Raw genomic sequence first — 243,793 nt, forward strand, 5'->3', positions numbered from 1 at the left:
GTTGGACAGCCATCCCATCTCCGTCAAGATTGGTGCTGCCTTGATTCCTCCGGGAGCTCCGCTTCGGGCTGGTGCTCGCTTCTTGGCTTTGACAAACCGATCGCAGAGGTTCTTCCACAGCTTTTTACTAAAAGCTTCATCTTTCGCCAACGTCCCTGAGATCTCTTTCCATGAGTTGATGGCCCTCTGAGAATCCTTATGCCCCCGCATTGAAGGGTCATACAGTGCTTCTTGCTCATCCATGCTTGTAGCTAGGTGTTATAGATCCAAGGTTGTTCACACCTTCGCGAAATAACCCCAACGCACCACACGCGCCAGCGGAAATGACGTCATTTTTGGCGTGCGCCACCATGCGCACGGACGGGAACGGCAGGTATACTGGAGCCTTTGGTTTGCCCCGAGATTGTGAGACAGTATGTCAGGTGTGACATTATCATAGCATTCATCTACAATTTGGAAGAATTAAAAGTCATTGTGTTTCTGATGTATTTCAGATTGGCCTGGCTGAACTTAATTCTTTGGCTCACTTTATTTACTTGTGTTTTGAATGTTTTAGATTAGAGTCAATTATGATTCCCAGGTATTTAACCTGCGTCACAATATCAATATTTCCACCTGAAATGCTTATATTTGACACAATGTTGCATTTTCATTTTGCGAAAAACATTCCTACTGTTTTATTTAGATTAAGCTGAAGGCAGGAGCGGTTTAGCCAGTTAGTGATCTGCATTAAAGTTGAGGTCAGTTGAGCAGCAGCCTTCTGCTTTGTGTTGGCTTGCACATATATCATGGTGTCATCGGCATATAGCTGTGTTTCCAGAACAGGACAGACAGATGGAAGGTCATTTATGTACATGGAAAAAATAAGTGGACCAAATATTGAACCTTGTGGTACTCAGGTGCTTGAGCCTAAAGCTGGAGAGAGTTGATTATTGACAATAAAATGCTGACGCCTAACAGTGAGGTATGATTCAATCCAACTGAGTGTTAGTGGAGAGAAGTTAAAAGATGACAGTTTGGACAGAAGGACCTTATGGTTGACTGTATCAAAAGCTTTGCGTAGATCCAAGAATACTGCACCAACAACAACTCTTTTGTCAACCATTGCTCGTACCTTTTCTATGAAAAAGCAGTTGGCTGTTTCGGTGGAATAATTTGCCCTAAAGCAAAGCTGCATGGGATGAAGTTGAAATTCACTGTAGTTTAAGAAGGAGACAAGCTGTTCTGACACCCACTTCTCAGCCACCTTGGATACTGCTGGTAGGATGCTATTTGGACGGTAGTTGCTGATGTTCAGAGGGTCACCTGACTTGAAGATCCATCCATTCATCTTCTCCCGCTTTTCCGTCAGGGTCGTGGAGGTAACAGCTCCAGCAGAGAGCCCCAAACTTTCCTTTCCCTGGCCACATCAACCAGCTCTGACTGGGGGATTCCAAGGCGCTCCCAGGTCAGCGAAGAGATATAATCCCTCCACCTGGTCCTAGGTCTACCCCTCGGTCTCTTCCCAGCTGGACGTGCCTGGAACACCTCCCTAGGGAGGCGCCCAGGTGGCATCCTTACTAGGTGCCCGAACCACCTCAACTGGCTCCTTTCAACGCGAAGGAGCAGAGGTTCTACTCCGAGTCCCTCCTGGATGACTGAGCTTCTCACCTTATCCCTAAGAGAGATGCCAGCCACCCTGCGGAGAAATCCCATTTCGGGCCGCTTGTATCCGCGATTTCGTTCTTTCGGTCATGACCCAACCTTCATGAATATAGTTGAGGGTAGGAACGAAAATGGCCTGGTAGACAGAAAGCTTTGCCTTCTGGCTCAGCTCTCTTTTCGTCACAGCGGTGCGGTAAAGCGACTGCAGTACCGCTCCCGCTGCTCCGATTCTCCGACCCATCTCACGCTCCATTGTTCCCTCACTCGAGAACAAGACCCAGAGATACTTCAACTCTTTCACTTGGGGTAAGGCCTCATTCCTTACCTGGAGTGGACAGTCCATTGTTTTCCTTCTGAGAACCATGGCCTCAGATTTGGAGGTGCTGATCCTCATCCCAGCCGCTTCACACTCGGCCGCGAACCGATCCAGTGAGATTTGAGTTGATCCCCCTTCATACTCCATACTTCCACCGCCCTAACACACTATCAGTTGAGGTCAACAGCATCCCATCCTTACTGTACACAGCTTGGATGGTTACCTGCTTCCCCCTCCTGAGGTGTCGGATGGTTTTCCAGAACAACTTGGTGCCGACCGAAAGCCCTTCTCCATGGCTTCTCCGAACCTCTCCCACACCCGTTTGCTTTGCCTCGGCCACGGCTGAGGCTGCTGCCCTTCGGGCCTGTCGATACATTGCAACTACGTCAGGAGTTCCCAGGGATAACATATCCCGGAAGGCCTCCTGTCCACCAAGAGGTTCGAGGGTTACTGTCCCTTGAGGCACCTAAGACCTTGAGACCACAGCTCCCCGCCACAGCTTGGCAATGGAGGCTTTGAACACCGCTCACTCTGGTTCAATGTCCCCAGCCTCCACAGGGATGCCTGAAAAGCTCCGTCGGAGGTGTGAGTTGAAGGCCTCCTGGACTTGGGATTCCACCAGACGTTCCCAGTTCACCCGCACTACACGTTTGGGCTTACCAGGTCTGTCCAGAGGCTTCCCCTGCCAATCGACCCAACTCACCACCAGATGGTGATCAGTTGACAACTCCGCCCCAAAACATGCGGCCTCAGGTCCGATGATAGGATAACAAAATCGATCATAGACCTTCTGTCTAGGGTGCTCTGGTACCACGTACACTTGTGAGCATCCTTATGTTCGAACATGGTGTTTGTTATGGCCAATCCATGACTAGCACAGAAGTCCATGCCACCACTCCGGTTCAGATCAGGGGGGCCGAAAAAATCACCCCTCCAAGTGTCTCCATCATTGCCCACGTGTGCGTTGAAGTCTCCCAGCAAGACTAAGGAGTCCCCTTCAGGAGCCCCATACAGGACTTCTTTCAGGGTCTCCAAGAAGGCCGAATACTCTGAACTGCTGTTTGGTGCATAAGCACACAAAACAGTCAGAGTTCCCCCCCCCCATAACCTGCAGGCGTAGGGAGGCGACCCTCTCGTCCACTGGGGTAAACTCCAACAAAGCGGCACTCAACCGGGGGCTTGTGAGTATCCCCACACCCGCTCGGCGCCTCACACCTTGGGCAACTCCGAAGAAGAATAGAGTCCAACCCCTATCAAGAAGTAAGGTTCCAGAGCCGACACTGTGCGTAGAGGTGAGCCCCACCAGATCCAACTGGTAACGCTCCACCTCCCACACAAGCTCCGGCTCCTTCCCCCCCAGAGAGGTGACGTTCCACGTCTCCAAAGCCAGCTTCTGCCGCCCGGGTCTGGTCCGTCGAGACCCTCCGCTTTCACTGCCACCCTTCTGGCAGAGCACCCGACCCCATTGCTGTTTCCCGTAGGTGGTGGGCCCGCTGGATGGGGAAGCGGAGGTGTTGCCCACGTTGCTTTTTTCGGGCTGTGCCCGGCCGGGCTCCATGGCAAGCCCGGCCACCAGACGCTCGCCGACGAGTCCTCCTTCTGGGCCTGGCTCCAGAAGGGGACCCCAGGCTTCCTCCGGGCCGGGTATCCTCGCTTTCAAGTGTGTTTTTCATGAGGTCTTTTGAACCAATCTTAGTCTGGCCCTTACCTGAGACCAATTTGCCATGGGAGACCCTACCAGAGGGCCGACTAAGTAATCTTGCAGAGCTTTAAGGTTTGCAGAATCCATAGCTGTTGAAGTTTTAAGAGAATTAATAATTATTTTGGTTTTAAATTCTGATATGGGTTGAATGCAACAGTACATCTTACTTTCGTCGAGTTTGATGATGTTTTTTGCTCTCAAGGGAAAGTTATGTGCAATCTCATCTACAGAGTTGATAAAAATATTTAAAGCTATGGGAATTTGTTCTGGATCTTGCACTTGGATACAATTTTCTTTTAGTTCTGGCTTTTTTGGTCTGTGCTTGATTCCCATTAAGGTTTTAATCATTTTAGTGTTACGTAATGTACAGTAATCTAATGTGTTACTGTAATCACATTACAGTTACTAAGCACAAAATGATTTTGTTACTTGCGATACCTTAAGGTCTTCAACATACTTAAAGCATGCTAGAACGCCCTCTCCCTACCCGATTCCTGTTATTTTAATTGTAATTCAATAATATATAGTCTTTTTATATTAAATAATAATAATAATAATAATAATGTTTACACTTCTTTATTTTCGCTGCTCATATTTTTACCTTTACAATAGTTTGCTTAAATATGCAGGACAATTTATTGAATCTTGTTGTGGTGTTTTTACACAGCACAGCAGTTTTCTACGTTTAGCTTTTTAAGTAGCTTGTCGGCTTTTCACCAGCTTCTCACTCAGGGGGAGAACTGTTGATGACGAGGACCTATTGTAATGCTAATGAACTGGTTGGGCCATGTGAAGGATCCTACTCAGGGACTGGACCGCTGAAATACTTCAGAAAACACCTCCATTCAATGAAAAAACCAGTCGCAGACGCGAAAGCACTAAGCCAATCAGGCATGGATAAAACACAGGATCAGTCTGTGTCAAGGGGGCACTAGTTTCTCCCCTGTCCAAGAACGGGTAATGGTCCGGTCTGACAGCGCACAACTCGACTGTCTGCAGCTGAGAGCAGACGAACAGAAAGATCAGTGCTGGAGAACAGAGGGGGGTGGGAGAGCTGTGGCACTTTCCGATGGCCCATTAGGTGTGAAACTTAAAGAGAGTCACAGCACTGCTGATCCAACACGTTCTCACTCCCAGCTCGTCCCATGTTCACGTGATGTCAGGATCCCTTGGCGTTACATTTAAACACAATGGGAAGTTTTAGCATCGATCTTCAACTTGGAAGTCCCATAACAACACAGAAAAGATGTTCATTTATGACCCAGTGGTCTGGTAAACTCTTATTCTGAAATGAAAAGAAACCGGTAAATACAGTTTCCCGTGTTCCTGAGATGATCAGACTTTCTGTCCTGAGAGACGGAAAGAAGTCCGACATTATACAAGCAAACAAATAAATAAAAACAAGGATAATGGTGGCTTATTGTTGAGTAAATAACAGTGTGTGGTTTAGAAAAGAATAACACATTAGAAGGAAAAAACGACGGCGAAAAAGTCCGACATCATACAATAAAAATAAAGAAGTAAGAACAATAATTGTGGCTTGATATTGAGTAAGAATAAGTTGATAATCGCCGTGAGAGCGAGTCGATGGAGAGCATTTCTCCGCGAGTCTACCGTCGTTTTTCAACTTCCCTGCATGTTGAAAATCGACGCTAAACACACAAATGCAAACAGTAATAGTTCAACAATAACACAGTAAACAATGAACACTGTAAATATTATTGTCTGCCCGTGGTGAGATGACCAGGCTCCATTATAAATAAAGCTATGTTAGTGAATTACTGAGTTCAGGCAAGTTATTAACGTTTTAATGAAGTTGACCAGAAGCAGCACCCTCTGAGGAATCAGCAGTTTAGTTCATGAGTTCCATGGTGGCAGCGTCCATCAATGCGCCACCTGGTGGAGCGATGAGCCATTGCAGTTTCTATCCATATCAATTATCAAGGGGGCGTCACAAGTCTGAGCCGTGTCCACTACGTCACACTGGGGGTTTTCCTTTTGCCGAGGGCCGGCCACGGATCCGTACAAGACCGGGGTGGGTGGGGACGCCCGAAATCAAGTGATCGATCTGTAGACATGCATAACGGGAGGACCGAAAAGTCAATGAAACGTTCCTTCTCGCGCATGCTTGTGCTGCTTTCGTCTGACCTCACGCATGTGACGGATGACTCTAAGGGCAAGTTCACAGATGAGAAGTTGGAGGAAAAATGGCAGTCAAACAAAACCCGCCCACTGATGCCAGCTCTTCTCTAATGACAGTGGCTAGCAGCATTAGCTCCAAAAGATGGTAATCAAGTTAGGCCTTCACTTTAGGCCTCAAAAGCCACGCCCCCAAAATGATTTTAATGAAAGTAAACATATAATTTTGGCTTCTGTTATTACTCACAGCTGTCAAGCAAGTTGCAAAGCCCAATGATTGACAACACAAATACAATGATTTCTGTACTCTATAGTATTTAAAAATACATTATCCTCCATCCATGGCTTTTATATTATTTAGAGGTAAACATAAAGCTCAGATACAGGGTTCACGCACCAAGATGATTCACACACACACACACACACACACACACACACACACACACACACACACACACACACACACACACACACACACACACACACACACACACACACACACACACACCTCGAGTGGAGTTTGACCAACCAAGTGGAAGCCAACATTTTGTGTATTTCCGAGAAAAAAAAGATATTAGATCTTTACACAACATGACAGGAATGTAGCACACAGGAAGTAAAAAAGTGTTTTATTAACTTTATTTCATCCTTTGTAAATAGTATATTTAGCAATATAATTGACAATGATTTAATTGTTGGATATACTGTGTGTGTGTGTGTGCGCGCGTGCGTGTGTGCGTGCGTGCATCTGTCTGTCTGTGTGTGTGTGAGTGTAAGGGGTTCATACACAAATCCACTATTGATTATTTTTCTCCAATCATTGTCATTCGTAATATTCTACTCTGCGAAAAAAATGCGTTGGTATGTACTTTAATATTTTCAATTTACATGGGTTACCCAAACCCTACAGGCTAATAGAAATTGTGATGACATTTTTTAGTTGTAAAAGTGTCCTTGCTCCCTGAGAGAATTAATTAAATAAAGGACCACTTTGAACGGATCATTTTGTAGAACATGCAGAACACCTTCTGTAACGTCCATACATTTTATGTGGTGGAGGCTGAAATCAGAGAAGAATATCGAAAAACCAATATCTGCAAGAATATCTGTAACCTAAAGTGACACAACATTTTCTTTTCGTTCCCATTCCTTTAAATAAATATATAATGTGTGTTTTCAACAGGCTCTACTTTCATTCACGCATGAGTCAGAATGTACATGTATTAGTGTGAGCCTCACAGCTGTTGCGTTAAAATGAATACATTTACTTTGTGCGCACTTTCAATCAGTAGACTATATCCAAGATGCAAATGTATCACATCATTTACATGAGGTGTGTGTGCATGCTTATCATTTCAATCAGCGTGCAGATGTGAATGCAAAGGACAGGATGTGCGTGTATCTTCTGCTCTACCTGTGTCCGCCTGTCAGGGCCGTGCTGATAGGAGCAGGATGAAGGTGACTGAGGATGACAGGCAGCCCCGCCCCTTCTCACCAGCACCTCGTTCCTGTACGCAGATGCTCCGCTTTAGACAAATTGGAACAGGACGCAGCAATTACGTGGCAGCTGACCTTCAGCGTGTGCATGCGACGGGCTCTGTGATGGAGCTGTCACACGCTTGGCCCCTTTTACCTTATCACACTGCTGCAACCATTAATACAAAAGAGACCTGAGGAAAACATTGGGTTTGTTTCTTAGCGAAGGGATCAGATTTAACACTACAGTGTTATACATATACATATCCTTTAGTGCAGGGGTCTTCAACGTTTTTCAGGCCAGGGACCCCCAAACTGATGGAGAGTTGGAGCAGGGACCCCCTACTATTAATATGGCATACAATTGTGTTTTATATTAAACGGGGCCTAGTGCAGTGTGTAAACATAGATACTGTTATTGTACACTCAATACTAAGCTATTCAAATAATACACAGGTTAATATATTCATGTTTTTATTTTAAACAAGTGCAAGGTACAGTGTGGCCGTACCACTGCCATTTATGAACATATATCTTGCACACAACACAGGGCTATTAAAATAAATCACAATAAAAGTTTGAACTTTAAACAAGTGCAAGGTGCAGAGTGGCTGTGCCACTGTCATTTATAAACAAACACTGAGCTATGAGATTTTAACACTAAACATGCATGTAGATGGGACAATGAATCCTCAAACCATCTGTGGATGACACACGTACTCTCACATCAGTGAGATGTCTGACCCTGATGAGCAGCACACAGCTGATCCAGCCTTGGACGGATGGAGGTTGTCAGGCAGAGGGTCATATCAGCCTCAGGCTGCAGCCTTGACCTGTATTTGTTTTTCAAGTAAGTCAGTGAGGAAAATCCACTTTCGCAAAGATAGGTTGTGGCAAAGGGCAAAAGGCTCATCATGGCTTTTCCTGCCAATTGCGGAAAGTCTTTCTGGCAAGAGATCCAGAACTGGGTGAGTGGTTTTGTGTCATATATGTGTCTGAACGTACTGTCAGTGGATAGTTCGATTAGCTGATCCTCCTCCGTCACTGTCAGGTGTGTGCCGTCTGCTGCGTTGTCTGTGAATGGAAACAGTATCCATGTCTTGTCCCTGCGCCAGGAGTCAGCCTCAGAAAAGTAGTGCCCAAATTGTCCCTCGAGCGCCTCCAAATGCGCAAGAATTGCTCGTGTAATGGGGGGCGAGAGCACAGCAGAATCTCCCAGCTCATCCACTGATGGAAACATGGAAAATATTTCCTCCCCGATGCGCTCCCTCCACCTTTTGATTTTTTTTAGAAAGCCTTCCATTTTGTCATACAGTTGAATGGCATGGGTATTGCGGCCTTGCATTGAACTGTTCAGTTTGTTCAGCTCAGCGAAAACATCAGCAAGATAGGCAAGTTTGGTGACCCAAACATTGTCACTGAAAAGTGCAGCCAGCTCTGTGCGCTTTTGGAGAAGTAAAAACTCCCGAATAGACTTGCGCAATTCCAGCACACGTGACAACACTGTTCCACGTGAAAGCCACCGAACCTCGGAATGGTAGAGTAGCGCAGTGTGTTCTTCTCCCTCAGCAGCACAGAGATTCGAGAAGAGACGTGTTTGCAATGCGCCCTTCTTGACTAGGTTGACTACTTTCACTACCGAGTCCATGACATCTGCCAATTCAGCGCTCATATCTTTGGCAACAAGTGACTCCCTGTGTAGCATGCAGTGCGTCCAAATCACTTGCGGAGACACATCCCTTACAAGCGCGATTAGTCCACTTTTTAAACCAGCCATGGCTCTTGCACCGTCAGTGCACAGCGCAATACATTTTGTCCACGGAATGTCATTCTCTCTGAAAAAAACATCGATCACTTTGAAGATTTCAGAACTAGTTGTGCGTTGAGGGAGGCACTACAAACAAAAATTCCTCCTGCATTTCCTTATCATCGACAAAGCGCACAAACGCCAGAAGCTGGGCGTCCTTCGACACATCTGTTGACTCGTCTAATTGTAACGCAAATGCATCTGCCAACCTCAGCTTCTCTATCAGTTGCATCCTCACATCAGATGCCATCTCGTCTATACGGCGAGCTATGGTTGTGTCCGACACTGGAATGGTTTTCAGTTTATTAATGTCAATATCATTTCCATACATGGTTTTACACATATCGGTTGCTGAAGGCAATATTAAATCCTCTGCAAGTGTGTATGGCTGTTTCTTCTGGGCAATCCGAAGAGCAATTTGATAAGAGCATTTCAAAGCTAGCTCCCCAACTTTGGCTGATTTTCTGATCAATGTCTGTTGACCTTGGAGGGATTTGAGGCTAGCTTGGAAGTATTCAACAGGTTTGTCTTTTAAGTGGCTGTGTGTTGTCTCCAAGTGACGCTGCAGCTTTGATGGCTTCATAGATTCATTTGAAAAAACAGTAGAGCAAATGACACACATTGGAAACTCAATGCCATCTGTCTCCTTAAAGGTAAACCCGAACTTCAGATAATGATCTGAATATTTTCGTGTCTTCTCCCTTTTGCGCTTACCCTTATTAGCTGCAACATCTGATTTTTTCGCTCGAGTTACAAAACGATCCATTTTATATGTATGGTCTTCTCAATAATGTCGCTGCGTGCATCCCTGTGTCTGGGTCTTCAGTAAACTGGGGCCTGAATAGGCTCTCGTCCAATCACGGGGAACCTGACAGAGCCAGCGCATAGACATAATATTATGTCTATGAGCCAGCGTGTGTCACACGGCCTCGTGATTGGCACATCTGCCTCCATTTTTCCGTTCGCTATAATATTTTGGATTTGTGTTGTGCATTTAAAGACATTGCAATTTGTGGGAAAAAAACGGTTTGTAAAAAAAAAAATATATATAAAAAATTGTCTAATCAACCAAAGATTTCGCGACCCCCCTGCAGTACCTCCGCGGACCCCTGGACCCCCCTGTTGAAGACCTCTGCTTTAGTGGATACATTTTCACTCCTTTGGAAATCGACAAGTGATTCTTACCTGAGGATTTTCGAACTGTGTCCATCTGTAACGAATTATGCCAATTCTTTCAACACTATGCTTGGACTGGGAGAAATTCTTAGAAAGACAAGGAAAAATGCAGCTACTAAATTCTGCATGTAATGATTAAATTTAAATACAGAGGTCAAGAGCCCTCATTATTTGCACTAAAATATTAAAATACGTTTAATATTTTATTGGGCCAACTATGCAGCAGTGAATTCATTTCAAAAGAAAAATGTTTCCATAGAATGAAGTGCGCTCAGAGCCAGGCATGGGAGAGAGAAACTTTAGTCCAGCAGCTGCATATTAAAAGTGTCCATGCTGAGCCCGGCTGACCCCACCCGCCTCAGAGTCTGTGACACAATGAATCATGGGAAGAAAACAGTGCTCTTTTCTTACCTGGATACAATGCTGGCATGTATTTTATGAGAATATGAAACACTTATAATTAAAGCACTAACTTTATGTAGAGATCATATGAATCTATATTATATGAATAAAGAGTCCGCTTCAGCATTATCAGTTTCTCTTGTTTTATTATGTATAGGGTTAGGGTTAGTTTTTTTAATTGTATTCTATAAACTACTGACAACATTTCTCTGTGTTGGAATTCAACAGACCCTGGAATGGCTGCCGTACATGTAGAGAGAAAGATTTAAGAAACATGTGGAGTGGTCTCTTCATTTTTTCCTGAGCTGTATATTATTTCTATATAATATACAGTATAAAATAAATATGTTCTTTAGTTTTTTTTTTTACTGAATTTACTAACTATTATGCCAATTTTTTCAAAAGAAATCTTAGTTTTTATTTTCTTACTTGTAACTAGTGTACAAGATGAAGCTAGATAATAATGTTGTGACTGAAAGGCCTACACAATACAATAGTGCTTACACAAAAGCCAACATGTCAAAGGTCTAGTGCAGGGGTATTCAACTAAATTTCAACAAGGTCCAGTTAGAGAACATTTCCTCAAGCAAAGGTCCGGAACATCAAAATGTTGAACTGGCTTTATGAATGAGTGTGATATACATTAGCTGTAACCTAGTAGCTGTATCAACGTCTGCATAAAATCAACAACTGACTGTCTCATCAAACTAACAAAGTACAACAATATTTATTGTCCTTGAACTATACAGATATACAGTTTAATACTGTAGATATTTGTAATGTTCCACTCGGGCAGCATTTAAAATAAAATAGAGAAAATAAATAAAATAGCTTTTGAAAATGTGTGCATCTTAAAAGAGCTTAATGTTAGAAAGATTAAATAAAGTAGCAGCAGCAGCTTGAGTTTCCCTTTCTCTTTGACCGTTTCACATCTTGACAGTTTTAGCCAATTATATAACATATCAGTCCGAACACATCATAACAATGGAACAGTTTTAAGGTTTGTCTTTCTGTCCCTCTTATATTCCACTCCCTCTCTGACTGTCTTTAGTTCAGTGAGAGAACTGAGCTCTAGCCTGTCCGGCCAGGATTGTAAATCGGGTCTAGATGCTTAACCCCAACATGCTCCCGTCGGCATGCATACGGTATTAGAGTGTGTGCAATTGGCTTTGGATAGTAACATCAGCCAAATATCAGGTATAATAACACACACTTTTTCCTGTCATTCAACTTTGAGTAAATGAAGTATTGTTGCTCATGGTATCTCAACAGCAGACTCGGTGCTCTCTCATGTGACCTCAGAGCTCTTAGACCAAGACGCATTATTTATGGAGGCTAACCACGGGAATCATGGAATAATGCAAAACACAGATAGTAACTGAGTTAGCTTTCAGCTGGCTAACACTTTGTACTGCCTTTGGATACAAGGGGACATCATAAAGCGCCAGAGGCTACATATTAAAGTAAAGTAAAAGTAGAAACACCGCAGTGTAGAAATACTTTTTTACAAGTAAAAGTCCTGCATAAAATTCTTACTTAAGTAAAAGTAACAAAAAAAGTATTGGCATCAAATTATACGTAAAGTACCAAAAGTAGGTAGCGTTTAGTTCTAGCTTCTAATGTCAATATGTTAAGTTACTAGTTGCTCATTTTGTTAAACAAATGTAATGGAGTACAAAGGACAGTATTGGCTTTCAAACTGTAAGCGAGTTGAAGTATAAAGCACCCCAAAGTGGACTCAAGAACAGTGTTATAGTAAATGTGCTTCATTACATTACCCCACTGTAAGGTGCAGATATTGCAACAATCCAATAACCTTAGAGACAATGTCAGCTGGACACCAGGTGAACCAAAAACCACACCAGCTGTGGAACGCATGTTGAAGCAGATTTTTTTTTAAATGTATTCTTTTTGGTTGTAATTTGTACGCAAAATACACACAAAGTATATATTCACATTAAACCAAAGGAATGAGTCCAGACTGTTTTGCTCCTTCCTATCAGACAACATGACAGTCAATATGCAGGGGCAGGGCCAGAACCCCCCTGGAACAGGAAGTGGTTAGTCAACAAGAAATAGCAGCCTTTATTTGAACCAAAAACATAACTTCCACGAGGCCAGGATCTTTTCATCTGTCATACTGATCATACAATAATGCCACACAAATAATATCATAAAGTGATTCTGGGTCTCTATATGTGTGACACATGCAAATTGTATGAGTGCTCGGGGAATATGCCCCTGGACCCCACAGAGGATTTGAGGTCCATCAGCCACATAAAACATGTTCACATGGCTGCGATATTAAATTGATTTGAACACTTCTTATATCGTAACCTACAGTATGTCCATGTTTCTATTTGGGTCGTAGATTGGACTATTAAAGTCTGTTTAAATTCTTATTTACATTTCATATTCTTGGATCCTCTATTGATGCATACAGAATATATTTTCAAATCTACAATTGTCAGGCTGGGCTAAGCACCCGATGTTACTATATCCAAGCATATTAATTTTAAAAAGTGATTAATGAACAGTGAGGAACAATGCTGTTTTCGTCCTGGTCGTGGAACGACGGACCAGCTTTTCACTCTCGCAAGGATCCTGGAGGGGGCCTGGGAGTACGCTCATCCGGTCTACATGTGCTTTGTGGATTTGGAGAAGGCGTATGACCGGGTTCCCAGAGAGATACTGTGGGAGGTGCTGCGGGAGTATGGGGTGAGGGGGTCTCTACTCAGGGCCATCCAATCTCTGTACTCTCAAAGCGAGAGCTGTGTCCAGGTCCTCAGCAGCACGTCGGACCGATTTCCGGTGAGGGTTGGCCTCTGCCAGGGCTGCGCTCTGTCACAAATCCTGTTTGTGATATTCATGGACAGGATTTCGAGGCGTAGTCGTGAGGGAGGGGGTCTGCAGTTCGGTGGGCTAAGGATTGCACCACTGCTTTTTGCAGATGATGTGGTCCTAATGGCTTCATCGGTCTGTGACCTTCAGCACTCACTGGATCGGTTCGCGGCCGAGTGTGAAGCAACTGGGATGAGGATCAGCACCTCCAAATCTGAGGCCATGGTTCTCAGCAGGAAACCTGATGGACTGTCCACTCCAGGTAGGGAATGAAGCCTTACCCCAAGTGAAGGAGTTCAAGCATCTCGGGGTCTTGTTCTCGAGTGAGGGAACAATGGAGCGTAGATGGGCCGGAGAATCGGAGCAGCGGGAGCGGTGCTGCAGTCGCTTTACCGCACCGATGTGACAAAAACAGAGCTGAGCCAGAAGGCAAAGCTCTCTGTCTACCGGGCCATCTTCGTTCCTACCCTCACCTATGGTCATGAAGGATGGGTCATGACCGAAAGAACGAGATCGCGGGTACAGGCGGCCGAAATGGGATTTCTCTGCAGGGTGGCTGGCTTCTCCCTTAGGGATAAGGTGAGAAGTTCAGTCATCCGGGAGGGACTCAGAGTAGAACCTCTGCTCCTTCGCGTTGAAAGGAGCCAGTTGAGGTGGTTCGGGCACCTAGTGAGGATGCCACCTGGGCGCCTCTCTAGGGAGGTGTTCCAGGCATGTCCAGCTGGGAAGAGACCGAGGGGTACACCTAGGACCAGATGGAGGGATTATATCTCTTCGCTGGCCTGGGAGCGCCTTGGAATCCCCCAGTCAGAGCTGGTTGATGTGGCCAGGGAAAGGAAAGTTTGGGGCTCTCTGCTGGAGCTGTTACCTCCACGACCCTGACGGAAAAAGCGGGAGAAGATAGATGGATGGATGGATTTAAATGTCCCGCCCTGCTCTGCCCAATTAACAATTACAGCGTGCCCCAGAAGGTCCACCCCACCAACGAATGTCTAGACCCGCCCCTATCAATATGCAATTAACTAATCAGTATCAGTGTAGACCTGCTAATATAATCAGCCCTGATAAACTCACTCACTGTTGCTGATCAGTCACACCATGTCTCTCTCATGCTGCGACAGATCCTCTCCCCCATCTGCATATCGGAGAGCTTCTGGAACTAAAACCCATTCAGCTGTGCCTCTGCTCATCGCTTGCATACATTGATAGGAGAAGTCACGCATGGGTAGCAGCGGGGAGAGTCTCTTCTCCAGCCTGATTAGTTCTGCACCAGAAATGGGGAGAGTGACAAGCTAATCGCCGCCGAGGCGCGCTGAGCGGAGGCCTCTGAGGGACCGCAGGACTGATCGATGATCCGCTGGCTTCATCCAACACAATGTCAACATGAAGCATGCGAGACGCGCGGCACAGAGGACAGGTTGTCAGTTTGAACGCTGCCTCTAAATCCAATGACACGATTAAGATGTTACAGTTACTTTTAGAAATATAAACCCCTTCAGTGTTATATAACCTCCATCTGTGTTAACATAAAATGAAACGGGATGAACTCTACCAGGATCCATCATTTGTACCACTGGTCCACATAGTGAGAAAATGTACCAATGAAGGTGGAAGATGGAGATATTTGTGTAAAATCAACCATGCCCCTGGGGGTGTTTTGCCAGAAGAAAAGAGCTTCCCCCGCTGGTCAGACTGAACTTTGCCCGAGCTGGGAATCTCATTTGCTCATTTTAATGTGTTGCCACTCATTAGTGATTTGATGGTCTGAAGGTTGGCCTACATTATAATTTTACATCATCATACTTTATTGCATTAATAATCCACAAAAATAACCCTGTTACAAAAGCTATGGGTCAAATATTTAAGAAATAAATTACAAGAAGGCTTGATGTACAAAAATATATATTTTATTTACAAAAAAAAAAGGGTTAGGGTTAGGGTAACAAAATGACCTGGACTTCCCCTCCACAAACAGAGAGGAAAAGATACACATATACAGCTTGCAACAAAAAAAAAGTATCTGGTCACCGGTCTGCTATACAGCCCACAAACCACTTTGAATCAGCAAATCCAACTGGACTACACAAATAAAACCCATCTTTCAATCACATTAGTTTCATTTATAAAGAACTTGAATCTCTGTTGGAGCACGGAGTAAATGTATATTATACAAGACTGCAATCATTCTGGCTATTCATTTCTCCTTATGATGGCCGTTTCTTCAATGAATGTGTTTATCCTTCATACTTTTATGTCAACTGACACATTTTTACTTGAGGGTTCAAGGTCTGAGACTTGTACTCATAAATGCATGTTGCTAATAAATAATAAATGTTAGACCTGTGTGTATGATCTGGCTGAAGTTGCTGTTGTGTTTCTATATAGAGAGAGGAATTGTCGGCAAGCGCTCAAAGTTCACATTATTTCCACTTTGACATCGTTTACAGGTGACATCTCGACGCACATCCAATCCGATGACAGCTCTTCACCTGTGTCTCTTACGTTTTTTATGTATAGTCTGCGTTTCCCTTTGTCCTGTTGATCTGATCTCATCACGCCTAGCCTGCAATCAGTTCCCTGAGATCGGGATCTCCACTGATCAAGTGAGTCTGTGGTGCATTTTCATTCTTCAATTGTGCGTTTAGTGTTCTGCATTGTATGTGTATTCTCAACAGTAAGTTATGTCATCTGTTAATATATACTATACGTCGTTAGGTATATCATTTAAATCAGTAACTGTATTCCTCCCTTATGGCTGTTCTTGGTATACTGAACATTATTTATAAGTCAGCACTCTCTGGTGTGTTCCTGTTTGAGAGTCTGGGCCTGCCATCTCTAAATAAGACAATTTAATGCCAAAATACATTACTTTTCCCAATATCGATGATGGCTGGCACCTTGGCTAAGACTGATTAGGGATATTCTTATGTGTACAGGACATATGATATAACAACACTAATCAAGACACTGAGAAATAATGGTGTAAAACTAAGGAATAGAGATAATGAGAAATGGAGTTAGTATATAAGGATAGCATGGTCGAGACATAATTAAAAGTGACCTAGGCCGAAAATGTCAAAAATAATGTAAGCCTGTCAAATCAAATATGATTGAGTAGGGGAGTTCACGATGGTGGAAGAGTTAATGGTGTCCTACGTATTGGAGAAAGTTGAGATTAAAAAGAAGAAGGTGTCCTGGTGCTTGGTATCTGACATCATCCGATACTGCACTAATTGGATTGTTACTGGGATGAAAGAGAGGTAGGCCACACACACACACACACACACACACACACACACACACACACACACACACACACACACACACACACACACACACACACACACACACACACAAGAAAGTGAAACAACTAATAAGAAATGTCTATAATGATGAGCTTGAACATTGTGAAAATAGTCGACTCCATGAACCTTTGTTGAATCTCCAGTAAACTCTATTCTATTGGGACTCTCTTGACTCTTTTGATTTAAAAAAAAGAAGTTTAATGAGTGTTAACATGGTGTTGTGAGGATCTCGAAGACACCCAGCCCAACTTCAGAGGATTCTCCTCCACACTGCAATGTGGGGAAAGACTGATGAGAAACAGGAAGTGCTACAGGACGCTCTGCATGTGGACATGTGCTGCAACAACTGTTATCAGGACTGATATAAAGCAGAGCCTTGCACCCTGTAAGGTTCTACTCTGTCCTCCCCGCCGGCCTGCTTCTGACGAACGTTCACGCTCGGAGTGATTTCCACACCTTCTCGTCTCGTGTCAGGATGGGTTTAGAGATTTTCCTCCAACTATATTTATTTCTCTATAATCGTCTTTCCTCACCTGTCTTTGTATTACCTCTTCCCTCCCTCCCTCACCCTTCCTGCTCTTCTCGGCTGAGTGACTTGTTGAGATGGACGTAATGAGACAGGTCCATGCAGGGAGGGGGAGGGAGGCAGTGCCATGAAGGAGTGCTGCTGTAAACAAGGTGAAACATATTCAGGTGAGGGCGGGCTCTCTGAGGGCCGCAGCTGCCGTGCAGCCACACTAAGCTTCTCCTTAGAAACAACTTGTTCTACCTTCAGTCAGCTCTCATTAGCTCCCTTCACAGTTTTGGTTTATTTGCTTTTACGCCTCTTCTGATTTAGCGCTGCCTCACCTTGTTCTGTGTTTGCCCTTAGCCGATTTGATTATTCCTATAAATCATTTCTCACATCTCAGTCTGCGACCTCTGCAAGTGTGAATGTTAGTGATATCATTTAAGATAGCAAGGTGTGTTTTTGCACTAGTTCTATTGCATCTGTGTGGTACTGTGATGAAAATACATCCAGAAAGGACATGAGTTAAACTGAATTATTACATGGCTTAGTTGAATACTCGATTCTGATTGGTCAATTCAGAACATGTGAAACATTGCTAATCCAGTAGTACAGACCGCTGTCAAGGACTATAATGACTGTTGTTAAGGAGGATCAAGAAAGAGAAAGGAAAAGAGGTTAAAAGACGGAGTGCTGGACGTCAGATAAATCACCAGAAGAAGACAGACAGGAAGTGAACACTAACAGGAGCACGGTCTGGGCTCTGCAGAGTTTGAGGACTTGTAAGATCAGAAACTGTGAACAGACTTGAACAGTTACAGGGAACCTCGATCAGTGCTGCTGTAAAGTTGATGTCGCAGTTCCAGCCGTTGGTGCGCCGTGGAACAGAGTTTTATTTCTTAGCGGAAGAAATATGATCATTTTTGAGTCAATAAAATAATTTCAATTAATATTGGGAGTCGAGTCATGAGTTAATTTAGTATTGTAGGGTTCTAAATTCTATCGTAGAAATAGACTAAAAAGAATCCAGTAGATTTCTCATCTCAATTTAACAGGATTTATTAATACAATGATATAATAAGTTTACAATAGACGCTAGGCCGAGGTCTTCTCCTCTTTAACCTCTCCACAGTCCACTTTCGAGTGGTTAGCTGTCTACAGCGTCGTAGGAAGAAGGGCTGTTCTCAAACTTTTCAAGTAGTTTTCTACTCTTAGGTCCTTCCGGTCTCGTCAACTCTCATTGGTTAGTGGCAACGGGGCGGGTCTTCGGCACATCTGACTTCGTCATCTTCTTCTGTCGCTCTCTTATGACATCACGTCTCTTATAATATCCTTGTTACACAATTCATCTAATATTCATTGGGAATGTTACCTAATTAAACACACAATAATACATGGTAATGTAGCGTCAATGAGTGGGAGTTGGAGACGGTGTGTTTAGTATGTAACTCCACGCCTCTTTCTCCTTACTCACATGCTCGATATACATGCTACTTGAGGCAAAAAACAATAACATGTGGGACTACCGGAAGTTCGAGGTCTGGTCTGTTCGATATAGATTTATTCTCACAGTATCTTGCCGTGTAATAAGAGGGATAATGAGGCGGTCACCCTTTAAAATATTCATTATTCATCATTTTTTTTAACCAAAAGTGCCCAGGTTCCATTTGGCCATAATAGCACTTCAACCTGAGGGGGTACCTGTGTTTCATGACTAAAGCCAAACCATGGATTGAAATCTTTATCAACCTTTATCTTTTTTCCACCCAATGAAATTAAGATTTATGCCCTATAAACAACAGATACAAAATCAACAGTACCGAGATGCTGTTGGTCATGCTTTGGTCATTTGTTCTTAATTGATATGAGCAAAGAGGAAGGAACAAACATGTATCCATCTATTAAAAACTCCTTGTCTCCCTCATGGTTCAGAAGTGATGTTTGATCCCTCAGAGAGGTGAGCAGTTGCACTCCCTATCTGCAGTGATGGATGTCCTGCCCTCATCGCCCCAGATTAATAACATAAGCAATTAAAAGTGGCTGGTGGGCAGACTTTAAACTAGTAAACCCAGAGAAATGTTAAACTTGAGAAATGCTTCTCCAGGGCCCCGTGTCCCCCGCAAAGTGCAGACTGTGAAGGTGGAGAGCGGTGTGCAGAGAGGATCCTGATCAGCCTTCAAACTGTGAAGTTCAACTGGTCGCATTTAAATCATCCTTTTTCCTCTTATAAAACTCATGGGAAGAAAGTTTCTCTGCAAACTTATTGAAAAAACGACCAAAGCAAGTTCTCTTAAAGACACATGAGGATGCTAACCAGCTAGCCCCGGCCTAGCCTGTCTTCTAATACCAGTGGTACCTATAGGGGGCGATAGTGAGTCACTGTCAGTCCAACATGAGAGGATGAAGTTGTAGTTTAAGCCCTTGGGAAGTGGCCCTCATCACCAAACCATGCATGTTCAGCAAGAAACTACAGTCGCAGCCATGAAAATTAATGGTATACGAATAAGCAACAACAGTAAACATTAGTGTGGCTTTCCAACACTGGAGACAACTATTGTTGGAAAGCAGAATTAGGTAGGACTGTCATTGTTAACACGTCAACCATTAACACTTCTGTATCAGGAAACCTTAACGCATTAATACAGCATTTATGCAAATCAATCACATCACCAAGTTTGAACCTAAGTTGCTATATATATATGATCTGCCTTGCATGGCATATATATATATTTTTTGTTATATACATTTTGTATATAAATGTTGACACATTTATACGGTACCGAAGTAGTGATAGACCGGGGTGGTGGTTCCCCTTTTTAAAAAGGGGGATCAGAGGGTGTGTGCCAATTACAGAGGCATCACATTACTCAGCCTCCCCGGGAAAGTTTACTCTAAGGTGCTGGAAAGGAGGGTCCGGCCGATTGTCAAAACCTCAGATTGAGGAGGAACAATGCGGATTTCGCCCTGGTCGTGGAACGACGGACCAGCTTTTCACTCTCGCAAGGATCCTGGAGGGGGCCTGGGAGTACGCTCATCCGGTCTACATGTGCTTTGTGGATTTGGAGAAGGCGTATGACCGGGTTCCCAGGGAGATACTGTGGGAGGTGCTGCGGGAGTATGGGGTGAGGGGGTCTCTACTCAGGGCCATCCAATCTCTCTACTCCCAAAGCGAGAGCTGTGTCCGGGTCCTCAGTAGTACGTCGGACCGATTTCCGGTGAGGGTTGGCCTCTGCCAGGGCTGCGCTTTGTCACCAATCCTGTTTGTGATATTCATGGACAGGATTTCGAGGCGTAGTCGTGAGGGAGGGGGTCTGCAGTTTGGTGGGCTAAGGATTGCACCTCTGCTTTTTGCAGATGATGTGGTCCTAATGGCTTCATCGGTCTGTGACCTTCAGTACTCACTGGATCGGTTCGAGGCCGAGTGTGAAGCGGCTGGGATGAGGATCAGCACCTCCAAATCTGAGACCATGGTTCTCAGCAGGAAACCGATGGACTGTCCACTCCAGGTAGGGAATGAAGCCTTACCCCAAGTGAAGGAGTTCAAGTATCTCGGGGTCTTGTTGTCGAGTGAGGGAATAATGGAGCGTGAGATGGGCCGGAGAATCGGAGCAGTGGGAGCGGTGCTGCAGTCGCTTTACCGCACCATTGTGACGAAAAGAGAGCTGAGCCAGAAGGTAAAGCTCTCTGTCTACCGGGCCATCTTCGTTCCTACCCTCACCTATGGTCATGAAGGATGGGTCATGACCGAAAGAACGAGATCGTGGATACAAGCGGCCGAAATGGGATTTCTCCGCAGGGTGGCTGGCATCTCCCTTAGGGATAAGGTGAGAAGTTCAGTCATCCATGAGGGACTCGGAGTTGAGCCTCTGCTCCTTCACGTTGAAAGGAGCCAGTTGAGGTGGTTCGGGCACCTAGTGAGGATGCCACCTGGGTGCCTCCCTAGGGAGGTGTTCCAGGCACGTCCAGCTGGGAAGAGACTGAGGGGTAGACCTAGGACCAGGTGGAGGGATTATATCTCTTCGCTGGTCTGGGAGCGCCTTGGAATCCTCCAGTCAGAGCTGGTTGATGTGGCCAGGGAAAGGAAAGTTTGGGGCTCTCTGCTGGAGCTGTTACCTGCGCGACCCTGACGGATAAGCGGAAGAAGATGGATGGATGGATGGATAGACATTTATATACAAACTATGTCAACCCACCAGTTGAGAACCACTGGTCTAGACACCACAGGACACTAGAAAGAACCATCACTACCTCGCTGTACCGGCACAACTGCACATGCACAGTCATATTTTTTATTCAGTTGACAGCATGAGTATTAAAGGTCTCCTATTATACTATATTTGATCAATATATTGTAAGGCCATATATGGGGCAAAGCCTGCGACCTATTTCAGGCAGTCAACTCGGGGACCAATGATACATTCACACATTTGGGGGGGGTCGGGGGGTGCTCAGCTTGCGACTGTATATTGTGGACGATAGGTTGGGACGTGTGACGTAGGCGGGATGTTGCCAGGAGTTCAATGTAAAACCAGCCCACATTTCGGTTATTACGTCATAAGGACGGCAAATTTTGATCAGCTCGTTTGTACCCCCGTCTTTAGAGATGTGGGTAAGGAGGAAATGAGAGAGGGTTGTATTTTCTGACACTTCGTTAGTTTTGTTACACACCGGGGACACTATTATGCAAATAGGGGACCGTTAAGATAAAAGGAGCTTACTTATTTCCATCTGTACAGTAAATTAAATATTTGTACATTTGTCTGGCTGGTTTATTAGTTTTAATAAAGACATAACGTTCAAATATAGTTTAAAGCCTTTCAGAAGAGAATACCAGAACATCCTCAGAAATTGGTGTGTTCAGACTCAGTGTGACTCAGCATTTCTGGAGAAATATTTTTTCTTTAGTTGCACTTAGTTGAACTAACGGTGTTGTGAGCTGCAGTCACGGTAAAGGCATATTTACATTTCATTGCCCTTTCAGCATCTAAATGAAGTGTCTCAGTTTCCTTCCTGTAGGAGAATCTGATGGTCAAAAGTGGTCAGCTGTGATCTCGCCACTGTGCAACACTTTAGCCAGCGCTGAAAGCAGGCCCCGGCTCATTCCGCCCCGCTGCTACAATGATATTTTTCTCTTGACTCTTGCTATAATCAAGGTTGCAGAGGTTTGAATCGATCCGGTCGTCCAGTTCTGCTGTAAACCCATTTATTAAAACATCAAATACTCTGCCCTGCTGGACGTGCCCAGTGATTACCTCTGCAAATCAATTAAGCCACCGCGTAATTGATTGGATACGACTCCTGTTCCAGGAACTCGTGCTTTCGGGGCCAGTGAAGGTCAGCGCGTTTGCACCAGCTTTTCTTTGGATTCCTCTCTTTTATTGAAGGAAGTACACTTAACATGGTGAATTGAATCAATAGAGAAGGGATTGGATTTATGTTTAAGGTTCTCTCTGTGGGTAGGGGAATATATTGTGAGGCTGTAAACAGTAATCCCACTTTAAAAAGGACATTTGTGCACAGCTAAATGAACATTTCAGTGAGTTTTCTTTTTTTTTGACAAATCTTTTTATTTGTTTTTGCACAGATAGCAAACAGTCGTTTTGACAACATTTCGAATACTGTGACTTTCTAATACAAATATTAAAACAACCAAAACTCCATTACCCCGCAATCTCATTCACACATACATACGGGGGGGGGGGGGGCCTCCTAGCAAGCCTCCTAGCAAGCAGAGTGGTGAATGCCATAACTCGTCGTGTGGTAATGGGTGCATTGGGTGATGAAGGAATTCCAAAAAGGGCAGTGAGGGGGCTAGGGTCCACTGTCTCACCAAAGACCATCCCGAGTGAACCAAAGATTGCAGACCAGAACTCTTGATAGTGGCATGACCAAATCATGTGCATGTAGTCAGCCGGAGATTGTTTACATCTGTTACATGCGTCAGACCTGTCAGGACACATCCTAGCCAGTTTTGCGTGAGTAAAATGTACTTTGTGCAAAATCTTGCACTGCAATAAACTATGCCTTGCACATATAGAAGAGGTGTGTACCAGGTCTAATATATGTCCCCACTGATCGTCTGACATGTTAATCCCGAGGTCCTGGTCCCATACAACTCTAAGGGAATGTAAGCAAGTAGGATTTATCTTAAAAATGTTATCATATAATGAAGGTGAGCCTCCTTGAATCGGTCTCTAGTGATAGGAACGAATCAATCATCGAATCAGGGGTCTGCCTGGAAATTGTGGGTATTTCGTTTCCACAAAGTGCCTGATCTGAAAAAATCGGGACAAATGGGAACTCGGAAGATCAAATCTGCTGGCTAAATCCGCAAGCGATGAGAAGAGACCACCAGCACAAAGATCATTAATAGACCGCAGGCCTTTATTTGACCAAGTCAGGAAGACTGGATCCGAGCATGACGGGAGGAAAAGGTGGTTGCGATAGACTGGGGCTAGACCTGATGATGCATGTAAGCCACACTGCCTCCTAAACTGACCCCAATCCTTAAAGTGCTAGTTACAATCGGGTTCTGGGCAACTATTTTAATTGGGAAGGGTAATTGAGAACATACCACCGACCAAAGTGAGAGACCCGAAGAGGATGCCTCTATCTGGGCCCACCGAGGGCGTTCTCCCTGTGCCAAATTAATGTTCCAAAAAAGAAGCTTATTAATATTACATGCCCAATAATATTGGCGGAGATTAGGCAGAGCCAGGCCCCCTTTAGACTTGGGGAGTTGAAGAACTTCTCTTCTAATACGTGCCCTCTTGTTACACCATAAAAAGGAATTAATCTGCTGGTCAAGTGCCGAAAAAAAGGATTTATTTATAAATATTGGAATGTGTTGGAAGGAATATAAGAACCGAGGTAGCACCAGCATTTAAATCAAATTGACGCGTCCCATTAAGGAGAGAGGCAAGGAGGACCATTTAGCTAAGTCTGCTTTAAGGCGATCTACTAATGGGCTAAGGTTCTTAGCAAAAAGCTCCGTAAACGATTTAGTAATATGGATACCCAGGTATTTGAATCCCTCTGGGACCTTTTTAAAAGGAAAAAGAGCCAGGGAAAGTTTTTCAGCGAGGGTGTTAACAGGGAAATATTCGCTTTTCTGGAGGTTCAGTTTGTAGCCGGATAGCTCCTTAAATTGCTCTAAAATGCTTAGAATTATAGGAAGAGAAGACGATGGGCTGGAAATATACAGTAAAAGGTCATCTGCATACAAAGAGAGCTTATGCGGAAAAACGAAACGTGTGATGCCCCTAAATCCTTCTTCACTACGCAGCCATATAGCGAGAGGCTCGACGGCGAGCGCAAATAATGACGGAGATAGAGGGCAACCCTGTCTATTTCCGCGAGAGAGCGAGAACAAACCCGACCTAACACCGTTGACGTTGACTGAAGCTACGGGAGACGTATAGAGGAGTTGAATCCATGAAACAAAGTCCTTGCTAAAACCAAATTTGTTAAGTATATAAAACAAATATCCCCACTCTACTCTGTCGAAAGCCTTTTCCGCATCCAAAGAGAGAACAACTTCAGGGGAATTAGTAGAGGGAGAATAAATAATGTTAAACAACCTCCTGGTATTAAAAAAAATGACTGTCGTCCCGCGATAAAGCCTGTCTGGTCGGGATTGATCAGGCCTGGCATCACCCTCTGGAGACGACTAGATCGAACCTTAGACGTGATCTTAAAGTCGAGAGCCGCTATGGAGCACGGAGGAGTAGACGTGTCTCACGCCGCTCCGAGATAATGTGATTTAGATATACTTTTCGTTGTGTAATTTTGAGACCATTTATAAAGAATTAAGACACATGTCTAGCTTAGTTAATCTGATTCCTGACCGACCAAAACGTCTACTCAGCCAAAACAAGATATGGCGAAAGCGGGCCGCAAAGCCTCATGTGCACACGCACTTGAGCAACCTACAACGGGGGATGCTATGGCTAGCGTTGCTAGCAGCACCCTAGATGCATCGCTGCTACAGTCCATGATGGACACTCTCAAGAGTGACATATTCGCGAAGATCGATGCTTTGTCAGTAAATCTGCGCTCTGAAATATCGTCTGTGAGACAAGAATTAAAGAGTTTGATTGAACCACTTCAACGTACAGTGGACACACATGAGGAAACGATGCGCGATCTTTAGCAGGCGGCCACCATCCATAGCACTTGGATAGACGAGCTGGAAGCTACAGTTAGCATGCTAAATTCGCAAGTGAAACGCCTAGATGATAAGTGTGAGGATCTCGAGGGCAGGTCCAGGAGGAATAATATACGTGTGATGGGTGTACCAGAGGGACTGGAGGGACCCCGTGCCACTGATTTTGTCGCAAAGCTACTGCTTGACCTGCTGGGACTGGAGGAGAAGCCCCTACTTGATCGTGCCCACCGGACCTGGCGAGAGAAGCCCAAGGAGGGGACCCCACCTCGGCCCTTTATTGTAAGGGTGCACTTCCTTCATATCCGGAGCCTGATCATGCGGCGGGCTGGAGAAACCTCTCCTCTTCTCTACAAAGACAAGAGGGTTTCCATTTTACCGGACTATTCGTCCTCCGTTGCCAAGAAATGAGAGAAGTTCATCGCAGTCAAGCGAATTATTCATTCCCACCCAAACGTGAAGTTTCGCCTCCTCTTCCCGGCCACTCTCCGAATTACCATGCCGAGTGGAACATCACACATGTTTGAGGATTCTACCAAGGCCACTGACTTTGTCAATGAGAACTGTAAATACAGTGCAGGAATGCGCAAATACAGTTAGATGGTCTCATTGTTTGAAAAAAAACCCATATTTAATAGCTAGAGACTGCTTACATTGAGGTGGACTACATTTCCCAGGTGCCTTGGCGGTCCACGTGATCTTTGCATTGGGCCTGACTGAACTAACGAGGCGTATTGCTCAGTTGGATGACCTTTATTCCACCTCACCAACCCCAGATGCGTATAAAGAACATCTCTCTTTACAATCGGAATTCAATACATTGACTGCAGACCAGGCCGCTGAACTACTCCTTAAGTCCAGAAGTAATTATTATGAACAAAGTGACAAAGCTGGCAAACTACTGGCCCATCAATTATGACAGACCGTTTCCTCTCTACAAATTCCCAAAATCCAAACAGCGTCGGACACCACAATCGACCCCAAAGAAATTAATGATGAGTTTAGAAACTACTATGCCTCATTATACTCATCTGAAACTGATTCGGACGCAAAGGATTTTGAAAAAAAAAATCGGCACGCTAGAGGTTCCTTTAGTACATCCGGATATGATTGAAGAACTGGAGAAACCAATAACTGTCACTGAACTTTCCACTGCTATTACATCTATGCAGGGTGGTAAATGTCCAGGGCCAGACGGCTACCCAATAGAATTCTACAGGAAATTTCAACATAAACTAGCCCCTGTTTTGATAGATATGTTTAATGATTCATTTCACTCCCTTAGTTTGCCCCCAACACTCAATCAGGCTTCTATCTCACTCATCTTTAAAAAGAATAAGGATCCCCTTGCATGCTCCTCTTACAGACCAATCAGTTTGTTATGTGTCAATGGAAAACCAATTGATCCTAATGCTATGACTGCACTGTTTGGTGTTGCTCCACCCACACTGCCACTCTCTTCCCTGGAGACGACCTATATAGCCTTTGTTACATTATTAGCCAAACGCTTGATATTGCTCAGGTGGACATCTTCAATTCCTCCCTTGCATACCTTGTGAATAAAAGAAGTGTTACAATTTGCTAAACTGGAGAGGATCAGATACTTAATGAGGGGCTCCCTGAGGAAATTGTATAAGATTTGGGACCCATTCCTTGAATATGTACGGGGGCCGGACATGCCAGATATCTGCCAGGTAACTGACTGACCAACAGTGATGTATGATTTATGTATACCCAATGTTTATTTTTATTTATTTTTGTTGTTGTTTATTTTCTTATGTTTTTATTATTTTATTATTATTATTTGTATTTATTTATTATTTCTCGATTTATCTAGTGACTGATTTCATGTCTTTAGTCTTAGTCCGGGATTATATTCTTAGTCTGCTGTGTTTGTCCTGTCCTGTCTTGGTTCATTTAACTTGCACTGTTACTTTGTCACTTATATTTACCAAATGTTATTGTATTGTATATTTGTTTTAATTGAAAAATCTCAATAAACAGATTTTTAAAAAAAAAAAAAGACCTGATCTTAAAGTCTACGTTTAAAAGGGATATCGGCCTGTAGCTGCCACACAAGAGTGGGTCCTTATCCTTTTTCAACAACAGAGCGATTGAGGCCTCCGACAAAGTATGGCGGTAACTGGCATTTCAGAAAGGCATCATTGAATACTCTCACCAGGATCGGGGCATGTACAGAACAAAACGTTTTTAAAAACTCTGTGGTGTAGCCATCAGGACCAGGTGATTTACCACTCTGTAAAGATTTGATAGCCTCTGTAACTTCAGAGATGGTTAATGGAGATCCCAGATCACCAGAACCACTCCCACCGACTTGGGGATAAACTAGAGTGTCTAAGGGGTTAGGGCTGTCCCAACTCTATGGAGAACACCCTGAGGTGTATAATTCAGAATAGTAGTTTGAAAAGATAATACTGATTTCAGCAGGGTCTGTAGTAATATCACCCGTTGGCGATTTCACTCTTGGGATCAACCTGGAGGCACCTGCCACTCGCGACTGATATGCAAGCAGTTTGCCTGCCTTATCTCCCTGCTCAAAATCGTTGCCTGGTTTGCAGAATTTGCTTCTCAATCTTTCCAGTTGACAACAGATCATATTGAGATTGAAGCTGAAGCCGTTTTTTATACAACATAGAGGTGGGATTAACCGAGTATTGGATGTCTAAATTGCGGACATCAGCTGAAATTTCTGTAAATTTGGATTGCTCTGATTTCCTGAAATGGGAGACAAAAGAAATGATCTGACCCTGAAGATAAGCCTTAAAGGACTCCCAAAGTATATCACTGCCAATATTCAGAGTATCATTTATCTCGAAGAAAAATGTGATTTGTGTTGCAAGGAAAGCCTTAAATTTGGGTTTGGACAACAAATGAGGGTTAAATCTCCAGAATTTAGAGGGTGGTCTACCATGGGGAAATTTGATTACCACAGAAGTGGGTGCATGGTCGGAGATAACTATGCTATGATACTCACAGGAGAGATCGTTATGTAATAGTTTATTGTCAAGTAAAAAGAAGTCTATCCGTGAGAAAGTGTGGTGGACATGTGAAAAGAAAGAAAAAACTTTACTGGTGTGAAACTTAGTCCTCCACGGGTCCCTCAAGCCCAGCTGGTCGGGGTGAAATTTTAGGACTTTAGTCGATTTGGATAGAGTAGACTGCTTGGCGGATGACCTATCAAGTTCTATATCCTGGACCAGGTTAAAGTCTCCTCCAATTATAATTTGATGGTCATTGAGATTAGGTATAGAAGTAAAGAATTTGGATATAAATTTGTCATCATCCCAAGGCGGTGCATATAGTGAGGCCAGGACCACAGGAGTATTTTGTAGTTTGCCAGATACTATAACGTATCGGCCATTTGGATCAGATATAGTAGTGTTTAGTTCAAAGGCAATATCCCTGTGTATAATAATAGCAGCCCCTCTAGCCCTCTCGGAAAACCTCGAATGAAACAGGTGACCCATCCATGGCCTCTTGATGCGAGACATTTCCGCTGTATGGAGGTGTGTCTCCTGTAAAAAGCAGATGTCCCCTCTAAGGTGTTGCAAATGTGAAATTACCTTGTTGGCTTTAGTGATATTGTTCATCCCTTTAACGTTCCAAGAAATAAACCGGATATTTCTACCACTCATTGACCTAGTCCTTCAAGTTGTGCCTTTACCTGAGCAGAGACTAAAATAAAAGGGGAAGGGGGGAAAGAAAACAGGAAAGGGGGGGAGACAAACACACACACACACACACACACACACACACACACACACACACACACACACACACAAACAACAAAACCCAGTCCCATTGCGGGCATCAAACATGTGTATCTCCTGGATACAAACCTCCCTGACATGAGCCACTCCTAACCTTCCCTTACTTACTTACCTCCGTCCCCTCTACTTCAAAAAGTAGACAAATACCCCGTAAAAACCCCAGCAGAAAACTACCATCTGTATATAAAAACTATTTTTTAGAAACAGTGACCAGGCTACATAAAAATGAGCTTACAGGGAGTCCTTCGTAAAGTGACATGTACACATATGATGTATAGTTCGGCGTAGCTATAGTGCAGTCCTGGCTATGCTAACGAGCAGCTTAGCTAAACCACCCAGTAATGTGGCAAGCTAGCAGATGGGCCAACTATCATTACTATGTTCTACAGCAGAGTATGTTACTTCTGTTTAGCGGCAAGATATTCCCTAGCTTCCTTGACAGATGACAGCCAAACTTTGTCTCCATTCTCCGTCGTAATCATCAGCTTGGCCGGGTATTGGAGAGCGGGTCAGAGTCCAAGCTTATACAGCTGCACCACCACCTCTCGGTACAGAGCTCGCTGCGCTACAACCTCGGGGATATAATCTTCATAAAAGGCAACAGGTCCGCTCTCATCCTCCGGGCCTCGCGGATGACATTTTCCTTGGTCTGGAAGTTCTGGAAACGGATGATGACAGGCCTCGGCCTTTCCCTAGGCTTTGGCTTCGCGGCTAACGACCTGTGGGCCCGGACCAGCTCAGGAGAGGTAGGCAGGATTTGGTCCACCAGAAGCTGGGGTAATAGGTTGGAGAAGAATGCGGTTGGCCGTGGCCTTCAATCGACTCCGGGAGACCAATGATGCGAATATTGTTGCGGCGACTCCGGGCTTCGAGGTCTGAAGTTTTCGCCCGCAGTTTAGCATTGCTAGCGGCCAGCTCTGTGTTGTAGATTCAAGAGTCGACAGGCACCCGCCAACTGAGTTTGCATTCAACTCCAGAGATGTAAATGCGTTGCGCAAGCTCGGACACGTTCGCATGTACCAGGTCAACTTTAGACTCGAGTGCGGCGATAGGGGTTTTAAACTCTGCCGAAAGAGACATTTTATGGCTGTCCAACAAACTTGTTAACGCCGCCATGCTGATGTCGCCCACAGCGACGTCTTCCTTAGGCACAGAGTCTTTCTGGGAATGCTTTGTAGCTTTAGATGCCATGTCTTCTTAATGTATCAAGTTGCTCAGCTATTTTATATCGAGTTGCAAAGTTTCAAGTGAATAACGAGGTTTTTACATACCAAAAAGTTGGAAACGAGGGAGCGAGAGGAAAACACGTCTACTACTCACTCTTCATACCGGAAGTCCTTCAGTGAGTTTTCTGTACTGGGAACAGGTCTTCCATTATCATTTGTGAAGTTGAGTCTTGAAAAATGACCGGAGCTTACTACCACAGACTGCTGACCTGTGTGTTCACGAGTGCTGCACAGTGTGGGAAACGTGAGTTCAGCCGCTGTTACCTTCTCTGATTGGTAATCCTTTTTGGTTTTTCTTTAAAAAGCCTGGCATTTCTTTTGAGTTTCACATGTAAATTCTGGTCACAAAAAACTCCACCGGCCACATAAGTAAATAAATCTTTTGTTGATTGATTTATATCTGACACTTCTAATGGTGATAACCCTCTCTTGCCTTTTTTTTTTTTAATGCCAAGATTCGGCTTTCTGAGCGAATGTCAATGCCGGACATCGTCTCAATATGTGGGACACAGAAGAAATGATCAAAATGCTGTGTAGTCTCACACAAAGAGGGACACGTACCTGTTCATCCTAACTACCATGCACAGGATAAACGTCATCCATATGAGCAGTGGTAATACTTCTTATAAAGAACTGAAGGCAGATGTTAATGATATGTGCCAAAGGTAGACTATACCATTTGGCTGGGAACTCCTAAACAAGTCACCGGGCTCCTATTCTCAACTTTGAGTAGCTCACTGGCAAACTCTGAACAATAAGGAAAGTGCAGATATATTTACTGAAGCGAGTCCCACCATCGTAAGTGCTGTTGATCCGGATACAAGGCCTAAACTAACTCTATATAAGTGCTTTTCTGTCACTTCAGTAATGTTTGCAGCTCTGCAGTTGTGTTTGCTGAGCAGCATTTAATCACATATTTTGTATCCCTTATTTTCACAGGGAAATGTAACACATTACCAGTGTTGTGCGTGAACGAGTTCAAAAGAACGCGTTCATTGAACACGCTCATTTTTTCGTGAACGTTGAACTGAACGCAACACATTTTTCAATAAAGAACTTGAACGTGAATTAGTTCACATTATGTGTCATGAACGGCAGACATCACTGTAAATGAACGTTGGCATTTGTTTTCCATTGAAAACTGAGTGACATCTGTTTTCTCTTTTGAAACGCAACGAGAGAGAAAGTTCCTCCCTCCTCACGAACATTTAAAACAATTTTACACTCTTGCAAACCAAGACCCCGACGGCAAAAATCTTTCCTTCCTGTGTAAGATGTGTCCACCTGCGCAGCAAAAACAAGTTAGGACATCGACAACGTCCTTCTCGAATTTGAAACGGCACATTGAATTAAAACGTCCATCCAGTGTGAATGCAATTCAAGAGTTTTGCTCATTTCATACACACACATAGGTATATATAATATCATATATATCAAATAATATATTCATATTTCATATTATATATTCTTTATTTAATTGAATGCTAGTAGATTTCATTGCACTAAGTATAGAACTGGTCTATCTTGTCTGTATTGCTACAAGTTTCAGCACCTGTTAAGAAACCCACAATAGCAGTGTTATGAGCAAATGTCTACAATGAACAGTTTCAAAGAACGTATAGTGATTTCTAGCTCGTAGTGTGAAAAAAAGTATTTATTTGAATATCTCACGAAAAAAGTGAAATGAACTGAACTTTGAACTAGTTCAGAATTAAAATTGTGAACTTTGAACGTGAACTGTTCACTTTGAGCATGTATGAACTGAACTTGAACTAGTTCAGAAAAGCTGTGAACTGGCACAACACTGCACATTACTTTTACACTTTTTGAAATGCATACTATCACACACAATCAAGCTATAAAATGTTTATTTTCTACTCCTTTGAATTTCGAATGATGTGAAATTCCTTGTCTTTTACTTTAACGATAAAACATCCAGATTTGAGATTAAATAAAGTTGATCTCATCCTATTATTTTAATTATAATTCAATAATATATAGTCTTTTTATATTAAATAATAATAATAATAATGTTTACACTTCTTTATTTTTGCTGCTCATACTTTTACCTTTACAATAGTTTGCTTAAATATGCAGGACAATTTATTGAATCTTGTTGTGGTGTTTTTACACAGCACAGCAGTTTTCTACGTTTAGCTTTTTAAGTAGATTGTCGGCTTTTCACCAGCTTCTCACTCAGGGGGAGAACTGTTGATGACAAGGACCTATTGTAATGCTGATGAACTGGTTGAGCCATGTGAAGGATCCCACTCAGGGACTGGACCGCTGAAATACTTCAGAAAACACCTCCATTCAATGAAAAAACCAGTCGCAGACGCAAAAGCACTAAGCCAATCAGGCATGGATAAAACACAGGATCAGTCTGTGTCAAGGGGGCACTAGTTTCCAGAGTTGTGGACTCGAGTCATGAATTTGATGACTTTAGACTTGACTTGACAAAATCTAAAAAGACTTGCACTGTGACTTTGACTTTAACATCAGTGACTCGCATTTGGACTTGGATTTGCCCCTTTTGACTCGAAAAGACTTGCTACTTTCCCCAAACCCAAAGATTAAAAAGTACGTTGACATGGACAGTGCTATCTCTCTTTGCACCTGTGTGCGTAACGTGTGTGGCACGACATCCAATCAAATTAGATCCACGTTGTTTTGATCGGACAGCATCCAACCAATCAAAGTACTGGACAACCAATGAGGCGGAACAAACTATAAGGCGCCAAGTAGGCAACAATGATACCACGGGTAGTTTCGTTTGGATTTAAAACTTTGAGGTGGTCAACAAAAAAAGAACTGCAGTCTGTAAAACATGCGGGACGAAGATAACAGACGGAGACGCGACAACTTCCAACTTCGTTCAACATTTGAAGTTGCAGTGGAGCGAGTTTTCAGCCATGGTGGCATCATACTACGTCCCCATCGTGCACAAATGACTGACAGACTTTTGGCCAATTTGATCTTTTGCAAATGCAATGCAGCATAGGGCCCTGACATAGAAAAGCACAACTCTGTTCATTGTCATGTTCATGACACTTCACATCTAGTCCCCTTCCAGACACACACACACACACACACACACACACACACACACACACACACACACACACACACACACACACACACACACACACACACACACACACACACACACACACACACACACACACTTTTTGGGGAGTGAGTATATCTTGTATAAAGTGGTGACATGTTTGAAAAGGTTAAGGTTCCACTTAGGTTTTGAAATGAGATAAAAAGACTGAACATATTTTTTATAAAGTGGTAACACATTTGGAAAAGTTACATTCAACTGTTTTTGTGATCCTCCAAATACCTGTTTGAGGGTGAAGACATGTTTTTTAGTTCAAGGCTAGATTTAAGTTTTAAGGTGAAGAGTGTTTTGCAAAAATGAGGATCTTTTGAGACAGTTATAGTGCAATAAGCAATGGAAATACAATGTCAGCACTTTCTGTGGAAATTACATTTGCCTTTGTTTATTTCAGATGTGTTTGAACAATGTTCTTGGTTTGATAAATATATACAGATCTTAAAAGCAAAGATGATTTGTGTAAATATTACTTCTCCGTTGTTAAAAGGACTCGAAAGGACTTGAAACTCAAACGGTAGGACTTGGGACTTGACTTGAGACCTGTCCGTCTTGGCTTGGGACTTGACTCGGGACTTGAAAGCAAAGACTTGAGACTACCTTGTGACTTGCAAAACAATGACTTGGTCCCACCTCTGCTAGTTTCTCCCCTATCAAAGAACGGGTAATGGTCCGGTCTGACAGCGCACAGCTCGGCTGTCTGCAGCTGAGAGCAGATGAAGAGATAGATCATTGCTCTAAACCCTGAAGTCAAAACTCGTACACATCCAAAACGGAATAAATATAAGTCGTAATTATTACCAAGTTAAATCCTGTTCATTGTTTTTGACTTTTATTAAATACTCGATATTTCCACGGACGTTTATTATCAGCAGTGCGACATAGAAGCAACAGGAACTGCAACAGCATAAATATGCAAACCCGAGCCTACAGTTAAATCTACTGCTGGAGAACAGAGGGGGGTGGGAGAGCTGTGGCACTTTCCGATGGCCCATTAGGTGTGAAACTTAAAGAGAGTCACAGCACTGCTGATCCAACACGTTCTCACTCCCAGCTCGTCCTATGTTGACGTGATGTCAGGATCCCTTGGTGTTACATTTAAACACAATGGGAAGTTTTAGAATCGATCTTTAACTTGGAAGTCCCATAACAACACAGAAAAGATGTTCATTTATGACCCAGTGGTCTGGTAAACTCTTATTCTGAAATGAAAAGAACCCGGTAAATACAGTTTCCCGTGTTCCTGAGATGATCAGACTTTCTGTCCTGAGAGACGGAAAGAAGTCCGACATTATACAAGCAAACAAATAAATAAAAACAAGGATAATGGTGGCTTATTGTTGAGTAAATAACAGTGTGTGGTTTAGAAAAGAATAACACATTAGAAGCAGTGGCGGCTGGTGGAGTTTTCTCCAGGGGGGGCTATAACTCCAAAATGTAGCTATATAAAAAAAAAAGCAGGCATACATGAATCAAACGAGTGTATTTACATAAATGAAAACAACAAAAACAACATTATAGATAGATAGATAGAAGTGCAAAGAGGAACAAGTGCGATATATAGAGTATGTACAGTATATGCAGTTAAGAGTGATTATGTAAAGATAAGGGCAGTATAAAGAGGTGGGAATAATTGGCATAGTATAAACAGATGTAGTATGAACAAATATACAGATGTGCTATATTACTATACAGAGGGCCAATATACATATATAATAATATCTATCTATCTATCTCTATATCTATCTCTATATATTTAAATAATATATATCATATATAACATGGACAATACACATACTTTAAGACAGAAGGCTGTGACGTCAGCCCCGCCGCCAAATCCAGCTGCATTCAGCTCGGGGCGCAGGAGAGGTGCGCCCCAACATCGTCCTATCTCTTGTATTGAAGAGGAGCTACTGCGCATGTACAACCTTTAACGAGAGTCTATGGGCAAAGATTCCTGCGCCCCAGGGCGGAAATACGTCACCAATCAGACAATGTCAACAAACGAAACAACTTTACTCATCATTAACTATGAAATATTTATCTTGCACATCTAAAAAAATATATACATATATTTCGAAATATTTTTATTTTATTATTTCATTTTTATTTAATTTTTTTTATGTCTTATTCAAGGAAATGTGGTGAAGAGGTGAGTGGTGGGGCGGCGCCCTAGCGCCCTCTATTGGCCAGCCGCCACTGATTAGAAGGAAAAAACGACTACGAAAAAGTCCGACACATCATACAATAAAAATAAAGAAGTAAGAACAATAATTGTGGCTTAATATTGAGTAAGAATAAGTTGATAATCGCCGTGAGACCGAGTCGATGGAGAGCATTTCTCCGCGAGTCTACCGTCGATTTTCAACTTCCCTGCATGTTGAAAATATTCGCATTTGTTAGTGCTTTCATGTGAATTCGGCAAACATATGATACATAAAATGATCGTTATGATGATGATTTAAAATCATGCACTTCATCTCGTTGGATGTGATACAAAAACAAACCGATTATTGTCGTAGTTGTAAACACACGTGGATTAAACCACATTTATTTCATTTTATTAATATTTTATTTCATTTCACTATTTTATTTGTATATTTCTTATTTCTATTTGTAATTATTTGTTTTGCTTCATATTGTATTTCGCTGCTGTGACAAAAAAAATCCAGTTTGGGATGAATAAAGTAATTCTGATCAAATAAAAACCTTTTTTAAAATGATTAAATTTATCTTATTTAATGCACAATATGATTCAATCTGCGACAGTGGGAATTTAAAAAAACGATACGCTATAGTAATCAGAGATAAATCCCCCTTGTTGTTCCTGGCAGAGCAAACCCCCCCAGCCTTTTATTTAAACTTGTTTAAAACATATCTAAATACATATGTGTGTCCCGGGCCATAAATGTAATTATGCCGTCAGTTTTCAGATAAAGCCCCGGCATCAACAGCTACTTCTGTGTTCTACAGTATAATTCTTTTCACCTCCCGTATTGCTTTCAACCCACCAGCTTTTATGGAGAAAATAAGTTATAAAATTATAAACCAGAGGCATGTTTTCTCACTATTTTACATAAAAGTAACAGGCTGCTGTGCCTGTGCCGGAAGCAGCACCCTCTGAGGAATCAGCAGTTTAGTTCATGAGTTCCATGGTGGCAGCGTCCATCAATGCGCCACCTGGTGGAGCGATGAGCCATTGCAGTTTCTATCCATATCAATTAATCAAGGGGGCGTCACAAGTCTGAGCCGTGTCCACTACGTCACACTGGGGGTTTTCCTTTTGAGGAGGACCGGCCACGGATCCGTACAAGACCGGGTTGGGTGGGGACGCCCGAAATCACGTGATCTATCTGTATCTATTATTTATGTTTTTTGTAAAATTGTGTAATTTTTGTATGTATTTTTATATCTTGGGTGTGATATTAAGCCTTTGGCTCTTTCTGCTGTAACATTGGACATTTCCCCTCTGTGGGATGGATAAAGGTATTCTGATTCTGATTCTGAGGACCTACAGAGTTCCTGCTGTGCTGATGTCAATGGGGAGCTTATTCCACCAATTGGGACCAGGATAGCAAACAGGTGTGTTTTTAGGGGTACCTGGGTCCTACTCGCAGAGATGGAGCAGCGAGCTGGTTGGCTGATGCTGAGCGAAGTGCACTTGCTGGATTATTTGGTTTAACCAAGGCCTGGCTGTAGGAAAGGGCTGATCCCCTCACAGCTCGGTAGGCCAGTACCAGGGTCTTGAAGCAGATTCTGGCAGCCAGTGAAGGGAGCGGAGGAGAGGTGTGGTGTGGGACACTTCATCATCATCTCTTGGTTCTTTTGAACTGTTTTTGAATAAAATTTTGCTATGTTTTAAGTTTATACTGATAGTAGTTAGTGTTCCAACAAGGGTAGCTCACGATTAGATTCGATTTCGATTATGGGAGCTTCGATTCGTCGATTCTAATGATTGTCGATTCAATTCGATTATTGGTGCCATCCAAGATTGATTTTGTCTTCATCTGTGGCTACATTTGTAAATAAATAGCCTATCAATTAACTCAGTTCCTCTAAAACTACACTCTACAAGTAAATAACAAGGTTTTTTGAACATTTGACTTATATTTTTCAAAGACACAAATTATTTTATTTTATGACTGTTCTGTAAACCTTTGCACTTTGACCTACTTAACTTTGACCAGGGAAAGCTCCACGTGAGTCCCCTCTATTGGCGGAAAACACTGAAAACAGTCCGACGCGAGCACAAAATGCGCTGGTACAGTAACGAAGGATTTGGTGGCAACCGAAGTCCACGCATCACATGTAAGCGCTACCCTGCTCGCCTTCATGGACTCCAGGACGTTTGCTTTGGCTTTGTCGTAGAGGTGGGGGATTTCTTTCTCTGCGAAGTGTTTTCGGTGAGGGAGTTTGTAGCGTGGCTCCATGGTGCGCACCACTAACTGAAACCCCCTGTTGTTTACTACTGAATACGGGCGTAAATCCGTCACAATGAAAGTAGCTATTGCTTTTGTAATTGTCTTCGCCTTCTCTGAGTTCTTGGGAAGTTTGGAGACAGTCTCCAGGATGGTCCTCTGTGTGGCGGGCACGACTGGAGGATCCTTCTCCGTTTCGGGATGAAAGAGAACAAGGTGCTGCCTTATGTTTGTGGTGTTGCTAATGTACTTTATTTTTGCTTTGCAAATCTTGCAAATCGCGTAGGTTTTGTCAGTTGTCTTGTTTGCTCTTTCATAAAATCCAAAGTACTTCCACACGGATGCAGTCAACCCCGGTGGCGAGAGAATCGGACGCTCTTTGGAGGCTTCTGAAGCTGTTACCATTTTGCAAAGAAACTAACGTGCTCTGTTCATTGTGGTCACACTCACTAAACAATCTGGGCGGCGTGCGCGTTAAGGTTCCGCTTACGTGTTTTTTGTTCCGGCCTTGCGGCAAAGCATCGACTTTATTTATTTTTTTATTTTTAAGCATCGCGTTAATTAATCGATGCCGAAACGTCACGTGAAGCATCGCGATGCATTGCCACATCGATGAATTGCACCCACCTCTAGTAGTTAGTGGTCAGTGGCTCTCTAAAGCTGGGTACAAATGAACGCAGACGATCAATGAGCCTCCTTCATCTTCGAGCGTCTGAATTGGGAAATAAAGCATTGCAGATCCCAGACAACCTGTTTTACAATAGCTGAACTCCCTGCAGAATGAAGAAGTGAACATCAATGCAATTAAAGCCAAGTCCTCCTCTCGGCGCAGTCACGCATTTAATTTAAACAGGTAGCAGTCGGAGGTCTGGCTGGACGCGTGAAAGGGGCTCTACATTAGTGGCCGTATCCTCCGAGGCCTTTGCCATTATACTGGAGGAGGCAGGTTTTCCAAGAAGGCAATTATTCGTTAAATGAGTGTGGAAATGAGGTTCTGCTGGTTGTGTACTGATGAATTACACTGGCCAGTAATTTGCACGGTAATTACATATTTGTGCTCCTCGCTGTGCCGTAGGCATAAATCACATTTGCAAAGATGTTGGACAGAATCTGTGAAGCCCCCCCTCCCCCCAAATACAGCTGAGGAGTTTTAACAGCGTTTGAACTTAAACCTTCATCCCAAAGACTTTTCTTCAAACCAACAGACTACCTTCAACGGTACTGATCCAGCAGTGCAATTCATGGGAAAGTTTACATCAAACGGATTCAAGTAGAAATCCTAATAGTTGAATTAAAATAAGTTGTTACTAAAATGTTCATGTGAAAAGGGGTTAGTAACAATTAAAAGTCTCAACAGGCCAGTTTCTGATTGGTCAGAATGAGCTCATGTTGATATCTGAAACCTCACTCATTCATGCTCTGTAAGAAAAAGTGACAAATCTAGTGCTACACAGCTGAAAATGGGATAACAGCACATGGGCCAGTGCGGCAAATAATGACACTATAGCATAATATATCATACTGTTAATTCTAAATTCAACCAAAATCATTTAGAGTGGTTCCCAGTGAAAGGGAATGGAATTAATATAAAAACAATGCATCCCGAGGTGTATGCAGATTGAAAAGTACTTCAGTTTTATTTTTTGCATTTTTGTACTTCTTGTAATGAAATTATTTGATTTTGAGTTTGGTTTGCTGTGTTTTGATTGTTTGTATATTTGGAGAAAGGTTTTTCTGCAATTTGAAATGTAGAGCCAGTTTTCAATGAACAAATATGTATTAACAGCAAAATATCACCCATTTGGTGATTGTGTGATGTACATTTGTTGCTGTTAAGAATTTCGAAAGGTAATTTAAGTGTAGGATTAAATGCAGGGTGTGATTAGCTTAGCTTAACATAAAGACAAAGGGAAGGACAATGCAAGCCTGACCAAGTACATCTTACTTTTTATACGTTAGGTCTCACTTAAATTTCACTTGAATACAATTACTAGGTATTAATTCCCATTTTTGATTGAATCCTGATCAGTGTGAGTATTACATTTGAGGAATGGTTGTTGTTGTTGTTGTTGTGTAGAGTGCCGCAGGAACGAGTCCTAAAGCCCGGAAGTGAGATAGCATTTTACAATTTCCGGTACCCTCGTCTCAGACTCAACGCAATTTTTCTGTAGGATTTTGGAAATTAGCTTGAAATAAGGTCTGTGGTTGACTTTAAGAGACGGATCACGTTTTGTTCTACGACTTAAATCCATCAGCAGTGACCCCCCCCCCCCATGATTTTGAAGAGTTTACTTGTTTGAAAAACAATGGTTGTTAACAAGTGGCTGAATAGGACTACAGCAGCTGTAGGGGACGATGTACATCATTACACCGAACACATTAACACTCCCGCTAAGTTTTTCCCACTGTTCTGCTTGAAATACTTCTAGTTAAACTCAGTGTGCCTAAAAGGAAAAGCTTTGTTAAAATATGCAAGCGTGTGAAAGTCAGTTTAACGATCTTAAGTTGGCGTGACGTTGAAGTCCTGTGACCCTGCTGTACTCGTCTGTAGTTCCTTTATAGCATAACGTTAGCATTTTGCTTCTGGAGATTAGATTTATGATTTAAAATGGTAAAAGTAGGGTAGACATGAGGAGATTATCCGGCTGAACAAAACGTGCATTTATCAAACAGGTTCGTTTTCCAGAGATCTTATTTTTTACAATATTCCAGAAGCTTATGGAGAAATCACTTTGCTTTTTAGTCAAAGGAACCCATGCACAGCTTACTTCTGGGTCGGCCTACAAAAGTACGTCATCCCTGTGGCTCTCTATGGGTGTAACCCAGTGACTCAGTTTTGCCCTTTTTCTATATGCCATTGCTGAATGTTACAGGTCCCCTATTATACTATATTTCATCAATATATTACAGGTCTCAGATATATACAGAACCTGTCTCTGATTGGCTGAAACACCAAACAGATCATTGTAGTATCCCATAATCCCCTCTGTTTCAGCCCTGTTCCAAAAGTGCTGATTCTGTGCCTGTAGCTTTAAATGCTAATGAGCTGCTGCTGGCACCACACCCCTGTGAGAGATGATTGGTTTAGAACACAATGGTGCTCTTGGATGAAATCCAGGTGATAAGGTGGGCGTGGCTTACCTTGGTTGGTTATTGCCTAATGGTTGCACAACCCAAAATAACATTGTGACATCACAAAGTGACCAAAATTGATTTTTTTATACAGATGGATCAGGACAAAAAGAGAGGGAATCTTCTTTCTGAAACGTCTCGTAACACAGAGTGGACACATGCTTATGTATAAGAGACATGAAAAAGTGGATTTTGCACAATAGGTGGCTTTTAAATGTATAAAGCTTACTATATGGCACTGCTGTAGAGAGGCATTATGCTAAAGGGTTATTACATCATTTCAATAAATAGTGTTTCATTACAAAAAACCTCATCGTTGTTGTGATCGGAGTACACAGTTAAGAGATGTGCAGCTAAACAAGAGTTCTTCAAGATTATTCAGATATAAAAGATGCTTTCTGGCAGTGGCTGGGATGGTAGCTGTCTCTAGAGGACTTTATGTACAGCTTTCTACGCATTGATGGAGTAATGATGTCTTTGCTGCTGTACACTGGGGCATAGAGTACAAAGACAGAGGGACCCTGGGACACATGAAAGCTTTAGAAAAGACATCATGTAGAAATGATGTCTGGTAGTGTCTCGAAATGTAATCAAAGTAATGCTTCGCAATCAATGTGAAGTTAACGAAAACAGAAGTGTTTCCTCCTAATGAAGTCACATCCTGTGAGATTTATTTGACGTGTTTAAGTTGAAGACAAACTTCATTTCCACAGTCTCTGTCAATACACGTTGTCAGTGTTTGCAATTGTTTAATTAAGAGGAGGTGTGCAACACAACAGCACGCATGCTCCGGCTGGATGAAGGAATCCTCCGCTGGGATTCATTGGGTTTGAGAGCCTGCATGGGCGGAGGAGAGGATAGACTCACTAGAGAAACATACAGCACTCCTCCAACACTGCATGCCCCAGGGGAGTTAAGGCAAATAATTCCTTCTGGATTTTCTCTTTCGGTCTTATGCGTGCTCGATTTCTTGTCACCCTCCCCCAGCCTGTCTCTGTCCTCATTTGGTTGTGGTAATTCATCATGGAATATCAAAGCCATTTGAAGCTCCAGCACAGAAATGAAGGATCGGACCCCGTGTGTAATTGGTTTGCATGAAGTGCCACCATCTCTTTTGAACCCTCTTGACTTTTCTGTCCCTAGCACAAGTATGATAAGGAGACAAGAACCCCCCCCACCCTGCAGACACAGAGATTGTGACGACTGCGAGAGGACACGGAAGCCAACACTCACTAAATTCAAAGCTTTTCATTTGCTCTCATCCTTTCATCTGTTTCAGAAACATGAATTCACACGTCATCCTTTTGAACCCAGTGGAGGAGATCCAATCAGAAAGAGGCTCTTATGATTGGCCTATATTTTCAGACCTGTTAAAAAAATATTGTACCTCACATTATGAATAATAGAAACATGGAACCATTCAGCATCTTTGGTTAAAATAATTGTTTAGACAAAAGTCAATATTAAAATAAAAATAATAATAACAATTGATAAAAACAAGACGGAAAATTCATTAAATAATTATATTTTTCGTTTAGATAATTAGGTGTTCGATACCAAAAGGGGTATTCCCTTTATTTTAAATAGCGTAACTTATTTTTTCATAATGATAGGCGAGTTAGTTTCCGTTAAAATGGCAACAAAAGGGGCAGGAATTATGGCGGCCGCCCCCTTTATTCCTAATGCCTTTGAGGGAGAAGTTGGCGTCAGTTTGTGGGAGGTCAGAGACGCCTTTGGTTTTCTAGGCCACGCCTGAGGCTGCTGTCCTTTGGGCCTGTCGATACCTTGCAACTGCGTCAGGAGTACCCAGGGATAACATATCCTGAAAGGCCTCCTTCTTCAGTCAGACGGCTTCCCTGACCACCACACAGGTGGGTTGCCATCTGGGTGCTGACCGAACCGCGCAGGCCATAACAGACGGACTTGTGAGACTTTTCCAGGACACAGGCTTGGATGACTGGACAACAAAGTTGGTCGCTGTGTGCACAGACGGGGCTGCTGTCAACGTTGGTGTGTACAACGGCGTTGTGCCAAAACTCTGGCAACTTGCTGCTGTTGGAGACTCCCTTTTGCACATTCTGTGCACCGCGCACAAACTGGAGTGCAAAATCAGATGATCGCAACGTTCCTTACTGTGAGACATTTAATCGCTCTGTGGTCAAGCTGCTGCAGTTTTATTTACAAAAAGGTGGAGCAAAAAAAACCTGCTGCACTGAAGAAGCTGTGTGAAGAAAATGGGATCTCCTTTGTGAAACTGGGCAAGTTTCATAATATCAGATGGTCTGCATGGAGGCATGAAACACTGTTAAAAATATCAAGATAATTTCCAGCCATTAAAATGCAGCTGGCTACGAGTGATAACAGTGACTTGCAGCATATCTGAGCGTTTTCAGTGCTTTCTGTCAAACATGCTTGACATTAGCAACATTTTGAAGACCACATCCTTTAGGTTTCAGAAGGAAAAGCTGACCATTGGAGAGTGTAAGGATGAACTCATGGTGGCCATTGGATAGTTCACACTTCTGCTTGATGGGGAAGGCCACAGGGCACACACTGTTTCTAATGCTGATGCTGACAGAGACAAGACAAACTTACTCAGGGGGTTAATTTAAGAGTTTGAAATCAGATATGACTCCCTCAAGTCATGTGATCATTTCTTAGTATTTGATCCTTCAACATGGCCTCAGGAAATGCAAGACCTCCACAGTTTTGGAAACACAACAGTTTGCAGCATTCTCAAGAAATATGAGGCCACCTTGCAACTTGACAAAGACACCACTGTGACAGAATGGATGCGCTTAAAGCAGGCAGGAAAACGCCTGGGAGCCTCTTCTGTGTATGACTTGGTCCAAATAGTAAATACAAGTAACCCAGATGCTTACTCCAACATCAACAATGTGGTTAAGCTGTCTCTTACACTGCCTTTAAGCAGTGCAGCTTGTGAGAGGGGATTCTCACATCTCAACATAATAAAAACCAAGTACAGATCAAGATACAGCAGAGCGAGCCAGCCTGTATGTGTCTGGAGAAGTGAGCGGAACAGCAACAAAGCATATGAGTAACAGGTTATAATAAATACAACGGCCTCCAAAAGAAGAGCTTACCTGTTTACCTTATTTGGACAAAGTGGGTTATTGAACCCGAAGCCTAACCCTAACCCCAGGGGAAAATATCCTGCATTTTGAATGTCCGATTGTGACCATGAACACTTTAGTCTCGTCTCGTCAACGAAAACAAAATAAAGATTTCGTCATAGTTTTTATTATCAAAAATCTATTTTTAGCTCGTTATCGTCTCGTCTTAGTTACGTAAAAAAGGTCGTTGATGAACATTTTTCGTCATAGTTTTCGTTGACGAAATTAACACTGCTCCCACCACCAATCCCTGTGTGTCTGGCCCTCACTGCTGGGCGGAGGATCAGTTTTCAATGCCTTAAAATGCCAAACATCTGCCAGCTGTGGCTGAGAAAGACATGGAAGACAGCTAGACGCACCCAAACTGAGTCTGCACATTACCCATTGAACAACTGGTAAGATAAGAATTCTGATGAGTGCAGCTTTAATAAGAAATCTTAAAGCAACAGAGAAAATACATTGAAAAAAGCAATACAAAAAAATCAGTATCTAATTCAAGTTGATTGGGTTAGTTCAACTGAGTTGGAATTTTTTGTAAAGAAGACCTCGGTAAGACTGCAGCATAAAGTTGCAAAAGAAACAAATTGTTATATAACTGTTTGTGTGTGTGTGTGTGTGTGTGTGTGTGTGTGTGTGTGTGTGTGTGTGTGTGTGTGTGTGTGTGTGTGTGTGTGTGTGTCTATTAATCACAATAAAGACACGTTACAGTTTCTTGATCTTCGGCGACTGCAAAGCGCCACTGGCTTCGAACACCATCTGTGACTTTGGCCAGACAGTTCCTGTTGCCTGGCACCCTCACACAGATGACACACACACAGCACCGCTGCAGACACACTTCCAGTTGAGATCCGACAGTCATCTCCAGCCAGCAGCAGGCCCCTTCCTTCCTCCCTTCCCCGAGTGTCGAGGAGGGGGAAGACTGAGCATGCCTTCAGGTTTAACTGAGAGCTGTGGAGATGAGAGAGGCTCTCAATTTACCGTGGCATCTGCTCCTTCAGACAGCATCATCCAGCTTCTGCAGCCAATTGAGTGATCCTCTCCCTTCATCCTGTCAGACAGGACCGGGGTGTTTGGATACCCCATCAGCAATAATTAGGACTCCACTCTGAACTCACCTGATGCCTGAATACAGCCCTCGCAACAGCTAACTTTACAAAATGTACAATTTAGCCGTATTCATTTTGCTAACAAATATTCTGACTTTAATGATCTTTAATTACCTTCTTTTTTACTGGCAAGGACAAGGAGAGGAGATGGCAAATATATAGTTAAGCTATAAATAGACTATACCAACATGAAGAGTTAAAAAAAAAGGAAAGACTTCACCAGAATCTTTATTTTCCATTAACAGTGAGACAGTATTTATGTGCTGTACGTGCCATATCAGGACTGCACCTGCTGTACAGCCTGAGCACAGCCAGGAGGACTGAAGGTGACTTACTTCAGATAAACTTATCAATGACAACCACAGGGCTGGGGAGAAAGAAGCAAAAAATACTGAAATGTCAACAGTTTTAATTGACTTTAATTGAAATAAAGGCACTATTCTTGGACTTAGTTAAGCCTAAAATGCCTCAGACTTTCAGTCCACTAAACATACCTAAAAAACAGAACAAGGTCATCTTTGACAAAGGACTTAAAGAAAAAGTGCTGTCAGTTTAACACAACGTTAAAGTTATTATTGACAAAGTCTGGTACAAATCAGGACATAACTGTAAATTGAAGAATAGCCCAAGACTGGTTACATATGAGAATGAATGGTTTCCAGCTTTGCATTGAAATTGAGAGGCTAATTTAAAATGCAGAAGGCTTTTGTTATAAAGGACAAATCATCTGTATTCACAAAGGTGCCATAAAGACTTCTTCTGCTTTACAAAAGTTTAAAGTCACCCACCAGCTGTACGAAGCACACAGGCAGTTTGTGCTAAATGCTAACATCAGCATGCTAACATTTTTTTGTACGATGTTCACATCTTGCATAAATCTCTGTTGGACTTTGGTTGGCTACCTGAGAGCTCACCTGAGCAGGTTTTTGCTATTTTTTGGGGTATTTGGTCTTCAAAGTATTTGACTAAGTAAGATTTTAACAATATGGCCCATTATAATGGGAAAGGTGTTGCATCAGTGGCGTACTCCATTTGCTTATGGGCCCGGCCAATTAGGGGCCCGGGCCTGTCGCTCCGTTGCAGGCTCCACCCACAAAAACTATTTTGTTTTCCCCGCCGGGCCCGCTCATACGATTTTCGAGCCGAGATGCTTTTCAATGACTTCCTATAAAACTGTCATGCAATACTGTTGCCATTCGGGTGTTATGAACTCATCAAAGTCTCACACACTTCTAATCCATGGTGTCCCTGGAAGCATATCCATCCAAATAGCATACAGGTTGTATAAAGTAATTACACAAACATATTTGAATTAATATTGACATCATGTTTTAGTCATCATGAAATATTTAAAGTTAACAAAGATGTATTTTGGTGTATTTCGTTTTACATTGCGACTGGGGATTGTGGGATATGGTAGTGAACGTGCGTGTTGCGTAACTCAGTGGAATCCGTAACACGTGAACTTGAGTTAACGAATGATAGAGATAGCGATGGAGTCCTACAATTACAAACATAAAAGTGGCTTTCAAAAGCGAAAAAGAAAAGAGGAATTGGAGAAAGACAGAAATAAGTTCCCAAAAATCGGACGATTCTTCCAAAGGATTCCTCAAGACTGGGAGATCGAGATTGAGCTGGAGCAAGAGAGTAGACCTGAAGCAACCGTTGGCAGCAGCAGCTCCCTAGCTAATGCTAGCACCAGCCCATCAAGAAACAGCAATGGAGAGGGTGGATATTTGGGGGAGAGGGACAGTGAGGCACCTGCTGCGAATTCTGTGGCTTGTGCTGACATCAGCGGGACCAACAGCAACAGAGAAGGTGAAGACATGGAAGAGAGTGAGGTAATCAGTGTGTCAACTTTCCATGAGTATCCGACTGACATGGGACATTTTCCTGAGAGTCTAGACTCAAACGTCAAACATAATATAGCGTCCATGGGGTCGTGCAAATCTACGGGCCCCTTACCACGGGATCCCGAACAGGATAACCGTTGCTTTACAATGGCATATTACGTTTGCAAAACCAAGTCTGGCTTGGAGTTACCACGGACATGGCTATGATGTAAGTCAGCACCTTTTATGTATTTAAATGATCGGGTATTGCTTTTGGGTTTTATTATGTTTTTGGTGTGCAGTTTGGAGTTTGTTCCTTATGGTGCGCCGTCACCAGTTTTTTATTTGTTGTGGTGTGATTACTTTTGCGACTCCTCTCATTTCTACTATGCTGTAGGCCAAATGACCTAATGGCCTACGGTAGGCTATTGGTGGACTTTGAGCCATTACGCGTTGTAGCCTATAGGGGGCCCGCATTGATCATCCTGCTTAGGGGCCCGTCATTGGCTTGTTACGCCCCTAGGTTGCATGTATAATGAAACCTGCTATCCCTCATGGACAAAGTCACCTGGGTCACTTCAAGTTTACTACAAGCATTCATATATAATAATGTGATTCATAATAGTTGTTTGGTTCCAGGATCTTAATGTAGTGGGGTGATTGGGAATGCGGATCAGGGCCTGACTCCTCCCCCAACCACTCCACTAATTAGTGCAGAATATAAATTGCACCTGCCGCAATTCGCTAGTTGCACGGGATGACATATTTTTATTTCCGCTTCATTGAGAGTGCGCTTGTAAACTGCCGTTCTAAGGTAGAGTGAAGTGAGAAGGCAGACGTTAACGTTACCTCAGCAAGGCAAGAAGATGGCACAATTTTATACAAGATGTCTACAAGACCTGCCGAAGGTTAGCATCAGTGATGTACATCGGCTGGTACAAGCGGCAAGCTCAGCCCCGAGGAGCAAAAGAGAAAAGGGGTTCAAGATGTACATATCGAGTTATATCAACAATTATGAAGGTAAGTGACAAACATTAACATTAGCTAGCAAGCTAGCTGTAGCTACTGGTTAACTTTGACAACTTGACATTATTTGATACAGTGTAAAGCGTTTTAAGGATGTACAATTCAGATTTTCGGATAACATGATGATGTCCAATTCCCCACAGTTTCAAACAAACATCTACCAACAGGGAGAGTGAGCGTCAGGGCTAACTGTTACAGGTCCATGAGAAGCATGAAAAGCCTCACGACCTCAGAGTAGGGAGGAAAAATAAAAAGTGTTCATCGGTTCAAAAGCCTCAATCAGGTTCATATTCTGGGGTTTTGATGTGGCTAGAGTAGGTAACCTGTGATTTAGGATTCAAATAATCCCAGCTAGCTGGCGTTTTGCAACAGGTTGCATAGTAACAATAAGTGAGCTCACATCAACTGGTAGATAGCTATGTGTGTGTAGCATGAGCTACAGATTTCTTTTCGTTTTGTAACCCTGTCGTGTAAAATGATAAATAAATGACCTAAACCCAAACTTAGCTTTCATGGAAACCCCAGAAACTGGTTGTGACGGCTGCTGTTCTTTACTGTATGTTCAGTATAATCCATGTAGGGTCCAATTATTTTTATTGGCCAGTGGTAGGTAAGTGCTGGTTGTGTACCCTACAACTATGTTAAGCTGTTCTACTAACACAATTTTATGTATTTATAATATAATAACAAGACAATACATTGAGACAGGTGAGACAGGCTGCACAAGCGTATCTGTTTGAATGTCCTTAAATTACAGTATTCCAAACAGCAGAACTTCTGTGTATGTGATGCAATTGATAACCTGACATGGTTTAGCCTTTTCCCACACCTACTTTACTACTTGCCTGGTCAGCCTGCTCTCAGCTTTCTCATTTTTCTGTGTTGTATTGAAGTAGTGTCCTAAATGTGAAATGACAGACATTTTGTTTTAATGTGTAGATTGTCTTTGAGGACTTCTCACCTGTGGAGATTGCAGTGGCAGAGTCTTCCTGTGTAGCTGGAACAGCACTCTGCAACCACATTGTTGCACTGCTATTCCAGACCGCGCACTACTCCACACTCAACCTGGCTGCTGTACCCCCTGTCCTTAGCTGCACTGAAACAGAGCAGCGCTGGCACAAGCCAAGAACCATGGTAAGTACAGTATGTGCTCACAACCAAACCACGGTTTAATGAGTATTTCCTTTGTGACAGGAGCTGATCTAGTATGTTGCATCAACGACCATTTGAATTAATTTGACAATGCTTTTGTGTAATTAATAGGGTGTGAAACCACGCAGAGTGAGTGACATGGTGTTCATTTCCACCAAGCCAAAGATGTCTACAGTTGCTGATGGTGTGAGGTAATATCTATTGTCCTATGTAATTGTATGTAGACTACTATATAACTTTGTGATTGTTGTCTGAATGTTAAATTGTTCTTAAAGTCCTAATTATGAAATAAACATGTTCAAAGGAGTAAACGTTACAAAGCCGTGCAGGGGGAGCTGCCAGACTCCGATGTCCTGAAAGTCAACGAGGTATACAAGGACTTCTCAGCAGACATCGCACCACTGATCACCACCATGGCTATAAGTATGGACATGCCACTGGTTCACTCCGCCTTTGGAAAAGTTCAGGAAGGTAGCCCTATCTCGTACCAGCATCCACTACCTCTTAACCTCTACCTGTAGATGGCTATAGGCTGGGGCCTACCACCTGTGAGTTTGTGTGCAGTCACCAACAGCACCTCCATCGACTGTCACTTGCGACAACATTACTCATGGCAAGGAAAATCGAGGTGTCCACAAAGGAGCAAAGGGACAGTGTGGAGTGGCACCGTGTTCGGAGGCCAAGAATCACTTCTTCCCGTTTCAGGGAAGTATGCCATGTTCGAGGTCAGAGTTCGGCTGAAAACTTGGCACAACGGATCCGGAAGGGAGTGGCGCAAACGGCGTCGATGAAGAGGGGACTGGCACTGGAGACGGTTGCCATCCAGGAATACTTCCGGATTAAAAACACCAATTACTGGCCGTGTGGATTTGTCATTCACCCAGATGCCCCCTGGTTAGGGTCATCTCCTGATGGTGTGGTGTTTGACCCAACTGAGAGCCCACCTTTTGGACTTCTAGAAATCAAATGCCCAAATGCGAAAAGTAATGTTGACTGTAGCTACTTAAAAATGCGAAGTGAAGCAGTCTCATAGTTACTATTGGCAGGTGCAAAGCCAGCTCCTACTCACAGGGATGGAGTGGTGCAATTTCCTGGTTTTTGCAGAGGAGGATATCCTTATTCAATGTATCTGCAGGGACTGTGAGGTGGCTACAACTATTAGGGAGAAGGGAGATTATTGCTCTCATTATTTTTACATGGACTGATATGCACTGCATTTTTCTTTGAACAACCACTATACTGACCTAACATGAATATTTTCCAGTATATAGTTCTTTCAATTAGTTCAATCAGTTCGTAACTATGGTTTGGTTCTGGTGTTATTGTTCATATTTACAAATCTATACAAAACTTGAACTGATATACAGTATTGTTTGTTTTACAATTTCCACAAATGTAGAGCGTCTATTGTTCATTTTTACCAATCTATACAACTACAGGTTCAAAGTTCACGTAGCTGGGTTTTTATTACATTCCTGGGCTGTTTTCATGTGCTCACCATGTCATTATCTGCCAGCAATATATTCTAATATTCTCATGTCACTTTGTGCCTCCCAAGCGTTCTTCCGAGTCACTTTGGTTTAAGTAGCTGATATGTGTTTTCCCAAACATGTCCAGAGTTCTTGTTTGTTCTATTCAACAATTGTGATTACATGCATACCCTTATCTACTGAAATGGAACCTGGGTTTAACTTGAAGGAACTAAGTGCTGATAACATGCATTGTTTTTCAGCCAGCATAATTTACTATCAGTACACACACGGGTATTTTTTGTGCGGCTGAAATTGTCCCTACGGACCTTGATCAGCCACTGAGCCCTTACCTCAGCATCAATGGGAAATGAATGAAAACTTATCCCCCGACTATGACTTTCTTACCCGTTGGAAGGCCAACCGCCTTTCTTTAACTCTAAATCCGCTCATTCTCGCTCTTGGTGTCTATGTCAAAACAAACAAATCTGTCAAAACTCTGTACTCAAACCAGAAGTACTCGCCCACACCCCCACACCCCAGAAGTTGATAGACGCCATCTTGTGCACGGAGCAAATTGTTCTTCCTTTGGTTCGGCCTTCATGGTCAGTGGTGCAGGTAGGCTGTCCCTCCCAAAATATTAGTCTCAGTTACTTCTAGTTTTTGTAACTCACTTGCTGTTTCCTTACAGTTTGTCGGGTGACTCTTTCTTGCCGTGGTGAGTAGAGCAAAGAACCTCAAATGTTAGTGCCTCATGGTAGTACATTTTGAACCAGATTGCTTTTAGGTTCACCTGATGCTGTTTTTGTGTATGCCAGTTGCTGTTTTTGTTTAGGCCAGTTAACTGTTTGGTTTATACTGTTTTGATTTAGTTCATATTGTTTGGGTTAGCTTGTTTTGCCTTTCTCTTTATAGTTTAGTTTTTGTTTAGCCAACTGGGATTCCCCTTTGTTTGTTTAACCTTGTTTTCAGTTGTTTCTTTTCCGTTAGTAAAGCTAAGCGCCGGCCATTGGGGGGGGCTAGTTACCCTCACTATTTGTTGAGGTGAAGATCACCGGGGAGCACGAGTGAGTGACCTGTCTGCGGTGTGGTTTGCTGTGGCTGCACCTGGTGAATATTTGGTTGCACCCTAGTTTCACGAGAAGTAGCCTGCCAGCCCATTAACTGGCCTCAGCTCACTTTAGATTTAGTTTCTTTTTTTGTATATAGACTTTTACATGTTACATTTTAGATCATAATTTTAATCCCATTATATAATCAAGATCATTTTAAAACTGAGTAATTCTTGTTGTTTTATAACCCATAAGTTTGTCTTCCAGCACCGTTTTCCTAAGTTTCCTTTTTCTTTTGATTTTACAATTAATAAAAGTGACTTTATTCTGAAACACGTCTCTGCCCCTCAGTCCTGAACCTGTGTCCTACTATTTTTACGTTTATATCCTGGGGTGCAAGTCCCCAAGTGGCGTTGTCGGTCCTCCATCCACTTCATTATAATTTAAATTTAACCACACCAGCCCGCCACATTAACACCACTGCATGCAGTGGGCCGCATATCCAAAACACGGAGAGAAGCTGCGGGTTGTTTGCATTTCTGTATTGTTCATTATTGTGATTCCTGGGACACATCCTGTTGAGCCAGGTTTTGGCAATTCAAAGACAGTAAACCACGAGCGGCACTTCCAGAGACTCATTTTGTTTTCTGTGTTCAGCCGAGCTGCCACTGTGTGTTGGTATTTGTGAGAATGAGGGGTATGCTGTCATTGGGCCGATGCTTACCATGCAGTGCTCTCAATGAGAGAGCCGGCGTGCTGCGGAAATGAGGGTCATTAGTTTTTTTTCAATTGCTAAAACACTTTTTTTGAAAGCATTGCTCATTTTCTCCAAACACAATTCACAAAACCACTTAAAGTGCAAAACACCTCATATATCTTGCAAAATGAAGCACTGCACCCACAACTAAATAAACACTCACCAAAACCAAACGTTTGCACCAAATGGCACACTTCATTGACATCAGGCACGTTGTCCAACCAACTCCACAGTGTGGTGCTAAATCTAAAGCACACTCATCTATGTCATTGTGTTTGTAGAGAGTTATATAAAAATATGTGCAGAAACACAAATATACTGTTGATATACTTTTATTTCAAGCCAAAATGAATTGGTGCAACATTCATGCACAACAAATAGTAACAACTGTGTAAACAGAAATGATGCCTCAAACACAGTAAACTGAAAGGAAAAATGAGGAGTTTTTTTTTTTTTTTAACAAAACAGAGGAAAGGAAAGTGCTAAGGTTGCATCTCGCTGCTTAGCTGGTTCTGGCCACAGCATCTCACCCACATCACAAGCGATATCTTCCCTGGCTAAACATCGAGGGAAGAAGTGCCTTGAGTGTCGTATCCAGCCCTGGATAGCACTCGCATCCATGTCATCACATGCTTCTTCCATTGCCTGCAAAAGAGACATGCATTCGTATGGCTGACAATACGCCTTCCACCGCCGTGCCGAAAAGAATTGTTCTATTGGATTTAGAAATGACGAGTAGGGTGGAAGATATTGAAGCAGAAATTGTGGGTGGTCAACAAACCAGTTTTGGACGGTGGCTGCTCGATGAAAGCTGACATTGTCCCATACAGTTACGTATCTGAGTTGCTCTGCATCATTCACATGGTCAGCTAAAATGTGGTGCAGTCTTTCTAAAAATGTGCGGATGTGCTGTGTTATGTGGACCCAGGTTGGCTTCGTGCTGGAGGACACCATTTTGTGTGATTGCAGCACATGTTATGGTGTTGCCACCACGTTGGCCAGGAACATCTATTATGGCTCTGTGACCAATTATGTTCCTTCCCCTTCTTCTGGTCTCAGCGAGGTTGAAGCCAGCCTCATCGATGGAAATGAATTCATTTCCGATGACATCAGCGTCCATTTCCAGTACTCTCTGAAAACAAAGCAAAAATCCAAATCAGTACATTGGGGGAAAAATGCTGTACTGTTTGTGTGGTTTACTGAATCAATGCTGTACCATCATGTACTTACCTCCACATATTCATGTCTCAGTTCCTTTATCCCTGGGGCATTTCTCTCAAAAGGCACCTTGTAAAGCTGGTTCCGAAATAGAAGACGGGCCAATGTGGACAGGCTGACTTGCCCTATGTTGTTAAAAAGGGTATTGTCCCTTATGATATGGCTTTGGATCTCTTTGAGGGTGATTGCATTATTTGCCAAAACCAAGTTGGTAACTGCTTCTTCCTGTGCCTCATTGAACATCTGAATCCGTCCACCTGTACGTCTTTTTGCCTCATTCCTTCAGACAAAATACATATAAATAGTGACTGGTCAGTGTGTAGCCTAAGAAGTTAGATTTCCATAGTTTTGTGAAATTATAATATATGACATGGCAACAATTCAATTCATGAATTACAGTAAATTGTACAGTAAATTGTGCCACACAACTGATACATGCAGTATGATTTGTGGTATCCTGAATTATAGAGTGAATTAATATGTAATAACATACCTGTTTTCAAGCCTAAACGTCCAGATGACCGAGGCAACAGTAAATCGGCTTAGGTTGGGCTGGACTCTCTGTCCAGCCTCTATCATAGTCCACCCATGGTTAATTACATGGTCAACTAATGTTGCCCGGATTTCATCAGAGAGTTGTCTTCTTTGTCCTCGTCCTCGTCCTCTACCTCTACCTCCAGCTGTACCTCTTTCTCTTGCTTCCATGTTGGCTATAACCGTTATGCTGCAAATAACTTTCAATTGACTTCAGTTCGTCCTCCCTCTAACTCTTATCCTCCCTCTTCCTCTCCCTGCTATCGATACCTCCATTGTTGTTGTAAAAAGTTCTTATGTATAGCCTTTTTCAGGTGTTGACATCCTGATTGCTGAGTGAACAATAAAGCAGTTCCGTGTTCATGTTCATTTGACGCGTGTATTTGTGAATTGGTTCATGTGTGCAGCATTTTTAATGGCACTGTTTCGAAAATGGCAAACAAGTGAATATATCAGATTTCTGTATCTTACTGAGAGAACTGTGTGCAGTGTTTTGCAAAAAGTACTGAGTTGAATGGCAGATTGGGTGCAAAGCTGAGAACGTGTTTAGAGTTTTGGAGACTTGAGCTGAGGTTTTGCTTTTTGAGTGTGTGATTAAATAATTGTGCTATATGTGTCATTTTAGTGTGTTAGCAACTGAAAAAAACTAATGTATCACAGTGTCAGCCTGTTGTCCACCGAGTGCTGCCGCTGCCACGCTCTGTCTGACGAACACACAGACTCTCTGCTGGACAGCATCGGAGCAGAGAGACTCATGGATCCCACTGCTTCATATACTCATGATTAGATAGTGTATGAATAAATTGTGTTTCTTTGACAATTCTTTATATGACGTATGCACGTGCTTTAAACTAAATGACATGACTACATGAAGCAAACTGGTTAAACGTTTGAGTCCAAGTACTTACCAAATAATATAACCAGATAATCCAAGTTATTTATCTAAGACACAAAGGCATTAAGACAAGATACAAAATGCAACAAGTTAAAGTTATAATAAAGACCAACATAATTAATTCAGTTTCTGTGTATTATTGATTAGAACTTTCCTTATAGGGGGGTTAACATATGGTGGCCCACAGGTGCTAACGTGCTACAACAGCTTCAACACATGTGTGTCTTCATATTTGCATAGTTTACGAAACTCAAGTCGTTTCTCCTTATCGAAATGTTTTTGCCTGTTGTAACGCGACACCTGGCAGCCACTGTATAAACACACTCACTAACTTACAAGTATTATTCTATAAACTATTGACAACATTTCTGGGAGCTGGAATTCAACAGACACTGGAATGGCTGCCATACTTGAAGAGATATAGATTTAAGAAAAAGGTGGAGGTCTCTTCATTTTTTTCCAGAGCTGTATACTGTCTGTGTTGAAAAACAATAAAGAAAGTGTTGAAAAAAGAAATGCTATAAAAAGCAGTTTTCTTCATCTAACACTGAAGGTCACTATCGTTGTAGTCCCATCCTGAAAGCTGCTTCACCACGGCTCCTTCAATCCAACAACAAGCTGTTTTACAACATGAACCTGTGTCAGCCATAACACACGAGTCTTCATTTGGCCAGCTGTTAGGTGGTATTAATTCTCTAGATCCCAGAGGACTGCAGCCTTTCTCTTCTGCCTCTGCTTGAATTCAACTTGTTCCCTAATTAAAAAGCTGGAAGGAAAAATTTCAAGGAACCAAGAAGACACCACTTGAAATGGTGGTGCAGGAATGAGTCCTAAAACTAAGAAATGACTTATGACTCTCATCTATCACAAAAGTGCGTTCGCCACAGAGATTATTTTCTGCAGTAACCCAATATCACACGAAGAAATCCTGTTGCTTTTAGTCGATGCAGTTACCGTGATGCTACCTTTCAGGCCAGCAGACAAAAACACGTCATCACTGCAGCACTCTACTGATGACACTCCGAATCATGTAAATGTGTCTGACGCACCAGTGTGTCTCCTTAGAGAGGCTGATCCCCCCCCCCCAAGCAGAATCCAGCACTGCCTCCAAATAGAGTTGTAGAAACACGAGAATCCGGGGCTTAAAGAACAAAAGAAGAGGCAAAGTTTGAGAGTCAACGAGATTACAGCCGTCAATCCCAGCCTCTTCAGCACCTAGCGAGGCCTCCTTATGGGATCAACCATGAAGTTGTTATCGAGGCGAAATAACTTTTTCTAGTCCACTGCCGCCCTACACACTTCCCTCCCCAGCAGCACCATGCCTGTGGTTGAGATTCAGGCAGGCTGAGCGGGTGGGTAAGTGCGGCGTTGGAGAACTTTCCCTGAACTCTCCCTGGCTTTGTGTCTTCTTCTTTCATCTGGGGTCACTGTCAGTAAAAGGTTTATCTTGTTAAGAGCGGCCCTGAGATGAAACAGGGACTGCTGCTGCTGAACACTAAAGGCCTGGCACACACCTCACAGCTTCTCTTTGTGCTAAATATGAGTCATTTAGTTGTTGAGAGGAAGTAAGCCCACCACATATACCTGATTAATTAACTTGTGGCTGGGAAAATCCACAAAGCGTGAAATTGCAAGGAATAATATGGATTGTGAACGGAGGAGAAAGCCCTTAAAATATCTAATCCCAAATGTGTTCTCCATAATTGAATGAGTAAAATAAGAAAAGCTGCCAGAAGGCAATACAAAGAAAAACTATTATGATTGTGCAGCTTAGCATAAACTGTACAGCAGCGAGTCACTCTGGGAGGAAATGTCTCGAACACAGAGGCATACCTACAGACATGTTTGGATCAGGCAGATAAAGACACTGTCAGGAAACAAAGATGCTGACTAAACCGACAAAAGACACATTTGTTGGCTTCTGATTGCCACCAAACATCTGACAGTTATTAAAATGCTTTCATGAGAAGCCTGTGACTTCCCCCTGCAGTGTTATTTGGTTAATGCCAATCTCCTCGCGCTATTGTTCAGCTGGTCTTATGAGAGCAACTCCATCCCGGCTGATCTGATAATACAGCTGTAGCCGTGGTGGTAGACACAATGGCAGAGCAGAAGACCAGGCACTGGGCTTTATCTGCCCTCACGCTGCACAGGTAGATGACTCTGATGGCTCACTCAGCGCCTCCACTGGTCTGCTCTGTTGTAGATTTCATTTTCTTCTGCTTTTACACTTTTCAACCAATTGTTAGCTTCCCAATAGAATGTAGAATGTGTGTCAGCGGGCAGACAATGAAGAGGCAGCTGTGAGGAAAACTGATTTGTACAGACATTATGCAGCGGCAGATGCCTCAGTGTTCATCGTGTCCATCCTCTTTAATTTGTTAATGCTAAACTGCTCACTCTGAAAGCAAAGCTGCAACAGGTTTCTTCAACAGAACGTGTGCTGATGTGTGGTGAAAATGAACATTGATGTCACTACATCTTCAGCTTTTTGTTTAACAAAGGAATGGTAAAAAGGTCATACGGTTAATTCAGCATGTTTAGTGAATTGTATTTGGCCAAGTTTGAAAAACGATGCTCTACAGACTTTTCTTTAAAAAGGTTTCTTTTACACCAGTAATATGGTCAAATGTTATGGTATTTTTATTCAAATAGAAGTATTACTGGCTGTTCTATTGTTGTCTCTGTGGGTTGCTGTTGTCAGGGAATGGAGACGTGGAAAGCAGCTAGCTCTCACGAGACGCGGCCGTCCTTGGCTGACTCTGTTTCTGTTATACTTTTACATAAGATAAGATATGATACGACTTTATTTATCTCGAGGAATTGCTTGTGCCAGAGTTACAAAAGATACAATTAACACAGCAGCATAATCATAATAGAAACAATTATAATAATAAAACTGTACACTAACAGTTCAGTAAAAAGAGCAAATGAAACACCTGCAAGAAACAAAGATGGTTAAATATTAAATGCCAAAAACAGTAGTGAGGAGCAGTATTGTGCTGTACATAAGTGCTTCAGAAATCATGCTAACCCTAACCCTAAACCTTAATACAACAAAACATGTGGGGGCCGGTTATGCTGGTTGATGAGTTAAAGATTTTATACCTGTAGTGTCTCGCAGAATTGAAAGACCTTTCTCAAAGAGTTTTGCTCATAATCCTATTCTTCTAAAAGAATCAAAGTATTTTAAATGTTTGTTGAAATGATTTTCTGAATAATGGAATGATATAAAGAAATATCCAAAATTCCCAATTCCCAAATAAAAACGTTGAATTTAATTTGTCATCAACAGGAAATATGGCCCTGTTCCAATGGAATATTGATTTTGAATGTATTAATAACATATTGCCTCATTTGCATATCCAACATGTAAGAACACTTGTAATTCAAACGGAAATTGTCAATAAACATTCATTAGGATACATTTGGTTAGATATGTGACCCTGTTCCCTGCAGTGTGTGTGTTGTGGCTTGGTGTGTGTGTTTGTCTCACATGGTAATACCATGTTATTACCCCCCAGAGGACTGATCGGACCTGGGTTGTTACCCGGGGCTCTCTCAGATCACAGGTTGCTGTGACGAGAGGTGGAGCAGGGTGGGTGGGAAGTGCAAACAGGATGACTGTCTCCTGCTTCCTTTATCTCCTCCACATGTAATCTACCCGTGCTGCCGGAGATCTCAGAGCTCAGGGGAACCCGCCAACAGGAGCCATCCATCTTGGTGCTAATTAGAGAGGCGTGAGTTTTATTGGCTTGAGAAGGAGCGGACGTGACATCAGCTCTGCTCCGTGTACGTGCTCAGAGGTCTTTTCTCATCAAATATCCATAACTAAATATAACGATAACCCCCCCGAGGGCAGTCTAAACAACACCAATGGCCACCACTGTGATGCATTACTGCAGCGACCTACTGTATGATAACACTAAAGTATATGCTCAGGGGGTTGGGGGGGGGGGTGTTCAGCAGTTACCAGTACATATGGTCTGAACAAAATGTTGGCAATCATCAGCACACAGAACATGCCAATTACATTGCTAAGAGTTATAGAATTACTGCGTCTTATTTATTCCATACTTTTAGTTGTCCTCTTCCACACCAGGGATCTGTTCAAAGGGTTGGGTTTTTCCTACTTTTAGTTATGTCATTTGCCTAGCTAAAGAAGTGTTGCGCAATATGTTATTTGGTTACACATGTCTCTCTGAGGTCAACTAAAGATCTGAATGGAGCAGCAATGCCTTAAGAGGCATGGACACGCCTATGCGCAAACCAGGGGCTGATACATCCCGCCAACCAATGGAAGAAGACTATAGCTCCAATTAGTAGGGTAGAAAACATGATTGTAAACAAGGGAACTGGGCTGATTTCTGTGGATCTGAGACAGAGGAACCACTTAATGGGGTTAGTGGACCAGTGAAATAGGAAGGGATCTCGGCCGAGTTCCTTTGTACACTTATCATATCATCATATTTATAAACGCTGTTAACTTGACGAGAAGCTTCCTGTATTCTTTTCGGCTACTACTCATTCAGACTTTGAATCCGCAACAAATTCTAACTTCCCCAGAAGTTTAAGAAAAGCTATCATTTCCCCAGATATATAGTTGGCTTGACAGATAAATTCTGGGAAATCGCATAGTAAAAAGTGCCTGACACTGAAAATGGAGAGAATCTAAAATCAGAAGGCTACAATTCAAATAATCAATTACAAGCAAACACTCACACAGTTACTTCTCTGATTTTAGAAAATCTTATAGTAGAACAGTTACATTTATGTTGAGGCCCACATGAACCCCTGCACCTCAGAAACCATCACACTGCACGATGAGATTGCAGTTATTTGGGGGTGCTAATAAAAATGCATTACCAAATCTGCAATATAATATAATCATTAGTTTTGTATTAAAAAACAAAATGAAAGCAGACTTTTATATCACATCATTCACACTACCCAAGTCCAAACTGTTAGCACGATGCCTTTTAACATATCACAGAATAGTCTGAGAGTTTTTCCTAAAGGAAGAGGCAGATTATTTCAAAGAATGTATAGTATGAGCTTAAAACAACCTTTGGAAAGGGCTGGGCAAGGTGGTTAAAATTTTAAAACGTAAGGTTCTTTACTCTGATACAAGAAGACATTTCATTTGGTAGATTTAAATTGTAGCCAGGAAATTTAAATACACAACTCCATAGATGCACAAAACATTACATGTATGTATAAATAATAGTATATGATCACAACACTGCAGTTCCCCGCTGCTCTTCATCATTGCTCATTGTTCTTTTTAGGAACACAACTTAAGTGGTTTGGTTCTCATTGCTCCAACTAACCACATTTCAAAAAGCAGTGGGCAGCTACTTCTCTAAATCACAAGGTAGTAATGATAATGAGCACTCACACTCATTAAATTAAAGAGTCCTCTCCTGCTGATGTTCAGGTGTATATCAGTATGTAGTGTCTCTACTTTAAAGAGTCCTCTCCTGCTGATGTTCAGGTGTATATCAGTATGTAGTGTCTCTACTTTAAAGAGTCCTCTCCTGCTGATGTTCAGGTGTATATCAGTATGTAGTGTCTCTACTTTAAAGAGTCCTCTCCTGCTGATGTTCAGGTGTATATCAGTATGTAGTGTCTCTACTTTAAAGAGTCCTCTCCTGCTGATGTTCAGGTGTATATCAGTATGTAGTGTCTCTACTTTAAAGAGTCCTCTCCTGCTGATGTTCAGGTGTATATCAGTATGTAGTGTCTCTACTTTAAAGAGTCCTCTCCTGCTGATGTTCAGGTGTATATCAGTATGTAGTGTCTCTACTTTAAAGAGTCCTCTCCTGCTGATGTTCAGGTGTATATCAGTATGTAGTGTCTCTACTTTAAAGAGTCCTCTCCTGCTGATGTTCAGGTGTATATCAGTATGTAGTGTCTCTATTTTAAAGAGTCCTCTCCTGCTGATGTTCAGGTGTATATCAGTATGTAGTGTCTCTACTTTAAAGAGTCCTCTCCTGCTGATGTTCAGGTGTATATCAGTATGTAGTGTCTCTATTTTAAAGAGTCCTCTCCTGCTGATGTTCAGGTGTATATCAGTATGTAGTGTCTCTACTTTAAAGAGTCCTCTCCTGCTGATGTTCAGGTGTATATCAGTATGTAGTGTCTCTACTTTAAAGAGTCCTCTCCTGCTGATGTTCAGGTGTATATCAGTATGTAGTGTTTCTACTTTAAAGAGTCCTCTCCTGCTGATGTTCAGGTGTATATCAGTATGTAGTGTCTCTATTTTAAAGAGTCCTCTCCTGCTGATGTTCAGGTGTATATCAGTATGTAGTGTCTCTACTTTAAAGAGTCCTCTCCTGCTGATGTTCAGGTGTATATCAGTATGTAGTGTTTCTACTTTAAAGAGTCCTCTCCTGCTGATGTTCAGGTGTATATCAGTATGTAGTGTTTCTACTTTAAAGAGTCCTCTCCTGCTGATGTTCAGGTGTATATCAGTATGTAGTGTTTCTACTTTAAAGAGTCCTCTCCTGCTGATGTTCAGGTGTATATCAGTATGTAGTGTCTCTATTTTAAAGAGTCCTCTCCTGCTGATGTTCAGGTGTATATCAGTATGTAGTGTCTCTACTTTAAAGAGTCCTCTCCTGCTGATGTTCAGGTGTATATCAGTATGTAGTGTCTCTACTTTAAAGAGTCCTCTCCTGCTGATGTTCAGGTGTATATCAGTATGTAGAGTCTCTACTTTAAAGAGTCCTCTCCTGCTGATGTTCAGGTGTATATCAGTATGTAGTGTCTCTACTTTAAAGGCCTACTGAAATGTTTTTTTTAACTTAAATGGGTATAGCAGTTCTGTTATATGTATATTACTTGATCATTTGGTGAGATTCTTGTATTTTTGGGGAGCACGTACAAGCAGAATAATTGACAAGAAAAAACGATTTTTATCAGCCTGCGAGGACCTTCTCAAAACAAAAGGTTTGTTTAGCTAGATGAGATGCTTATGGTTCCCTTCTTAAGGTCTTACTCCACCATTGTGATTTTTCTCATACAACTACTTTTCCAGAAACAAACATTTGAACCTGTGAACACCTGACATATCACACACTCTGATCCGTTATGACGGTACTCGATGCAACAGGTGTAAAAATCTATGATGACAGTGTGATGTTTCCTTCCCTCCCTGTGAGATTGATGGATAGAAAGACGTTTCTATAAGCTGCAGATTTTTTTTCATTCTGGTCACGCCTAGATGGGATGGAGTTCTTCAACTGAGACGTAGCAAAGTTTCAGACCGGCGTTCCCAGGCTGGGCTTAAAGGATTCCAACACACAGAAGAGGAAAGGCTACTGTGAGTCAACACTTCTCACAGCTACAGCCTCTATCATACACACGATACTACAGCTCTTTCTTTATTTGATGGCTGGATGAGGAATTGAGATGATAAGATGTCCTGGGTTTCTGCTACATAATATGCTCTGGCCTGGTAGGTTTTGGAAAACTCTTTAACCTGATTTACATTCACATCTTTAATACTTTCTCCAACATGTAATTCTGACATGACCTTTTGTGATGTAAAACGATTTAAATAAATTAAAGGAGAATTATTTTTTCCAGAGAATAAATGAGCTCCATTCCCCTGGTGGACTGTGTAATTACAAAACCCTCATTAGATTATGAAACTGCACAACATATGGTGAGAGGAGGAGAGCCCTTTGAAGTGCTCGTGTAATGACTGCAGTAAAAAGAAGAAGAAGAAGAACAAGAAGAAGAGCGAGGATTGCCTGCCTTTACTCCGTTTGATTCTGTCGAGAGAAATCAAAGCGAGGGGTTTCTGTGTTTTCAGCTCCCCTCCCCCGTATCCTCCCACTGACTCCTCTGTGACTCAGATACCAGCCAGGAGTCTGGCATTGACCCTGGAAATGTCAAAGTGTTTTCACGCACAGAGGCCAGCGGTGTCAAACGCCTTTTGAGAATGTTTGTCGTTCTTTCAAAGGACGCCGTCAGCGGGAAAGAACGAAGGCCTGATGTTTGAAGGAAGCGCTCGCTCCTCCTGAACACATGCATCGCTTCAGGCAGTGCTCGTCTTCTGTTCCCGCTGCATCACATTTCACACGCTTTGGAAAAAGCAAAGCGGGGCTGGCAAACAGAGCCGTTCAGTGTGACTGTGTTTGACAGACAGTGTTTACAGCGGGCACAGAGGGTACGATACTGAAGACAAACCCAGAGCCATGTCTATTTCAAACAGCCTGTGAAGCATCTGCAGCTCAGCTCTTCTCTGATTACACTGATGTCTTTGTTCTGGAAACATTTCTCTTCCTGTAATTTCCCTGAAGAGAAGCATTTAGAAATGTGCAATGCAACAAAAAAGCATGGAAACTCCTCAATGATCGGCTTCATGAGCTGTGGGTTGAGATGCAGATTGACTCACTGGTAGCTCCCTTTATGGCACCAATATGATTTTTTTTAATGAGCCTGTCTCCCACAGCAGAGGAGGCTAATACCTCACCGGGGTCCTCGGCTAAAAACATTTAAGAAGCTCTCATCTAGAGCAGAATTATATCTAATGAACAACATGTTCATTTATGGGAGGGTTTGTTTGTATATGGACAGGAGAATCTTTTTTCTTTCATTTCTAAGCAGATTTTTGGACAATGCTGTATTTGGAAATCAACTCATTAAATTAAATCAATTTGTTGACCTAGGTTCCGGAGCATGGCCGCGCCTCAACGCCATCTCTAATCACGGCTAAGTCTATTTATATCCGGCCAAACATCCGCCCATCACTTGTCCGTCTTCTCTCAACCCACCCTCCCTCTCCATTACTCTTACAGTTCCCCTTCTCTTCCCTCATACTCATCCAAACTCCTTCATCCTTTCAGCCATCGACCCCGTTCAACGATACACCCCTATTCATCCCTCAATCCTTACATCCTGTCATCCTGACATCCCTTCATCCCTCAATCTTTACATCCTGCCCTCCAGACATCTCTTCATCCCTTCATCCCTACATCCCTCATCCCTCAATCCTTACATCCTGTCCTCCAGATATCTCTTCATCCCTCATCCCTTCATCCCTACATCCCTCAATCCTTACATCCTGTCCTCCAGATATCTCTTCATCCCTCATCTCTTCATCCCTACATCCCTCATCCCTCATCCCAACAACCCTCATCCAGACATCCCTTCATCCCGACATCCCTTCACCCCTAAAATTCTAACATCCTGTCATCCCTACATCCCTTCATTTCTCATCCCACATCCCTCCCCTCCCTCATCCCTACATCCCTCAAATTCTTAGATCCTGTCATCCCTACATCCCCCTCATCTCTTCATCCCCCCTTCCCTTATCCCTACATCCCCCCATCATCTGCCTGTCTCCATCCATATTTATCTATATTTTAAACTTCTAATTCTAGGGATCGTCTGGGGGCCGTAATCAGCCCGAGCGGAACCATGCCGGAGACGGAACCCCACTCTGAGTCTCCATCTGCACGGACCACAGCACGTCCTCCCAGACCAACAGACAGCATTGGACATAATCATATCATCACCCCCTCAATATCAACTCACTGTCACTTCTTTTAATTAAACTACACACATCCTATCCTCCTAAAGCTACATCATGTCTGTGTGTTCAGATATGAGTTATACTTCTGAGTAGCACACATTTTGACGCTCCATTTGGCTCAACGTGATGCCGCTGTTGTCTCATATCCAGCCAGAGAACAGTTGCCAAATGCAACAATGTGTTTCTGTGATGGAGCATCCACTTGTGATTGTGGAACACTTTCAGAAGAACCAAGCTGTAAGAAGTCCTCTCAAAGGATGAACACACAGTGATCATTCACAGGACTGGTTCATTTGTTGGAGGCAGAGGGATTGGACTAGGAAAGGTCGACAGATGGGGCTCTTGTTGTGTAAAGCAGGGTGCGATATCATTTGAAACAATTTAACAAGGAATAACAAAGCAGGGCTTCATCTGTCGCAGGCTGTGCATTCCAACATAATGAGACCGTTTCACCGGCTGATTGACAACAGAACGATGCTCACTGCATGATTATGTTTTATTACAGGCTTTTCTCAGAATTACTGAAAGCGTATTTTGTCTGTTGATTTAATAGCGTAATCACCCCTTCTGAGGTGGCGAGTTTGCAGAGGATTACTGAGGGTTGGAAGTGAAAGGAAATACAACTGATAGAGTTTAACTCAACTCACAATTATCCATCAGGCGGTCTTTAACGTTTCTGCAACAGTCAAGGTCGAAAACTGTATTTAAAAAAATGATTTTAAGTTATTTATTTGAATTATTCAATTATTTTTTGTAGGTTCTTAAAATGTTTTAATTTCACAAACATGCTTACATTATTTTATCCCAGCAATAGTCCAGACCAACACTATCAACTGTCGATGTTTCCTTTGGTGTGTGTGTGTCTGTGTGTGTGTGTGTAACTGATGTTAGCAGATGAATTAATTCAAGAATCACAGTCACTAAAACAGAAATACCCACAATCCAAAGTCGTGTTAAGAGTGTTATTCAGCAGTCCAGCCATCGCCTCTACAATCCTCAGCTCCCAGACACGTGAGACACTCCTTAAGGGTTGGATTCATTTGATCATTCTGTCCAGTTACATTACATATATTGCACATGTAATACATATTATATTACATTTCTTCTGAACTTTTTTTTTTTTAATTGTTGGTTTGTTTGTATGCAATTGCAGATTTTGTTCAAAGATTTGAATTGAATCTGAACTTTGAAGCAGCTTAGTTGAGTATAAGGACAACTGTGGCTGCGAGTGATTGTCGTTGTCTTTCAATCAGAAGGTTGTGGTACTGCTCTGTGATCTGTGCTCTGTATGACTGACTTGTAGTTTGTAATTGGACTGCACTTGTATTGGGCTTTATCCAGTCTTTCAGACCCCTCAAAGCGCTTTACATACTACAAGTCATTCACCTATTCATAAAGAGGAACTAGCATTCACACACATTCAAACACCGTTGAACATCAGATGCAGATTGAATAATCAATAATTCAATATATAATTACAGTCCAATTACCATTTAAAACATGTTGTTGTAAGTAACAAAGTAATCAGCTAACAAAACTATGTTGTTAGGTTTAATAAAATATGGTTTAGTTTTTTCCTAAAAACTAGAGTAAGTATCTTCGATTAGGGAGCCCACATTACATATCGTACTTAGGTAACTTTAAATGAGTCAATGATGAGTTTGAGTTTCACACTGGACCGTGGACTCTAGCCTCATGGTGAGAGTCCGGTGGTTTGATAAAACCATCCACCCCAACTCGTTTCCTACACACACTTCTCACACTTCAAGCTACAAGTCTGGATTTCCAGAGCACTTGTTCTGAGCGTCAAGTTTTCCCATGGTTTCCATTGTGGTTACTTAAAAGCTTGGTGTGTGTAGGATCCAAATGCTATTTAGCCTGAGTTTATTATTTGTGTTGTTATTATTTATTTACATCACTTGTATTTGTATTTATTGAGCAATTCCGGTAATTATCACATGGGTGTTGTTTGTGTAGGTCAACTGTTGTATTCTGGGGCTGAATGACAGAGGGTGACTGTAACTCCCCACCCAAAAGTCGAACAAATAAAAAATTAATAGATTAATAAATTTGGTTTTAAAAATATGGGTTTTTCTTAAAATTTAATTTACATTTTAGAAAAAAATTTAAATTAAAAGCTTTCTTTTTTTATATTTCATGTATATTGTTTTTTTTTTGATAGGGGGAAAAAGAAAAGTTTAATTAAAAGGGGGGGAAACCCCAAGTTTGCTCCCCCAGGTTGAGGGGGGTTTTGGTTTTGATGGGTGTTACTTGTTGTAACATTCTGGCCCAAAGTTGAGGCGAAACCTCGGGATTCCTCTGCCAAGACCGCGATGTTATAAGGAAGTTTTGAAAAAAGTTTTTTAGTGAAATTGAAGGACTAAAGGGAAGATACCTAATTGTCTCTAAAGGGAAAAGGGGCCCCTTTGGGTAAATTTTTTGTTTTGTTACTTTTTTTTTTTGAAAGATGAAAAGATGAAATGTGAGGTTTTTCTGTTGAGTCATGTTTTTTTGGGTTTTCGCGTTGTGTTTTGAGGGTTTACGTGGGAATAATTTGTTTTTATTTGCTTTTCTGTTGTTTTGTTAACAGTTCCCCGGGGCACACTTTTCATGCTTTTTTGTGTTTTAAAAGAAAAGTAAATTTTTAAAACAAATTGGTTTCGTAACTTCGACTTGAGGGGGTTTTACGGGTGAGAATCGCCAACCAAGGGGGGGGAGGGGTTTTGACCAGAAAGCCAGCAAGGAGCCAGCACGGGGGCCTGTCTCTCGTGTGGGGAGCTGTGAAGATTTTTAGGGTTTCGGAGGAGCTACTTTAAAAAGGACGGGTTTTTAAAAAAAAAGGGGTGGGCCAAACCGGGGGAAACCTAGGAGGGGTTTTTTGGGGTTTTTCCCAACGAGAAGCCCCTTTTTGGGCCAATTTAAAATGTAAAAGCCCGTGGGAGTGGGTTTAAAAAATTGTTTAAAAGGTTTTTTGAGTTTGAAGTTTAAAGTCGGACTGTTTGGCACACAGCATAAGGAAAAAGTTAAAGGGAATTGCATATTTCTTTAATTTGAATGCTTGAAATTTTTTTGGAAGGAAATTAAAGGTTTAATGCGAAAAACTTTTGTTTTTTTGTAAAATATGTTGCCTTTGATTTTTAAGGTTTTAAATAGGCAAAAGTTTTTAAAGCTTTTTTAAAAGAAAAATTTTGGGGATATTTGGGTTAAAAGGGGGTATGTGGTATTTGGAATTTTCAGTGTTCAAATTTTTTAAAAGGGGAGTGCTCTCTTTTAAATTTTTAAATTTTGGGAAAAAGTCTATTTCCCTTTTAAAAGGGCTTTTTTTAAGCTATCATTTGGGACATTCAAGTTGGGGGGATCTGTTTTAAATTTTTTTTCTTCATTTTTTAAATTTTTACTTATTATTTTTGTTTTATTTTACATCATTAAGACTGCTTTATTGATATTTTAAAGTTTTTTTTTCCCAAGAATACCCTTTTTAACATAGACCTTTTTTCCCTTTTTAAAAAAAACCAAAAGGGGGAAACTTTAATTTACAAGTAATTTAATTTACAAGTAATTATGCTATTTAATGCTCCAAAGGGTTTATTTTTAGAATCATTTTAATTTCTTAAAAAAACTAAAATGGCTGATAAAGACTTTGCAATAAATTTCAAGACTCGGAAGAAAACTCATGAAGACAAAGGGAGGGAATCTTTTTCCAGGACCTTTAGAAAAGGCCCTCCCAAAAAAACTGAAGTGAATACGAATGGGGTTACGGGTAAGAAAAGGGGAAAAGAAAACTTACTGAAAAGGGGTTTAGGAATTGCTTAATAAAAGTTAAAAAAAATACCCCGTTTTTTTGAAAAACCCATACGTTTAAGGGAAATTTTTGGTTTTAAAGAGGCAAAAAAGGCCTCCCCTTCCCCCAACCCAACCGCGTTCTACAGAACCCCAAAATTAAAAATTCACGCTGCTGATCTCGAATTTAAAGGTTGCTATGGGGAATTTCGAAAAACCAGTGTCCGGACGCAGCCCACCCGGGGGGGGTTTAGACCCTGTGATGCTGTATAAAAACCCGGGCTCTTTGAACGGCTAAAATTTCTCCAGGTAAAGACAAGATAAGCATTTCCCCATGTAAAAGGCCCTGGGGGGAAACACTGGTTTTTCAGTGTTTTAATTTAAAGAAGCCCCAAGTATCCATTTGGACCCGCCCGGGTCTTTGGACGTGTTTCAAGACGCTAAAAACCAAAGGCTCCACAAAAAAGAGGGGAAAAGAAGCGGGGTTGCTGAAACAAAAGTACCTTAAAGGGTTTTCTTGAAAAAATTGGAAGGGGAAAAGAAAAAAAAAGAGTTAAAAAGGCTTGAGGCGGGAAAAACAGGAAGGGATGGCAGAACAGAAGCAGAAAATGCTGAAAGACGGGCCTTTAAAGGGAAAGAAAAGGCCCCGGGACAGTAAAACGTTTGGAAGAAACCTAGAAGTTTTTTGGAATGCTGAAAAGGGGCAAGCTGCAAGTTTTGAGAAAAGTTTGGTTGGCCCCTGAAAAAAATTTCGGACTTTTTTTAAAAACCGAAAACCTGTCAGGGCCCTCCCCCTAAAGCGGGGCCTTCCCCAAAAAACAGCATGCCTTCAAACCCTGCCATTTGGGCCCCCCCAAATATGAGCTATAAGCCCCAAAGCCTACTTCTCAAGTTGTTTCGCCCCATTCTCCGGTTTGAAAAAAAGCTTGGGGGAAGGATAGCAGAGTCCAAAATCCAAGCCGTCTTCCAGTCCCCGGGGCCCCCGATCTTTAGCGGGGGCCCCAATAAGGAAACAAGGGGGGAAAATTTTTTTTTTAAACCCTTATAGGCCGGAAAAAAATTTCCCTGTAAATAAAAAGATTTACTACCCCCGAAAGGTTTGTACAGGAGCAAAAGAAAGAAATTTGAGATTTATTTCCTGGGGGGCACTGAAAAAGCCTTTTATTCAGCAGGGGGAAAATTAAAAAGAGCGATACAGAAATTCCTTTGTGGTCGCAAAAGCTTTCCGCAAAACAAGTGAATTCGTGGACAAGATTGGCCCCAAAGAAGCTTTGAGTAAAGGGGAATTCCCCGATTTCCTGCGGGTTTCAAGCGGGGGGGGGCCAATGGGGTCTATTAAGGGGTTTTGGAAGTTTTAAATCGACTGCATTTGAAAATAAACGAATCCTCGAAGCCCCCTGCTGGTCTTGAAAGGGGGAACAAAAAGGAATTTGCAATTCGAAGAGGGACAAAAGATTTCCCGGGGTTTTCCACCCCCCCTTTTTGTTGATTTTGTGTTTTAGAGAACCCAAGATAGCTTGCAACCCAAAGACTTCACTTCTTTGCTCTGAAGAGGGGTGATCCCAAAAGGGGGCCAAAGCCGTTTAAGGTCCGCGATGTCGCAGAAAAAGGTGCTAGAAAGGGTCCCATCTGAAGAAAAGCCGGAGTTAAAGGACAAAAGGCAAATGTAAGGGAGAAGTTTTTTTGGAGAAGACAAAACCAGGGAAAATTCGACATGGGGGAATTTAATGGAGGAACCCTTGTCAAAGGCGAGTAAAGTATGTGCAGACAAAAAAAATTGTGTTTTGCATTTTTTAAAGCCGGACACCCTAAGAGCTTTGAGAAGAGAAGTGTTTGCAACGGGTGAAAGGGGGGAGGCATCCCACATTTTTTGCTTGAGACCGTCCCCAAGACGGATGAAAGGGTCCAAGTGGAGGGGACAAAGGGGATGAGGGGAAACCCCAAAAAGGGAAAAGGGAAAAGGGTTAAAAGAGGGGAAAACATTGTGACACAAAAGTTTTAAAATACGGAAGGGTAACGAGCAAGGCTATGTCAAACCCAATTTCACGCAAAAGGGGGAAAAAGCCCCTTTTCGCCCAAAAATTTGTGCCTTTTTGGCTTTTCAAGGGACAAAAAACCCCAATGCTGAATTTTCTGGATACGCTTTCTGGACAGTCGGGCCCGATAGTTTTTTTAAATCCTACAAGAAAGGGCGGGAAGATCTTGATAACAGATGGGGTGTGCAATTAAAGTTTTCCCCCAACACTAGCGCCCCAACCCTGCCCGGTTAACCCCAAGTCACAAGTTGGGGGGGGTTTTGCAGGTCGGGGGTTTTTTACACCCCCAAAGGGAAAATCCCTCCCCCCGTGACTTCTCACGGGGAATTCATCCCTGTTTTTAAAGTAAAACCCCTTACCCCCAAAGACAGAAAGAGCATGGTTTTCTTTGGGCCCCTTGCTGAAAGGGATCGCCCCTCTGTTTTGACCTGCGACTTTGGCCTGCTCTTTGGGGTACAATTTTTCCCAAGCCCTGTTCCCAAAGGAGATTGTATCAGGAAAAGATGACAAACCCTTTTCGCGGGAAAGGGAAAAGGATCTTGGCTGGAGTTTCGTTGGCTGCGCCCAATCCCTGCTTTTTGACTATGGAGTTTCCCATCGGGGGGCACCCAAACAGTTTCCAATGTGAAAAAAAGTAACCCAAAAGGTTTTCCCAGCCCCGATTTCCCAAAACAAGTCAAGTTCAATATATACGCAAAAACCAAGAAAGGGAAAGTCATTGTTCCGCAGATGTGCTGAAAGTGCTTGAATGGGAAATTTTCAGCGGAAAAAAGGGGAAAGGAACGTTTCATTTTTTTGGATGATTTTCCTTCATCAAAAAAATGGAGGAGGGCTTAAAGACACAAGGAATGGACAGGTGAAATCCCATTGCCATTTAAAAAAGAAAAGCCGTGTCTCCCAAACCCAACCTAAAGTGTGCTTTTTAAACCCCCTGGGTTTTGTCTAAAAAGGGGGGTTTTGAGAAAAAAGCAGTACCAAAAGGGGACTATGTTGATTCATAAAGGGACTTAAATTTTCCTGTGGAAAAAATGCTGAGAAGGCCCCGGAAAGTGAACTCCAACGGGGCTCTTGCGGGTTTACTTCCCGCACCACGGAGTTTACCCACCATCAAAAACCCGGGAAAAAGGCCCGGGCGTGGGGGGTTTGATGTTAAAGCCAAGTTCGGGAGATATCAAAACGACCATTACCCCAGGGGAACCAGGTTTGTTAATCTTTGTTGGGGTTCCTCTGTCGTTTCCCGGAAAGGGGGGCCCCCCAGTAGCCGTGATGTGCGATATTGGGATGTTTAAATTGGGTTTCCCGGGCCCAGAGCAGAAGTAAAAGACTCCCTCAGGTTCCTGTGGTGGAAAAAGGGGGGGAATCAAGTCAAAAGCCATATTTCCCCGAAGGGAAAGTGCACCAAATTGGGTTTGCAGCCTCTTTACCCGGCTTTTCGAGTAGGGGCCTAAAAACACGTCCCCGCACAAGGACGAGGTCAGTTCAGTGAAGCAAAAGCCCACTTCTTTTGAAAAAAACTTTTCTTCGATGTGGCCTGAAAAGTGTCTCAACCCCCCCCCCCCGGAAAAAACCCAATTAAAGTTGGTTGTTTAAGCCAGAAGCTCTGAAGCTCTGGAGGTTGCGCATCCCCCCGTTTTTTTCCCAAAATGCCAGGAGGGCTTCCCACCCCCCCGAAAACAGGGTGCAGATGCGTAAGAAGTAAAGGGACCTGGCTTAGGTGCCCCCAGATGGGAAGAGGGCTAGGGGGTTTAAAATGGGCCCGTAAACGCGGACCATTTAGCTTCGGGTTTGGTGGTGGATAAAAGGGCCCCCACTCTTTGAAGGGGGGAGTGTTGTGGGAATGTGTCCTCCATCTTCGCCCACCCTTAGGCTTTGTCGCCCCCTTTTTATTCGATGGGGAAAGGGTTTTTTTCTTCAGCAGATTTCCCCGCGGCCCGGGTTTTGGAAAGGGGAAATGACCCGCTCCCAAAACGATCTGAGGCCAGGGTTTGGGGAGTCCTGGCTCGGGGACTTGAAAAACCCGGGCGGCGTCAGTTTCAGCAAAGTTATTTCCCATCAGAGTTCAAGAAGGGCCAAAAGGTTTAAACCCCATTATTTCCCCGGTTTGGCTAGGTCCGGGGGTTGGGGAAGTTATTTTACCTGAGGTAATTGGGGAAACAGGAAAACCCCATGCCCCTTAGTGAGGGGCAAAGCCAGAGGGGCCCCCCAAAAGGTAAAAAACTGTCCCAAGACTCGAGCTATGGGGCCCCCCCCCAAAGGGTGTACCGTACGCAGAGTGCCCCTGCCTAAAAAAGGAGCTAGAAATTGAGGCTCAAAAAATTTCTTTTGGACTGACCAAAGGGTGTTCTTGGTACGTAAAACAACCCCGTTGCAAGAAGATTCCAGTGTTTGTGGAAAACCGAATCAGGGATTAAAGCAGCCCCAAAACCAGTCATGGGGGGACAGTGGGGATCAGAAAAAAAAACCCTTGCCGAAAAGCTTTTCGAGAGGCCTGGGGAAAGGGAAAGCTCATTGCCTCCAACTGGTTTCTGGTCCGGGATTTTCTTGGTGGGGAAAAAACTTCCTAGTGGAAATTTTGGGGTTTGAAGATGTAGCAGCAGAAGCCCCGGAGGTACGAAAATTTCTTCGTACAAAAGGCTTCAGTACAAAAGGGTTGAAATTCGGGAATGTTTCCCCTGGGGTTTTCCCTGTTGGACAAGTTTGGGTTTCAAGGCCATTGCTGTTCATGCGACTTCCCTAAGGAGTTTAAAAGGTTTTCAATCCAAAAACGGAATGGAATTTGGGGAAAAAGGGTAAAAAAGGTTTTACCCTGCGAAGATGGGGGCGAAAGGGAAAACTGTTTGTGTCAGTAAATCATCTTTGGATAAAGAAGGGAAAAAGAAATTGGGGAAAGCCAGTTTTACTTGGAGAGACCCATCCATAAGACGGTCCCCCTGATTGAAGCCAAAGGTATGCAGCCCTTTTTTCTTGAAAATGTGTCTTATCATCCAGGTTAGCTTAGTATGTAGGTTTGAGTAAAATCTCAAGGGGTTTGGTGGGAGTGTAAAATGCCAATTTGAAAAATAGAATAAATAAAAAAAATAAAAGATTAAAAAAAATTAGGTTAAAATAAGGGGTTCATAAAAAAAAATTCAAATTTTTATAATTAAAAGTTTAAATTTTTAAAAGCCCTCTTTTTATTTTATTTCATGTTTTTGTTTGTTTTGATACGGGAAGGGAAAAGTTTTAATTTAAGGGGGGGAAACCAAAAATTTTCTGCCGCAGGGGGTTTACGGGGAAAGTGTTTTGATGGCGGGTTTTTTTTTTAGTTTTCATTCTGGACCAAGTAGGGAGGGCCGGGCACCCCGCGGATTCCCCTTTCCTAAGGGCCAGCGATTTATAAGGAAAAAATTTTAATAAAGGGGCATAGTGCAATGAAGGACTGAAGGAAAATACCTAATTTTCCCCTCAAGGGAAAGCGGCCAAAAGAGGTACATTTGGTTTTGTTAAATGTTATTTTTTTTAAGGGGCTTAAAGATGTAATGTCCGGGGTTTTTTGTTTAGTATGAACTATGGTCGCGGTTTTGTCTTTGATGTTTTGTGGGGGTTTAAATTTTTTTTTATTTGTTTTTGTCTGTTGTTAACAGTTTTCACGGGACCTTTCAAAGCTTTGTGTGATTAAAAACCGTAAAAATTTAAAACGACTTGGTTTGTAACTTCGGACTTGAAAAGGGAATTATTTGACCTTGTGTGACATTTTCCCTTTTGTTGACCGTTTTGGTCCTTATGAAAATTATTTTTTAATTTTTATTTTAAAGGTTCCCCTTTTTGGGAAAAAGGGACTTTTTTCTGTTTTTATACATAAAAAATGGGTCCCCCGGGGGTAAGGAGACTCACCCAAAATGTCAGAAAAAAAAACCTCTCTCTTTTTCCTTAAACCCCAAACTCTAAAAACCCGGGGGTTTTAAACGATGGGTCCCGTTTTTTCCCTTTTTTATGGGCATCATTTAAATGAAATGTGGGGGGCTTTACATTGAACTCTGGCAACATCCCCCCCAAAAGGAAACCCTCCCAACCCTTTTGTCTACCCCCTTTTCAGGGGCGAGCTGAAAACCCCCGCTGTTTTGGAAGTATTTTTTGGCTGTGGTTTTCTTGCAAAAAATCGCTAACCCCCTCAGAGTAAACCGGTACTGCAGAGGGGGTATGTGTTAAAATTTTAAAAGGGCCTGTCGTTGAGGTTTAAAAAGGGGAGAGAGAAAAGTTTGAGCTCCCCGAATGTTTCAGGATAATGCTTATGTGGTTTTGGGAAAATAATAAGGCGTTTAATTTACGGCGGGTTTTGCTGAGGGTTTTCCCCCGGTTTGGGGAACTTCTTCAGAAGAGGCTCATGGGCGTCCAAAGGGGCGTGGCCAGCAGCTCCAAAGGGGCGTGGGGCCCGGGGCAGCTAGTTCGTTTTTCTAAATGGGGTCCGCGGGGCATGGGGGCCGTGAGCGAAAAATAGGGGTCCGTGAGCGCCCCCAGTGGCGGGGAGCGGACCCTTGTGGTTGTGGAGTATTTTGGTTTTTAAAAAGTCCCTTTGAAATTAATATATTAAAGTTTTAAAAAAATGTTTTTCAAACGGTCTGAAAAGGGCTATTTTTTGAGTGTTTGCATAGATGTAGCGGCTATGTAGGTTGTGCTACGTAGGGTTTCGATCTTACGTCATAAAGGGGCCGGTGGTGGCGGAAAAATCCTTAGGGGTTGGCCTGGGAACTGGGGTCACCAGTTCAAGGGCCCGAAAAGGGCCCAGTGCCCCGTGGTTTTCCTGAGGGGCCCTGGTTACCTTTCACTGTCCCCGGGCGCCGTTTAAAAAATGGCCCCGCCCCCCTGCCCCCAAAAAACTAGGGGTGGGGCAAAAAAGCAAGGGCCGCATTTCGGTTTTTTCTAGGGACTTTTATCTGTGCAAAAGACAATTTAAATTTTAATCTTTTTTATCTTATTTAAATGATTTTCGCGGTTTAATTTGAGCTAAAGGCGGGTCAGGGTTTTGAGTTTACAGTTTAAGGTGCCAGTTGATTGCAGGGGGATCCACAACTACAAGTGGTTCAGCCCCAGCGACAAGTGATTTTTTGTGCGTTTCTGGTCCCCGGAGAGCGGGGTTTGCCGGGCTAACCAAACCCCCGGCTAAAAAGTGTGAAAACCCGCTTGACTTTCACCTCTTTTTTTTTAACCCCCTGGCTGATCGAATAGATTTTTTAATTATAGGAGCGGTAAATAACCCCGTTTTTTTCATCCATCTGGGTGCCGTAGCAAAATCCTTCCCGTGTGCTTTTGTAACAAAACCTTTTACGTTGTCAAGTTGGTGTGGAGAAAAACTCTCCATATTTAATTCCCATCCTTTGGCTATTGCCCTTTTCTCACCTTTCCTTTTTATTTTCCGTTCCCCCAATATCACTTTTTTATAGGGTAAAAACCCTTTTTCCCCCCCCTGGGCTTTTTTCCCTTTTTGGGAAAATTTGTCAGGGTTTAAAAAAGTTGTTGCGTTTAAAGACTGGATTTGTATCCATGGCTTTTACCCCCTCCTTTGGTTGTTTTGGGCATTTTAGCCTCCTAAATGTTGTGGAATGGCCCCCATTTCTGCTCTGTTGCATTTGTTACAGTAGTTTGAATCCCTCACCTCTTTTCCTCAGTTTTCAAAATCCTTTTTAAATGACTTGGTTTTCCTTTGGGCCTAGAGGGTACCCCCCCCACTCTCGATTCACCACCGGCCCCAAAATTGGTTGCGTTTTTTTTACGTGTTTTTAACATAGTTGTGGACTATCACTTTTTTGCATAGTTCCAGGCAATTCTAGGGCTCTCATTTTTTCCTGTGTGATCCGCTAGCCCCAGGCTGCCTTTCCCCTTTTCATTTTCATCATTTGGGGTCTGGGCCCAAAAATTTTCTGTGTTGTTTTTCCCCCGGTTACCTTGTTCACAAACTTTTTTTGCCTGTGCTTTTGTACTCTCGCGTATCTGGGTGATAGACCAAATATGCGGGCTGTTCTTTTCATAACCCACAAAACGCCCTGGGCACACCTTTAAAAAAGTTTTCTCTTTTCCTGTTTGGGATTTTGTAACATAAACCAAATTTTTGCATTGTAGAGGGCGTAAGGGTTTTTATCTGTCAGCCTCTGGGAAGGGGGTTTTTCCCGTACCCCCTATTAAAAAAATTATTACGTTTCTTTTGGGTGTGTTTGAAATGCAAAAGTTCCAAAAAAAAAACTGTTTTTTTTGGGGCTGACTTTCAAATTTTTCCCTACACCCCCCCATCTCAAAAAGTTGGGCGCCGCCTATTTGCTTTTTACCCTTTTGGGGGGGGGAATTTCGGGGCCCAGGGCTCATTTTTTAATCCCCTTTTTCCTTAACAAGTTTTGGGAAAACCCTGCTTTTGAACTCAGTCCGTTGTCGGACCTTTTTCACTTCACTTTTCCCGGTTTTGGGTGTATTGCTAGGAATTTTTTGTTTTTTGTACCGTGTCACTTTTAGTTTTTAGAAAATATACAAATATGCACCTGAGTAGTCATCAGTGAATGGGCTGTACCCTATTTGTAACCCTCTTTCACCCCTCAAAAAAATTTAAAATACAGAAAAGGTTTCTTTTTGTAATGATAGGTAAAATAACAGCCCAGAGGTACACTATTTGCTTTGCAGGGCCGAAATGTACTTTGTACAAGGGTAAAGTACCAAAAAGGGAAATGATGAAAGGGGTACAAAGTAGTACCCTTTTTTTTCCCAGAAAAAAACGCTTTTTCCCCCCCCCCCTTTCCCCCCCCCCCTCCATCCAAATTCCCCGGGCCAATTGGAGCTAACGTTTAAAGTTACATGGGAAAAGGGCAGTTAGATCATTCGGCAAAACAGAAGAGTACAAAAAAAGGTGGGGGTGGCGCTCAGAAATTTGGGGAAAAGGGAACAACTGTTAGAAAAATTTTTAAAATCGAAGGAAATTTAAAATTACACAGGAGGAGGCACAAAAAATTTTGAGGTAAATGGATTCCCCCCCCCCCCCCCCCCCCCCCTTTTTATGTACGTGTTATGAAGGGGTTTTAAAAGGCTTTTTTAAAATGAGCCCTTTTCCCCAAACGAATGGATTTCCCTTAGCGCGCTAATTCATAAAGTGCTTTAAAAATTTTATGTGTGAATTTAAACCCGTGATTTAGGTTTCATATACTTTTAATTAAACATTAAAAAACCCAGCTAGTTAGAACCCGGAAACGAAAGGGAAGGGTTTTTGCCCGGGGTTAACGTTGGGCTGGTGGAAATTTGTCTGGTTTAAATTGCACCGCTTTTTTTTTTTTCTGGTTCAAGGTTTTAGCCAAACTTTCATTAATTTCAGAGGGAATTTCTTTTGATTTTTAGCAATTGGCTAAAAGTTAAAAAAATTTGGTTAGTGCTTTTTAGGAACTTCACTTACTTTTTTAAAATTATTAAATCAGTTAATGGATACCTGTTTGGCCAACAAAAAGTTTTGTTTGAGTTTTAGTTGGTTTTTATAGTTTTTGCAGTGTGCTTTGTATTGGGAAAAAAGAAGTTTTCTGGGGGTTATGGAAATTTTAAGTTACTGTTAGCCTTGTCTAGTAAAAACGTGGGTTTGGGCCCTTTTGGGCAGTTACGTTGGGTAGTCCCGTTTGCCCCAACCCGTTTTTAAGGGAAAAGGGAAAAGTAATGTAAAATTTTGAAAAAATACACATTTTAAAAAAATTTATGTAAATTATTACAATAAGCTATCGGGGCGTGAAATTAAAAATTTTTTAGCCCATTTTGATTGGCATATGGTAATAGACTGATACATATGCGGTGTGTTTTGAAAGGCGGTGCCCTTTTGAAAGATGAATAGGGTTGTTAGTTATCATTTTTGAATTTGGGAATTTTCTGTGGTGAAAAGGTATATTAATGGATTCCTGTTTCGCCTTTTAACAGTTTTTTTGTTTTTTTGGGTTTTTTTTAGTTTAAAACAGTTACTTTAATTGTTTTTAAAATTTTCTTTTATTTCCCATTTTCTTTGGGTGGGATGCAGGCTACGTTTTTCAAATTGGCCCCCGTGGTTTTTTGAAAACAAGTCAGAGTTTTACAGGGCGGTGAAATATAATTTCCTGTAATATGATGGGCGTTCTGTTTATTTTGGGTTGGGGTTCAGTTTTATGAAAATTTAATGGTTTTATTAACATTGTTGGTGTTGATATATGAACACCCTTTTCTGATACCGGTTATCCTTTTTTTTTTTTTTTTTTTTTTTTTTTTTTTAAAACAAGGGTGTGGACGGGAGACGTTGGGGGCGAGGCCTTTGGGAAGCATTTATTTTTCTTTTCCCATTTTTAAAGATCGTTTAAAAAACAACCCGCAATTCGGACTTTGGGGGGCAGAAAAAAGAAATAAAAAATAGAGTTTGGAAAATGCCCGACATGGTATCAAATTTTTGAGCTCCAGCATTTAAATGAAAGAAGGTAGGGGTTTTTTATTACTATACTATTTTGAAAGTGTTTTTAAAAATGTTTAAAAGGGGAGTTAGTTATCTTTTTTTTTTCTTTTGGTTTGATGAATATTTAACAGGGCGTGTAGTTGATTTTAAATTTTAATGAGGGCCCCTTTCAAGGGAAATTTTTTTTTTTACTTTTGCGTGTGGGGCCAGCACGGGAAAAAAAACCTTCCAGCCATTATTTCTATTTCCCCGTTTCCCATATGACGGCAGCACAAAAAGGATGGCCCAAAAAAACCAAAGCCACAAAAATTCCAAAAATACCGGGGGAAAAAAAAAATCGTAAGAACTTTGTATGAGGGTGATGGCACAGTACCCAAGGGAAGTAGGGGGATCAAAATTTCAGATTAGAGAGCTTTGGAAAAAAATCCCACTCATTAAAAAAAACTGTGTGGCCCTAAAAATTCAAACCAGTAGTTTATATGAGTGTGGACTGAAAGAAAGGGTTTAAAATAGCTTGTCTTACCATTTTGTACAATTTTGGGGCACTACTGAAAAAGGTTTCCAAGTAACCGGAGTATTTTTAGGTTGCCAAAGCCCTTCTCTTGGGAAAAACCCCCCTCTGAAGGACATCATGGCAATGGTTATGAAAATTATACATGGGGAAATTTGGGAAAAAGTAAAAGATATTTATCAAAATGGGTTTTTTAAATTTTATTTTTTATAATGTATGTGATGTGCATTTTGCGTTTCTGGGAAAGTTGAATTTGGGTGTGTTGTTTTTTTCTTTTGTTTTTTTGGTCTCCAGCTTTTTTGGCTTTTGTCATTTTAAAAGAAAATTCAAAAAACTGAAAAGGTCCTCTTGTTCAATGTAGAAGTTCGAAAGTACAAAGGAGGTATGCCCAAATCCCGAAAGTCCAAGACCCTGGATGAAACAGCCCTTGTTGGGCCCTTTAAAAAGGATGAAGTGCATCAGTAAGCAAGCCCACATTTTTTTACTTTTGAGCTTTTTTAACCTCAGGGCATATTAATTTTTTTATGGTAATTTTTTTTTGTTTTTGGGTTTAAACCCTTTTATTAAAGGGGGTTTTCTGTGGGGTTGGGGAAAACGCTTTCCCCTATTTAAAAAACCCTGTTTAGAGTTTAACAGAACAATAAAAAAAAAAATTTCAACCCCGGGCATGATGATCGTTTAAAAACCGCATCGGGCCAGGACATTCTCATGGAGACGCTAAAAATCGTGAGGGGGTTTTTTGTGGAGGACGTTTAAAAAATATCCATTTCTTTCAACACCCTCTGGGGTAAGTTGACATTTGACTGATAGCAGTGGTTGCATTTACCAAATACTCGTTGACTAAACTTATTTACATGATTGGTCAGCAGCGGTCAGTGAAATGGTCTGTTTTTTTGTATGCGTTTTTAAACGAAGATGTACAACCATTGGCATTCTTTGAAATTAATATACCAAGTCCTCCATCTCTATCTCTGGCCAAAAACTACCATGATGGTATGTCTTTACTGTCTGAATTGCAACAAGTTACAAAAGCCATAAGGTACACACATCTAACTGCTGTATGATGATCATTGTATCATTACAAATAAAACAAAACAGATTAATAGATTATGATAGATCTTTATGACCCTCTGTCAAAATAATATGAAGCAACCTTAAGCCGATGGAGGATTGAATTTGTTGTTCCTGTATTTTCCAGAGCATTCATGTATCCTGATCTCAGTTCTATGTCCCTGATTTCTTGACTCAGAAAGCATTTTATAGCATATTATAATGTATTTTTTTTCCCTCTCTCTCTTTATTAATCAGTTGTATGATGAGGTGGACTGCATTCATCCTGCCCCAGTTCCAGTAGACAGGCGCATCATAGAGAACTTAACTTCCCTGCTTCCTAAACTTACTAAATTAGTGAAGGACACATCACCTCTTAAACAAGTCTACCTAGATGCAAAACGTGATGCCCTGACTGTGGACCATGCAGGTACTGATTATACTGACGATGCAATACATGGTTTTGACCCTATTGGTTACTTTTTGATTGCCAATTTGTAAAATTTAACTTAAATTTGTACAGCAAACTTGTCTTGTCAACCAAGTTTTGAGAGCAGTTTGTTCTTTTTAAAAGACTACACATGTTGTGTTATATACCAAACTTGTGTTGATGTTCCAAATCAGATGTAAATGTACTACAGTTTAATTTGTATATGTTTTTTTCAAGCTATTGACACCAGGGGTGGACTTCTCCTCTTGCCATCGATCTTTAAAGAGAAAATCGAGAACTTGATCATTCTTGGACAGGTAACATGATATAAACTGTTGCTTGAGACACAAGATGTGATGGCTTTGGTTTGCCACTACTGACCATATTCCATGTATAATTATGTTTTTCTTTCTTTACTGCCTCTTTGCCTTTTAGAATGAGTCGGCCACCCCGCACCCAACTATTAGGCTGAGGGACCATGATTGGAAGACTGCTATTGTTGACAGAGCTGAAACCATCATCGAAGTTGACGGGGTTAGGATGTGCTCCTGTATTGGTGTTGAAGAGGCTTTCCGAGCAGTGTTCTGCATGTACTTCGTTTTCAATATGGAGTACCCTGCTCATTGAAAAACACATTCATATTTTTTCAGAGGTGCATTGCACAGATAGTGGTGGCTGGAGACAAGCTGTCAACACCAGTGACTCGCCTTATTAACCTCCTATACTGAAATGCCGCCATTATATCAGTGTACGAAGTGCCGCCGCAGAACTTTCACTCTTACTAAACTTATTCAGCATATTGGACTTGTCCATGCCCACGAACCTAATTTTAGCATCACCTGTGGCTTGAAAGGCTGTCAGTCATCATTTTCAAAATATCACTCATACAGACGGCATGTTTACAGAAAACACAGACAGAGCTTTTTTCCTTCGGCGAACAATGACATTATAGAACAACCCAGTTTTGAATGCCTTCCACCAGAACCAGACCAACATACACCACCAAGTATGGACCAACTGCTTGAGGGACTGAAAGACAACTTGTTTGGTTTCATTTTGAAATGTAGAGAAAAAAATGGACTTCCCCTCTCAGTCCAGCAAGACATTGTCGATGATCTCCACTTTTTGCTCTGCTTTTTCAAAGAGAGCTACGACACATTCATTTCTTATCATCTTGAAAAAAATGGGTTTTGTGTGTCTGAATGCGAAGAACTTAACCAAATTATGTCCTCTACGCAGTTTTTCGACAAAGCTTGGGAAGTAATTCGGTCTTCACACATGATAAAGACACACTGTAAATCTAAAATGGACTTAATTGAACCGGTCAGTTTTACACTTAGAAGTGCACAAGGGAACAAAACTGGACATTTTTCGTATGTGCCAATCACTCAGGTACTACAAAAATACTGTTCCCTGGAAGAAGTGTGGGAGCAGATAATTGCGGATGGGGGCAAACCTAGAGACAGTGAGGTTTTGAGAGACTACACAGATGGGGAATACTTTAAGCAACACCTTCATTTTAAAAACAATCCCCAGGCTTTGCGTCTTCATTTTTATGAAGACGAATTTGAGATAGTTAATCCATTGGGTGCTAAAAGGAATAAATACAAAATATGTGCCTTCTATTACACTGTAGGGAATATTGGTGAGAAATATCGATCAAAACTCAGTCACATTCATTTAGCCATGATGGTTCGTTACATACATTTGAAAGAATATGGGTTGTAGAGCTGTCCCAAACGATTATTTTTCAAACGATTAATCTAGAGATTATTTTTTTGATTAGTCGACTAATCTAACGACTAATTTTACGATTAATCTAACGATTAATCTACCGATTATTTTTTCAGTTACCGATTATTTCACATTACAACTTTTCACACAATATGGATATGAAGACATGTGTTGTTAATATATTATTTTTTATTAAACATGCCACTTTATTCCAAACATGGCACTTATATTGTGCAAAGTGCAAACTGCAAAATAACGCATTTGATGCCAAATGTAGCATCTCACAAATTAACAAAATAAATAATAAGTCACCCAGGAGGAATATTCCAAAAAATAAAAATAAAAAACTCTACTACTCCTTCCTCCCTCTGTCTTTGCGCAAACATAGCACTTATATTTTGCAAACTGAAAAGTGTCGGTGCCAGATGCAGCATTTAACAAATAAATGAATGTCACCCAGGAGGAATATCTTCTTCCTCTCTCTCTCTTTGTGTGTGTGTGTGTGTGTGTGTGTGTGTGTGTGTGTATGTGTGTGTGTGTGTGTGTGTGTGTGTGTGTGTGTTGAATTCAAGATATAGTTTGACGGTTGGAGTGGAGGAATGTTAACATGTCAACATGATCCGGCGTCAGACTTGCCCTTTTCTTGGTTACAATATTTCCAGCATCTGAAAAAAGACGTTCTGATGGAGTGGAGGTTGCAGGCACAGACAAGTAGGATTTGGCTAGAACTGCCAGGTTGGGGAACCTTCCTGCATTTTCCTTCCACCATTGAAGTGGGCTTGTATCCCTTGGAATGCAACTCTCCCCAAAATACAAAAGAACCTCATTTCTCACAGATTCACCCTCAGCACTGTCCTCCTGGCCAATATCCTCGGTGCCCTCCCCCTCAGAGTCCGAGCCAAGCAGAATGTCCAGCATAGAGGTGTTCTTTCGCTGGGGACTGGCCGAGTGCTCCTGCTCAATCGTTTGCAGTTGTTGCTTGGCTCTTTTGATATCAATTATCAGAGCCTGAATTTGTACTTGTACCTTCAAAGCATCCTCGGGTGACAGGAACTTCAACCTACGAAAGCGGGGGTCAAGGGCAGCAGCAATGATGGCCACATTTTTTCCATTCTCTGTAAAAGCAGACTCAGACACCCACCTTGCCTGCATCTCTTGGTCTGCAGCAATCTGAAAAGAATTCACAGCAGCAGACTCGTATGTGGTTTTCTTTGTAGACTTATGGAGACCCTTCAGCAGTGGAGGTAAAACAGATATTGTGACATAGGACTCTCCACTGAGAAAAACAGTGGCCTGTTCGAAAGGCTTGAGGACCTGCTCCAGTTCCTCTAGCAAGATCCACTGATCATTCCTCAAATCCAGGTACTGCTTCCCACGCTGTGTAACGTCTGGGTCCGAAAGTGTTGCGACCACCGGCCACCGTTGTTCCAAAAGGCGACTCACCATGTAGTATGAGCTGTTCCATCTTACAGAGACATCCTGGAGCAGGGTATGCTCAGCTGTACCCCACTGTTTTTGTTTCTGTTTCAGCTTGCTGCTAGCAGGCTCACTTTTCTTGAAATGCTTCACAAGACACCGTGCAGCCCCGAGTGTCCTGTCGATCATGGGGTTGTTCTTCAAGGCATGATTCACCACCAACTGAAGTGTATGGCCGGCACAACGATGTGATGCTACCCCATGTTTCTCCTCTAGGATGCGAAGAGCTGCAACAACATTTGCTGCGTTATCATGTACAATCGCCAGTACATTATCTCGAAGGGAGAAATCAAATTTATCTGCCACCATCTCAACCCAAGAGGCAATATTTTCAGCAGTGTGGCGCTCCTCAAGCGGCATTGTAGTTAAGCTAAACGAGGTCAGCTCCCAATTCTCATTTATAAAATGACAGGTGACACCTAAATATGCCTCAGTGGCCAGACTGGTCCAAGCATCGGTTGTTAGGGACAGTTTGGACAGGCTTTTTTTAACTTCACTTTTCACTTTGTCCATGGTAGCCACATACTTCTTTTCCATTAGGTCAGTAAAGTGGCGCCTGGATGGAAGGGTGTATCCTGAGTGGAAAGTGTTTACCATTTCACGGAAGCCTTCACCTTCCACAATCGCAAGGGGCCTCATGTCCTTCACAATCATGGAGACGATGCTGTTGGTGAACACACTAGCCTCCTGGGGTGTGCAAGGTGCCTGGTTCTTTTTATGGAAAAAGTCACCCATACTGCTTTGCTTACTCCTGTAAAGGCAAAAAACATAAAGCACATGAATATTCACAGCAGCAAATCAAAAATATAGCATCGTCCACATCATTGCTGTTATTAATTATGATACATTTTGCTAACAGTAGGATATACTACAGCCATCTCAGAGGCTCAACTTCAAAAATGATTCATGTTATTTAAATTGTCAACTTGTAATGCGTGTTTACTACTTGGAACTGGTTGCTACTAGATCGTGGAATTTCGACAGTCAACAGGTAGACTAGAACTACATAATGGCAGAGTATAAAATCCACCGTCCGGTGTTAGCCAACAGATAACAGAAACATGTCGGGACTGGTAGCGCTAACATCTTTAAACTAGGCAAACACGGGACCATATTTATGCAATTTATGTGTTTGTTTATGCAATATGACACTAGTAAGCGTTAATGTTTCTAGCGTCTAGTGTAAGCGGACATTTTATGTTTCACGCGAGCAAACTTGAATGTTTAAAGACGTCAATTCAATAGACCTACATCGTAAGCTGAAGGCAGCCACGTTAGGCTAATGTGCAAGTGTTGGTGTTTAAAACCACGTTATGCTAATGTGTGCTGATGTATGCTGTTCTGTATTTGCAGAATAATTGACGAGTAAAGGAAGGATTTAAAACCTAAATGCACGCCTGGAAGATTCCTTGTGTCCAAGTGTGCAACATTTAGCCTACTGCAACTACTGCTACTGCTTGATAAATTAACATAAATGAAATCAACAGAACTTACGGTGTTTTACTGCCATCCTGACACAGAGCTCCAGGGTGTTTTCTCTTCAGATGTTCGTGCATCGCTGATGTACTGCTGTGGTAAGCCGACTGAAATTTGCATAGTCTGCAAATAACCACATTATTAGTCGCGTTGAGGGTGAAAAATTCCCAGACTTTAGAAGTCCGTGTGCGTGTTTTTTTCGCTATGTGCTCTTCAGTGCCATGTTCAGTGCTCCCACTACTGCTTGCCGCTGCCATCATTATGAATTCTTCTTCTTCCGTTTTAAACTAAGGCGTCTAACACCGATTGGCGACTCTGGTGCATATTTACTGCCACCGCTGGACTGGAGTGAGAGTTCATCTAGTGGGTTGTTTGGAACGGGACTTCAACCAAAAAAAAAAAAAAAAACGACGCATCGACGCAAATTATTCATGTCGACGAATTTATGACGTCGAATAAGTCGACTATGTCGACTAGTCGTCCCAGCTCTAATGGGTTGGATGTAATACTGCAACCCATACTCGAAGACCTCAGAACACTGTCATGTGATGGTTTCACTGTTTGTTTTGACGGAATACAACATACACTCAAAGCTGCCCTGGCCACATTTTCTTGTGATAATCTATCTGCTCACATGATAGGAGGGTTCTCAACTTCGTTTAGTTCAGGCAGGATATGTCGATTTTGTATGGCATCCTATACTGAAATGAAAAAAAAATTTTGTGAGGAGGATTTTGTTCTGAGAACAACAGATGTGCATGCCTACCATGTTGAAAGTGTCATTGGTGACAAAGAGAGGATGTCTTTGTATGGTGTTAAAGCTAACTGTTCATTTAATGTGTTGGACTATTTTGATGTCACCAAAAGTTTCCCCCCCGATGTCATGCACGATTTGTTGGAGGGGGTGATACCTCTTGTCATGAAATTGGTCATTTCTGAAGCTCATAAACAGAAGCACATTACTATTCACGAGATAAACGATGCACTTAAACAATTGTGTTTAGGTAGAAATGACAAAGCAAACAGGCCAGTGCCTCTAACCGAAAATGTTTTGCGAAAATCTGTTGTTGGCTCTGCCAGCCAAAAATGGTGTTTGTTCAGACTGTTACCCATATTAATGGCTCACCAAGTCCCGCCTGGTACTCCTTATTGGAATGTTTACCTGCTTAGTAGAGAAATTGTTGACCTCATTTTAGCTTCGCAAATCAGAAAGGATGACCTTGCACAGATGAAATTACTAGTTGGAGAGTTTCTAACCGAGATGACTAATGTATTTGGAAATGTGTTAACCCCCAAGTGTCACTATTTATTACATTATCCACGTTTAATATTGATGTATGGTCCCCTTCGCCACTTGTGGTGCATGAGGTACGAAAGTAAACATCAATACTTTAAAGACATTGCAAGAAAATGCAAAAATTTCGTCAATATAACTCATTCACTCTGCAATCGCCATCAGTTTAAACAGTGCTGGGAATTTTCCTCTGATTTGATGGGTGAATATGAATTTTCCTACAGCAAAAGCACAAACACACAATTTTCTACACTTCCAGTCAATCTACAAAACACTTTAAAAACACACAACACCTTTCAAGATGTCCAATTTGTTGTTCCGGATAAAATGCTTCAGCGTGTGTCACAGCTTCACGTTAATAATGTGAAGTATGCCCTGAATGACATTTTCATTGTAGGTCATGTACATGCAGAAGACATCCCATTATTTTGGAAGTTAAAATACATCATAAATGTAGATTCTAGTTGGGTGTTATGCGGAAAAATGTTATGCCCTCTGTCTTTTGACAGTCATTTACATGCGTTCAAAGTCAGACTTGATGAACAGTGGACATTGTTGCATCCAGGAGATGAGGTAGACCATCAAGCTCTAGATATGTATTCACTTGATGATGGCTTGTTTGTTTACTTAAAATATTTTGTCTAAATGTCAATGTTCAAGCTTTGGTCAAAATTGTATGTCCACTGTCTTTTGACAATTATTTACATGTTCTATTTTCTGCAGAAATGTCATTTACTGAGAGATTTTCACATTGGGAAAAGGTGTTTAAAACATCAATGTCATGTCTATGAATTTGAATTGTGTTAGTATTGATATTGTGTGTTGATTGACCATCTATATACATGTTTATTGCATTACTATTAATCTTGTGTTATGTGTATCCAGCCTACTTGTATATCCAGTTGATGAAATCATATGATGTGAATATAAATGTACATACATTTTATAGAATAAGACAGTTAAATATTGTGTTATGGGTTGACCATTTGTATGAATACTTGTATATCCAGTTGATGAAATTATATGTGTATGGTGTGAACATAAATGTGCAGACATTTTATAGAATAAAATTTTTGAATATACCTACTTGTGCATATTTTCCTTACCACCTTAAATTATTACTGGCGTGTACCCTTAAAGAACAGATTAGTACCCTTAAAGAACAGATTAGTACCTTTTAAGGGTATTATGTGGTAATGATTTGTACAGGTACGTTTCAGTCATTGTAGGTACACATGTGTACCTTGATAGAGATGACTAGGGTACAGAAAAGTACCCGTAAGCATGGGTACATTACTGTTCTTCAAAAGGGTACTGCCCCAGCGACAAGCATTTGTACCGACTTAGGTACACAGTGGTACTTCCATTTCTTAGTGTGTATTGACTCTGTAGCTACCGGACCGGCTAGGTCAGTGTGTACCATTTGTAAGGGAGCCTTTGCTCTCCTATCAGGGTTTCTATTTCTGGTTTTTGCAAATTTTCCCTGAATACATACCTCACATTCTTGGTCGGGTCTATCTGATTTGCCCTTGAGCTGCATACCTTCAACCACATTTTGCAATTTTAGTACATCGTCATAATTACAGTGGCCAAGCGCTGCACTTGTCACTATTCTCACCTTCAGTGTGCACATGATTGTTAAACCTGGTACCATCTTTGTGTATCAAGGCGTCTTTGTCCTGTTTGAAAATGACCGTGGCTCCACTGGCGGTCGCTGCCTTCACTGAGAAGATGTCCTGGGGGTAAGACGGTATAAACAACGCCTTTCTCAGCGTAGTGGTATGTCGTCCTCTGCTGTCAACCAGGCAAAACTCTGCATCTCCCTTGCGTTGAGCGACGCCGCTGAACCTGGTACGTCTGCCAGCTCTATGCAGTGCGTTTCTGGCTTGAACGTGTCATCAAAGTTTTTAAACTTGGTAATGTCTGTGATGATATGCGAGGTAGCTCCTGTATCGACCATCAGGCCCTTCTCCTGGATGCCGCGTGCTGGCTGCCGTTGGACACTGGTTTCTCCGTCTTTGATCCTGAAGACGTACTCTGGGTCGCCGCTGCCATCTTCTTCTGAAACTTTTCTCGCGCCATCTTGTCTGTCTTTACGCCTGCACGTGGCGTCTTTGTGTGTGTCACTTTTGCATTGACTACACCATGTCTTCTGCCGACATGTTCTTGCTCTGTGGCCTTTTGTGCGGCACTTATAACACACAATATCTACATCGTCCTTGTTCCTGTCATATGCACCTTGTTTGGCGGGCCTCCGTCCGGTTCTCGCTTGAGTCTTCGTCACGTTATCACTCGACTCCGTAGTGCTTAATTTCTCTGTGTCTTCAAAGCTCCGGAGTTTTGTCCTTAACTCTGCGAACGTTATATTGTCGTCATTATGTGCCACATGTATTGCAAATGGCCTAAACCCCTCAGGCAGTCCTTTCAAGACCATGGCTATCAGTAGGCCGTCGCCCAACGTTTCACCTGCGTTACGTAGCGCGGTGATGGCGGTTTCTGCCCTTAAGATATAGTCTGTGACACTTTCACTGTTCGTCTTCTGAAGCGACGTCAACATGGTGTACAAGTTTATTATCCGGTGTTTTCCCTTCCCGGCATAATATCCCCTTAATATCTTTCGGGCTTCTCTTGTATTGTCAGGCGCATCCCTCATAATTAGCGAGAGGCTTTTAACGTCTAAAAGCTGTATTAGCTCAGCATAGGCGTCAGCATTTTTCTTGCCGTCTGCCGCTATCTCGGCTTCATCATTTGGTTCTCTTAGAATCGTCTTCTTTAACCCTAATAGGTGAAGGTGTCCCAACACTTTGGTTTCCCACAGTTCATACTTATTTTCATCTCCGTCGAACATCAGTCGAGGCAACCTGCTTGTCCCTCGATGGTCCATGTTAGCTTTTCTTGCTATCCCGTTAGCACGCGATTCGCTGCGACTTTCTGACGGTGATAACTCTTCAAACTTTTCCCCAAATGACTGCTGGGCCCATAACCTGTTAAGTTAAGGATTGCAGCTTCATCCTGCGTTGCACTCGGAGAGATATATTTGATACAGAGACGGTGAACTGTTTAGCTCTTAGGCATGGTTTACCCTTCGCTCAGCCGAGCTAACTTGGAATACCACACAGATCAGGACAAGTGCATGAAGTGAACACACCCTCATTTGCATATGATGCAAACCTACACATTTACACTTTAGTGCCCCACAGTGGTACAACAATAACACTGCATCCTCCTGTCAACTTAAGCACAGAATAGACACAATCTATATACATAAATCTCAACTGAGGACATAAACATCCAGCTTAACAGTCCCCCTCTCCAATGATATTGTCCAGCAGCGAATAACAGCCATGGCCGAAAATGTGAAAGATCAGCTGATCACACGTTTACGCCAAAGCCAGTTTTTCACACTGCAACTGGACGAGTCAACTGATATCGTGAATGAGGCAAATCTGCTGTGTTTTGTAAGGTACATTTATGATGGCGGTGTGCAGGCTGAATTTCTGTTTTGTCGTTCCCTGGCTTCCACAGGGGAAGCCATTTTTGACTCAGTCAACGATTTCATCCTGCAGAATAATATCGACTGGACACGATGTGTTGGTATTTGCACAGATGGTGCAACTGCAATGACTGGGAAACACGAGGGACTGGCAACGCGCGTACGCGCAGTTGCACCTTGCGCCACAGCAACACACTGTTGCATTCACAGAGAACAGCTGGCTGTGAAAATAATGCCACCATGCCTCAAATCAGTACTGGACGAGTCTGTGAAAATTGTGAATACAATAAAAACCAAAGCACTGAACACATGTCTTTTTAAAGCTCTGTGTGATGAAATGGGAAGTGAAAAACTGCTTTTCCATACTGAAGTTCGCTGGCTGTCGCGTGGGAAAGTTAATTAAAGCCGCACGCCTCAAGATGGAATTGTGGTGTGTCCGTCTGGACCGCCAGGAGTTTGACTGTTTTCCGACGCTTGCGGATTTTCTCCTCGCTGCAGATGAAGAGCTGGATGGCGGCACAGTTGCAGCCTTCAAGGAACATCTGCAAGGCCTTCACTTTTAGCTGGGAAGATATTTCCCAGAACTAGATGCAGGCTATATTCTTCTCTCTTTTTGCACTATTTTATTTATGTTATTTGCACCATGTATGTTGAGTTGTTGGAGGAGCACGCGACATAAGATTTTCATTGCCAACATATACGCTGTATCTGCTGTGCATATGACAAATAAAACCTTGAAACCTTGAATGAGTGGATCAGGAATCATAGGCGCCGATACCGTGGGTGCTTCGGGGCCCGAGCACCCACGGAGATTGCCGAGCACCCACGGAGATTTAACCGCACACACGGAGATTGTCGAGGGTCGGGCTTTAAACTTTTTAGAGCACCCACCGGCAGAAACATAAATCGGCGCCTATGTCAGGAATCCATTTGGGGACAAAACGCACATCGAACACGTCAGTTCCAAGCTCCCATCAAGACAAGTTGACAGCCTTGTGGACATCGCATCTGATTGGACACTGAGGACTTTTGGGTCCACGTCCAGCCTGAGCACCCAGAGCTGGCTGACGCTGCTCTGAAACTGTTGATGCCGTTTCCAACCACCTACAACTGTGAAGTTGGTTTTTCTACACTTGTTGGTCTGAAAACAAAGCAGCGTAACAGGATCAATGTGGACTGTGATATGAGACTAAAACTCTCCAGTTTGGATCCAGACATTGTTTCACTGATGTCTCAGCACAAGCAGCACCATTCCTCCCATTAGGTAGCAACAGAGACACGCAGTGTATGAGTGAGTAAACAATGCTATTTGTAAATGTAACAGTGTAAATAATTACTTTGTGTTTATTGTTAAAGTCTTGTTAAACTTGGGCCTGCAACCATACTGTATTTTATTTTTGAAAATCCACAGCAGAAGTTTGTGTCGTACTAAATGCGGTGCATTTTGCGTATCTCTCTGTTCGCTCGGACATAAACTCAGTAATAAATGTACTCTATGTTTCATATGATGTGTAAAATCTATCAGCATTTACCGTTTAAAATGTGAACGAAATGCTTGTAGAATCCGTAGTTGTATTTGTATTGTTGATTTAATGTGTGAACGAGCGATATAGAGAAGGTCACATAAAGCTGTTATTATTAGGCTGTAACTTGTAATATACTGTTGGAGTAGTAAGCAGGCCTATTGTATTTATTCTAGTTTATATTTAGTTATATTTGGTGTATATTTAGTTATATTTAGTGTATATTTCTCCTTCCTTCTTTGTATTGAACTGTTGCACCTCAATTTCCCTCGGGATTAATAAAGCTTCTTGAATCTTGAATCTTGTTTTGGGATATTGGGGGAGTTAGGTGGTCCGTGAGTATTTTTTTATTGGTTAAGTGGTCCTTGGTCTGAAAGAGTTTGAGAAACACTGATTTAAAGCTACAGTCACAGAATCAGCACTTCAGGAACAGGGCTGAGATAGAGGGGGATGAGGCATGCTACAATGGGGGATCTGTTTGGTATTTTGAGCAAAACACTTCAGAGACATGTTTTATATAGATATGGCCCTACAATATAATGTTAAAATATACTATAATAGGAGACCTTTAAATATGATCAACCACTCAAAACTTTAGTATGGACATTATTATTGAAAATGTGTCACAGCACGAAGCCAGGCTTAGCATCTTGGCGATCAAAATTGAAATAGGAATTTGGCCCCCATAGTGTGTGTCATACAGATCCTAAAAGGGGCCTTGTTTATCCTTATTGCACACCAACGGGCGGTTATTGCCATATAAAACTCACAACCACAATGTGGACCACAACATTGTCTCCAAATGTATTACATGTTATCATATTTGGACCATGAGAGCTCCATTTTCTGACAATAAATCCAAAAGTAGTTGGGCCGAAGTGATAGACAGGCAGACTAGAGTAATTTTTTGCATAGACAAACGTTAGTTACACAACCATACTTTATTACTGATGTCATCACTTACACAGACAGAGGAAGTGTCAGTGCTACCTAGTGAAAAATCATAATTAAGTAACTAGTGGAAAACAGTTTGTTGTCATCACAGTCAGGACCAGATGCTTTGTGTTTAATTGGAGCTGCGATACGGAACAGAACCTGGCAGGAGCGAGGGAAGCAGCAGCAGAATCATCTTCCAAACAAAAGTATGACTGGATCCAACCTCCTGTCTGTTAACAGCTGCTGGCTTTTATCAGTTCATACTCTATTATAGTGTCGTAACTTGAAATTGAATTCCAGGATTTCCCCCTCTGGTAAACAGTATGGAACCATGATAAATGTGGTTGTGTATTTCTATGAAAATCCCCTCTGCCACTAAGCCACATCATTTCCTCTGTATGTGGAACTTTAAATCTACACGTTGTTATACAAGAAAGCCATATTTGACTGATAAAACATAGTGATATTTTGTATTGAAGGTTTGCGATGCTTACAACAAACTGACGTGCTGTTCACCTGGGTCGACTTGTGATGCAGATCCCCCTTTGTACTTTAGAAATACCCTATAGGGAGATTGATTCCCTGTTGTATCCTCTACCAGCAGTCAAATGTCAGAGAATGAATCCTGTTGAACATTTGGAGTTCTTCAAAAACAAATGTTGAATGATCAGTCCTTGACGTCCATAGAGTTCAAGAAATAACATCCAGAGTTTTTCAAAAGATAATTTGCAGTCCAGAAGAAAAGAAGTCTCTATTTACAGAAAGGTCCTTTGCATGACTTCTCTTCTGATCGTCCGTAAGCACAGCTGCTGCCTCACCTGTCAAAGAAAGAAACAGTGTTAAAATAATCAGAGCCATCATTAAAACTCCATTTCAGGAAGTGACCCCCCACACGTGTTGGTGTGTGATTTGAATGATACTTGTACATGAACGCCCGCTTCTCTACACGTATTGTGACACATGTGACTCCTGTGAGGCTGATGCCATGGCTGAGGATGAAAAGAAAAAAAAAGAACCTACGGTAAAAAGAATTTTATTAACTGAAAAATCCAACAAACAAAAGAGCTGTGACACATTGATTGACGTGTCAAAGATGTTGGTAAATCTGTTACAAAATCAAATGCATTATTCATCACTGAAGCCTTTTTTCATTCTTGCAGTTTGTTTTTGTTTTGCACATTTGCTGTCATGCGTAGATAGGTGCTTAGAGCGCACGAGAGAGGAGAAGCAGAGATGAAGTGGAGGCATTAACGAGTGAAATTTGGTGAGAAGTTGATTTAGAAGTTGGAAAATAATACCAATCTGTGTGGTGATTGTAGGAAATGTTCTTTTATTCGAAGCACAGGAATCGATTCAAAAGAAAACAGAGTGAAGCTCCTCTTATAAGTTTTAAAAGGAGTATTTAATAATGGATGCAGCGGTAGGCTTTACAAAAGTTTCACAGCTGTGGCTCAATAGCTCAGAACACACTTGAACAGGCCCAAAACATGAATAGGGTTCACGAGGTGTTTACCGTCCGAGGGTCCGAGCAAAAGAGGTCGATTCCTTAATTGCATTGCTCTTTGTCCAGCGGTCACCTCTTCCTATTGGTCACTTCAAGTCGTATCAGTACTTCCGGTCAGTTTAGTGAATACGTGGCATAGGGTCATCTCCCTCCTTAGGGTATTACAGCGTCAATAAGGAGAATTAATCATTGTGTGTTTTTTGTATAACTCCACAAGTAATTCCCCTATTCACTCTTTATCCAGATTCTGTCCGCTAAGGAAACCAACGCTCAAACCCGCAGATTTCTTCAGTCCGACTACGATTCTAAGGACAGACTTCTTCTTCACCGTGCCAGTTAGGAGATCCACTGCGTATGGTTTGACAGTTGATAACTCGCTGCCAGAGTGGTAGGAGTGTGTGCATTATTCTGGACTGAACTGAATTAGATACCAAAATAATATTTTGTATTTCTTCAATAACTGTTCTTATGTTTTGTCTTTGTTCACATAAGTAAAGTGCCGGCTTGTTCAATTAAAACTGGTCTCTGGTCAATTTTTATATTGTTTTATCCCACTCCATTAGAACCTAGAACTGGTCCAGTAGCGCAAACGGTGTTGTGTCTGTGATACACTTGCTACAAGTGGCAGGCAGCAGGCTTACACTGAAACTGAGATTTCTGAATTACATCCTTTCTTTTACTCTCCTTTTTTCTGGAGAGGAAGTAAAGAGACCAGAACTCTGGATTTATTTGTTGTTTGAGGTGCAATTTATGACCCAGCAGCTTTAAGACATGAATACAATATTATTTTCCTCTTGGCTCTGATGCAGGATTTTCACCGGGAAAGTGGGCAGGGCCATAAATTTGACCGGTAGTGACATTACCACCCTCATACTATTATTTTTCTAGAAAAAACCCTGATGAATATAAAATGATGCTCCAAATGGTGTTTTGACAGAACAATCTCAGAGGCTTTCACAAAACACTTGTAGCAGGTGATTGGATGCACATCTGTCAATCAAACACATACTGTATTTTCCAGTGAAAAAAGCCTTTAGTGCTGTTTTTGTTCTTTTTTCAATAAAGTCATACTCTTTCAGGGATATAACTGAGATATTTCATCATCTACACTAACTGCTTTAGGGGCAGCCATTGTTCTTTTGAACAAACAATCGCCTCTTTGTATCGTAACACACATAAACCAGATCTCACACGACCAGGATCGGTCCAGTTCGGACATAAACAAGAATCTTGGCCATATAAGATGATCCAGCTGCAATGCAAGGTAAACTAATGAATGTGCCTTGCATTGAACATCTTCATATTACATCTAGTGTGTGAAGTTGTTCTGAAAGATCACCATTCCTTCATGAGTTCATGGGGAACGCATCATCTCTACTGGGTTAAAAATGAACAAAGACTGACATACCATCCACAGCGGTCACACAGAGCAGTCCTACTGACAGGATGAAGGACATGTTGGAAGGTCAAGTGGTGGAAATCCCCCCGTATCTAATAAAAGACTTATATTGGCTTCACGATCAGCACATCGATCAGTCAGGATCCAGAATGAAGGGAGCTCGTGAGCTGAGTTTGTGCTTCACACTAGGGGGTTTTTCTCTCTTAGTTTGAAGCTGTCAGATACTCTGAAGACCTCCATTCTCCCTGAGATTAAATTGCCTGTCATGAAGGCCTGTGGTGACTGGCAGCTTCTCTGCTCCTCCAAAATCACACTCTGGAAGAGACTCCAGAGGAACACAACGTAACAGCCTTTATAATGACGTCCGATCGATTCCCACCGTCCGTCAGCTGCCACCTCGGTTTGACGGACTGAGGGAAGCCTACCCCAAACTTGCACAGCTCCATTATGGAGGCTGAACTTCTGAAAGGAAACAGACAGTTCTGACAGCCTGGTTAGATTGATTCACAAATGGATGCTTTGACACAGAACAGGCCGGATCAGCAGCGCCGCACTGCACTGTGTGGTATAAATCAGCCTCCATTATGCAGAAAAGCAAAACAGTCCAAAAAGCATCAGGCCATCACTCGACAGAATAGCCTGCATAACCATATTAAACCCCGGGTAAAGAGTTCCATAAATATAACATGTCGCCGTACTCTGAACAGCCTGTAATAAATTCTTCCCTTTACACATTTACATTCTCAGCTGTCGCCGTGATTAATATGCTACTAATTTGAGAATAATTCCTCGCTGAAAGACAAAGAGCGGAGACGCTTGCTGTCAGAAGAGAACATGTCTTTAGAGATGGATCTGCACTGTGTCTCACTTTGGGATGGGGTGGGGCATTAACAGTATTTGAGTGACTGTCTGACACATTGCTAAAAATACTGTGAAGGAAACCAAAGTCTTCTGTGGGTGTTGCGTTTGTTTAATTGGAGGCTGACAAGTGCTAATTTAACTGGCAAAAGATGTATTTCCATTTAGTGCTTGAAGTAAGGCTGTCTGAGAGACTTCACACAGCAGGTGCATGCTCGTGTTTGTGCATTTCAGCGTGTAATTGGCACACCGCAGCGTCCTTCTCTGCAATATGTTGGTGATGTAACATCAGAGGCTGGGATCTTCATGGTATGGCGAGTCTAACTCTGCAATATCCGATATTTGTTATTGAGAAACTGCTTGGGTTATCCGTAAAACTCACACTGTACATTTTACTTTTATATTCAATTTAATATTCCATTCATTACACACTTAATGTTTAATATAATATCCTGTTTTATATTTTGTGTACATTTTTATTCCGACATGTAGGGGTGGGAATCACCAGGGTCCCCAGACAGAGAGGTTTACAGTATGCCTTTGAGGCTTACATACAGGACATCAAGGTAACAAAAAATGAGCATAATGCGATCAAAATAGAGGCAAAAACTATAGATCACAATCAATGATTTGCCACATCAGCTGATGATCTAGACAGAGGCTGGCACAAATGATGTCAACGAGCAACACTGTTCCTGTAAAGCTGGGTAGGTCTATATTCATTATTATCGTCGTTATTATAAAGCAAAAGCACAAAGCACCTATAACATTGTATAGCCTTATATGGTAGCGTATCATAACCATAATAGGCAACGTTAGCAGGCTAGCTGTAATTAACGAGGTGATCTTTCGTTAGCTCCGCAGGGTTCTGCGCCCACATCATCGGGTTTATCCATACCCTGGACCTCTGTAAGACACAAAACGCCAACATGTCTGTAGGCCTAGAACTACAGTCCTCCACAAGCTTACCACAACAGTGGCATAAACCCAGAGGTGTCAAAGTAACACCACAGCCTGTGATAGCAATCGTTGTGGCCAGGGGCCAAGACAGACAGAAAAAGGCGACCCATCTTCTGCCAATACAACAACCAAATGTATAGATTGAAATCACAGAATACTGAATAGTTTAACTTAACTGTAGGGTTAAAGACACAAGTCTTACATTAGAGCACACCAAAGTGTGCCGGTCGATCCTTGAGGGGTTCAACTGAGAGTGAAGACTTCCACTAAATCCACGGCCGACACTTGTCAGGCTTTGATTTTGGTTTGGGGAAGGCGCACACCCCCCTCCAACCTCTCTGGGTAACCACTATCATTCTTACAAGTGCCCCAGCCACAACGTTTAACCATATCTTTCTTATAGTCCACAAACAACAGTGTTAAAAGTACGAAAATCTAAGACACAGTCAATAGAGCGCTGTCATGAAAGGGTCGGAGCTTTGTCGGAGTCCGTTGTTGGCTCCGCTGTGATTGGCCAGTCTGCATTCTAGGGTGTGGCTTAGCGAAAGGTGAATTCTACGATATGCTAAGTATTGCGATACGATATTTTGCGATATGGCGCATTTCTGATTTCTTTCTCCGCTGACTCCATCGTAGTTTGGACTAACCTCCTGCCAATCCCACTGACTTTACCCATGGCCATGACCGCACAAGAAAAAGCTCAGCACCATCTAGTGGATTGAAAAAGCAATTGTTACCAAAAACTGTCAATTGAATTTGCAATATGAAGAATTTATATGATAAAATATCGATACTTGACATCCGTGTATCGATACAATATCGCCACGCAAAGTATGGCGATACTATGCTGTATCGATTATTTCCCCCTCCCGTATATTTTTCTACTTTTGTAATGCTATTTTATTTTTATTTACATTTTGAATTGTTTATTTTTAGTCTTTTCATTTCTCTAATGTACAATGCCTTCTCTTTTTATCCTGCTGCAACGCAACATTTCACATATTGGGATCAATAAAGTACCCATTATCTTATCTTAAAACAGAAAGGAAGGCATAAACTGCAGATTTAGCTTCTCAGCAACACTGACTGCTTGAGTGAAGTTGTCACCGCGTTCATTTGAATGGTAGCATGGCAATTGAGTAGATTTGCTTCAGAGCGAACACAGGATAGTGGGAAGAGACATTCTTCAATAATAATGCTCACCTGACGCTACGGTGCGATCTGTGAGAAACACAGTGATTCACTCATTGAGTATTCACAGTGATGCTGCACCCCGACTCCTTCAGGTGTCAATGACGATTTTAAGACTCTGGCAGAAGTGACGAAGATCTTCTCCTCCTGATTGTTGAAAGCATGGCCAGATGAACAGTGTAAATCACATCTGTATGTTCTGGTTCGCCCTGTTGTGATCACCAACCCCTAAGATCTTTCCTAGGGGACTCTTGTTTTTCCATTCCCCTCCTGGGGACACAATTCTCCCACATTTCTCCCCAGCTATGAATATTTTTCACATTTTCTTCTCGAACACAACCTGTTTCTGGCACTGTGCAGTGAGTGTTCCCATCAGGCCTGTTGTTTCCTCCTCCTCAGTGTGAGGCAGAGGGAGAAATGGAAAGTGCTTAATGGATGGAAATACTAATAGCCATTTCAGACACCATGCGAAGAAGAATTCCCATTTTTACTGAAATGTTTAAAGGGAGAGGCATGCTTTTTTCCATTGAGAGGCCAGTGGGTGCACAGAGCCTAGGAGAAAGAGTTAATGGAAACTGATGAATATAGGTTTATGCCAGAGATTCACGGAAGCTCGTGCCAGAGGGATGAATTACTCTGTAATTGGGAAATCTTCGTTGTTTTATAGGTCTCATTGTGTCAAACTACATTGATCCCTCATTGGAAGAGCTATCATAACTTTAGAAGAGGCAATCAGAAACTCATTATCCTCTTTTATTTCACTTTCCATACCTAGTAAATATCTCTCAAGTGATGAAGATAAAACACGTATGGCAAATCTGCTGTGTGACATTACCCGAAATGTGTAAAACCTTTTACCATTGACCGGATAAAGTTAATCAAATAAATCTATATTGAAGAAATGTACATGCTGCCTCTCCAAGAAAAATGAACACATATATTTTCAAGATGGACTAAATGTGTTCATTGGACCATGACATTTATTTGATACATGCATCCCACACATTTTTTGTATAATAATAATAATACGTGGTATTTATATAGCGTTTTTCCTGGTGCTCAAAATGTATAAAAGTTTAGGCAACATAGTTCTGTTACATACATACAAAGGCTGCTTAGATATTACAGCCAATGGTAAGGGAAAATGAAAGTGAGAAATATTGGTGACACTTTTTAATTTCATTATGTCTCACTTATTTTTCAATTTTTGTCCATTTAAGTGATCAAAATAGATCTTAAATTGGTGCAAGAAAGGAAATTATTATTAGTAACCTCTCACCACCATGTGTATGAATAGAGCTGGTTATGTATGTCATGCCGGGACAACAGACTTAGTGGCTCCACTCATCTGAATCAACAACCACCAGCCAACTTCCAAAGACAAAGAGACTACCTTCCCCCCCACCATCACAGCAGACCAGGTCAGGCGAGAATTGAGGAGACTTCGCCAGGGAAAGGCAGTTGGGCCTGACAGAGTGTGTCCAAGACTGCTCAAAGCCTGCGCTGCTGAACTGAGGGAGCCTCTTCAACACCTCTTAAACCTGAGCCTGCGACTGGGAAAAGTCCCGGTAATATGGAAGACATCATGCCTCATTCCTGTTCCAAAGAAGCCACCCCCAAGTGAGCGTAACGCCTTCAGGCCAGTCGCTCTAACATCACACATGATGAATACCGTGGAGCGACTGGTATTTCACATCCTCAAACCACAGGTTCATTAGCACTCGACCCGCTGCAGTTTGCGTACCAGGAGAAGGTGGGCGTGGAAGACGCTGTCATATAGCTGCTGCACAGAACACATTCTCTGGACTAGGGGAAAGGTGCTGTGAGAATCGTGTTTTTTGACTCCTCCAGTGCCTTTAACACCATCCAGCCCCTCAGACTGAGAGAAAAGCTCCTGCAGATGGGGGTGGACACCCACCTGGTATCATGGATCACAGACTACCTGTCAGAGAGGCCACAGTTCCTCAGATTGAAAGACTGTTTCTCTGACACAGTGGTCAGTAACACCGGAGCACCACAGGGCACTGTGCTGTCACCAGTCCTGTTCACCCTGTATACGTCTGACTTCTGCTACAACACAGAGTCATGCCACATGCAGAAGTTTTTGGACGACACTGCAATTGTGGGTTGTATCAGGGATGGGCAGGAGGTGGAGTACAGGAACCTGGTGTATGACTTGGTGCAAGCATAAGCATCTGCAACTCAACACTTTAAAGACCAAGGAGATGGTGGTGGATTTCCGCAGGTCAAAGCCCACTCTGCTGCCAGTCTGCATAGAGGGAGCCAATGTGGAGGTGGTCAACACATACAAGTACCCGGGGATACACCTGGACAATAAACTGGGCTGGTCAGCTAACACTGATGCACTCTACAAGAAAGGGCAGAGCCGGCTCTACTTCATGAGGAGGCTGCGGTCCTTCAATGTCTGTAGCAAGCTTCTCTGTATGTTTTAGCAGTCTGTTGTCGTGTTATCTTTTATGCTGTGGTATGTTGGGGAGGCAGTATTAAGAAGAAGGAAGCTGGGCGACTGGACAGGCTGGTAAATAAAGCTGGTTCTGTTGCTGGACTTGAACTATAGGTTGTCACAGCTACTGTGCAGAAAAGGACACTGAACAGACTGCTTACCATTCTGGACAATGATTGCCATCCACTGCACAGCACTTTCATAAAGCAGAGGAGCATGATCAGCTCATGACTAAGGGCACTGTCATGCTCAATGGACAGGCTGGGGAAGTCATTTGCACCCAGGGCTATACATCTCTACAATGCGTCACTAAGGGGTAGAGGAGAGATGGACTTTTCTGCATAAGTCTATCTCCCTCTCCACCACTTCCATTTCCACTGCCACTTATAGCAATGTTTGTTGTCTGACTGTCTACTGGCTATATTAGCCCATATGCACACACCCCTCCCTCCTTCTCCCAACATGGACTGTGTCCTAACTTTTAACTTATTACTTGAATACTGGCTGTAAGTTACTTAATATTCAAAGATTTGCTGCTGATTTCTGTGTCTCTCCTACTGTTTACATTATTTTTATTTTATTTTCTATTGTCCATATGTAATGCTGTTCTTTTTAGGCTTTAGCCTTGCACTGTAATACTCCCTTAATCAAAAGGAAAAATATGAACGTTACTTTTTTACTGAAATGATCAATTAAGTCCACATTTCAGTGTTTACTGAGCTGTGTGGGGTTTCTGAAACTTTTAAAAACATGTTTTAATGGTGATATACACACTGATAGGTTAAGGGCTAACAAGGTTATAGGAAATACAATTTTAAATATTATCACAAGTATTGGGATCATATTGGTTAACAGGTATTTACTGGAGAGTCAGGGTGACATCAATAAGTTTCACGCTCCTTTTTTATTTCAGTTCCAACCTAATGAAGAATATACTGCTGTTCACGTTCATAAAGCATAAAACAGCTCCATCAGAGCACGCTGCAGAGTCTCTAGAGTCTGTCAGTAGTCCTGTACAGAGAACTGTAGTTCCCCCCAGCAGATGCACATTAATGACGTCCGCTGGAGCATCATAAATACGTCGGTAGTGTAAGTGCAGTCGGATTCCCTTGAAGTCCGGTTGTCTTTTCCTAAGTCCTTCTGAATTCTCCTATCCACTATTCCTTAACCCTGTGACGTTTCACGCAAAGGTCAAGGAATAGTGGATAGGAGAAGACGATAGGAGCTGATTTTTGGACAATTCGACCACAACTTCTGTCTCCCTGCTGCGTCCTGTCCAGTGAGAGCTCTGTGAACTCTCACTGTGTCTCAATAAATGTATGATACAGAGGTCAGTGTAGCTAAAGGTTCCATCTTTACGTTGGGCTGTTTTCCAAACTCTCTGCAGAGGTGAAGAAGAAAGCCAGACCCCCTGCAGAAAACCTTCTAGAAATGTGTTCCTCCAGCTGAGTTCAAAGGTTTGTGAGAGGAATGTGCGGGTAAGGCTGAGGCTTTGAACACGTTGTTATTGTCTTTGTGGATCACCTGTCTGTCTCCTCACTATCTGTGGTGTAGTCACACTACCGGGAGACGAGGTTAATAACACCATGTGCCTCGTCTGTTTTAATGAAAATGTGACACTCCACAGTAATTGATATGCATCCATTCTTTTTGTACGATGAAGAAATAACGACACATTAAAAATCCCTGTTGGGAATCTCTCTGAATTTTTCATTTGGAAGATACGACCACAACAAATGAAGATATGAATATATATATATTTAAAAGGTTTATTACCTGGACTCAGCTGTGAAGCATCTGACGTTACCAGAGCTGCTCTTTGTCTCCAGAAATCTTCCCAGCGTCCATGTTAAAGAAGACAACAAGAGCAAATATGTTTGATTTTCATACTTTCACTGAATTCCAATTACAGATATTAGATGCACTTTTTCTCAGAAACCTGGCCACAAAAAAAACAAGAAAACTATTATATATATAAATATATGGTATCCAATGTTGAGGTCCCGACAAGTCCCTGAATCAATAGCCCCCGGCTCCAGGCTCCCGGCTCCAGGCAGGTGTGGTGCGAGCAGTTTAAATAATTAAGCACATGGAGTGAGGCAGAACCGAAGTCTATGGGTCGTCATAACACACTGAAGGATACGGCATCACGTTACAACGTTAAAAGCAGGTAATTGGAGTGAGTAATTGGCCAGTTTGGGTGCTCAGAGTGGCCTGAAAGTGCTAAGGAGACATGGCAGCCCATTGATTACAGGCCCCCAGGGGTCCAAACACTGACTGTGAGCATTAGCTGTTTTTAGGTGAAGGCAGTGCCAGACGACAGCCCGGGTGACTTTGAAGAGTCGATGTGTGCGAGCGAGAGGCAGAGTGGAGCCACCGCAGAATACCTCAGACCTGTATGGCAGCTGCAACCAGTTTGTATAGCAGTCTACGAGACAATGACTTCTAACTTTCTTATTACCTCAGTACAGGTGGCTCTCAGGACCAGTGATGGGGTAGCTACTATAGGGTTCTAATTACTATATTAAGATGGTTTAAAAGAATCCAAGAGACTTCTCATCTCAATTTAACAGGATTTATTAGTACAATGATATGATAAGTTTACAATGGACACTCGGCCGAGGTCTTCTTTAACTGGTCCACAGTCCACTTTCGAGTGGTTATCTGTCAAAAGCGTCGTAGGAAGAAGGGCTGTTTTCAAACTTTTCAAATTGTTTTCTACTCTAAGGTCTTTCCGGTCTCATTGTCACTCATTGGTTAATGACGACGGGGCAGGTCTTCGGCACATCTGACTTAAAAAAAGTAAGGCCTTATTTTACTAAAATACTCACTGCTGAAAGCAATTACTCACACTACTAGTTACATTACTTAAGGACCACTCTGTAACTTCACCTGAGTTGCAACATAAATCAAAAGACAAATAACCATATAAAGTTAAACCTCATCAGATCAGCACAAATCCTTACTCTAATAAGGACAGTACTGCACACAGACCTCTGCTTCTGCTCTTTGTTTGAACACCATGTTTTCTTTAACTCAGTTTCCATCAGAACTCTGGTCCAGGTAGCTTCAGAAGTTATCCTGTCTGATGGCCACCGCCCGCCTGATACCTGTATCTTGCTCAACATGTTTTGGAAAGATGGCCATTCCACTGTTGAAATGGGCAACATCACCCCAACACTGACCATGATATATCTAGTGCTGTGTTTTTCAGCATGTGTTTGTGTTTTGTTTTTTGATTAACATCCCAGTTTGCAAACCAAGCCTGCGTTAGCTAGTGACTTAGCATTTACTATGCTAATGGTCCCTGGCCCCGTCTGGCCAAAATACCAAGACTGCGATGGCAACTCCAAACTGAATGCTACGTTTTAACAGGAAGTCTATAAAAGTGTTTGTTTGTCAAACTTACCTTGGTGGTTTTGATCTTGTTCCCTGTAGCACAGCTCCAGCCCTTCAGATCAGGAAGGACTTTGCATTCCTCCCCGTCAAGGCACGGATGCATCTGACACCACCACTTCTGCTCCACTATCGAGGCTGGGAAGGAGACACCAAAGAGAACACATTCAGAACTCTGTTGACGTGGTCTGCAGGACTTTACATCAGGGTCAAAAGCATTTCAACAACTCTATGTCAACTCTATGGGAATCTATTCATAGGGCAAGCAAACCCAAACATGAGCAAAACCAAAATGATGTTTCATCTGGATCAACAAGTGTAATATGAAAGTGCAGGCCAGAAACATTTACGAAACAGTAAGCTAACGTAGCATCACGGAGCTTGTTGGCCTTATTCTCCCCCTACTGTTAGCTACAGGAATTATTATTATTATGGTTCTTCTATATTGTTTTAATGAAGATGACTTATTTTTGCCCTAACTGTTTTGAGTCTAAATGCACCGTGCTGCATGCGTCAGCAGCCTGAGACGGAGCACCCCTCAGATAGCTTCTTCTCCACCTGTCATGTCACAGTCTGACAGCTGTCTCAGGTAAATGATGTAAGATTTGCTTTGTGCCTGCCAACACTTGGTAAATCTATTTTGAGTATTCAAACGCACTTCAGTGAGATCCTTGTCATACATATCCCAAGTGTTCGCCAACTGAAAAAGTACCGGAGCCGTCTGAGGGGAAGCGTCGCTACAGAGAACCGCCTCCATAAAGAGCGCATTAAGCTTCTGCTACTCGTACCAGACACCATTTGATTTGCCATATTACAGAGGTCATTATCTACCCTGCATATGCCACTCCAGCAGCATTAGTGTGCTCTGCTAATGAAGAGGACTGTTCTCATAATCCACACAGACCTCCAGAGCCCGGCACGGTGCAGGGCTCAGAGTGGATCCTTCATGACATCAGCTATAGCAGCAGTGAGCGTCAGGTCAACTGCAAGCAGATGGTGGTTTTATGATAGCAGCTATTTAAAAGCCACAAAGGTTCCTCATAAAATGTTATGGGAGTATTGATAAGCAAACATACATTAAGTGCATGTGTGTTTCATTTAGCAGTTAATGATGCTGTAAAAACACGAGGGCAGCTCAGACTGACAACATCTGGGAGCAGGAGATGGATTGAGTTGATTTATTTTTCTTTATTGTTGCCGTTAGAAACAACTCTTTGCTTTTAACCTTGAGCTGAAATGTGTTTATGACCAGTATTGTTCAGGCATCTTATATTAAAGTTAGAATTGTTTAATTACAATCATGTGCGAGCATGAGTATCACATCAGCTCAAAGAGTACAGAAGATAGAGTTCTCTTAGAGACCCTATTCTGCTTTTTCCCCTCTCCTGCAGTGTGTAATACTGGTTTTAGTGCATGTAAATGGGCTGCATAGTCAGAGGGAGTTTCTCTCCCACACATGTTTGAGAAATAGGCAGAAAATGGGGTTGGAGTTTAAATGATTTGAATAACCATAGGTTTCATATTCAGATTGTGTGGATTTATTTATTCCAAACACTAGCCTCTGAACGGGTTGCTCATAGTTTGTGCCTTTTATCTTTATACTCTCGGAATGGTTCAACATATTCAAGTGTCATAGAGCTCTAAATATACATTCCTCATGTATTCATATATTACAATGTATTCATTCTCCACACAGTCTACAACATTTCTCTATGCTACCTTACAATCGTCTAACTGATATAAAGCTCTTCATTTATTACTTTATTAAGTTATGCTTTGTCTCCCTAATAAAGTCATGTGCTGTTTCAGAGAGCCCTGTAATCACAGAGCATTTATTGGGATTTTAAGCATAGAATACTTTTTTGAATATGTTTTACTCAATAAGAAGAAGAAGAGAAGAATAAGGAGGAACCCTTACTGGTCCCACCGAGGGGACATTTACATTTGTTGTTGTTTTTTTCAATGTATGTGCATCTTTATTTGTTGAATAGGACTCTAATCTTTGTTGTTTGTGATTATTGAGGTCACACCTCCCTCACTAGGAACGTTGATATACTCTAATTTGAAGTAATATATTCTCCTCTCTGATTGGTGGTTACCCTCACCTGCATAAACATACCCATTACTGCGGGATAGATCAGGCAGATGATGCCTTCAAGCTGAAAAGCCTTCAGTTTTGGGACAGCTATGACATGCAGGCCATGGTCACATGACAGTCGGTCACATGATTGTTGAGGAAATCAGGCAACCAGTGAGGCAGTTATTGGTCACAGACTGTGGCAAATCAATTTCAAACTTAGTTATAAATATCACTTTTTACACTTACATTGTTGTTCAAACTAAACACATTTTGTTAACTATGTTTGGATGGATTTTTTTCTCTTACACATCTCTGTTCAATATAAATGTACAGCCTTCAAAAATTCCATCTACTAAGAAAGAGCAGGGAAATACCACACATCATGGACCAAACTTATGAAACTGAGAGCCGGTAAAATAACACTGATATTTTCAAATATTCAGGGTCTAACCTGTATAACACTAGCAACTCAAAGTCTGTTGGACCGCTAACACTACGCTACCGGAGGGTCCGTCTACCCGAACTTACATGGTAAAAAGTTTCCAGATTGACAGGATAAAAATCCATTCATATAAATTCCTTTGCAGTTTCAATATTTCAGTTATTTTCACTTGTACTTTTCCCTAAAGAGTCTTCCATAGTTATTCTTTATCTAGTACATCAAAGATCTATCCGCTACTTGTAAACTACTTCAACTACAAACTACAAAGTCACCATGTTTAATACGTTTTAAGTCAAAAGGTATTATCTTTAGCTACCTCTAAATTACACATTCAAATCCATTCAATTTCTCTCAGACATCTGGAGGTCCATTTGTCTTCATATAAAGAGGAGTTTGTCTCTCACAGTGTGCAGCTAAAGGTAATCCCTGGTTGTAGAAGAAAGAATAATTAAATGGTTTTGTGCTGAACATTTTCTTCTGAGATCCTCCGTGGAGCTTTAAACTGAGGCCGGCGGCTCACAGCGCTAATTTGCAGAAAATGTCAATACTCAAATGTCAAGGAATAGGTCAAACACGACTGGGTCCGGAGTTTAGCTTGAAATCTGGCTTCTCAGACTAAAAAGAAGCAGGAACTTCAGCAGAGTCAGAGCGCACACATGCTCAGAAACTCTGTGGGCCATTAGCAGGCAGCTCCACATCCATCCACAGGTGATTATAGGAGGGAGTCAGGCCCCGGCATTCACCGGACACCATCCACTGGGTGCATTCGTTCTAATATGACACATTACAGCAGTCTAATGTCAGTGGATTAGACAGGATAATAATGACCAATAAAATGGAAGCACTGCTGCTACTAAAGATGCACTTTAGAAGGCCGCATTTCCATCCAAGCACCTCCTTTCCTAAACATTCAAACAGTTCTTAAACAACTGTGGCAATTCATAATGGACTACAGGGGGTATATTTGTTTTAGTTTTCTACAGACTCTAGATTTTATTCATGGAAAACCCAAGTAGTCTTGTCAAATCATATTTTTGTTCTTTTTGTGAGTGGATGTGACTGTGACTGATTGTGTTGACTGGGCAAATGATGATATGGTTGTTTCCATGAATCCTGCATTTAATTTAATCCAAATCATTGCAGACTTTTTTGTACAGAAAATGTTCTTTTGTTGTCCAAAGAATCAATAATCAAAACTTCGAATTAAGACCACTAACCATTTTTCATAATAAAAAAAGATAGACCACCCTAATACTGTTATTACTACTACATGATTCCAGCAGCTCATACTATCTAACCACTGTCCTGTAAAGTGTTCAAAAATGATATATATGGAACCTTATAGAGAAAAATTAGAAACTTCAAGCTTGACTTTAAAAAATTGGGCTATAGAATTACTGTCTTTATGTGGGAGAGACACATAAAGACAGTAAAAACAGATTTGAGACTGTCATCATTTTCTAGACTATCCCCATGTCTTTCTTCGCTCATACTTCAGGGTGTGATCATGTTAACGTGCACATAAAAACCTTTCATGTTTCGGCACTGTTGTTGGCCAAATATTAGAAGAAAGACATTGGTCAAAATGTACCAAATCTACAGAAGTTGTGAAAAACCGCTCTACTTCAGAAGCTCTCTAGCTAGAGACTTGCAGTTTTGGTGATCTTTTTGTGTTTAGTAAACCAATATATTCTTCAAAAATATAGTTTTTTGTTAGGTCTAAAAGCTTTTTTGGGAGGTAATATAGAACAAATGGTGGTGGAAATCTTCCACCCACACCACACAGTGATTTATGAATCACAGTGTTTAACCAGTTTTTTAAGTCACTGCTGTTTTTTTTAACCAGTTTTTTAAGTCTTCTTCTTCTTCTGACAATTTAATAAGACATTTTCAAGCAACTAAAACATTAAAATTAGCACACTGGGAACAATTTGTGACACAAAAACACAAAAAAATAGACGACACCGTGTCATGAACCTATCAATCACAAGGTAGCCAGCCGCGGTAGTTTCACCTGTTTTACTCTTTCACCTCTGTGGGACAAATAAAGGATTTCTGATTCTGATTCCATAGTAAAGAAGACCCTTAACTCATATTTGTGAGGATAATAAGTACTGTAGGGTCATTTTTTCATAGACGTCTATCCAACTGGACATTGTTTTGAAACCAGAGGAGCCGTTAGAAAGAATGTTAGCATAGGAACTCATGACTGTTTTCAGGACTGGAGTTTGCCATGTGGTTAAACTGGCAGTTTATAAAAAAAGACTGTTGGAAAGTTCCATTACCTTGCTTGTAAAGTTATCATTTTTCGGGTTTGTTATTTAATTGTTTATAAGAGTGGAAATCCATTTAGTGTATCAGCTTAACATGGTTGACTGCTTTCATCCATTTCAAGCAAAGTGCATACTAAGAAATCTGGACTGCAAGTTCAATAATTGTTTTGGATAAATTCTTGCCTTAAAGCGAGGCTTGAATTATGAAATGTGATTTATATGATTATTAACTTGGTCATTATAGCATCATTGTTTAAGAAAGAAATGGAAATTGAAATATGAAATTGGATGACCGTGTCTTTGAGCATGACCTTTTGTGAGGCATACACACATGCTTTGCTCTGGTGATAATAACAGGGATGTGTGTACAGTGCATTCTGCTTGAGGCATGGGAATGTCATTTACTACACTGTACTGTTAATCAACTTATTGCTTAAACACCTATGGATGATCTCAGTAAAGTTGTGTTTCCTGTTTTATTCTGAAAGTCTTCCCCCTGTGTTCTGTCTGTTCTGTCTGTGTCTTCCCTCCTGTCTGATTACCTGATTGTGTTCACCTGCTGCCCCTGTGTTTCCCCTCCCTCCCCAGCTGTGTCTTGTCCTTGTGATTCCATCTCCATGTGTTTAGGTTCTGATTCTGCATCCATCAGGATTATGTGAACACTGCCAGGTAGAGGAAACAGTACAACATGTTGTGCTGTGTTGTGAAAAATACAGACATGAAAGACAGGCGCTAAAGACAGAAATCAGGAAGCTTGGAATGAAACAACCATCAGTCAAAGAGATTTTAGACATTGGGTCAGGAATGCTTTTATATTATTTAAGATAAACTTAACTTATTAACTAATTAATGAAGAGAACATAACATTTTCAATTTCATTATATATTTTTTTTTTGCTTTTGGGGTAGATAATTGTGGTCTACACTCCAAGAAGGAGAAGGAGGTGCTGGTTCCGGCTCTGTTAGTTGTTGTCTGTTTGTGTTGTTTGTGGAAGTGTTCTGGATTATCCTATGTTGGGTTTTGTTTCTTTGTTCCACCTTGCCTCGTCCTGCTCTGCTGATTAAAGGTCATTTTTTAGTCCCCCCTGCTCAGCTCTAAACCCTGACAGAAGTGTGTCCTGATGGTTAGAACATGACCAATCGCTTAACCCATGTTGCATTGCTCTACAGCGTACCGTCTACACAGGAGGGGGCGGCTCTGGTGGTCCCAGCCACCTGCCCAGGGAAGCAGGAGCACTTCACAGTTTGAGAGCGCTCCTCGATTTTGTTCTTGTTGCAGCAGCGGTGCAGCGCCACCACCTCGCAGGTGCCGGTCCGGACCTGGTGCGCTGCTGGGGAAACAACAGAGGGGAAAGAGAGGGAGCATTCAGTGAAGCGGGGGGTGCATTAGTTATCATTTACACAGACACACTCCTGGTTCTGGACTGAGTCCCAGAAGAGTCTCTCTCTGGGGTCTCCATTGTCTGCTCTGTCTCAAACAGATGACCAGCTGGCCGACTACACTTCTCTTTTAGAGCAGCTCTTTATCACAGCCATAAACCTTCTGTTTCTTCTGAAAGGTTTAAATGAGGAACATTTGGCATTATCTTAATCTGAATATATTTCTGAACAGAACGGTTTGTTAAAATGTTACAGTGTAATGTTTCTCTAGAAGGAATATTGGATATGTCTGTTGCACACATGGACACAAAATCAACCTCTAGGCGGCATAAGCTTAAACAAAACTCTTCACTTCAGTCGTTCTGCAACACAACCGAGCCCAAGCGCATCACAAGGCTGCACACACTCTCGTCCATTCAGTGATCCCCTCCCCCATTTGAAGGGGGAATGCTTGTTTACATTCATACGCCTACTGTGTATGCTATATAGACTATGCTAGGACTGATGACATCACTCTGACATCAGCGCTGTTTTTTTTCTTAATGGACACTCTCTCTCAAATAAGACATTATAAAAGAGTTCACAGGGGGAGCAGAGTCTGTTGGGAGGCCCTCTGAATCTTTACCATTTTTTTATCCTCTCTAAAAGTCAAAATCCAAAAACTGATCTGCCGTTGCACACATAATTAGGAACAGTATCTTCAACCTGCTCAGTATATTTGATGAATTAGAGATACCTTTAAATAAATAATAAAGTTTGACGTATGATATGGTAACGATTGGAACTGATACATTCTTGTTTCCCCACAACAGCCTTTAAAATACTCCAGGTATGTGAAGGGGAAAGTGCAGCGCTGCGATTTGGAGCCAATTTCCAGATCACGCTCCATTGCCTGAATTATTTAGAGCCTGAGCTGCTCCTTTCTCTCTTAATTGCATGTGACATTTTCTTGAGGTGTCCTTTTGCTGAGACGCTCACTGCTGCAGTCAACAGTAAATGTGAAATGATTGCATACTGTGTGTACTTTTGCGGACTGCCGCTCAGCTAAACCAGTTAATTAAGTTCTCACTTCAGCCTGTTACCTCAGGTGGACAGCAGTGCTTTCCAGCTGCTAAAACATCAAGTACTGAAGTAACAGTCAGCTGCTCTCTGAGGCTGAGACACCTCACCATGATGTTCTGCAACTGGTGAGCTTCACCAAATCTGAGAATCACCTCCTGCAACCTTCTCAATTAGGAACTCAGGAGACACTGCACTATTAATACATTAAAGGGGCCCTATTCTCCTGCTGATGTTCAGGTGTATATCAGTATGTACTCTACTTTAAAGAGTCCTCTCCTGCTGATGTTCAGGTGTATATCAGTATGTACTCTACTTTAAAGAGTCCTCTCCTGCTGATGTTCAGGTGTATATCAGTATGTACTCTACTTTAAAGAGTCCTCTCCTGCTGATGTTCAGGTGTATATCAGTATGTAGCATCTCTACTTTAAAGAGTCCTCTCCTGCTGATGTTCAGGTGTATATCAGTATGTAGCATCTCTACTTTAAAGAGTCCTCTCCTGCTGATGTTCAGGTGTATATCAGTATGTAGCGTCTCTACTTTAAAGAGTCCTCTCCTGCTGATGTTCAGGTGTATATCAGTATGTAGTGTCTCTACTTTAAAGAGTCCTCCCCTACTGATGTTCAGGTGTATATCAGTATGTAGTGTCTCTACTTTAAAGAGTCCTCTCCTGCTGATGTTCAGGTGTATATCAGTATGTAGCATCTCTACTTTAAAGAGTCCTCTCCTGCTGATGATCAGGTGTATATCAGTATGTAGCATCTCTACTTTAAAGAGTCCTCTCCTGCTGATGTTCAGGTGTATATCAGTATGTAGTGTCTCTACTTTAAAGAGTCCTCTCCTGCTGATGATCAGGTGTATATCAGTATGTAGTGTCTCTACTTTAAAGAGTCCTCTCCTGCTGATGTTCAGGTGTATATCAGTATGTAGTGTCTCTACTTTAAAGAGTCCTCTCCTGCTGATGTTCAGGTGTATATGAGTATGTAGTGTCTCTACTTTAAAGAGTCCTCTCCTGCTGATGTTCAGGTGTATATCAGTATGTAGTGTCTCTACTTTAAAGAGTCCTCTCCTGCTGATGTTCAGGTGTATATCAGTATGTAATTGTTGTGAATTTATTTGTTAGGAAGAGAATTTATTTAGAACAGATGATTTAAAAGGAATAGTTAAAAGCAACATTTAATAAGTTAGTCAATTTATAAGTAAGTGTTAAGAATAACAGTTCATGTTTCAGATATGGGATTAGATTAAAAAGGGACTTTAGGTCATTTAAGTTGGGATATACTTAGGAAATGGACTTGAAATGGACTTCATTACCCATGGGACATTGTGCGTGTTACGTCACATACGCAGTGTTGTAGGTCGTACAGCGGCCATTGTTTTATGTTGTTAAGGATGCTGACAATTCAAGCCAACCACTCGCTGTAAATATGTTAAGTTCTTTATTTTAGTAAACATCTGAAATGAACGGACGTCTCCCTTCGTTATTTTAGTAGCCATCAACATTAGTTCAGAACATTTTTGGTGCCGAAACCCGGGAATTAGAACGAGATGGCTGACGACCCGGCTGAAGAGAGACCACTTGTAGCGGAGCAAGGAGAAAGGGCGAGAAGGAAACGTCGGACGATTCGTAGCTCCACTACGCGAGTGATCAACCAGATTGATGTTGAACTGCGAAAGGAAGACCAACAGAGGGATCTCAACCGTGTGCGGGAGATGTTAGCTGTATTGTCGACAAAGGAGGACACTTTGCGCGAGCTTGACAACATAGTGGAGGAACACACTTCACTGGAAGATGTGGAGGCGGAGATTGAACTCGCAGAAGATTACAGAGACCGCCTCATTGAGGTAAAGACGCTTGCTCACCGAGTGATCAGCGAGACTGTGAGTAACCCCCCGCCTACTCGGCAAAGTGATGCTAGTACTGCAAATAGACAGACAGTGAGACTGCCAAAATTACAAATTGACAAGTTCAACGGAGATGTAAGCTTATGGCAGGAATTTTGGAGCCAGTATGAGACTGCTATTCATAACAACAGTGCACTCTGCAAGAAAGAGAAGTTTACCTACCTGAAAACGTATCTTACTGGAACAGCTGCAAAGTCAGTAGCAGGGCTCACACTGACAGACAGTAATTATGATGCTGCAATCGAATTACTTCAAAAAAGATTTGGAAGGAAAGATGTCATTGTAAATGCACATATGTCAAAGCTACTGAATCTCACTCCTGTAAAGAGATCATCTGATGTCACTGCCTTAAGACAGCTGTATGATGAATGTGAAGTTCAAACCAGAAGCCTACAATCATTAGGAGTGGTATCAGACACCTATGGTGGAATGTTATGCCCAATATTGCTCCAGATGATGCCAGATGACATGGCTCTTGAATACAGCCGTCAAAGAGGTGACAATGATGAGTGGAAAGTGGACAATGTGCTTAAATTCCTCCAGACAGAGGTTCAGACCCGAGAGAGAACTGTACAGATGATGAAATCATTTAATCAGAGAGAAAGCCAGTTCACTAATAAATTCAGCAGCAAATCACATTCAGCTAGTGACATGAAAATAAAGAAACCAAATATGACATCTGCAGCTGCGCTACACATTACTGAACAGAAAGTCAACAATTGCTTGTTTTGTGATAGTGCTGAACACAAATCTGAGAAATGTCCAGACCACGATGTGCCAGCACGCAAAGAAAAACTGAAAAGGCTAGGCAGGTGCTTTGTGTGTCTGGGATCCAAACACATTGCTAAGTTTTGCAAGACGAAGGGTGTGTCATGTGCCACATGTGGTGGCAGGCATCATGCAGCCGTGTGTGAGAAAAATCTGGCACCCCCACCTGATGTGTCAACCAACACAGACACACTTGTAAGCTCAGTAATTCCTAAAGCAGAGAACACAGTGCTGTTACAGACCACCAAGGCATGGGCCGTAGGGCCCACAAGCAGGAAGATGGTCCGCTGCCTGCTAGATGGAGGCAGTCAGGGGAGTTTTGTGCATGAGAATGTAGTGAAGGAGCTACAGCTACCTGTTACCAGACAAGGAACGCTTACTCTTCACACATTTGGCTCCTCTGCTCCAACAACGGTGAGTCGCAACATAGTGAAGCTCAGCTTGGAGAATGTGTGGGATAAGCAGCAGAGAATTGAAATAGAAGCTGTTGTGACCCCACAAGTGTGCACAGCACTGATGAGGGTTCCAGGTGAACACATACAGAAAGAGATGAAAAGAAGAGGTCTCCAATTAGCTGACTGTGATGGAGATTACAAACCAGAACTTTCTGTGCTAATTGGCTCTGATTATTACTGGCAGATAGTGTCTGGCCGAGTGGAAAGACTGACCAAGAGCCTAGTGGCACTAGAGAGCACATTTGGATGGGCAGTGCAAGGCCCAATGGCAGTGTCCAGCATGACGGAGTCAACATGCATGAACATACTGCTCAGCAACGATGCACAGATGGACAAACAACTGCATGCGTTCTGGGAGCTCGAGTCCCTGGGCATCACAAGTGAGAAGCCTGAGAGCCCAGAGGATGCGGAAGCATTGCAGTGGTTTGAAGAAACCTCCATTCTCAAGGACGGGCGTTACCAAGTGGAGTTGCCATGGCAACAAGATCATCCACCACTTAAAGACAACTACCGCATAGCCAAAAAGAGACTGGAGAGTTTGAAAAGGAAACTGAGCAAAGATGTCACTCTGTACAGCAGATACAACGAAGTCGTGGAAGACTACCTAAAGCAAGGAATGGCTGAGGATGTGCCAAAGGAGCGTGCATCACCGCAAGACACTCAGACATACTACTTACCCCATCATGCTGTACTGAGGGAAGACAAGGCGACAACAAAACTGCGAGTCGTATTCGATGCTTCATCTCACGAAGATGGAAGTCCCTCACTGAACGACTGTCTCTTAACCGGCCCCAATCTGAATCCAGATCTGATGAGTGTTTTGATCAAGTTTAGACTGCATGAAGTTGCTTATATGGCAGACATCAAGAAAGCATTTCTGCAGATTTCACTCACAGAAAGAGATCGGGACGCCGTGAGATTCCTGTGGTTCACAGGTCCACCAACACTGGACAAGGACATGAAGCTGCGCATGCTCAGAATGACGAGGGTGGTGTTTGGAGCTTCGTCAAGCCCATTCCTACTCGCAGCCACCATTAGGAAGCATCTAAGACAGTACGAATCAGAACACCCAAAGGTGGTAGGAATCATCAGCTCCTCACTGTATGTCGATGACTTTATTTCAAGTTCAAGTGAGGTGACAGGCCTATACAGTGACAAAAACGGCCAAGAACATAATGTCTGAAGCAGGCATGGAGCTATGCAAATGGATGACGAGCTCTGCTGAGCTCAAAGAGAAATGGCAGGAGAGCTCGATGGATTGCGTTGCTCAGCCAGAACCACACGGGTCCATTCTCAAGGTGCTGGGCTTGGTGTGGAGACCGGCCACTGATGACTTCGTGTTCGACCTCAGAGGGCTGCTGGATATCCTGAAGGATAGAGAAAACACAAAACGAAGTGTTCTGCAGTCTTCTGCTCGAATCTTTGACCCATTGGGATTCTTGACACCCTTCACGATTAGGATCAAGATCATGTTCCAAGAGATGTGGGAGAGAGGGCTCCAGTGGGATGAGGAGCTGCCACCCGACATGACAAAGAAGTGGCAACAGTGGTGTTCAGAGCTCCCTCAACTGCATGAGGTGTCAATCCCACGATGGTACAAAACGCATATGCCACAGCAGAACAACCAAGAGCTAAAGCTGCATGTATTCTGTGATTCGAGCGAAAGAGCTTACAGTGCAGTCGCTTACATCGAAGGAAAAACAAGGGAAGGAGAAGTGACCATAAGCCTGGTTGCATCCAAGTCAAGAGTGGCCCCGCTTAAAAGAATGACTCTGCCACGCCTGGAGCTGATGGGTGCCGTGATAGCAGCCAGGTTGGGGGACACACTCATGAAAGCGCTGCAGCTAGACAAGACACAACTCAGACTGTGGACAGATTCAATGATAGTTCTGCACTGGATCTGCGGCTCTGCTCATAGGTGGAAACAGTTCGTAGCGAATAGAGTCACAGAAATCCAGACCCTAACCGACCCACAGTCCTGGTCTCACTGCAAGGGGAAACTTAACCCAGCCGACCTTCCCACCAGAGGCCTAACTGTACAGGACCTGAAGCAGAGCACATTGTGGTGGAAAGGACCTTATGTTCTAATGACAGCTGATCACTCACAGAGTACTCAGGAAGATGTTCAGGAAGAGGAGGTCGGATCTGAACTCCGATCCAAATACCAGATTACAGTACAGGCTGTTCAGCAAGAGCCAGACTTCCTAAGTCCTGTCTTATGTCTAGAGAAGTACAGCAAACTAAAAAGAGTGTTCCGAGTGACAGCCTGGATCAAGAGATTCATCACCAACGCACGCTCAAGATCTAAGGTGAGCGGTGAACTGACAGCGGAAGAGCTGAATGAAGCAGAAAAATATTGGACGAAGGTGACTCAAAGAGAAAGTTTCTGCTCCGAAATGGATCTGCTGATAGCAGGGAAATGCCCCAACACTGACTCCAGGATACGGGAGCTCAAACCATTTCTGGATGAAGACGCTGTAATGGGCTCGCTAGCCAAGCAAGCTAACTATCCATTCAGTTAAACGTTTCCCAAAAAACTCCACAGCGTGTTGAGGATTACTCATGTAGTTTAATGGTAATTTCGTGAAACTGTAAACACAATACAAACATAAGGTAAGTATTAAAAAAGCTAAACAGTAAGCATTAAGAAGTAAATCTATAATTCAACACATGGAAAATAAAGATAACACTTACAGACGTTGCTTTAACAAACAAGAAGATGTGGAACTGCATCTTAATGGAAGAGCTGATCAAGCTGTCGATCCTGCATGCTCTCTATGTGAATAACGTGCTTGTGACTTCCGGTCACCTAACTAGCAGCCCCTCCCTTAGAGCATTCCCTCTTAAAGGTACAGGAACCTATGCCACATACACTACAAAAAACACACTTTCAATGCCAGGGGCAGAACACTCCCCACTTAGGGTCTTACAAGACTCTATATTCTGTCTCTAGGTTTGTTGCTAAAATCGCCTATTATGTGGTCAAATACTGCCATCTAGTGGCCAAGTTAGATATCGGTTTTAATTTAGTCAGTAAGTTACGTTCAGTGTGGTTAGTGTGCGAACGGTAAACGAGGGAGAAAGACGTGCTGTTTCTGTTGCTCGCAATGCACTCGATACAGGACAATCTGTAAGTAGTCATTTTGTAACTAGGTCAACTATATGTGCTTGGGTTAATTTTAGCATATATATTCATGTTTGTAATGTGTAAAGAGTAATTGTGCATTTATGAAACAACATGTTGTGCTAGCTAGCAATTCGGTGGAGCTTAGCATTGAACTGGTCCTTTGTTGTAGCATAAATTAGATAGCGTAATGCTAGAGTAGGTTAACAATGCAAGTAGATTGAAAACAGATCTTTATTTTGTATTTTTGTATTTTTTGCAGTTTCACAAGAATACTGTGTCAAGTAAACGCTCTGAAAGCCTCTTCAGACTCCTTGGATCAGTTTGTTTAACTCACTGTCTAGGCTGTGTAGCACCACACATAGCTGAGGGCAGAAGAGTGAAAAGATTAGTCAACACATCAAGTTATTCACCAAGAGCTACATCTCTAACCAGTCAAGATGTCAGATGCACATAACACCCCTCCCGTCTCCCAAATGGAAGTTAGATCAAAGTGTGGATCAGCAAAAACGTCAGCTTCACACCGGTCAAGCAAGTCAAGTGCTAGCATGGCTGCAGTCCGAGCACGGGCTGTAGCTGAAGCTGCCCGCGCCAAAGCCGAGTTTGCCAAACGCCAAATCGATATGGAGGTCGAGAAGGCACGGATTGAAGCAAGGCTGAATGCTCTAAAGCAGGAGGGTGAGGCTGAAGCAGCCCTCGCTGCAGCAAGAGTCCTTGAGGCGGCAGCTGAAGGCCCAGATGACCGTGAGTTGACCACTCCAGCTATCCCAGTAACAATGCATGATCCAGTCATACGCGTTGCAGAATACATCAAAACTCACTTTAAAGATGAGCCTGAACCTGAGATGGAAGAAAGGCCTCAGCGAGAATCTCAGCCTAGGTACAGTGTGCCACCACCAGTCACTCAGTACACACCTGGGTGGGCTACAGGGACCCCAGCTGGATGGCATCCTCATCGAGCCCCACCTGTCTTTAACATAGGTACCAGAACAGACAACACACATTCACAAAGCAGATCAATGTCCAGAACAACAGAATTCTCAGATCTCGCCACTTACCTTGCACGCCGTGATCTTCTAACCACTGGGTTCAAGGTCTTTGACAACAAGCCAGAGACTTATTTGTCCTGGAAGTCTATGTTTTGCAATGGCATCGAAGGACTAAACCTCAAAGCCAGCGAGGAGCTCAATCTACTCACAAAATGGCTGGACGGGGAGTCGCTTCAACATGCCCTGAGGATTAGAGCAGTTCATGTGAACAATCCAGAGACAGGCCTCTGGCGTCTGTGGCAGCGGCTGGACAAGAATTACGGTTCATCAGAAGCCATTGAGGCGTCCCTGTTTAAGCGTCTGGAAAGTTTCCCCCGGATCTTCTACAAAGACAACCACCTGCTGCAAGAACTCGCTGACCTCCTTCTTGAGCTACAAGCAGCGAAGAACGAAGGCTATCTACCAGGCCTCAGTTTTCTTGATACGTCGAGAGGAATAAACCCCATAGTTGAAAAGCTACCGAATAATCTCCAAGAGGCTTGGATCAAGCAAGGATCAAGATATAAGAAAGAACATAATGCTTTATATCCACCCTTTTCTTATTTTGTCGAGTTTCTGAACAGTCATGCTGAAATGAAAACAGACCCCAGCTTTATGCTTCAAGGCTACAACACGCCACATCCCAAAGCAGAAAAAGCACAAGAGAAGCAGACAAAGATTAGAACACCCATCACAGCAAACAAAACAGAAATCGACACGCCTGATGCAAATGCTTATACACCACCTCTTGATCCAGATAAACAATGTCCCATTCACAAGAAGCCACATTCTCTTGCTAAATGTCGGGGCTTTAGAATGAAGACATTGGACGAGAGAAAAGGTTTACTCAAAGAGCATTCCATCTGCTACAAATGTTGCATATCTACAAGGCACAGGGCAAAAGACTGCAAAGCAGTGATTCACTGTTCAGAGTGCAACAGCAACAGTCACGTGTCAGCACTGCATGCTGGCCCACTGCCCTGGTCAGTCAAAGATCCAAAGACACCTACAGAGGGTCAAGGCGGGGAGCCAGACAACCCACACTACATTGAAACCTCCTCCAGTTGCACAGAGGTATGTGGAAAGGGGCTACAGGGAAAGTCATGCTCGAAGATTTGCCTGGTCTATGTTTATCCAACCAAGTTCCCTGAAAAGAAGAAGAAAATGTATGCAATGTTAGATGACCAGAGCAATGTATCACTGGCAAGGTCTTCCTTTTTTGATATGTTTGACGTACAAAGTGAAGCTCTACCATATACAATGAAGACATGCTCTGGCATAACGAACACCAGCGGAAGAAGAGTCAACGGCTTCATCATTGAGGGGATGGATGGGAAAGCACCTATGCCATTACCGACACTCACTGAATGTAACCAGATTCCGGATAATAGGAGAGAAATACCTACGCCTGAGGCTGCAGCTCATCACCCTCATCTGAAGCCCATCGCGTCTCTGATACCTCCACTGGATCCCTCTGCAGAGATCCTTCTCCTCCTAGGCAGGGATATCATCAGGGCACACAAGGTACGCAGTCAGGTGAACGGCCCACATGATGCACCTTACGCTCAATGTCTTGATCTAGGGTGGGTGATCATAGGGGACGTTTGCCTCAGAGGAGCTCACAAACCCACTGTGAGTTCTTTCAAGACCAGCATACTTGAAAATGGGCGACCCAGTTTCCTCACCCCCTGTGAGAGCAGAATTCACGTCAGGGAGAGGTACACAGACACCTGCCCCCTGGGTGAAAAGACGCAGACTAAGGAGGATGTAGGCAAACTCATATTCAAGCAAACAGCCGATGATGACAAGCTGGCACTTTCTGTAGAAGACCAGACATTTCTGGATATCATGAACAGAGAATTCCACAAAGCCAAGGCCAAAAGATGGGCGGTCATCTTCGCATGTATGAGTATACGTGCCATACATATTGAAATCATAGAATCAATGGACACATCATCATTCATAAATGCTCTGCGCCGGTTCTTAGCGATCAGAGGTGCTGCGAAGCTGCTCAGATCTGATTGTGGGACCAACTTTGTGAGCGCCTGCAAAGAGCTGCAGATTGACAAGAACGGATGCCACAACAAAAACATCGAAACTTACCTTGAAGACAACGGTTGCCAGTGGCTGTTTAATCCTCCTCATGCGTCACACATGGCCGGATCCTGGGAACGCATGATTGGAGTTGCTCGCCGAATCCTGGATGCGATGCTACTGCAACATGGGCATGCAAAGCTAACTCATGAGGTGTTAGTAACATTCGTGGCTGAAGTAACAGCAATAGTGAACGCAAGGCCCCTTACAACAGTTTCCACAGATCCAGAGCACCCTGTGATTCTCACCCCTGCCATGCTGCTCACACAAAAGTATGGCACGTCACCAGCACCACCAGGCCAGTTTGAAAGCCGTGACCTCTTCAGAGGGCAGTGGCGGCGCGTGCAGTACATGGCTGAGGTCTTCTGGGCACGATGGCGAAAAGAATACATCAGCGGGCTCCAAGACCGACGGATATGGCGGACACCGAGACCGAACCTACAAGAAGGAGACGTGGTCCTGCTGAAGGATGGTCAGGAGAAGAGGAATGACTGGCCCATCGGACTCGTCAACAAAACCTTTTTCAGTGAGGATGGCAGAGTCAGGAAAATAGAGGTCAAAGTCATGCGGAAGGGCGAACAGAGACTCTTCCTACGGCCTATATGTGAAGTCGTCCTTCTGGTTTCTAAGGACACTGCTTAAGAGACTTTGAACTACTTTTATATCCTTTTCAAATATTCTACATAAGTTTGTTTGGGTGACATCCTTAAGATGTCAAGCGGGGAGTATTCTGTCTCTAGGTTTGTTGCTAAAATCGCCTATTATGTGGTCAAATACTGCCATCTAGTGGCCAAGTTAGATATCGGTTTTAATTTAGTCAGTAAGTTACGTTCAGTGTGGTTAGTGTGCGAACGGTAAACGAGGGAGAAAGACGTGCTGTTTCTGTTGCTCGCAATGCACTCGATACAGGACAATCTGTAAGTAGTCATTTTGTAACTAGGTCAACTATATGTGCTTGGGTTAATTTTAGCATATATATTCATGTTTGTAATGTGTAAAGAGTAATTGTGCATTTATGAAACAACATGTTGTGCTAGCTAGCAATTCGGTGGAGCTTAGCATTGAACTGGTCCTTTGTTGTAGCATAAATTAGATAGCGTAATGCTAGAGTAGGTTAACAATGCAAGTAGATTGAAAACAGATCTTTATTTTGTATTTTTGTATTTTTTGCAGTTTCACAAGAATACTGTGTCAAGTAAACGCTCTGAAAGCCTCTTCAGACTCCTTGGATCAGTTTGTTTAACTCACTGTCTAGGCTGTGTAGCACCACACATAGCTGAGGGCAGAAGACTCTACATTAATTAACAGAATCAGTCTTAGGAGACAGAAGCAGAACAACTTCTGTAACAGGACGAAAGAACGTCTTCTTGGTTCCACCTTTGACGACTTCCACTTCAACTTTCCGAACCAGTCCATCTTCTCCTGGAAAGGTCTTGGTGAGAATGCCCATGGGCCATTCATCTCTCTTTGCTTGACTATCTTTTAAGAGAATGATGTCCCCTTCTTGGAGACAAGGCTTCTTTCCTTGCCACTTGTGACGTAGCTGCAGGGTTTTGAGATATTCACTCCTCCATCTGCTCCAAAAGATGTCAGCTAGGCTTTGAACTTGCTTCCATTCCTCTTTGAAGAGATCTGCCTCATCAAAGTGGCCAGGAGGAGGAGGAGGAGTAGAGCCTGTTTTGAGGGTCAGGAGCATTGCTGGGGTGAGGATGAGAGGCGACTCCGGATCTGATGACACTGGGATGAGTGGTCTCGCGTTCATGACAGCAGTTACCTCGGACATGAATGTTGTGAGAACTTCATGGGTCAGACGAGATTTCTTTTCTTCCAACAGCATACAATCCAGTATACGGCGAGCGATGCCAATCATACGTTCCCACGCTCCCCCCATGTGGGATGCGTGGGGCGGATTAAACACCCAGGTGCAACTCTGAGTGCTCAGGTACTTTTCCACTTTCTGGAAAGTAGGACTTGTCTTGTCCATCTCCAGCTCTCGGGAAGCGCCGACGAAGTTCGTGCCACAGTCGGACCGAATCTGTTTTGCGGGGCCCCTGATGGCAAAGAACCTTCTCAAAGCGTTGATGAAGCTGCTGGTGCTCATTGCCTCGATCACTTCAATATGAACTGCCCTTGAACTCATGCATGAGAACATCACAGCCCATCGTTTAGAGTTAGCGTGTCCTCCTCTTGTGCGGCGTGAGACGACTTCCCATGGCCCAAAAACATCAACACCTACGTAGGTGAATGGAGGTGCTACTTGGAGTCGTTCTGCTGGCAGATCGGCCATCTGTTGATGTTCGGTTTTTCCTCGCAGTTTCCTGCAGGTGACGCATCTGTACAGCAGACTGCCGATACAGCGTTTTGCTCCCACCAGCCAGAAACCAGCAGCCCGTATTGCACCTTCAGTAAGATGTCTTCCCTGGTGTTTCACAGCCTCGTGATAGTGACACACCAGCAGAGTCGCCAGATGATACTGGCCAGGGATGATGATGGGGTGTGTTTCATTCATGTTTAAACCTGCTTGTGCTGTGCGTCCTCCTACTCTTAGGAGTTGATCTGGGTCTTGGAGAGGATGCAACTTCCAGAGGCTGCTGGAGGATGGAATGGGGAACCCTTTGGCTATGCACTTCAGCTCTTCTGCATAACAATGGTTCTGAACACTCCTCATGATGCACACTTTAGCTCTCGCCAGCTCTTCCTCTGTAGGACGACAGATGTGCCACCCTTGGCACTCGCCTTGCACAGGGTGGATGAAGGAGTGTGCTACATGGATCAGGTGTGCAACTGCTGTGACGAGAGTGCTGAACTTAGAGAAGCGTTCAAAGCGTTGAGGATGAACCATACCTATGGCTGCATGTGTGATACTTGTGGTCACCTGAGGACGTACTTCAGAGTCAGAGGAAGGATCGATGAGGTCGTAGCTCTCTTCAGTTTCAGGCGTGGACAAGGATTCACTCTTAAGAAAGTCTGGCCCGGTGAGCCATGTTGTGCTGCGTAGGAGGGCTGGAGTAGCTGTTCTTGTTCCAACGTCGGCTGGATTAAGGTCTGTACGGACGTACTTCCACTGGCCGAGACAGGGTGATTGACGAATACGTTGAACCCTGTTATGCACGAACACATAGAATCTCCTCGACTGGTTGTGGATGTATCCCAAGACAACCTTGCTATCTGTGTAGTATGTGATGTTGTTGAATGTGACATCCATCTCTTCAACTATCAGCTCGGCTATCTCCACAGCAAGTACAGCAGCGCACAACTCTAGTCTTGGGATAGTGAGGTCAGGCTGAGGCGCCAGCTTTGCCTTCCCGAAGACAAAGCCAACCTCGGGTTGGTTTTCGTGGTTCGTCACCTTAATGTAGGCCACAGCTGCGACAGCTTTCACCGATGCATCTGCAAAAACACAGAGTTCTCTTACTTGTGCACCTGCAGTAGAGAGGGACGTGTAAGGACGAGGTATCTGGAGGTCCTGTAAGTCCTGAAGCGACTCTTTCCATCTTGTCCACTCGATCTCCATGTTTTTTGGGAGTGGTGAGTCCCAATCCTCTGCCTGCGTGGTGAGCTCTCTGAGTATCAGCCTTCCGTGAACAGAGACCGGTGCAACAAACCCTAGAGGGTCATATAGACTGTTTACGGTTGACAGCACCCCTCTGCGAGTGAATGGCTTTTTGTCGTTTTCAATCTGGAATGTGAAGGTGTCTGCTCGCATGTTCCAAGACAATCCAAGACTACGTTGGACTGGCAGGTCATCGACAAAGAGATCCAAGTTGTTGACGTCTTTGGAGCGATCTTGAGGTGGGAATGCGTGAATGACTGCTGGTCGATTTGATGCAATCTTGTGCAACCTGAGGTTAGAGGCTGAAAGCATCTTCTGTGTTCTTCCAAGAACGCTGATGGCCTCTTCCTCAGTAGCGAACGACTTCAAAGCATCGTCAACATAGAACTCACGTTCAATGAGTCTTCTTGCGTCACTGCCATACTCTGCCTCTGCTTCTTTGGCCGCTCTTCTCAGACCGTACACGGCCACAGCAGGAGAAGGACTGTTCCCAAAAAGGTGCACTCGCATCCGGTAGTCCACGACATAGCAGGTAGGATCATTGTCCCTGTACCATAGGAAGCGGAGATAGTCCCTGTGGTCTTCCTTCACCACGAAGCAGTGGAACATGTGTTCGATGTCAGCCGTAATGGCTACTTGCTCCTTCCTGAACCTCATAAGTACGCCTAGCAGGCTGTTGTTCAGGTCCGGGCCGGTGAGCAGGACATCGTTGAGTGAGACTCCTTCATGTGATGCGCTGCTGTCGAAGACCACTCGGATCTTGTCCGGCTTTTTGGGATGGTACACGCCGAACAGGGGTAAGTACCAGCATTCTTTCCCTACTTGCAGGGGTGGAGCGATCTCTGCATGTCCTCTGCTAAGCATGTTCTGCATGAACTCTAGAAAGTGGGCCTTCATCTGCGGTCGTTTTTCCAGAGTGCGGCGGAGCGAGAGGAGGCGGTCATGCACTTGTCTCCTGTTGTTGGGCAGCCGTTGTCTTGGGGATCGGAAAGGCAGAGGTCCGACCCAGCTTTTGGAGCTGTCTTGGTGGAACTCAGCATCCATGATGTGAAGGAACTCTAGATCCTCCATGGAAGGTGCAAGTCTGTGATCATCGGCAGTACGAGTGAAGATGGCTTGGCCTAAGCTGTCTTCTGCTAGCTTTCCTAAGCTATATGCGAAGGTAGGTACTGGATGGTTTTGATATGTAGGTGCTTGACTGAAAACCTCTTTCACTTTGATTTGGTTGTTGCATGGCTGTAGATGGGTAGCACGACCGTTCTCTAGGATGGATGTTTTATAGCTGTTCACCTGTGGTGATCTGTGTGCACCTCCAAGGCAAACGTCACCGATGACGACCCACCCTAGGTCCAGTCTTTGGGCAAAGGGTGCATTGCCTGGACCATTAATCTGATCTCTGACCTTGTGTAACCTCAGAATGTCTCTTCCCAGAAGGAGGAGTACGTTAGCATCAGGATCGAGAGGTGGTATTTCATCTGCAATACGTTTCAGGTGAGTATGGTGGCGTGCGGCGTCCGGGGTAGGTATCTCAGCTCGATTGTCAGGGACTTCGTTGCATTCGAGAAGCGTAGGTAGAGGAAAGCTAAGTTTCTTGTCCAGTGACTCGATAGTGTAACCGATGGCTCTTCTCCCCGCTGTCTCTTTAAGTCCTGCACATGTCTTGAGAGTGTATTCGTAGGAGCACCCAGAGATCTTAAAGACATCAAAGAACTCTGAACGTGCAAGGGAGCGGTTACTTTGATCATCGAGTATTGCGTACATCCTCTTGGACTCCTGTCTGTGTCCAGTGGGGTACACACTGACGAGGCAGATCTTAGCACAGGCTCTCGCACTTAATCCTTCGCCACACACTTGAGTGCACCTCGAAGTGACCTCCTGGGCCTCCGCTTTGTCCTCCTCCCCACTATGCTCTGAAGCGGGAGGGGACGAATTGGACTTCCAGGTTGCTGGTCCAGGGTGTAGTGCTGTCGTGTGGTTGGTGCTCTCACATTCCATACATTTGACATCGGCGGAGCAGTTCCTGGCGAGATGCTCTGTGGAGGAGCAACAGCGAAAGCAGATGTAGTGTTCTTTGAGTAACTGTTTGCGTTCCTCTAAACTCTTTTCTCGAAAGCCTCTGCATTTCATCAGGGGGTGAGGCTTTCCATGTAGGGGGCAGTGTTTGCTTGGGTCCACTGGTTTGTTACCTACTCTTGACTCAGGCTTGTCCACTGAAGAGACTTGGGTCTTGTGAACGTATACAGGCGCCTTCATAGGCCTCTCCCACTTGTTCTTTTTCTCTGCTGGAACTTGTGTGAAGAGGTTGAAGCTTGGGTCTGTACGTGCTTTTGCTTCATTGCGAATGAAGTCGACAAACACAGAGAAAGGAGGGAAACTGACCGAATGGTCACGTTTGTATCGTGATCCGAGGTAGATCCACTTTTCCTGAATGTTGTGTGGGAGTTTCTCAATTATAGGATTGACTCCTCTTGAAGTGTCCAAGTATGAAAGACCGGTGAAGTAGCCATCTTGTTTAGCTGCTTCCAGCTCTGACAACAGATCTGCTAAATCTCGAAGTCTCTGTGGATCCTTTGTTGTGATTCTGGGGAAGCTTTCCAGTTTACCAAAGAGGGCCTGTTCGACGGCCTCCGGTGAGCCGTATAGCTCGTCGAGCCGCTCCCATGCCATAGTCAATCCAGTAGGCGGGTGTCTGATATTGACCGATTTAATCCGTTTAACCTGTTCTGCTGACTCTTTTCCGAGATACTTGGTGAGAAGGTCGAGCTGTTCTCCAGCAGACAAGTCCAGGTTGTCAATAGCACTATGGAACGACATTTTCCATGACCAGTAGTTCATTGGTTGTTCATCGTATACAGTGAGTCCTGATGTCACGAGGTGGCTGCGGGCCAGATATTTAGCGAGGTCATTGGTGGTTTGAGAGTGGTCGCATCCAACTCTACAGGGCGCTCCATGGACAGGCTGATGTACAGGGGATGGCAAATGCTTATTTAGGCTATAATGTGGCGACGCTTTAATATGATGAGGGACTTGCGGTGTGTAGTCAGGTGTAGTCTCTCTATAATGCGACACTTGAGATGCGTAGAATGACGTAGTCTCATAAGGAGTGGTGTCTTGGGCTTGGCTGATGCTTTGTGGGTTTGGTAATGTGGGATTGTCACCATTTATATTGGCTGGCGAATCAACTGCAGTTATACTGGCTTGCTCTGCCACGTAAGCAGCAGTACGCTCTTCTTTGCTTTTTTTTGATACTTTACTGGCAGCCTCACTGACCACTTCGAACCACTGTTCTCTCATACCAGCCATCAGAGAATCAGCCTCCGCTATGGCAGCATCTTTTTCTTTCTCTTCGTTTAATGCGTCAAGATTGGCATTAATCCGTGCTTGCTCTACCTTTAATTCAATTTCCCTTTTTGAATGTGCCGCTCTAGCTTGCGCTGCTTCAGCTTTTGCTTTGGCCATGGCCACAGCCATAGACATCTTTGAGCTGGACGATGTACCGGAAGAGCGAGAGCTCACAGACTTATTATCTCCATTTTCTTTGTTTTTACTGTTAGCTGCTGACATAATGACGGTGCGTTTTTAATACCAGCAACAGATATGATGGCGTACAGGCTGTATGGATGTCTTTCCGTTAGCCGGTTAGCAATTTAGCTCTGTAAGATGGCTGTCTTCGGCTATCTTGTTAGCTGTGTTGCCGTCTTTTCACTGTAATGGGCTCGCTAGCCAAGCAAGCTAACTATCCATTCAGTTAAACGTTTCCCAAAAAACTCCACAGCGTGTTGAGGATTACTCATGTAGTTTAATGGTAATTTCGTGAAACTGTAAACACAATACAAACATAAGGTAAGTATTAATAAAGCTAAACAGTAAGCATAAAGAAGTAAATCTATAATTCAACACATGGAAAATAAAGATAACACTTACAGACGTTGCTTTAACAAACAAGAAGATGTGGAACTGCATCTTAATGGAAGAGCTGATCAAGCTGTCGATCCTGCATGCTCTCTATGTGAATAACGTGCTTGTGACTTCCGGTCACCTAACTAGCAGCCCCTCCCTTAGAGCATTCCCTCTTAAAGGTACAGGAACCTATGCCACATACACTACAAAAAACACACTTTCAATGCCAGGGGCAGAACAGACGCATTGCTTAGTGTTGGAGGACGGCTACAGCATTCAGATCTCTCTTACAGAGAAAAACACCCCTGGATTTTGCCCAGCAAATACAAATACACAGAGATGGTGGTGCAGAATCAACATGAGCAAATATGCCATGCAGGTGTACAAGACACTTTAGTGCAGACAAGAGAGAAATATTGGATTCTTAAGGCAAGGCAGATAGTGAGGAAGGTGGTGTCCGGATGTGTACTTTGCAGGAAATTCAAAGCAAGGCCTGGGCAACAGACTACTGCACCGTTGCCAAGGGACAGGATAACAGAATCACCACCATTCGAAGTTACCGGTGTGGACTTTGCCGGGCCACTCTATGTGAAGATACAGAGCTCAATGACAAAGGCGTACATAGCACTTTTCACGTGTGCTGTGACCAGAGCGATCCACTTAGAGTTAGTCTCAGACATGTCCACGGAACACTTCTTACTAGCTCTGAAACGATTCATCTCCAGAAGAGGATTATGCAAGGTGATCTATTCAGATAATGCCAAGACGTTCAAGAGGGCAGATCAAGATCTAAAGGAGCTCTGGCAATGAATTAAAGATCCACAACTACGAGAGTTCTTCTCAGAGAAGGACATCACCTGGCGGTTCATCGCTGAAAGAGCAGCCTGGTGGGGCGGATTTTGGGAGCGGCTTGTTAGATCAGTCAAAATCATTCTCAGAAAGGTGCTTGGCAAAGCTAAACTCAACTTTGAAGAGATGTGCACCATGCTGACCGAAGCTGAAGCCGTAATAAACTCAAGGCCGCTCACGAATGTGTCCAATGATGTGGATGAGCCAGAACCACTGACCCCTGCCCACTTCTTGGTGGGTCAGAGACTGACTTGCTTGCCTCCTAAGTCATTTCCAGCTGAGATCAACCGTCCAACAGCCAACAAGGAGGAGATGACCAAGAGGTGGCGCTACAGACAACGACTCGTGACCAACTTCTGGAACCGCTGGCAGAAGGAATATCTGTTGGATCTGAAGTCGGCCCGTCGCTGTGACACCCCACAGCCTTCTTCGCTGAAGGTTGGCGATGTTGCGCTCATCGGAGAAGACAACGCCCCAAGGCAGAGCTGGAAGCTGGGGAAGATCGAAGAGCTGTTTCCTGGTCGTGATGGCCTTGTGAGGTCATGTGCAGTTCGCACTAGCACAGGGACTGTTCTGCGGAGGCCCATCCAGCTTCTGTATCCGTTGGAAATAGTATAAACAGTAGTTTATGGGGGGGAGGATGTTGTGAATTTATTTGTTAGGAAGAGAATTTATTTAGAACAGATGATTTAAAAGGAATAGTTAAAAGCAACATTTAATAAGTTAGTCAATTTATAAGTAAGTGTTAAGAATAACAGTTCATGTTTCAGATATGGGATTAGATTAAAAAGGGACTTTAGGTCATTTAAGTTGGGATATACTTAGGAAATGGACTTGAAATGGACTTCATTACCCATGGGACATTGTGCGTGTTACGTCACATACGCAGTGTTGTAGGTCGTACAGCGGCCATTGTTTTATGTTGTTAAGGATGCTGACAATTCAAGCCAACCACTCGCTGTAAATATGTTAAGTTCTTTATTTTAGTAAACATCTGAAATGAACGGACGTCTCCCTTCGTTATTTTAGTAGCCATCAACATTAGTTCAGAACAGTAATGTGTGGTGTATTAAATCTGTTCATATACAAAGTTAGGTACTCTCTGAGGTCATATGTTGGGTAGGAAGAATGTTGGGTAATAGGAGGGTGCATTACAACATCTGGAATACGTCAAGGGGTCCCTATGAACGGATACATGTCACTTTAGTGGGGCACACATTGTTATTGATCACCTCCTGTGAGCACACACACTTTGGACACACACACACATTTCTCCTATAAATTGCATGCCCAAAGACAGTTCGGGGGACTTCCACAATTAACTCTGGGAACCTCATATTGCCCGTGTTGGTGTATGATACTATGCTGTTTGTAATAAACCTTATTATATACAAGCTGGTGTCTCCGGAGACTTCTTCATCATCTTCACAAACATCGCTACAGAATATACCTCAAGTGTCAAATGTTTGTTTTGATTTTTAACACACTAAAGGGAAGGAAAAACCCCAATGTGACAATTTCGCCAAGGCTGTCAGTTATGTTTACAAGAAGCAATGGCGAGAGGCGGAGCTCATATCCATGATGATACTATGGTAGATACCAACTACAAAAAAAAGAAAATATTTTATCGTTTCAAAATTTGCTGATATAACTACATACTGGGCCGGAGAATCGGAGCAGTGGGAGCGGTACTGCAGTCGCCAGAAGGCAAAGCTCACTTTCTACCAGGGCCATCTTCGTTCCTACCCTCACCTATGATCATGAAGGATGGGTCATGACCGAAAGAACGAGATCGCGGATACAAGCGGCCGAAATGGGATTTCTCCGCAGGGTGGCTGGCATCTCCCTTAGGGATAAGGTCAGAAGTTCAATCATCCGGGAGGGACTCGGAGTAGAACCGCTGCTCCTTCGCGTTGAAAGGAGCCAGTTGAGGTGGTTCGAGCACCTAGTGAGGATGCCACCTGGGCGCCTCCCTAGGGAGAGTTCCAGGCACGTCCAGCTGGGAAGAGACCGAGGGGTAGACCTAGGACCAGGTGGAGGGATTATAGCTCTTCGCTGGCCTGGGAGCGCCTTGGAATCCCCCAGTCAGAGCTGGCTGATGTGGCCAGGGAAAGAGAAGTTTGGGGCTCTCTGCTGGAGCTGTTACCTCCACGACCCTGACGGAAAAGCGGGAGAAGATGGATGGATGGATGGATGGATGGATGGAACTATATACTGATACCGGTTCGTAAAAACATGAATTAATGATCTTGAGAGTACAGAAAGCAGGCAAAAAACGTTTACAATCTGTAAGATTGGATAGATCAGGCTAACCTAACATGTAGCTGCTCTGTCCACACTCACAGCAACGTCATACAGACAGAAAACCAACAGCGGCTGTGTTCACCATGCCATAGACAGTCTGTGGTTTGTACATTTAGAATGTTTCTTCAGTTTCTGAACAGATATGAGGAGCATTAAGCTCTGTGTGCTAACGACTAACGGGAGCTGTTTTGTTTTTGTGATTCAGCGTCAGCGACAGCAGGCTGAGATCCTCACTGCTGAAGTTGAAAAAATGTAACCCTCATGAAGACGCGAGCCATGTCAATTGTGTCATTCACATCATCGACTCTGGTGTAAACGCATCATAAGAGAGAATTTAAAAGGCAAAATGAGCAATACTGAACAGAAAAAGAGAAATTGGGTTTTGAGTGTGCACTCAATGTTGATATCAATCTGGTCAATCTGTCAATCCCCCTCTCGTGCATCCTACATATATCAAAAATATAGCAGGTAGTTTACCAAAAGTAGCTGAGTTCTTCCTCATGGCCAAAACAAGAAACCATAGGAGAGACAAACACAGCAGGCCGAGCTGCTTCAGATGTAACACTCACTGAGAGGCTGGGGTTTTCTGACTGGACTCTGTCCCGGCCCTACCCTGCTAGCAGATACAGAGGTAAATATTTCACTCAAGAATCACCCCATCCTGCACACTGGCTTTAAACCGGCTGCCCTGTGGCTGTGACAGAGAGGATCCCCCTCCCCCACGCTGCTGCATGCACTTTTGTAGATCTGTTTTGTTTAAAACTCAATGCAATGAAATAGGAGGTTTCAGAGGCGTCCTCATGGTCTAGTGGTGAAGGCGAGACACTGCTGGAGAGTTTAAGCTCTCCAATCATTTTATATGAAATATCCCAAAACACATTTGGGTTCCATTTGCATCTGTAGATTTCTCCCAAATTCCCCAAGTCTTAGAATAAGATGCCAATTTCTTTATGTAAACATAACATTTCAGAAAACTTGTAATACTAAATAACTATTGTCCTATTGTAAATCCTCAACTGGGCAGGTTTCGAGGTGATATCTATTAAATATTTGACTCTTTCCCCTGCAGTGTCTCACCCAAGCAGGAGACATGGATCACAAAGGGAGACAATCTCCCTTCTTAAAATGGCCAACTTTTCAGCAGATATAGATAAGTATACAGCCTGGAACAATAAGCAGGTTTGGTCTCTGTAGCTGATGTTCCTGTCCATAGTCTGTCTGCCGCACCCTGTAGGTGGTCGCATTAACCCCATTTCAACCTCCGCCGTTTCAGTTTATGCACAGGGCCCTGCACTCTGATGCTCTACAATGTGTAAAACGGGATTCATGACCACAAAACCACAGGTGGGAATTATTCCAGGGTTCAAGAAAACACAACAGGAATCTGGTGTGGACTTTCATCCATACCTTTTCTCAGGATGTCATTTCATTAAAAACATATAAAGACATGAGACATCAGATGAGAGCATCCCATGTGGAGCTTGACAGTATTCCCTGGATCCCCTCGAGCTGCGGTTCAACTCATTGTTTTTGGATACATTGAGCTTTATGCAGGACGTGATGAAAGAACAAAAGTCCCGTTTCTTTATTTCTACAGTTAGCTCTTATTTGTATGTACCCATCTCTTTCTGGGGTGGTATTTACTGTAGCTCCTCCCATAAGGTTATACAAACTGTTAAATGACAGTGTGTGTGTGTTCAGCTTTTGCTTGTTGATGCTTTTTGATTTTTCCTGTAACACCAGAACTGACGCTGTGGAAAATCCCGGGTTTATTTTACAGTACCTCGATTTTAGTACTGTAGATTTGAATTTTTCGGTGCATCTGGAATTGACTTCTCTTATATTTCTGTCACGAGAACATTCTGTTGCTGCACAAGGTCAAGGGACCACGTTAACTAGCTCTGACAAAATCTAAATTTTTGCTCACATAAAAGTAAAATCATTTCAAAGAAACTCAAACCACGTTGTCTTTTAAATGGCTTTTCACCATAAGAATGTTGTGATCCTTTCCTCCCGGTTATGCCTACATTAAAGTACACATAACTAAGGTTGACTAAGTTATATCTGCTGTTGTTGTCAGCGTGTAAATCAATATAAGAGATTTCTTTAGGAGGTGTTTAGTAAAAGGGAATCAGTATTTCTCTACTTGGACTTCTCTGTGTTTTTGTTGGAGTGACTCATTTTCGACAACAACTTTTAAAACTGTTCCAGTTAGTCTCTAAATGACTCCGTCCAAAACACTGTTATTTAACAAAACCCAATTTTCAATCAACAAATAACAGCATTACCCACGACATGAAGAACTGAACATCTGACAAGACTCCTCAAAAATGATCCACTGCAACACATCTCCAACTGCTCGAAAGCCAGCCTTTTGATTGTGAGATAATGCGTGTGCGCTCGTGATTAATCAGGAAGCCTTGACGTGTTTAACAAATAGATACTAAATGAAAATTATGGCCGAGAAAAAGGCAATGAAAGTAGAGGAATACGCACAAGCTACATGACTGCACCGACTGAAGACCATGGACATCAGTAAGACAACCCCTCACCCTCTTTAGGAGTGGTAAACACAGAGAAAAGGCGCACAGCAGCTCTCCGTATATAATATATATAAAAATAAATATATATTCATGTCATGTACAGAGCAACCTGAAGTGTGGTTTTGATGTTTTCTATGTTCAGTTCGGTAGGGAAGATTAACCATGTACCTTTTCATTTATGCACGGATAATACAGTTCTGATATTACAGGTTCTTTACTTCAGTATTTCCACTAGATGATAATATACTTCTACTCCATTAAAATACACTGAACTTGTCATATTATTTAAGCTTTATAAATCTGAAACCTAAGTTGACATTTTGGGAATCTGTCTAGGAGAGTATTTTGGTACGCTCTTTATCCTCTCTTTAAATATGATGCTACAGCTAGTTAGCTTAGCTTCACATAAAAGGTTCACCCCAATTGCTTATTTTGCCTCCTCCTTTCCTTCCCTCGTGTCTCTTCCTTGCATCTCTTGCTCCAGTAAGACGCGAGCGAGAGATGTGAGGAATGAGTTGGGATGGCCTTGTTCACTCCAGCGTCACTTTTAAATGACGCCCTTTGCTGCTACTGTGTCTATCACCTGTCACCGGATGTCACTCAAAATGAATTTCTTCAAACCACATAGTCTACATTCATGTATCTTCCCTCTTGTCTCCTCTGGAAACCTCCTCCCTCCTCGACACCCCTGTGTGCATTTAAGGGATGTCCTTCAATATGGCGTGTCTCGATCGATTTCCGGGTCAAGTCATGGAGGAGAGAGGAGAGAGGAGTCAAGGACGGACATTGGGATGAACCTAAAGACCGGAACCAGCGCTACACAGCTGGTCTGTCTCTGTCCAAAGGTCCGAAATCCCTGTTCCAGGTCCTCTGAAGTGCAACACACGATTGTTACATCTGTGCCATAACCAAAATGTAAAAAAAACACATCCCTGTGAGGTTGCCAGGCAACTAGCAGATCTTTTACAAAGTGACTGGTCCAGGCCAAAGATTATTCCAGAGACCACTGTTAAACCACCGCATGCTGTGGATAGCTGAACTCCAAATACAGCTTGGATATCATTTGATTAGAGCTTGAGATCCTCTCCTGATGCTCCCGATCACACCACGCGTCCTTCACACGTTCCTTTGAACCACATAGTGCATACAGAAAAAAACTGAAAAAACGCTGCTTCAGAAGCTTGTTGTCTCTGGAGAGAGGAGAGACTGCAAATGGTTAATTCTTTGTTTCATTCAGGAAGTTATGAATGTAAACATTGTGTTTAAAACGTCCCAGCTTTCTTGTGGAGACAGGATCTCTGACGATGAGCTGACTGCACTGGAGAACAGTTATATTGATAGTGACTTAAACTTTGTACGCAGCAGAAGAGTGACACATGAGGATCCATCTTTCAGCCCCTCTGACAGATCAGAGTCAGAATAAACTCCATGTAGAACACAGAGGCTGTGCATTCATTGTATTTTTAACACTGGAGAGTGCAGAGTCTCTGACAGCTACTTGTTATTCTCTCAAGGGTGCACACTGTGTTTCCCTTTCTTGGCAAGATGCAGCTTTAGCATCATATAAGTCTTTTTTATTACAAAGTGCAGAGGTGCAGAGCAAGCAACAATCTGTGATGCATGTACACAATACGTCCAGTGAGTCAGGCATGGAGGTCATACGTCAAAGCAGCATTTATACCTCCTGAGTGTTTAAGAGAATGGACCCTGAGATATATTTCATTCTGCTCAGGTCCAGGATCCCCTGAGCAACCTGTGATTTTGGCTAAGTGGTTTCCCATTGTGGACACTGAAACCCAAGGCTGAGTGTGCGAGAGGGGATCACACTAGCACAATGTGAAGGTCACGGTTTAAACTCTTAACACCCATTTGGGTAACCATAAAATCTGAAGGCCAGAGACATGCTGCGTTAGTGAAGGCAGGAGTATAGCTACCTTTGTTTTTTGTTCATGTGAGATAATGTCACATACTTCACCTTTATATATCAAACATACGTTTATCTTTACATGTCGATATTAACACTCAGTCTTGTTTTGCTCCTTAACTCAACCAGGGAGGTTGTTGGTGTCTCTCAAACCAAGGAAGCATCCTTAAAGGGCTGAATTTCAACAAATACATTTCATTGTTTCATCACTTCAGTAGTATGCCAAAATCTGTTTCAGAACTAAGTTGAGATAATAAAAGTGCAGCATAATGGCTAAATCTTTACTCAATTTATTTCTACAATATTTAAGTCATGGCTCAGCGACAGACTGAAGAGACTTTATTATTTATTGCACGTTTTGTATGAAAATAAATCATCGTAATTGTGGAAATCCCTGTTGATGTAATGCAGTAATTGTGATTAATCCATATCCTCGCTGTTTTGTTTTTTTAAAGATTTTTTTGGGGCAACCAGTGCCTTTAAAATAGTGACAGTGCAGGTCAGAAACAGGGAAACAGGGGAAGACGCGCGGCAAAGGGACCCAGGCCAGATTCGAACCCGGGTCCACCGCATGGGGATCAAACCCGCCAGACCATTTACATGTACTAACACCCATACAAGCTAGAGAAAATGGCAATCAAAACTAAACTAAATGCAGTCTCAAAGTTGTCAACTTTTTTTGGAAAGTTTACTTCCATTCATCACCAGCACATCCTGTATGAGGGCAATGCATGTTGTTGCCTAAAAGATGCACAACATCTTTAATTGCACAAGACTGGAACTTGGGACAGTGAGTTAGGCATCACCTTAAAACCACCTTTCAAAGAGTAACAAGGCTAAAAAAACTAAGAAAAATAAACCAGGAAAGGAAGCAGTTGAATGTGTGAGGGGGCATGATGAATCACAGGAAGGTAACAATCGATCACCTAATCCATTACAACAGATGCTAATAAAAAAGAATCAGACGTCCCCACAACCGAGCCCAGCTGGGACTGAACCTGTGTGCCCTGAGCCTCTGTGCCCTGCCGGCCTTCTGCTCGATACAGGACAACAACAAACAGAATAACCACTGATAGGTTTTGTTGTTGTCAACATCCACCGCAGTGAGTGACCTTCACATTACAAAGCAAACCTCATTTTCCCCACATATTAGAGGAATATAGACTGGATTTACATGACTGTCAGGAAATGTAAAAAAGCATGTGCAATTATAATCACGTCTTTGCTGACACAACCGGTTATTCATGTGTGCATTTGAACATCAACTTGTGTCCGTACAGAAATAAATGAAATCTGCTTCTGTTCTTGTGTTCTCTTGGCAGAAATACATTTTCTCCACTTACGTGTTCTGGGTTCACATCATCCCTTGAATGATAACCGGTTTACAGCAACAGAAATAACACCCATGGGAAATTAGGGGGCTGCGGTGGCTATCAGAGATAAATTGAATGTGTGTGTGATTATTCTGATCCACTTCCTGCTGAAAATGATGAGCGCCTTGAGTTGGAAACGCTGCCAATCAAAGCCCCGCACGTGAAGGCGCCACACTCCCATCTAATTGGTGCAGAGCGGTGTGCGCCGTTGCTATCACACTCACAAATACACACACTGTCCAGTAGCAGCACCGCCTGCACCCCCAATTACCTGAGGCTGAGGACTGTCAGTGGGACTCCCAGGGATGAAACATGTGGGCCGGCCGCTCCTGTAATGTTGCTGAGTTGCCATAATTGATCTCCCTGGGTTTACCACTGATGACTGGATAACACTTTTAATGAGGCAGGGGGAGACGGGTTTGACTCATACAGCCAAAATAGCCGCTTCAATATAATTCCTACCCCATTCACTACTGTGACACTTTATCTGTGAGGCTGCACGCTGAGAAACGACTTTCAAAACACCTTATACCACAAGCTCTACACCCCCACGGCCCCTGGTAGACCCCTACACAGACTGTTGCAATGTTGTGCAGCAAACCTGAAATGTGTAATATGAGTTATTGTAATTGTACTGGACTATAATCACTTTTATGTAGGAAATACATATTATTATACATTTCCCCAAACTTACTTTTTTAAGGTCACAACACTTTAATATTTCACTCAGTTTAACTTAAGATGCTGCTACTAATGTTTAAGCCATGGGTGTGTACCATGTACATTGTCTTTATTTTTACTTTATTACTAATGTGTGCTGTCCTTTTTTATTATTTCATGCATTGTTTACATGCCACTTCTGCTGTAACACTGATAATGTCCCCACTGTGGGACTAATAAAGGATTTTTTCATTCTGGAGTCTACTGTGTGGCGTCTGTCCTGCAGCTCTCCTTGCTGGGGTGCAGCAGGGCTTTCTATTTGAATGAAGATCTGAGGACTCACAGTTCAAAATGTGTTGTCTATAATGTGTTTAAAAACTGGAGCAATGGTCTCGTTGATTAATCAAAGTTGGAGGTGCCTGGTCGTTTTAATTTTTTTCCAACCGTGTTTAGATTGAACCACGCCCACTTCTGCATGACCAAGGCATCAACCCGGCATCAGAGCACCACCCTCTGGGTTTACATCCAGCCAAAGGTGAATAACAGCTAAATCACTTCATAGAGCATCTTTTTCTAAGTAGATTAATGAAAATGGCGTTCTTAAATTTGACTGACAATCACAGTTATGCAGAGCTGAGTTAATGTTGGTTATCTTTTTTTTATTTCCATTCACCATGGATTTAAGAAGAATAAATTAGCAAGGACATAATAAGAACAACAACATTCATAACAACATAAGATGAGTTTTGAGTATTTGTACTTTGTAACTTTCCAGCACTATCAGCTTATATAAAATATTCCGCTTGCCCGGAATCGCTGTAACATCTTGGAGCATGAGTTACACTGAGTGCAGAGTGAGTTGTTACAGCGGCTAACGAAAGTGCGTCGCCGGAACTGCAGTCAACTCATGGCCCAGTCAACTTGTTTCTAAGCAGCATATCATTGTTTTACCCCAGGCTAGATTACTGTAGATACTGCTTAAGCATTACTCTCTTCATACATCCATGACACGATGACATCCAGTCGTGTTGAGCTACATCAATGCTTTCATCATGCGAATGTGGGCGTGGTTAAATCTAAACTAGGTTTGAAAAACGATTGACACTGCCTGGTTAAAGCCTGCTCAGAGAACTAGCAGCATGTAAACAACCAAGAACCTATAAAGTTCAATAGTATTTAGACAGAGACGCAACAACTGTGCAAGCTCTTCTAATTAGTAATATCTCATCACAGCGGTCCAACAGATGACCAGGAACTAAGGAAGCAAAAGTATCCAGGTTCAAAACTGCACCCCTTACTTACGCAGCAAACACACGGTTCCATTGCGTTGACGCTTGCCGGTGGGCGTCTTGTGCTTGGGGTTAACGTGACCAACAACCAATCACACCTCTTGTTTGTATCCCGGTATATGTACTAGAGATGGCAAATCCGGATCTATTTACGGACTCAATGTCTTCTGAGTCAGTCATTGAAGAGATCCGGATCGTATGAGTGCTTTGAGTCATTTAAGTCAGCATCACCAAGAGCGTAGGAACCCTACCGGTGAAACAGGACGCCATAGTCTCCAACTTCATATACATTTTTTTTAAAAATCTGTCTTAATGCTTGTTTATTGTTGCTTGATTATTATTTATTATTATTTGGCTTCTCACACTTGACTGGGTGAAATCGTCAAATGATCTATGCACAGTATGCATCTACGTTATCTTAAACAGAGCTAACACTCACTGAAAACCATGACGAGTCCGACCGACGAGTTTGCTGTTTCGAGCTGTGTGGAATAATCCACTCATTCAGTCCGCTCACCGAATCTGTGTCTGTTAAGTTCCGCTGACTCACTCGTAGGCTACTGTTCTGGATCAATGATCCACAGACCCCGCGAATCCGCGAGTCCACTATGTTTCCAGCTCTAAAGGAGTTTCAGTGTGGATCTCTGGAACTCTGGATCTGCTACGGTTACGGCTCTGAGTCTGACAAGTCTGCAGGAAGTGTGTCTGATCCGCTTCCCCTGAGCCAAAGGGTGACTTGTGGTTGCAAGCGGATCCCAAGTCCTTATCTATGATAAACGATGGACCTTCTGTTCTGGTAGATACTTGCTAAAGGCTAGGCAGATGGACGGGGATATGTTGTAATGTGGTTTTACATGTTATAGGGAGCGTAGTGAATGACGCAATTTATAGTTTTAATTTGTACGTCACCAGGTGTAGGACTCAAAGGATTTGGGTTAATGGAGAGGGGACACTCGTGACTCCCGGGTCATTATAAGGATCTGGGTTAATGATCCGGATGAATCAGGACTGTGTACAGGGTCTGGTCGTATAAGACCGGGTGATTCCCTACCGCTGTTATTATTTTCTCCTCCACTTTTTGGAAAATGACGAAATGAGCCGCGCTATGGCTCTCCCAGCATATTTACATACACGTCTGATGGGCTAGCGCTCGACTTGCATATTTGCATTAGCAGGATTTGATTGCACCATAGCCTGATATAAAGGGATTATAGGAGCATCATGTTTCTGTTAGTTGTAAATGATTTTGTAAATGTCTCTAGATCGCCCCTATGTTAAAGTCATTTAGACGACACTGCTGTTATGTTAATATGTTACACTGTTCATCATCTCACATTCTTATTTGGCAGTTTGATCATTTTTAACCACAGGTCCTTCCATCCTGCCAGACTCTACAACCACCAACACACTACAACACAGACTATGACTGTTCAGCCAGCCTTAATTAATATGTGTGATGATTAAAGAAGGTTTCTTGTTGTCATGGTTTATTTTTATTATAGAACTTTTATTTTGACACTTTGAGTTAGACAGGAAACAAGGTATAGAAAGTAGGAGTAAAAGTGAACAGAAAAGCATGGCAGTAGACCTACTCAACTTTTCATGTGCAACCTGAAGAGTTTACAGGTCAAGTCCGTCAGAAAGCAATGACTTTAAGTGTACGATGTAGTTATGAACATATATTGTTTTAAGTGATGACGTTTGGAATTTTTAAACTCAATGAGCTAATGTGTTTTGGTTATGTGCTAGTGTTAGCATTCGCGCTAGCATTAGCATTATTGACTTTGTTTACCTTGTTTACATTTAGCGATCTTATGTGTTAATCTGTTTTTATTATACTTGCATGCTGGGCAAGTTATTTCCAAAATGTAATACAGTACATATTACTTATTACTGTCTTTTTAAAGTAATAAGTTACATTACGTTATTACTGTCTCTGAACTGTAATGCGTTACACTACTTTTGGGTTACTTTGAGTTACTTTCACCAAAATAACGGCAAATGTTTGGCTTTAAATGGTAAAATGTAGTTTATTGCAGCTCAATAATTAAAGCTATCTATATCTGGCAGTACATGCTGAACATTAGGGAAAGAGCTAGAACTTGAACTCATGCTCCGTTTCAGTGGGCTGAATAATATACCGGTAACATGACGTCTCTGTGTGTTATTAACAACATGTTAGTGGAGCCTCTGCACGGCCCTGTGACCTGCTGTATATGAACGAGTCTCTATTCAACGTTAGCTCACCTTGTCATTGGTGTGTTAACGGGGATTTGGCTGACAAGCTTTCTAAAAGCCGGCGATTCCACAGAGGACAGAGGCTGCAGATCTTCAACACTCTGCCACGAGTCTCTGAACTTCTCTGGGTTCAAGCAGCAGACCCAGAGAAAGTGACCTTCTGTTGCTTCGGCCTGCGCTCACTCCTGTCTTTCTCTTTGCTTTTCTCTGAGCCTGCAGCGAGTCTGTTTCTGCAGCCCTCTTAACCAACAGTAAACAGGCTTACTGAGACACTATTCTACCCGCACACCTATTTCTCTGGTGTCGGAACATCTCGTGATGTTTGTGAATACTTAGAAACAAAGCACCACATCATTTCGGGTTAAAATATGTTGTAACTGCGTTACTGAGAATTGTAACAGGTATTATATTACCCACATTTCAGAAGTAATGCATTACTTCTGCGTTATATTACTGCGTTACAGCAAAAAGTAATACATTACTACGTTAATTTTGTAACGCGTTACACCCAACTCTGCTTGCATTTATGAGATCATTAAGTGCCTTTTATCTTCATTTGTTTGTAGTTTTCACTCAGTTGACTGCAGAGAAGTCAATAAAGGAGCATGGCTGCTCATTCCCTGGCTCTCAAGAGTTTGGCTCTCTTGTTAACACTGAGTACAACACCTTAACATGTGCAAAATGAACCGCTTTATGATAATTATTACGGGCTGTTATTTTTCTTTGCACTAGTTAATATACTTCTACTTTCACTGCTGTTAGCTGCTACCACACTACTTTACATGTTACACTTAATTGTTTAAAATAATGCTACTGTTATTTTGTGCCTGCCTATACAGTATTTTATAGTGTTTAATTTGTGTCTCGATCTATACTGTCCCCCCTGTAGTAAATGTTAATTTCCCCTCTGTGGGATGAATAAGATATTTACTGATGTTACAGAGTTATATTATAGAGAGAAATAATAAGTGAGATTTTTCTCACTAATTGAATTTGTTTTCAGATAACTTCACAAGAAAATATTCTTTGGGTGCAGCTCAATTTTAATACCATTTTCAGAACGATATAATGGGATACAGCCTGCAGCTGAATACTGCTCCTTCTCCTTGTTGTGTGAGCAGCAGTTAACCTGGAATAACTCCTGCCATTCAAACCTCTGGCTCCTTTCATCATCTGGAACAAACATCTGAGGGAACTCTGCTCAGTGACTCAGCTGAACACGGTTTGTCTCCGGCTCTGGAGCAGCTCTGTCTGGTCTAAAAAAAAGAACCGTTGATGATATCATGAGGAATCTCAGACTGGGCTCGGAGATAATTATGTCAATGATATAGTAGACTAGCATTAAACAATGCATGTGGAGTTTGACAGACATCAGTAATTACCAGAGAGGCAGAACAAAAAGCATGGAAAGATATGACTAAAGCCGCTGGATTCACAGCTGAATGATACACTGAGTATTAGGAGAGTACTGTACGATGTATCTATATTCTATAAATACTATAAGTGCACTCATAATGCACTCTGGAAACAAATGTTGCGTTTGTGGAGAATCAGAATGTTATGAGAAATGGAAGACTTTGCAGTATGACTCACATTAGGGACTAATAGTCTGTTTTGCTTCATCAATTCTCTACTATTATTTGTAATAAATCACTGGAATAGCTCCTTAAAACTATTGGTCTAAATGGTTGGATTAATGAAATTCATTTTAATTTCAAATCCTACTCACTACGTATCCTTGTGGAATTTATATGTTAAACATGATTTAAAGGTCCCCTATTATGCACAATGCACTTTTTGCTGTCTTTTATACATAAATATGTCCCCGGTGTGTAAGGAGACTCACAAAGTGTCAGAAAATACAACCCTCTCTCTTTTCCTCCTTACCCACATCTCTAAAAACGGGGGTACAAACGAGCTGATCCAGATTCGCTGCGGACTTGACGTCATATCGTAAATGTGGGCTGGCTTTACATTGAACTCCTGGCAACGTGACATGTCCCAACCTATCGTCTGCAATATACAGTTGGCGAGCTGAATCATGCTACAATGGGGGATCTTTTTGGTATTTTGAGCAACACGCTTCACAGACATGTTTGGTATAGATATGGCCCTATAATATAATGTTCAAATATACCAGAATAGGAGACCTTTAAAGGATAAGGCTGCTTTTATAAAATGACCAACATCAGGATATGATATCTGTATGACTTCCCCATCACTTCCTCTGGCCCTCACTTCTTCTCAGAATGGAACTTACCTTCTAAGACAGGTCATGAATGTCACAATAATTACATTTTCATTTACTTAAACAGGTGGGAACGTAATCTTGAGCAATCTTCAAGTAAACATGAGTAAATTGTGCTTTTTGGGTGGGTGCATGCATATATGTGTGCGCAGTGCAACAGTCGAGCTATGGGGCAGTAAACACACAGCACACACACACACACACACACACACACACACACACACACACACACACACACAATAAATATATGTAAACTATAAAGGCTATAGCTGCAAGACAAGCTGCTAAAAATAACTCTCACAAACATGTTGCTGCAGCAGCTCAGGGAGATGTTCAAAGGCACATTCCAGCCCAAAATCAGGATTACATGTTTCCCTCTCACCTTTACTACTGATCATCATTTTAGATGTGTGAGTTGCTGCGTGTTGGAAATGTTTGCCGTACCGGTGTCTGCTTTCTTTTATTTATAATGGAACTAGATGTGAACTTTTGAAGCACCAAAAAAATCCTGCAGCACTGTGTCTGTCAAGAAATCCAGTTACTCCAGATAATCCAGAACTTGTTGTGAGATGTTTTTGTAGGAACTATTTTCTTTCTACCGTCAAATTTCATTCATTATTTCCTATGGCACATTTCAAAAACGTGTTACAGACAGAGGAAGAATACAGCAGGTTGACAGAGGGGCAGGCAACTAGCATACACCAAATCAAAAAGTAATACAGAAACTAATAAACCTGAGTGACCTAGGTGGGTGTGGGGAATTCAAGTGGGAGATCAGAAGGAGGGTGTCAATCCATGGAGAACTTTATAGGACAATTGTTACACTTAACAACAATAGCTAATTCTGAGAATAACTCTAAAAACTGGGAGGGAGGCAGGTGAGGGGAAATATGCTCACGGACAACAGTTGGAAACAGGAGCCATATACCATAGAGAAAGGGAATGGTAATAAATCATTGATTACTTTTGTAACTTTTTAAAATTAATACAAAAAGTTTTGCTTTTACCTGATCAAGCCGTCGGAAGAAGCTGCCACAGAATTAATTTGTTTTTTAACTGAAATGCAAAGTCAGAAATCATGCTGTGTCTCTGTGCTGAAGGAAGCGTGCCTCCTCCTCACGTGGACAGAGCAGGAGATGTATGGAGGTAGATTTGTCTCGATTTTAATTGTGTGAACACAACAGTGTGTAATGTAAAACACCTTCCACACAGTTTGTAAAAAAAGATTTGGCATAACCAGAGTACATGCTCTTACTTTGAAAGTAAGAGCATGTACTCTGAATTTTTTTCTGAAAATGGCAGAGTGACGGGTAGATTTTAGTTTGGACCGGCAGGAAGTTCACAAAAAGAGATATTGAGATCCACAAAAGCAAACTAAATTAACCAATGCCTGATCAGAAGTTGAACATGTTAGAGATATATCAAAAAATTAGGGCTGTTTTCGACTAAGGATTTTCATAGTGGAATCTGATTCGTCAGATTTTGCCGTAGTCGACTGATAGTCGAACCTTTTTTTTTTTCAGATAGCAGCTAGATCTTTATATTTTTCCGTTTCAAACAAAAGAGCTCAAAAAACATGGTAGGTGTGAAACAAATACCTTTATTTATTTAAAGCCAGATGAACCGAAACTGGGCATATTAAACATCAGAACAGTTCACATAAAATCGGAACAAAATGGCTTCAAAAACAACAACGTGCCAAAACATGCCTTTATCGCTCGAACCTATTTGTTGGCTTTTAATTCACAGTTTACACTCGGGAATCGGGATAAAATAAATAAATAATTAAACTTATCGCAACAGCCTGGAACTAGTGCAAAATGACATAAATGTTTTTAGAAATACAATAAGCCTGCCTGAATAAATAAAAACAATTATACAACAACGAAAAAAGAAACATATTAAAAGTCAGAATCGAATGGGCTTCAGAAAGTGCACATGCAGCAAAAAGAGAGAGAGAGTGAGAGAGAAAGAGACGCTCCCCACGCAGCCTCCAGCTTAATACACAATTGTCCCAAAAGAAAAAGAAAAACATCACTTCTTCACATAAGAAAAGTGTTCTACTGCACCTGTGATTGTCTGGTTTTTCTGAGGTTGTGTGCCAGGAAAACCAGCTTGTTCACGTTGGTCGGGAAAAGTGCGCTCCTTGATTTGTTGGCAATGAAACCCGCTCTGGAAAATATCCTCTCTGAGGGCGTGGAGGTGGAGGGGATGCTGTGAAATCTCCTAGCAGCTCTTGACAACTTTGGATATCTATCCTCATTTTTCTTCCACCATTCCAGGGGGCCTCCAGTGCATTTAGTGAAGTCCTTCAAATAGGCCTTCATCTCGCTTGTCTCATCCTGTTCCTCCTCATCTTCATCACTGGCCAGCAGCATAGCCATCGCAGTGTCCTGTTTTGCAGTCGGCCAAGGATCCACCGTGTCACTTTCCTCCTGGCAAGACCTGTCAGTTAGACTCTCAGCTAGTTCTGCCACCACTGAATACGCCTCATCTCTTTGGTCGTCGGAGAGAAAGGAGAGCTTCTTGAAGCGTGGGTCAAGCACCGCCGCACTGATGTAGACACTTCTTTCCAGCCCTGGCCCTTTAAGCTCCCATCGCCTGTCCATCTCCTCGGACAGCGTAGTCTTGATGACCTTTGTGGTTCGACTGTCGTCCGCATGCACCACCAAATGTCTTTTTTAATATTCATAAGCATGGGGACAGTGGCAGACAGGGATGCATTATTTTCTTGGGACAAAAGCTCTGTCAGAGTGATCATTGGTTTAAGAACAGCGACAATGTCCTCTGCTGTGCGCCACTGTGATGTGGATAGCTCCAGGTCACGATCGAACCGTTTGCTCACACTGTCATCTGTGAGCACGGCTGAAACTGCCCCCTTCTGTTATCCTGCATCAGTTTATGCTGGGAACATTCTGTTGTTTCTGTTTATCTTGAAGTGCTGTGGTGGCCTTTGCACTTTTTTTGAAATGAGAAACCAAGCGCCTTGCAGCAGCAACAGTGCGGCAAATGGGGTCCTGCTTCAGAGCGCTGTTTATGCAGAGTTGTAATGTGTGGCCCGTGCAGCGCACCCCTTTCACATTTCCCCAGGAGGGCTGCTGGACCAACTGGTTGGTGCACGCAACCATGTTTGCTGCGTTGTCATGCACCACAGAGACGATCTTGGTACTTGGAATGTCCCACTGGCAAATTTTCTCCGTCAGTTCTCGTGCAATGTGATCGGCTGTGTGACTGTCCTCCATTTTTTTTGTTTCTAAAACAAAACTCTCCAGTCGCCAGTCTCCAGTGATGAAATGTGATGTGACTGTGAGATAAGCCTCCATCTGAAGCGAGGTCCAGATATCAGTTGTGAAACTGACAGCTTCACAGTCCTGTATTGCCCTGTATATCTCTGACCGTGTCGATAGATATTTTGTGTGCACGATATCCATCACCGTAGCTCTTGTAGGGACGGTGTAGCCTGGCTCAAGTGTGCGCAAGAGTTCTTTAAATCCCCCACCCTCAACAATGCGCACAGGCCTCATATCAAGTGCCACAAACTCCGCAATCTTTTCAGTAATTTCCCTTTTTCTCTTCTCTGAAATTGGTGGTCTCAAATCAAGTTTTTTTTGCGTTAATCTCGGGGCCGCCGCTGATGCAGACGTGCCGGCTGAGTTGTCGTCATGACACTGCGGGTGTAACTGTAAATGATAGAATAATGTAACAATAATACTTTAATGCCTGTATTGATAAAAGAGTGGTAGAACTGTTTGTTTGTTTGTTTGTAAAGTTAACAAGCCTTACCCGCTTCAAATGATATGCCATGTTGGTTGTCGTCGTGTGATATGCAAGAACCTGCTCACACAACTTACACTTCACTTTCTTCGGGTCATCTTTAACCTTTTCAAAATAGTTCCACACTTTTGATGTCTTTTTAGTTGCCATTGTGAGCCAATAAATCCATAAACACTAACGGTCCTGTGTGCTGCTCACCTGCGCTCATTTGGATTGCAGTGGGTGTGATTTATTAATACCGTAATAAGCTAAGACTACCATTTAAACGAACAAATCATTGGAACTCTTTATTAACATAAAATAGACAGATTTTGCATTAAAATAGGCTTTTATATAACAAAAACAGACATTCTATGAAACAATTAATGCTCGGCAGCCGCGGGCACCCCATATAGTCAGAATGGTATGGTCTTTGTTGTATAACAACATTTACGAAGATTCGACTACGAGGTTCATAGTCCAATCAGACCTCTCCGAATCGAATCGTCGAATAGTCGAATATTGGAGGTCAGCCCTACAAAAAATGATTTTCTTTTTTTGTAAAATGTAGTTTCACAAATGTGTTTTATTTGTGGATTTTATTTTTGCGTACTTGCAGATCTGTCTCATATTTACAAAAACATTTCTGTGAGTTGCCAAATCTTTTTCTGCATTTGTGGAAAGTGTTTCACTTTTACAGAAGACACATTCACGCAGATTATTGATCTGTTCCCAAAAATATTATTGAGACAAATCTACCTCCATAGAGATGTGAACATTAAAGTGGGGTAAGCTCATGATCATTTGCGTTATGAAACATGAAAATTCTCCCAACAAGGTCTGGGCTTATCTCTCAGCAACTCTGCAACTCACACCAAACCATCTCAATTAATAAATAACACTAAAGGTAACAGGGAAAATATGCATTTAGTTTTTTTAACGGCAAGCAGGAGTTATAATGATGTGGCACAAACTGCAGGCGATGAGAGGTTCAACCTTTTTTAAGACTATGTCATGGGCATGTGTTCCCATTAGACACAAGTGTGGACTTAAGTGCAGAGAAAACTCAGTTGGTATATTTGAGATATTAGAGAATGTGCATTAAAAAGAAGCCTATAACCATGATGGAAACAGGTGTGTATTTGTTTTTAGTGTGCTCACCTGATGCTGCTTCTGTTGGGACAGTCATCTCCCAGACGCTGATCACTAGCACCATTACAAGTAGAGCTCCTTTACATCCGGTCTGCGTGTACCACTCACTCATCCTGAGGACATGACAGAAACAGTTCCCATGAGAGGCTCATTCATACAGCAGGAGTTTTAACCTTTTACATTGTGTCTTTCAGATCAACATTATACAGTTTAACAGGAGGAGGGGGCTCCACTTGTTTGCACTTTAACCTCTCAGTGGATTCCCTTTTCTTTGCCTTTTGTATTTCTTTGTCAAAACAAACTGTGAATGTGCCAGAGATCACTGTCTCCAAATACCCTCTCTCTCTCGCTGCACTTCCTCCTCTCTCCCCCCGACACAGGGCTTTTTAGAGAGGAACATGAACAGAAGGTGGAGACCCTCCGCTGCCCCACCAGGCTTCAGTCAACCTCTCTGGGCTCTGCAGCGGAGAGGAAGAGCAGTGGCTAATCCAGCTCTCCAAAGCACCCTCTCCTCTCCCTCTCCCTGATGAAGTGTCGGCCACACTGCATACACCATCTGGCACAGTGTGTTATCATCGACTGACAACGATCACATTTCAAACGGGGCTGCAGGAGCGCTACGGTAATTACTGGAAGAGGCATGGTATCGTATGGCGTGAGCGGACAATGTTACAAGCTGCGTTTACGCCTTATTTACCGCCTCTTATCTCTCTGCCTCATTGACGTTTAGATTGGCCAAACCGCCTGGGGATTCTCATATTATTTGTGTAATTAAGTTTATTTTGGCACGCGGACATGACCTTTCGCAAAGACTGTCCCAGATCCTTATCCACAAGGAATAACTGAAGGGATGTGATCACACAGAACACACAGGAGACACATGACATAAGCAATAATATTTCTAACATTTAGACATGCAGGTATGATGTAAATACCAAATTCTGATTATGTACAACTATAAAACAGCTTTGAACACTTTTGAATGGTTGTGAGTACACACTAGAGGCCAGATTTACCAGGGTTATGTACACATGTAAAGCATTTTCCCTCTCATAAACTGGTGTTTCTAAAGGATAATGTGTGTGAGAACGTGCTTCTCACACACTCCGCAGATAGCAGTGTGTGTTCTGATGAGGAGACTGAATATAAGCACCGAGCTCATCAATAATAGAGACTTATAAATCATGAAGAAATGTGTGCTGTGAATACTCCTGTCTTTGTGTGTATACCAGTTTGAGTAAAAAAAACAACCCATTTGCTTGTTAACATTTAATGTTTTTTTGTGCTTTTATTCTACTTCCAAGAATTGATATATTTGGAAATACTGTATTGGTTCTTTTCTTGAGCATTACAACTGTAGAACCATACTGCAGCAAAGATATTTTTCCACTCAATGGTTCTCTTCCACATTCCCCGTTGTGTGATCAGTCACTCTGATACAGTCTGTAGTATTTACTACTGTTATCACTATAAAATAAAGCCTTTACGTCAGAAAGAAGCATAGGCTTTTTTCATCATGGCCATATTCCAAAGAAAAATAATCTCCTAAACAGTAAAATCCTGATCAATGTCTAGTTTATTTACAGATTATACATGTTTTGTCTCCTCTGTGTGACTTCATCAGCTTCAGATCTACTGCAGACAGAGCTGCTGGAGGTCGACTGCAGTCCCCCGCAGCATCTCAATAGAATGCAGTACGATCAATTAGGCTCCCATCACAGTATTCATTTAAGGTTAAACTGGCCTTGTGGGTTTACCCTCTCCTGTTGTGTGTTCTTTAGGTTTTAGAGCATGTAAATGGTCTGCAAAGTCTAAAATCCCTGTGTTCCCTCCAGAGGGAGTTCCTCCCACACACGCTACCTATGCCTGAACTGCCTGGACTCACTTTACTTCAGTAACATAGTGACATCAGTATATAACACTTGCGCTTCTATTGGCTAGCACCCCAACACATTGCCCAGCTTATGTGTCTCATACAGGTAGTATGAGACACATAAAGAGCTTTTTGAACATTAAAGCATGGAGACATGTCCCAGGAGAGACACCTGAACATCAGCAGGAGAGGACTCTTTAAAATAGAGACACTACATACTGATATACACCTGAACATCAGCAGGAGAGGACTCTTTAAAGTAGAGACACTAAATACTGATATACACCTGAACATCAGCAGGAGAGGACTCTTTAAAGTAGAGACACTACATACTGATATACACCTGAACATGAGCAGGAGAGGACTCTTTAAAGTAGAGATACTACATACTGATATACACCTGAACATCAGCAGGAGAGGACTCTTTCAAGTAGAGACACTAAATACTGATATACACCTGAACATCAGCAGGAGAGGACTCTTTAAAGTAGAGACACTAAATACTGATATACACCTGAACATCAGCAGGAGAGGACTCTTTAAAGTAGAGATGCTACATACTGATATACACCTGAACATCAGCAGGAGAGGACTCTTTAAAGTAGAGACACTACATACTGATATACACCTGAACATCAGCAGGAGAGGACTCTTTAAAGTAGAGACACTACATACTGATATACACCTGAACATCAGCAGGAGAGGACTCTTTAAAGCAGAGACACTACATACTGATATACACCTGAACATCAGCAGGAGAGGACTCTTTAAAGTAGAGACACTACATACTGATATACACCTGAACATCAGCAGGAGAGGACTCTTTAAAGTAGAGACACTACATACTGATATACACCTGAACATCAGCAGGAGAGGACTCTTTAAAGTAGAGACACTACATACTGATATACACCTGAACATCAGCAGGAGAGGACTCTTTAAAGTAGAGACACTACATACTGATATACACCTGTGTGTGTGTGTGTGTGTGTGTGTGTGTGTGTGTGTGTGTGTGTGTGTGTGTGTGTGTGTGTGTGTGTGTGTGTGTGTGTGTGTGTGTGTGTGTGTGTGTGTGTGTGTGTGTGTGTGTGTGCACTTGTGTGTGTGTGTGTGTGTGTGTGTGTGTGTGTGTGTGTGTGTGTGTGTGTGTGTGTGTGTGTGTGTGTGTGTGTAAGGGTCATTGGTGACAGAGTGCATAGTGGAGCACTACAGCATCATTTGTTGCCACTGTCTGTGAGCAATTCTATATATGACACCTCGTCGTCCCTGAATGTGCTGTGTTGTCATTGGTGCTCGACTGAGCGTCTCACAAGAGATTTGTCACATTTTGAGGCCGTTTTAGATCTCGACCTTGAGTTGAATGACTTTAGAAACTTAGAAGTAATGCAACAAAATTGCTGCATGAATCATAACAACTGTCTATTGAAATGATTTTCATATTTTCTTAAAATAACGTGTCTGCTGAGTTGCACACAACAATGTGATTCACTCAGTTAATGAGGTGTGTGAGCTATTTCCTGCTGTTCAGGTGGCGATACATTTAACTGATACTTTTGTATTGGAACTTTTTGAGACAATTAAATCCTGTTCTCCTAATTTAAAGCGATAACATTATGTTTATGTTATCAATGGATTAAATAAACGTGTGTAATGTGCAACAGGTCACGCCAAATGTCAAACCGAAAGAGAATCATCACCTAAGCCCTCCGTTCTCTCAGCTGAACGAAGTGCTTTATCATCTTTGAGCTCTTTGTTTTGGTGTGGCTTGCATGTTTATGGGTTTGGACTTTATTTGGTTGTATTTAGGGCGGAATGACAAACATATCAATCTCATATCGAGGTATTATTCCAAATTATAACGGTCTCAAAGTGTCTATTTATTTTTCAATAATTGGAAATGCATTTACATTTATACATTTTGGCCCCACCCTGATGATTGGTGGCCCCCTCATGAGTCTTACGTGCTGAAGGAATCAGAATGCACGACACAACTGCAAAATGTGAACCATTTTATTGGGCAAACTTTGCGTACCACGTAACAACTCACAATAAAAGCACTGTTTGAAATTGTAAATAACCCCCCCCCCTTCCCTGAAACTGTAGAGGGCACAGTTAAATACTTATTGTATGATTAATGATTGACCTTCAAACTTAGGTTCAGAATTAAAAAATAAAGTGCAACTTTAACACCTTGTTTGAAGCAAAGGTTCAGTAAACAGACAATACGCAAGTATCTAAACTAAAACCAGTGCCACTGTTATACCTCAATATGGAGACTTTAACACACGGTTAACACTCAAAATGGCTACAATTTGAACATCATTGCTGTTGTTGCATTGCTCGAGCGCCTTTTGCCACTTTTCCAATGGCATTGCTTTATATGAAAAATTCCTATCATACGGTATAACGTTCACGGTATCCAGAATGAAACGGTATACCGCCCAGCACTACTTGTATTCTTCCTGCTCAGCACCAAAAGACCGACTGTTGACAGCCACTGCAGCTATTGAACATATAAGAGCATTTGGCGGCCAGATATCTCCCTGATTAGTAAAACCCAAACTAAATAGAGCTCAAAGCGAGTGGCTAATGGAGTAACATTTGTTTGGTGGCCACAAACATGACATAAATTGAATGCTAATTTTGCCTGGTGTCTGCTGGCTGGGAATTAATTGGCAACATTATCTGCATAACAACTTTACACAATGTGTCAAAGTTTTATAAACAAATCTAATGAAATGAAATGAATTAATGCCACTTAAATTAATTCAGTAATTAATTTGATCACGAGATAAATACTTATACTAATCCATCCAACACATAACTTCCCCTAAAATAACACTAACTGGGGATTTCCTAAAAAAAAACCACCATGATGAATGAAGTAGGATCAGCTCTAGATTTTCTCTGAATAAACCTTGGGATTTCAGAAGGCCAGACCAAAAAATACAATTATCTTGTTAGTAATTACTTTGTTATTATCTCTGGTATAAGTTGTTGATTTTATACTTTGAACAGTGGAGTTTTATTTACACCGAGGACCTTTTCATTTCAGTTTTTAACAAAGAGTCAAATGGGATGTACTGTCTGTAGTGTTTGGACGTTTTAATAGTTTCTTTCAGTCTGACAGTCTGACTGTATAATCTATTATATCTCACAGAATAGGCCCTTGGAACATGAACAGCACATGGAGGTTTGGAGGATAGCAGAGGAAAAACAAATACAGGAGCTTTAATGAACTATTTAATTATCCTCTGAATGTCTGCAGTGCTTCATATCTAGCAGAGACAGAACGCTTTCCTATCTTCAGTATATTGAGCTGCACTTGAGGACACTTTCAAATGCAAATGAAGCCCTTTAGCGAGGAATAATGCATATTATTTCCACTGGTGGCTCCTCAGTAGTATTCTGGATTTGTGTGCTCAACTTTATCCAGAGATTGGACTTTTATCCCTGTGTTATGAGTGGGCTCTGTTGTGCGGCTGTATAAGCTGGCGGTGTAGATCATTGGATTTCCTTTCAAGAGTACAAAGTGAATTTGCAGGAAATCCCCGTCTCTGACAAAATAATCTGAATATGTTGTTTCCTGCGCTCCCACTCAGTTTGTTTCTCAGAGAGGAAACAAACTGACGCTGCGCTGGAGTGTACGGTGAGCCCGCTCAATCTCGACTGAGTCCCCGGTGTGTAGCCTTATTATTTTGTGTAGCCATTCCTGTAGGAAGGCGGTGGCATTATTCCCCTCTCCACCCTCAGGGAAGCCAACCAGCATTACATTTTTCCTCCTGAATGTTGTCAAACTCCTTTTCGATTTCTTAAAGAAACCATGATGGCAGTACTTGTGTGTTAGCCTAGACCAGGTTACTGCTATTGCTAGCTGTAGGTGGTACACTTATTTTCTTACTTTTATCATCCCTGGCTTTTTCAGAGGCATTTCCAGTTTGGTGGTTTACCTTTACACGGCAAATAAGGTTTTCCTGAGCTTAACAAGAACAGAATGGGAGTTAACAGCGAGCTGATTTCACTGTGTTCGTTCTCTCCGGCCACTTCTAAATCATTCCTCTCTCTGAGATACTGCTGCTGTGTCCCTGCACTGAACCAGCTCAATGCACATCTCCAATTAGACATTCTGAACAAAGCAAATTAGATTTCCTACTTGTCGTTTTTCTGGTAATACTGCAAATGCATAACCATGTTTTCTATTAGTTTACAGTTACAATATATGGATTATGAGGCGGTTCAGTGTATTACTGAAGATTTCTTTTACTGCTGAAAGGAAAAGTTTTGACAGGCCAAAGTGCAGCTCTGCCCGGAGTCTACTTTAACTTTATTGCTGCTGTCAATGGAGAAATAATAACATGTGGTTTACTGTTGCCTAGAGACACAGTGAACCACCCCAATCTTGAGACTTTGCCGGATATTTTTTTATTTGCTTTTACTCACAGTAAGAATGAGCAATAGATCAGAAAAGGTTCCAGGTTATGTTCCCTTCTGTCTTGTTCCTTTTCTCTGCTCCTGGCAGCCACATCGGGGCTCTCTTCTCCTGACAGCTCATTAGCATGCTACCTGACGTGTCCACAGCCTATCAACTCGTCCAATTACACACTTAAATGTTAAGGACTGCAGATAGCAGCAGTGCTAGGAGCCGCGTGAACTATTTGGCAAGAGGTAAAAAGGAAACTAATGTACTAAAGTCTTCTGTGCTCACAGGATGTGCTGAGGGAATAAACTAACAGCTCATTTCCATAAATACATAATAATAACGCAAAATATAAAGTGGGATATTTGAATTATTGATTAGTGACTATTACGGTTCTGTGTTTTATCTCTCTGGACTAAAGCACTAACATCTGACAACAATCAGAACATTTAGTACAATTGATTACACGATACATGGTGTGATTCAATGAGCATTATCTGTCTTTGAATATACTAACTCAAAACCAGGAAGCAGCAAGTAATAGGTTAGTCGCACATTAGGCTTTCTGTTTTACCACTAAACTGTTCTGCTGGTCAGGTAGTCATGTATGCATACTTTTTATGAGTTTTCATTAGGTGGAAGATGACCTTTAATTTGATTTAGCAGGGGAGTATGGCTCAGATATGCCAAACTAAGTCAGCTTGCAGCACCTACCAAAACCTCTGTGAATCAGGTATACACAGTGAGTTTTACACAGAAAACTTGGGACAGTACAAGTTACGGAAGAGGATAAGGGCCACGTGTAAAAAGCTCTGAGATTAAAGTCAGAAAGTCCAATTTTTGACTCCAATCCAGGCAAAAAAAGGAGTACCAATGCATGATGTCAGTTCAAAGTCAAATCCAACTGAATTGAATCCACATTTGTATAAATAATAAAAAATGCTTTTCTATAATTGTTGTGGTCTGTAACGATATCTTTTCCAATTAAGTTTATTTGAGAATAATTGCTTTTGAAGCATGTTTTCTCTAACCTACACTGACATAGCAGATGATTTACAGCTATACCACACTGCAAGCAAACTCTCTGTTTCAGTTGTCTGATTTAATTAATTAACAACCCTTTCTGAACTGATTTTCCACAACACAGAGACTTAATCTGGAGGCAGATCTCTGATGTCTTTACAAATTCTTTGTTTGTATGCAGGCAGGTGAGAGCTTAACAGATTTACACTGACTAGTGTATTCTGTTTGACAGGACGGTAAGCTCAGACTCCTCGGTGAGGGGGAAAGATAAGCATCTTCAGCATCTTCTGATACAGCTGTGCTCGAGAAGAGTGTTCAAATATGAGAGGAATCCAGAACTATACAAATAATGCTTGCTCCTGCTGGTTGAATTTAACTTGTTGTCTACAGGGAAGGCTGAACAACCACCACTGCACCCACAGGGGTCCTTATTAGATATATGGTGATGAAGCAGGCTACCGGACCACCAGTTAAAGCTCAAAGCAGCTTCCGGATTAATTCAAGACCCTTGAAACAATTGACTGTCCCACCCCTATAATATTAGTTTAGCTTTCTGATATTACATTTTCTCTTTGTAGGAATCAAAACTGGCCTTCAGCCATGGATTCATTTTTTGCTAATTGGATGCCATCAGTCATCCTGTAAACTTCCCGTACACTTGATACCCCAAATATCTTTAAGTTCTTCAGATGGAGAGCTGAGTGGAGATATTTCTTCACAGTGTTACAAACATATGGTTTAGGTTTCACACATGGATTCATCTGCTGTTCCTCTGAAGCAGGCATCTGTGTGACAGCTTCTTTTCACACTTCTTTTGCACCTAAAATGTTTCACTTTCTGTGGTATTAAACGTGAGGGAACAGAGCAGGAGCAGAGCATGTCTGTACGCTGATGATCTTTATGTTACTCATCCTGCTGTTAGTATCCCAGGGGTCTTCTCTAGTCTTGAAGGAATTTGGTCCCATTTTAGAGAGTTTCCTGTGAACACCTCAGCTCTACAGATCCAAAAAGCTAGTATACCTTTCACTTTGTCTAGATATGGCTTCAAAAACCCAGAATTAATTAAACCCGGACTCTGGATTTGCTCGTTTATTTTTTCCCAACACCATCACAGCTTTATGAAGGGCATTAAAGATCTTAGGATTGGCAGAACAAGGCTGCATTGGAATCGGTCTCTAGGACCTATTCTTTATTATTATTATTATTATTATTGGGTAGGAAGTATTCAGAGACTGCTGCTGCTGACCAATCCTACTGATCTTCATTACTGCCAGCTCTATCATTTCAGAGCTTTATCATCTTGTAATGACACTTAATATCCTTAAACAAAACTATCTTGGGATGCTGAATTGGGGTCAAACGTTCCAATGACTTCTTGGATGCAGCTGTTTAGAGGATATATCCATCAACATCCTGTGCACGCCTCAGGCTTAGGTTACTTCTGACCACTGTTTGATGGTTTCTGTCCATCAATACAAAGTATCTTATAAACAATAGAAGTGAGATGAAGGTTGAACACAAAGGTGTATCTGATTGGTCTGAACAATGTTCTATTTGATTTTTGTGTTTCTTATTTTCCTACTCTGATGGGCAAACACAGTGCCGCTTTATTGGAAAGAGAACAAAAAGTTAGAATAGTCATGCTCCACCTGATTCCTGCCTGTGAGGTTGCTGTTACTAAAATGCAAATCATTTCTCCAGCATGCAAACCTCATATTATACCATTTTTTTTGTAACTGTTCAAGTCATTTCACAGTTTCTGATCTAACAAGTCCTTAAACCCTGCAGAGCCCAGACCGTGTTCCTGTTAGTGTTCACTTCCTGTTAGTGTTCACTTCCTGTCTGTGTTCACTTCCTGTCTGTGTTCTTCTGGTGATTTATCTGACGTCCAGTCCTCCGTCTTTTAACCTCTTTTCCTTTCTCTTTCTTGATCCTCCTTAGCAACAGTCTTTATAGTCCTTGACAGCGGTCTGTACTACTGGATTAGCAATGTTTCACATGTTCTGAATTGACCAATCAGAATTGAGTATACAATTAAGCCGTGTAAAATAAGTGTTTTAAATGGAACAAACATACTTCTTTTAACCTAAACCATGACCTTTAATTAAACCTAACCAAGCAGTTCGTATAGCAGCCAGGTATATATTGCACAGTTATTATCACAACAAGGGGGTGTTATAGTCAGTGTTGTTATATGTGTGGGGGTCCATGTTCACAAACACAGGAGTTGAGGTATACAAACCAGAGATAAATGTTTGACCAGATAAATCTAAAGAAACAGTTCAAGGATAATTATATCATTCACTCATGAGATTAAACACACTTTGGATGAAGGCTAACCACAACTTCATTAGCCAAAAACTCAGTCACATCAGTGGACTGAATGCCCTGCTCTCAGAGCGTTCTGTGGACAGACAACTCAGAGTGCTGTTCAGAATAGTTTTTGTGAGAGCAACAGTGAAGGTCAGGTACAGAAGGAAGTTAAAGATCCCCTGCAGATGTGTTTGTTGCTGGAAACAAGATGTCTCCAAACATCATGGCCAAAGGATGCTTTAGATTTCCACACTCTGTCGAAGTTTAATACTGAGATTTACTTCTCAATTCCAAAATAAATATATTGCCTGTAAAGCAGCTTTCGTTGTAAACCACAATGTCTTGTGCCAGTAATCATATTAAAAAGTGTTGAATTCAATTTTGCCTCAATTGTAGGAAGATGCTGCGTTGAAATGCACAGGCGACTGTGTAATCCCCAGCACCACAGAGAGATTGTGGTGCGGGCGGAGAGAGTCTGAGGCTGAACGAGCTGGACTTCCTGTTTCTATTCCTGCAGCTGGATTTGATACAGGGATTACCCCTGCTTCCCCTCCGTCTTTATCTCACTCTGTACTTGGACCGTGACAAAGACTGTCACCTCGGACGGCTGCAGGGAGCCGATTGCTCCGCCGCAGAACAAACATGCTCATTCGCCAAAACGCTGTTCCCTTCTGACAGCTGAGGAGGGACGCTCTCAGCCATGTCCTGCCAAACAAGGGAGTCTGCCCACTCTTTGTCACGCGCTCTGTGAGCCCCAAATCCTGCTCAGTTCACTTCATAAACACCACAGACAGCTGTCAGGCCCGTGTTAATGTGAACTCAGTGCTATAAAAAGAGGCGCGCTTTAGCACATTGTCCTGAAGACGTGCTAATCATGTAAGATTCAGCAGCCTGCAGCGGGGTCCTGCGCAGAGGGACGCACCATCCACATCCTGTCAGAACAGAGTCTCGCTCCTGCGCCTGCATGCTCACTTCTGATTTGCTGTTTATATCTGATTAGTTGGCGATGACTCTTTAATTCTAGGATGTAATCCGTATCACAAACAAGGACCTGATAGCTTTTTGAAATATCCACATGCAATAAATGGAGTTTCTCTGAATAGAGTTCCGTTTTCTGTCGGAGCAGGGGGGGGGGGGGGGGGGGGGGGGGGGGGGGGGGGGGGGGGGGCGTTGTCAAGACTTTGTTAGGCGGAACAACTCTTGTATAGAAAGTCTTTATTGTAAACTTTATTCTTGAACAGTCTTTCCCCTCCAATAACCAATGTGCATCGCTTCAGTCGCTTGTAGCCTAATTGCAGTGGGTGGTTGTCCCTCAGTGCTAATGTTCCTCAGAAATTATGACTTTGTAAGATCTTGAGCAAATAATAGTGACGCCACGCAGCGTTTAACTGCTCCCGCTGATTGTAATATGTACTCTGTACACACATGTGAGGGGAGAGCTGATTTGGTCATGTCCAGCTGCAGCGTGAGAGCAGTCTGAGCGAGGCCTTTATTCCAATCCCAGCGAAGGAGCCGGCAGAGCAATTACCAGAACTGTTACCCGACACTGACGCTGAGTGCCCTTTCAGAGAGTTAACCACCAGAACGACCTTCCGTAACGACACGTCCAGATGCTACCTGAGAGGCCGCGCTCATCAAAACCGCAACAGCCAAATGGTCTCAACCTTAGTTTTCTTTTGATCAGAACGTCCATGCATCACGGTCTCATGATGCAGTGTGCTATTTCAGACCCCCCCCCCCCCCCCTCAGATAGTGCCTGGCTCCAGCAGCGCTCGCAGATCACCGTGTTCCTCGATAAAGCCGGAGTCTTCTCTTTTTATACTTAATATCTCATAACACTACAGCATATTGTTTGCCTGCCTGTAATTGCTCTCTGCGCTGAGGCTTTATGAATTATTGATGAGTACAGTTTAAACATTTTAGTAAAAATTAGCACATTAGGGAGCAGCTAAATCTACAGCTATAGTTACGAATTACATTTCAGATTAAACATTTTTTTTCCCAAAGATAGAAAGGTAATAATCTCCCTAATAATGTATAAGAAAGTTCAAATTATTGTAGGCCTACATAAATATATACAATATTAAAATGCTGCTTATTCAAGTACATACAGCTCCGGAAGAAATGAAGAGACCACTCCAAATCTTTCTTAAGTCTTTCTCTCTACATGTACCGGTGTCTGTTGAATTCAACACAGAGAAATGTTGTCAGTAGTTTATAAAATACAATACAAAAAATAATAATTTAACTCAAAGACACACCTATAAATAATAAAACAAGAGAAACTGATAATGCTGAAGTGGTCTCTTCATTTTTCCGCAGCTGTTTAAACAAAAAAACAGAGGGAGCATTTTTTTTCTTTTCTGGAAGAATATTTGGAGATTTGGGGGAATACATTAACTTACTTTCTTATGACATGTTAACCTACAGCTAAGAGCCGGTTAACTTAGCATGTCACACAGACTGGACACAGGGAGACAGCTCCTGGCTCTGAGCTAACCACAGAACATCTGGTAAACATACTGTACTTGAGGGATCTTTATAAATCTTTAACCAGTAAACCAGTAAAACCCAAAATTATACTCCTGAAAAATCACAACACTTTCACACCTTGAACTTGAAAGAGGAAATAACACGCTCTCGTCATTTTCACTGACAAAAAAGAATCAACCTTTGGAAAAATACGAAACAATGATCATACTTTAAAGTTCTGCTGTGTACTTGAGTATTCCTACACTGTCATACTCTCAGTGGTGGATGGTTAATGAGTACATTTACTTTTGTACTGCACTTAAGTAAAATGTTGAGGTACTTGTGCTTCTGAGTTCTATTACTTTATACCTGCTAAAGAGGAAATAACCAGGTTTTACTCCCCTACATTTATTTAAAAGCTTTAGTTACCCTATGTTAGCATTTGGCATAAAAAACATAATGTGCATCTAAAGTCAAAACTGTCAAGGTAAGGCGAGTTACACAATCAATATATGACACACATTTGAGAATGATAGTCATAAATCAACATAACTCATTTAAGTATTATAACTTTCTTTGTCAACTTGACACAACAATATTAAAATCTGATTATATGTCATTTACAACACCACCTATTTGCCATTTTCTACAGAATAATAGAAGTAATAGTGTAATAGGGTGCATTTATTTACAATAGGTATGATTTCAAAGCTATTTGTCTTTCTGTTATTTAACTCAGTTCTAGCTTATTTAAGAGTTCTTGAAAATCTGCAGTGACAGAAGCTAGGACTAACTACAGACTCCAGACTAACACCAGAGCTGTCCAGGACTGAAGTGTGCCTCTCGCCTGCAGCTCAAACACACACTAGGAGTCTCATGCTGCTGTGATGAGGTTTCATGTTGTGGCATGTCTTTTTAAAATATATTTATTGACAATAACATTGGTTACAAAAACTTGTAAAGCACATAGAAATGTGTTTTTAAATTTGAAGAATATCTTTACAACACTAGTGCATGCTTTTAGTGCATGTTTCTGAAAATATTTCTGTATTCTTAGTAAATAAAGTACAGGAATAATTCAGGACTTTAATTTGTAATGTATGATTTTAAAATAAATGTAATGGTATTTTTACTTTAGTATAGAATCTAAGTAGTTATTCCACCTCTGCGTAAACTTTTACAATTAATATAATCAATATTAGAGGCAGTGTCACTCTCGTGTTTAAAGAAAATGGGAGAACAACGGTCAGATTGTCCAAGGAGAAGTACTTCCAGCGCATGCATTCAGAGAGTACCATGACTAACAGACATGTAGGGAGCGGAGTCTCACTCTCTCACATCAAGGTCCACAGAAGGTTAAATCCCCAAGTGGCATTTTTGTCAGCTCTTTAAAATGATATCAGTGTCACTTTGAAGTGTCAGTGTGTCCTGCAGCCTGTCCCGTCACTGAAGGACGCTCCATCCCTGAGACAAATCCCTCCGTCCCTGTGTGTCCCTGTGTGTGTGTGTCAGCTCCATGACTGCTGCATGGAAGATGATAAATAAAGGATGTATCTTCAAGTTGAATATATGCTGTTTGTTCAAAATACTGCTTCAACGACAATCATATTACCACTATTTGATTATGCTGATGTTGTTTACCAGTATGCATCCAAAACTGACCTCCAACCCCTCAACAAAGCATCCAAGTGTTTGCTCTGGGATGTACCTCCACTGCTCAGCACTGTGTAATAGCTCACTATAAAGGCCTCCGCTCAATAACAGAACACACTGACTACAACTCATCTTTAAAAGTACACATCAAAACTATCCGCTGTCAGGTCAACGATCATTTATGTTCAAAGCTCCTTAGTATTCTTATTTTGACTGTACATCCTATTGATGATTTGACACACACACACCAAACACAAGCTTTTATTCATTTTGTGAGGATCCACATTGCCACTTCCCTGTTTTTGTCTGTCTGTCTGTGTGGGTGTGTGTCCCGGCTGACCCACATTTGGAATGGCACCTCTGCAGCTGTTGCTCATGCATTCTGATTGCCACTACCTTACCTTCACCTGCATAAAAGCCCAGTCATCATATCCAGTCTTTGCCAGTTCTTCAGATTTCCACTCGTGGTAAAATGTCCCAGCTAACTTAGCTCCTTAGTAAGAGAACTGTTCTGTTTATTTCCGCCCGACTAAAAGTGTTGGTTGTAACGCGTTACAAAAGTAAAGGAGTTACAGTAATGTATTACTTTTTGCTGTAACGCAGGAATATAACGCATTACATCTGAAATTTGGCTAATATAATACCCGTTACAATTCTCAGTTAACGCAGTTACCGGAAATTACGTTTTTGTTTTTTTAAGAATTCACCAACATCGCGAGACATTCGACACCAGAAAAAAAAAATTAATCTGCCGGTAAAATAGTAAGCCTGTTATTTACTATTGGTTAAGAAGGCCGAAGAAACAGGTTCTACTTTTGCGTGATGGGGATTCTGACAATATTTTCAGTTAATTTGAGAAAAAGATAAAAACATTATTGTCAAGTGCAATCTATGTTAGACAGCAAAAGAGTTGTCTACATCAAGAAAAAGCACTAGCAACCTAAAGAAGCACCTGGACCGGTGCCACGCTAATGCTAAGTTAGTCGAGAGAGCTACAGGCTCTGAGAAAAGGAAACATACAGAGGACAAGAGCGAGGACAAGCCGAAGCAACAAAAGCTAACTTTCTCTCAGTCTTCTATGAAGCTTGAACCCCGAGAAGTAAAGAGACTTGTGGCAAGCCTGTTGTGGAAGACATGCAGCCTCTGTCAACTGTGGAATTGTTGGCTTTTAGAAAGCTTGTCAGCAAGATTCCTGTTAACACCACCAATGACAAGGTGAGCTAACGTTGCCATAGAGACTCGTTCATATACAGCAGGTTACAGGGCCGTGCCGATGCTGTACTACCATTGTCAGGATTGGGGAAAGGACCCAGGTGCAGAAGCAATAGAGGAGGCAGGGGTTCCAACGTAACAAAGCGCGAGCTTGTATTTATAATAAAAAAGCTGTTAACAAAACTGCAGACAAAAGGTACAACGAAGGAAAAGTATCAAATTAAAACACGGACAAACCAGTGGAAGAGGGAGGGCTGAAAAAGGGAGATCCAAAAGGGTTCAGGGAACAGACAAACGACACGACAAAGAACACAAAGGAAAGCCCAGACTAAATGCAGAGGAGGGTAATCACAAGACAAGTAACAGCTGGGAAGGGGGAGGAGACACACAGGGGCAACAGGTGAGCACGATCAGACAATCAGACAGGAGGGAAACTAAAGACCGGAAGTAAAGTAGACAAGACAGGAAGTAAACAAGACAAGACAGGAAGTGACAAAACCAGACACATTTCAAAGTAAAACAGTAAACTAAAAATACAGAAACTGAGATCCTAACAACCATGTTCCTTATATCAAACAGCTACGTAATTGTAATGTTGTTATTTGTTTTAAATAAGACACCGTGTTGAATCTTTATTCTAGCTTGACTAGCCACTTTATTTACATTCACACATGCAATACTGACACATCTTATTCCACTCTCCTTGTATATTACATAGCTAGCTGATGTTATGCTGTGGTATCCAGAGGTGTAGTGGGGCCGTGTGTGTGTGTGTGTGTGTGTGTGTGTGTGTTTATACTGCCCCTGTGTGTGTTGTCTCGTCTGATCTGAGGTCGTAGTCGAATGCCGAGCCACGCTCCCCGAAACCCGGTGAGGGGAGAGGGGAGCGAGGGCAACCCCGTGGCTCACCAAACGCAACCTGCCTCGGGAGGCAGGGCGCGCGCGTGAGGCTCACTCGATCATGTCAACTGAGTCGGGTGCTCCGCTGCGGCGTCGGTGATGGGACCGGTCGGCTCCGCGCAGTCACATTTTGTGTGAGTGCCCGAGCGAGCTATAGAGAGCAAGAGCATGCACTGCTACCGAGATTGTTGTTGTTAGCATCTGGTTAGCTAGCTGCGCTAACGGTCATAAGCAGCTGTTTCAACAATAAGGTGGAGGGTTATTATTATTGATTAACTTTAGTCTAAGTCTAGACGAAGTAAGTTCCACCCTCCACTTAAAACGTGTTCACATGGAAAGGATACTCAGTTTTTTTGGTAACAGATGCATTGTAGCCTCTACATAAACACCTATAATTACAATAATGTTACCGGTATCCAAATGTTATTTAGCCCAGTAAAACAGAGCATGAGTTTAATATCTAGCTTGACTTTAATATCTTGCTATCTTAATTTCAGCATGTACTGCCAGATAGAATAGCCTGGTCCTTCAGACTCTCGTACTACATTTCATTTGTACAGAGTCTGGGCCCTCTCCATCCCGAAAAATGTCTTACCTGAAGGCGGCTAATCTGTGTAAATTTAAAACTATTGGATTTGCCCAGTGCCATTCTGGATCTGCCATAACCAATCACTAACGTTTGGTTGTGACGTATGCTCCTTCACCACTAAGGAGCGAGCTGGAAATCAAACATTTCGTGAACCCTGTGGGGAGGAGGGCCACAACATCATGGCCACCAACAAAACTCAAGCATTGTTTTTGCTCCGGCTTTAACTTCTGGATATTCGGCAGCGTTTCCACAATGGACCGAATGGCTTAGCTCGCATATCTCTCCGCCCTATCACTGAACTAAAACTCAAACTTGCACACGTCCTCAACGTCATCGTTCTCAGCCACTCCCTCTGCTTGCTGATTGGACCGGTAAAGATTGGCCGGAGAAAAACCTGCGAATATACCGAAAAACCAGACCTAGTACTGAAGGGAAATGAGAATTTACCTTTCGCTAAGCCCCGCCCCCCTTGGTTATTGTTGATTAGTCCGACAAACATGCTTTCAACGTGGCGTTTTTGACTGCTGAACTGCTGTCCGGCTTTTACAAAGCAGCAAATGCTGTTTCTGACCGAAGTAGACAGAGAGGTTTACAGTATGCCTTTGAGGCTTACATACAGGACATCAAGGTAACAAAGAATGAGCATAGTGCGATCAAAATAGAGGCAAAAGCGTATAGATCACAATCAAAAAGTGAGTTGCCACATCAGCTGATGATCGACGAAGGCTGGCACAAATGATGTCAACGAGCAACACTGTTCCTGTAAAGCTGGGTAGGTCTATATTCACTATTATCGTCGTTGTTATAAAGCAAAAGCACAAAGCACGTATAACATTGAATGGCCTTATATGGTAGCGTATCATAACCATAATAGGCAGCGTTAGCAGGCTAGCTGTAATTAACGAGGTGATCTTTTGTTAGCTCCGCAGGGTTCTGCGCCCACATCATCGGGCTTATCCATACCCTGGACCTCTGTAAGACACAAAACGCCAACATGTCTGTAGGCCTAGAACTACAGTCCTCCACAAGCTTACCACAACAGTGGCATAAACCCAGAGGTGTCAAAGTAACACCACAGCCTGTGATAGCAATCGTTGTGGCCAGGGGCCAAGACAGATAGAAAAAGGCAACCCATCTTCTGCCAATACAACAACCAAATGTATCGATTGAAATCACAGAATACCGAATAGTTTAACTTAACTGTACAGAACAGAACCGGAGGATGAAAGGATGAGAGGATTAGTCACATACATGCACACAGCAGAGCACACACAGTGAAATTAGTCTTCTGCATTTAACCCATCCTAGCACTAGGAGCAGTGGGCAGCTATCATGCAGCGCCCGGGGAGCAATGGGGAGGGGGGATTGGAGGTGTCCGGTGCCTTGCTCAAGGGCACCACAGCAGGGCCTAGGAGGTGAACTGGGACCTCTCCAAGTAGCAGTTCACTTTCCATATTTCAAGTCTGTTCGGGGACTTGAACCGGCGACCCTACGATTCCCAGTCCAAGCCCCTACTGACTGAGCCACTGCTGGACACTGTAGGGTTAAAGAAAAAAGTCTTACCTTAGAGCACACCAAAGTGTGCCGGTCGATCCTTGAGGGGTTCAACTGAGAGTGAGGACGTCCACTAAATTTAATCCACGGCCGACATTTGTCAGGCTTTGATTTTGGTTTGGGGAAGGGGAAAAAACGCACCCCCCCTCCAACCTCTCTGGGTAACGACTATCATTCTTACAAGTGCCCCAGCCACAACGTTTAACCATATCTTTCTTATAGTCCACAAACAACAGTGTTAAAAGTACGACAATCTGAGACACAGTCAATAGAGCGCTGTCGTGAAAGGGTCGGAGCTTTGTTGGAGTCCGTTGTTGGCTCCGCTGTGATTGGCCAGTCTGCATTCTAGGGTGTGGCTTAGCGAAAGGTGAATTGAGTGGAAGTACATAGGAGGGTGGAGCCAGGCTAAAATAGAAAGACCTTTGCCAAAGAATTGGATAAAGCTTATGCTGTCATGGAAAAGGAACTGAGGCAAACTATCGAAGCCCGGGATTATGTGTCAACAATGGCAGACATTTGGACTGCTAACAACAAAAGTTTTTTGGGGGTGTGCATTGGATCGATGCAGATACTCTGAAACGAAAGAAGGCTGCGATCGCTTGTCGAAGATTCAGAAGTCGGCAAACTTACGACACAGTTGCAACAGAGCTGGAGGACATTTTCTCTCAATATGGATTTACCAACGATAAAGTGACCGCATGTGTGACGGACAACGGGAGTCACTTTGTGAGGGCGTTCAAGGAGCCTCAGCAGCGGCAAGTGGAGTCCGAGGAGGAGGTCGATGGTGTGGCAGACTTTACAGACCTTCAAAGTGTGCTTGCCACCGGCAAAGATGATAATGCCCAGCACGGGCTATGTGTACTGCCTCCCCACCATAGATGTGCAGCCCATACACTTAATCTAATTGCGAACAAGGAGGTTGATAAATGGTCATCTAACGTAGAATCTAGGACTGTGTATCGTAGTGCTACAGCCAGATGCTCAGTGTTGTGGACGAAGGCCAACCGCTCCACAGTCGCAGCAGAGTGCCTGGAAAAGGTCAATGGTAGAAAGTTGATTGTCCCCACATTAACAAGGTGGAACTCATACTTTGACGCCTATTCTCAGATCACAGAAATGCCCCTCACTGACATCAATAATCTCTGCACACAGCTTCAAATGAAATGTATGAACGACAGGGAATACCAGTTTCTCAAGGAACACTTCCATTATGAAGCCTTTCACAGTTGCACTGGACATCTTACAGGGTGAGGACACCTGTTTTTATGGAACCCTTCAACCAACACTAGAAGTTCTCATCGGCAAAATCTTAGCAATGCAAAATGGCCTATCAACAATGACCACTGGGCTGCCTGAAGTTATTGTCGGAGCAATTATTTGCCACAATATATTTTTTTTAGGTTATTAGCCATTTCTGTTTTTTTAATTTATTTATGAGATTTTGAGCATAACAGATGTACAATACACCTCCTACATGGAGTGAGATTGAAACACAGTGAATACTGTGGAACAAGGTATCAACAAAGAGACAATTTATACAATCCATTGAGAGTGAGAGGGGGGGCAAGGGCTTTTCCACCTGCAGCAGAATGGCACGTCTTGCCAACAATGTGAGAAAGCATCAAGCTCAGCAAAATAAGACGGCAGTGAGAGGCCAGTAGGTAGGACACCAAACAGGGCGAGTAATGGTGAGGGTCGGATATTGGCAAATGTAATGGCTGAGAGGGAGTCAAAAACGCAAGACCAGAAAGGAGCAAGGGTGGGGCAATACCAGAACATATGACTGAGATTGGCTGGTCCTTGATGACATTTGTCACAGTTTGGGTCAATGTCAGGGTAGATACGAGCTAACCTACTTTTAGACCAGTGAACTCTGTGGACCACTTTGCACTGTAAAACTCCATGGCACAGATAGACGATGAGTGGACCCAACTCAGAGCATGCTCCCAGGCGGCAGGGTCTATATCCTCATCAAGCTCCTCAGACCAAACGCTGCGCAACGAATCAGAGGTTGTTGTCTGATTTTTGATAACATTATTATACAGTATGGAAATTGAACCTTTGCGATTAGGGTTAACATCAAGTATTGTATCAACAAGAGTAGAAGGAGGGAGGGCAGGGAAATGATTGCGAACAAAATTGCGGACTTGCAAATATCTAAAGAAATGAGTGCGCTGCAAATTGAAAGCTTGAGTTAGCTGGTTGAAGGAAGCAAATATGCCACTAATGTAAAGCTGTTTTATTGAAAGAATCCCTAGGTCTTTCCAGATCAAAAAAAGCCCTGTCAATGACTGATGGAGTGAACAGAGGGTTAGAATGTACTGGGGCAGAGACAGGTGTTATCTGTAGCCCAAAGTGCCGCCTGAACTGATTCCAGATTTTAAGGCAGCTTTTCACTACAACACTCCTGGAGTGTGAAGTTGGTGACGATGTTGGGGGGAGGCACAGCAGGGACAACAGAGAAGAGGGACTACATGAGGCTTCTTCCACCTGCAGCCATGATGGAGGCTGGCTGCTGGTGTGACATCAGTGCAATATTGTTTTAATGTTTGCAGCCCAATAGTAAAGTAAGAAGTTGGGTAGAGCAAGGCCCCCCAACTGTTTAGGCTTTTGTAAAATGCCTTTTTTGATTCTAGGGGTGCTTTTGTTCCAAATAAATTGTGAGATTACGCTATCAAGAGAGTGGAAAAAGTGTTTAGGGAGGAAAATAGGTATACACTGGAATAGATATAAGAACTTGGGCAGCACATTCATTTTAATACAATTTATACGACCAGCGAGAGACAGAGGCAAGAGTGACCAACGATGGATGTGTTGGGACAACTTAGCTAAGAGAGGGGAAAAGTTACATTTAAATAGTTCTGAATAGTTTTTAGTTACACATACACCCAAATATTTAAAGTGCTCCAGCGATGTTCTGAATGGTAACTCGGAGAGGGGATGGACTAAGGCTGCCGCATTAACTGTCACAAGTTCGCTTTTATGCAGATTCAATTTATAACCTGAGATTTGCCCAAATTCTTTCAACACGGTCAGTACAATAGGGATAGATTTGTCTGGTCTAGAAAGAAAGACCAGGAGGTCATCGGCGCACAGAGATAGTTTATGTTCTATGCCACCTCTTGAGATGCCCAACATCTGACTGGCCCTAACAGCTACTGCTAGAGGTTCAATGGCAATGGCAAAAAGTAATGGAGAGAGTGGACAGCCCTGTCGGGTACCACGGTTGAGGGAGAAATAGTCAGAGTGGTCATTATTTGTGCGAACACAAGCAAGGGGGGATGTATACAAAAGCTTAATCCAAGATATAAGTGTATCGCCAAAGCCAAAACATTTCAGTGTGTAAAACAGGTAGGGCCACTCCACACGATCAAATGCCTTTTCAGCATCCATTGAGATGACCAGCTCCGGGTCGTCAGAGGTTGTTGGTGAATACAAAATATCAAACAGTCGTCTGACATTGTGAAAGGAATGTCTGTTCTTTATAAACCCTGTTTGGTCTGCAGAGATGATAGTTGGCAGGATACACTCCAGCCGCCTAGCCAGCATTTTAGCCAGTATTTTGACATCTGCACAAAGCAGAGAGATAGGGCGAAAATTACTACAAGACAATGGGTCTCTATCCTTTTTCAATATAAGAGAAATAGTAGCCTGACGCAGAGTGAGAGGAAGTGAGCCATTTTGCAGCGATTCGTTGAACATGTTAAGTAGAAGCGGTGATAGTGTATCTGCAAATGTTTTAAAAATTCAGCAGGGAAACCGTCAGGGCCAGGACTTTTCCCATTCTGCATAAACATTAAAGCACTCCTAAGTTCGTCTATTGTAAATGGTGCATCCAGACTAGATGCCACTTCAGAATTGATAGTAGGGATATCTAAGGAACTAAAAAAGTGTTCGTACTGTGTTTCGTTGTCTGGGCACTCAGAGGAATATAATGACACATACAAATCCTTGAACTGATCGTTAATGGATTGAGGGTCAATGGTTGGTCCAATATCTGTGTTAATTTGGGCGATGTGCATTGATGAGGAGGATTGCCTAATCTGGTGAGCAGGCAACCTACTTGGTTTATCTCCAAACTCCTCGCATGGCGTGTTTTTAACAGGGACTGTGCTGTTTCATTGGAGGCCAGAATGTCATATTCCGCCTTCTTTGTGAGTGAGTCTTTGAAAAGATCAGCATCAGGTGTGTCTACACACTTTGACTGCAGCTCTGCTATATCCTTGGAGAGAGTGATCTTGTTTTCCATAGCAATCTTTCTCTAATAAGCAGAGTAAGATATTATTTCTCCTCTTAGGTAAGCTTTACATGACTCCCATATGGCTGCTGCAGATATATCTGGATTGACATTGGTAGAGACGGCATATTGTTCCATGAACAGCTGGATTACTTTAGATGATTTAGATAAAGCATAAGGCCTGTTGGATGAGCGATCAAGCGAGGGATCAAGACAGCAGTTGAAGTCACCACCAAGGATAAGCTGATGAGAGTTTAGGTTAGGGAGAGAGAAAAAAAAGTTCTTAAAAAAGTTCTCATTATCCCAATTTGGGCCATACACATTTGCCAACACCAGGTTATTAGCCCCAATTCTACCTGTAACAATTATAAAGCGTCCATTAGGGTCTGAAATGACAGTGGACATTGAGAAGGGAATTGATTTATGAATTAGAATTGCAGCCCCGCGTGCCTTGCTTGAACATGAGGAGTGGTAAAGTTGGCCCACCCAACCTCTCTTAAGTTTAACGTGACCTAATCGCTTAAGGTGGGTCTCTTGTAAAAAGGCTATTTTAGTGTTGAGAAATATAAGATGGTTGATCACTTTGTTATGCTTAACAGGAGAGTTCAGACCTTTAACATTCCAACTAGTGAATCAAACTGCACCGCTTGGTGCAGACAACGAGACCGTACTAGCCATATGCAGGGATTGACGGTATGATGGAGATGCATCATAAATACCCCCGCCCATCTCCACCTATGACTCAGAGCCAGAACCAGAGAGAGAACCATATGGATTGTAGCAGTAGCACATAAATAATAGTAGAAAAATACAGTAACAGGAAGCACAAAAAAACAACTCAAAAAACAGTGGCAAAAACACACCACAAGCAACCCACACTCCAACCCCAAACCCCACTGCTGCTGCAAGAAGCAACAGCGTGAAACTCACTGATCCACTCATCAGCATCATTTGCTACTTCCTAAAATCCATCGCGCTGATCCCACGACTTAATCAACTTAATAAACTTCAAAAAAAGCATTGCATCTTAACCTCAAAAGCCACACAAAAACGATTACAATAGGCATTCCCATGAATTGTTTTGAACACATGTCTGCCTGTGAGTCAGGCTGTTGGAAATACAATGAAACAGTGTAACACGAACACTAAACATGTCAGCCTATTAGAAGTACGAAACTCTTTGATGAAACAGTGGAACATGAATATCAAACGTTTATACTCTTAACAATAGGCTACTGTAGACAGCCCGTAGCTGTGGAGATAACATTTGGGAAGGTGTACGCCAGCCGCAAACTGCAATCAACGCTGGCGCACAGCCAGCATTTATGATGGAAAAAGCTCAAATGGAAAGAGCGCGCCTCGCCATCAGGCACATAATATTGACATTAACGATAACGTTAATTGTACATAAGTCACTGGCTTACTTGTTCAAGTTCTGTAAAAACTTGTCAGCCTCCGAAACAGACCGGATCCATGTCTTCTCGCCGTTGGGGAGGGTAATACGGAGCTTGGCTGGATACAGGAGAGCCGATCTGTACCCGTGCTTGTAGAGTTCCGCCATGGAGCTTTTGTATTCTGCTCTTTCCTTCAACACCTCGCTGCTGTAATCCTCGAAGAGTCGGATCTTGTGCTCCTTGTAGAACAGCTCACCTCGTCTACGAGCCTCACGGATGAGCAGGTCCTTCACTTGGAAGCGGTGTAGGCGTACGATGACAGGTCGAGGCTTATCTCCTGCAGCAGGTTTGGGTGCGAGGCTCCGGTGGGCACGATCGAGCTCAGGTGGTGAAGAAAGGACCTCCTTGCCAAAGACATCCACAAGTAGTTGGGAAAAAAACACAGTTGGTCATGGACCTTCAAGCGATTCAGGTAAGCCGATAATCCTGATGTTTTGGCGTCTGCTGCGCCCCTCCAGGTCGGCCAGCTTAGTTTTCAGCAACACGTTATCTTGTTGGAGGGTAGTGTATGCATTCTCTAAATGTTGGAGACGACGGTCCACCTCATTAGAGTTGTCTTCCAGAGAGCCGATCCTTTCCCCATGGCCCGCTACAGTCGAGATCAAGCCGATAGATAGATATTGCGTTCCTGTGCTCAGCTAGCAGGGAGCTAAGTTCTGCTAGCTAGCGTAACACTAGCAGACAAGGAAGACGGGTCTTTATCCTGCTTGCTTTTCGTTTTAGACATTGTCGAGGCCAAAAAGGTGGTCAGCACAGTTACACTAAACTTTTGAAAACAAAAATACTTAAAAATGAGAAATTTAAAAGGTAAACCCGAAAGTTAAGTCTCGGGAGCGAGCCACCTGCACGTCTACTCCGCACACCTCATACCGGAAGTCTCATTTGCCACAATAATTGACTCCAAGGAAGCACTGCTTGCCGCTGCCTCACTGTCCATGTTTAAGCTGCGTTGGGTAAAAGAAGCAGCCAGAAGAGACCATATCATGTTCCTCCTCATGTCTGAGTGTCGTTCCCTAACAACACAAGAGCCTGCAGCCCTCATGCCCGAAGTCCCTCAACCTGCTGCTGTTGCCTCCAGCGAGGACGATTTCTTTGCCTTTGACTCACAACCCACTACCACAGCTGATGTGCCCATATCGGTGGAAACAGAGGTAGTGTCTTATTTCAATTCTGCCCTTACGATGGAAAGCCTGCACCAGTTTCCAAGAATCAAAAAAATCGAACTCCGCTGTAATTCCCCAACACCATCCAGGGCACCAGTAGAAAGACTTTTCAGTCTTGGAAATCTTGTGCTCACCCCAAAACGCAACCGTCTTGGTGATGGACGCTTTCAACGCCTTCTCCACATGCGCTTCAACAGATATTTCAGTCAAGTGGGTAGTGGAATAGGCCAGCCCAACACCATAGAACCATAAGTAGGCTATAGGTCAAGGCTTTAAGGGCTTTCATACCTGCAAGCCTTTGTTTGGCTGCATTCTACCTCTGTTGTATATTTGGCAGTAACGGGTTGCCTGTTCATTTTGTTATTTTCAATATTCCAATGTGTGTGTTAAACATAGTGGAGCTTATGTTTTTTGTGTGAAGTTGGACTGAAATGACTGAGCTGTATTTCCTTTGAGGCCTAATAGGCCCAAGCACTTATATACACCCTATAAAAAAATGTCCCTCAGACCCATTAGCTATAGGTGTCGCTAAAACTGATTTACATTTGGACAGGCTTTCTTTGGTACCCTATGTTCTAGGCGTTGTTTGGCAAATAGCAGGGCTCCTCTTTTTAGCCTATGTTGCTAATTTAGTAGCAATCTTAAGCAATGTTAAGCCTACATGTTAATTGTTTTCGGACTGAAAATGACTGAGCCGAAGGCTATTCCTTGAGGCCTAATCCTCTAAGAGCACTTTAGGTATTTTTGATAACTCTTCTTCTGAGTCCACTAAATACATTCTAACTTGTTGTGCTGAGAACTTGAATTAAATAAAGGAATAGAAACAAAAGAAAAATGTATTGCACACCTTGTCATTTCATGTTCTAGGTTTCATTATGGTGAGCTCTAGCTCTATTGTGTTTAATATATATAGGCCTAGACGTATCAATATCTACAGTATCTCTATTATAATTTACCAGACTTTGATCCTTTGTCTGCTTTGGTGATTCTGACGGTGATTGATATATTGGATTGGCCATGAGCCTTCACTGCACCTATTATAAGTTGTCAGAAGCCTTAAGGGCCTATGCTATACCACATTGCCTTCACTGAAGGTATAATCAGCTGCAATAAACTACATTTTAGCATTTAAATTACCTAGCCATACTTTTGTGGTTATTTTGGTGAAAGTAACAAAAAAAGTAGTGTAACTTATTACATTTCAGACAGTAATAATGTAATGTAACTTATGACTTTAAAAAGACAGTAATAAGTGATGTACTGTATTACATTTTGGAAGTAAGTTGCCCAGCACATTTTTGTATTTATTGCTATAAAAATGTATTTGTTCATGGCCTGTCTGTGGCTGTATAGTGGTTATGTTCGAACTTGTATCTTTAATTTGGAAGATATGATTGTAGTAAACTTGTTTGTGATTTATTGTGACATGATTTTGTTTTGTTTGTTTTTGTTCCTAAATTAATACTATAGAGTATATACAGCTCTGGAAAAAATGAAGAGACCACCGCAGCATGATCAGTTTCTCTGGATTTATTATTTATAGGCATGACTTTGAGTTAAATGATTTTATTTGTATTGTTTTCTATAAACAACTGAAAACATTTCTCTGTGTTGAATTCAACAGACACTGGAATGTCTGCCATACATGTAGAGATAAAGATTTAAGAAACCTGTGGAGTGGTCTCTTAGTTTTTTCCAGAGCTGTATAAATATTTAATGTATATTTATCCTGGACAGCGAGGTGAGGAGTGTGTACTTCAGCAGTTCACTGTCTCACTCTGAGGAACTAAACAGTCAGGATGTTTTATTGCTTGTTGTCTTGCTCCTTCCTCCCTAACGCCTCAAAGAAAATATTACCAATAATTATGATTCGTGGCATTCATTCCTTCGGGTGAAAAAGGGGATGACAGGACATGGCAACCTGAGTTTTTTTTCTTTTTTTCCTGTGGTCCCCGGGCTCGGCTGTCAGTCATGTGATAAGCCGGAGCAGCGTTTTGATTTCCACACATGTATCAGAATATTAAATGTCACTTTCCTTTGTCCCGGCCTGATAGCTGGGGAGAAAATGCATTTTCTGTCAGGCAGCAGACAGGAGGGGTTCACGTGCTTTATAGGAGGTTTATCTATTATTTCAATGTATGCTGTACCCCCTCCCACTATTTAATGTATAAAGCTACTGTACTGTTTAAACATCAACACTTTATTCTAGGTGAAAGTGTTTTTTTTTTTATGTGTTTATACCATTTTAAACAATACTCAATAATATTTTGCATAATTCCAATCAGTTTTTATTATACTGTCATGTATCACCTGTTTTATACCACAGCATGCGCTCACAGCAGGACCAACACTTTAATGAATGCTTATTCCAGCTTATAACTAATAAAAAGTGTGTCACTGTTTATTTAAATACAGATAGACCCACAAGTCCAACTGATATTCCTTGTCTGGAGTAATTAATCAGTACAAAATGAGGACAAAGTGAAAAACAACTTGAGCTACAGACTGTGAATTAATGCAATAGGTGAGCTGGTTATCATGACGGAATATATATAGTGTGATAGAGTATGCTTTTAAAGGTAGATTCTTTCTGTTTTTGTATTCAGTTCACCTTTGAGAGGTTTTGTGCAGTGACAGAAGTAAATCTTTACAACACTATATGTGTAAATTCAGTTTTTATTCATAAAGAGTTTCATGCATGGATCAGCGTTGACCGACAGCACGAACAAAAAACCATCATATTGAAATGTGGCTGAATTGACACCAAATTAACCCAAACACAATCATATCACAGTTGAATCTGGACTACAGAGCCTGATCAGTGCACAACTATTCATTGAAAATACACAGCAGGCAAACTCCAAAAATAAAGAAGGACAGCTATCAACAAATCATAATATGGATTCAGTACATTACCCTCTGAGGCGGGCAGTCATCTATCATCAGTATGAAACCAACACATCCACAGAGGAGCTGGGTTCTGGAAGAAGCTACATGATGTGTGAAAGATATTCTCTGGTATTTTTAGCTTAATTTCCTTGCTGTGCTCTGACACAGAGGTTATTTTATATTGAGGTTCAACATGGAGCTGAGGTGAAATGGAAAGTATATAAACACTTAGCAACAGAGCCGCAGAAGTGTCAATCAAAACACTGTGATGTTCACACACTGGGGAGGTGGCAGCTCCGGCTCTCTGTGAAGCCGAGCAGCAGATCAGAATGAGGGGATCTGAACGAGGACAGAGTGTGTGTCTAAATCCAAACAGGACGTGCACCGCTGCAGAGAACAGTGTGATCTGAACACGATTGATTGTGAGTTCTTCCAGTTTGAGTTTCTCTCTGCTCAGAGACTCCTCACTTTATATGCTCCCCCGGTGACTTCCTCCTGTCCGTGTGATCGGACACCCAGCACTCCCATGGCGGATTAGATGCAGCCAATGAGCATGGGGGAACATGAAGAGCCAGCTCTGATGAGAAGAAGGTGAGGCAGTGAGTGGTGTCTGAGCATGGGGGGGTCTATTTTTAGACGTCTAATCAAACTTTCAGCGCCACACCGTCCGGGACAGTTGACAGGCGACTATGATACTCTTTAATTAGCTCCCAGGCTCTTGTATGTCTGTTAGCTAATTATCACCACTGAGCGTCACGTTTGAAGCCTCCCACCCACACCAAAGAACCCAGGACATCAGGATTCATTTGGAAATAGGCTACGCACCACTGTGAGCAGATCCCCACCGCTGGTGCTCGGATTGGTCTGCAAAAATCTGACACATTTCAAATGTCTGATTTAGGGATGTCAATATTAATGCACGCAATGAATCTGGATTTTTTTTTTTTTACTTAAAAAAGTTTAGGGGTTAATGCCAATAATTCACAAATCATGTACTATAAAGCAAAAACAGTGTGTCATGCATTTCTAAATTACAACACCACACCTGTATTAGCTTTATGTTCCCAAAAATACTAACATTTATCCTGTCGTTAATCATGATTGATCACAGATTATTATTGCAATAGAGCAATACTTGTTTTTTGTCGATTGACAGCACTAGTTTGATGTTCTATAGTTAAAATAATGGCCCTATTCATTGGAGATGAAGCTACATTTTACAAACACAATCTGAATCTGATCTGGTCTTCAAAAGGGCCCTCAAGTCTAGTTTATTTGTTGTTTTGTTTATCTGACTGTTATTCTGTTTTTGTTACTCTTGTAAATCGACTTTGGGTCCTCTAAAAGGTGCTATATAAATGTAAGTTATTATCATTGTATTTACAAAAACACACAAATCAAATGTTATATATTATATATCAGGACATTTAAATGAGAAATGATCACACACTTCAGTAACTAGAGGCCAGATCACAGTAGCGCGATGACAAATCGGGCCAGAGGCGTATTGTTGGGGGGGGGGCAATGGACCTTTCGACCTTACTCAGACCACAGATATGTATGTAGAAACTTGACCTTCAGTGTGATCTGAAATCCACATCTTTGATGACAGCATCCTGCTATCACTGCCCAAAAACAGTCTGAAGGGGAAACCGTTCTGCTGTCCTCTGTGTATCTGGATATAATGATCAGAATGTCACCAAATTTGGACTCGATGTTCACAGAAAGGCACAGCATTCATACATACAGTTCGGAAAAAATGAAGAGACCACTCCAAATCTTTCTTAAATCTTTCTCTCCACATGTATAGCAGCCGTTCCAGTGTCTGTTGAATTCCAACACAGAGAAATGTTGTCAGTAGTTTAGAGAATACAATTTAAAAATCTATTAACTCAACGACATACCTATAATAATAATAAAACCGGAGAATCTGATAATGCTACTGTGGTCTCTTCTTTTATTCCGGAGCTGTATGTCAATATATTTTACCATCTTTGTAGTATTAACACCTAAACACACATGAATAATGGGCAGAAATGGAATGGGAAATTCAAAATCCATAAGCTATGTTTATACTTGTCTGTCTTTATAAAGAAAATAGAGGTCTAATCACACAAAAATGTCATTTATATGTTCCAGAGACTGTTATCTCTTCATAGAAATAGGACAGGCTGATGCTCGCATTGGTACAAAGTGAAACGGCCATAACCCAGTTTAAATGCACCCCATGTTCACACACTAAGTCATGGATTAAAAGTTGACCTTGTTTCTTCTTCACACACTGAATGATCAGCAATCGCCCCCCCGCCCCCAACCCTCCTGTGAACGTCATCAACATGTGTGACAGAGAGGGCTGCCTTATCACTCCTGTCCAGGTATCAGAGCTACATGAACACATGTCACTTTGATCTCAAGCACCAACTGACAGAGGGGGTCAGTCTCTGCACGGACTGAGAGGAATCCATTGAAGAAGAGCCGTAGAGGCCAATTAATACACCCACAGAAGAAGAAAAAGGACCAGCATGCAATGCGGCAAAGAGGCAGGTTGTTTTTTGAGTCGGGTTCCGCTGGGAAATCTCTTCTTCACTGTCTGAGTGAAACCGGCAGCTGACTGCTAACACTTCATACTGTAGAACCTCTATGAAAAGCATTCTGGTGGAGAGATGTGGGAAACTACAAGTGAAACAGAAAAAAAATGTTGTTTAAATACAACAGTAGTGAATTCCATCTTAGATGTTATATTCAGGGCAGTAACTAATGATTATTTGATTATTGATTATTCTAGTTTTCTATGAAGAGGGTGACCTGTCCCAAATCCCAAAAACATTTCTTGAAAAATAACTTGATTCAGCTTTATCAAAACTGTTCATTTTTCTGTGGATTGGCTGCTGAAAACATGCAGTAAAAAATATTGTAGGCGGCAGTAGCAATAGAAACTTTTTTTTAAGTTGCAGAAGCATAAAAACAAGACATTACACATAAGTAGAAATTAAAAGAGAAGAAATTCTAAAATGTTACCATCTCAAAATAGAAATTGAAATACAACAGCATAAGAGAGAAGAAAATATCCAAGTTGACCATGAAGATAAAAAATCAATAAGCTATCTGACCAATAAACTGAAACAGACCCTTTAAAGTGTGGAGAAATATAAATGTCTGGAATGTGAGACATTTTAATATTTTGTCATCTTAGATTCTGTTATTTTGGCCATCATTCATACTGCTGGAGTCTGAAAACACATCGCTCCAAAGAAGTCCAACAGCTCGACTGAAAAGGTTTTTAATGAATCCCAGGGGGAGCACAGAAAAGAAAAGGTTGCTTTTATCATCCATAATCCAGTTTGCTCATCTGAAGAAGAGTGACATGAATACTTTAGTTCCTGTTTTATTGAGTTTGGTTCAGTTTTAAATGACACAAATGAAATCAGAGCACATTAAAAGAAGTATCTGGTGAGGGACGTGTTTGAAGGGAGCCTTAGAGCTGCCACTGTAGGAATAAGAGATTTATAACAAATAGCTGTCCAAGTGTTTCCCTTTAGCACTGATCTACTCTGTGCACATGTCTCTTCTCCTGCAGCTTTTCTCCTTTGATTTATAAACATCATTCGGACTTCTTAGCATATTCTGTGTGTTATCACGTTTCTCCTACATGTTAAGCACACATCGGACTTCTCCAGACATTTAAGTCAGCCATGTCCTACTAATGTCAACCTGTCATCCACCTGTCTATATTTTGTTCTCTTCCTGAATTGGGTCGGATTATGTTGTAACTGCAATGGATCTGCTTGGAAACGGTCCATGTCTTGCATTGACCCAGAGTATGACTAAATGTTCTTGGAGGGGAAACAGTGGAAACTATTAGCATTAATATTCAAACTGCTCTATGGAAATATTTACCACTGCGTAAAGACCAACTTCCTGTTTCAACTCCCACGTGTGAGGGATTGTTACTGACATTGGTTCCATTCAATTAAACTCCAAATGAACTGTTTTAGATAAAATGTATCCTGTACGGGTCACTTGGTTTTTTGTTTCCAAATCTCACAGTTACTTTCGTTTCAATAGAAATAATGTCAAAACTACGAGATAAGAAGGTGTGTTGAACTAGAGTGTGTTTCCCTTACCAGGAGCTATCTGAAGCACCTCACTGCAGTGATGATGTGTACTCCACTCTCTGCACACTGTGACATCATTGCCGGGTGTTGTAATGAAACTTTTGGATGAAGGACTCAAGAGAAAACTGGAGAGCTGAAACTGATGTCAGACACCGAAGATTTATTGGAAGTTACGGCAAGACATTTGCAGCAACGAAGTGATACAACTCCGTCCCAACCAATTCTGAAGCTCTCTCCCCCAGTCCCAAGTGTTTAGATAGTTTTAAGAGAATAATCAACATTCCATAAGCCGTGAAGGAAAGCTCTGCTCCTAGTGGGGAGTGGTCAGCAGGGAGATATCCACCTGATAAGATGGACTCCAAATGTCCTTTCTGCTGTCTTTGTCAGCTTGTCCTGTTATTATCTGAAGAAGAGACTGTTTTATGAAGGTTTCAGTCACACCAGATCCAATCTCTGGGTCATATAGTCAATAGTTAAGATGATAAGAACTAAACTAAAGGGTCTTATATGAAATTTGTCATCATGTGTAAGAGGATTCTGACCGCACCAAACAGTTTGAGGTGGAACAAACTGGAAAATGTCGACTAGAGAGGGCAGTGAAACAACGATTTAGGGTCTGCTCCAAAAAACTGAGGGAAGGGGTGTAAGTATAACCAATAAACGTGCATTGTAGAGGGCAGCCTGCTCTTTGTGTCTCAACACTACGGCGCTCCTGAATGCATCGCACATTACGAGCACTGCCGGCCAAGACATAAATCCACAGCGCCTCACGTCCTGTTATCTCCTCCCTGTCGCCCTCTCCCGCACGTCAGAGCGGAGGAGGGCCCCTAGGTGGCCCCTGAATATGGATGCGGGGACACAGGAAAGGGAAGGAGAAAACAAATTCTATTTAATTACACAAGGCAATTGAGCAGAGCACACTGCCGTTAAAATTAAATTGGTATTTTTTTACACTCCTCTCGGCTGTTTTACATCACGGAACAACGAGGCTCAAGTTATTTTAGCCAGGGCCCTCGTGAGGCTTATAATCCAGGCTAAGTGACAGGCTAATTTGTGGTATTAGATTGCTTTCATTGGGCCGTTCGGGCCTGATTAAACGTTAGCACTATGAAAAAAGCTGCTCTGCCTCAGCAGTCACATTGACTTGTATGCTGTGTGACTGCTGGGGTGTGGAACAGAGGGGGGGGGGGGGTACAGTGGCTCTTAGAGGCCATATTTCCTCAGTCGTGTTCAATCTTCTCAATGCAGATTGAAAACAAGGAAGAAGGATTGAGATGCTTGAACGAGAGTCCGACCGGGGGGTGGGCGCGATGGTTGGGGGGGGTTTCTTCCTAAGTGAGATCAGCTTCCAGTCATAATCGGAGCTAAGTCTGTTTGTAATGAGCAGTAAGAGTTAAATTATACTAATGGTCCACAGAAGGAGAAATCAGGGTTTCTGCAGGACTGAAAATCCATCAGAAGGGACAAGAGAGACTGTGCGGCTCAGCTGAAGAAACCAGTGTGTGTGTGTGTGTGTGTGTGTGTGTGTGTGTGTTTAGGATTAAGCCTCAAGATATAACCCCAAACACAGACAGAGGAGCGTTTTCCTTAACAATAAGATGGGACTCATGCAAAGTCAACTTATTGCTGATGACCATTCAGAGTGTCAGAGGCCAGAACAAGTAATTAAAAGAAATGAAAAAAGGATTAGTTTGAATTAATCCGCAACTTTTCCCATTTTCTTGCAGAAACTGCTGAAATGGAAATCTGGCGGAGCATAGAGGAACAAATGGGTTGGCAGCTCTCCCCTGAAATGAGAAGGGACTAATGGCTCCGCGGCCCTGGCTAAGATGGCTGAGCCAGATTGCTTGTGGATTTAAGTGATTAAGAACATGGTGGCCCCCGGTCTGCCTTTTGTCAGAAAAAATTTAATGTATGACAGTGAGTGGAAAAATATGAAATTCATTTAAAGAATCCATCGCGGTGTCACAGAATCCAGGGCACAGTCCACGCCCGCGATTAGGAAATTATACAGGAGGCTATTTGTATGCATATGGAGCTGGGACTGAGAAGGTGCAGAGGGCCCGGTGTGGGGGACAACAGTCTGCACATGTCCACGAATCTGTTTAGTATACTCTGTGGTGTTTTCCCTTTCTGTAATGTCTTCTATAGGTTTTTGTGCATGTAAATTGTCTACAAACGCTAAAATCCCTATGTTCACCTGAACATCAGCAGGAGAGGACTCTTTAAAGTACATACACTACATACTGATATACACCTGAACATCAGCAGGAGAGGACTCTTTAAAGTACATACACTACATACTGATATACACCTGAACATCAGCAGGAGAGGACTCTTTAAAGTAGAGACACTACATACTGAGATACACCTGAACATCAGCAGGAGAGGACTCTTTAAAGTAGAGACACTACATACTGATAAACACCTGAACATCAGCAGGAGAGGACTCTTTAAAGTAGAGACACTACATACTGATATACACCTGAACATCAGCAGGAGAGGACTCTTTAAAGTAGAGACACTACATACTGAGATACACCTGAACATCAGCAGGAGAGGACTCTTTAAAGTAGAGACAGTACATACTGAGATACACCTGAACATCAGCAGGAGAGGACTCTTTAAAGTAGAGACAGTACATTCTGATATACACCTGAACATCAGCAGGAGAGGACTCTTTAAAGTAGAGACACTACATACTGATATACACCTGAACATCAGCAGGAGAGGACTCTTTAAAGTAGAGACACTACATACTGATATACACCTGAACATCAGCAGGAGAGGACTCTTTAAAGTAGAGACACTACATACTGATATACACCTGAACATCAGCAGGAGAGGACTCTTTAAAGTAGAGACACTACATACTGATATACACCTGAACATCAGCAAGAGAGAACTCTTTAAAGTAGAGACACTACATACTGATATACACCTGAACATCAGCAGGAGAGGACTCTTTAAAGTAGAGACACTACATACTGATATACACCTGAACATCAGCAGGAGAGGACTCTTTAAAGTAGAGACACTACATACTGATATACACCTGAACATCAGCAGGACAGGACTCTTTAAAGTAGAGACACTACATACTGATATACACCTGAACATCAGGAGGAGAGGACTCTTTAAAGTAGAGACACTACATACTGATATACACCTGAACATCAGCAGGAGAGGACTCTTTAAAGTAGAGACAGTACATACTGAGATACACCTGAACATCAGCAAGAGAGAACTCTTTAAAGTAGAGACACTACATACTGATATACACCTGAACATCAGCAGGACAGGACTCTTTAAAGTAGAGACACTACATACTGATATACACCTGAACATCAGGAGGAGAGGACTCTTTAAAGTAGAGACGCTACATACTGATATACACCTGAACATCAGCAGAACACCTCTGTACTTGTCTGGTTTCCTGGTTTGCTGACTTACTTTAATAAATGCAACTTTCTTCAAAAGTGGTTTACCTTATTCACAGTGGTTTTGACACAAAACTGTTTCAAATGTGACAGTGACTAATTATAATTGGTGAAACTCATTGTTGACAGTTTTGCATCATTAAGAAGATGTTATTCATTTGGTCATTTAAAGGTGAAAGTATTTGAATGTGTTTTAGAAAAAAAGGGTTATTGATTAATGTTACTAATTAAGTCAGTGTTGTAGCAAAAATAATAATATTTCATAAAATATGACATGTTTGTAAGCAAAGGCAGACTCCATCACACCGGTGGCCCTTTAGTAACGTTAGTATTATTGGCTCATTATTTAACATTACACCATGCCGGCGATGGCAGATAATGTAATACTTGGATGTTATGTTAGTCGAGAACTGATTGCCTCTTCAAACTTTATTGCATTTTTAAGCCATGTAAAGATACAATTTATTACATTTCCCCAAGTTATTACATCATCTATCAGCTAAATAAGGGGAGAGCTGTGAAAGGGTGTGTGTGTGTGTGTGTGTGTGTGTGTGTGTGTGTGTGTGTGTGTGTGTGTGTGTGTGTGTGTGTGTGTGTGTGTGTGTGTGTGTGTGTGTGTGTGTGTGTGTGTGTGTGTGTGTGTGTGTGTGTGTGTTTGTGCTGGATTCAAATCTACAAATTACAAAGTTACACATCTGACATGAATCCATTCACTGACTGAGGACACTTTTATTTACCCATGTTATTTCTATTTTTTAGTTAACCTTTATTTAACCAGGTAAAAGACCCATTGAGATCATGATCTCATTTTCAAGGGTGACCTGGCCAAGAAGGCAGCAGCACACGTCATTAACACACAAGATACAAATACATTACAATAAATAGGGCCACAAGTGAATAAAATAACAACAAAGTAGCGCCAAGCAGAGCCTTATAGATCATAAGCAACCAGTGAGTTTCTCTGCGAGTGTTCAATGATGGCCAACCAGACCCGGCATAAAGCTTACAGTGATGAGTGAGGCGGCCACAGCCAGTAAAAAACCTCAGTGCATTGTGATAAACAGTGTCCAAAGCTGATAGGCTTTTAGACGAAGCATACATGTTCAGCACATCTCCATAGTCAACTAAAGGAATAAAAGTTGACGACACAAGCAATTTAGGCACTCGCAAAGAAAAACACAGGCGATTTCTGTGATAGAATCCAAGCTTTAGCCTGAGTTTTTTTACCAGGTTTTCAATATGTGATTTAAAGGAGAGCTCCTGATCTAAAAGGAAACCCAACTATTTGTAATTGGTGACAACCTCGATTGGATTACCTCGAGCGGTTATTACAGACGTACTTTCATTTGAGTAAGGAGCTTTTGAGAAAACCATGATTTTCGATTTTTTGGCATTTAGAACCAGTTTGAGACTTTGCAGGCGGGCCTGTGCAACATTAAAAGCAGACTGTAACATCTCAAATGCATGCACAACAGAAGACGCACAACAATAAATAACAGTGTCATCAGTACAAAAATGATAGGCAGCATTTGACAAATTGACACAAAGATCATTTATATAAATAGAAAATAGTAAGGGTCCTAGGACCGAGCCCTGTGGCACACCTTTAGTGATCTCTAGTGAGGATGATGTGGCATTGGCCATCTGAACACACTGAGTCCTGTTAGACAGGTAGTCAGCAAACCAGGTAGATGCCTGGTTAGAAATGCCAATTTTCTTCAGGATACTGATCAATATCTCGTGGTCGACCGTGTCAAAAGCCTTAGAGAGATCAATAAAAAGGGCCACACATACTTTTTTTAAATCAAGCGCTTCAATTATATCATTTAAAACGTTCAGGGCAGCAGTAACTGTACTATGCCAGATTGAAAGTTATTTAAAATACTATTTGATTCTAAGAACTCTTTTAATTGTTCACTGATTATTTTTTCCAATATTTTTTCAGCAATGCATAATTTGGAAATAGGCCTGTAATTATTCACGTCTGATGGGTCACCCCCTTTTAACAAGGGAAGGACAAAAGCGGATTTCCAAGCTTTTGGGAGTTTGTTGGTGTTGAGGCTGAGATTGAAAATGTGAGTCAGAGGCCCAGCTATATGATTGGCAGCCAACTTCAAGAAGAAAGGGTCCAATTGGTCGGGACCAGCTGCTTTTTTAGCCTCCAAGCTGATTAGGGCTCTACACACCTCAGATGCGGACACAGGCTCAAAGTAAAAGGAATTATCTGTGAGGCTGCTTACAGCCTCATCCTTAGAGTCCTTGGCCACAACAGAATTTAATTGATTGGAATTTTCCTTATCAAATAGGTGGCCCAGGGACAAAATGCTCATTGAAGAAATGTAGCTTTAACAAATTATCAGTCAAATTAACTGAGCCTTTAACCAAGAAATTTGGTAGTTCATTTTGCTGAACAGCGCCAGATGTCGACTTCACCACTTTCCAAAATTTCTTTGGATCATTTAGATTTCTTGTGGTTTCTGTTAAATAGAACTCAGCTTTAGCCTTCTTAATCGAAGACGTACATTTATTACGCAGCAGACGGAAATAATGCCAATCGTTTTCGGATTTTGTTTTTCAAGCTCTAGCCCATGCAGCATCTCTGTCTTTTATAAGATTTCCGATTTCTGAATGAAACCAAGGATTGTTGCGCCCTTTCACCCTGAATTTCCTAAAGGGAGCATGGGTGTCAATTAGATTCCGAAATTCATCATGAAAATAACTCCAGGCCATTTACACATCATCAAATAGGGAGATCCTGTCCCATTTACCGTAATACAGGTCGCGGATGAAGGCTTGTTCATGAAACTGTTTAAAGTCTCTCTTGTATACAATGTGTGGCTTGGTCTTAGGGAGTTTAGCATTTCTAACCACTGCGATGGTAGAGTGATCACTCAGATCATTTGCAAAGACACCTATATTACTGTACTTATGAGGTGCATTGGTCAGAACAATATCAAGAAGCAAGGATCTAGACGGAAATTTAATATTAGGTCGGGCTGAGCTATTGATGAGTTGAGTTAGATTCAGAGAGTCACAGACACTTTTTAGGCAATCTGAAGTTAAGGATAACCAGTTGTAGTTTAAGTCCCCCACAAGAGCGATTTCACTGGAGTTAAACCCTGCCACATGATTAGATAGGTTCGAAAGAGCCTCACTGCAGGCCTAGGGGGGTCTATAGCAGCCCATAATTATAAGAGACTGGCCTTGAGCAAACTCAAGTTTTAGAGCAAGCAATTCAAATTGTTTAGTTAAAGATATAGAGGTAATGGGGGTGGCCTGAAATTTCTTTTTGATGTAAATGGCAACACCTCCTCCTTTCCTGGGCCGATCACAACGAAAGACATTGTAACCAGTGATAGAAATGTCCTTATCTGGAACATTTTTGTTCAGCCAGGTTTCTGATAGTACAAGTATATCAATATCAGTTGACTGTATCCAGATTTTAATTAAATCCATTTTAGGGAGCAAACTCCTAACATTTATGTGAATAATCCCAAGTCCAGACCGTGCCCTAAATTCATTAGGGGTGTCAATAGTGTTCGGTGGAGGGCCTGGGTTTGGCTGAATGTTGCCTGATAATAAGAGTAAAAGTAAAATAAAACACTTTCTCTTAACAACAGAACAGTTATGAGCTGTTAATTCCAGAGGTATATACGGTATTCATATCCTGGAGACAAGGGAAGATTTTCCATCAGTGCCTTTCGAAATCAAATCATAGTCCACAGAACCTAAGCTGCGTGGTTAAAAAACTGAAGTGTTGACTTAAATTACATTTATTTTGTCAACAAATTTTATATAACTGTATTAGTTTAATTGAAAGCAACAATATTAAGTTGAAGCTAATCAGAATCAGAAATACTTTATTTACCCCAAACTAGGACGTTTTTTTAAATATGTTGTATTTAAACTTATAATTATTGCTTTCCACTAACCTAATACAGTTATGTGTAATTTGTTGACATTTATTTAACTCAAAGTTTCAGTTTCAAACAGTTTCTTTACAGTGTACTAACTATATCACTTCTGGAGCAGTGGAGAAAGCTTATTATTGACTTACTGCATGTGTCCATGTATTTACAGCCATAGGGTTATTGCTAGTACTCCCTCAAATTCATTGTCTGGATTCGTCAGTTGAATCTCTTAAACTTCCTGAACTTCACTGAAAAGCTGAAACATTGACTTTAATTAAACATATTATGTCAACAGATTTCACATAGTTGAAAGAAATAATATTAAGTTGAATTAAAAAAGAATAGGTTCAATTTAATATTTTTGCTTTCAACTAACCTTCATTGTATGTTGGATTTCTTTAAACTACTTCCTGATTGTGTGTGTGTGTGTGTGATGAGAGACTCTATAGAGAGGCTTTCCTTACTGCCTGAACACACAAATATACATCACAATAGACATACGTGATGTCCGAATGTTGAGGTTACTTTGTGTTCAGTTTTTGATGGATGTATATTTATTATACTACACATTGGTTCCTGCACTTCATCTTTACTGTGATTGATATTTCCATATCTGAAATCTAGTGTACATAAAGATTGGACTGGAAACCTGGTTACATACGGTCCATGTGAATGCAATACTGCTCAGTAATGATGTTGATTTGCTGAGTAATCTCTTTGGTTTGAAGGCTGCAAACTGATTTCAGTCATTCTCTAGTGAACAGAACCATTAAGGAAGAAGTCCGAGTCTCACAAAAGATTAAACAATTCAGAGGGAGTGAATGCCTTTCATTGAGCCTCTTTGTAGCCTCTCACGAGCAGAGAGTGGAGGACGTACAGGATGCAGCGGTGTGACTGCAGCCGCGACAGACTTCAACAGGTGCCGGCAGATAATTGGGCGTCTTGCCGGCTACAAAGCGCAGCGCCGCTGTCTCCTAGAGCTCATTACTATCACTCAGAAGTTCCCCTTAAACCCTCCACAGCCACATGACTCAACATTTTCTATAGACCAATGGCTATAGAACCCCTTAAAACGCTGCTGTTATAGAGCCTGGACGGGTTGTTTGGATGGGTAAATCATTGAGCCCGGCATGAGGAAGCATGGAGAGCAGAGGTTCCACACACAGGTTCAACTGCAGGCCAATAAACACTCATTCTAAGGTCCAATCATTCCGGTGATCAGGGCTGTAACAAAGGAGTGCAGCTGCATTATTGCACAGCTTAAAGTCAACAGGGTTGTTAATCAGCTTCAGTCAGCATACAATATGTTCAGCGTATGTTTGTAGTTTGTGTTTAAAGCCACCCTTACTGTTTTTGTTATTATTAATACTGTTAGAGTTATTGGCAGTCAGCAAGGCTTGCTCATTATCTCTGACAAGGTGGTTGTGTGTTTGGTTTGTTTGTCAGTAACTAAAAAACAACCGGCCAGTATTCTCTGTAACCTGGGAGAGGGGTGTAGCATGGGACAAGGAAGAATCAACTTTTGGAAGGGATCAGAACCACAAGGCGGATATACTAATTATTGTTCACTCCTTGCAAGGTAGGGCAAGGACGTCTGGGCTGTCTGTCTATTGTACTTCCTTCCTGGCTTTATTAGATAGCAGGAAGTAGAAGGAGACAAAGGGAATGGACCGGAGATAAAGAAAGCAGAATTTTGAAATAACCTTTCCGACTAACTGACCAACCCCTCCAGGAGTATTCACACTGAAAAACACTCTGTAAACCACTGCCAGGGTCTGAGATAGTGGTGTTGTGTTGTTCGTGCGAAATATGAACCAGAGTCCAGTTTAAAGGATTTCAGACATCAAGACACTGCATGCATTTACATTATACTGCACTAACACCGTTTCCACAAGAATGAGCAATAATGTTCTCCTTGTAGATGCTTGGGAGGTTAATTGTAAAATGAGTTGCACATTCCAACGTGATCTGCCTGATATAGAGGTGTGCACATATGTTTTGTTTTTTTAAGATAACTGTGCAAGAGCATTCTGTGCCAGGTCCTCCATTTCAGTGCTGTTTAAAAGACGCTCACCAAAAGTTGAGCAACCTTCTGGGTTTTTTGCACTTTGGAGTTCAAAGACATTTTTTAATGGATATATTTGCTTGGAATAAGGTAGGTGCATTACATCACTTAAGACTCAAACCGATCTGTCATACATAAATAAGGAGCTTTCACTTTCAACATTAATGTCCTGACAAACTTCCTTCATCTGTACATCAGGCTTTGAGCCAGAAAACAGACCTAAGAATGTTTTGTACCGTCTTCAGGGATAATCTTCCATCCAACTGTTTTAAGGCCCTGACACCCCAGACCTGGAGGACTTTCCAAGATAATATATACACCAGTTTGCGGTCTAACTGTTGGATCATAGCTGTCGGCTAACCGTGCTAATAGTTCCCATTAAGAATGGCTAGCAATGCTAACTTGGTTCCCATGGAGCTAGCCAGAGGTGTGGACTTGAGTCACATGACCTGGACTCAAATCACAACTTTAATGACTTTGGACTCAACTGGACAAAATCACAAAACACTTGAACTGGACTTGGACTTGAACCCCAATGAATCTAGACTTGAATTGGACTTGAGCCTTCTGACTTGAGGTGACTTTAATATATTCAAAAGAAGTTCTTCGCAATTTATTTACCGAAGAAACAAACCTACACTTTATCAACCTCTGCAAGTTGACATGTAGCATCTAATACCCAAGATCCCCCATTATTTAGCTATAAACCAATCAGGTTGCAGGACAGAGGCGTGACCATGACGCTGCGTTACCCAGAATCCCAGCACTATCTAAAAGATTATACCTAAGGAACTCACTTTCGGCTACAAAAACTACGTCGTTATGCGAACAGCAGAATGCAAAACCTGTGGCTCACATTTCACCGACGGAGACGCGACATCCTCAAACTTTGTTCGCCACTTGAAATTGCATAAAGAACGGTAAGTCATGTCTAATAAAGCTTAATAGCTATATATCCGTGTTGTCTTTCCAGGTAGATAGATGCAGGTTCTATATACAGTCTGTGGTTAAAACATACTGTTAGCTTTACAGGGGCCAAACCACTAGGATAACGTTACGTTGCCGTTCTCCAGAGAAAAGTAATGAATATCCCACCTATGAGACCCAGTTGTGATTTGTTTCTGTGTGCTGGAAACGGTATAGCAGGTAATCATAATCATGTCTAGAAATATAGCCTTTATATACAAAAAACGACCAGAAAGTTGTTTAATTCCCTCTGTATTTTCACTGATGGATGGCAGTAGTGTTGCAGCCAGAGATTAGTTGAAAGCAATAATATTAAGTAAAATACAGTTGTGTTAAATTTGTTGACATCATACATTTAATTAAAGTCAACGTTTCAGTTTTTTCAGTCTAGCGTTTATTAGCAGTGTGTTCTTATTACAGGGTTTTGAAACTCATTCACCCACATACATAATACACTCACAGCTTTCCTCCTCATTACAAATACAGACAGGGCTATGCAGCTGCTCCTCAGTATGTATAGAGTCAAATGTGTGTTTCAGAGTTAGAAGTATTAGTTTTTGCTAACGTGGTGCATCTATAGGTTTCTCTGTTTCCTCTGACGGGTGTATCTTCCCATCCATACGGTGTCTATATGATGCTCCTCAGTCGTGTGCTGTCTGAGAAGCCTCAGCTCACTGTGAGTGTTTCCACTCTGCAGGCTTTGTAATGAGCTGTCAGCACCTTGAGCTTGACGATGTAATTGGTTCCTGTGCTGCTGTAAACTCATTAAAGTTGACAATTTCAGAATTTGATTTGCTCTGTGTGAGTGACTGAAAAGGAAACATCCAGTTCATCAGGAGAAAACCGATTCTCTAGCAATGCGCTCAGGCAGCGAAGAAGAAGAAGAAGAAGAAGAAGAAGAAGAAGAAGAAGAAGAAGAAGAAGAAGAAGAAGAAGAAGAAGAAAAAAAGAAGAAGAAGAAAAAGAGAAGAAGAAGAAGAAGACATCCAGTGCTGTATCCAGGTTACTGTGGCACTGCTTTCATTTTTTACTGACAAATGTGACACCTTCCATCAGTCCAGCATATCCTTTATTTCAGAACAGCACCTTGGCCTGTCCAGAGATGGTTGCTGGTGTTGGAATTGAGCTATAGGAAATGCCATTAGTAGAAAGATGGAAGTACAGTATTACCCACACACACCCATACTTCAGTCTAATCTAAACGTTAATCAAATAACCATTAAGTATGGTTGTGTTGCCTCTCCAGGCATTTAATATTATTACATTTATTTCTTAAATAATTACTTTACAGTTTAAATTAGCTAACGTAAAAATTAATATTATTTTGTTGTTTTAGTTTTTGCGACGACGTCACTTCCGGTTTAGTCACTTCCGGTTCAGTCTCTTCCGGCGATCTTCCTGTTGAACTTAGCTGGGTAGAAAGAATGGCCGACATGTGCATCGGAACATAATCAATCAGCATCCACTTGGAGGCATCAGAGTGGCAATGCCGTGAGTTGTTTGATTGTTAAAGGACATGTTGAAGATGTTATATTATGATGGATTTAGTTCGAAAAACTGTTTGATGTGTTGTATACAAGCTAAAAAGTGATGCAATTGTCAATCAGAATGCCTCATTTCAGTATTGGACAGTTTCTGTTGTTATTTATAACTATGCATAACGTGATGTTAGTCATAAGGTTGTCATAAATAGACACAATATTTTTGTATGATTGTATTTGCAGTTTTCACCGTCTGTTGATGAAGAAGTGAAAGTAAAAGGTCAAGCTTACTACGACTTTGTCTCATTGGCTACGGTTTAACTCAGTGTTTAGTCAGAGTTTCGACACACTGCACGAGAACACTACAGTGAAAAGGCAGCATTGGATGTTTTGAAGTGGTCGCGATGGCAACAAGCAACAGGTCGGCTGTCGGCAGTGCTAGGAGCAGCAAAACATCAGCATCATCAGTAAGGGCAGCCCATGCTCGGGCTGAAGCAGAAGCAGCAAAGGTGAGAGCTTCATATGCCAGCCAGGAGGCTAAGCTAAAATTGGAAAAGGCTGCTAGAGAAGCAGAAAGAGCTACTAGAGACGCTCAAAATAAATTGGAAACTATAAGGTTAGACACAGAGTTGGAAGTGCTAACCCTTCATAGAGAAGCTGACGCAGCCATAGTGACAGCTCGAGTGTTGGAAGACGCAGAGGCGATGCAGTCTGTTATCGAAGACGGGAAATCTGAATCCGAAAAGGGGAAAATCGAACGCACCAGTGAATACGTTCTATCCCAGATCAGCCTTAAAAATCGTTCTCCTTCCTCACCCTTACCCGTTGCTCCCTCACTCAAAGCAAGGTCACATGACAGCTTCATATCATGGCATCCACCTGTGGAAGACGATTCACAATTACAACCTGTCAGCAGGGAAAATGCAGACATCAAGCAACCGTCTCCACCAGAATTATTTGACCCAACTAAAACTGAAACAAAGGCTAAGGTTAGTAGAGCCAACCCCACCATGAATGCTCATGCTCCGTCGTATACTCCACGACATTTCCCTCAAACTGGCACACCCACGTCCAATTTAGGGGAGCCTTTGGCACAGTATTTGGTACGAAGAGACCTTGTGACTTCAGGGCTGTACCAGTTTGATGACAAGCCCGAGAATTATCGTGCATGGTACTCCTCCTTCTCAAGTGCAGCCAACGAAGTCAACCTAACAGCAACCCAACAGTTGGACCTCATGACCAAATGGCTTGGAAAAGAATCTAGTGAACAGGTTAAACGCATGCGATCGGTGCATGTCAACAACCCCAATCTGGCTCTAGACAAAGCATGGGAACGGTTGCGTGAATCTTATGCTGCCCCCGAAGTCATCGAAAAGTCAATGTTCCAGCGCCTGGACAACTTTCCTAAGATTTCAGCCAAGGATCACTTGAAGTTACGTGAGCTTGGGGATCTACTTGCAGAGATCCAAGGTGCTAAAGAAGATGGATATCTGACCGGCTTGTCCTATCTGGACACCTCTCGCGGGATAGGACCAATCGTGGACAAACTCCCTTACGGGCTTCAGGAGAAGTGGGTGTCCGCAGGGTCACGGTACAAAGAAGGAAGCGACGGGCGTTTCCCCCCCTTCGAGTATTTTTGCAACTTTGTTAGCTACGAGGCAAAAAAGCGTAGCGACCCTAGCTTCATTCATCAAGGCAGCACCACAACACCCACCAAACCTGACAAACCATTTTCACGGAACTTTAACACCAACAAACCCATCTCAGTGCACAAAACGGATCTTTCCACAACCAACGACCCTTACAAGAACTGCCCGTTACATAACAAACCCCATCCCCTTAAAAGGTGTAGAACATTCAGGAATAAACTCCTCGATGATAGAAAGGCCTTCCTCAGAGAGAAAGGAATATGTTTTAAGTGTTGCGCCTCCATCTCTCACCTTGCCAAAGACTGCAGGTTCTCTGTGAAGTGCTTTGAATGCAACAGCACCAGTCATGATACAGCCATGCACCCTGGCCCACCTCCTCAAACCGTCAAGGCTCCTTCACCGTCACGAGAGTACGGCGGGGAGGGAGAAGACGATCCCGACATTGCTGTCGTTGGAGCAAGCTGCACAGAAGTTTGCAGTCCAGGCCAGTGGAGCCGCTCATGCTCAAAGATGTGTCTCGCAAAGCTTTACCCCAAGGGTTCAAAGGACATGGCCATCAAAGCCTATGTGATCCTGGATGACCAGAGCAATCGCTCATTAGCAAGACCAGAGTTCTTCAAGCTGTTCAGTGTGAAGAGCAAACCATTCCCGTACCATCTCAGAACTTGCTCCGGCATCATAGAAACATCCGGCAAGAGGGCAGAAGGATTCGAAATCGAGTCACTGGATGGCACAGTGCTCATTTCTCTCCCACCACTCATTGAGTGTCATGAGATCCCGAATAATCGGTCTGAGATTCCAACACCGAACGCTGTTCTTCATCAGCCTCATCTCCATCACATTGCCGAGCACATCCCTGAACTGGACCCAGAGGCAGAAATACTACTGCTGCTCGGAAGAGATGTCCTTAGGGCACACAAGGTAAGGCAGCAGGTCAACGGACCGCATAATGCCCCCTTTGCCCAACGTCTGGATTTAGGTTGGGTAGTGATAGGAAAAGTGTGCTTGGGTAATGTACATAAACCAACAGTCAACACGTTCAAGACAAACGTGCTAGACAGCGGTCGCCACTCAATCTTTCAACCCTGTACAAGCTTCATGCATGTCAAGGAGACGCCCCGTAGCCTTAACAGGTCTGGTACAGCACCAGAGAGTATGCTAGGACAGACAGTGTTCAACCGTACTGAGAACGACAACAAACCTGCTCCATCAGTGGAAGACACCATCTTCATGAAGATAATGGACACAAACGTCTACAGAGACGAAGCTAACAGTTGGGTCGCCCCACTGCCCTTCAGAGAACTACGCCAGCCTTTACCAAATAACAAAGGGCAGGCAGTCAATCGGTTCGCATCCTTGCAACGAACCTTGAAAAGAAAACCAGAAATGGAAGAACAGTACGTGACATTCATGAAGAAGATATTTGCAAATGGACATGCAGAGGAAGCACCATCGCTGACAGAAGGGGAGGAGTGCTGGTATCTCCCAACGTTTGGGGTTTATCACCCACAGAAACCCAATCAGATCAGGGTTGTCTTTGATTCCAGTGCCCAGTACTCCGGCGTCTCCCTCAATGACGTGCTCCTCACTGGACCCGATCTCAACAACTCCCTCCTTGGAGTGCTTTTACGCTTCCGGAAAGAGAGGGTTGCAATTCTTGCAGACATCCAACAGATGTTTCATTGTTTCTTAGTGCACGAAAACCATCGCAACTTCCTCCGGTTTTTGTGGTATAAGGACAGTGATGTGAACAAGGAAGTTGTTGAGTACCGGATGAAGGTCCACGTCTTTGGCAACTCACCATCTCCTGCTGTTGCAACTTATGGGCTACGAAGAGCCATAAGAGAGGGCTCACGAGAGCATGGAGCCGATACTGTCGCGTTTGTAGAAAGACACTTCTACGTGGATGATGGCCTAATATCCCTACCATCTGAAGCCAAAGCCATCGACCTCCTCCAGCGAACACAGGCCTCTCTCGCAGAATCAAACCTGCACTTGCACAAGTTCGTATCAAACAGTCCAGAAGTCACAGAGGCTTTTCCACTGGAAGATTGTGCTCCAGTCGTCAAAGACCTGGATTTAAGTGGAGAAACTGCACCCACACAACGGAGCTTAGGTCTACTGTGGGAGATCACGTCTGACACGTTCACCTACTCTGCATCAACCGTGGATAAACCATTCACTCGACGTGGAGTCCTATCCACAGTCAACAGTATTTTTGATCCCCTGGGTCTACTGGCACCTGTCACGATCCAGGGAAGAGCCCTCCTTAGAGAGCTTACCTCTGAACTATCTGACTGGGAATTCAACCCTCCGCACGCCTCTCATATGGGAGGTTCCTGGGAGCGTATGATCGGCGTTGCCAGAAGAATCCTCGATTCAATGTTTCAACGGCAAAACACTCGCTTGACCCATGAAGTGCTATGCACACTAATGGCGGAGGTCATAGCGATCATGAATGCACGCCCACTCTTACCTGTGTCTACGGATCCCGAGAAGCCCTTCATACTTTCTCCATCCATGATCCTCACACAAAAGTCGGGGGTTCCACCTCCCCCCGGAGACTTTTCCGACAAAGACCTGTACACAAAACAATGGAGGCAAGTCCAGGCCCTTGCAAACCAGTTCTGGACCCGCTGGAGTCGAGAATACCTACCTTCGTTGCAGCACAGACAGAAGTGGACAGTGCCCCGAAGAAACCTTCAGGTTGGAGATCTGGTTCTGCTCAGGGACAAGCAGGCCACTCGCAACTATTGGCCTATGGCCAGAGTCAATGCCACTTTCCCTGGGAAAGATGGACATGTAAGGAAGGTCGAAGTGAAAACAACTGACCAAGGCAAGGTCAAAACCTTTCTCCGGCCGACTGCAGAAATTGTTCTGCTCCTTCCTAAAGACTGATAGACAGACTATATTTAAGATCTGTACAAGTTCTAAGTGACCTCACATAGGTCAGGCGGGGAGTGTGTTGCCTCTCCAGGCATTTAATATTATTACATTTATTTCTTAAATAATTACTTTACAGTTTAAATTAGCTAACGTAAAAATTAATATTATTTTGTTGTTTTAGTTTTTGCGACGACGTCACTTCCGGTTTAGTCACTTCCGGTTCAGTCTCTTCCGGCGATCTTCCTGTTGAACTTAGCTGGGTAGAAAGAATGGCCGACATGTGCATCGGAACATAATCAATCAGCATCCACTTGGAGGCATCAGAGTGGCAATGCCGTGAGTTGTTTGATTGTTAAAGGACATGTTGAAGATGTTATATTATGATGGATTTAGTTCGAAAAACTGTTTGATGTGTTGTATACAAGCTAAAAAGTGATGCAATTGTCAATCAGAATGCCTCATTTCAGTATTGGACAGTTTCTGTTGTTATTTATAACTATGCATAACGTGATGTTAGTCATAAGGTTGTCATAAATAGACACAATATTTTTGTATTATTGTATTTGCAGTTTTCACCGTCTGTTGATGAAGAAGTGAAAGTAAAAGGTCAAGCTTACTACGACTTTGTCTCATTGGCTACGGTTTAACTCAGTGTTTAGTCAGAGTTTCGACACACTGCACGAGAACACTACAATGGTTATTTGATTTAACCTTTCCATAAATACTTTGTAACCAATGGAAAAGTTGAATATTTACTACTTATTCTCTGATTTAGTCTCCATGACTCTTGAGAAACAGATCTGGTACTATCTTCTACGTACTCTTTCTGTTCCCTAGCTTGTCGAGCTTTTTTACTGAAAAACATCTGCCTGCTCAAATGAATCGGAAAAAGTAAGATCCTTCCCCAGTGACAGGCCTGAAACAACATACATTTTCATTAGTGTGTGCCTGCCAGGGAGAGATGATTTTTCATGGTCGTTTAATTTGGGTCTGAAGGCTGAACCCTGGCTGCCACATTAGAGACTGGAATTCAGTGATCTTCAGACGGACTCTATACACAATCAGTGCTTCAAACACTTAGAGGGATGATATTTTTAGAAAATATAGATTCTCTGTGACTACATGAGTTATGCCTTTAGAAATGTGTTTGTTACTCTGCTTTCATAGTTTAATGCGATTTGTTTATTTTTGCAACCATGGCAATATATAAGCAGTGTATGCTGGGAGACAGGAAGTCAATTTGCCATTCCGCGATCATGTACAGTTGCGTGAGCACATCCAGTCATCAGCTCCTCAGTTAAAGGCTTTTCTTTCTCTCTCTTTGCTAAGACAAAGTCTGTAAGCATTAATGCATGTTATAACATTACGTCATCAAGTATTTTGAGTTTGCAGTATATTCAGACGGCTAAGACGCTAATTGTGTTGCTAGGCTAAGTTAGTGCTAAAGTTAGCTTTCTGCTTTACCGTTGCTTGCTATTTGGTTAGCTTGATCGTATCTCATTGTTCTGTGTTTACAGTTTCACAAGATTCCCAGTAAACTGCATGGAAACGAATCATCTGTGTCCTGGGGTTTTGGGGAGTGTTTAAACTGAATGGAAACAGCCCATGACAGCATGCATGGGTGATAGTAAGTGCTGTCCGACATACACAACTTCTCTTAAATGCTAACAGTTTACATTAATAAAGACAAAATGTATATGTTAATAAAAAGCTCTAAATGATGTCACAGAGACTTTACTAACCGCAGACTTACGGAATAATAAGAAAAAGTTACATTCCATGGCTCACATTATCCATTTCCTTTGCTTAAAGTTTTCACGCAGGCACCGGAATCCGGAGTATTTGTGCGTATATTCGTGTTGTTTCTCTGACAAATAAATGCCAAGTTGATTCCACGATACAACTTTAATCTCATGAACAATCTGAAGAATGGCTTCTTAACTCTGGAAAAGGGATCATCCAACAGCGGCATTAAATCCCCTTTAACCTGCCACGCAGTCTGTTCTATTCAACCTGCCTCCGGCCTTCGGGTGGTACGAGGTACGATTGCCGTTGTTAGAGTCGGGGATCAGGAGTGTGTGGATGACAGACTCAGGCCCAGCAAGGAGAGGAGGTGTGTTTTTTAATCTGTCTTTTGATTGAGGACATATTTATTACGATTTGACATTTTCTTTCTTTATATTTTATTTTGTTGTATTCAGTCCTGTGATTATTGACTTCAGTTTTTATCAATCACATGTGTTACTTGTTATCTGTTACCTGTGTTTGTTTTTTTTAAGAACTTAGTGTTGCCTTTTGTGTATGAAAAGTGCTATTTAAATAAAGTTAGGTTTGATTTTACGTCTGAAGGCCTACAGTCCGTCTATCAACACGCTGTGAATAACTTAAAGTACTGGTAGATCGCTCTGAGTAATGTAATCTGTGAATATGGCCGACGACCTTCAGAATTTTCAGTCAATGAGGAAAAACATTTGGTTAAGAAACCTCTGCCACTAGTTTAGCACAAAGACTGGAAGCAGATTACAGCTAACCCGGCTCACTCCAAAAACAAAAACATCCTTCTGCAACACCTCTAAAGCTAAGTAATGTTTATTGTAAAACTTCATATTTTCCCCTAAAATCTCTAAGAAAACCCATGAGACTTAACTCTCGCTGATGGCTGTAACCGGAAATTGAATCTTCCAGGCTATACTGTAACAGATTGGCAGCCATCCCATGCTGCACCTTGAGCATCCGGCATGAACATTACCAAATCAGCAGAGCCAAGTCCTGAGAGGGAAGCACAGCGGGTCTCTGCTCTGCCATGTTACTGTATCTCAATCTGTGAGTGCATTCCTCTGACTCTCTCCAGCTAGTGTATAGTAGGCTGGCATTGAGCCGGAGTGGATAGGGAGCTGCAGAGGCTCTAAGAAATATACAATCATCATGGCCTCCACTGCTACTGCGAGACTGGCGGCTGATCAGAGGATCACACTCACTGACTTATTTTATCTTCATTTGTAGATAATTATGCTCAACATGTAGATGAAATGCCACCAACCCAGTAAACTTTACCCAGACAGCTGTGAGTGGAAACGGCCGGCCTGAACTTAAAGGTGTGTTGTTTTAAGCCGTCGAGCTCCAGGCTTCAGATCATCTCTCTGCTCACGTGTGCCAGGCCGTCGCTTGCAGGGTTGGGAAGATCAATACCTGAAGCATCAATTATATGAATACCAGGTCCTGTATAAGTGATACCAAAATAGATCTGTCTCTATTGTACCCATTTTATTTTCAAAGAATAGAGAGGCTTGTGACAACAATTTGGATGATCCATTTTTTAAGTCTGATCCAAATTGTTTCCTCTCCTGTGTTCATGACTAAATACAAGGGGATCAAAACTTTTTGTGAAATTCTTATGAAGTTCCTTATTTATATATCTGTATATTTGTGATCGTTGTGTCGAGGGTAACAAGCTTTGCTTGTTTTTTTGTTTGTGTTTATTAGGGGTGTAACGATTCACAGAATTCACGGTTCGGTAAGTATCTCGGTTTGGGGGGTCACAGGTCGGTACAACAAGAAAAATCTAAAAAGAGTCCCAAATGCATAATTCCAGGTTTGCTGTTATTTATTTTGAACAGTGGTGCAAGTTTCAGTATACAAATAAGGAACTCTAACATTTTGAATAATCAACAGTATTACACAGTTAAAACAAACCACAAACAGCACCACACACACTCAGATGGCCATAGTATCTATACTGTCTGATGTCAAACAAACAGGTTCAATAAGCTGTAAAACTAAAAATAATTTCTTGAAAATATTACAAAATAAATAAAGTGTTTCAATCACAATCAATAAAAAGCTATACAGAACTGTATAAAATAAATACAAATCAAGATCAAATCTGTGCCTTTAGGAGCAATGTCTAACATTTGTAATTAACTTGTGACTGTGTGAGGCCATTATGCCATTAGTAGAAAGATGGGAGTACAGTGTTACCCACACACACCAACACTTCTGTCCATAGGCGGCGCCAGGGTAGGGGTTAGCCCTACCATAAAACCAACTAATATTCAATGAGTCAGGCCCACTTAAGGGAAATTAAACAACACAAAGGGAGACCAAGTTGATATAGAATTCAAATAAATAAATAATTAATTAAAATATAAGTCAGTAGATGTTTGCCTGCTGTGAACACGTCTCGTCTTCCTTGGGGTGAAGTTGTCCCGCCATACTCTTACCATCCATCCGGCTCTCACCGACACACCCACTGCAAAGCTATGGAAGCTTATGGTACTATTGTACTTCGACGAATTCGTACAAAGAGGTACACAACAATGGAGTGCGGTCTTTTTCACGCGTTGATACGCCAACCGCCTCTCTTTCACCCGAAATCCACTCATATTTAAACTTTGTCAATCTAATTATTAGCAGCTACTCTAAACTGGCGTCTCCAATCTCCACAACAACACAACCTACCGGAAGTAGTCGAGCGTACACTCAACACACGGAAGTTAACCGGAAGTTCTATTGTGCTCCTAGCCTATTGAGCTCAGGTCAAACTTTATCATGGATACATTTGTTTTTAAACGTCGTGGGACGGAACAACAGATGGCTGTGGCGGGCGTGTTGGATAAGGACACACCTTTGACACGTGCAGGCAAAGATGACCACTCCGGTCCGCGTCTTCCATGTGCCAGGCTCGGCCGGATGAAGATGAGCAAAAAGAAGAGGATATGGAGCAGGGGATGGAGCAGCAGCAGGAGGAAAGGGGCTGGCATGGCCAACCACTGTGGGCACGGCCAACCACTGTGGGCACGGACTCTGTCCACGATGCTAATGCTACCACTGACATTAGCCAACGACCCGGGGATGGACTGCGGCGCCCCATCAGGAAAATGTACTCTTCAAGGCTAATAATCAGTAGAGATCTTTCAATGCTGCCTGGTTTGGCACATACAGCTGGCTTGAATATTCGGTTGAGATGGACGCAACTTTCTGCTTCGCCTGCCTACATTTTTTGGGTAGTGGTGGTGCTCTTCCTTGCTGGGTCTTGTTGCCTAATTAGCATACTTAATGTGTTGGAGATGTGTTTTGACTCTTGACTGTTGTGTGGTAGAATATATGTGGCTTTAGGACAACGTAACTATTAACTTTACCCCCTCTCTCTCTCTCTGTCTGTCTCTCTGTCTGTCTGTCTGTGCGCGCACGTGCGTGTTTCTAGCTGTGGGAGGGTGTTGTTTTATTGAATATATATTCACATTGAAATTATGGCATTGATTGGAGCCCCACCGCTGTATGGGTTAGCCCCACCGTAGTTGAACCAGACAAAATACTCTGGCCCCGCCACTGCTTCTAAAAAAACGTTAATCAAATATCATTATTATTAATCATTATTTTCGAGTTTTTCTTCAAAAGAATGGGTTTGTCTACATTATCAGTAGTGAACAGAGAACAGTGAAGTAAACAGCGGGGATAACCTGTTGAACTGCTGTTCTCTTTTGCCGGGCTCCGGCGATTGGCAAATCTGGGTGGGTCTTCTAGCTCCTGTGTGTTATCTGAACTCGCCATACCAGAGAACTTTTAATATTGACGAGAACGTTCACTCTCAAAACCGTTCCGGTATGGTACTGCACCTGGGGGGCGCTGGTGGGCCAGTGCAGAATGAATGTGGTCCTATGGAGCCCCACCCATAGATTCCTACATTTCTTTGGATATAATTTTTTTTTAAATCACTGCTATAGTTTTTTAAACATGGAATGGATAATCCTCACAAACGACACATAGCTAGTATTTTATATTCGCTTGATTTTGACTAAAATTAGGTTTTTGTAAATCAGATGACGTCATGCGTGATAAATTGCTTTACGGCACCTTGTGTCTCTCCTTCCCTTTCCTTTCCCTCGCAGCAACAGCTGCATACGATCGCAGCTGATTTGGCTCCGTGGGACTGATTTGAACTCGGCTCTACATGTTTTGAAAAGGTGTGACATTATTTGATACTCATAATTTACAAATCGTTGTTGATGTTCTGTGGACAGGTACCACAAAGCGTATTCTTCGGTCGTAACCAGTCGTGAGTTCTTCATTGACCAATCGGCTTTCATTAGCCAGATGCTAGCAGAACCTGGGTCGCAACTGCCCAACCTGTAAGAAAACAAAAGGCTATGACCCCCAGATTATTCCACTTTTGACGAAAAATCCCTGTCGACCTCTCGGAAACCACAGTAGTATTTTGGATTTTGTAGACGATATGCTAGGAGAATGATGTAGCTAGCCGCCTAGCTCCATAGGGGTCCATGTATTCTGCACTCGCCCGCGATCGCCCCCTAGGTGAACTGCAGCCAAATTCGGTACAATGGGAGTGAATAGAGAGTGAAGGGGCTTTCCGTAGACGGGCTTTGGCCATACTAACTTTTCTTCTTCTTGTATTTTGTTCGTTTTGTTGTGTTTTCTTCTTGTTCTTCATTAGTTGTTTAAGGGCGGCTGGCAAACAGCTTTTTAGCACAATACCGCCCCCCAGGATTATAGTGTAATGGATACTGCCCTGAGTGACAGACTTTTTAACCACTCGTAAAAAAAAGCGTATTCGTCATGTTACTGCATGTACAGGGACGTCCGAACCGCGACTGTTTGGGACGAATACGAATACCGTTACACCCCTGTTTATTGTTGTAATGTTCATTAAAGCATCAAGAACTGAAGTACACTGCATGACTCAAGTGTTGTTGTATAATCTTTTCTTTTTTTCAGATTTCACACAACTATCATGTTAGTTGAACGCAATAATATAAAGTTGAACCTATATTGTTTTCTTTGAACTAAATATAACTGCTTTTAACTAACCTGATACAGTTATGTGAAATCTGTTGACATAATACATTTAATTAAAGTCAACGTCTCAGTTTCTACAGTGCAACTCCTCTCTGGGAAATGTCGAACTAACTCTTTAGCTGCTCAATGCTCCACCATGCTAATTAGCTAGTTGCTAACATGGTCTCTGATGAGACTGAACCAAAACAAAATTGTGAATGTAAAACAACAACAACCAGCAGTAACACACTAGATTATGCTGAAGTAAACACAATTTTCTTTGCTAAAAGTCATTTTTTTTAGAAGACCCATATTTTATTTTTGTAAAACATTTTAAATTGTGCTGTGGGCGCTACCTTCTGAGGTTCAACTTAACCGATGACATCATTTCTGCTTCTGAGAATTGTTTGCTTACCGAATACTAACAAGTTTCCTCCAGCCCCCCCCCCCCCTGTTTGCTTCTCTCCCTCATATATCCAGCTGTCGCCTGGCAGAATGTAAATGAGCGTCTCAGCACTGATGGTGTCAGCCCTCTTCTTACTCTGTGCTCTCATTAGAAGCCGGTGTAGCTGACATTTACCCAGCCGCTGTGTTGACTAGCTCTTCATGCGGGCCACATGGGTCAAAACAAAACACAGTGAAACTCCAACAACCCACATCTCTTTGGAAATGAAGGTCACCAGAGTCTGAGCAAAGACTGAATGACTTAATCCATACACATTCCTCTCTAAATCACCTGTTGTCTGATTTGAAGCAGGGTCACTGTGATGGAGTGTGTCCTTGCTGTGTTCTTCTGAAAGTTGTCATTGTTTGCGCAGAAAGGACAGCAAAGAGCTATAAAGATTCTGAATGCCCCACAATTTTCTTTTAATCTTGAAAAAGAAGCTTGTCGAGGAGGCTTTGCACAACAACCTGTGTGATTTTACACACTCCCAGCCTGCCCATTGAGAACCCCAGTACACATCTTAAGGAGATAATTCCAATGAGCTTTGATTTGGGGAACAGCAGCCTGGCTGATCCCACAGAGAGATGCAGGGCCGGCTCTGTGAGTTTGAAATGAATAGGACGGCTACAGCTATTTCCTGAGTCCTCGTCCTCCTGGGAGCCCGCAGATCTGTTTTTCTGTGGTCCTCTCATCCTGTTACTAATGCCTGAGTGTGTGTAACCCTTATCTCCATGCTCACGACATGGCCTGATAAGGGCTCTGTGTGTAAGCAATTAAAAGAGCTTATTTGCCAGATAAGTGGGGGAGAGCGGTCAGATTGGAAGCCACAGGCTGCCAGTATCAGGTCTTTAGGTTACAGCCCCCGGGTTAAATAGCCAGGGGGTGCAGAGTGATCCAAACCAAGCGTGCGGCTCCGTGTGTGTGTGGGACTGAAACTCTGCCAGAGGGAAACACACACACAATTCAGTTTTCCACAAAACCAACATACAGCATGGATTCATATTTAACCCTGATCATGAATATAGAAAGGACACGTTCTGTGATCAACCAGCTGTAATATGCACATGGATTAAAGCACAGATAGAATGTAATACTGTTTATTTATGTTGTATCTCCATAAGAACCAAACTAATTCTCTGTGAAGTCCTTCATATCTGTGCACCAAAGCCTGTTCCCCCCATTCCTGACAGCTGCATAGGATCTGATCACACCATACTGTTAGGAAATACAGTACAGGAAAACTTGCTTCAGTGATACAATCAGACAATTTGACAATGAAATTAGCATTTTGTTGCTTTTCTCCTGCTGTGCAGCATCTGCCTCAGAGGAGACAGGGTGGCAGAGATGGGAGGTGTGAGGTAATTGAAAATGCTAACACTTAATAATGACTCAGCACCAGCGCGTGATCAGTCAGCTATGCTAATCAAAGAGGAGTAAAAGCAAACCCCAGGAAAGACGAGAGATTAAAAAATGTTTTTATGAGTGAGCGGAAAGGACCTATTTAGAAATAGTTCCACTGCGTATTTGCATTGGTCTAACTGAGGGGCCACAGTTTCTGTTTAAGTGATTTATTTTATAGCTTCCCAGTCTTTATAAATATCTTAAAATGAGAACTCATGATGTACGCCGGTATTTAGCTCATTTCCATCTGCAGTTCCGGGGCAGGAACACACACACACACACACACACACACACACACACACACACACACACACACACGCACACGCACACACAGTACAACTGGATGTCCAATCATTCATAATGAATAAACACCTGAGTCAATATGATTGGTTGCTCAGTATCTTCTTATTTTCTGTATGATGGGAAAATAATAACAGTCTTTGTAACACTTTAGCTCCTCTTAAAAGCAAAACTCTGGAAGGGGACTAATGCTGGATATAAGGGGGAAATCAATCAGAGGGGGACGTTTTTCACTCTTTACATCTTTAGTTTTTCAGCCTTTTGAGAATAAATTTGACATGTAAATATTAAAGTTGAACTTTCAGTATTAGTGACAGGTCTAAAAAATATTCACAGCTGGAGAATTCATTTTATGTTTGAGAATCAACTCGACATTGAAAATAAATCAAACTACCATATGCACTGCATATACCATCTGACCTTAATTGTACACATTTAGATTTCAAAATAAAATAAAATGCCCTCTCAAAAAGTTTTCTTTATGCCCGAGTTAAACCAAAGCTCAAACCAAAGGGCAGGGGAAAAGAGTAGTAGCTACCTTCTCAGAGTTCATTGCCAGCAGTTCCAACTGTTAAAAACGAATGCTGTAAAAAGTGTGCAGTGAGCAGACACACATCTGTCCTTCTGCTCTGTCTGTTACCATCCCTGACAGTGTGTGTGTGTGTGTGTGTGTGTGTGTGTGTGTGTTTGTGTGTGTGTGTGTGTGTGTGTGTGTAATTCAGAGTGAAGAACTGAATTTCCCTTCTGGGGATAATACAAGTTGATCTTAATCTAATAACTACAGCAGCTGTGACAATCTGTTCAGTCAGATGAACAGTAGGAATGAACTGAAGAAGAGCCAAAGGAAAAATAAAGAGATATTTAGGTATCATGTAGAGACTTCTCTTTATATCATTTATATTTTGTTAACTGGACTTCAAAGTGGACTTCTTCTTCACAATGTACATTTTACATTCATATTTAATTTAATATGCTATTCCTTGCAGATTTAATATAAATAATATCCTACTTTTAAATTGTGTTAGCTGTAATTCGGCCCTGTTTATTTGTCAGATTTCTATCTTTCACGGTCAACTTGTATATATTTTTACTTTTTAGTTCTGTTTGTTTTCTATTCTTTTTATCATCAAATGATGTGCGATGCCTTTAAACATGCTGCTGTAACACATTTGGGATCAATAAAGTATCTTATCTTAAGTGGACACTTAAATAGAGGAAATTATTTCCTAATTGAACGAGGCCACAGTTAACTACGTTTTGAAAAAAATCCACCACATGAAATAGTTTTATTTCTCAAACTACAGGCTAGCCTATCAAATCACTCAGTGGATAATCTCTTGGACCAGCATGGCGGTTTGGTTTGTGAGGGCTGTGCTGACGAACCATGACGTGACGTGTGTGTTGGAGCAGAGGCCTGTCGGTGCTCAGTGAAGACTTGGTAACGGAGAGCACTGCGACCTTGGCCGCGACCTGAGCGGACCGTAATGAGTTGTGAACTTTGCCGGGGCTCAGTATTATTGTGGTTTCTAGAGTGCTGAGAGCTGGTAAACAGGATATTGAGTCCCAGATGGGTTTGGCTCACATCATGAAAGAACTGAAGGCCCACAGCTCTGCACCATCCGGCAGCAGGGGGGAAGGGGGTGAGAGTGGGGAAGAGAGATGTTTTTGCAAAGTGTGTGTTGGTGTGTTTGTTCAGAGACTGGACTTATCCTGCGTGACGGGGGCATGGCCACACACATAGAACACTAAGAAGCTGCAGGAGAGATAAAACATCCACACGGGGGGGGGGGCACAGACCAGTGGATCACTCTCTGTCTTTTCCACTCTGAAAAAACATGAAATGTATTGTGTCGACAGATTTCACCTAAGTTGAAAGCAACAATATTCAGTTGAACCTATTCCTATTTAAAGTCAATATGATTGCCTAAGCTAATGCAGTTATGTGAAATGTGTTGCCATAATACATTTAATTCAAGTCAATGTTTCAGTGCAGTTTCTCTCCTGTTGTCTCTCCTTCCCTCTGCATTAAGACAGTATCTCAGCTGAATAAAGTCTGACTGGTGGGTGAGGGTGGAGTAGGATCTCGTACTACACATGCGGCGGGGGTGGGGGGGGATTCTGACAGCAACAAATGTACAGTAGACCTCAGAAGCATGTGCTAAGAAAGCAGAACTCTATTTCAAACCTTTAGAGAAACTCCAAGACGTTTCATCTCATTGGTTAAAGAAATATGAAATATTATTTAGCCTGGGTTATCTTTTAGGAGTGGTGGTCGCCATATATATCAGTAATTGTATGATTTCATGAACTGATTTTAGGCTGTGATCTGAATCTGGGGAATTAAGAACATTGGATTATTCTGCACTTACAGTTTGCGTTCGATGCAAATTGGTGTTGAGTGTGTGTGATGGATGTGTGTGTGACTTATTTCATGGTCATAGATTCAGTTCATGTTGAATGAGGGCTGTACCGAGTATTTTGTTGGTTTGAACTTCATTTATAACGTTCCAATTTGAAATAAACATTACATTTTGCGCAGCTTTTTATTGCATGCTATTAAATAGACGGTGTCAACATAATCACAGTTAAAAGGAAACACATTGTAAGAGAGGGATTTTTAAAATGATTTAACATAAGAAAATAAAGATAATTATTTAAAGGTAATATAAATATACAAAGACCTAAAAACAAGTAGAGTGAGAATATGAGGAAAATCTTCGAATTTGAAGTGAACAGCTGTGCACATTTTAACAAGAGGTAATGCTGAACAGAAATGTGCAAACCATAGATAGGGAGGTGCAGGGCTCACAGTAATGTAACGCATGGTCTTTATGTTTGGGGGGGGTGGTGCAGAAGGAAGATGGGAAGAAGGTGTTTTCATGGTGAGAGGTTTTGGTCCTGATGTGGTCCAAACTATTTTTGTTTTCCAGGGGGGGTTAAAGTATGAGTAAATAAGTAATAAGTGCTGTTTGGAGATTTGGAATAAATGTTTGTGTAAGATTGTTTCGGACTTGTGTGATCCAAACATTACAAACACTGGTAGTAGTGTAAAATCCAAAAGTCAAAGTGTATTAGATGTAAACATTGATGTATTATTTCCAACTTTCACAACATGATAGTATCTCACTAAATATTTGGCTACCGGGGCTAGCAGTTATCGAACAGCACATTCAACTCAATACTATAACTACAAAAAGCAAAAAAAGGCTGATGACGTCCTAAAATATTACACCGACCCTCTGCTCTTCATCTGAAAACCTTCATAGAAGCTTAAATATAAAAAGAAAAACACATGTACAGCTCTATTTGAAAAATGTAAAAAATGCTTGTTGCTTTTAAATTCTAGTCTGTTGCAAATGATAATTTAATGCTGACAGAAGTAGTTTAAGTGTAACTTTTCACCTCCAACTGTATTTTCATTAGCATCAAGTGTTGTAGTTAATATGAATAAACTGGGAACTTGTTCAGGGTTTCAGTAGAAATGTAGATGAGTAAATGGTCCTAACTGAAGTCAGGTCAGTCCTCTGTTCCTCCTGTCACCTCGCACTATGTAATGATCAAAAACATCCCTTAAGTACATGGATAGAAAAATGGCTCGACGCAAAGCATTTGATCAGGGTCCTAAAAAATATATTCCTTGCTAATGTCAGTTTTAGACATGATTTCTAGATGTCTTTGCAACTATATTTAAAATGGTTTAAGACACACTTCCATTATGAACTACTTTTCATTTTTAAATACGCTGCAATTATTTCATCCACGCTGGCTGCTGAACATGCACCTTGATCATCTTAATATACGGATGGGTCCATTTTCAAGTCTGTTGTCAGATCTGTTAGTACATGTGTGCATACTTTCTGGCAAGTACTGCCACTAAAAACATTTCATTATAATCTTTAGTGTCGGACACATGAACGTCAAAATCCTGCTCAGTCACATGGCTCAAGAAATGTCCACAGCAGCCAACATGAAATAATTAGAGGATGGAGAAGAGAAGCAGACAGGTCGGAGTGAAACAAGTACAATGTGTCTCTTTCTGCACAGCTCCTGTTTATTCAAATTAATTTGGATAACTCCAAATGAAACAGAAGGAGTGAGAGAGGAGAAAAGCCCTCACTTCCTGCTCACTAAGACAGCTGCACAGTGGGTGTCAATCATCCTCCATACCTTACACAGAAGCTCCTGACCTCCTCGAGACTAGAGGCCCTCAGGAGCCAAGTGGAATAAATCCCTGGGCGGCCTGTGCTGTGGACTCACCCATCACAAGCTTTCATACCTGAAGGATAAATATGTCCAGTCTCGTCTTCAAGGGTATTTCTTCAGACAATGAGGTAAACCTGCCAGTGGATATGTCATCAACAGTTTGCAGCACGTATATGCACATCCTGCGTCCGACGTGCTGTTGAAGGCAGGTTGCTCAGCAGTTCTAAGATAATTTTCTTGAATTTTTAAATCAGGAGGGTGGTTCCATGGGTCCAGAAATCTCACGACCCTCACCGGGCACACTAAAAAAACTGAGACGTTGAATATAACTGAATTTGGTTAGTAACAAGCAATAACGTTAAGTTTAATAAAAAAACAGTAGGTTCCACTTAATATTATTGCTTTCAACTAACTTAATACAGTTACATGTGAGATCTGTTGACATTATACATTGAATCAAAGACTACGTTTCAGGTTTTATAGTGCAGATTTATGCTTGTGTCACATGTGAAACCAAAATTCCACAATTACTTTTTTTGTTGATTGCGTAACTTAAGTAACCTTCGTACAAAAGTTAAATAACATACCAAACATATGCTTTAACGAAACCTTATCTGTTCCTTAACAAGAATTTTCCAAATCTACAACATGTTTCAAACCTCTTCTTTATGTGACGGTTCATGTTGACTACTTGCATACATGAATGAATTTACATTAACAGTGTTCTTGTTTTAACTGTTTACTGAACATTAGCAGGTCATGTTGCCGCCTAAACGAACTAACGGTTCTGTTGGAATTCACAGCATTAACAACGTGCTGAAAAGCATGCATCCATTGGTGAGGCATGGTGCACTGGGGAATGAGAATGAAGCGTTCAAGGACACTAAGGACTTGTCCTACGTACATAAGATAAGGTTGGACTCTCACAGAGGCCTGAGGTGACGCCTAGCAAACAGACGAAGAGATCAGCACTCTTCCAGTCCCTCACAGGAATCAGGATATATTCAGGACCGGATAGCTGAGTCAGCAAACAGAGTATTCACATCACAGCTAAGATGTCATCTGCTTTACTTAGTGAATGACTAAGTTGTAATAACTCATTAAAGCGTGTGTTTTTAGTAATGAGTACTGATATGTGTTTTGTCACACATATGTTAACTGTTAGACATTCAGTTCCAGTGTTCTGTGTTTTGTAACATTACAGAAGAGCAGTCGGTCCATGAGCCGCACAGAGAGCCACAGCGGGGAGGGGCAGCAGGGGAAGGAGCAGCAGCGGGGGGGGAGGGGGGTCATCAGGGCGAAGCCTCGGTCACATCGCTGCAGATCAATGCGAGGCAGCGGGAAGGCAAGGTCATGTGACCCTGTGGAGAAAAAGGTGACATTGGCTGACCCGTCGCTGCTGGCCAGACAGCCGGCACCAGGTCTCCCAGCTGGAGGGGGGGTCTGACCTGCTCATGAATGGTGGATGAGCTAATGCTTCAGTTCTAAGGGGCTGTGTGATCTCATGGAGTAATAGCCTGCTAAGTACATTTACTCAACTATTTTACTGAAGTACAACTTACAGATAATAGTTTTTATAACCTACTTTATACTGTACTACCACTCCACTACAATTCAGATGCACTTTTTACTTCACTACATTTATTAGTTACTTTAAAAATTCTGATTAATAAAACCAAATATATTAAACAATATATATATATAAAATAAAAAATGATCATGTATTTTCATAGGTTAAAATAATGTATAAAATCACAGGCTAGCTGCAGTATACAGTATATATAGTTCAGTCAGAGCTCCTCCTTTACCAGCTTCAAGGTAAGAGTATAAACATTAATGGAATAATGATTATACTTAAATATAGTTTCCATGCATACATAATTGCATTCAAAATATATTTAAATACATTTTTTTGCATTTGTGTTCCTAAATTATCAAAATGAAATGTTCTAATTATGCAGAATGAACTGTCCCGAGTGACTGATATAATATGCAGGTTAGTTTGAACCTTTTTATCTAAATATCCAGGTCCTTTAAAAGTTAACAAGATACGTCTGAGGGCTCATGAGATGACTAACAGGATATAATATAAAAATAATAACAAGTTTTAGTCTAAAAATGTTTTTATGAGTGAGCGGAAAGGTCCTATTTAGAAACAGTTCCACTGCGTATTTGCATTGGTCTAACTGAGGGGCCACAGTTTCTGTTTAAGTGATTTATTTTATAGCTTTCCAGTCTTTATAAATATCTTAAAATGAGAACACATGATGTACGCCGGTATTTAGCTCATTTCCATCTGCAGTTCCGGGGCAGGAGCACACACACACACACACACACACACACACAGTACAACTGGATGTCCAATCATTCATAATGACTAAAAACACCTGAGTCAATATGATTGGTTGCTCAGTATCTTCTTGTTTTCTGTATGATGGGAAAATAATAACATTCTTTGTAACACTTTAGCTCCTCTTAAAAGCAAAACTCTGGAAGGGGACTAATGCTGGATATAAGGGGGAAATCAATCAGAGGGGGACGTTTTTCACTCTTTACATCTTTAGTTTTTCAGCCTTTTGAGAATAAATTTGACATGTAAATATTAAAGTTGAACTTTCAGTATTAGTGACAGGTCTAAAAAATATTCACAGCTGGAGAATTCATTTTATGTTTGAGAATCAACTCGACATTGAAAATAAATCAAACTACCATATTCACTGCATATACCATTTGACCTTAATTGTACACATTTAGATTTCAAAATAAAATAAAATGCCCTCTCAAAAAGTTTCTTTATGCCCGAGTTAAACCAAAGCTCAAACCAAAGGGCAGGGGAAAAGAGTAGTAGCTACCTTCTCAGAGTTGATTGCCAGCAGTTCCAACTGTTAAAAACGAATGCTGTAAAAAGTGTGCAGTGAGCAGACACACATCTGTCCTTCTGCTGTGTCTGTCCTCTGTACCATCCCTGACAGCATGCATGTCCTATGTCCCTACTGGTGTGTGTGTGTGTGTGTGTGTGTGTGTGTGTGTGTGTGTGTGTGTGTGTGTGTGTGTGTGTGTGTGTGTGTGTGTGCCACTGTGTATCTGTGTTTCATCATCACAGGACTGGCAGCACTAGCTTCAGCTGAACTCGCATTAGTCTCAGTGCAGGAGGTCAGATCCATACATGGACCTTAACGAGAAGACTTCCTGACAGCAGTCTGCTACAGTACTTCTGGAGAAATATAAAGACAGAATACCACTGTACCGAGAGTGTTTCCCTGACTGTGAGCCTCCATGGACTCCATTAAAGCAGTCACCCCGACCGGGGCTATACTGAGCAATTCATGACTTGGTGAAATAAAGTAAATTGAAATAGTTGTCTTGCTGGAAAACTGCACTTAACTAAAGCGAACTAAAATACTTTTGTTGGAACACAGGATATCATGAGGTGATTATCCAAGGGGGAAACATAGCACATTTATAGTAATGACAAAGTCAAATGAAAACAGTCCTCCCTAAATCCAGTTATCATCCCCTGCAGACCAGCACAGCAACAGAGACTGCAGCGGATGTCTGTCAGTGGAGGAGAGTGAATTTATACTTAATTAGTTCAACTGTTAAAAATAAAAATGTGTAACAATCAAATAGTAGAAGGAAAAATTAACAATCAATGTGTGCTTTACCCAGGAGAATGTGACAGTTAAATCAGCTCTAATAACAGTCAGGTGTCTCAGTCCTGATGAAGACTGATGGAAAATAAAGCACGTGCAATGACTGAGTTTCTTTCAGGAACTCCTAATAGAGAATATCCTCCCGCCGGGGTCGATTGCATGTCTCTTACCTGTAATTGTCCCACTCCCGTCCCGCACCTGAACGCCTCTCACAGCATCGGGGGGGCTGCTAAAATCCACAGGGGGGTCTGGGAGACATTTGGTCCTGGATTTGCGGAAAAAAATCGGGAGTGGTGCCTCTTTCTTTGGGGAGGAAATCAAAGAGCTGTGTCAGAATCAGACATGAGGAAGAGCGTGGACATGTCCGCGGGTCTCGTGCGTCCACACCTCGCACCTGTATCCTGGAGTATCCCCTGACAGTTGCTGACACTCTGTCCCTGCAGCTTTACTGTGTGGTCAGCCGGAGATGAAATATTAATTTCTCAGAGACGAAGCTCCTCTCTGTGCAGCGCGCGCTCCGCCGCCTCGCTCTGTCTGCCCGCTCCGCGCCTCGCGCACTAACTTTATGAGACTCCGGAGCGCAGCGCAGTTACGCAGCCGCTCCCGCTTTACAGTAATCCGATTACTGTCAAGGACTTGTAACATGTTTTCAATTTAAACGTCACAAGGACAGCTAGGGAAAAAAGTTTGCGTTCTTTCTGTTACCCACTGCAAATTATTGAGAGATCAAACACAATGAAACGAAATGATAAAGATAAAGAACAAAGAGATGTTATGATATTCATAAACGTTATAATTACGAGACTTTAAGGCTCTGTATGTTAAAAAAGAAAATTCACTAAACAGTCATTCAGATTTTGTCAGAATACTAGAGACACAATCCCTCATTCAGGAAGTGAAACAGACACAAATGTTGATAAAGTGTGGGAAGAATTAGCACAGTTATTTCTCTGAAATTGCAATGAAGTACTAGATTACTTTAGATAATGTAAGCTTAACTGTCATCATTTGACATAGGCTGAACAAATCCACCTGAAGCAAGTCATTCACAAAATGATTTGTTTTTATGAGCAGTATGATGACAGCTGACTCTGCTCCTCTCATTAACAGTGCGGTACTGCCTCCACGTGGACACTTCCGGTATTACACCAGCCTGTTCCTGACACCTTCCTGCAGAGGAACAGGACACACTGATTCACCTTCAGTAACATTTAAACATACTCAGAACTAAGTGAACATAGTTAAATCAAAAATGTTTATTCCATTGTGAAAACATTCCGGTCACACACACACACACACACACACCCTTTTTACAAACAGCAAAATTCCATTATAATGCAGGTGAGGAGACCATAAAATCATCAAAGTGACAGGAGCTCAGAGTGATTGGCTTTTGCAGTTCATTTGGAAATAAAGGGGAACACGTAGAAAGTCTTTCAGCTCTGTCCATCAGGAAATCACAACACATGATGCCATTATTTTTTTTTACTTTAGGTAAGTATCCTCCTAAGGCAATGATTTGAGTGTGACTGAGGAGTGAGCGTCCACGCGCTGCGGGTTCAGCGGCGATTGTTCACGCTGCTTCTGAAAGGCATCAGCGGCTGTGGTAGTAATACGTTCATAAACTCCATTTCCCAGAGTTCCTCAGCATTCCTCTTTGATGTAGATTTGTTCATCTGTGTCTGACTCCAGGTGCTCTAGCCGCTCCGTCTGCCCATTCATGATCTCATCGGGAGTCTTCATGAACCTGAGGGACGCCACACAGAAACATCGGCTCATTTATTCACACTGATGATGTAAACTAGACAAACTATGCTGATGTTGTTCTGTCTTTAGGAGGATTTACCTGAACAGAAGTCTTTGTCCGGGCTCTTTCCTGATGATGTTCAGTTTGTAGTAGTGTCTCAGTGCTCGCGACATCTTCTCGTACGTCATGTTGGTCCTGTTCTGTAAGGGGGAGGGGAACAGCCCTGTTATTCATGAGAATAATGACATGTTTCTACGTCCTAATGAGCTTTCTGTCCTTTAAAACTGTCTCTGTTTGGTCAGATAAGGTCAGACCTTTCATTTGACATAGTAGATCCATCCTTCTCACAAAAACCTCTCACCTGCAGAGATATCCATCAGCTTTTCTGTAAAACAATGGAAGAGGTGGCACTGGGCTAGTTTAACCTCTTCACAGAGACCAGTTACCGATGATATTTTCTTTTAACCTTCTCACCGTGCAGAAGGAAACGGGCAACTATTGAAAAGAGGCTATCCTGAGCTAGTGACCGCTACAACTGAACTGAGCAGGGCACGCTCAAGTAAATGCACGCTTCCTACAGCGCAGTGATGTGGTGGAAAGAAAAAAGTCTGTACATAAACTGCTCAGATCAAGGTCTGTGGAATATCTTGAGTAACAGGGTCATGCCTTCAGAAAAACATTGCTGTTGTGTTATTTTAACGTCAATATCTCCACCAAAACAACCTAGATATATGAAAAGGCCTGTATGTTTTTTGTTTATTTTGGGTCTGTTGAATATAGGACATCTTGATAAGTGCAGACTTTTATTTATTAAAGTTCAATTAGAAGTGTACTACTTCAACAAATTCCCTAAGAGTGATGTCACAGTCTGGTTAGCTGTGCTAACAGACATAAGAAGCTACAACAAGGTGGAGGAGAGTCCTCTCCTGTCAGACTGTGAGGCTCTGATAACCTCAGCTCAGTGTGGTAAAGGACTCTGAGGGTTTGGATAGTTCACTTTAGTCCAAGTTATTTCAGTGACTCTCAAATGGTTTGGTCATCGTCTACTGTATGTAGACAAGTATTTCCAAGGCAGACCTTTATCTATAATGAAGTTGTAAAAAATAAGGTAAGAAATCATTCCGATGTGTACCATAGGTCAGTAAAAGTAAAAAGTTTTAAAAGCGCTTAAACAAAAAGAAAGAAATGTATACATTTCACTAATCCAAAACAAATCACAGTTCTGTTTCATATGGATGTTGAGGGATGTATACTCTTTTTTTAACACCATAGTCCCCGATATTTTCCAGTTTTGTGTCTCCCCCCACTTCTCAAACCAAAGTTACACCCTTGTGTATATATATTATATGGCTCAATAACAGGAAATGTTAACAGGAAACGGCCATAGTCCTTCCACTTTTAAAAGAGAGAATTAGTGAAAGGCGCTTTCACATCTACACAAATTCTGAACACAACCACAATCTGAGCTGCAGCTGGGCAAGGTCTGCAGAACCATCAACATGGAGACATAGCCCTGATAGAGCCACCAGGGTGGCATTGAAAACTATTTAAACCCCCCCCCCCCATCCTGCTAACAGCTTCACAGTGTGTGTGTGTGTGTGTGTGTGTGTGTGTGTGTGTGTGTGTGTGTGTGTGTGTGTGTGTGTGTGTGTGTGTGTGTGTGTGTGTGTGTGTGTACCTTGTGGTTTCCCCACAGCCTGGCCAGGCCGTTGGGGTCCATGATGCGGAAGACCTTGCTCTCCGTGTCCTCCCAGCGGATGTAGTTCTCGTACCGGCTGTCTGACAGGAGCTGGTAGACGTAGTCCCACAGCAGCCTGCAGTCTGGGGAGACACAGCACGTCTTTACCCAACATGCTTTGCAGTAATGGATAAATAAATGAGGTCTGTAGTGTCTCCTGACATGTGTCTGAAGAAACAGCAGCTTTGACCTTACGACAGGTAAATCTCACCTGCTATGCGTCCGATGGGGATCTGCTGCTCCTCGGGGGGGGACACGGGCATGATGACGTGGTTCCTGTAGAGTGCCTCCTCCTGCAGGAGCTGCTGCTGCTGGGACAGAGTCATCTGAGGGTGGTGGCTGTGCCCTTTCCCCTCTCGGCCCGTTCTCCAGCGCCGCATGAGACTGGGGTCCGCGGCTGTGCCTGAAGTCCATGGCAACCCCCCCGCTGCTCCTGCTGGGGCTGAGGAGCAGGGGGTTCATGATGGTGCTGGGAATGAGCTGGATGACGCGAGGAGGACCCGCCTCCTGGCCCCCGGGGCTGCCCGGGCAGGGGGCGTCTCGGGGCGTGATGCAGCGGCCGTTGGGGGCGGCGGGGGACACCGACAGGGGGTACATCTCCTCGGAGGGGTGGTGGTTGCTGTCGGGGAGCTGAGAGAAGGTCTGCAGGTGGTCGTCTGTGGCTGCACGGGGCGGGTGTGGCTCAGGAGGGGACCGCCTGGGAGTCTGAAGGTGGGGGGAGCGGGAGCGGTGGCGCAGCTCGATGGTTGGGGGGTGCTGGGGGAGGGGCTCTGAGCCACGTGGTGCCCGCCGTACCGTTTCTGTGGTAGAGAAAGAGAAAATATGAGATTAACACCAGCAGCAGACAGTCAGAGTTTCAGGTAAAAAAGTTATACCCTAAATGTTTGATGCTTTTACTTTATATTATGATTATATATTTTATGTTGCGTTTTCTTTGTAATTGTACTTTTTTCAAGTCAATTTATTGAACGTGTTAAGAAAGATATATTTTTTTCATTTCTTTTTACAAAGAATAAATAATAAAGTTCATGTTCAAAAGGGGCAAGAAAAGCATAACATCGTTATTGTCCTCCCCTTCTAGCAAACATTGCTAATCGAAAGTCATACAAAGTTCAGTTCATGTTCGTCAGCAGTCGTGATATTTGCCTTATTTAAAAAAAAGCACTCATCTCTTTGTACAAATAAAAAAATGTAATAATAATAATAGTCAAATAATCTTTACTTTAGTATTTTCACATTATGCTACTTTATACTTTAACTCCACTACAATTTGTTGGCAAATATTGTACTTTTTACTCCACAACATTTATTTTACAGCTTCAGTTACTAGTAACTTGCAGCTTTAGGTATTAATTAAAATACTAAATCAACAAATTCATTATCATATATTATTATAGGCTAAGCTACCCAGTATAATATACCAGCATATAAGTACCACACAGCAACAACAATAATGAACACACTAATAAATCAATAACTCTAATAAATATTTGGTGCTTAAATGGGCCTTTCTGCATAATTAGTACTTTAACTTTTAACTTGAACTATTTTGATGTTAATACTTTTTCAATGCAGGACTTTTACTTGTAGCTGAGTATTTCTACTCTGTAGTATTGCTCATTTGACTTCAGTGGATAATCTGAGTACTTGTTCTCCCTCTGGCTGTCAGTGCTGTGAGGAAGCAGCAGCAGAAGACCCCCCCACAGACATGATTTAACTCCTCTTTGATCATTTTATTTATCATCCTTAGCTTCATCAACATAGAACTGGTTTCAGGACTGTGGCACTGGCCTTTCCTAAGTCCTTTTGAATTCTCCTATTCACTATTCCTCAACCCTGTGTCCTTTCACTCAGAGGTCGAGGAATAGTGGATAGGAGAAGACGAGAGGAGCTGATTGTTGGACAATTCGACCCTGGTGCCTCTGAGTTGAGGCTCAGACAGCCACTAGGTGTCGCTGATACTCCTATCTGTGGAGTTCCAGGAAAGGTTCTGGCTTAAGTTCGCAGGAGTGGAACTTTGCTCCGATTCCTTGAATCACAGGCCTTGTAAAAACTGGTCTGCAGAGAGGCTCTCAAAGCAAGGAGGACGGCAGAGAGAAACTGTTGGTGTGTTTGGAGCTCTGCATTTCCTCGTGGAGCAGGTTTTACTGCCAACATGTGGACTCACTGCTCCAACCCATCAGATAGTTGATGTGTCATGTGTCCTCCCATCAGAGCCAACACACTCAGGTGTTGTTCTGGGCTTTATCTTTACTTCCTTGAACTTAATGTTTCATCTACCTTTTACTTTTATTTAACACGTTTTTGTTCCTTATCCCCAACTTTCCGTAAGTTCAAAAAGAAGCCGTATGCAGTTCCTCTGGACATCTGTAGAAACATTCAGCCTTAACTGCTATTGCCATTGTTATAAATTACTCACATACAAGTGTTCATTATATACATGTAGTTATAATGTTAAACTAGGGGCCGATGACTATGAAGATAATATCTGCTATTATATACCTAGCTTTAGATGGCTCATAACCACTGAGAAGCATCACTGCTGTTGAGGAAGTATTGTTGATGACTAAAGAAAAATAAAGTCTTTCCATATGTGGATAAAATCAATATTTACCAAACTTAAAACTATATTAAAGCCTATAAAACTGACGTTATTCTAACAGTGTCTGCTATTATAAAGAAGGAAGCTTACGTTACATACACTCAGTTGCCACTTTATTAGGACCTGTACAATCCATCAGCTCTGCCATAAGTTCCATGTTGAAGAAAATAGTACATAAATAATAATCAGATTTCATTGATACTGTATGTGTGAATGTCATTTTATGTTTTTGTTATTGAGGGGATGTTTTGGACTGCAATCATTGAGGTGTTTAAAAAAAAACATTTTCATGCAACCAGGGCCTTTATCCAAGAGACAGTGTTGAATAATGGGGAGACGGAGGGAAGGGTCCCAGAGCAGCGTGGACCATGGGTCCTCTGGTTGGGGACCTTACACCAGTACATGTATTGTAATTGTATTCTTATTTTATTCATTTTTATTATGCTTGTTTTATTCCTGTTTTAGTCCTGAGTCTGTATTAAGTGTTCTCTTTAATGTGCAAGTGGTTATTACCTGGGAAGGGGACATAGTAGTGTCTGTGAAGAACTTTGAGTTGTATCAATAAAGTCTGATTTGAGGATTTGATTACAACAGCTGTAATGGAATATTTGTAATATGTTGTGATGGTAGAGGACTAATCCTGATATAAAAATATAAAATGTATAAAGAAAACAGTGAATTGGACTGACCTTCGAGCTTTAGGTGCTGCGTGGCACCCTCTGGCAGCGAGTGAAAGGAATTCCCGGGGAAGTATGCGGAGGGGTAGAAGACGTGGGGCTTCCTCTGCTTCAGGATGTGCTGCAGCAGCTCGTACAGGACGTCCCCTGCAGAGACAAAGCTCAGGTTAGCATCACTAGCATGTAGCGCCTGCAGAGTATGGGAAAGCAGCATCATCCACAGCCTCCCCTTCTTCCTCTTCTGCTCTCTGCTTTCCAGGCAGCGGGGCGCTTAAGCAATAATGGAATAGCCACTGAGGGACAGTCCCACATTACAGGGACCTTACTGGACAGGGCGCCATGGCAACACTTGTTATTAGAAAAACATTTCTTAGAAAATCCAACACCTGTAGAGCTAAGGCATTGCACAACACCCAGTGGCTAACAGGAAGTGGATGTTTACACAGGTAGATGGGCCGTGGCTAGATGACCTATCAGTCTCCTTTAAGTGTCCTACAGTAAACACGGAGCAGGAAGTGGAGCAGATGATTAACAGACGTGCGTTTGGCCTCAACAACCGCTACTCTCCCGCACAGATAAACATTTACAGTCAACACACAGCGCAGGTACAGAGGCCGTGATTTCAACTGACAGGGCTTACTTTAAGAAGGAAGTGAATGTGAAGAAGAAAGTGATCACACACACACACACACACACACACACACACACACACACACACACACACACACACACACACACACACACACACACACACACACACACACACACACACACACACACACACACACACACACACACACACACACACACACACACACACACACACACACACACACACACACACACACACACACACACACACACACACACACACACACACACACACACACACACACACACACCTCCTTTTAATTGTTATTTTTGTCATTATTCTTTTTTATGTTGTTTTCTTACATTTTTGGGGGGATATTTTTTGCATTCATTTATTTTTCCTTATACTTTCCTTTGTTTTTCTGAGAGGCTTAACTGTCATGAACTTTTGGATCATAATTTCTTTCATTGTACTTTTTTTCCTTGAATTGTTACATTATATTAATATGCTGCATGCGTGGACATTTAACTTTATTATTATTATTTAAAGTTTGCTTTGACCCTGGATTGAAAATGCTAGTTTCAATCTGCACTCGTGTCCAATTGGCTTATGAAATGTTTATCAGTATGAATCAAAATTGCTAGGAAATGAGGAAACAGGGAAAGCGTCACACTGCCGTATGGAACACCTCCACATGTCTCACATTAAACTCTCTCACATCTGAACTAGTGGCTGTGATTTAGCCAGCGACACATTCCCTAAAGTAAACGTTTGATACTCAGAGCGTCTATAAAGTAAATATGTCTCGCAAGCAGGGGCTGATGGGAAGTGCTCCCTTACACTCCCCCAAAGGAGGAATCACACACGCCAACATTTTTGCTCTGTTCCGCAAAATGACGCTTTCACTGATGTCACCGACAGCAGAGCCAACAACCAGCAGTATGGAAACATGAAGAAAGCTCTCAGCTTCACCTCTCCTCACAGCTTCCTCTCCCCTCACAGCTTCCTCTCTCCTCGCAGCTTCACCTCTCCTCAGAGCTTCATGTCTCCTCACAGCTTCATCTCTCCTCTCAGCTTCATCTCTCCTCCATGCATTAATCTCTCCTCCCTGCATTCAGCTTCATCTCTCCTCACAGCTTCCTCTTTCCTCACTGTGTTCAGCTTCCTCTCTCCTCTCAGCTTCATCTCTCCTCCCTGCATTCATCTCTCCTCCCTGCATTCAGCTTCATCTCTCCTCACAGCTTCCTCTTTCCTCACTGTGTTCAGCTTCCTCTCTCCTCTCAGCTTCATCTCTCCTCCCTGCATTCATCTCTCCTCCCTGCGTTCAGCTCCATCTCTCCTCACAGCTTCATCCCTCCTCCCTGTGGTTCAGTTTCAGGGCAGAACTGTGACTGAGCTTCTACAGGTGCTGAAGCATTCTACACACTGAGTGGAAACGGACAGTGGACAGTGAGACGATGTGTCCCCACAGAGCTGCAGCAGGATGTGAACAGCAGCACTGGGATGGAGCAGCAGCAGCTGACAGCTGGACACGTCCCTCTGACGGCACTTCATCCTCACATCATGTTCACTTACTTCCTGTTTACTTCCCATTTCAGGGAGGATTCAAATGACTTAAAGCTGAATTTTAAAACATAAATAAACATGCATTATCAAATGAATAAATACATGTTGGTAAATAACTGCTAAATGTCCCTAAGTTTAAAAGGAGTTTGTGGAGTTGGAGTTGGTTGGTTAATAAAGTAAAGCACATAGAAAACTATTATTATTCATTTACCGATAATCGAGCAACATTGATTTATGGATCATACATTTTTTTCCTTTTCTGTGTTCGGCTGAGCTTTGATGTAGTGTTTTATTTGTCTGGTTTTATTAATTAGACTTATTCTATCAGTGTAATTCTCATTTATTTTAGTGTACACTTTATTAATGATCGTTATGACTTGTTTTATTATTTTTATTTAAAGAATTTGACTAATGTTATCATCCGTCAAACAATATTGTACTTGATTTGCTCAAAAGGTGCAATAATGTTTGATTGATTGATTTTAAAGCATTGATAATGTGCTGAATTTCTCCTTCTCTCACTTTTCTTGACAGGAAATGAAGTGACATGCTGTGTAGTGTTTATCTTATATCTATATTAATATTTCACAAAGCTGAGCCCTCATTTCATCCTTCTCTTATGAGGACTTTATCCCCACACACTCACACACTGAATCCTGTTTCATTTTAAAAAGGGAATCTGAAACTCTGCAAAGGAAAACACTCCAGCATTATTTATTATAGCGTTGCTATGGCTACAGTTGAGGTTGGTTTGTACTTCCTGATCAACCGTCCCCTACTTCCTCCCCCAGCAACCGGCTGTAACAGCTGCCTCCCCACTGTCACCCCCCCTGCTCTGCACTCTGTTGATTTAAAGGGTGTTTGGCTGCAAACGCATTGATTTTAAAGCTGCGTTGGCACAGCATTTTATGAAGAAATAAACCATAATATTGACTCAACTACAAAGGGCAACAGCTGATCAAGGGAACCCAAGCTATCATTCTGCAACTTTATTTAGTCCGATCTGTCTGAATGATTTTTCCCCTCAAATGCACCGAGTTCCCATGGGTTTTCTTTAAATACGGTTTCTTTTTTGAACAAATTACTGTAAATAAAATGAAGACTTTTCTTTTTGTCGCTGCTTTTAATTGAACTATTCATATAGTACACTGCATTATAGTTATTCATGTATTTAGACCTGTGTTATTCTATATATTAGCTTGTTTTATGTTTATTTTAATCTCTTTGTTGTGTAATTACATCTCATAATGGGATTCCGCTGCACTATTTTCTAAACCATTTATCTTTTCCATTGTTGTAAAGCACTTTGAATAGCCTTGTGTTATATGATAGATGAACTGGCCTTGCCTCCTGCAATCTAAAATGATTCTCTGTCTCTATTTGTAAATGCTGTTCTCCAGTCTGGAGGCAGGCATGAGTGACAGTCATTTTTAAAAGGTGGAAAGGAGGCAGTACCGGAGTGGGGGGATCGGTAGCGGAAGTCCTCCTTGGTGAGCAGCAGCAGCGCTTTGCCGTTCATCTGGAAGGATCCACTGGTGATGGGCCGCAGGGCGAACTCCTTCTCCGCCCAGCGCAGCCACTGGGCCACGTCCTCCCTGCTCCAGAACACCGGCTGCAGACCTGAAGGAGAGCAGGAGAAAGGGAGGTGAGACAACACTAGCTTCACTGTGATAACTGGACTTAAACCATACTTTACATTCTATATTTATTCTAGTTAATATTCCACACCTTTCACACTTTTTGTACATATGATACACCTGCTTTATATTTTGTTTTTGTTTATATTTTGTGTACATTCTTTGTCCCAAATGTATAACTTTATTTTTAAATGCTATTTTATTTTATTGTAATTACTTTGCTTTGTTTTTATGTTGCTGCAACAAAACAAAATCCCAAATTTGGATCAAGTACTTCTATCCATCTATCTACTACAAAAACTTTACACTTGATATTCGACAACATAACTAAAGACATAAAAATGCATTGAGATGTAGGGTCTTGTCTTTAATATCACAAAATCTTACTTTGAGTTGTATCTCTGTTTTATTTTAGATTCGTATTGGAAAAGGTCCAATTCACATCAGAAAACAGAAACCGTATGAGCATTTGTGGCACAAACATTTCCTAATTCTGATAAAATACAGTTCAAAATGAGTTTTCCCCAATTTATAACAAGATCTCATTTATCTAAATATCCCATCTTATGTCAAGAAATCCTACCAAGCTAGTTCTCCCTTGTTCTGTTGGCAGATTTCTGTACTAATTATAAGTGAAAACAACACATTTTCTTTGTTTCTTTTGTTGTTTTTGGAGCCGCATTTTTTCCAGTGAAGGTTTTAATAAGGAGCGACAAAGTAGAGGTGACGGGGGAAGGAAGGAAGAGAAAACAAGGATGAGCTCATAGGAGAAGAGGCAGAAGGACAGGGGGGGTTGGGAGTGAGGAAGAAGAAAAAAAAAGAAGCAAAGGCAGGAAGGAGGGGAGGGTGAAGGGGAGGGAGGGGAAGCGGGGGGAGAGGAAGGAAGGAGGCAGAGGCAGTAAAAAGGATATTGAGGAAGTGGAGATAAAAGCCAAAAGGAGTGAGTGATTACGGGAACGTCAACGGAGATAAAGCAAGGAAAAAAAGATGAAGGAGGAGACCCAGTCAGAGCGGGAGAGGAGGGGAGAATAAAAGATGAGGAGATGATAGGTTATGGGAAGAATACAGAATAAATCAGCAGGATAAAAGAAGGAGAAAGACTGTCGTTTTATTTGATCCATCCTGAACTCCAGCAGCAGAGGACACTCTGTATCAGTCCGTGCATAAAGGGAGAGAGGAAACACTAACAGTGTCTCTTATTTCCCTTTGTCACCAACAAGCATTTCAAGGAAAGATTGGAAATGAAAAAAATATAATAATAATATAATATAATAACAGCTACATTTAAAAATCTGAGGATTTTATTTGTAAAAAAGCTTCACGGAAAATCTAATTATTCCAGTAAGGTGTACTGCAGTGTGACATTACACATCATCTTCCTGCTTGAATAGAAGTCTTTTGAATTAAAAATAGCTGTCTATTAGAGCATTCATCTAAATAACCCAACTCTAACTGTGTGCTATTAATTTATGAGGTTCAGGACTAACGAATAAGTGTAGTGATACGGCTAACTTCGTACTATCAGCAAACAGAACAGCAGGCAAACAGTGAGCAGCAGGAACAAGTATCAAAAAACAGAGGATGAGTCAGCATTTTTGCACTTGTTAGTTTCGATATCATGTGTCTTTGTTTTTTGGTTAGAGGCCTTAACTCAGGTCTGTGATGAACATAAGCCATGTCACTATTCTATATAAAGTATGTCAGTCAATAACACACTTGTGTTTTGGAGCTTTTATGTTTTAAAAAAGGTTGCTGGAGACACTTTACTTCAAAACTGCTGATTGCATTTGCGCTTCAAGTAAAGGAAATGTTGGGTTTATTTGTTTGGATCATCTTGCTGAACAGGAAGTGTTAATATCATAAACTGCTTAGAGCTTCTTTTCGGCAATAATCCAAAATATAATCACATGAAAACATCTCATTGCTTTTTGGATTAGGGGGCAGGATGGTGCTAATTTGAATGCTAGGCTTCCTTCTCTTTTACCAATTTAAAATAGAGTAAAACAAAAGCTTATCAGGTTTGATCTCATCCAAAAGTTAATTTATAACTACTGAGACTGAGTTTGTGATGTTACTGATATCGTGTGACCTAACAGGATGTATATTTTTTAAGCATCACATTCAACTTTTTACCCTCATTTATCTCATTAGGCATATCAAAGAAACTGCTGACTCATGGAATAATTATCACTCTAAGTGTAAAGATTTACAGTTTGACTCAGACTTGCCCCCCCCCCCACATACACACACACACACCCACACACACACAGCAGTGTGTATCTCAGAACATCCACAACACACAGCAGAACTCCTCATTCCTTACATCTCACTTATCACACAGCCTCCAACACTTCCTCTGGGAGTCTGACAGCTGCTATCTCTGGCTGCCAATGTCACTGTCACACAAGAAATAGGAACCGTGCTGGCGCTCAGGCCTCCCCCCCCCCCCCCCAAACCCGTCAAACAGAGGAAGTTTTCACAGAGAGCAATCAATATAAAATGAAACCCTGTCTCGATTCCCATTCCTCCTCTTCCCTTCTCCTGCTCTGGGTTCAGATAGTGGCACGAGCGCTGCCGATAAGGCGGGAAAAGCTCGGGTTATCTGAAGCACAGCTTACGGCCCGTCAAGCTCCGACCCCTCAGCCTGTCAACAGACAACCGAAGAAAGTGTTGGGAATGTGATACAGGTGTTCCACAACCACAGGAGGGAGTGGAAGGCAGATAGGGAACTATATTTCTTAATTTTAGTTTGGCCAGGTTTCTGCTTCAAGTGATTGGCTTCTTCAGCACAGTAGAAATCATACTTTTGCAAAAAATTTGGTTTTATTTTATTATCTTTATTTTGTTATTTTATCTTATATCCTTCTATAATATGCTGGCATCTCTCACTGCAGTAATAGAAACAGACACTAATATATAAAAGCAGTTTAATAAAATATCAATAAAATAGATGTTAAAGTAACCATGGATGCGGAAAATTGCCATAAATAAGTGTGTTTTAGTCTTTGGGTGGCGGGGTTGTGGTTTATTGACGTTGTCATGTAGCTTTTCCAATGCTAATTTAGCATTAGCTTGTGGGGGAACTGCCGTGATTGTTATTGTGGTGAATTCTCACGATAAAAAGAAAGCCAATTCTATTTATAAATGTATCAGTAGTAAGAGAACACGTTGAAGTATTCCCAGTAAATCAGCTGAACCCCTCTTGTAATAGCTGGACCTCATAACAGGAACAGATCTAGGATGCACTGGAATACTCCGAAGGCTACATGACTGGCTTTTAGTTTAGGATCAGGATCAGCAGCAGCTGGACATTGCTCTCTCATGGCTGACTGCGAGCGCTGAGGCTGGGGGGGGGGGGGGGGGGACAGCAGTACAGCCGGGGTCGGGGGGTCATGGCTGCAGTATGCTCTCTCCAGAGCCGGAGAGGTGCTGCACTGCCAAAAACCCTCCGAGATCCGGTCTGCCGGCCCCAGCCATCTGCACAGAGCCCAGCGGAGGAAGCAACAAGGGGAGCAGAAGGGAGGAGGAGGAGGAGGAGGAAGGGGGCCCAAACAAACGTGTCCCACAACGCACTTTGGCAGGAAGCAATCCAGCGTGGGCTCTGTTTCAGCACAGGAAACTTCCTGTCGGGAAGGTTAGAGAGCGACGCCGAGAGGTTTATTATCAGACAGCGAGACGGAGAGGAAGAGTAGAAACAGAAAGGAAAGAGTGAGGAGAGCAGAGTGTGGGAGGACCAGAGGAATGGCTAAAGAAAAAACGCAAAAAGAGGAAGGAAAGTCAAACAGGAAGGGAAACAGATACTCAGCCAGAGACATCAGCCACTCTTCTGACTGTGACACCTATCCTGGCATGGGACCAGTATATAGAGCCTGCATAGAGGGCCAACTATAGCTTAACCCATGTCAACACAAAGACGGAATACCTGTATACAAACATATATCCATCACACCCTTTGATATGGTGGTGTATATATAAAAAGAACCACTTTTTCAATGCAGTCAACCAACTGTTTGTTTGGCCGCTTGGTGTACATTAGGCATGCACTGACCACTTCTATATAATAGAGTGGTACAGGAATAACTCCTAAAACCCGGCAATTAGCATTTTAACACTTACGGTTCCCTCGTCTCAGAGTCAATGGGATTTTTCCGTAGGATTTTGGACTTGGACTTTAAGAGATGGATCAAATTTTGTTCTGTGACATTAAATACATCAGCAGTGAGGGAACCCATGCACAGCTTAATTCCGGGTTTGCCTACAAAAATACATCATACCCGCACCTCTATATGCATAGTTGTTTTACTAAAAGGAAAGGCTCATTTAATCGGAGGGACTCCTTAAATCAAATTAAAAATGTTGTGTGAAGATTACTCCAACAGGCATTGGAAACTCCTGGTAGAAGCTTTGTAAATCTAAAGAGTCTGTTGGTACAGCCCAGGAGCATAACTCTGAATGTGTTTCCTCCAGTCTTTCTCTCTGTATTGACGGGTTTCTTTTCTCCTCCATGCCAACGTTGCTCTTCAGGCTGCCAGGACTATGACAGTTGTGTTTGTGAATCACAAAGCTCTATTGTCGGAGCTGATCTGATTTCAGCTGTTAAACCTGAGTCACATTCCCGTTTTGAGTTTCTGGATCTTATTTCTCTATCTTACGTCAATGCCATCTATAACATAACTGATTGTAAAAAAAAGGTGAGAGAAGAATATGTGTGGCATGATCAGGCACTGAGAGGAGAACAGCGGACCTTGGCACACACTCACACACCTCTGTGAGCTGGTTCTGGTCTCTGTTAAAGAATCTTGTTACAGATGTGGAAGAAAGGCCATTTCAGTCCTTGTCGTACATTCTCTGCCAGTATTGAATGCATCGATTTGATCATGAAAGCCAATTTGTGTGTGTGTGTGTGTGTGTGTGTGTTATGTTGAATATAACCCTACAACACGACAGCAGCGGGATCCTGAGCCCTTGACTAAACCGTGGGCTCCTAATCCTCTCTGATGACACATAATTTTCACTTTGTGTGTTTCTCAGGCCCCCGCTCATGCACATACAGAGTGCACAAGTTGCCAAGGCAACTCATGAGCGCTTGGGATGAATGAAGGGAGGCGGAGGAGGAGGATGAGATCACTGGTATCTTGTTTCGTTGTTGCGGTACAGAAGCCAGACGAGTTAATGAGGTCCGCCCTGCTGTGGACGTCCCGCTAACACTCACTGCATCTGCACCTTCACTGCAACCCCCACCCCCCCCTCCCAGTTTACAAGGCTCATGTTTTTGTCTTTTTTGGTAAACATTGTGCTGTGTCTACGCTCAGAAAGGTGTAATTATCTCTGCCTGTTCCCGATTTTGTGAAAATATAATTTGGGTGACTCAGCATTTAGCCATTGTGCCTAAAACCGAAAAGTTAAAACCTACCTTTCAGGGCAGGCCTTTCATTAGAATCAGAAATGCTTTTATGTCGTTACAGGTTCATTAAAAAGGTACAGTGCAGATAAAATGCCAAAGAAAAAAATGTGTTAATAAGAAATCCACAACCAGTGTGCCATGGTAAAAATAATGGAATGGTAATGCATAGACATTTTGTTCACTTTTAATTTACTTATTGTATTTGCGTTTTAATGTGTGTTTGATGTGTTCTGTTTTATTAATCTACTTTGTGTTGATAATGTTACATCTTTACTTTTTAAATTCAGATTGTCTCAGGTGCATTGGTCTCCAAATGTTGTTGCCTTTCCTGTTGTTTTCCAGGTTTACACTTTTTGTGATGGATTGATCCCTCAGATTGATTTGAGGTAAAATGATGTTTCATAGTTAGCAAGTTAACTCTAATATCTATTTATCCAAGTGTTCTCTGATAAGCACGGTAGCTAATGTAGCACTGTGTTCTGAATACACACAGTATATGCTAATTTTAACGATGTTTCACATATAAAATACTTCCACTTAGGAGGTACTGCTAATTAAAGGGACCCTGTTCTGCTTTTTGAGTGGCTTTCCCTTTCCTATAGCGTTTTATATGTTTTAGTGCATGTTGCCTGCAAAGGCTAAAATTCCTGTGTTCCCTCCAGAGGGTTTTTTACTACAACTGATATACACCTGAACATCAGGAGGAGAGGACTCTTTAAAGTAGAGACACTACATACTGATATACACCTGAACATCAGCAGGAGAGGAGTCTTTAAAGTAGAGACACTACATACTGATATACATCTGAACATCAGCAGGAGAGGACTCTTTAAAGTAGAGACACTACATACTGATATACATCTGAACATCAGCAGGAGAGGACTCTTTAAAGTAGAGACACTATATACTGATATACACCTGAACATCAGCAGGAGAGGACTCTTTAAAGTAGAGACACTATATACTGATATACACCTGAACATCAGCAGGAGAGGACTCTTTAAAGTAGAGACACTACATACTGATATACACCTGAACATCAGCAGGAGAGGACTCTTTAAAGTAGAGACACTACATACTGATATACACCTGAACATCAGCAGGAGAGGACTCTTTAAAGTAGAGACACTGCATACTGATATACACCTAAACATGAACATATTAGGGCCTGTTCAGGCAAGTACATTTTGCTAGGTGTAGTTAGCTTTATAGCATGGGTAAGTAGTTTTAGAAGAAGCTATCATCACTATGTTAGCATTACCCTCAGTGTTTATGCTAGTAAACCATCAGTGTGAATTGGGACACAACTTTAGAGAAGCTAGCATCTTGTTGCTAGGTAATCTGAAGGTGTACTTTGTATGTTGACCTTTCTCAGTCTACTTCTGTGTTTGGTAGATATTTAGCTAATAAAGTTCAGCAGCACAGGTTGATGAATGCTTTATGACTTTACAAAAAGGCACAATGTGAGCGGGTATATTTCCAATAAGAAAATGATTCAAGGGCATCTAAGAAAATAACTTCAAATGTATTAAAAGGATGAAAGTCTGAACTTTGAAAAACTATTGAGGTTTGTTGAGTTCAGCTGTGCTTGTGCGTCACACATTTCTAAGCATTTATTTTAAAACGGGAACAAAACTGCACACATGCTGTATTTTGAGTCATTCTGGAATTTGAAAGTCTTTTTTCCTTCAACACTCGACAAATACACAAGACTGATACACACACAATTCTGAGACCAAGGATTTCAGCTGACCTAAACAACCTATGACTGAACAAACTGAACAAAAACACAGAGCTTAAAGTGAGGCTGGGACTCTGGCTTTTCTCTCCAAGCATTAGTAGGCGGAAATTGTTTTTTTTCTTTCTACCAACGGAGGAGGAAGAAAAAGAAAGAAGGAAGGAGTAGGAGGGCTGACCATGACCTTCTGACCCCCTTACTCAAGGACATGTGTGTAAGAGAGCTGCACATTTCTCACACACTATTCATCTGCGCTCGCTTTGTGTCTCCATTCCCTGTCAGGTGGGTGCGGCAGGGGAAAATCCACCTCCGCACACACTTTTACTTTTCAGTCAAGAGAACCGCCCCCCCTCTCATATTTATCCTCAACTTCCTCCACCAGCAAGCACGTGCCCATCCCCATCCAGCAAATCTGGACTTCATCCAGTCAAAACAAACATAAAACAGGTCATCAATCACAGGAGCGTTTATGGGCAGGAAGTAGCACGACCTGTTTTTGATAGCTTGTTGTTGAGAGAAGGAGCAAGCCGGCTCTTGTAGGATAGTTCCTGAATCCAAGTCAACTGCCACTCTTCCTTTTGTTCAGGAGCCAATTTTTTTCTCTTTTTTTAAATGCAAAAGCTTCAAAGACATTTGTCCAGTAAATCAAAAAGGCCCCTGCTTGTCTGAAAGCCACACACCCTTATACTGTTCTTTTTTTTTGTTCTTTCCATGTGGAGAAAGTGAAGTCAGCATTTTGTGCAGGGTAACACGTCGCTGATCGTTTTTACTTGCAAAGCCTCCACGGCAGAGTTTCACAACTTTTTTGTGTCTTAAACAATGTCTGCTTGTGGAACCGGAGAGGATTTTATCAAAACCACTCAGATCAAATCCTTTTCATAACAAAACAAACACATGGAGCAAATGGGTTTTCTTTCAGCTTTCCTTCCGCTGATGGTTGCAAATATTAAGGAGTTTAAATGAGGAATGGAAACTACATCCTGATATCTGAATTGTGTCTCCATCTGTCTTTGGAAGTGTTCGATGGTGTGGATTCAGCACTTATTCAGCCATATTCTCATTCTGATCTCTGATTCTGATATTCAGAAGGGTCCCTTGACCGCTCACCTCAAGATACCTGATTGTTAATGAGTTCTTTTGACACCTACAAATCCTCAGGCTCCCAGCTTTTAGTTGATATGATAGGCCTGCTCTTCTAAGAGCCAGTTTGCAGAGTCTGCCACTATCCCTATCAATAAAGGTTAAACATTCAAAGTTGCTGTTTAATATTTAATCTATTGCATTCTTTTGTGTTTTATTAAACAGTAAAGAATATACATTTTTCAAAAATACACATTATTAGAAGATGGTGCATACTGTATATACAGCTCCGGAAATAATGAAGAGGCCACTTCAGCATTATCAGTTTCTTTTTATTGTTTTCTATAAACTACTGACAACATTTCTCTATGTTGGAATTCAACAGACACTGGAATGGCTGCCATACATGTAGAGATAAAGATTTAAGAAACATGTGGAGTGGTCTCTTCATTTGTTCCAGAGCTGTAATTACACTTAATGGACATTTGGTTTAGTACACAAGGGTGTTGCATTATGGGAAGTGTTAGATCCAGTGGTTTTAGACACTGGACCACCATAGGGAGTTGTATAATATGTGTGTTATACTCTGCAGATGCCCCTTTAAAGAAGTGATGTATGTTGATGACATGTAGGTTTCTGTAGGGGGGGCATCTGTACTTACTACATGCTGTCTGCACACTACCACAGCCAGTAGAAACAAATCTAAAATTCATTTATTAAGAGGACATCCTGATCATCTCAAATCAAAACAAGTGTGTGTTCATTGTGACGTTAAAAGTAAAGCAACCCCCCCCCCAAACCCACCCTTCCAAACGGCATGTGGAGTGTGTCGTGAACAGGAAGAGGGGGGGGGGGCTGCTGAGCTAGTTTGCTGGCATGTGAGAACAGTTTCCCTTTCAGAAGAGAAAAGAGAGTGAGTTCAAACACACAACCACACACACACACACAACCACACACACACACACACACACACACACACACACACACACAACAACAACAACATTTATTCAGGAAGCACCGTCTGCCCACTCAGGAAATTCCTGAGGACAAGGGCTGCTTCCAGGGGCAGGAAATTTCCCCTCCGAACCACCACACACACACACACACATTCTTTATCACACCAAGCCCCCACACAGTAACATGGGTAATATACCACAGAGAGAGGGAGAGGAAAAAGGAAGCTGGTAGGGGGGGGGGCTTACAGTCATATATGGTAACACATACACACACCCGTGCATTAAAGGCGTACACAACCTCAGGCAAGCTTTGCACAAAAGACACAAGATTCCCTCACACTGCTCCACCAACGCACAGAGAAAGCCCAGCTGCGACACACACACACACACACACACACACACACACACACACACACACACACACACACACACACACACACACACACACACACACACACACACACACACACACACACACACACACACACACACACACACACACACACACACACACACACACACACACACACACACACACACACACACACACACACACACACACACACACACACACACACACACACACACACACACACACACACACACACACACACACACACACACACACACACACACACACACACACACACACACACACACACACACACACACACACACTAGTGGAATATGTTGTGTTTTAGACATGTGGCTAACTGGGTGTCCGCTCACTGGCTGGCGCTCAGGTCGGGGAGGAATGATGGCTTGCGAATGAATTGAAACCCGAGGCTTCCAGTTGGTCGGCATTCGTCATCACCGCTTTGTGCGAGCGCAGATGACACTCCTCCCTTTTTTGGGGTATTTATCTTGCTTTGAAACAGACTTACAAACAAAACATTTGGGGGGCCCCACTTTTTAATACTGCTGTATGACTCGCTGGCAGCCAGCAGCCGTTTACTCATGCGGGAAGTACGGTGAACACAGGTTCAAATATGCCTAGCAACAACCCTAAAGCTTACTTATTAACACTTTATCACCGTTGGTTTAATTTGGAAGGTGGGTTATGTTCTTCACCATTTCTTGGTTTTGTGCAGTGACTTCCTGGAGTGTGTGCTGGTTGCCTGGCAACCTCACACAAGACTCCAGGAAGTTCCTAAAACAAACTAGATGGTGCTAACAGGTTCCCTCTGTTTACAGTCACTATGCTAAGCTAAGCTAACTAACTAGAAGTGGCCGTATGATATATTTATTGAAGAGAAAGATATGATAGTATTTATTTTATAATCACACCAATAAGCAAATTCCAAAATCTCAAACTATTCATTTAGCTTTAAGTTTAAGCACATACTGTTGATAAAACTTTATTTAAAACTGTTCTTTATTTGAACTGTTATGTGACTTAATGGTTCAACAAGTGCACACATATCTAGCTCTATCATGTCGCATTTTATATTGTGGAAAAAATTGGAATATCGTTTTTTTCCAATATGCTTTACTGCAGCCCTAATATTGGCGATTAATGTGTACTTGTAGCTGATTGATCACAAGATTATCTGCTGCTGGTTAAATGTCTCGGGTTAACTGGATCTGACAATCAACCAACTTTCTTATTTGTTCCATCATGAACTCCAAAACATATTTCCTCGTTAATATTTTATCCTCCTGGTCTCCTTCCAATTTACTAGAACATAAAAGATATATTTTTGTACTATATATATATATAAGTTCTGCTCTGATAAAAAGTCAGAATAAGTTTTAATAAAAGATTAAGTGTTTTAAAGAGGAACATATAGAGAGATTAAACACGAATGCCAAAGAGGTTATAAAAAACAAACATGAAGGTGAAAAGCGAGCGATTATACGAATATTTTCATGGCAGTAATTACAAAAAGGTGATATATTCTAAATGTTTTTTTAGGCTGAACGCTATGTGAGCAGGAATAAAGAAGAAAGAGGGTTTGTGTGATGTGTGACCGAAAGGGTTAAATGTAGCCTGGTAGCATTCTTCAGCGAGGAGCAGGCTGCAACGCTCCCCGATCTAATCCACTTCCTCCCCAGGAAATGGAGAAGGCGGATTTCTGCCCACACTGCAATTTCCTCCCTCATTCTTTTTCTTTCTGTCTTATTTCCCCCCCTTCTACTCCCTCCTCTTCCTCCCTCTCCCCCCTCAGGACAGAACTGCCTCTGAGTGTGGGGGTTAATGGGAGGCTTGTGTGTTTGGACAGGCAGGAGGAGAAAGGATGATCAGAGGAGTTTGAGTGAGCTCAGACACAAAGACGTGTGTGTGTGTGGAGCAGCAGCAGCAGCCAGAAACTAAACACAAGAGCTGAGGGGTGACATGTTCCTGCCCCGTCTGTGAGGCGTTTCAAACTTGAATCAAACACGTAGGACTTCCACATGTCTGCGGATGTGAACTGACCTATCGGTTAGCTTGACAGGAAACTCAACGCGGACCTGTTGAGCGTTCTTCCTTTTTCTGCAACAATGCAAAAGAGGAAGTGGGCTGAGGGAATTTCCTGTGCATCTCATCCAGCCTAGCCCCCCTCCCCCCGACCAGCACTGAACTTCACACTTTAAAAAAAATGAATAAACTGGTTAAATATTGACGGCACATGGACAAAGCTGGGTTACTCTTTGAACATAGAGCCTATCTGTTGGCACAGCTCCAGCCCCGCCTGCTCTGGGATTGGTTCATCAAACCCATGTGTCACAGTGTTGCTTCATTGGAATATGGAAACATATTTCAATAGACCTTTACTAAATCACTTGCAGACTGTTTGCTCACTTTGCTATCTCTTCAAGTTGAGTGGGACGTGTGAAACTCTTGACTAGTTGAGGCAGATGTACTGTAACCTGTTTATCCTGGTCTGAAGCAATCACTGCTCTGACATCAGTCTCATGGGCTCACACCGATAATAAAATCAAAAACAAGTCGGATTCTACCACTGCAGATTTAGCTTAGCATGCTTTCCATAAAGTCAAGCACACCTGAAACAAACAGGTATCTGTGCATTGTTTTGGCAGTCAGTGTAAAGACTTTGCACACCGGGGAGTACTTCAACGCAGCATTATCATTTTCTCTTGTTTTATTATTTATAGGTATGTCTTTGAGTTAAAATGTTATTACTTTTTTTATTGTATTCTATAAACAACGGACAACATTTCTCTGTGTTGAATTCAACACAGAGAATGGCTGCCATACATGTAGAGATACAGATTTAAGAAACATGTAGAGTGGTCTCTTCATTTTTTTTCCGGAGCTGAATGACATTAATACAAATATTTAGCCAAATATTCTGTTGGTGAATATGTGGAAAACTAAATGCTAAAGTGCAACAGTAGCACAAGTGGAAAGAAAATGACAAAGAAATATAGTAAAAACCTGACATAGCATTCTCACACTCACACTCACTATGAGAAAAAAGGTTTATTTGTTAAGTATTTAATTTGACTTTTTGAAAGGATCATAGGGTTATTAATAATTTAAGGATTGCTATTACTGTAAGGCACATTGGTGTCAATAACATAACTTTCTGTCATATTTATATTTCCTTCACAGGAAAATTGTTTAACCTAGATGAGCAGTATCTGTGGTTGAGCGGCAGACCCTTAAGTATCAATAAGACATTCTGAGATGTTGGAAGCAACGAAAACATGTTTTGTGCCCCTCCTTAAATGATTAGGATTGCAGTTTCCTTATAAAACGCACCTGTGTATTTACAGGGTTTAAAGGTAAACTAAACCTTACAGCAGAAATCTTGCAGATATAGAGGAATTTATGGACAGTCTGACATTAAGTTGTACCTATTGGCTTTTAACAAGAGCTGTCCTGCACTCCAGTTCTGGGGGGTTGTTCTAAATGTTTGGGTTTATGTTCTTAAGATTTTAAATGTGCAGGGCTCCTGGATTCTTTACCCCAGCCCTCCACTTCCTCAACCCTTCCTCTTCCCTATCAGCTTGTCCTCCATTCTTCTTCTATGGTGTTCTCTGCTCCACATAATGTGTCCCTGCCTGCTGGACCTGTCAGTGGCTCCAGTGCAGCAGCTCTGTCAGTTCTGCTCCAGTGAAGGGTTCAGGTGTCTGACCCTGGATCTGCTTCAACGCCTTCTGGCTGAGAGGCTGGATGAGGCATGTGCACTCATAAAAGGTGTGTGTGTGTGTGTAAATTGTTTGTGATGGGTTCTAACTATTAAATGGACATTTTCACAACATTTTCATTAATTTTCATCTATTTTTATTTTATCCATGTTGCGGAGTATAGATTTAGCTATTTATGATATATACTTCTTAAATTATATATAATCTGACTTGCCCGATTACAAATTTAACCAAACAGAAACGTTTACAGGGAAACACACTGAGAAAAATTTTCATACAAACATCTGATCAATGCATGTAGGAGTCACTGCTTTTCTGTGTGTAGGAGTCACTGCTTTTGTGTGTGTGTGTGTGTGTGTGTGTGTGTGTGTGTGTGTGTGTGTGTGTGTGTGTGTGTGTGTGTGTGTGTGTGTGTGTGTGTGTGTGTGTGTGTGTGTGTGTGTGTGTGTGTGTGTGTGTGTGTGTGTGTGTGTGTGTGACTCACGCAGGTGCGCAGGCAGCCTGGCAGGCTCGTCCTCCATTCGGCTGGCTGGCCTGGCGGCGGGAGCATGGACGGGGGAGGAAGTGGAGTTTGGCAGCGTGTTCGCGGAAGGACTGAAAGAGCTCCTCTCCTGCTATGAATAGACACAGAGACACAAAGCATGGCTCACAAAGCTCAGCGACGCACCGGCCCTGAACCCAAACAGCTCCACGCCAACTCGCCTCACCTCGCCGTGTACCCACAGCACCGGCGAGCCTCGCTCTGTGTGCACACACACACACACACACATTCTTACACACTGTCATGCTGTGTACACACATTCTGCTGATGCACAGATCCAGAGGCCACGCATGCTTACGCACATGGAGCGGAGTGATAAACCAACCAACACTCTGTCTGTGGAGATGCCTCCGTGTCAACAAACCACACACATGGATTATCAGCAGTCATTTGCTCGATAACATTTTACATTTTCTATAAAATCCAAGTTTTGCTTAATTTTTATACATGTACTTCAGCACGATCTTTGCAACTAAAATATTCAGCCACTCAAAACAAAAGGCCTTCTACAACTACAGTTGCAAAGATTTACCTTCCTAATTATTGATCAATAAATTAGTAATTAAAATGTCACAAAAGTGGGAATTAATGCCACAGAACTTCCAAGAGTTATTGTTCATGACTGCAGGCGGTTTGTTTGGTATGAATAATCCAAAACTCTGTCGATATTAGGATACAACTACAACTATATGGCAATGTCTTGTTTCATACTTGCTGAGAAAACCACAATGTCATTTTAATTCTATTTTTGTTGATAAATGTACTAATATGTAACAATAACACTTTCAATGTTTAGTTGATCGACATACAATTATTTGGGAACTATTTTACTATCTGATTGGTCCTTTAGGGTTATTTTAAGCACAAATGTCAAGCAATAGCTGCTTCTAACTTATTACGCAGGATAACTTTGCCACTTTACTTTGTGTAACATTATATTAAACTGAAGATATGTTGGTATTTAACTTCTTGACAGACTAAAACAATTAAGGTCCACATTTAGAAAAAGGATCCACAGATGAAAGCCTCGCTGATTTCTGATTTCATTTCAAATTCTTCATCCAGATGTTTCATTTTAGGTTTACACTGTATTGCTGTATTTTGATCATTTTCAAAGAGTACAAATTAATGAATTTGTATCAATTAATTGTTTTAGTTTTTTTAATTTAATTTGTAGTGTAAACTTTTAATGAGTCCGTGACAGTGTTCCAGACTTCCTTTGCCACAGAAACTCCTGTTACATCTCCAGACACAGGAACAGAAATCCAGGTTTGAAAAGAGTCTCTGTATATGAAGGATTGGATTATTAAATTATAAATTGATCAACTCATTTATCCCAGTAAAAAAACATAATAAGTAATACATCTGGTTTCAGCTTCCTAAATGTGAACCAATGATCCATTTCTATTTCATATGACTTTATATAAATGTGTGTTGTCTGTGGGAGAGAAAGTGTGCATGTCACGTTGGCCTCTGAGATGTTGCGACGGGCGTTACTCTTTCATTAAGACCACTGTGCAAGGCTAAACAAATAATCAATTATTCAGAAGAGAATCAGCATATTTTTCCGTAATGAGAGCAGTTGTCAGTTGCATCTCTCTCTAGGATGTCGCTCTGTTACTGTACACTTCATGTATGGAGGTAAAGTATACATATCTATATATTATACATATCTGCTATATACATCTGTTATACGTAATATATGCATCTGCCCATACCTCCTCATTCAACAGTGTAAAGTATTTAAATACTCTCAATGTATTCCACATATGTATATATTTCACATCCTCAAATCTTTATTGTTAATATTGTAAATATTCTTCTCTCTTTTTGCACTATTTTATTTATGTTATTTGCACCATGTATGTGGAGTTGTTGGAGGAGCACGCGACATAAGATTTTCATTGCCAACATATACGCTGTATCTGCTGTGCATATGACAAATAAAACCTTGAAACCTTGAAACCTTGAAACCTAAAGGTGTGAGCTTTTCCAGTTTGTGGCCATTATCTGTTGACTGGTTTCCCTTCCTTTAAATGAGGGCAGAGCATCAAGCCAGGTAAGTTTCTTGAGGAAATGAAGCTGACTGTTTCTGCCTTCAGTTTCAGCCTGCTGTCATCACCCAACCACTCTCAGACCTGCACACCAACTGTATGCAGCAGGAATTTCCTGTGGAAGCCCGGCAATAATCTCTCAGTCTTCCATTTCCTCCTCTGAGAGGCCAACGCTTCTCTCCAACACACTTTATGAAAATTCAGTTGTCTTGAAAAATGTCAGGCTAGTGGAAAGGGGCAGTTAGGACAAAGCTTGTGATGCAGGGAAGGGATGTGACAGATCTGGGCTGCAATAAAAGGGTAGTAGGAGTCCTGTGTACCGGCAGCGGTGCTGGGAAAATGCCTCAGAACGGAGTGCTGAGCGTTCCCAAGCAGGCAACTGTGCAGTTACATCAGACTCCGGAATGAGAAGACATCCCATATTAATAATGGGTTATTGAACAGCTTGCATTGTAGCTGAGCATGGCTTCTCAAATAGTAATTCCATAATGGCTCCATTAATGCAGTAACTTACGATTATATTAGGAATTTATGTTTTGTTTAACGAAAAAAATCTCTGAAAGGACCAAGGTGACAGTGCCAACTGTCTTCAGTTTTCAGACCGGGTATTTAATAAAAACACACCAAAGAAGCACGTTTGAATCCCAAAACCAGTGGATATTAAACTGTTTTGGTTACCTAAACTAAAAGACCCAAATAATTGATCAGTTAGGACATTTTTTTGCAGATTAATGTGCTATTTGTATTCAGCTGGAGGTCCTGCTGGGACTCAGAGGCGCTGGTGATTATTGCTTCATCTGTCACAATCCTCCTCTTCCTGGGAAGCATTTATATACAGTTTTCATTACTGGTTCATCAGTGATCCTTGAGATTACAACATGTCAAACATTATGACACACCACAAGTGTCTGCAAACTGTTCACACAGTCTGACCAGCAGCCCCAAAAGCCAATTATTCTTTAACCAGATTTAGTTCAAAGTAAGGCTGCAAATGTTTATTTTTCTTGTGAATGAGTCTATTTTTTTTCTGACAAATAGTCAGTTGCCTTATAACAAAAAAAAAAATACTGAAAAATGCCCTATCACTCTTTACCACAGCCCCCCCAAAAAACATCATTATAGTTTGCATGATAATAAAGAAAAACCGCAAACCGTCACATTTGAGAAGCTGGATTTAGCAAGTGTTTAGCATTTTTGCTCAATAGATAACTAAATCTATAAATATTATTTGAGTATCAAAAAGTTGGTTAATTTGCTGTCCATCTGTTGGTCCCTGCTCTAAACCAGAGGAACCCTTTCATTCATGTGTTTATTTTTTATAAGTTCACTTGAATTGCAGTATACAGATTTTTTCTAATGTAAGTCAGGGGTGTAAAGTAACAAGTACATTTACTCAAGTGCTGTGCTTAAGTACAATGTTGAGGTACTTGTACTAGTATTTCAATGTTTTTCTAATTTGTACTTCTACAATTTAGAGGTAACTGGTGTACCTTTACTCCACTACATGTATTTAATCCCTTTAGTTACTTTACAGATCTGGATTAATGATGGTAAATAATCAGCCCATAAATCAGACTTTAGTTCACCTGGAGTAAATCCAGCAGCTACCCTGCAGTATACAAAGCCATTCAAACTAGCTGCACCTTTACCAGCTCTGAGAACACTTTAATGATCAATAATTATAAAACAGATCAGAGATATTATTCTGAAATGGACAATGACTACTTTTACTGTCGCTACCTTGAATAGATGTTGATGTCAATACTTTTGTATTTTTACTTAACATAACATTTGTAATGCAGGACTTTTACCTGTAACTGAGTATTGCTGGACTGCGGTATTTTTACTTTCCCTTAAGTACCAGATCAGAGTACTTCACCCACCTCTGATGGAGTAACACAGGTAATGCATACTGTAAAGCTCCTGAAGTGTGGGCCTATCAAACAGAGACTTAAACACTACTGTTGTGACTGCGCGAGGACCCTGTGAAACGCGTTGTTACTTGTGCTTTAGCTCAAGTAACAACGCGTTATCTGTATGTAATATCATGGTCGCCCACTGGCTTTTGTGACTTTTCCGAGGTGGTAAATGAACCGTATGAATGTGTCACACAGTCACGACTGCTCTCCTTAGCAGAGCGGAGGCGAACTGAGAGCGTGGAGCCGCGAGCAACAGATGAGCAGCAAAACAAACGCACCTCCGCTGAATGGCGCCACGGCTTTCGAGATATGCACTTAAAGGAGATATAAATCCCGACAGCGAGTCCTATCAGGCATTGAAACCTAACATCGAGATGAGAAAACAAGAGGACGCTGTTACCTTGTTTGCAGCGGAGGAGGATTCAGACATTATCTCCCGTCAACTTCTCTCCTTCTCCTGCCACTTTTCCGCTGTGTCCTCTTCTTTATCTCCTCTCTCCTTCAGGAACCCACGCAGCAGCGGCGGCAGAAGAAGAAGCAGCAGCTCGAGTGCTCGGCTCGGTGCTGTGGGAGAACTTCTTCTCATTCACACCGCTTCTTCTCTATCTGCAGGCCGGCTCCATAGCGCTGCTCTCGGTGTGAAAACTTCTTTTGTCTGCGTGTGTTTTCCCTTCATGGGTCGGCAGCGTGCTGGTTAATAATCCCTTCCTGGAAGAGCACGTCTCTCTCTCCCCCCCTCGCGCTCTCTCTCTCTCATTGATCTGGATGTGTGTAAAACGGCGAAATGACGTGAATTCCCAGCATAGAGCCTTGCCCCCATTTAAAGGGAAACCCGAAGCAGGAAATCGAGGCAGGTCGCAGTTGCGCGCACACACACACACACACACACACACACACACACACACACACACACACACACACACACACACACACACACACACACACACACACACACACACACACACACACGTACACAAACTCACACACGCACACGACTAACAAGAGAGGCACTGCTTTTCTATTCTATTTCTTTGAAATGCGGTTACACACAGGCTAACCCGCTATGCTTTAATCACATACTGTAGCATCAGTGATGTAATATAAGGAAGTACATTACAAAGTACAAGGACTGTATGTAAAAGATGTACTTTACTTGAGTATTTTCTGCTTATCCTAATTTATACTTTTTA

At 42.2% G+C, this 243,793-nt stretch overlaps 3 protein-coding genes and 1 long non-coding RNA gene across 4 annotated transcripts; all 4 read right to left on the bottom strand.

Moving 5' to 3' along the window:
• Positions 1–83,405: 83,405 nt before the first annotated feature.
• On the bottom strand, positions 83,406–86,101 carry LOC134879505 (E3 SUMO-protein ligase ZBED1-like). The gene is made up of 2 exons (XM_063906052.1): positions 85,809–86,101; positions 83,406–85,065 (listed from the first exon to the last, which is right to left on the bottom strand). Exons 1-2 carry the CDS (start codon positions 86,048–86,050, stop codon positions 83,406–83,408), a joined length of 1,902 nt encoding a protein of 633 aa, XP_063762122.1. The 5' UTR covers positions 86,051–86,101.
• A 6,985-nt stretch (positions 86,102–93,086) lies between these two features.
• On the bottom strand, positions 93,087–215,304 carry LOC134879212 (chemokine-like protein TAFA-2). Its single transcript, XM_063905577.1, has 8 exons — positions 215,290–215,304; positions 214,645–214,930; positions 214,428–214,560; positions 149,211–149,314; positions 110,778–110,933; positions 104,822–104,946; positions 103,189–103,245; positions 93,087–93,854 (listed from the first exon to the last, which is right to left on the bottom strand). Exons 4-7 carry the CDS (start codon positions 149,311–149,313, stop codon positions 103,216–103,218), a joined length of 414 nt encoding a protein of 137 aa, XP_063761647.1. The 5' UTR covers position 149,314; positions 214,428–214,560; positions 214,645–214,930; positions 215,290–215,304; the 3' UTR covers positions 93,087–93,854; positions 103,189–103,215.
• Positions 128,748–129,061, bottom strand: LOC134878983 (uncharacterized). Its single transcript, XR_010167760.1, has 2 exons — positions 128,893–129,061; positions 128,748–128,787 (listed from the first exon to the last, which is right to left on the bottom strand). It is a non-coding gene; the product is annotated as an uncharacterized LOC134878983 (long non-coding RNA).
• Positions 215,305–215,493: 189 nt separating the features above from the next.
• Positions 215,494–243,386, bottom strand: etv6 (ETS variant transcription factor 6). Its single transcript, XM_063905576.1, is given in 9 exon segments — positions 215,494–216,004; positions 216,104–216,204; positions 217,683–217,825; positions 217,954–218,104; positions 218,106–218,542; positions 221,034–221,168; positions 224,635–224,799; positions 238,574–238,703; positions 243,004–243,386. Coding segments are annotated over 9 exon segments (1,395 nt in total). The 5' UTR covers positions 243,034–243,386; the 3' UTR covers positions 215,494–215,901.
• Positions 243,387–243,793: the final 407 nt, after the last annotated feature.

Source organism: Eleginops maclovinus, chromosome 17 (genome assembly GCF_036324505.1).
Source record: "Eleginops maclovinus isolate JMC-PN-2008 ecotype Puerto Natales chromosome 17, JC_Emac_rtc_rv5, whole genome shotgun sequence".
Taxonomy (NCBI): domain Eukaryota; kingdom Metazoa; phylum Chordata; class Actinopteri; order Perciformes; family Eleginopidae; genus Eleginops; species Eleginops maclovinus.

Excerpts from the sequence above, each read along its gene's own strand:
- LOC134879505 (XM_063906052.1), bottom strand. The coding sequence starts at position 86,050 with ATGATGGCAGCGGCAAGCAGTAGTGGGAGCACTGAACATGGCACTGAA. Across the intron at positions 85,066-85,808 it reads CAGGATGGCAGTAAAACACC|GAGTAAGCAAAGCAGTATGG; the intron begins GTAAGTTCTGTT and ends TTGCCTTTACAG.
- LOC134879212 (XM_063905577.1), bottom strand. The coding sequence starts at position 149,313 with ATGAGTGAGTGGTACACGCAGACCGGATGTAAAGGAGCTCTACTTGTA. Across the intron at positions 110,934-149,210 it reads CCCAACAGAAGCAGCATCAG|CAGCGCACCAGGTCCGGACC; the intron begins GTGAGCACACTA and ends TTGTTTCCCCAG. Across the intron at positions 104,947-110,777 it reads CGCCCCCTCCTGTGTAGACG|CCTCGATAGTGGAGCAGAAG; the intron begins GTACGCTGTAGA and ends TCTCCTTCCCAG.